The sequence below is a fragment of the Nycticebus coucang genome, chromosome 4 (genome assembly GCF_027406575.1).
Source record: "Nycticebus coucang isolate mNycCou1 chromosome 4, mNycCou1.pri, whole genome shotgun sequence".
Taxonomy (NCBI): Eukaryota; Metazoa; Chordata; class Mammalia; order Primates; family Lorisidae; genus Nycticebus; species Nycticebus coucang.
In genome coordinates, this window is record NC_069783.1 from 5,630,854 (window position 1) to 5,919,211 (window position 288,358).

Here is a 288,358-nt window from a genome sequence, read left to right on the forward strand (position 1 = left end):
TATGGCTTTGTAGTAAAGACTAAAATCTGGTATGCTGATGCCCCCAGCTTTATTTTTATTACTAAGAACTGCCTTAGTATACGGGGTTTTGTCTGGTTCCATACAAAACGCAGAATCATTTTTTCCAAATCTTGAAAGTACGATGGTATTTTAATAGGAATGGCATTGAATAGGTAGATTGCTTTAGGAAGTATAGACATTTTAACAATGTTGATTCTCACCATCCATGAGCATGGTATGTTCTTCCATTTGTTAATATCCTCTGCTATTTCCTTTCTGAGGATTTCATAGTTTTCTTTATAGAGGTCCTTCACCTCCTTTGTTAGGTATATTCCTAGGTATTTCTTTTTTTTTAAATGTGGTGAAGGGAGTTGTGTCCTTAATTAGCTTCTCATCTTCAACTGTTATTGGCGTATACAAAGGCTACTTACTTGTGGAGTTTGATTTTATATCCTGAGACATTACTGTATTTTTTGATGATTTCTAGGAGTCTTGTGGTTGAGTCTTTGGGGTTCTCTAAGTATAAGATCATGTCATAAGCAAAGAGGGAGAGTTTGACCTCCTCTGCTCCCTTTTGGATTCCCTTTCTTTCCTTGTCTTGCCTAATTGTATTGGCTAGAACTTCCAGCACTATGTTGAATAGTAAAGGTGAGAGAGGACAACCCAGTCTGGTTCTAGTTCTAAGAGGAAAAGCTTTCAGTTTTACTCCATTCAGTAAAATATTAGCTATGGGTTTGTCATAGATAGCTTCAATCAGTTTTAGAAATGTGCCACCTATGCCTATACTCTTCAGTGTTCTAATAAGAAAAGGATGCTGGATTTCATCGAATGCTTTTTCTGCATCTATTGAGAGGATCATGTGATCTTTATTTTTGCCTCTGTTTATATGGTGGATAACGTTTATGGACTTGCGTATAAACCAGCCTTGCATCCTTGGGATGAAACCTACTTTATCATGATGTATGACTTTTTTGATGATAAGCTGTAATCTATTGGCTAGGATTTTGTTGAGAATTTTTCCATCTATATTCATGAGTGAGATTGTTCTGAAATTCTCCTTTTTGTTTGGGTCTTTTCCTGGTTTTGGTATCAGGATGATGTTTGCTTCATAGAATGTGTTGGGGAAGATTCCTTCTTCCTCAACTGTTTGGAATAATTTCTGCAGTACAGGAATAAGCTCTTCCTTGAATGTTTGATAGAATTCTGTTGTTAAGCCATCTGGACCAGGGAATTTTTTGGTTGGAAGATTTTTTATTGTTTCTTTAATCTCAGTGCTTGAAATTGGTCTGTTCAGGAGCTCTATTTCTTCCTGGCTGAGTCTAGGGAGAGGGTGTGATTCCAAATATTGATCCATTTCCTTCACATTGTCAAATTTCTGGGCATAGAGTTTCTGGTAGTATTCAGAGATGATCTCTTGTATCTCTGTGGGATCAGTTGTTATTTCCCCTTTATCATTTCTGATTGAGGTTACTAGAGATTTTACTTTTCTATTCCTCGTTAGTCTGGCCAATGGTTTATCTATTTTATTTATTTTTTCAAACAACCAACTCCTTGTTTCATTAATTTTCTGAATGATTCTTTTGTTTTCAATTTCATTGATCTCTGATTTATTTTGGATATTTCTTTTCTTCTACTGGTTTAGGCTTAGATTGTTCTTCTTTTTCCTATTCCATAAAATGGCTTCTGAGTTGTTGATGCACTCTCTTTCTGTTTTTCGAATGTAGGCATCTAAAGCAATAAATTTTCCTCTCAAAACTGCTTTTGCAGTATCCCACAGGTTTTGGTAACTTGTGTATTCATTGTTGTTATGCTCAAGGAAGTTAATGATTTCCTGTTTTATTTCTTCCCGCACCCATCGGTTATTCAACAGAAGGTTGTTTAATTTCCATGGCTTTGTGTGGGGTCGAATGTTTTTGTTAGAGTTGAGTTCCACCTTTAGTGCCTTATGATCTGAGAAGATACAAGGTAAAATTTCAATTCTTTTGATTCTGTTGATACTTGTTTTGTGTCCCAGGATATGATCAATTTTGGAGAATGTTCCATGGGGTGATGAGAAGAATGTATATTCTTTATCTTTGGGATGGATTGTTCTATATGCGTCTATCAAGCACAGTTGTTCTAGGGTCTCATTTAAATCTCTTATATCTTTGTTTAATTTCTGTTTAAAGGATCTGTCCAGCTCCGTAAGAGGTATTATCGATATCGCATTGCTCAGACGGAATAAGGTCTGTTTCAAGAATCTGAGAGCATTTAAATTGGGTGCATAAATATTTAGAATTGAAACGTCTTCTTGTTGTATTTTTCCCTTGACCAATATAAATAGACCATCTTTGTCTTTTTTGACTTTAGTCACTTTAATTCCACGTGTATCTGAAACAAGATTGCAACTCCTCTTTTCTTCTGAATTTCATTTGCCTGAAAAATTGTCTTCCAACCTTGCCTCGGAGTTTTAATTTGTCTTTTGAAGCCAGGTGTGTTTCTTGCAGACAGCAAATGGATGGCTTGTGTTTTTTAATCCAGTCAATCTATGTCTCTTCAGTGGGGAATTCAAGCCATTAACATTTATTGAGATAATTGATAAGTGTGGTAATATTCTATTCATCTTATTTTGTGAGAGTCCATTGCTTAGTTTTATCATTTGCATCAGTGTGGAGGTTAGGTTCTGTCCTTTAATTTGTGAGTTATTACTTTGCTGCTGATCCATTGTGATGGTTAGTATGTAGAACAGGTTGAAGTATTTCCTGTAGAGCTGTCCTTGTTGTGGTGAATTTCCTCAATTTTTTTATATCCGTAAATGATTTGATTGATTTCTCTGTCAATTTTAAAGCTTAGCTTAGCAGGGTACAGAATTCTGGGCTGGAAATTGTTATGTTTAAGTAGATTAAAGGTAGATGACCATTGTCTTCTTGCTTAGAAAGTTTCATTAGCGAAGTCTGCAGTCATTCTGATGAATTTGCCCCTATAGGTCAACTAGCACTTACTCCTGGAAGCTTGAAGAATCTTTTCTTTTGTCTGACTTTGGACAGATTCATCACAATGTGTCTTGGAGAAGCTCAGTTAGAGTTGAGGAGACCTGGGGTCTGATATCCCTCTGAAAGCAGTGTGTCAGAATCTTTGGTGATATTTGGGAAATGTTCATTTATAATATTCTCTAGTATGGCTTCCATTCCTCTGGGGCATTCTTCTTCCCCTTATGGAATTCCTGTAACTCATATGTTGGAATGCTTCATAAAGTCCCATAATTCTGACAGTGAATGTTCTGCTTTCTCTCTTTTTTTCTGCCTCTTTAACTATCTGATTTATCTCAAGAACTTTGTCCTCTACCTCAGAAATTCTTTCTTCTGTCTAACCTGTTGCTGATACTTTCCATTGCATCTTTAAGTTCCCTAATTAACTGCTTCAGTTCCTTCAGCTCTGCTATATTCTTTTTATATTCTTCATATCGTTCATCTCTTATTTGATTCTGTTTTTGGATTTCCTTTGGGTTATTTTCCACTTTATTAGCAGTTTCCTTCATTGTTTCCATCAGTTCCTTCATTGTTTTCATCATGTGTATTCTAAATTCCCTTTCTGTCATTCCTAACATTTCTTTATAGGTAGAATCCTCTGCAGTAGCTACCTCATGGTCCCTTGGAGGGGTTGCTCTGGACTGGTTCTTCATGTTGCCTGGAGTTTTCTGCTGATTCTTCCTCATGAGTGATTTCTTTTATCTGTGTCCTTGCCCTAATTTTTCTTTCACTTCCTCTTGCTCTTTAAGTTCCTGTGCCTGTGGACTAAGGTTTTGATGAACCCTTTTTCTACAGGACCAGAATGATGAGAAAGTTGAAGAGCAAGAAGGGATAAAAGAGAAAAAAAGAAAGAAAGAAAAGAAAATAGAGAAAGGTGAGGGGGTGGGTAAAAGGGACTATTTATAAAAAGAAGAGAGGCACAAAAAGAGAGAGAGCAATATAGATGTACAGTTGGGTACTTTGACACAATCTTAAAAAATCCCAATCTCTGGGGGTACCTGGTTGGGTGGTTGCCTTGAGGTCAACAGCTCTTTGCTAACCTGATCGGACACGGTACCCCATCACTGCCAAGTAGAGAGGAAAGACAAAAATGCTATAAATCAAACCAAAACAAGCAAACAGAAAACTTTACAGGACAAAATTGGGTGAAACACCAAATAATAGGGGTAGAAACACTAGCAAAAATGACATTCCTATTATTGAAAAAGGCAGCAATGGGAAATTGTATTTAAACTAGAAAAATGGAGATAGAAAAGAAAGAAAAAAAACGAAAAGAAAAAATCTATATGGAAAATGTTGAAATTAAAAACCAAAACAACAACAAAATAAACAAAAAATAAACAACAACAAAACAACCAAAAACAAAGCAGTATATATATCTTGTTGAATATTGTCTGGACAACAGGTGGTCTTCTGTGGTATGAGATGTTAATCACAATGCTGATACAACTGGTGGCCTCCACTGATTTCTCAAACCCCACAGGGTGGTCACCCTAAATCTTTCTTCAGGCCTCTTAAAAGGCACTTTAAACTTCTAAACTTGGCTAAGCAGAAGCATTCCCAGGAAAGTGCTTGTCACTGGGATCACTGCTGAAGTGGCTATCCACTTACCCAGTGTGACAAAACTGGTCTCACTGTGCCCCTGAGGGTTAAGGCTGTAAGGCGGTTCAGTCCCCACATTTAGGCTGCTCAGTCACTAGGTTACTAGCTCCCACCCGATCCTTGCTCTGTGACCCTGAGGGCAGAGCTTGCTGGGACAGTTCTCTCACAATGGTTCCCTGCAGCCTATTGCCAAACACTATTAGCTCTGTCCAGCTCAGTGGCTCAGTCTGGGGCCCTAGACAATGCCCAAAGTTCTCTGCACTCCTGCTCAAACTCTCCCCAAGGCAGTTCAACTGAGTGCCAAGTCCAAAAACACCAAAACAGTTCACAGGTCAGGCCTTTCCAGTTTGCGGTCTTGCTGCTGCTGTACTTACAGCTGCCGGCGGGATTAGACTGATCAAACACAGGCAACCCTTTGCCAGTTTTCCACGGTTTTTGTCCTCCTCTTGGGATCCAGAAGTCTCTCCCTGACTCCCTGTATCTTCTAAAGTGATGATTATAGGCAGATCCCACCAGCAAGAAATGCCTGGAGTCTTATCTCCCCAGACTCACAGTGCCCAGTTGCAGGGAAGCTGTTACTAGACCACCATCTTGCTCTCACTCCATTTTGTTTACCTTTTTAAAGAACCAACTTTTTGCTTCATTAATCTTCTAAATTATTTTCTTGTTTCCAGTTTCATTTAGTCCTGCTCTGATAATAGTTATTTCTTTTCTTCTACTGGGATTACAGTTCGCTGTTCCTTTTCTTGTTCCTTGAGATGATTCATTAGATTGTTGACTGCTGATTTCTCTATCTTCTTGGTGTAGGCATTTAAGGTTATGAATTTGCCCCTTAGGACTGCTTTGGCTGAGTCCCATAGATTTTGATAACTTGTCCCCTTTGTCACTTAGTTCAAGGAATCTTTTGTTTTCCATCTTAATTTCCTTATTGACCCAATAATTGTCCTGCAATAGGTTTTCCCTCAAGTGGATTTTACAACCCTGTGTGTTTTCTTCTTCACTCTCAGCTATGCCTACAATTCTTCTATTTGACCTCATTACATAATTAGTTGTTTCATGTAGGTTTTGATCATTCCTATTATCTCTGTTCTTTCTCTCTCACTGGTTTAGTTCAAAGGTATTTCTCTTTCTTCTGCCTGGTCTAGTCTATTCTTAAAACTTTCCATGATGTTTCATATTTCTTTAAATGAATTTTTCATTTCTAGAAGTTCTGGGTTTTTCCAAATAATTCAATTTCTTTAGTAATTTTTTCATTCATTTCCTGAATTATTTTTGAGGTTTCTTTCTATTAATTTCCATCTTCTCTTAGACTTTGTTGACTTCCTTATAGTCTGTTTTTGGAATTCTTTATCTGTTATTTCAATATTTTAGCTTTGGTTGGCATTTTAGTATTTCTTTTGAGAGCATCCTTTCAATCTGATTTTTTATACTTCTGGAGTTCACTAATTCCTTCTCATCTGACCACTCAATTGAGTTCTGGGGGTATGGGCCTGGTTTGTGGACCTGTCTCCGGGTCCCCTATGATCAATCCATGACCCAAGCTGCTTAAGGGGTGTTCAGGCAGGTTTAATGGCCCTTTGGGTGCTTCTAGCCTTCTGTCTTCACCAATTACCAGCAGTGTGAGTTGTGTTGGTTCCCCCAGCTTAATCTCCAAGATGGTGGGTGGTACATGTGAGTACAAATCAGCCCTATTTGATTGACTTGTTAGATACTATGATGAGGTATAGAATTGTTTTCCAAGTGATTGGTTGATATTAGTGTGGCAGAGCCAGCTGCCTAAATGTTCTTTAGTGCCTGTGGTAGTCTCTGGTCCCTCAGGTGGAGTACATGAGTTCCCCAAGCCTTAGAAAAGACCAAGTAGCTCTCAGGGTGTTACTCCAAAGAGGGTTCTTGATTTCCACCACCAGTGAAGAGGGGGGGAAGAACAAGGCAGATCACACTCATGTAGTGGGAGCCTGAAAGGTTTTGCAAAACCTCAGCAGAGTTCCAAATTTCCACTATGGCACTATGGGGAGCCGCTGGCAGGAGGGTTAGGACAGGCTCTCTAACCAGCTGAGGAGCCTACACACCTGACAGCTGAGGCTCTGGGCTGGGATCTTCCCCCCCTTATCCAGCAGTGCAGTTTTTCTGTGGTGAAGAGCTGGCACATTCCCAAATTTCCAGACTTTGAACCCCCACAGCACACTCCCTTCAGTTCAGGCCACATGGACTCCCTCACCACCGGGTCCAGCTCACAAATATTCCCTAGGTGTGTATCTGACCAAGTATCTCCATGAAGTGCCAGCAGCGGGAGTTCCTGGAATGTGTACCCCTGTTCCACTGCAAGTCTGCAGAAAGCAGTGTGTGCCCCACTATCTTTAGGGATCTCAACCTTGACCACACACCCTCTGGAGAGAATCAGCTACTGGGAACCACTCTGCTCAATCTGTGCAATGTGGAGTGATCTCTCTGTTGCAATGAGGCACAGGGGCTGCAGGATCCCATCGGCCCACGTACCTATGTCTCAGACATTCCTCCTGTGTCCCCTGCACCCCTCTTGACTCTGAGGGACACCGGGACTGGCTTTCTTATAGAAGTCACAGCATGCAGCCCCACAAAATGCTGGTGGGTGGGGGTTCCTACATTATGCACACCTGTTCTACCTCCTCAAAGGAAAAGGTATGGGACCCTCTCTCTGTGGGGACCTCAGCCTGTGGTGTGCGCCCACCAGTGAGCAGTGGCCAGTCATGAACTTCTCATCTTGAAACTCCTCCCAAGGCTGCAGTGGCGAGGGGGAGGGGCCTCAGATCCGGATCAGCCTGAGTCCCAACTGCTTTCTCAGTTGTTGGGGACCTCAGCCTGGGGTGTGCGCCCACCAGTGAGCAGTCGCCAGTCATGAACTTCTCATCTCGAAACTCCTCCCAAGGCTGCAATGGGGGGTGGGAGGGAAGGGGAAGAAGTGTCTGGATGGAAGAAAGCCAAAGCCGGTGCTCTGGCCTTGGTAGCACACTCCCCTGGAGAGCCCCTCCCAAACTGCCCAAACTCTGGGAAAAAGCTAGTTTACCTACTATTTGCTACCATGCCTGGGCTCCTGGAGGGTGATGTTCCCAGTGAGACACACCATCCCTGCGTCCACTGGCAGCCCCTCCTAGGGGCAGCTCAGCACTGCAGTGCATTCTCCAGAACACCCCACCAGACTGGGTGGCCCGCTGCTTACTGAAGACACTTTGGAGGAGGGGAATCCCCCCTTACCGTTTCCAGGGCTCCCAGCCTCTCTGCATTTGATCCTTGCTGATATCTTTTCTTTTTCTTCTTTCTTCTCAGCTTCACAGATTTCTCGATTGGGTCCCCAGCCATCTCTGTCATCTCCTTCTGTGATCCACACCTGAGCCTGACTCCTCTGTCCTCTTCCCTATCTGATATCCCACCTGGGCCATCTGGCAGGTGATGTCTCCTGATAGCCATCTTTTTCTCTCTTTCTCCCTTCCCCTATTCTTGTGAGAATTATGCCCCAAGTTCACCTTGCTAAGGGCTTTCAAAACTCCCCCTTTAAGACAGGAAGCTCAGCTGAAAGAGTTCAGTAATAACTGCAAAACCCCAGCTACCCCTTGTAAGGAATCCCCTTACCAGGTGTTGGCTCTTATCAAATTCAGCTTGCATTAAGGATTCCCCCACCCCTACCAAAAGCCCCTTATAAAAGGTTTCCACCTGTGCTTCTAGGGGTTAAGAGACTTTGAGACGTGAGCCCACTCTCAGCCCCACCGATCAATAAAGGACCCTTGCTTAATTTGGACTCGGTGTGCTGGCGTTTCTCTCCTCCACTCACTTCTAGTATATGAGGACACAGTCACCTGGGATCAGGGCCTGCTCTAACTGCATCTTGTTAACTCATTTCATCTGTAAAGACCCTATTTCCAACTAAGGTCACATTTACAGGTACTGGGGTTAGGGCTACAACATATATTTCTGAGGGATTCAATTCAACCATGACACTCAGAAAAAGACAACAGAATAAAGTGTGAGGGGAGAACTTACTCTGAAGCCAGGCCACCTGGAGTGGGGTCAAAGCCTGGTGCGGCCACTTCCAGCTGTGCTGCCTTTGGCAAAAGGTTAACCTCTCTATTCATGCCTCAGATTTCTTGTCTGTGAAATGGGAATCATAATGATACCAGATCACGGAAAGGTGTTGGACCAATTTATGAGTTCACGGAGGTAAGGGGCTTACAAAATGCCAACTACATGGCAGCATTACATACAAAAAGTGCGCTCCTACCATGATGTTCCCAGAGAAATACACCCTCCCTGCGTCCACTTTCACTCCCTCCCTGGGGCAGCTCTCCACTGCTGTGCATTCTCCAGAGCACCCAGAGCCCATGTGTGATACACATTGTGAGTGAAAATGACGGAAAGAAAGGTTATGGCAATAGGTTTATGAAAAACAAAACAGGAGGGACATGTTGTGCCTCTTGCGCTCTGCTTCCTCAGCAAAGGCACCCTGGGCCTGGCAGATGCAGCCACCTGACAACACAGGGGGAGTACCAGGGGCTCCATGCTGGGGTTCCAGAGGTGTTTGCAGTCCCTGGAATTGTCCTCAGAGCTGTGCAGCCCAGGAGCAGTGCTGGGACTGGGGACACAGCTGGCTGGAAGCCAGGCCAATGTGTGAGATCCCACGAGGCAGAGACCAGCTCAGCGGCTTCTTGTGTGACCTGCTTTCTTTTGGAGTTGGTGGTAGCAGTCTTCATCTCACAGACACCTGCGCTGAGCCACATTTGTACTTCACAATCTGAGTGAACATTCAGAGAAGCACATGGCTGGTGCACCCCAGCCAGTGGCTCCTACTAACCCCTCCCCACCCCACACAGCTGCAGGTTTTTATCAGAGGCCCATCCCACTCGTCTCCCCAGGATATCCCTTCTGCTTTCCTGGCACTCTGCTTCTGCATGACAGCAGGGGACACATGGCCACCTGTCTGTGTCTCTGTCCAGCTGGAATCAGGCTACACAGACTGCAGGGGACAACAGAGCCACCAGAATGATCGACTGCAGAGAGGCCTTGGCCAGCCGAGCCCCTGGCGAATACAGCAGCACGCTGGGCAGAATGCCTGAGGGCTGTGCCGCTGGGGACCAGCTGGGGCAGGGTAGTTGCCAAGAGTGGGGATGCAGGGCTGCCCCTGAGCCTTCCTGGCATCTCCAGAGGAAGAGCAAACCTTGTGCCTGGCTCCCATGGGGCAAAGCAGAGCCTCCCTCTACAAAGGCCACGCTCAGAACATGGGCCTACAATGGGCTTATCCCTTCCTTCAGTAGACCACAAGCATTCTTAAGAAGCAGGATCCCACCTAAATGGTGAGGGCAAGTGGAGTAGGAAGCTCTGGGTGCAAGAAGGAGCCTCAGGATTCCAGAACAGAGTGCATGGACACTGGAGAGGGGTGAGCACAATCTGGATGGCTGGCCAAGCCCTCTCTGCAGACCATCCTTCTAGAGGCTCATCTACCGAGATTCTCCTGTCCTTAGGAGACAGAGAGGGTCTGAAGGGAAGGTCCCTGAGCTAGACACAAACACACAGAGAAACCTACCAGGTCAGTGTGAGGCCAAGTGCAGGCTGGCACAGACAGGCAGACAGAAGGCACGTCCCAGAGGTGTGTAAGGTCGGGCCTGTGTGCTGGGAAAGTCCATGTCAATTAAAGCAGGAATTATCAAAAAACCCATATGCACCAACTTTAACTTAAACCCTATAAGGGTGTGTGTGTGTGTGTGTGTGTGTGTGTGTGTGTCTATCTGCTGACACATGGTAGGCACTAATGTGTTGGTAAACATTTAACAACTGGCCAGGTTAGGGGGACACTCCTTGCTGCAGCTGTTAATTGCCATGGTGTAAATGTAGCAGGTGTCATGGCAGGATCTGGGAGAGGTGTCCTGGGACCAGCACACCAGCCCTAACACCTTTCTGTTTGTAAGTTTGAATTCTTTTTAAAGTTATATTCTTAAGGAAGACCTATTGGTTTTTTTCTTCAAGTATGAGTCAGCTGTTTCTACGTTCTATTGTTTCCACATTCACTGTTTAAGTGGAGTGCAAATTCAAAGATGCTTGGGAAGCAATCATAATGCCAAGTACTGTGAAGCTTGCCATCATCTCCCTCCCTCTCCCATACCAAAGGCAGCATCTTCCTCAGCTGCTCCCCTTCATTCAGTCCAAGGGATTCAACTTAGCTTTTGTAGAAAGATCCCAGGACTTTTGGTTAAACAAACAGATTGAATATCCTTACTTTCCTAAAATCCAGTTAAAACGACAGTAAAGAGATAAAACTAAAAGGCATTGACATTCTAAGTTAGAGGGGACAGGAAGAAGACAAGACCAGGAAGAGAAGTCACAAAAGTTTAGAGCCCAGGAAGCATCACCTGACCCAGCAAACACATCTCAGGGCGGCCAGGACTCACACAGCTGAGAGCACCCTGGACTGAGCCACACCGTTCCTCAAGGTTGGACGAAAGTACACAAGCTGGGTGGAAATTTCTAGAAGAGGCCAGTGGACTCCAACTCCCCCTCTCCTACCCCAGTGACAGGGGGAACTACCGTCCCCTCCCCACAAAAGGCTGGGGACCACTCTAGAGATGTGAACAAAAGGACCCTGGATCCAGGGCACCTGCCACTCAGAGTGGAGGTCCTCTACACAAGATGGAAGAGCTCTGAGGAAGTCTGCAGGGCCTCTGACTCAGCAGGACAGGTGAAGGACGCTTCTATGAGTGATAGCTGGGTTTCTGCCCTGCAACCAAGCAACATAACAACCCCTCCTCCTTACACACACACACTCATGGATACAAACACTCACACAGGGACACATGTGTGTGCAGGCACACACTCAAACATGAACACACACACAGATACTTGGACACCCACAGATACATGGGCACACACATAAATGGACACCTGCACACCCTGAGAGCTGCCCGGCTGCTCGTTTTCCTGACAGTTCCCTGTGATCCAACACGTCAAGAACACCCATCATTAGAGGAAAGCCTCTAGCATGGAAGGGAGGACGGCATATGAAGACCCTACGCCTACCACAAAGAATGCCACTACGTTAGTGACTTCAAACAACAGAAACGTAGTTTCTCACTGTGTCAAAGGCCAGAGCCCTAAATAAGGCTTTGGCTGCAACGTGCTCCCTCCTGGGTTCTGGGGCAGAATCCCTCCTCGATTCTTACAACTTCCAGTAGTTCCCGGAATTCCTTGCTTGTGGCTGTATAATTCTGACCTTGGCCTGAGTCTCCACATGGCTTTTTCCTCTTCCATGGATGGTATGAGTTGCTGTCCTTGGATGTAGGAGCCACCTGGGTAACCCAGGATGAAGAGTCCGGAGATGGGTTCCACAGCAACGTGAATGCACCTCACCCTACCAGACTTTACACTCCCAGATGGTTAAGATGTAAATTTTATGTAATGTGTATTTTACCACAATTTAAATTTTTAAAAGGTTAGGTGGGGATATTCAAAGAGAAAAATTAAACTTTGAATATTAAGAATGTAAGAGCTGAGATTGAAAATCCAGCAGAAATACTTTCTTAGTTTTAAATCACTGGTTTTCATAGTTAGAAAAGGAACCCCAGCACTTGTCTCCAGAAGCTGCCCGGGTGGGTCTTCACAGCACTGTACCCACTGCCCAGGCCACACCACACCGCCCAGAGAAAGAATAGAATTTGCAACACCAAAAACACAAGCCAGAGCATAAGGCATCACAATAGTCTGGGAAAGCAACTCAAGTCAACAGAAATTCCTGGGAAGGGGCCCAGCCATAGGCCATACCAATGTCAAATATTAACATGTATCATTTTCCGTTTTCTTCATTAGAAACTTGGACTCATCAGAAAGTTGCCTCTTAATTTTAGTGTAGAAATCGTGGCCTCAGGACACAGATGCAGAAGAGAATCACAGAACTTGAAGGGGCTTCAGAATCACTGTGTCTAGCAGGTTGACCTCTCCGAAAAGGGAATGCCCAATAGGAAGGGACGTTTGAGTGATGAGCGACAGGGCCAGAGCCCTCATCCTGCTGCGCACACGTACTCCAGGCTTCTGCATGATTTGGAAGAGTTCCCTGCAAAGGCAAGGAGAAAAGATAAGAATTGGAAGGTAAAAAACTGCCCTTTGAGACTTAAAAAGCTCTCTTAACTCTTTTTTTCAAAATCCTATTCTTTGACCTTTTTAAGAGTCCAGGAAAATTCTGTGCTGACACAACAAAACATGTGCATGGCGGGCTCTGTCTACCAGGGGGCCGAGCGAGGGCAGTATTAAACCTCAATGACAATGGCGCCTCTCCCTATACTGTCATTAGGGGGGGTGTTAGCCTGGGGAAAACAGTAGCGGCCAACGATTGAACAAACATTTTAGATATGTTAGATAAGAAAGCAATTTCCTGACAATTCTCAAAGCAAATTTAGAAGGTAGATATTAGTATTAGCTTTAGAAATCTGAAGCTAATCTGAATCCCCTTTTTATGGAGTGGAAAATGAAAATTGGACAGGTTAAGTCATTTGCTATCTTCCCACTAGTTTTGTAAAAGACAGAAATGAGATTCCTGGCATATCTTTCTGCATTCTTTTTTTTTTTTTTTCCTCTCACTTTCCCACTTCCAAGTGTGCTTCTTTCCCAAAGTTTGGCTCTTTGAAGCTTATAAAGTTCAGCCTGGCCCCAAGCCATCAAGAATTCACCCTGGCAACAACACTTTGTGTACAACTTGGCCACACTGGTGTGGAAATCTTCAGACCCTTGGAGTAGTGAGCGTCACAGCTCAGGAGAATATGGATGGAAGAGAGATGAAGAGGGAGGGAGAGAGACAGAGAGAAAAGTTCATTATTTTTTTTAACAAAAAGAAAGCAAAGATCCTCTCCATCTCAAACTTTCATGTGTCACCTCAATTTCTCAATATGTTTTTTATTCTCCCACAGGCTCCTGCCCGCTCTTCCTGGAACTGGAAGCCTCCCTGGCCCGGAAAGCTGCCTACAGTTAGCCAGCTGAGCAGGTGGGGACCGCACATGTCCTTGCCCTCTGCCAGGCCTGGAAGCTCTGCGCAGGGACACAGGTGCCCGCATCACCCTCTGCTGCGTTCTTTTCTCTGGCAGAGACTGGGATGGCTGCCCTGAGCCTGCTGACTTCCTCCTGAGGGCCAACAACCCAGGATGCCGCCACAGCTTCTCTTTCCACTGACGCCCCCCCCCCGCACCTCTGCTTTGTCCCTAGCTGATGAGGAGAGCAAGAGGCTCTGCATTCGCTCCATCTGTCCAGCCCACCCTCATCCCAGCAAGGGCATGGCCATAGGCCACAGGGACCAAGAGCTCGGAATCAGCGCTGGCGGCACCCTGGAGAGCGTCCAGCCCAGTGTTCCTGGCGCTGGTAGCCCTGCAGCCCTGAGACATACAGCAGGTAAAGCAGAGAGCTGGGGCCGAGCCAGTTGGAGCAGAGGGTTGGATCCTTCTGGGCTTGGTGCCTGCCCTTTGTACCCAGGTGGCCCCGGTGGGGGGGTGCCTGCCCTTTGTACCCAGTGGCCCCAGGTACCCCCACAGAGCAGAGTTTGAAACCACAGGTCTAACCAAGCCTCCTATCTTTAAACAAGTCTAACGGAGCAGGCCAGGCAGACCCAGGCGAGTCCAGAGACACACAAGCTTACCTCTCCACCAGTCCCTCCCCCCAGTTCCAAGTTGTTCTTACCATCCTCCCTCATCCAGAAGAGGTTTAGCAAGGTCAGCTACTGCCCCTTCAGCAGCCATTTCTTCTTATCCCCATGGCCTCTGGCCATGCTGTGTATTAGGGCATGTAAATTTACATTTAGATGGAGAACGTGGTCCGTTTGCTAAGGTACATTTCTTTAAGTGACACATTCCGGGATGGCAGTGCATTAGTTACAACCAATTAGGAGGAAATTATCACCGCTAAGTGCCCGTATCTCCTGCACAGGGACAGAAGCCAACACCCACCATTTATGAGTCTTACCTCATCGGGCTCAGTGGATGATGAAGGGGTTTTAAATCCAATTCAACAAAATATTCAATGTAAAGACTGAAGCTTTAGGACTATAAATTCCAGCTAGTGGACTGGAAAGAAGTTGCTCCATCTGTTCACGCATCAATCTGCACATCTCTCCTCCTTTCCCGGCAGGAATGGAAATTAGAAAACCTTAGTGTTGAAGACACACAGACTCACATCAGGCCCTAGGTCTGCCATTTTTAAGACGTATGACCTCAAGACAGTCCTTTCTCTTACGTATAAAATAGAGACAATAGTTCACACCTTACAGGCTTGTGGGTTTAAAACGAGTAAAGCTTCTGGAGAGTTTGCTCAGCACGGTAACTGCTCAGGAAGAGTAGGAATTTTGACTGTGTCAGCGATGCCTGCGTGTCAAGGGACTGCTTAATACACAGAGCCTCCATAGCTGACCACCTCCTAAAGCTGACCTAATTTTCATAGATCCGACACGCACCACATGTACATACATGTGGCCTTGTTCCTTGCGATGACCACCTCCGAATGCTGGCCAGTTTGCTGCAGTGCCCTGAGCGGTCACTTACAGAGGTTCTGCTGTCCAGGTATTTAGTGCCATGGACACTCCCCATATTTTATTACATCTTCAGTAGCTTTCAAATGCAAAATGCAGCTCTCACTGCCAGCACAACTGACTCCAGAGAGGTGAAGAGAAAAATTGATGCTTATTCTAACACTCAAATAATTTCAGTGGGATTACAAAATAGAAGTAAAAAAATGCAATCACAAACTGGAAGAAAATTAGGATATAAAAAAATGTACCTTGCAGTTGAGACATTTCCTAAGTAAGGCATAGAAGTCAGAAGCCGTTAAGGAAAACATTAAAACATTTCAATCCTTAAACAATTGGACACTTCTCCAGAAAAAGAAATAACGTGAAGCCGCACTGGGAAAACAGGTACCTTACCTGGGGCGTAAAACTGCTATGTAAATATGTAAACAAGTCTTAGAAGTTGGTGTTCTTAAAAGCAGACACCCGAGAGGATGGCCGGCAGAGGGCTGGGAGACAGAAGACGACGAAAGGCTTAGACACATACACTGACGGTCAGGCCTGCTTACGTCTTAAAAATGTAATTTAAAAAATTCAATAGGATTGTTTTCTTAGGTGGCTCACAAAAAATAAAATGGAAGAACGTTATACCCTGTTGGTGTGACTACTTTTTTGCATGCCAAAGTGATCAATTTTAAACAAATTAAAAATGAACAAAATGAATGTATTCTTTGCCTCAGCAGTTACTTGGTCACGTATTTATTTTATAAATCTATACAGATAGATTCACAGGGACGTGGGAATATTAGCATATATACACACATGTGCACAGACATACACACAGGTTGATGCTCATTTGCAACATTGATTATTATAGCTAATAAGTGGAAACAACAGTGGAGAAGCCATTAAACAGACTAGGATTTATCTACACAGTGAAACGCTGTAGGGGTATAAAATAAATGAAACAGCTGTGTTCTCATGTGGAAAACTTCTAAGGTATGTATTTTCCAAGTTATATTTTTAGATGTGCATTGTAAGCCACCATGTGCTTTGACAAAGAAATAAAACCAGAATGTGTACGCTTACATGGAGCACGGACGTGTTCTGGAGGGGTTCACAAGAAACCGCGCTCGCCAGCCCTGGGACGGGGGGCTCAGTGTCTGCGATGGGAGGGAGACTCAATTCCATTGTATATTTTTTATGCTCTCTTTTCATTTTTAGCCTATATATTTATTACTTCAAAAAAACCAACCAAAACATTTTTAAAAGAATTAATAGATTTTGGGCGGCGCCTGTGGCTCAGTTGGTGGGTCGCCGGCCCCATATGCCGAGGGTGGCGGGTTCAGACCCGGCCCCGGCCAAACTGCAACCAAAAAATAGCTGGGCATTGTGGCGGGCGCCTGTAGTCCCAGCTACTCGGGAGGCTGAGGCAAGAGAATCGCTTAAGCCCAGGAGTTGGAGGTTGCTGTGAGCTGTGTGAGGCCACGGCACTCTACCGAGGGCCATAAAGTGAGACTCTGTCTCTACAAAAAAAAAAAAAAAAAGAATTAATAGATTTGAAACCAAGGTCAACAGGAGGTTGAATTGTGGCAGACACAGTTCCTTGAAAACTGAGAAGATGGCAGGAGGCAGGTGCACCCAGAGGACCGGGAAGAGTCCACTTCAGAAGCTCACTGGGAGCAGGGATCAGAAAGCAGGATGGGGTGGCCTCAGGCTCCACCTGCCCCAGCAGCTGACACCACTGGTTCTAGTCTACACACAGCTCTCACCTGCCCCCACCTCTGGGATTTGGGGATTGTTCTGGCAAGAAGTAAGAGGCCAGGAGGTCAAGTTGTCTCTGGCCAATGGCTGGGTGCAGCCAAGCTCTCCTCCAGAGAGCAGAATGTCCTGTTCCGAAAGACAGCATAATTAATATTCCATCCAGCCCCTGCCTTGTAGCCTGCCTGAACAATTCCCGATGGTTAACCAATTAACTTTATTGGAAATTTTGCCTTCATAAATAATGCTGAAATAAATATTTTTGGTTTATTAACTTTTATTGCAGTTCTAACTACTGTGCCTTTGGGGAGATTTCTTACAATTAAAATTTTGGTGTCAAAAGGTAAACACATTTTAAAACTTCTTGAAGCATTTTCCCAAGCGGCGTTTCATTAGGCTGTGCGTCTTTTTACATGCCCGAGGCAGGGGTTGCTGTCTTGTATTCTCTTCCACGCAAGCAAACATTCTGTTTTCTGTGAGTATTTGTTGATTTCAATGGATGGAAAATGTATCTTGTTATTTTTACAGCCAGGTCACTAGAATTTCAGCAGGTTCCATCATATCAAATACCATTTATCTTTCTATTTCCTAAGGCAGGGAGGAGGGGGAAAAGGAAGGAAGGAAGGAAGGAGGAAGGGAAGAAAGGGAGGGAGGGAGGAAGGAAGTGGAAGGAGGGAAGGAAGGAAGGAGAAGGTGGGAAGGATGAGAGAAAGGGAGAAAAGGGGTAATATCTTTCTCCACTAAACTACTTCACAGGCTTGTGACAATAAAATGAGATAATATATTTTAAATGTTAAAGAGGCTAAATAAATGTCAAGTAGGAAAAAGAATGGATTCCACGGAACTGACTTCCAGTGAGCACTTATGAATCCTATTAATTAAAAAGGCTTGTGCAACTTCGTGACATTTAACTGCTCTATAGATAATTCACGTATATGGACCCTGAGAATCTGAGTGCTTCTGGGAAATATGATAAAAATGCGTGATATCTGCCAGGAAGATTGCAGTCTTTCAAGAAAGACTACTTTAAGCCAAAAGCAGGCTCAGCCCAGGTCTTAGTGAGAAGGCAGGGGGCAGATTCCCACGTGCACCAGCTCGGCCATCCCTGCGGCCCAGCGGGGCCTCTGCCTCCAGGGTGTGCGACGTGCCTCTCCTATGGCTGTGTCTCACTGCTCTCAGCAAACACTGCTCAATGTGCAGCAGACAGCTCCTCACATTCAGAAAACAGATGGCTCTTTAAAAGAATTGTTTCTTTGACACCGTAAATAATTTTTGCCATTGCAGCCACTGGAAGCCTGCTAGTCCCCTGGCTGCCTTCTACACTTCCTGGAGGGACCAAACAGCTCTTCAGTAAAGCGAACTTCCTACACCACCTGATCTAACGTCTCCACCATTTCCCTCTGGGTGCCCCGCCCCCCTCATGTGTGTGACTTCTGTCCACAGCACTCACACGGCCTGATATCCTCTGGGGATGCTTCTTTGATACCTGTCTGTCCCCCAGAATGAAAGCTGGGTGCGGGCAGACATTGCATCTGAGTTTGTCTCAACACTGTGTGCACCCAGCAGCTGTTGAAGTGACCCAGCTTAGAAGGGATCTGTAGACGCTCACCTGAGTCTGCAACAATGGAGCAGAAGTATTTTCCCTGGAAAGGCTGAGAGCAATAGTGGAAAGAGCAAGGATCTACCTGGTAGATGTTTTCCAACCTCTTATCTCACGGCACACTTGAACCTGTAGTTAAATTTCCACAGCACACTTAAATTATTTTGATGAAGAAGAAGAATGATGATAAGGAGAAGAAGATTTTAAAATATATATATATATACTTACTGTGCTCTCAACTTCTTCTGAAAATTATTTAATTAATGATCTCTAAAAATTTATCTGGCACCCCTAACATCCTCTCATGGCCACAGCACACTGAAAATCCCTGGTCTACCTTCCGGAGGCAGAATTCCAGTCTCCACTTCTTATTAACTGGAGACCTTCAGCAAAGTCATATAACTTCTCACGCTTTATCTGAAAAGTGATACCGTCTTATGCTATTGCTACAAAGGACAAACTCAGATGGCTTATAAAAGCTCCACCTATGAATAATAATAATAAAACTCCACAAATAGCATGCTACACACTTCTGGTTTTTATTTCTCAGGTTTTATTTTGATTTTGGTTCTTTTTTTGTGTTTTAGATGCAACAGTCACTTGAGGCTGACTTGTCATCTTTGTGAGCACCACAGCCCCGTGGTTGGGAACCTTCACTGGCTCCTGGATCAGACGAATGTGATGAATTCCAGGACAGTCATTAATTAGCCACACAACCGTGGGCTAGTTCTGTAATGTCAAGACAGATTCAGTAGTAGGATCTGATTCATAGGTTTGATATTGTTGTAATTATTTGCCACCTATAAGAAAGACTCGGACCCCACTTCAGGTATAAATCAGATGGTGATTTATTATACCTGCACAGGTGGGCCGCCGCCCTGAGTGGCAAACGGCCCTGAAGTGACGGGCAGGTTGACTTTTATACCATTGTTGCTGCCATGCAAGCAGAAACAAAAGCTGAACGTGGCAGTTAGCTCAGGGGCGAGGTTACAGAGTTGGCTCAGGGGAGCTATAGTGTGGTGATTGGCACGAGGGCGGGGTTACAGCGAGTCAGGGGGTTCAGCTGGCATGGGGACAAACTTGGCCTGGGAAACTAAGTTTAAATAAGCTTTTCTCCATTGTTTTACCTGTGGCTAGGGAATTGGGGTAAGTTCAGGGGGGTTATAGAACCTGGGAAATTCTGCTTGAGTGAATTCACTATTGTCTGGCAAGGGAGCCAGGGAACTCAGAGAGAACTTCCGTGTTCTGGAACCTGTTATCAGAATTAACCCAAGGGGGGGTGTTAAGATGTGTGGGGACTCAGGCTGAGACAGTTAGGGGCCTTTAGGGGTCCCTTTGCTGGGTATGACAATATGAGCAATATGCACATTGATGCATGTGAAACTCTTAGCTCATTTCTGCTAATCTTTTTTTCTTTACTAGAGTGGGTACTCTTTCCAAGGGAAGTGCATGCTCCATTTCAAGAGTATTTCATTTTTAACTATAAAAGGAAAGAGGCCTTTTTAAAGTTTTTAATTGACAAAATAAGGTCACTTGTGTTGGGTGGTGAGGTAAAGCTTAAGCTCATGATACCTAGATGGCAGAAGTGTAGACCTTAACCCTCGATTTTTCTCCACTAATAAAATTAAATAATAAAGCACCATTGTTTTTGACTTTGGGGAAGAATCCATTTCCGTCACCACACAGTCTTGGGTAAATCTCTGCTTTGTGAGTTTTTCCTGTGGAAACTAAAGTCTATCTGATCTTCTGTAGCTGGAGAGTCTCAGTTCTCTGACTTTAAAAACAACCAGGAGTGGATATTAATAGGTGTGCTTCTCTTTGATGCTGGAAAACGCATGAAAATCTGGGTGTGCTCAACAAAACAGGAGGAGGAAAAAGGGAATTGACCTTAACTAGGGGCCTTTTCTGGCCGAGACTGAGAAAGCTCCTTTTCACGATAGTTTCTAATTTCATCCTCACAACAGACCCTTGAGGAAAATGATGACATTTTCAAATTAGAAATGAGTAAGTGGAGTCTCAACGAAGTTAAACAGCTGGTCCACTATCGCAGAGCTAGTAAGAGCTGAAACCCGAATCCCAGTTCAGGTCTGACAGGCACTACAGGAAATGTGCACATTCATTGGGAAAATATTCATGGAGCTCCTATTGTTTGTCAGGAGTAGCTCTAGACACTAAGATGGTAACAATGGGCAAAACACGGTCTCTGCTTTCACACAAACCATACAGCACATCACAGACAGAGGTGGGTCTAGACAGAGATGTGGATCTGGGGGCCCATGTAGCTGTGATTGAGACACAGATGTGGTAATGATGGTGGACATGGTGTAGACACAGGCTTGGGCATAGACACAGATGCAGACAGGCAGGAACGAGTTGGAGCCCAGGGGAGGAGAGCAATGAAAGACATTGTTTGAGACTGAGTGACATGGAAGGGCTCCCTTAGGAGCAACAGAGGCCTGAACAAAGCCCCAAGTGAGATGAACAGGTGGACGAGTCAATGTGAATGGAGGTATGTACAGATGGTATCAGGTGCTGCACAAAGTGTAGACTGCAGGGGGCGGTAGAGTGTTCTGACAGCAAAAATACCTGGGAAGAGATGACTGTGGGATTTCCCATGGAGATCACGTGGGCTAGACTGAGAGGGAGTGAGAGAAATGGTCACTTGTTAGATAAATTATAAGTCGCTTTGATTTCTATGGGGAACGTAAAGGGGGTTCCTTCTGTACCCGAAGATTTACTTGAGGTGTTGTGGGAATCAATGCATTGAGGAACCCATTATATACCAAAACCATGCTTTTCCAAGTCATTATAACAGTAAAAAGAAGGCACAAAAAAAAATATCCTAGCTAGTGAATGATGCCCCATGATCATATCAATGTACACAGCTATGATTTAATAAAAAAAATAAATAAATAAAAAAGAATATCCTGCATTATGATCCTGTGAAACATTAAACAGGAGTTAGGACTGTGAGTAAAGTCTATTTGTTATGCAATTGAAATGATGGCCCACCAGAAATGGAGGGGCTCTTGTCCTGTTCCAGTCCAATCTTCATCTTTAGCAAATGGAAAAACTCAAGTTCTACGAAGTGCAAGTTTCCAAGGTTGTGCATCCACTTGTGTGGAAATGACACCTGCCTCTGCTTGCAGCCAGAAGTTCCTTTGTTCATTACTTCATAGCTATGCACATAAAAGGGTAAGAATTAATAACTTCTTAATTAAAAGAATGACCATGGTTCTGCTCACACTTCACCTTATAAATTTAAGTCCAAACTTCCTAACCCCGACTTTTAATGTAAGTTCTCTTCAGGTAGAAATAGATTCAAGCTACTACTCAGGATATTTAGAGGCCAGAGGGGAACTTCTCAATGAAAGTTCTTAGTACATACTGAAATTGTAAAGTTCTCTTAGTTACTTTGCCAAGACATTTACATTCCACATTTGCCAAGGCTCACATGTACCCTTGTAAGAAGCCAGGAGGGCTATGTCAACTAATGAGATGAAAATGTGTCAAACATTCTATGAACCAAGTGTATGGTGTCCCATGATCATATTGATGTACACAGCTATGATTTAATAAAAAATAAATAAATAATAAAAAAATTAAAAAAATGAAATTGTAAAGTTCTTAGTACATATTGAAATATTGAAAGAACTATTTTGTTATGCCTTCATATGAGTACATATTTGCTGATAGATTTTTTTAATCCCAACTTCACAGTAGAGAATTTGGGGCGTTTGAAATTTGTCTGTTTTTTATTAAAACTCAGAAAATAATCTTTCCCACCTAAAAAAATGAACATAAATGCATTAGATTTGGAAGAGGTTACAGACAAGGTTCAGCCAAAAGTGAAGTTTGATAGCTCCCCTGAATGCCTCATTATTTTAGAGAAATAGGTCACACCCTCACTTATGACAAAATAAGCCCAACCATTAATGTCATGAAGGTTAATGAAAATTTTGGAGACTCCACAGAAAAGTTTATGATGTGTTTTCTAAACCATGGTATTTGGGTGGTTGCTCAATCATTACAAGAGCTTGGACCTTGCAGAATCCATTAGCTGCATCCAATATAAGCAGTGCCATTTGCATCGAGTTTTATAAATATAATGAGGGAAGAAGGGTGGGGAGATTTTAAGAACAAATAAACAAGGATGTAGGAAAGCTTCAGATTATTTCTCACTGCCAGATCTCAAATCATAAACCTCACCAGGAAGAAACTACATGTATATATTATACACACACGCACATTTACTGCAATAAACATGCTGACACGGTCCATTGCATTATAAACAGCGCTGAAAAGATCTGCAGAACCCTTGATACGTCATGCATCTGCCGCTGACAAATTATATGACCTGGGCAGGGCAGCTCCCTCTGTGGGCCTCATTTTTCACAACTATTAAAGCAAGAGATTGAATTTTCTGATCACTAAGGTCTTTCTTTGAATATTATTCTGACCCCAGGACTGTATTTAGAATTCTTGAAGCAAGAAATTAGCCACTTTTAAAGATTTGCTACTTTGACCTAGAAATGTTCCACATTTTGTCCTTTGTTTTCCCATTAGAGGAGCAGACATTTAAATAAAAATGAAAGGAATTACTGTTGTTTTTCCAGGCACAGTTTAGGTGTAATGAGAGAAGTGGTTTCTCAGCAAAGGGGCAGTCACCTCCTAAGACTCAAAATTAGCACTTCTCCTCCCTCTAGTGGAAACGTCTTGTACTTGCTCTAAATGGAATTGGTTTAACCATCAAACAAAACAGAGAAAAAGAGCTGGCATAACTAAATAGTACCCAGGGATTGTGCCGAATGCAATTTGTTACAAGTTTCCACATAAATGTCTTCTATATTTTACTTGCTTAAAGAAATTCAAGATTAACAATGAAATGCTGCAAAGTAGGTTTAGATCAATGCACAGTCTCCAAAGGAAATAACAAGGGTCCAAATTAGATGTTTTGTATTTAATTTATGCCCACAAGCTATTAAAATCAGTTCACTTACAAAAATTACTGGGTCAGAACACCTGATTTAATAGGACAAGTAATACAATACTCAGAATGTTTCTAATGTTCATTTCAATCCAGTCTAACATGCATTATGCCTATTCTATGTGAGGTCTTTCAGACTCCATCTCTGTGAACCCCCTGTAGACACCCCAGGCAAAGGGAATCATACCCTGGCTTGTCGTATGCACCTACACTAGTCACAGGGAGGGTCACAGTGCTCATGTCCACCCCTTTGTGCAGGGAGCTGCTTATTCTTATTATTCACCTCCTTGTAGCTACAGAGGAACAGAGAGGGCTATGGAGTATGATGTGACTGGAGAGACTGTGACTCCAGATGTACACATATTCAATTGTCTAATAATCTGAGGATTTTTTTGAAAAGGAAAATCAAATGCAGATAACACCACACTGGACAAATTTCACCTGCTCCAATGACAGCCCTGTTTAGTACCAGGAGACAGAGACTTTCCACAAAAAAGAGTTGTAATAATATGAGCACTTTAAAGAGTGAGCAGGTAAAGTGGGTGCCGAATGAACAATCCTGAATCATGGGATGGGAAGAAAGCTTCCCACAAGTTGGTCGGCCTCCACTACTTGTGAGCAGTTGCCAAGAACTAGCAGAACCTGAGAAAAGTGTGTCACTTAGAAGATGCATGTATGAGGAATAAACAAACAGAAGTCCTCAAAGGAATCTGAGACTGTAGGAAGAACTGCAAACAAAACCATGATCAATAGTTTCAGAATGATAATTAAGAATAGGGCATTCAAGAAGAAAATAAGAAGATACTTTAAAAGATATTTAAATAATGAGAAAGATGAAAGGAGAAAGGAAGGGAGGGAGGAGGGAATTCTGAGGGTGGAGGGAGGGATAGTGGGAGGAAGGAAGGGAAGAAAGGAAAAAAAGAAGGAACGGCTTTTGGAATTTTGAAACTTGACAGCAGGAATGAAATTCTTAATACAAGATTTTAAACAAAAACTAGAAGAAATCTTACAAAATAAAAATATGAGGGGGCAGAGACAAGATGGCTGACTGAAGCCAGCTTTCCACAGAGGCTCCTGTCCAGAAGGAGAGTTAAAGGACAGAAATTTAGCAAGTAACCTGGTGGATTTTAGCTGCACCAAGAGAGAAGGGTGAAGAACGCACATCAACCCTGCTGAGGTGAGCTGCGACCCCAAGGATACAAACAAAAGGTACAAAATCTATCGCCAAGCAGACGGGAGTCCCCTCCCCCATGAGAATGGCTCGGAGTGCCCCACAAACAAATGAGCAGAGTTCAAAGGTCCTCCCACTACACTTCATGGGAGAGACCCTCTAAAAACTGGACCTACTACCCCTACTAGGGTGCCACAGCATTCTGCTGCCAGGCATAAAACTGTATAAAACTATATATTCTCTACCTGCAACTCTGAGCTCCCAGCACTACCCTCCACTCTCACTCTGAGGTCTGGAGGCCTGTCCCACAGGAGTCCAGATTCTTGCATGATTTCTCGAGGGGTGTGGACAGGGCCTAAACTGCAGCTGTTCAGTGCTGACTCTGGGGCACGGGAGTGAGGAGAGGACGGTTGGCTGACAGGGAACCACACCGGAGCGGCGGTGCCCCAAGGCACACAGCAGCAGCCGTCTTTTAGCAACAATAGGGATCACTCCTGGATATTCTGAAGCCACACCCCCTGTCTCCCTGGGAAACCAGAGGAGGCCGGGCATCAACTCAGGTGGCAACCACCACGGAATAGATCTGGGACAGAAACACAGGCCCTATGAGTAAAGAATTTGCCTGAGGTGGTAGCGGCCTGGGTGGAACGCGGGGAATAGAAACACAAGCGCAGAGCCAGGAAGTTTCCAGGGTGGGGCTGACCCAGAGGACTGCTTTACTGAGCCTAAGACACCTGGCCCTCAGGGTATCATCAGGTTATAGACAAAGGAAGACAGGAGGCTAGAACTGACAGGTAACCAAATACAAACCTGCAGGAGCAAAGACAAGGCCTGAGTCGCAGGCTCTGGGAACTCAAAACAGCTTCTCTTCTGCAGGGGAATTTAGCAGGGACAGAACCTAATTCTTGCAAAGTTGTTCTGTTCTGTTCTGTCAGTAACATCAATCAGGGGTTGGGCTGGAACTGAGTGAACACCCCCCAGCCTCCATCAAGCACCTGAGGTTGTCAGACCTCACATCCCCCTGCTAGACAGAGGCAAAGTGCAGTGGCCTGGCTGAGCAGAAATAGATTTCCTTGTGATTCAAGCAGGTGCAAACTCCTAGAGTATCTATTTACTACAGGCAACTGGGTCAAAGCCCTGCAGGACTATCAGTGACTGGGTGTGACAGAGATGTAAGGTGGGGAAGGAGGCATCAACCTTCCCAGACTGATTTACTTGCTGCGTGGCTCTTCCTGACTCCATGGAGCACTGGAGCAAGCCATATCAGAGTAGTCACCAGACCCCTGTGATCCAGTTGCCAGAGACCTTTTAAACTCTCCCACCTTAGAGAGGTGCTGACTGAGACAACTGATTTGGACGTTTTGAACTGAGCCAATCGCCTGAGGACTACTCAGGTGGTGCCCTGGGTGTGTGGTTGTGGGAAGGTTTGATTTTCCTTTTCCAATTGTTGCCTGTGGGGTGTGGGGTGACTTAATTCAGGTATTTCTCCACAGCTGAGACTTCAAACCAGAGTAACTGTTTCACTAGGGTTGAATAGAGACCAGCTAAAAACAAGACAGAACCACTTAGCCCCACCACACCAAACAGGTCCCCAGTTTCTCAGGCCATAGCACTGTACAGGTCCTTGACAAAGTTTCAAGGAAAAAAATCAAAAGGTGTAAAAAAATCATGGGGTGGAATCAGCAGAAAAACTCTCGTAACATGAATAACCGGAATAGATCAACCTCCCCAAGGAAAGATATGGCATATGTAACTGAAGATCCCATTCATAAACAGCTGGCCGAGATGTCAGAAATAGAATTCAGAATTTGGATTGCAAACAAGATTAATAGAATGAAGGAAAATTTGGAAATAGAAATTCGAGCAGCAATTCAAAAGTCAGAATTAGAAACTCGAGGAGAAATTCAAAAGTTGTCTCAAGAATTTAACAAATTTAAAGACAAAACAACCAAAGATTTTGATGCACTGAAGCAAGAATTTGCAGCCCTCAAAGATCTGAAAAATACAGTAGAATCCCTCAGTGTAACAGAGTGTAGTAAGCAGAAGAAAGGATTTCTGACATGGAAGACAAAGCCTTTGAACACCCCCAAACTTCTCAAGGAAGAGAAATGGAGAGGAATAATGAATCATTCTCTCAGAGAGCTCTGGGATAATTCGAAGAAGGCTAATATCCGCCTCATTGGAATCCCTGAAAGTGATGAAGTGGCCTCACAAGGCACAGAGGCCCTTCTCCATGAAATTATGAAACGTAATTTTCCAGATATGCCAAGAGATTCTGAAATTCAGATAGCAGTTTCAGAACCACAGCACAATTCAATCCCAATAAGACATCCCCCAGGCATATCATAATTAACTTCACTAAAGTTAATATGAAGGAGAAAATTATGAAAACAGCCAGACGTAAGAAATTCATTGCCTACAAAGGGAAGAATATTAGAATGACTGCAGATCTCTCTACTGAAACTTTTCAAGCCAGAAGAGGGTGGTCATCGACTTTTAATCTCCTAAAGCAAAATAACTTTCAACCCCGGATCCTGTATCCAGCTAAATTGACTTTCATTTACAATGGAGAAATTAAATACTTTAATGATATTCATATGTTGAAGAAATTTGCCACAGCCAAACCAGCTCTTCAGGATATTCTCAGACCTATCCTCCATAATGACCAGCCCAATCCTCTACCACAAAAGTAAACTCACTTAGAAACTTTTGATCAAATTCCAACTTCCACAGTGGCACAAGGATTAAAAATGTCAGCTGGGCTTTCAAAAAACTCGACCCAAAATTTTACCAGACTTATCAATATTCTCCATTAATGTGAATGGCTTAAACTGTCCTCTAAAGAGGCACAGGTTAGCTGACTGGATACAAAAACTCAGGCCAGATATTTGCTGCATACAAGAGTCACATCTTACCTTAAAAGACAAATATAGACTCAGGGTGAAAGGATGGTCATCCATATTTCAGGCACATGGTAATCAGAAAAAAAGCAGGTGTTGCAATTTTATTTACAGATACAATAGGCTTTAAACCAACAAAAGTAAGGAAGGCTAAGAATGGTCACTTCATATTTATTAAGGGTAATACTCAATGTGATGAGATCTCAATTATTAATATCTATGCACCCAATCAGAATGCACCTAATTTATAAGAGAAACTCTAACAGACATGAGCAACTTGATTTCTTCCAGCTCCATAATAGTTGGGGATTTCAACACTCCTTTGGCAGTGTTGGATCGATCCTCCAACAAGAAGCTGAGCAAAGAAATTTTAAACCATCCAACATTTGGATTTAGCCGACATCTACAGAACTTTTCATCCCAACAAAACTGAATACACATACTTCTCATCAGCCCAGGGAACTTACTCCAAAATCAATCACATCTTAGGTCACAAGTCTAACTTCAGTAAATTTAAAGGCATAGAAATTATTCCTCGCATCTTCTCGGACCACCATGGAATAAAAGTTGACCTCAGTAACAACAGGAATGTGCATACTCATACAAAAACATGGAAGTTCAATAACCTTATGCTGAACGATAACTGGGTAAGAGATGAGATTAAGAAGTAAATTGCCAAATTTTTGGAACAAAACGATAATGAAGACACGAATTATCAGAACCTCTGGGATACCACAAAGGCAGTCCTAAGAGGGAAATTTATAGCACTGCAAGCCTTCCTCAAGAGAACAGAAAGAGAGGAAGTTAACAACTTAATGGGACATCTCAAGCAACTGGAAAAGGAAGAACATTCCAACACCAAACCCAGTGGAAGAAAAGAAATAACCAAAATTAGAGCAGAATTAAATGAAATTGAAAAAAAAGAATTATACAACAGATCAATAAATCAAAAAGTTGGTTTTTTGAAAAGCTCAATAAAATGGATAAACCTTTGGCTAATCTAACCAGGAAAAAAAGAGTAAAATCTCTAATCTCATCAATCGGAAACGACAAAGATGAAATAACAACAGACTCCTCAGAAATTCAAAAAATCCTTAATGAATACTACAAGAAACTTTATTCTCAGAAATATGAAAATCTGAAGGAAATTGACAACACTTGGAAGCACGTCACCTTCCAAGACTTAGCCAGAATCAAGTGGAAATGTTGAACAGGCCCATATCATGTTCTGAAATGGCATCAACCATAAAAAACCTCCCTAAAAAGAAAAGCCCGGGACCTGATGGCTTCACGTCAGAATTCTACCAAACCTTTAAAGAGGAATTACTACCTATATTACTCAACCTGTTCCAAAAGGTAGAAAAAGAAGGAAGACTACCCAACACATTCTATGAAGCATGCATCACCCTGATCCCCAAACCAGGAAAAGACCCAGCACAAAAAGAAAATTATAGACCAATATCACTAATGAATATAGATGCAAAAATATTCAACAAGATCCTAACAAACAGAATCCAGCAACACATCAAATAAATTATACATCATGACCAAGTCAGTTTTATCCCAGGGTCTCAAGGCTGGTTCAATATCCATAAATCTATAAGTATAATTCAGCACATAAACAAATTAAAAAACAAAGACCATATGATTCTCTCAATTGATGCAGAAAAAGCTTTTGATAATATACAGCATCCCTTCATGAGCAGAACTTAAGAAAACTTAAGAAAATTGGTATAGTAGGGACATTTCTTAAACTGATAGAGGCCATCTATAGCAAACCCACAGCCAATATCGTATTGAATGGAGTTAAATTGAAATCATTTCCCCTTAGATCAGGAATCAGACAAGGCCGCTATTGTTTCCACTGTTCTTTAACATTGTAATGGAAGTTTTAGCCATCGCAATTAGGAAAGAAAAGGCGATCAAGGATATCCATATAGGGTCAGAAGAGATCAAACTTTCACTCTTTGCAGATGATATGATTGCATATCTGGAAAACACCAGGGATTCTACTACAGAACTCTTAGAAGTGATCAAGGAATACAGCAGCATCTCAGGTTACAAAATCAAGATTCCTAAATCGGTAGCCTTTATATATACCAATAATAGTCAAGCTGAAAAAACAGTTAAGGACTCTATTTCATTCACAGTAGTGCCAAAGAAGATGAAATATTTGGCTGTTTATCTAACAAAGGACGTGAAAGATCTCTATAAAGAGAACTATTAAACTAAGAAAATAAATAGCTGAAAATGTTAACAAATGAAAAAACATACCATGCTCATGGCTGGGAAGAATCAACATTGTTAAAATGTCCATACTACCCAAAGCAATATACAATTTTAATACAATCCCTATTAAAGCTCCACTGTCATACTTTAAAGATCTTGAAAAAATAATACTTCGTTTTATATGGAATCAGAAAAAACCTCGAATAGCCAGAAATAAAAACAAAGCAGGAGGAATCACGCTACCAGACCTCAGACTATACTACAAATTGACAGTGATCAAAACATCATGGTACTGGCACAAAAACAGAGAAGTAGATGTCTGGAACAGAATAAAGAACCAAGAGATGAATCCAGCTATTTACCATTATTTGATCTTTGACAAGCCAATTAAAAACATTCAGTGGGGAAAAGATTTCCTATTTAACAAATGGTGCTGGGTGAACTGGCTGACAACCTGCAGAAGACTTAAACTGGACCCACACCTTTCACCATTAACTAAGATAGACTCTCACTGGATCAAAGATTTAAACTTAAGACGTGAAACTATAAAAATACTAGAGGAGAGTGCAGGGAAAACCCTTGAAGAAATCAGTCTGGGTGAGTATTTTATGAGGACGACACCCCGGGAAATTGAAGCAGCTTCAAAAATACACTACTGGGACCTGATCAAACTAAAAAGCTTCTGCACAGCCAAGAACACAGTAAGTAAAGCAAGCAAACAGCCCTCAGAATGGGAGAAGATATTTGCAGGTTATGTTTCCAACAAAGGTTTAATAACTAGAATCCACAGAGAACTCAAACGTATAAGCAAGAAAAGAACAAGTGATCCCATCGCAGGCTGGGCAAGGGACTTGAAGAGAAACTTCTCTGAAGACAGGTGCACGGCCTACAGACATATGAAAAAATGCTCATCATCTTTATTCATCAGAGAAATGCAAATCAAGACTACTTTGAGTTATCATCTAACTCCAGTAAGATTAGCCCATATCACAAAATCCCAAGACCAGAGATGTTGACGTGGATGTGGAGAAAAGGGAACACTTCTACACTGCTGGTGGTAATGCAAATTAATTCATTCCTTTTGGAAAGATGTTTGGAGAACACTTAGAGATCTAAAAATCTGCCATTCAATCCTATAATTCCTCTACTAGGCATATACCCAGAAGACCAAAAATCATATCACAACAAAGATATTTGTACCAGAATGTTTATTGCAGCCCAATTCATAATTGCTAAGTCACGGAAAAAGCCCAGGTGCCCATCAATCCACGAATGGATTAATAAATTGTGGTATATGTACGCCATGGAATATTATGCAGCCTTAAAGAAAGATGTAGACTTTACCTCTTTCTTGTTTACATGGATGGAGCTGAAACATATTCTTCTTAGTAAAGTATCTCAAGAATGAAAGAAAAAGTATCCAATGTACTCAGCCCTACTATGAAACTAATTTATGGCTTTCATATGAAAGCTATAACCCATTTATAACCTAAGAATAGTGGGAAGGGGGTAATTTAGGGGAGGGAGGGGATAGGGGGGTGGAGGGAGAGTGATTGGTGGATTACACCTGCAGTGCATCTTACAAGGGTACATGTGAAACTTAGTAAATGTAGAATGTAAATGTCTTAACACAATAACTAAGAAAATGCCAGGAAGGCTATGTTAACCAGTGTGATGAAAATGTGTCAAACAGTCTATAAAATCAGTGTATGGTGCCCCATGATCGCATTAATGTACACAGCTATGATTTAATAAAAATAAATAAATAAAATAAATAAAGATTATTACTGCAAAAAATAGATAAATAAAGATACGATAAAAGTAATATATGAGAAAAAGATACGGAAATTAGAAAACTAGTGCAGACAGTCCAATGTGCGAATAACAAAATATTAAGAAAAAGAGAAGAGAAAAAAATTAAAAAGTAGAATTCATCAGGGAAACAATTCAAGAAAATTTACAAGCACTCAAGGACATGTAGGTTTCCACATGTCCTTCACAGTCGCCCAGCACAAATGCATGGGAGGAGACTCACATCAGAGACTGTCACTGTGAAATTCAGATCATTTTGAAACGCAAAACCTAGTGGGCAAATAGAAGGTTCTATTCATTTCCTAAGGGGAAAAGTGTAGGATGGTGAGAACCACCCCCTACCCCATTTTCTCTCTCCGGCTTTGTTCTGGGACTGAGAACACCATTTCAACAAGGGGAGTGTGGAGGGTAGATAGGAAGCCCCCATGGGGTGAAGAGACACAGGGCACGGGCTGGGAGCAGGTTGCTCTGGCAGGACAAGAAGGAAAACAGGTGCAATATAGTCAATATAAAAGGACAATATTTCCATATACATATATATATATAATTTTGTTGTTGTTGAGACAGAATCTCACTTTGTTGCCCTCTGTAGGGTGCTGTGATGTCATAGCTCACAGCAACCTCAGACTCTTGGGCTCATGCAATTCTCTTGCCTCAGCCTTCCTAGTAGCTGGGACTAAAGGCACCTGCCAAAATGCCTGGCTATTTTTTTGTTTCTTTGTTTTGCTTTTTTTAGCAGGCCCAGGCCTGGTTTGAACCCACCAGCCCCAGCGCATGTGGCTGGTGCTCTAACTGCTAAGCTATGGGCACCCTATTTCCTTCTGTTTATATATTCATTCTGTATACCGAATGAATTTCATGAAATGACTACACTTCTGTACACTTTTAAAATGAGAAATAAATTAATACTTTCCTAGAAAAAAAAGGCCACCATTCATTTCTCCTCTCCCTGTTCACAACAAAGAAAATAACTAAGCAAATGAATAAATCTGTATTTACATAAGCTGGAGGATTGAATTTAATCTGTTTGTGGATACATTTGTCAATGTGAAGCACAGCACACTGATTCTGCATTTCACAACCATATGAGACATAGCACGTGAATGTAAATGTGAAGGTGAACGTGAAAGCTGCGGGTCAAGAACACACTCGCCTCCCAAAGTACCTGCATTATATTGATGAATGGTGCCCTGACACTCTCGAGTAAATGGAATTTTCATTCTGGATCTGCCAATCTAATCTAACGGTTAAAATGGTTTTAGCTATAGTGCCACATTTGCTGAAATTTAAATATATCTACATATCAGCATACACTCCACTTGAAGATGAGTCAACTCTATCATCTGGTGTGTCCACATATAAGTGGCCTTACTTTGATTGAAGTACACCCTTGCTGATGCAGGGACTTATGCACTTTGAACTGATGTACAAGCTGCAAGTATCTCTATGTAAAGATTAAAAAGGAAAATTACTACTTTTGAATTTTAACTACACATTGGTACTATATTAACATACATTAAAAAAGCTTTCATAAAATACATTTTATTCTTACTTATAACTTATGAAATGAAGGCCCAGTTTGCTCAGTGTCAGAGCAGAAGCTGCACTCCATGCTCTGTCTGTAGATGTTTGAGCTAGAGCTTCTCTCACCATCGCCTACTATCTGCTTAACTACCGAGAACACTGGCCTCACATAAAGTGCTTATTGTTCTCCAAAAGTTAGTTTTTCCTGCTGCAACTTTATTTGCTTGTTTAGAACTTCTGTTTCTGGCCAAGATGGGGTAATAAAGACTAGATTCATCACCCCACCTGAAGCAACCAAAAGATAGACCAGAGTATGAGACAACAGCAGGAAAGGAACATGGCCACGTGAGTGGCTGGAAATGAGGTGAGCTCTATAGTAGCCTCTGATTGATGACTTCTGAGATTGTGAAGACTGAGGAGAACCCAGGCAGAATCCAGAAAACTCCCTGAGATGGGAGGCACAGCTGAGAGTCCCGGGAGACTAAGGCAGTTGGAGCTGGAAAGAGATGCATCAGAGTGAACACCAGAGTTGTACATAGAGCCTGCTTTAAATGTCAATACTCAACTATGAGCATGAGAAATGCTGCCCAAGGCCAGGCAAAGAGCCATCCCAAAAGGTTACAGAAAATAGAACCCAGCATCTGCAGAATCAGGTATAGTGCTTGTTCTTACCAGCCAGATTGAAAAACTTTATAATACAGTGGGTCTATCCATTGCAGTTGAGCACTGCAAAATAGTGGTGAACTTGAAGACACAGCAATAAAAAATACTCCCAAGGAAACCCAGAGCAAAGAGAAATTTTAAAAATGAAAAGATCATCAGTAAGTTGTGGAACAACTTTGAGCAATTTAATATGCATGTAATTGAGTTCTTAAGGGAGAAAGGAGAAAAAGGGTGTCAGAAAAACTATTTGAACTGCTAAAAAAGCTTTTTAAATTGAATAAAAACTATAAATCCACTAATCCAAGAATGTCAGCAAACAACAAACACGTGAATAAATCCTCACCAAAGCACATCATAATCGAATTATCCAAACCAGTGATTAAGAGAAAAAGAAACCAGAGACATACTACCAATTACATACAGAAGAACAAGAAGGATGACAGCAGACTTCCAATCAGAAATAATGCGAGTGAGAAAACATGGGAGCAACACCACTAAAGTAAATACTGAAAGAAAAACAAACAAATAAAAAGCACTGAGACCTAGAATTTAAAATAAGTGAAAATACCTTTCAAAAATGAGGGTGAGATATAGACTTTTTTATATACAAGAGCTGAGAGAATTTATCACTGGCAGACTCACTATCCAAAAACCATTAAAGGAAATGGCTCAGAAGAAGAAAAAACATAGGATGAAGATATGGATTTACATAAAGGCATGAATAACAACATAAAGAGTTAAACACAGGTCTAAGGCAACTACAACAGCTAAAACCTAGGACCAACTCGTATCTGCACTGACAGGTTAATGATGATATGTCTAGGAGATGAAATGCTACTCCAAATAATAAAAAAAGGGGGGAGAGAATGAATTATTTTCTTTCTTTTTTTTTTTTTTTTTAAGAGACAGAGTCTCACTTTATCATCCTCAGTAGAGTGTTTTGGCATCATAGCTCACAGCAACCTCCAATTCATGTGCTTAGGTGATTCTCTTGCCTCAGCCTCCTAAATAGCTGGGACTACAGGCGCCCGCCACAACACCTGGCTACCTTTTTGTTGCAGTTTGGCTGGGGCCAGGTTCGAACCCACCACCCTCAGTATATGGGGCCAGCATCCTACTCACTGAGCCACAGGTGCCACCCCAAATGAATTATTGATTCACAAACCAACATGGGTGAATCTTAAAATACTCATGTGCTAAGTGAAGGAAGTATGATTTTTTAAAAAGCACATACTGTATGATTTCATTTATATAAAATTCTAGAAAATACAAATGAATTTCCTATGATGTCAGATGTATGTTTGCCTGAAAATGGACATGCCAGGGAGGACAGATGGATGAGATTGCAAAGAGGTCCAAGGACATTTCCAGAAGTGATAACACAATTCACTATCATTATGTGGTAATGATTTCATGAAATTATACATATGTCAAAATGAATAAAATTATACATTTTAAATATGTGAACTCTTCTCCAAACCATTTATACCTAAATAAAGCTGCTAAAAATGGCATTTCTATTGTGTTATGCTGTTGGAGAAATATGAAATTTTTTCAAATGTAGAGGAAAAGTAAAATTCTAATTACCATTGAGGAAAATTTAATAATTTGTATCTTACGTGCTTATTATTCTGTTTAGCATTCTATCAGAAAGATTGCAGTATATTTAGCCGGTATAATTATACCTAAATACATATTATGTGTATACATACATATATTCCAGTTATTGAAAATATTACAAAGTTATAATAAAATATTTTTGTGCACCACTGATTCTTTCTTTCATATACATTCCAAAAAGATCCAAAAGTCTAAAAACTTTTAACATACTATGTAATTGCTTCTAAAAGAGAGATTTCTATCGCTTCTCAGCCTTTTGGCTAAGATCAAGTGTAGCATCTAAAAGAGAGATTTCATAGAAAGAAGGATCAGCACAAAGGATAATCTGAAAAAAAAAAAAAAGAAATCTCACATATCACTGAGAAGGGAAGAAAATGGAGAAGTGGCAAGTCTGCTTCACAGGTAATTTCCTGAATGGGTAATTTTGGGGGGGGATGGAACACCAAACACTGCATTGAAGGCCTAATTTACTTTTGCATAAAGGCAGAGACAGACTGAGCTTCCCATTTACTAATAGAAATAGTAATGCTAAGTGAGAATTTGTTTTAAATTAAACTATGTATTAATTTGCTCAAGATGCTATAACAAAATACCTCAGGCTGGGTGGCTCAAGCATTTATTTCTCACAGTTCTGAGGGCTGGGAAGTCCAAGATCAAAGTACCATCCAGTAAAATTCACTCTGAGGCCACTTCTCTTGATTTATAGGTGGCCACCATCTCACTATGTGCTCATAGATCTCTTTATGCTGGGAGAGAGAGAACAAATACCCTGGCTCTTGTGTCTATCCTTATAAGGATGCAAATCCTATAAAATCAGAGCCTCATTCTTAATGACCTCACTAACTTTAATTGTTTCCTTAAAGGTCTCATCTTCAAAATCAAACACCTGAGGTAAGGGGGGGCACAAACCTTTCAGTCCATAACAAATATCCAACTGACTATATCAGTAATTCAGAGTGGGGCACAGAATCTAATAAACTGTGATGAATCATGCTAATTGCCATGCTACCATAGGCCATATCATACATTTTAATGTAGCTTTATTTATGGTCACTTCTGTTGGTTTTCCATTTCTTTCTAAAACCATCTTCACTTTCATTTTTCTACAAAATCTTCAACTGTATATAGAATTCTAAGTTGATGTCTTTTTCTTTCAGTAAAATCTTGTTCCACTGTGATCTCTGTAGTTTCTACTGTAAAGTCAGAAATGATTCGATCTTTGCTCCCATATACATATTTATAAGTCTTTTTCCTCCAACCGCTTTCGAGATGTTCTCTTTATTTTTGATTAAGGATTTTGACTATTGCATTCATTTCCTAGTTCTTCCATAGAAAAATACACCACACTGTGTGGCTTAAACAATAGAAATTTAATCTCTCACAGTTCTGGAAACTAGACGTTCAAAATTAAGGTGTGAGTATGACCATGCCCCCTCTGAGATCTGGGTGTAATCCTTCCTTGGCTCTTCCAGCTTCTGGCAGTGATTATCATTTCTTGATGGTCCTTGGATTTCACCTGCACTGCATGATTCCAATCTCTGCCGGTATAATCACACAGCTTTGTTGCTATACATCTTCTTATGTCTTCTCCTTGTCAGGGCACTAATTATATTGGCTCATTATAATACAATATGACCTAATTTTAACATGATTACATCCTCAGAGGGGCACTTTCCAGTACAAGTATAATGTCCCTAGGAATGGTTTTCTTTGAATTTCTAATGCTGAGGTTTCTCTGGTATTTTTTGAATCTTTAAATGTATATGTTTTGCCATATTGGGGAACTTTCAGGAAAACGTTTCTCCATATAGGGCAAATGGTTTTTTCTTCACATTTTAAAAATATATTTCATTCTCCTTCTCCCTTTTACTCTAGGACTCCAAATATACGTGTGTTAACTCTTCTGATGTTATATCACAAATCTCCAATGCTTTGTGTATATTTTGGAGGTTAATTAAGTTGGGCAATTTCTATTAATCTCTCTTCAAATACATAAATTCTCTCCTTTGTCAACTCTGTATTCTGATGCTAAACCCATCCAGTGATGATTTTTAATTTCAGATACGTAAATTTTTAGCCGTAGAATTTCCATTTGATACCTTTTTAGAGCTTCTATTTCTCTACGAGTTTTACTACCTTTTTATTATAACAAGCATATTTCGTTTACATCCTTGAACATAACTGCAAGAGCTGCTTTAAAAATCTTAGCTGCTTATTTTAACATCTGGATCATCTTGGGGCTGGTCTCTATTAATAGACATTTTTCTCTTGATAATGTTTTATATTTTCTTTCCTCCTTGTGTTATGTGTAATTTTGGATTAGACCTTGGATATTGTGAATATTATATTGTATAGACTCTGGATTGTGTTATATTCCATTAAAAAGAGTTGACTTTTTGTTGTAAGCAATTAACTTTATTAGACAGAAACTCAGACTTTTCCCTTAGATGGCAGCTCAAACCACATACAAATATTCTGTTTTTACCTGAAGCCTGCTCTACACACATGTGACTTATGAACTAAATAGGGATATGGGCAGAAGGTGCACATAAAATTTGGAGCTTCTACATTTTGGCTGTTTTTGTTTGTTTGTTTGTTTGTTTTTGCAAGACCGCCTTTCATTATCTAGTGGCCTTATTTCACAACAGAAAAACTGTTATGTCTTTTCTTTTTTTTTTTTTTTTTTTTTAATGTGGTTTTTGGCCGGGGCTGGGTTTGAACCTGCCACCTCCGGCATATGGGACCGGCACCCTACTCCTTGAGCCACAGGCGCCGCCAGTTATGTCTTTTCTACTAAGGTTTAGTCAACAAAGTCTACCATTAGCATAAAAATCACAACTATAGCATTCCTTTACTCCACAACTGAAGGCACTCTAAAACCTTCCTCTTTTGTTCATTCCACATTGCCTGCAATACGTTTTCTTTCCTCCAGAATTTACAGTTCTTACCAAAGGAAGCTGAGCTAATATAAGAGCTTACTCTGCCTATCAGAAGCACACTCAATTGGACATGTTCAAGTGGAAGACATTTTAGCTAAAGAGTAACATCTGTTTCTAAATTATATCATTACTTATAGAAACCCAAAAAGTAGAAGGAAAAGAATATGACTCAGAGAAAAAATTGTCATGAAGCACATTTTTCAAAAATGTTTAATCAGAATAATTTTTTGTATCATCTTTTCTGCTTCTATATAAGTGATTAATGCAATTGATATTCTATAATTCATTGGTGAAATGAGTGCCGACTTAATATTAGCGGGAATTAAGAAACTCCACTTGAGATACCATCTGGAAAGGATAAGCATATATTTCACAGCTTTCTAAAAATTGCATCTATTTTCTATAATAGTTTAAATTTTAGTTTGAAAGATTGGGTCATTCAAAAGTAAATTTGTATGTCTGTCCATTTCTCAAAGGTCAGCTCCATTACCCTCCCTATAAATACCTTTGTTAATTTATGTTTATATCAATCTTAACTGTTTGCATACTCCATAACAGCCTATGCCACATCGTATATACCTTTGTTATATGTTTTCTTTTATACTTGAAAGTTGTAAAGTTAGGAAGTGAGAAAGCAGTTGTATAAACTTACCATACTGTAAATGATTATATTAGGTATAATTAAGATACAAGATAATTTTCTGTACAAAAAGAAGTGAGAGTGAGGGGAGGAGGACCAAGATGGCAGCCGAGTAACAGCTTCCTTGCATCTGGGCACTGTGAGTCTGGGGAGATAGGACTCCAGGCATCTCTGGCTGGTGGGATCTGCCTATCATCACCCCTCTGAGGATATAGGGAGTCAGCGAGAGACTTCTGGACCCCAAGAGGAGGACTAAAACAGTGGAAAACCGGCAAGTGGTCACGTGTGTTCAATCCGTCTAAACCCGCCCGCAACTTCCACAGGCACGAAAACTTAAAGAGCAAGAGGAAGTGAAAGGAAAATTAGGGCAAGGACACAGATAAAAGAAATCACTCATGAGGAAGAATCAGCAGAAAACTCCAGGCAACATGAAGAACCAGTCCAGAACAACCCCGCCAAGGGACCATGAGGTAGCTACTGCAGAGGATTCTACCTATAAAGAAATGTTAGGAATGACAGAAAGGGAATTTAGAATACACATGTTGAAAACAATAAAAGAAATGATGGAAACAATGAAGGAAACTGCTAATAAAGTGGAAAATAACGAAAAGGAAATCCAAAAACAGAATCAAATAAGAGATGAACAATATGAAGAATATAAAAAGGATATAGCAGAGCTGAAGGAACTGAAACAGTCAATTAGGGAACTTAAAGATGCAATGGAAAGTATCAGCAACAGGTTAGACCATGCAGAAGAAAGAATTTCAGAGGTAGAAGACAAAGTTCTTGAGATAACTCAGATAGTAAAAGAGGCAGAAAAGAAGAGAGAGAAAGCAGAACGTTCACTGTCAGAATTATGGGACTTTATGAAGCGTTCCAACATACGAGTTATAGGATTTCCATAAGGGGAAGAAGTATGCCCCAGAGGAATGGAAGCCATACTAGAGAATACTATAAAAGAAAATTTCCCAAATATCACCAAAGATTCTGACACACTGCTTTCAGAGGGATATCAGACCGCATGTCGCCTCAACTCTAACCGAGCTTCTTCAAGACACATTGTGATGAACCTGTCCAAAGTCAAGACAAAAGAAAAGCTGCCAGGAGTAAGCGCGAGTTGACCTACAGGGGCAAATCCATCAGAGTGACGGCAGACTTCTCTAATGAAACTTTCCAAGCAAGAAGACAATGGTCATCTACCTTTAATCTACTTAAACAGAACAATTTCCAGCCCAGAATTCTGTACCCTGCTAAGCTAAGCTTAAAAATTGATGGAGAAATAAAATCATTTACGGATATACAAACATTGAGGAAATTCGCCACAACAAGGACAGCTCTACAGGAAATACTTCAACCTGTTCTGCACACTGACCACCACAATGGATCAGCAGCAAAGTAAGAACTCAGAAATTAAAGGACAGAACCTAACCTCCACACTGATGCAAATGAAAAAACTAAGCAATGGACTCTCACAAAATAAGACGAACAGAATACTTCCACACTTATCAATTATCTCAATAAATGTTAATGGCTTGAATTCCCCACTGAAGAGACATAGATTGGCTGACTGGATTAAAAAACACAAGCCATCCATTTGCTGTCTGCAAGAAACACACCGGGTTTCAAAAGACAAATTAAAGCTCTGAGTCAAGGGTTGGAAGACAATTTTTCAGGCAAATGGAATTCAGAAGAAAAGAGGAGTTGCAATCTTATTTTCAGATACATGTGGATTTAAAGCAACTAAAGTCAAACAAGACAAAGATGGTCACTTTATATTGGTCAGGGAAAAAAACAACAAGAAGACATTTCAATTCTAAATATTTATGCACCCAATTTAAATGCTCCCAGATTCTTGAAACAGACCTTACTCAGTCTGAGCAATATGATATCTGATAATACCATCATAACAGGGGACTTTAACACTCCTCTTACAGAGCTGGACAGATCCTCTAAACAGAAATTAAACAGAGATATAAGAGATTTAAATGAGACCCTAGAACAACTGTGCTTGATAGATGCATATAGAACACTCCACCCCAAAGATAAAGAATATACATTCTTCTCATCACCCCATGGAACATTCTCCAAAATTGATCATATCCTGGGACACAAAACAAATATCAACAGAATCAAAAGAATTGAAATTTTACCTTGTATCTTCTCAGACCATAAGGCACTTAAAGGTGGAACTCAACTCTAACAAAAACGCTCGACCCCACACAAAGGTATGGAAATTAAACAATCTTCTGTTGAATAACAGATGGGTACAGGAAGAAACAAAACAGGAAATCATCAACTTCCTTGAGCATAACAACAATGAAGACACAAGCTACCAAAACCTGTGGGATACTGCAAAAGCAGTTTTGAGAGGAAAATTCATCGCTTTAGATGCCTACATTCGAAAAACAGAAAGAGAGTGCATCAACAACTCAGAAGCCATTTTATGGAATAGGAAAAAGAAGAACAATCTAAGCCTAAACCAGTAGAAGAAAAGAAATATCCAAAATCAAATCAGAGATCAATGAAATTGAAAACAAAAGAATCATTCAGAAAATTAATGAAACAAGGAGTTGGTTGTTTGAAAAAATAAATAAAATAGATAAACCATTGGCCAGACTAACGAGGAATAGAAAAGTAAAATCTCTAGTAACCTCAATCAGAAATGATAAAGGGGAAATAACAACTGATCCCACAGAGATACAAGAGATCATCTCTGAATACTACCAGAAACTCTATGCCCAGAAATTTGACAATGTGAAGGAAATGGATCAATATTTGGAATCACACCCTCTCCCTAGACTCAGCCAGGAAGAAATAGAGCTCCTGAACAGACCAATTTCAAGCACTGAGATTAAAGAAACAATAAAAAATCTTCCAACCAAAAAATTCCCTGGTCCAGATGGCTTAACAACAGAATTCTATCAAACATTCAAGGAAGAGCTTATTCCTGTACTGCAGAAATTATTTCAAAAAATTGAGGAAGAAGGAATCTTCCCTAACATGTTCTATGAAGCAAACATCACCTTAATACCAAAACCAGGAAAAGACCCAAACAAAAAGGAGAATTTCAGACCAATCTCACTCATGAATATAGATGCAAAAATTCTCAACAAAATCCTAGCCAATAGATTACAGCTTATCATCAAAAAAGTCATACATCATGATAAAGTAGGTTTCATCCCAGGGATTCAAGGCTGGTTTAACATATGCAAGTCCATAAACGTTACCCACCATATTAACAGAGGTAAAAATAAAGACCATATGATCCTCCCAATAGACGCAGAAAAAGCATTCGATGAAATCCAGCATCCTTTTCTTATTAGAACACTGAAGAGTATAGGCATAGGTGGCACATTTCTAAAACTGATTGAGGCTATCTATGACAAACCCATAGCTAATATTTTACTGAATGGAGTAAAACTGAAAGCTTTTCCTTTTAGAACTGGAACCAGACAAGGTTGTCCTCTGTCACCTTTACCATTCAACATGGTGCTGGAAGTTCTAGCCAATACAATTAGGCAAGACAAGGAAATAAAGGGAATCCAAATGGGAGCAGAGGAGGTCAAATTCTCCCTCTTTGCTGACGACATGATCTGATACTTAGAGAACCCCAAAGACTCAACCACAAGACTCCTAGAAGTCATCAAAAAATACAGTAATGTTTCAGGATATAAAATCAATGTCCACAAGTCAGTAGCCTTTGTATACACCAATAACAGTCAAGATGAGAAGCTAATTAAGGACACAACTCCCTTCACCATAGTTTCAAAGAAAATGAAATACCTAGGAATATACCTAACAAAGGAGGTGAAGGACCTCTATAAAGAAAACTATGAAATCCTCAGAAAGGAAATAGCAGAGGATATTAACAAATGGAAGAACATACCATGCTCATGGACGGGAAGAATCAACATTGTTAAAATGTCTATACTTCCCAAAGCAATCTACCTATTCAATGCCATTCCTATTAAAATACCAACATCGTACTTTCAAGATTTGGAAAAAGTGATTCTGCGTTTTGTATGGAACAAGAAAAAACCCCATATAGCTAAGGCAATTCTTAGTAATAAAAATAAAGCTGGGGGCATCACCATACCAGATTTTAGGCTGTACTACAAAGCCATAGTGGTCAAGACAGCATGGTACTGGCATAAAAACAGAGACATAGACACTTGGAATCGAATTGAAAACCAAGAAATGAAACTAACATCTTACAGCCACCTAATCTTTGATAAACCAAACAAGAACATACCTTGGGGGAAAGACTCCCTATTCAATAAATGGTGTTGGGAGAACTGGATGTCTACATGTAAAAGACTGAAACTGGACCCACACCTTTCCCCACTCACAATAATTGATTTAAGATGGATAAAGGACTTAAATTTAAGGCATGAAACAATAAAAACCCTCAAAGAAAGCATAGGAAAAACACTGGAAGATGTTGGCCTGGGGAAAGACTTCATGAAGAAGACTGCCATGGCAATTGCAACAACAACAAAAATAAACAAATGGGACTTCATTAAACAGAAAAGCTTCTGTACAGCTAAGGAGACAATAACCAAAGCAAAGAGACAACCTACACAATGGGAAAGAATATTTGCATATTTTGAATCAGACAAAAGCTTGATAACTAGGATCTATAGAGAACTCAAATTAATCCACATGAGAAAAGCCAACAATCCCATATATCAATGGGCAAGAGACATGAATAGAACCTTCTCTAAAGATGACAGACGAATGGCTAACAAACACATGAAAAAATGTTCATCATCTCTATATATTAGAGAAATGCAAATCAAAACAACCCTGAGATATCATCTAACCCCAGTGAGAATGGCCCATATCACAAAATCTCAAAACTGCAGATGCTGGCGTGGATGTGGAGAGAAGGGAACACTTTTACACTGCTGGTGGGACTGCAAATTAGTACAACCTTTCTGGAAGGAAGTATGGAGAAACCTCAAAGCACTCAAGCTAGACCTCCCATTTGATCCTGCAATCCCATTACTGGGTATCTACCCAGAAGGAAAAAAATCCTTTTATCATAAGGACACTTGTACTAGACTGTTTATTGCAGCTCAATTTACAATCGCCAAAATGTGGAAACAGCCTAAATGCCCACCAACCCAGGAATGGATTAACAAGCTGTGGTATATGTATACCATGGAATACTATTCAGCCATTAAAAAAAACGGAGACTTTACATCCTTTGTATTAACCTGGATGGACGTGGAAGACATTATTCTTAGTAAAGCATCACAAGAATGGAGAAGCATGAATCCTATGTACTCAATCTTGATATGAGGACAATTAATGACAATTAAGGTTATGGGGGGGAAGCAGAAAGAGGGACGGAGGGAGGGGGGTGGGTCCTTGGTGTGTGTCACACTTTATGGGGGCAAGACATGATTGCAAGAGGGACTTTACCTAACAATTGCAATCAGTGTAACCTGGCTTATTGTACCCTCAATGAATCCCCAACAATAAATAAAAAAAAAAAAAGAAGTGAGAGTGAGAGAGAAGGGAGAGTGAGCCTCCCAAATTGCAAGGTCTTAGACCAGGCAGTGATGTTTATTTCTCTCCCACAACAGCTCAAGGGTGAGCCCTTGAGGGTGAGGCCATCTTGGCTGATAAAAAGGCTCTACCCTTTTCAACATACAGGTTCCCATTAAGGAGTCAAGTGGCTGATTCAAGGTCCAATTCTTAATACCTTCTAACATGCAGAAAGGCAGGAAAGGTCTGGGAGAGTCATACTCAACCCTCTGAAAGAAGAAGAACCATCCTAAAGTGGTACAAATCTATCAGCTCACATCTCAGAGGCCAGACCAAACTTTATGGAGCAAATAGCTGCAAGGGAACACAAGAAATGCAATCATGGTTTAGAAAGCCACACATCCATCTAAAATTCTCTTACCACGAAAGAAGTAGTAAGGAGATGTTGGGAACCAAGTGTACTGGGTCACCTTTAGTGACATGACATTCATGAGAGGTAAATCCTGACATTTCTTGAATCCCCAAATTTCCAAATCTCTCTCTCCCATATAACAGACACCCTAAAAGGCATACTGAATAGCAGGTGATCACAGAGCCACAGAGTTGGGACCCTGTGCTCAGCTCAGCCAGCCTCTCCATAGATCAGTGGTTCTCAACCTTCCTAATGCCGTGACCTTTTAATACAGTTCCTCGTACTGTGGAACTGTAAAAATATTTTCGTTGCTACTTCATAACTATAATTTTGGTACTATGTTTTCTGATGGCCTTTGGCGACCTCTGTGAAAGGGTCATTCGACCACCAAACAGGTCTCAACTCACAGGTTGAGAACCGCTGCCATAGATAAATGATTAAATATTACCCATGTCTGCCTCACAGACTACAATTCAAATTCATACTTTAATAAATAGTAAATTATTAGTTGGCCATGTGCCTTTAAGTTTGCTTATGAACTTTTGAGACCTTGTATGCTGAACAATGCCCAACCCCAGTCTCTAGCAGAATCAAACGGAAAGTTCTCTCTCACACGTGTGCTCTCTCGCACACACACACCATTGACAAACACACTGATTTCACTGATCTGTGGCAGCCCGCCTGGCATCAGTTTTTGTAAGCCATGCACAGGTGATTCTAATGCACAACCAGCGCTGGGACCCACTGAGCCAGGACGCTGGAACTCCATGTTGGCCCCGGAAGATACAACGCAGTACATGACTTCAAAAAATATTTAAACTAGTTAATCTTCTTATTGTGCATATCTCACAATTAACATTTCATTTTACATCCTAATTTTCTAGTGTAATTTATGTCTTGGCTACAATTTTAAGCATTAAAAAAGAAACATGACTTGGCTGTTAACTTTACAACTGATGCTGTGCTGGTGGATATGATAGATTTTCAGGGTTTTCACACAGTGTCATGGGTCCCTCTCTTGAGGTATCTCTGCCCAGTAAATGGAAAGAAAAGTCCGTAAGACCCAGCCTGGTAAGTTCTAAGTAGCCAGTCAGTCCACAGCTGTATATGATTGATTAGTCTGATTACTTTTCTTCACTGAACATAGTATTTGTCCCATATGTTAGCGGAAGTGCCCTAGGCTCTTAGTGTTCATAGATAAAAGAACACATTCTTATAGGCTTAACTGGGTGTTCTGGGTCAGAAACCCAAACCAAGAATGGCTTAGAACAGATAGAAATGTGCTCATCACACATACAAGCCCAAGTAGAGGTCCAGGAGGCTGCGGCATTCCCTATTAGGGTACTGGTCTCCAGTCATCTGCTTTTTTCTCCCTCTTTCTGGTGCCATCATCCTCCCCTGGTCCTCCAAGCACAGCTTTTGTGAACAGTTAAAGGGCAAAGGGACACTATCCCCTAGATGTCTCCAATGTTTCTCTTGCTCACATATGTACTATTGGCAAGAGACGTGAGTCACATCCAGCCACAAGGGAACCCTGGAAATGTCTTCTGAACTCTCTATGCCCATGTACTGAGCTAAACACTCTATCACTTTTGAAGAAAGAGAGGATACATATTTAAGCAACTAATGGTCTACCACAGGACTGCCCACAAATAAGGCCAATGAGCACAGCCAAGCAAATGACCCCCTGTCATCAGTTTGGGGGTAGGACGTGCTGTCTTATCTAATCCTCACAGACCATATACATGTTGGTGTGTAAAGAGCCCAGCTGTTGAAGAAATTATTATAAAACATTGTCTTATTTAACACTCACAAATCATACACCTTTCACTGTATGAAAAGCTCAGGTGTATAAAGAATGGATCGTAAAAATCACTTTAAAATTTGTAAGATGTTTAAAACAAAACTATCGCCCTCCCTTTTCTATAAGCACTTTGACCACAAATTCCACATAGCCTCCAGCTCCCACCTTTCCACCTCCTTAACCAGACTTCCCTTTTAGATATCACAATACTGAACAGAGAACTGGAGGGACACTTTCCAGACAGATCAACACGCACCCAGGACAACAACACAGATTAGAAAGCCACAGCATGAAGAAATCACTGCATGTTTATTTTTCTAGGCTGCCGGTATAAGCTTTTCAAAGAGTTTAAAGTAAATAAAACCGATAAAATAATTAGACACCACACTGCAAAAAACCCTAATTCTATTTGTCAACTTTAAAAAACATTTTCAACTGAAACCAGTGACCTGTTTAGATATACATATACATTATGTTAAAAATTATCTAGTTTTAAAATACTGTAACATTATTAAGAAACTTTATTATAATTTAAGATTCCATATGGTAAACCTGATAAGACCTTAAATTTAATTATTTGGGGGTATTATCTTCTTAAGAAATGGTAGGCATGTTAAAAATAATATACAGACTCATCTACCTTAGAACTGAAGGAATTTTAGGTAATCACATGGTTCAACCATGTTAACAGCCTACCGCTGCCACCGCTTGTCAGGGCCTGGGACTGGCCAGGTCTTGGGCCCGACCTAACTAGATTCTGGACACGGACCACTAAGCTACCTTGCTCAGGAACAATTTCTCTTAGGTGCCTGAGGACTGTCTACTTTAGCTGAGGGTGGGCAGTGAAGAGAGAGAGAGAGTCTTAAAGAGGGTAAAGCAGTCTATGAATGGAGAGATCTTAGTCTGTAGTAGAGCTTGGTAATCTTCAGCAGAGAGATGCTCTGCTGGCATTCTGCAGGCAGGAGGGGAGACAGAGTCAGAGTAAACAGGTCTGTGATAGACTGCGCACACTCCAGACCGCCTTCTCCTCCAGCCTTATGTAAGGCTGATCTTGTGCCTCTCAACACCACAGGTGTAGAGATTGCCAATTCACCACTGCTCTCATCTTGCGAGCTCTCATGCTTGTTAGGAGAGCTAAATCCCTCTCCATGCCCTTTTCTCCAAGGTCTTCCATTGTTGAGCTCTACAGGTATTTCTCATAACTCTCACTCCTCCTAGCCATAGGCTATATGGGCTGCTATACAACCAAATGCCTTAGGCCACACAGCTATTAGATTTCCTCCTTGCTCAGCCATGTTTTTCTATTCACACAGATCTCAAATAAAGCTGATTTCATGTGTAATCATAAGACATTCAAATGAAAGATAATTTACTAAGAAATTCCATTCCAGGACCCATTGCTCAGTGAGCAAGATAAATTTGTGTAATGAAAATACACAATAAATATTGCACTTAGCTTCTTGGCGCCAATTATAATTAGTGACTCAGGGCCTCCCACCTTGAGCAAACACATGATGTAAAGATCAATGTAAATAAATTGTTGGATCAGCTGAGTGAAATGCATCCAGCTCACTGAAAAATGCTCATTATATCCTGAGCCATATTTTATAGCAAAGAAAAGAAAGGAAAATAAGCAAAATATAATTCAGAGAAGGTTGGTATCTTTGCAGTTCAGCACCTTGGGTTGAATGCCTTTCTCCCTGGCGTGGCACTGCCAACCCAGACCACTATCTAAAAGGCTCTGAGTCTCAGACACAAGATCAATGCCTTCTCCCTGTAAGTGTCCCTTGCCCATAAATGTCTCTGCAGGAGTGTCCTTGGGGAGCCAGGACATGTAGACAGGCTCTCTGGGAACACTGGGCTGTAGGATTTAGGGCTCAGTGAGACCATCATTATGAAGGGCGACCAGATCGAAGATGCCAGCTGGGTTCATCATGCCATCATCACAAGTCTGTGCAGAAGGAGAGGCTGCCGGAGTTCTCCACTGGAAGATCATACCAATTGCTTTAGTACAGCTGATGCCTTCTGGATAAGACAAGCCTTCCAGAAATTTGAAAGTGATGGAGTGAAAAATATGTTCCAAGAAAATGTCCACACTGGTCTCTCACTGGAACACGATCCGACTCAGGCTTCCTGGGTCCACCAGTCAGAAGGGAGCATGGGGGCTGGGGTAGAATTAAATCATCTGGTCTCCAATTTTCTGCTACACAACACACTTGTGCAACAGATATCCAGGGCAACTGCATAACACACGGCAGGCTTAGATGTCTCAAACAACATCTAATCTAGTAAAATGTGGCACCCGGCCAGAGTGACTACCATCAGTCACAATGACTTTGGATTAGGTTCAAAACCGTCTGCAGGACCTCTTCTCTGGAGGGGCTGGCATCAACCAGGTGACAGCTAGGGTTCTCCATCCGCTGGTAGGACACTTCCACCCTGTGGACAGGCAGATGAAAAGAGTCTACTTTTTAATACAGCTCTTCCTGCTCCCATTATTTTCCTACCGTAATATAAACAGCTTGCAGCAAGCCCCTATTCCACTCATCTGTAAGCTTTGCCCACAGAAGATGTTGATGCATTTTCTTTAATAAATGACAAATTAATACTAAGGCTTAATAACTAGCATTGGTTGCATACCTATTATCTGCCAAGTGTTAGCATTCTGATTGACTTTTCTCATTTAATACTCAGAGTAACCTTAGGAGGGGAATGGTCTGCAGAGACAGTGGTGGGGGCTTGAAGAGTTTAGTGAATTTGTTCAGTGACAGATTTCTCCTCAGTCTGTGCCCCAAAATGGTTTTGACAAAAGCCAGAGTCCTTAGTTTACACACTGTTTTTACTTTGAGTCCTGTGACGTTTCCAGGTCAGCTAGCCCTGATGTGTGCGCAGGTGACAGGTGCCTACTTCCTTATGCTCACCCCACCGTACTGTGGTTAAAACGGGACCTCGAGCTACTCGGTGTCCACTGTTCAACTTTCCTACTTAGTAGCTAAGTAAACTTGTCAAATTTCTTATCCTCTCTTTGCCTCAGTTTTCTTCTCCATAAAGTGAGAACTTAAACATCACCTTGTAAGTGTGAAATGAGGTTTGATTAATACAAGGAAACACCTTAACACGGCATCTTTACACGCAGCCATTATTATGCCATTTCTGTTATAACATCACTATGTCAAGGCAACAACACCAGCATTGCTTAGTCACTTAAAACATTTGTTTTTGTTTTAAAAATCAGAGCTATAGAACCAAATCATAGCCAGCCATGAAGCAGGAAGGCTGATCAGACTCTCTTCTGCTATTGTGCTCATAACTTTCTAATTAAAACAAACACAATGTCTTCAAAATCGGAAAGATCTTAATTCAAACCCCAGGTTTACTACTTAACGGGTATCTAAATTTAGACAACTTACTTAGTCCTTTGAGCCTGTGTTTTATAAACTGTGCAACGTGGCTAATGCTTTCCTCACGGGGTGTGCAGGGTTACACAACATCGTAAGTGAAATGGTGAATCTAATCTGTGCCCATTAGATTATGACAGGGGAAACTGAGGAACCTGAGTTACCCAGGTTTGAGCTACTTCTGGCACAGCCAGGTCTGGCCCTGGCCAGACGGTCACTGCTTTAACATGGCAATGCTGTGGCTGTGACATAATTTGGAGGCTATTGCTTCTTGCATTTGAAAAATGGGAACATCATTTCCTCACATTCCTATAGCGAGCACCAGAGGCTGTCCTCCCTGCAGGGACGCCTGCTCTGCCGCTCATGTCACTTGGAGGACACCTACTTTTGACGAAACACACTGTTGGCCTCCAGCTCGGCCTCCTCTCTGGTCTTCTCCATGCCACGACCCCGCAGCCTCCGCACTCTCTCCTCGGGGTTCACAGTGAGCAGCAGGACCAGGTCGGGTCTAAGCAGGTCTGTGGGCCACTGGTACACAGGGTGATGGGCCGGTGGCAGGTACTGTACACCCCCAGTCACCTCGGTGGCGATGGCGTATGTGGCCGTACTGTGCCAGAACCTGGGAAGAGACGGAGCAGGGGTGTCACCGCAGCTACTGAACACCAGCCTAGGGGACGCTGACTCCAGAGCTGGCGGTACTGGACACCAGCCTAGGGGACGCTGACTCCAGAGCTGGCGGTACTGGACACCAGCCTAGGGGACGCTGACTCCAGAGCTGGCGGTACTGGACACCAGCCTAGGGGACGCTGACTCCAGAGCTGGCGGTACTGGACACCAGCCTAGGGGACGCTGACACCAGAGCTGGCGGTACTGAACACCAGCCTAGGGGACGCTGACTCCAGAGCTGGCGGAGTGGAAACCTGCCTCCCCGTATATACATTAAATCAAATTAACGTTTTATAATATAAAATATATCATAAAATACCCGAAAAAATGAAAATCAACATGAGCACGAATGCAGTGGGCTCCCCTTGTCCAGCTGAGCGCCCACAGGCCCTGCATATCCCTCTTCTCTGAAGGGCTGCGGAAGGGGATGGTAGGTGTGTCTGGAAGTTCTTTGGTCTCTAAGGCTGGGCAGAATAAAAACCTGGCAACCCCACATCTGTCCCTGTATTGTTTCCACATTGAACAAGTGGATGAAACGCATGTTCTGGGAACCCTGGTGTTCTGGGAACCCTGGGCTAGAAGCCTCCCATGTTCTTCCCAGCTCTCCCGTCATCCTGCAGCGGCACCAGGCAGGGAGACCAGCAAGCCAACGCAGCTGCAGGAAAACCCTTCCAGGGCAAGTCAGCCAGGCTTTCTGCTGGCTATTTATAAAAAATATTTGGGGGGAAAGAAAATAAAATCATAAGCATAAGTGAAAATAAACGACAATCAAATCAGGCCTGTATTTTATAACGCCCAGTGGCTTTCCACTGCCTATAGAAAATGTTCACATTTTCTACTGAGACACAGAACCTCCTTCCCAATCTGTACCTGAGTCTGTCTTCATACTTTTTGCTCTGGCAACGGGCACATTCTCAGCCAGCAAAATCCTCCTCTTCCTCAGACTCCAGCTCCTGTGACATTCCCAAGCAGAATTCACTGCCTCCTCTGCTATGCCCTCCAATCCCCTTACAAGTGACTCTGTTGAAGGACTCCCCCTTCTAAACTAGAGCTGATTTTTACAAGTATGCCAGCTTCTGTCTCCTCCATTAAATAATAAATTCCTTGAGTGAGAATATCTTTTTATAGGCACATGTGTCTGACACATCACAGGTAAGCAATAAATGACCTTTGCCTGAACGAATGACTGAGAACTGTCTCACTTGTTGCCCAACTTCATTATGCTTTCACCCTTTCTTGTCATAGATCAACTTTAAGTGATCTTAAATCACTTTTAAAAAAAATTTCAGACCCAACGCCAAAAGACCATCACCTACCAGTAATATTTACGATGTAATTATAAATATATTAGTTTATCACCTTCAATTCTTTAAAATCCTAAATTCTTGACCCTTTTGGACTGAACTACCTTCCAAGGGACGTGCACACGGTGCTATCCACATAAGAGATCCTCTGTGCCATCCGAGCCGTGCGTGATGTGGCCTTCTGTGCCCCACCTGCCTTGTGGATGGAGGCAAAATTCATTAAAGCCAATATAGTCTCAATTTACTCATCTGCAAAGTGGAAATCATGCAAGGTTTGTTTTCCTTCCATAGTGTTTACAAATATAGACAAGTGCTTAAAAAATTATTATACTATTATTATAAGCCAATATTTAGTTCTTATTGGGCACGGGTTATAACTAGAGATGTGTCATTTCAAATTCTCATGACATGATGAAAACGGTATTGAAAAGGACAAAAGTAAAAAAATTCAACTAGGAGTTAATCAATCCTAACCCCATCCCTCCTTCCAAGCCCTGGTTCACCTGCAAGCATGCTTTGAGCACTTCAGGCCACCATGGAGGCCAGCTCCTGTAGATTCTGCTGGGCCTCCTTCCAGTGCACTCCTTCCCCAGCTCATCCTCACAAACTTGCACTCTCACCTTATTTACCAGATGCACATTGTCCCCCAAGCTCAATAAATTTGGACAGGGTCCAGGTTTTCTTTTTCTTCCAAACTACAATATGCACTGTGCTCTGCCATGCTCCACAGTCACTGAAGTAAATATCCAGCTATGAACACAGAGGCTGATATTATCTTATTTTTAAAAGTCTTCTTTATTGTAGAAAACTGCCAGCAAGAATAGATTTTTTAAGGTAATAAGGGCTATTAAGTTGCCAACCTTAACCATCGTCACCCAGAAAAATTACTCCTGTATTTTTCAGCTAGATGACGGTGTTGTCTAAAATGGATTTCATTAAATATGAACAAAACCCACCAAGACAACAAATAACCGCTCTTTTCTTTTCATCTGACAAAGTGAAGCAGTGTCTCTTTAAAGAACTAAATTGCAGACAATTCACAGACACAAAGAAGAAAAATCAAGGGAAGAATTAGGGACCTGTTTTCTATGGCGCTCGCTCATTGACAACACTGCCGCTCATTTTAAATAATCATACCCTTTGGCCATCAATTTCAGACTCTTTCCACTATTTAGTACTCTCCAATTCTGCCACCAAGGAAACCACATCGGTACAAATTAAATGCAATTTGCCAACACATTATACATAGCTTCTACAGTCATGCCCCCTCTCCCTGATCATCCAGAAAGCACTCCTCTTCCCCTGTGCCTCCAGCACACCAGGCCCTTTCTAGTCTTGGAGCATGATCCCTGCTCTCTGTCTGAGCTTTGCCTGGGAAGTTTCCTCTCTCACAGTGCTTCCTATTACTCTGCAATGTTCTCACCTGCTGTCTTTGGCCACGGCGCAGATTAGCCGGGCCCTCTCAGACAGCCTTCCCATATCATGTCCAGTGGGGCTTTTGGCGTTTGCCAGCCCATTACTCTGCCCTTTTAGCATTATAATGCTCTGCTACGATCTTGTGTATTTGCTGACTTGATTATTATCTTTCCTGCAATGCTCTGTTTGCTCCATGAAAGCAGACAACTATCTAATTCACTTACCACTGATGCCACTGAGTTGAGAACGGGCTTTGGCACACAGTAGGTGCCCAATAAGTAGGTGTTAAATAAGCCAGTGAACAAATGAACCACTGAAAGGATGGATTTGTGAAGAAGAGACTCATTGGCATCTCAATATGCTGTGTCTGGCTCAGCCGCTTAGCCTTTCTGAGACCGATGTGTCTCCTCCATAAGCTGGGGGTAACATTTAATACCCACATGCCCAAGTTATTGTTCCAGGTATCAGTATAATGTTAAGTAATGCATTTATCAAATGTCAGGTACTGGTGCGGGTGATCAATAAATCACAGACATTATTCCTATTATTATCATGATACAGTTTGAAGAACACAGTTGTCTACTTGTATATGTATGTACAGACATATAGGTTAGGGAGAAAATGCCGAATCTGAGGCATTTTTACACATACCTGTCTATAATCACAGGAGATTTGGCAGATTCTTTAGCTATTTCAGAAGCCACAATATAATTGCCCAAAGAGTAAAAAGCTCTTCTAATGATAGTTGGTTCCACATCAAAGATTTTCCTCCACTGGCTAATGCAAGAGGGTGGTGACTTCAAGAGGACAGCCTTGAGTGAATCTGAAACCAACTGAGTCACTGTGGTTTTACCTGCGGGTCAGACACAAAATATAGCCCATCTTAGCCACAGCCACCATGTGACACCCAAAATTTAACATTAACTTAGAAAGAACAAGGAAATTCTTTCAACCTGTAAATAAAAGGAGTTGATTACATAATACAATTCCTTATAAAAAGCCGCAGACCTATAGGAACTTAGGTATCCTCTGTTTGGTATTAGAATACATGGAGGAAAAATTCTGCTTGATGAACACCTCTGGTATTGGGGGGCCTGATACCAGAGCCCCTTTACTGTGTTGCTTTTTATTTTCAGCCCCAGCTAGTGTTCACCATCCCCCCAGACGGCCCAGCCTGGTTCTCCCACTCCTTCCCGCTCTCATCCCTTTGGACTTGACCTTTAGAGGTTCTGTGTGTGCTTCTAGGTTCTCTTATGCCTCAGGGTCTGGCTTGCCTTTGCACAGCCTCAGGGGATGCATTTGGCAACTTCTCAGGACCCGTCTCCTACTTCTTAACTGCTGGCCAGAACAGGATGGGTGATGAGAATATGATCTACTCAGGGGCAATTTTCCCCAGCTTCTCTGAGCTCCTGCTGTCCATTTAGACTGACTTTATTTTTCTCTTTCATACACTTCAGTATCAAATGTTTGCTTGCCTTATTTTTTTCCTTGGGTAATCAAGATGGATCCTGATAGTAGCCACCATTTCTCAGTATCTACTATGAAACGTGCATATCACACATAATCTGCTTCTAGTTCTCCCAATGACCCTGAAAATTAGTTAATATTTAATCATCTCACAGATGAAGAAATTGAACACTGGGGAAGTTAACAAATTTACCCAAACTCGCCCTGCTGACAGGCTGGACCACAGTTGCACCAACACGGCAGGCGGAACCGCTAACTTATGTTCTGTTTACCACCCATGCAATCTCCTTGCAAATTTTGATGCCTCTCATGAGGCTACATTTTTACAAATCTTGTAATTTCACCAAATCTAAATTAGCTCTAGTACAAAATAAATGATCAAAAACACACACTGGATGAAGGACTGGTGCTGTTAAAATTTCCTCTGTGTTTGAAAAAACCTACAATAACTACAACTGGGCTGTGGCCCAGCGGGTACGTGCCAGTGATGACAGCTGGTCTCCAGGAAAGCCAAGCATGGCCTGATCATTCAAAGGAACCCAGGACAGTGGACACGAGCCATAGCCTGTGCCCCAGTCTGCCTATCTGTGTACCCACAGGGCCCCAATGTGGAAATCACCTATTATGTTATCAAAAATAAAAGTCTGCAAGCTTCAGATTGACATAGGAAAGAGAAACTCCTCGTGCTGACCCACACAGACCTCAGTGCCCTCCCAGATCACCCCCTCCTCCCTGTCTCCTGCGACCTTGGAGCAGCCCTCCATTTGTGTTTTGGTCTGATTGTGGGCATGCCCATTGTATTTTGACATCTATTTGACAGCTCAAAAGACTTTTTTCCCCTCCATTTCCTACTTCATTCACATTTTATCCCAAAAGGAACCTCTGAACTGCCCACAGTTCCTGGACACTCCTTACCAGTTGAGGTATCCACACCTTTGCCTGTGCTATTTCTTCCGTCTGAAGGACCTTGCCTGCTTTCCTCACCTGACCAACTCTCCCCTGTACTTAAACACAACCCTGGTATCTCCTCTGACCATGCGCCCCACCTCCCATGTCTCCCTCAGAGGACAGACTCCGTGCCTTCCTGTGTCCCCCAGCGCACAGGCCCTCCCACACCTCGAAGGTCTTCCCGCTGCTGTGGCTCCTGCTCATCTTTGCATCCCAGGACCTACCCGGCAGAGAGCCTGCCACACAGTAGAGGCACACATCAGACTCTGTAAGGTCTGGTTTTGCAGGGACGATTTCTATGTGACAGATCCGTCGATGTCATTGCCTATAACTATAAAGTAATATTCTCTTACCAGTGGCATCCAGTCCTTCGATGGCAATAACCTGGAACTTTCCTTTCTGGACCTGCTTGGGACACTGATCGACCAGGTCAAGCACCTCCCGGGCTTCCGGAATAAAGGGTGTGCACTGCAAAACAACATCTGCCCATCAGCAGTGAAGCCAGGGGGCTTTGCCGGAAACCACATCTAAATGGCTGAGGACAAGATTGCCAAATGCTAATAAGGACTAAGCTACACCGAGCACCGTGCTTCCTTGTGCAAATCAGAGTATTTTGAAGATGGGACACACTGGATTCCTCTACTCTCCTGAGTAGCTGGATCACTAAGCCTGCAGCCTCAGTGTACAGCTGCTGCCGGAAGAGAAGGTCAGGCAAAGCACAGAATGCAGGGCTGTGCCAGCAGAGACCGTGAACTGCGGGCCTACCTGGAAAAGTCTGTTCTAAGTGCGGGAAATCAGGTGCACAGCTGGCCCTAAAGAGAGCACTCTGCACCTGCACCTCACCCTCTCCTTACCGTGCAGAGGGCTGAGAAAAGTGCCAACCCTGCATCACAAAGAAGAGAGAAGTTCTGGGAATTCAAAGCTCCTCAGAGTGCATGACCCCACTGCCTGCTCACAGCACCTCCACAGTGAGACCCCCACACTGGTTTATTGTTTATTTATATGCTTACTCTGAGCAAGGCAATCTTCTAAGTGCTTTACTAAGTCGGCCACTATCCATGGTAACTTTGGGAAAGTGACATTATTATTATTCCTATCTTATGGATTAGGGAAACCGAGGAAAAGAATGTTGAAGAAACTTGCTGAAAATAACACAACAGATGCCAGAGTTTGAATTCCACCCCTTGTGGTTGATCCTGCATTCTTAACTGCTAATAACCCTGGCTCAGGAGTAGCTGAAATATTTCTGACACCCACAGGGCATCCTTGGGAGGCCACATCTGTTTACCTTAGCTAGTGGTCAGAAAGAATTTTCGACCTTAAACACCTGCTATGACTCAGATGTTTCCTTAATCATCTCAGCAACACTGCAAGACAGGAGTTTTACAGGTGAAAGAGCAAAGAATGGGGTAGCATAGCTAAGGTTGCACACAGTCCACAGATCCACAGCCAGTAAGGGGGTGGGCACCACTTAAGTCTAAATTTCTTAAACCTCCAAACTCATGCACTTTCCTCTATACCCCAAGATGCTTTAATTACTTCCTAGATGACATTGTTTTCCTGCACTCGACAACGGCCTTCTCTAGAACTCTAAGCAAGCATTTGCAGCGTAGCCAGCATTCCCCGCTGGGTGCAGCTTGCAAATGAGAATCTTGAAAGAGCCACAGTGACTACTACAGGGCCCGCCATGTAGGACAACTTTCCTAACTTATTTGTGAAGGCGAATAAAGAAACCACCCAGGCAAGAGAGACTTTTAGAGGCCAGATACGTGGTGCAGTACTCTGGTCTGGAAAGCCCAGATACCACACTAAGCACTGGGAAGGGACAGAATTCTTACCTCCTCCAAAACGGCCCGGGCGGCTTCGCGGTCGGGGAAGACCACGGAGCTGGGCAGGTCGGGCACCAACGGGTGCAGCGGAGGCTCCGGGGCCGGCACAACGCGGGCGCAGCCCACCGGCAGCCACACACCGTCTTGCACCGCCCAGAGGCGCTGCCACAGCTGGCCGTGCGGGTCGGCCTCGAACTCGCCCAGGAGCGGGCGCGGGGCCTCCTGGCACGCGTCCAGCAGCTGAATCAGGGCGCGCCGGGTTTCGGGGCCATCGAGGGGGTCCTGCAGCAGGAGGCCGTGCTGCGCGCCGCCGGCCTGCACGTCCGGGCAGTAGCACAGCAGACTGCGCAGCTGGCACCGCTGAAAGCGGCCGCGGCGCAGCTCGTGCAGCAGGCGCTGGTGCAGCCGGGCCGCGCGGACCCGGGCCCGGCAGCCGGCGTCTGGGACCAGCGCCGCGCACAGGGAGTAGCTGCGTCCCGAGGGCCCCAGCAGCGCCGCCCGGCGGGGATCGGGGTGCGCGTCCGGGACGCCAGCGTCGCCGGTGGCGTGGGCGCCCAGAGCGAAGTGGGCCAGAGTGCAGTCGGGAAGCTCCAGTGCGAAGCGGTGCGGCGGGGCCATGGCCCGAGCGCAGACCTCGCGCCGCGCGCGCAGCGGCCGCGAGAGTCGCCCGAGCACGAGTGGCGCGCGCGGGCCAGCGAAGGCCATGGGCGCCGCAGCGACCCCGCCCTCGGCCGCAGCGCGGAAGCGAAACTGGGCGCGGGCCGGCGGCGGGAGGAGCCGCGGGGAAACGAAAGCCAAGTGCGGCGGGGAAACGAAAGCGGGGCAGGGGTCCTGGGGCCTGGGTCCAGGGGCCTGGGGCCTAGGGCGCCCTCCCTGGGCTCTCCTCGCCGCGGTCTGTGCGGTAAACAGCCGGCGCGTGGGGAAGTGACGCCCCGCCCGGCCCGAGTGCGCGGCGCCGCCCGCCTGCGCCATCCCCGGGCGGCCGGCGGCTCCCAGGGCTTTTCCAGGGCCCGGACTGTGGCGCTTGCCGCACCAGGCCTCGCGTCCTCAGGGGACACCGAATGAGGACCGGAGCCCTCCACTGAATTGTAGCTGTGTTTTGTGGATGGCAGGATGAAACCTGACCCTGGTTTGAATTCCTCTTTTGTCGCCTATGCCCAGTTGGGGGCATAGGGGGGTACACATGCACACTAGGGACAGGGGGACAGAGGTCTCTTCTGGAGGTAAACATCTCGCTGGCATCCGGCCTGCCTGGAAGTCTCAGGAGACCCCACTTGGCTGCTTATCTGACTTAAATTCCCAACGAAGATAACCCAGCACTTCCCCTCCAGTCTGATGGAGCTGCCCTTCCTGCCTGAGCAGTGAGCTTTCTTCACTCACCTGAGCCTTTACTCACCTCTGCCCCTCGCTCTCCTCTGCCACTACTCACCTCTGCCCCTCACTCTCCTCTGCCCCTCACTCTCCTCTGCCCCTCACTCACCTCTGCCCCTCACTCTCCTCTGCCCCTCACTCTCCTCTGCCACTACTCACCTCTGCCCCTCACTCTCCTCTGCCACTACTCACCTCTGCCCCTCACCTCTGCCACTACTCACCTCTGCCCCTCACTCTCCTCTGCCCCTCACTCACCTCTGCCACTACTCACCTCTGCCCCTCACTCACCTCTGCCCCTCACTCTCCTCTGCCACTACTCACCTCTGCCCCTCACTCTCCTCTGCCCCTCACTCTCCTCTGCCACTACTCACCTCTGCCCCTCACTCTCCTCTGCCCCTCACTCACCTCTGCCGCTCACTCTCCTCTGCCCCTCACTCTCCTCTGCCACTACTCACCTCTGCCCCTCACTCTCCTCTGCCCCTCACTCTCCTCTGCCACTACTCACCTCTGCCCCTCACTCACCTCTGCCACTACTCACCTCTGCCCCTCACCTCTGCCCCTCACTCACCTCTGCCACTACTCACCTCTGCCCCTCACTCACCTCTGCCCCTCACTCTCCTCTGCCACTACTCACCTCTGCCCCTCACTTTCCTCTGCCCCTCACTCTCCTCTGCCACTACTCACCTCTACCCCTCACTCTCCTCTGCCCCTCACTCACCTCTGCCGCTCACTCTCCTCTGCCCCTCACTCTCCTCTGCCCCTCACTCACCTCTGCCCCTCACTCTCCTCTGCCCCTCACTCACCTCTGCCGCTCACTCTCCTCTGCCCCTCACTCTCCTCTGCCCCTCGCTCTCCTCTGCCACTACTCACCTCTGCTGCTCACTCTCCTCTGCCCCTCACTCTCCTCTGCCACTACTCACCTCTGCCCTTCACTCTCCTCTGCCCCTCACTCTCCTCTGCCACTACTCACCTCTGCCCCTCACTCTCCTCTGCCCCTCACTCTCCTCTGCCACTACTCACCTCTGCCCCTCACTCTCCTCTGCCACTACTCACCTCTGCCCCTCACTCACCTCTGCCCCTCAGTCTCCTCTGCCCCTCACTCTCCTCTGCCCCTCACTCTCTTCTGCCACTACTCACCTCTGCCCCTCACTCTCCTCTGCCCCTCACTCTCTTCTGCCACTACTCACCTCTGCCCCTCACTCTCCTCTGCCCCTCACTCTCTTCTGCCACTACTCACCTCTGCCCCTCACTCTCCTCTGCACCTCACTCTCCTCTGCCCCTCACTCTCCTCTGCCCCTCACTCTCTTCTGCCACTACTCACCTCTGCCCCTCACTCTCCTCTGCCCCTCACTCTCCTCTGCCCCTCACTCACATCTGCCCCTCACTCTCCTCTGCCCCTCACTCGCCTCTGCCACTACTCACCTCTGCCCCTCACTCTCCTCTGCCACTACTCACCTCTGCCCCTCACTCTCCTCTGCCCCTCACTCACCTCTGCCACTACTCACCTCTGCCCCTAACTCTCCTCTGCCCCTCACTCACCCCTGCCCCTCACTCTCCTCTGCCCCTCATTTTCCTCTGCCCTTCACTCACTTCTGCCCCTCACTTTCCTCTGCCCTTCACTCACATCTATACTTCACTGACTTCACTGACCTTTGTTTCTCCTCTTTTTGAGATTACCCTCCTCCATTTACTGGGAAGTGTTGCCTGCGTTGGCACTTTGAAAGCACCTTTCGTGGTATCCAAATAGGATCTGAGGGGATCAAACTGTCATTCTTTACAGATGATATGGTTGTATATCTGGAAAACCCCAGGGACTCAACTACCAAACTCCTAGAAGTGATCAGCGAATACAGCAGCATCTCGGGATACAAAATCAATACTCACAAGTCTGTAGCCTTTATGTATGTGAACAATAGTCAAGGTGAAAAAAAATCAAGGACTCAATTCCCTTTACAACAGTGCCAAAGAAGATAAAATATCTGGCAGTGTATCTAACAAAGGATGTGAACGATCTCTATAAACAGAACTATGAAACTCTGAAAAAAGAAATAGCTGAAGATGTTGACAAATGGAGAAATGTACCACGCTCGTGGCTGGGAAGAATCAAGATTGTTAAAATGTCTATACTTCCCAAAGCAATCCACACATTTAATGCAATCCCTATTAAAGTACCTCTGTCATACTGGAAAAATTAGTACTTCATTTTATACAGAAACAGAAAAAATCTCGAATACCCCAAACATTACTCAGAAATAAAAACAAATCAGGGGGTATCATGCACCCAGACTTCGGATGATACTATATAGTGATCAAAACAGCATGGTACTGGCACAAAAATAGAAAGGTAGATGTATGGAACAGAATTGAAAACCAAGAGATGAACCCAGACACTTATTGTCATTTGATCTTTGATAAGCCTATCAAAAACATAAATTGGGGGAAAGATTCACTATTTAACAAATGGTGCTGGGAGAATTGGCTGGCGACTTGTAGAAGACTGAAATTGGACCCACACCTTTCTCCTCTAACAAAAATTGACTCTCACTGGTTAAAGGACTTAAACTTAAGACATGAAACTATACAAATTCTTGGAAAGAGGGCAGGGGAAACACTTGAGAAAATTGGCCTGAGAGAATACTTTATGAGGAGGACCCCCTCCCATGCAATTGAAGCAACATCAAAAATGCGTTACTGGGATCTAATCAAACTAAAAAGCTTCTGCACTGCCAAGAACACAGTAATAAAGCAAGTAGACAGCCCTCAGAATGAGAGAGGATATTTGCAGGTTATATTTCTGACAAAAGTCTAATAACCAGAATCCACAGAGAACTCAAACTTATTAATAAGAAAAAAACAATTGATCCCATTTCATTGTGGGAAAGAGACATGAACAGAAGCTTCTCTGAAGAAGACAGGCACATGGCTTACAGACACATGAAAAAATGCTCATCGTCTTTAATCATCTTTGATTAAAACACAAACCAAAACTATTCTGAGATACCATCTAACTCCAGTAAGAGTAGCCCACATCACAAAATCCCAAAACTACAGATGTTGTCATGGATGTGGAGAAAAGGGAACACTTCTGCATTGCTGGTGGGAATGCAAGCTAGTACGTTCCTTTTGGAAGGAAGTTTGGAGAACACTCAGGGATCTAAATGTAGACCTGCCATTTGATCCTGCAATTCCTCTACTAGGCGTATATTCAAAGACCAAAAATCAACTGGCAACAAAGATTTATGCACCAGATTGTTCATTGCAGCTCAATTCATAATTGCCAAGTCTTGGAAGAAGCCCAAGTGCCCATTGACCTATGAATGGATCAATAAATTGTGGTATACATATACCATGGAATACTATGCAGCATTAAAAAAAGATGGAGACTTTACCCCTTTTATGTTTACATGGATGGAACTAGAAAATATTCTTCTTAGTAAAGTATCTCAGGAATGGGAAAAAAATATCCAATGTACTCAGTACTACTATAAAACCAATTTATAATCACTCATACTTTTATATGAAAGATGAATCACAACTATAGCCCAGGATGAAGGAGGGAAGGGGAGGGAGATGGGAATGGAGGGGAGTGGTTCAAATAGAGGGAGGGTTAATGGTGGGACCTCACCTATGGAGCATATTGCAAGGATACAAGTCAAATCTATCAAGTATTGAACATAAATGTCTTAACACTGATTAAGTAAATGAGGTGAAAGCTATGCTAATTAGTAGGATGTAAGCACTCCTAATTGTACAAATAACACATGGAATCTCACAAAGGCATAAATGTATTCACTATGTATGTATGACTTAATAAAAAAAAATAAAAGAATAAAGAAAGAACCTTTCATACAGCAAGTTAAAGTTCCCTGCAGGGAGGTGAAAGGAGACCTGTGTGGTGCAGCCGGGGCACCTGCTGGATTCGAGTCCACCATCAGCAGTGCTGCCGCTTTCCCATGTTTTAGTCAGGTGCATGGATGGCTCAGTCTGGTTTTACTCATCAACTTGTGTCTTTTTAAAAGTGATTAGCAGACAAACTAAAAACAAGCACAAAAATAGCTAACAAGCTAACAATAGTCCATGGGAAAAACTCTCAACATTCTCAAATCAAGGGAAAGGTGGAAACCATTACATGAACTGAAAGGAATTGAAATTGTTGTGTCTTAATCAAATTGAACTTTGGTTTTGAATAATGTTTAAATCTGAAAAAATAATGTTAACGTATATGAAATATAGATATGTCGTTGAAGCATAAGTTAATAGGCTAAAAATAGGGGTTTAATCTATATTTAGCTCTTTGAGAATGGAATTGTTTCTCTTTTTTATGAGCAATTTGACTTTTGGACATTAAGTGTGGACGTTTTCACAGGCATATCATATATGAAATTCAGAGTCTCCCTCTAAATTCTTTTTTTTCTGGAAGGGAGTATTGTGTCCTCCTGTGAGGCTTTCTGGCCTTTCCCCACACCATCCCCCTCTGTGAATGTGTCTGTCTGTTAGGGCTGCCTTAGCAAAACACCACACCCTGGACTGATTAACTAGCAGAAAATTAATTTCCTCCTTCTGGGTGGGGGACACAGCTACAACAGGTATTCCACCTGACAAATGAAAACATTGTCACCTAATTGTACCCTCACATTAATCTGAAATTTTAAAAACAAGAAAAGAAAAGAAAATGAATTTCCTCATTTCAGAGGAAGGCCTGAACTTTGGCAATCAAGGCTCCAGGAGGCTTCATTTCCTCTGAGGCCTCCCTGCCCAGCTTGCAGGTAGCCACCCTTTCAGTGTGTCCTCACCTGGCCCAGCCTCTGTCCATGGCCCAGGGTATCTCTTTGAAATCCAAATGTCCTCTTCTGAGAAGGGAACAAGGCAGATTAGCTTAGGATTCACCCTAATGGTCTCGGTCTCTTTTTAACTTAATCATCTCATGAAAGGCCCTCTTTCCAAATACAGTCAGATCGTGAGTCCATATGAATTTGGGAGGCGCAATACATCTTAGAGTCCCCCACCCCAAACCTAGGTTGCTGTGGGTTACCAGCCTCTCCTCTGTGCTGCATCAGGATCCTCCATATCACAGGACACTGATACACTGCACGGAGCATCCTAAGGGGCAGCGGGAAGTCCAGCTTCTTCCTGACTTTCCCCTGAGCCTCCAGCCAAAAGCTACCCTGGTGCAGTTTGCTGTCTATCAACATATCTTAAGTTTTCCTGTCCATTTTCACCTGCCTCTGCCCTACAAGGAGATGTGAAATTAATGATACTGTAGTATTTGGACTCAGTCAATATTCAATAAGTGTTGAAGATATTGAAGATACAATATCATCATAAAAGCAAAATCTGTCACCTTGAGCCCCTTCAAATTCCTACCACAGAGACTCTGATGGTCTCAGCTGGAATAAACTCAGTGCCCCTGTGGGTGGACAGGCGAGAAGCTGCCAGCTGGGAGGATGGTCTCTCTGCATGAGTGAGCAGCACAGCTGGCATCACAGGAAAAGCCAGAGTCTTCAGCATTTACAGATCAAACAAAGAAAAATTAAACTATTCTAGTGATTTTTCTCATAGGAAATAAAGCCTATGGAATGGAGGCTTAGCAAATGTAAATACAGTAATTAATAAATAACACAATTTAAAATAACATTTATTTAATAAAAGTGCTTAGGTTTTAAAACCTGTTTAAATAAATATCCTTCTAGGTAGTTTATTCAAGTGGAAAAAAAGAAAGAAAATGCAAATCATAATAGGAATACATGGGAGGATAGCGCCACAGACAGGGAAGGAAACCAGAAAGAGAGTGTTGCATACAATTCCACACGAATAAAGTTGAGTATGATAAAATAAATAGTGGGCTTGGACAATAAGTATTTAAAAAATAGGGCCAAGAAAGAGACATGATTTTAAAATGGAAATCCCAGGGGGAAAAATTGATGAAAGGACTCAAAAGTACAGAGTTAAGTTTTGCATTGTGATAACTTCTTTATCGAGGAAGAGGTGAGGCCTCCACACCCCTTCCTACCTAAGCCTTCTGCTTCTCTTTTATAGACGTTCTTTCTGACACGTTTGTGGATTTCCAATTTAAAGGGTATTACACTATGTTAGGGAGTTGATTATCTCACTGAAAAATGGCATACCTAAGGCATACCTACCTGTGAAGAAGGAGAGGGACAGGCACTCACTTCCTGCATGTCCCCACAGGAGCCCGGAGCCGAGATTGGTCCTTGACCAACCCTGGAACTCTGGCTGTCCAAAGGATCTTTACATAAATGACTGGCGAGTCTGCTATGTGCACCTGCAGCAGCCACCCTGCCACATCAACTTGTCAGGGTCATTTTATACAACATCAGGATCAATGATGTCAAATTCATTCATCACTGGGGTCCTGAGATTTGATCCCCAGGGGTGGACACACAACAGAATGTGCCTCCATGTCCAGCCTTCTCTGTAACTCAGAGCCTGAGATTCAAGAAGGCTTTTCTGACCGCCAATTTCAAACATGTCCCTGTAGTTCACTGATGGAGAGAAAGGACATCTCCTGAGGCCAGGCAGTCCAGACATTTGCCCTCTCCAGAAGCTGCATGATTTACTCGCTTTCCTGTGCCCTTGTTCCGCCTCCTTGCCCTGAAATAAACCCAGCTGCAAGAGTAACCTGCTCCTGAGTTTGATGAAGCCTTTTAATGAATCCGTAACCATGAGGGTGAGACAAGATACACACGTGCACCCACACACAAGCAAAATGAAAAATAAATACTGATGCTAGGTTTCATTTATTTGAACACACATACACAAAATTACAACTTTAGGCCCGCAGGTTAGTAAAAAGAGAAGCCAGAAAGTTAGAGAAGATTTTTGCAGTGCATTTAACCAACAAGGTGCACATACACATATGCACTTGAAGATTTTAAGAACTTGGATCATATCCATGGTTGCATAATTGGTAATCCTTAATCACACACTTGCATATTAGAAGGAAAATTAAAGTTCCATTCTGTTCCATTCAGAACACAACACTATTAAACTACATATAAGCAACAGGATGACCATACAAGGAGTCCCTAAAAATCAATAATAACATACAGAAAACCCAACACAAAAATGGTTGAAGGATTTGAACCTGCACACCACAAAACAGAATACCCAAATGGCTAACAAACACATAAAAGGGATCATTAGCATTAGGGAACTGGAAATTAAGACCAATTTATTTCAATGATATGAACAGTAGGCAAGCAAATTTGTCAATAGTTCAAAATAGGTCAAATCTATAGGTTTTAGTTGTCTATGAAGCCCCTTAATTCACACTTAGAGCTGTCAAATCTGAACCTGGGGCATGAAGACATCTGTCTTCTATAATTCTATAAGCTGCACAAAGCAAGTCCACTACTTCTGTCCTCTGCTTGTAGATGGGGTGAGGAAAGAGATGTTATGAGGGAATGAGCCTGCATTCAGAGCCCCAAAGTGACTGACGAGCTTTGTGAGCTGCTTGACGGCAGAGACTTACAAGTATTTATTCACATTTTATTCATGTGGGGCAGTATTGCAAGCACTTACACCCCAGCTCCAATCTTTTTTTTTTTTTTTTGTGGTTTTTGGCCAGGGCTGGGTTTGAACCCACCACCTCCGGCATATGGGACCTGCGCCCTACTCCTTGAGCCACAGGAGCCACCCAACCCAGCTCCAATCTTTACACCTTGTATGACGTAAGAGTTCTCAACAGTGAAATAAGTTAATATTTTTATCTGATTCATAGGAGATGCTCAATAATACTTAATGGAAAGGAATAAGAAAAGAAAGGGAAGAAGAAAGGAAGGCGTATCTAACTAAATGGATGAATGAATGAATAAAATATACTGGCCTGGATAGAGCGGACTCAGGAGCAATAATCAGATGACATGATTCTGATCGGTTATGGAGCAGTATTGCAAACACTTAAAGCCCAGTTCCAATCTTTACACCTTGTGTGACATAAGTGTCTGAAGCAGTGAAATAAGTTAATACATGCAAAGTATAATAATATAGGTACTATATTATTATAATCCAGTGCTGTATGTATGCTAGATGTTTATAACATATTACACCAAGAACTACTTTCATTACCTAGTACACATTATGTCACAGTCCTTAAATTCCTTGTGTAAGTGAGACATTGCTATCCGTGTTTCCCAGATATAGTCTCAAGATTGAGCAGGTAAAGACTTACTGAAAATTATACAATATTGACTGAACTAGGGTTCAACCCTTCAAATGTTTGCTTCAACCAGCCTGTGCTGTTACCCTCTATGCTGTCTGGACTGTTTGACCTGAAATGTCAATGAACTTGGTTTTCATTTCTTTGTCCTCAGATGATTAGCAAAAGGTATTGTTCAATTAAGCCAGACCATGATATGAGAGTTTTAAATATTTCCAGCTAAGAAGACTCAGAGGACTTGGGTCATATTTATTCATTGTTGCATAACTGGTAATCAAATATATGCTTGTTATTTTGCAGAATTTGCTTTCAGTTTCCTTTTAAGTGAAAGGAATGTGATTTCTGTTTCCATTCAGAATACAACACTATTAGAATAACAATAGCTAACCCCAACTGGACACTTCTAAGTTTACCAGGCATTTTTCTGAGTGAATCACATAAACTAGCACTTTTACTCCACACAAAATTGCTTGCCCACGAACAAACGGAGGTCCAGAGAAATAAAGCAACTTAGTGGAAGCCACATAGCTAGGGGTTTGTGGCTTCAGAAGATTGAACACCAAGACCATTCCAGCTTTCTACAGGTGTCCTGAAAGCATAAATCCACAGGCCTGAGCACAGTTCTGACCAAAGAGAACTAAGAGGAAATAGATTTCAGGACAGAAGTCAGCAAAGCCATCAAGGAACACTGCAAAGATAAGGTCAGAAGTCACAGTCACTCTCACCAGCTAGGAAGCAAGTTAGAAAAACCCCACTTTTCCTAAGTGAACACATCAACCCAACAATACAGAAACGTAGGAAAAGCTAAATGCTGCATTTTATACTGACGCAATTTATAAATGAAGCTGAATAACCAAAGGGGATTAGACACACATTCCACTATGTCTCTTCACCTTTTCACTGCCATCTGGAAGGGGTCCTGAGGCTAATGATTCTGCAGTCACCTTTTAGTCACCTCTCGCGGGCCAGTGACTCTGGTCCTTGTTTGGCTTTAAAAACAAACTTCCCCCATGCGAAGGATGACAGGAGTTTGGGGATATTTCAGGAGAGAGAAATACAGTAGTGAAGAGGGTGCTGGACCTACGTTATCAGCATCAGTGGTCACTGATGGCTTTGCTGTCAGCACCTGAGCTTGACAGACTGTGATCATATGAGAGAACCGGCTGCCCTTGTGGCAGAGAGAGCTGCACGCTGGCACCCTGCTCCTGAGCCCTCAGCTTTCTTGGCCTTGTTCCAACTTTCATTTTCAAGAAAGAGAAAAATCGAAACTCTAACTAGCTCAGAGGTAGCCAGAGAAGGTGTGTCCGTGCTTCCCTTTGACAGCTGCCCATTTCCACCAGCATATAAAGCACGGCTCCCTGCTGCCGTGCAGCCCCAGGCAACATGTGGATGCTGGAGCCCTCGGGGTTTGCTGGGAAGCTGCTGAGCGTGCTCAGGCTGTCCCTGGGCTCCCTGTGGAGGAGCCTGGTCCCTCTGCTCTGCTGTCTCAGGGCAGCATTCGGGTTTCCAGGCACGGAGAGGAGACAGCAGCGGCAGGTCCGGAGGGAGCCAGATGAGACCACAGAGGAAGAGGCAGGGGATGTCCCTGTGCCCGCCATCCCCACCAGCGTCAACTACCACTTCACTCGCCAGTGCAATTACAAGTGCGGGTTCTGCTTCCACACGGCCAAAACGTCCTTCGTGCTGCCCCTCGAGGAGGCCAAGAGAGGACTCCTTTTGCTTAAGGAGGCTGGTGAGTCCCCCGTCCTGGGGAATCACGGGTGTCAACCACAGAACAGTGGGGTAAGGCAACCAGGGGGCTGGGGACACACACAGGCTGATGGCTTCTCCACAGCTCTCCACCACTATTTCCCTTAGTGGGGTGAGTCTGGGATGCTGGGAGGGTGAACTTGAAATAGGGGCCCAGGACTTCTAAATCGCTGAGCTGCGTGGAGCAGGAGTTGGTGGAGCAAACTTCCGAGCAAGCAGAGGTCCTTGCAAAGCACAGGGCAGCATTCCACTCCGTGTCTGTGCAGAGGTGGTTTGGGAAGATGATGACACTTTCTCAGCATGTCCAAAGCAGTCGTGAATTTGGTTTCCCAAGCACAGTAACTGAAGAAAGTTGAAAACAAAGCCAAAACGTTGACATAAGACGAACAAAAGTTGAGCGTTTTATTTTGAATTATGTGTGTCCCTTAAAAAAAAAAAAAACCTCCCAAGTGGAAGGGGTTCGTTTGTTTGGCAGGTATCAAGTGGAAAGACATGCCAGTTGTTTATAGCAGGAGGGTTTAACTACACAGCACAAGTAAGAGCATCCAGGGAATGGGTCCACAGCGGTGTGGCCCTGAACGGGGTGTTAGGCTGGCTCTCCAGTCAGAGCGTAATGGGGCTCCATCTGACCAGGTTCTGCCAGGCAGTGTCCACTTCTCAGTTCAGTCCCTAGTCCTCCTCCAAGCACTCAGTTTTTGCCAACGTTACACCTTTGGTTCACCTGCTCAGGTTACGTGCTCTTCTTCCTGGAGGTCCACGCTCACTGAAAAACAACTCACAGCTGTGTTACTTAGAAGCTGAGGCAGATTGATCTGGCTTGGTCACACTTACAATATAACTTTTACAAGTGATTTTTAACAAATATATCAATGACTTATTCTCAAGCTTTGCTTGCTGAATATCATCATGTTAATAGCTTGCACCCATGCATCTCAGAGAACTCAGCAGGTAACACGAGTTATAACACCTTCCATTCCACATCTGTTCTTCCTTCAATCCTGTCTTTTTGTCTTTCCCAGAGTTCCTCCTCAGCCAGCAACTTAGCAATGTCATAAGCCTCTTGGTCTCCTTGTTTAACTTTTTAACTGGATTAGAGAGCCAATTGCACATCCTGCGTGCACAGCTCCATGAATTTCACAGGGAACACACCCAAGTAAAGGGGTTGTAGACGCAGAGAGGGAGCATCACAGCACCCAGAGGCCCTGTCTTCCAGCCGTTGCCCTGGCCCCCAAGAGTAATCGTTAGCTGGTCTCCTGACATAGATGAGTTTTGCCTGATCCTGTGTTTTATGTAATGAGATCGGCCGTGTGCACTTTAGGGGATCCGACTTTCTGACTTATTCGCTCTGCCTTATGTTTGCTCAGTCATCCCCACAGATCTCCCCATAAAGACCCCAACCCTCCATTCTCAGTGTGGTTCAGCTCAAGTTCTTATCATTTCTCACCAGGATTATTCTCATTCATCTCATCTCTGCTTTCCCAACTGAAAGCACAGGATCTTATTAAAATATAGTTTTGAGTACTTAACTCCCTACCCAAGTCTCTTATAAGCCTTGGGAAACTAAGCTAGTGAGTATTGTGGTCAGGGCCCTCAGCTAGCACAGCACTGGCCTCTCTATCCCCATGCCATAGACACGTTTTGGTGGTGATTAGAAATTTAAACACTGCTTACCGTCACAGGAGCATCCTCCTAGCATGATGGATTATAACCAGGGAGGCGATCTATTCACACTGTCCAATCTAGACACATCTGGGAGTGAAAGGGGTGCTAAAAGGAACCAGCAGGTGCTCTCTGATCTACCAAAACCAAAACAGTCCTGGGCAGCCCAGGATGGATGCCAGCTCTGCTCACCATAGCCCCAGGCCTTGGAGCTGAGCATGGGTCCTAGCTCTATTTTTTTCTAGCCTTGTGATCTTGAATATGTCATTTGAACTTCTGTGGCCTCAGTTCCTTCTACTAAAAACCAAATAATCATTCCTCCCTACATAGATTATTTTAAGGATTACGTGAGTGTTTAAACCACTTCACCTTGGGTGAGGCTTGATGAGGCCAGATGTGGATCAAGAGCAAATTAGAAAGAGCTTTATAGTTTTATGACAGTTCCTTGGGGAAAGCACAGCAATGCTACCCAGGACCACATGGGCAGCACCAGGGTTGTCGTGACAGCAGGGGGAGAGACCTGTGGCAAGAGCTTTTATTACAGTTTCTGCAGGACTGGGCAAGGAGGCTTAGCATGCTCTAGTTTGGATCATTTCAATAGGCTCTGGGGCATAGGAGCTGGCCCTAGCCACCTGATCCCGGGTCCTGGGATAAACAGGGCAGAGGATAGTAGCCGGGAGCCTGAAAGTCCTACAGGGGAGGGGAGGGGGTCAACTTACTTGGCTGCTCAAAAAGAGGAACTAACCTGTCTGTGGCCAGAGCCTCAAAACAAAGTCAAGACAGCATTGAAAAAGCTATATGGGGCGGCACCTGTGGCTCAGTCGGTAGGGCGCCGGCCCTATATACCGAGGGTGGCAGGTTCAAACCCGGCCCCGGCTGAACTGCAACCAAAAAATATTCGGGCATTGTGGCGGGTGCCTGTAGTCCCAGCTGCTCGGGAGGCTGAGGCAAGAGAATCGCTTAAGCCCAGGAGTTGGAGGTTGCTGTGAGCTGTGTGAGGCCACGGCACTCTACCGAGGGCCATAAAGTGAGACTCTGTCTCTACAAAAAAAAAAAAAAAAAAATCATATATAAAAAAAAAAAGAAAAAGCTATATGACAGTGAGATGAAGTGAATTAAACCACCAAGTACAGTGTTTGGTACTTAGTAGGTGCGAAGTTTGCTGAGTAGATAGACCCATGCAGTGTCCCCAGGGAAGTTTGTGGCACATTTTGCTGCCTGCCCTTTAACGAGCGCCTTGCACCTCTCTGCCACTTCAGCTGGTGTAGATCATCATCTTATTCCATTGACCAAATCTGTGTCTGATTCTTACCGGGTCTGATGATTGCTCCTTTGGTTTCTGATCCCATTTCTGGAACTTGTCACCCTCTTCCTCTTCCTCCCCATGTTTTCTACTGGAAATTGTGGCTCCTCTAACCTGAGCAGGCCACCCCCTGTCTGCTCTCAGCACTGCCAGAGCTCTGCAAAGTGGGCACTGGAAACGTCCCTTGATGGGACAACTTGCTTCCTGGATGGGGCTTCATTCTGGAATGGAGCTACTGTCACGTAGCCTCTGGTACAGAGAATCTGAGAAAGACACAGTGAGCTGAGTTGAACCAGACTGACTTGGACTCAACCCCACTGTGATAATTCCATTGTCAAGAGCAGAATGTCAAGTTATCCTGGGCCTCCTAGTTAATTATGGCACATTTGTCTCCATTTTCACCAATCTCTCCTCTGCTCTGTAAAATATTATTTTTTTAAAAAGAAGAAACAGTCCACAAAGAAATCAACACATGGTTGTCACCAATTTAGGGCCTAAAGGCAGTGTCAACATATATGTACAGGGGAATGGCTTCAGGAGACACACCAGATTGCCCCACGGAATACAGGAAGTTTCAGAATCGGCACTATCGCAGGCTAGGAAGGCTGGCCTGGGGCAGCAAGGAGGCATCGGGCCAGAGGCGGTCCTCTCGCTCGCCCCACCACCATCACACAAGGCCTCGCCCCAGTTCTTGCAGATGACAGGAGGTTTCTTTTTTTTTTTTTTTTTGTAGAGACAGAGTTTCACTTTATGGCCCTCAGTAGAGTGCCGTGGCCTCACACAGCTCACAGTAACCTCCAACTCATGGGCTTAAGCGATTCTCTTGCCTCAGCCTCCCAAGTAGCTGGGACTACAGGCGCTCGCCACAACACCCAGCTATTTTCTGGTTGTTTTGCGTTTTGGCCAGGGCCGGTTTGAACCCGCCACCCTTGGTATATGGGGCCGGCGCCCTACGGACTGAGCCACAGGCGCCGCCCAACAGGAGGTTTCTTTCTGAAGGTTCTGGCCACCAAGGGTTGTACAGTCAGGGATACCAGGAATAGCAGGGAGGAAAAGTGACAAACGGAAACCAGGGAGAGTTAGCGCAAGTCTGCCCAGTGCGTAGGGAGACGCCTGGTTCCAGAACGCAGGTGACAGGTGCGTGACTCTAGGCAGGAAACAGATGTTCTTCTCTGGAAAATAGTGACTCCAGGCTGAAGCCCAAGGATGGAAACTTCGGGATGATCTAATAGACAAACCTGTTTACCCCACCCCCATCACATTGTAGCAAAACTTCCTTTTGTCCAGCCCCCTCTCTTCATCACAGATGTTCCTTTTACATGCAGTTGTTTTGCGCCGCAATCTAACATAAATCCGCAAACAGAAACACCAGATAAAGAGAAAAGCTACAGGAAGAAGAAGAAAACTCCCCCACCCAAATCTGTAATTAGTAATTGCAAAGAAATAAGGGGAAAAATACATGTAAAATAAAAGTAGAATGCTAAAAAAGGAATATTAGAATATGAAAATATGGGGGGATCTAAAAATGCTATTTCTAAAATTAAAATTTTTAATAGGAAGACTAAAAGGTAAAGTCTTATAAAAATAAGACCAAAGCAATGGGATAGACAACAGTAAGAAAAATGATATGAAAAGAGTGGTTAGATGTAGGAACTCCAACATGCCAGGGATAGAATTTCTAGAAAGAGGGAAAATAAAACTTGACCAGAGGTGTTTTTTAATTGAAAGCCTTCCAAATTGCCAGACAACGAACAGGGAGAGATTTCTAAGGCACATTGTCTGGAAATTTCAAAACCTTAGGAAGAAAGCTTCCAGATAATCGAAAAAGCCATTAGAATCCTTACAAAGGATTATAAATGAGACTGTTAGACTTCTGAACAACCACATTAAAACTCTTCTGCAAAAAGTAATGCCTTTAAAATTCTGAGTGAAAAATGATTTCACCAAGAACATTATACCTGGCCAAACTCTTGATTACAAATGCACTTTTGAGACATACAAGTCTTCATTTTGATTCATATTTTATATCTTTTCAGGGGGGTTGTAAATTAATTTTCCTCAATAAGGGAATTCAAGACCCTGGGCAACCAGGACCAGGAGAGGGGGCAGCAAACACAGAATGATGTGCCATGGTGTTTTCCGGCTGGGAGCTGGGGCACAGCCCCTCCGGACCAGGACAGAAGAGGTTTGCCGCTTTGCAAATCTCTGTGTGGTTTCATTGTAGCCTTTGGCGTCAAAGATAGTGCATTCATCTGTATAACTAAATCCTGACATTGAAGTACCTAACTTTCTATAGCCACAAACCTAAACATGGGTAAAACTGGTGAGTCTTTACCAAAATAAAACAACAACAAAATCAAGGACACCTATTTTAAACTAGAGCGCATGCACACACACGCACACACACATAATCTAAGTGACTTTTTTTCCTGGTTAGACCCTGAATCAAACACATGGGCAACCCCACTGGGTGGGATAGAAGTTAGGGACTTGGCAGAGTTAGGGGAGGAGAGGATAATGAGGAATTTTTATTTCGTCATTTTGACATTGAGTCAATATTACTTTTGCCATTCAAATAATAACGAATATTTATGAAGTGGAAAAATCTGTGTTTCCCCTCTGCCAGGTATGGAGAAGATCAACTTTTCAGGTGGAGAGCCGTTCATTCATGACCGGGGAGAGTACTTGGGCAAACTGGTGAGATTCTGCAAGAGGGAGCTCCAGCTGCCCAGCGTGAGCATCGTGAGCAATGGAAGCCTGATCCGGGAGCGGTGGTTCCAGAGCTATGGTGCGCTCCTGGGGCGGGTGGTGCTGCTGCTACTGCTGCTGCTGGGGCTCCCTATTTATTTCCTTCCATCCTGGGCGTTAGGCCAGGCCTGCTGGGGAACTGGAGGGAAGGAAAAACAAATCTTACTTATTCTAATCTCTTTCAAGCTGTGCCTGGTGTTAGGGGAGTTTCGGTTCTATGGCGCTCTAAGTAAACGTTTGCAAAGATGGAAACAGATCATATTAGCAGTGTGACTATCCTGCACATTTCAGTTTAGCAAGTGTAAGGCCTTTTGCCTTAGTTTAACCACAAGCAGGGAAGATGGACACATTTTACAGCTTTGTAGTATAGCATCTCTGTTGGCCCAGGCTTGACCCCGGGCTGATTATATCAGAACTTCATGGGGTATGGACTGGCAAGTGTGGGGAGTCCCAAGGTATTCCACTGTGTGCCAGAAGTAAGAACCACTGGGCTAATTTCTAAATTCCTAAGGTAGCTGAAATTCCTTGCAGGTAATTTATATATGTGTATGTGTATATAATATATATGTATATGTATGAATATAGGTATATATGTAATATATATAATATGTTTTATATATACATATATAAAATATCCCCAGAGCACCTAGAATTCAGTAAGCACTTGAAAAGCATTCTCTCAATTCCCATGTACCACCATTTTAGGTGACAGTTATAACCTAACTCTTAGAGTACATTTCTCTGTTCTTCCTTTGTCTGAGCTGTTTGAGCCTTGAAATCATTCATTTGAAGGGAACCCACATTGCAATCTGCCAAGGATGTGGATAGGAATGCCTTGTGAGAGGGAGCATGGATGGGCAGATGTGGGCAGGAGAGTCCGTCTGATAAAGGTTTAGCAGGAAGAGAAGTTTCAAAGTTTCAGTCTAAGGAGAATCCAGGAAAACCACAAAGCAATGTGTGAAAGCAAAACTCTAGTGCAATGAGTCACCTAACAAAATAGGGGCTTAGAGGGTCACAGTTAGCTTAGGGAACCAGAGTCGGAGAGACAAGAAACAGAACTGAGGAATGAGTGTGGCCTGAGGCTAATCGGCAGGGTGTTCTGGTTCAAGAGAGCCTCCAAGAGGGGCTGTCTGTGGGTGTCCAAGTGGTGAGCAGAGGGGAGACAGGAGGGTCCCAAGTATTCACATATTCGTATGTTAGGGGGTACAAATCAGCCAATTTGGGAGAGCGTAAGAAAAACCATGTCCTTGGAGAGACAACAGGAAATTGTGAAGAGTGGAGCCTGGGGAGTGGCAGGGCCTGGCATAGCACACAGGTGGGCAGCCAACTGTGAGCTGGAATTGATTTCTGTGCAATATGTGCCACATCTTTAGATCATTAAAGACATATAAAAAAATCTACTCTCTATGTTAAATCTTCCATTACTAGTATTTGCAATAATTTGAAATATTTTTAGATGTTGTAAGGAACGAACAGAACATGCTCATGTGCTTGTCTGGTCCATAGCAAAGCCGCTGATTTTTCATCTCTGGTGTAACAGGCCAGGAATGGGTCAGTGTGCTCAAGTGGGTGAGGACACCTGTGTTGGAGCCCCCAGCTCCTGTCCCAGTTTGGTCATTAGCTAGAAGGACTCCCAACATTCAATAGCCAGTTATGCTCAGGGCTGGAGTCATTTGAGCAAAGAATACAGAGCAAACATGCCCCGGTGGAGACACGCATCACCAGCGTCCATAGAGGTCACACACAGGCTTCTGAGTCCTTTCTTTTCTGGGGTCACACGAGTTGTCCTTTCTCTGTAGCAGTGAAGTACTGGGATGTGTTGGAATGTCTTTGGAAGGCTCCTTAGAGTCTTGGGGATGAGCCTTCTGTGTAGGGCTGCTTGTTTCGGCATTGATTGCTACGTAACCAGCCACAGCGATAGAATCTCAAGGCCCCCACAGGGCAACCAAGTCCGTCATGAATCTTGCAAATCAAACAGATATGCACCTTTAAATCTCTCTTCATAAAAGATTTGATAAGAAAAGCTGAGAAAATTAAGAGAGGGTATTGTAGATATATAGCAGAAGCTAGAGAGGTGTCAGAACATAGCAAGCAATAAACTTAGAGATTCTCAGCTGATTTAGAAATCAACTAGATGAGGCTCTAATATAGCTGGTAGTTCTCTATATTTTAAGTTTTGAATTTTTTTTTTGTTTGGCTAGAGAGTATGTTTTAATTAGTTGCCTTTTCACCAATGTGACATACCATTAAGAATTTATTTGATATCAATTTTTAGAGTATTTTGAGTTGTTTTAAATAATAGACAATTGCCTTTTTCAGGCTCTGGTTTGTGCCAGATGCTTTGGGGCATACATTACCTAGGGGTAAAATAAAATTAGCCCCCCCCCCCAATAGAGTTAAAATCACTATTTTAAGAACAGTTGCTTGAAGAGGTTTTGGAATTCCTAGCTTCTATAATTTGAAAGTAATTTTAAGAAAAAGGTGTCAAATCTACAAAGTCACAAGTAGGAAAACGCAGACTTAATCAACTACAAAAAATAACTCGGCTGGAGGGGATGCCTGTTGCTAAGAGATAAGTGGCTTATATGAAACAGCGGAGGAGTAATAAGGATGATAGTGCTCAAGAAAGCAGCAAGGACGAGGCCAGTATGCTCCCAAAAAAGTCACAGATTTTCACATCTTGTGTCTGGGGTAGCTATTGATCTCTGGCCCCTACACCAGTCTGCCCTTTATCTGGTATTCTTGGCATCTAATACATCGCCATAGCTGACGTAGCATAGGGCCTATGTCATAAAGTTTAGATTATGAATCAAATATAAAAATACTATCAGGAAGAAGCTAAGGAACGTGATGTCTCTGAGAGAGCAATTTTTTATCTGTGTGGTGGGAAAAAAAAAAAGAAGTAAATCTGTAATTAAACATAGATAACTTTAAAGGCCTTTAAAATATACCTACTTTCCTCAGAAATTATATGACCTCTGGCAGGGATAAAAGGAAAATTCCCTTTAGATATGTTAATAAGAGCTCACACACCCACAGAGTTTTCGAGCAAACAGACATAAGTGTCTCCATCATTTTCTCATCTGTACATGTGGTTTTGTCAAGATTTATTTCACACAAGAACAAAGTCTAATTCATACCTCAATGAGTGTTGGGTGTGAGGGAAAGTGTCATTTTAAAAATTAGAACACAAGAAGCAGGCGTGCTTTACCAGAAAGAGGTGTGAACGGTGTGAAGGCCTGGGTGTCTGGGTTGGAAAGTCTAAAGATGGTCACTGTCCCTCAGGTGAATTCCTGGACATTCTGGCCATCTCCTGTGACAGCTTTGATGAGTCCGTTAATGTCCTCATTGGCCGTGGCCAGGGAAAGAAGAACCATGTGGAGAATCTGCAGAAACTGAGAGCGTGGTGCAGGGACTACAGAGTCGCCTTCAAGATCAACTCTGTCATTAACCGATTCAATGTGGACGAGGACATGAACGAGGAGATTAAAGCGCTAAACCCCGTCCGCTGGAAAGTAAGTACCCAAGGTCACTTTGCTGACTGTAATCAAGAAAACGTTCTGCAGAGACAGTCTTCAATGAAAACAGAAAACACACAGTCATGGGAGACCTGTGGACGGCAGAGCCGGCTCCACAGCAGGTCCTGAGCTGTCCCTCTGTTCTCTTTACAATCACACATTTCATGCCGCAATTTTCCTTTCTGAACCCTGGGACAGATTCTTTTCTGGAATGCTCTGGGGGTAAAGTTCCAGAGACATGCTATGTGCTCAGAGATGTTCCGAAGAACATGTCCCTGTAAAGTCTGAGTTTCTTCTTTCAGCTTTCAGCTTGTTTAGGGGTGGATGGATATAGGTTCCTTATAAATTCTGATGGTGCAGTTTCCACTGAATTAGCAGAGAGCTTTAGGGGTCAAGTCATCCCCGAGTTGTAACTAAGAAGGGCCTTTGTTCCCAACCTCATGCTTTAGCACTGCTCTGACTACTAGCTCCTAGAACCTTCCGGGTCACACACACATTAGCCAGCTCAGCACAGATAGGAAACACAAGGTGCTGACCCTTACAAACGACTTCCCAGTCAAGTTTCCCACCCGTGGCTGTTCTTTAGAATCAACGCAGGGAGGCTCCTTAAAAAGCAGCTTCTTAGACCTTGACCCATATCCACTGTCCTGAAACCAGCTGTCTGGTCAAGGCACGCACAGTGGAAAGGCTTCACGGAGTGTGTTTTCAACAGGCTGCCATGTGTAGCCATCCAGCACCTGTGTCTGGACCCCAGTGTGGATGCAACTGAAGGTCAGATGTTGAATTCAGCTCCAGCAAGGAAAAGAGATTTAGGAGAGCTGAAGAGACATAATATTACATGTGCTCACAGCGTGTGGGAAGGCTAGACAGGCCAAGCTGACCTGCAAGACTGCATGTAAGAGGTGGCACTCAGTTACGCTCTGAAAGAGGCAAAGAATTTCCGCAGGTGGCAAGGCCTGAGGCAGGATGCCATGTCCAGACCAGAGGGCCTGCCCCCCAACACAGATTTTTGTTTCAAAGCCTCTGTTGACTTCTTTAAATCCATGTCAGCGCTCCCAACAGACAGGGAGAGAGACGCTCTGCGAGGACAATGTAACTTTCCTGGGTTGTCCTGTGAGATGGGGAAATGGGTTAAGGGAAGTCGAAATGCTACTTACTCTAAAAAAGTTCAAATAGGCAGATTGAACTTGAACTTTTGGTCACATATATAAATAAGCTGAACTATCAGTCACATGCCCAAGCCTAGAAGGAGCTGGGGGAAAAAGCTAAAAAAAGAAGTGCAATAGCGAGAGCAGGGACTATGCTCCAAACATGACCTAGACCAGTTTTTGAAAGTTTATATTTTAAGAATGCTCTTGCTTCCAAACCATATTTCTAAATTTCAGGACCAGCTTATTACTCCAGAGCAATGTCTCCCTTGAATGTTTCTTAGTTCTGAGCGGCGTCTTTGCTTAGAAACGATGAGGCTGGGCGCAGAGGGAAGTCAGGTGAAAGGCTCTTTACCAGGCACACGTCCCTCTGCCTTTCAGGTGTTCCAGTGCCTCTTAATTGAGGGAGAGAATTCGGGGGAAGACGCTTTAAGAGAAGCAGGAAGATTTGTTATTAGTGATGAAGAATTTGAAGGATTCCTGGAGCGCCACAAAGAAGTGTCCTGTTTGGTGCCTGAATCTAACCAGAAGGTTGTATGACACAAGGCGTTCTGTTTGTTATCTGCCTTCAGACTGATTTCAGACAGGACATCTCTCTCCTAAGGGCTGGCTGCATTGCTGTTTTGGAGGCTCATTGCCAAGAAAAGTGGGGAGTGTTTCATAATATCCCAGGGCAGATGCGGCTGCAGTCCACCTCCCACTGGGGGCTCTCTCATGGGCTCGGTGTCCCTACCCAGGGACGCACAGGATGGCGCCTCGTAGGTGATACGATCATATAAGAATCATATACGTAATCTTGGTATGTGATTCATAGGTGTGTAATAGTCTTTATATATGTCACATACATATGATATAGCCCTAAATAGAGACGAAACTCATATCAACACTGTCACATTATTTATTTGAACAATCTTTGGGGATAATTTTAAATGTCAGATAGAAAATAGAAGAAATGTTCCATCGATTCATTAGTTTTCTGATGTCATTAAACTGTGTACGTTCTGTTAGCACCAATTTCGTGTATGGGTTAAACAGGGCTGGCCAAAGCATGTCTACCTTATGAAGCTTCTAGGTATTACTAAAGGCAGAGTAATTAATTGATGTGTTTTCAGATGCTAAAGAAAAAAATTCTTTGTTCTCTGGGTGGCGCCTGTGGCTCAAGGAGTAGGGTGCTGGTCCCATATGCCAGAGGTGGTAGGTTCAAACCTAGCCCCGGCCAAAAACCAAAAAAAAAAAAAAAAAAACATTCTTTGTTCTCCCTGACATAGTAAACTCCTTACTAATGGAAGATATGAAAAAAAATTAAATTATGAATGCTACATTTGAATACATGAAAACTAAAAGCATATGCCATACATTAAAAAATTTAAGGTAGATTGTGCTAACATGATATACTGAATTATATCAATGAAAATATTATATATAAAAGTTCTTTAAATCAATAAGAATTAACACACACACACACAATCCCACAGGCCATGGGCATAAACAATTTATAGAAGATAAGAAAATAGTGAATAAATATTTTAGGAGTATTTTATATTCAGTTGTCCAAATAAAATATCAATTAAAATACAAAGCAAGAAGTTGCCGTAAGAGGCAGTATTATTAGTAAGAGGATAAGTGACTATCCCAGAAAACAGACTGGTAATTTATGGTAATATCCTTTAAAATGTTCACATATTTTGATTAAGAAATTCCACTTTAAAATACAGGAAATACTCAGTGATTCAGAGAAAAGTTGTGTAAAGGCATGTCACTGCAATGTACCCTTGTATTAATCCAAAATTTTAAGAAAAGAATAATAGCGAAGAATTAAAGATTGCCTAACATTCCACATATAAAGAACAGGTAAATATGTTTACAGAATGAAATGTCGTACCATCTATAGAGCACATTTTAAAGACTATTAATTGACGATGATAAACTCTCATAATAAAATGTTAGGTACAGATGACGTTGGTTACAAACAGTATGCAAGATCAAACTAAAATTTAATCCTAAAGGCCAAAACAAGAAAATGCATCTACACATATCCCCCAGGGTTATCTTGGAGTAGCGAAATTTTTATAGTTTTTATTTACCTTTATAACTTTTTTGGACTTAAAAAATTTGTAAAACAAGTATCAGTTTTATTATTTAAGAAAACATTTTAAGAACAGCTTCTCCCATCTGCCACCCCAAAATACACATACCGAAAAATCTCTCCTCCATAAGCTTATGTACTGTTAGCAATTCCAAGAACAGAAATTCCTTCCTTATGCTTTTGACGTCTGTGGGTCTTGGTGAATGGTTAGAGTTTCAACGGTAATGTCGAAGGGAGCATGGATAAGAAGGTCCCTGCATAAGGGTGGGGTGGCTCTCAAAAAGAAGAGAGAGAGAATCGAGAAGGAAAATCTCTCCTATCGCCGCTCTATTTTATTTGATTTTTAACAGTCTGTCTTAATTGTGTAGTTACTATGAAATCCAGGGAAACACGGTAGTTATAATCAACGTTACTGTGGTATTGTTGAGTCCTTCTTCTGTATGACAGACCATTAGCCCATCTGCTCATCTCAATTTTCACAAGCACTTCAGGAGCCAGGTGTTAGTGTTCCCATTGTGTACTCGAAGAGGCTGAGTCTGAAGCAGGATTTTGGTGACCCCAAAGCCCAGGATCCTTCCAGCCAGTGTGTTCCAAACTTGACTTTGTATCCGAATCAGCTGATAAAAGGGCAGATCTTGATTCAGTAGGTCTGAGGTCAGCCCAGGGCTCTGCACTTGTAACCTGTCTGCTGTAGATGCTGCTGAGCCTGACCCCCCACCCAGACTTCAAATAGCAGGACACACCAGGCCCTGCTCAGGAGAGGCGGACTGTGGCCCGAGGGACTAGTATGAACTGCCACCTCTTTTAGTACAGGAAACAAGCTAGGAATTGATGAGGCAAACATCTAAACAAGAATAACATTTTTGACCAATGAAAATTGTGTAAAATTCCATTTTCAGGATCCATAAATAAAGTTTCAATGGGGCTGGGCTATACCCGTTGGGCTTGGTGGCTTTTGGGCTGTGACTCAGAGCTCATTACCTGTGACAGAGATTGGTGTCCTGTAAAGCAGACGATATTTGTCCTTGGTCCCTTTCAGAAAACAGTTTACAGAACTCCCCTCTGTGCATAGGTATGGGAGGTACCACTACCCGCAGAGAGTGTAGGTGTGCATCTGGAGACCCACAGAAGGCTAAACTATTAGTAGGGTTAGAGTAATATTAAAATCCTCAAGAAAGCCACTCTTAACCCCCCAGCTACTACGTTACAAAAGTTCTGCTTTATAAATTGAAAAGGGGGAGGTTAGATACTTGGTGGACACAGTCACCAGGAATACTGAGCAGCAAAGAAAAGGGCTCCCCCACTCAGGAACCAATAAGGAGACTGCCTGGGATTTTACTGTCAGAGAAGGCTTCAGGGTAAAGATTCTGCCATTTGACTCTTCCCGCAAAGGGCAGAGCATCCAGGCTTGTTCCAGTGTGTTGACACTGTGCCCACAAATAGATCCTCACCTTGCAAGGGACGTACCAAAAAGCACTCATCTGGGATGAGAGAACCAAATCCAGAATCAGGAAACGCTACCTTCAGACCTTGTAAGATGGGCAGCTGAGCTCACATGCTCAACAGCACACTTGAAACTAATGTATTTGATTTTCTCCTTTGCAGATGAAAGACTCCTACCTTATTCTGGATGAATATGTGAGTATTTCTAAATTGATTAAGCTGTGATGTCAGAGTCGAGTTACATGAGTCTAACTACCTAGCACATATTTGTCCTTAACCAGTCTTACTGTTGGTGATCACACTCAATAGGACTGAACCCTTACTTTCCTGTGACGAGTGTGGAGTATGTAGGTCCACGGGCATTAGCAGAACCCGGGTCCCAGCATTTGCACTAACCACCTCCCCACCGTGGTACATGGATGTCACTTTGAACCTGTTATCACCCATAGCAGCAGCAGCATCTGCTATGCAGTCTCCCAAGATAGGGCACCCAGGTTACTTTGGAGAAAGGCACTCCACAGTTATTTTCAGTAACCCAGATGCAGCGGCTTGTGCTCTTTCCAATAAGCTTTGGCTTTGGCAAAGACTATCTCGCGGTTCCTCCCCAAACACCACTGGTATGACTCCTCCCCCCTCTGTCTGCTAAAGGAGAAGGAAAACCTGCCCTTCTCAAAATTCAATACTAAATTACTTTTTCCTTTTCCTCTGTCTCACCCACCCCCGATTTATAACCCTTGCCAATATTTCTAGCAGAAGATAAATAATCTCACTCAAAATACATTTTTATAAAATGATTTCCAACAGCAACCTTGGGTTCAATATTTAAATTGAGTTTAGTTTTTCTGAGAAACACTTACTGGACTCTTGGAATTTTGTTATTTTCATGTTAGCCAATAAGTCTTTGTAGCCATTTCTTTTCTTATTAACGTGAGCTTTCTTTATAGAGCATAAAAGAAAAGGGGGTAATGAAAATGTTCATTTTCTAGGTTTGAGGTACAGAGGAAAATACAATCTATTTGGGGGATGCAAATTATAATGACTGGCTGGAGATTTTGACCAGGGTTTCTCAGCAAACTGCCATATGGTTGGAACAAACTGAGTTGAGCCATGATTGGCTTGTGCAAATGTACGAATATTTTGCATCAACAAATATTACTTGACCTCCTACAGAATGCTCAGGATAGGTCATAAGATGTGTGAAGACCTCATATTTGCCTACAAGGTAAAATAGGATAGGCTAAAATAAACAAAAATGGATAGAGTAAGATAAAAACAGAGACTTTCAGTAGGGCACATGAGACTCTCCTCAACCTGGCTCCCGTCAGCCTCAGTAGCACATTCTTTTTGTCTTTCTCCCCACTTTCTCCAAAGAAGTTTTTATTAATATTTACATGTATAACTTATGCACACAGGTTTATATTCCAGAAACATCATCTACTTACAATTTCTCACATGCATCCTACCATTTCATGCTTCTGTGATTTTTATAATACTGTTCTTTTGGATTACAAGTTTCAAAATGTAATTCAGATGTCAAAACTTGGGGGAAGACTTTCCTGATTATTGCTCCCTTGGAGAAACATGCACCTCATCTAGGGCACGTATAATTCTGTTTATTGTGTGCTTAACCAATCCCATTTATCTATGTCAGCCTCTTCCACTAGAACGTGAGTTGATTGAGTAGAGAGATGGGTTCTGATTGGTTTAGTATCCAGCCACAGATTTCAAAAATCATTCATTTACATGATTGGGATATCCAAATTTGTTTGAATTAAAACCCTAACTTGAGTCGCATAGGATAACTTACATGGCCATATGCCCACTTCTGTTATGAATGTCCTAGATGCGTTTTCTGAACTGCAGAAATGGACGGAAAGAACCTTCCAAGTCCATCCTGGATGTTGGAGTAGAGGAAGCTATAAAATTCAGTGGATTCGATGAAAAGATGTTTCTGAAGCGAGGAGGAAAGTATGTCTGGAGCAAGGCAGATCTGAAGCTGGATTGGTAAAGCTACAAGTGGAAGAAGACTTTAACCCACTAGCAGGGAAAAAAAGACTCCCAGTGTGTTCCTGTCAGCGACACGATTACGCTGGTATTTCTCAATGGCTGAAAATCTGATTTCCACGGCACGTGACATCTGATTATCTGTGGTCACGGAACACACAAATAACTTGGATAAATGAAATCCATAGACAGTGAAAAAACATGGTGTTTACTTAATTGATCTCTTATCTCAGTGTTACTGAAAAAGGACTTCTTGCTTTAAGTTTGATTTAGCTAAAAAGCTTAGGTAAGTCATCTATACCCAGGATCCCAAATCAAGTTTGAAGATGTGTTTGTAAGAAATAAGCTCCAAGGATATCTTTGAAAGCAATGTTTAATTTGGATTAGAATTTTTTAAGCAATGTTTTTCTCTCACTCTTATATATCCGTTTTGAAGCTATTTTCTTTTTTACCTAGTTTTGTTTATTTGACCTAGTCAAACATTTCCTGCTAAATACCCAGTTTTTACAACTGGGAGTGTTACAAAATATCTCCCCGAATTATTTCTACAGATTATGATGCTTTTTATTTTTCTAGCTTCATACCATGACAACTTGGACTTTTTACCCGGAAATATAGAAATAGTCAACAGATGTTTTCAAGAACAGTGTGTGACTATCTTACCAGTTTTCAGTGACTACCTGGAAGGAGATAATAATTCCCATAATGGCAGGGTGGTGCTGCCCTAGCACACAGCGACTATTTGTTGAATTTTAATTATTTTTGTTGCAATCCTTTCTCTTCAGTGATTCTTAGCAAAATCAAGACACAGTCCACATTGCACTGGACAGTTGACTAGGGGCCCAGATTACCTTGATTTGTTAATGTATTATTCAGGCCATGTGAGGCTGTCAAGTAAAAATATATGAACTTAATGGACTAGGAGGTCGTCCCATACCCCTGGGAAGTGAGGCCCTGGGCTGGCAGGGTGCCCCTGCCGACGTGCTGGAAGACCTGTTCAGGAAAGAACGTGGTGATGAGTAGAAAGCGTGCCTGATTTTAGTAAATGAAATCATGGCACAATATGCAAGGTCTCAATGAACTCTGAATCCATTGAAGTAAGGCACAATCTAGGTCAGTATGAGAAAATCCAGTGACTGCCTTTTCTAGCTTGAGGAAGGAGAGCACAAGTGTCACTTAAACTAGGTCAAGGAACAAAATCCTATCCTTGTGGAAATGTTGCACGCAGCTTGTTTGCATAATCTAGACATATCTCATTGCCTGGAAAAAAATAATTTCCTATTATTGTTTCAAAAATGCGACATCATGGAAAATTTTTTTTTTTTTTTTTACCCAAAGAAAAAGTAATTTCAATTCAGCCGCAATTCCAGTGCTGCTCACTAGATGGCATTTGCATGTTGCCTGAGTTCATTAAGCATCATCCAGAAATTCTGCTCAATAATCCATTTGCAAGTCTTGGTGATTTTGAAAGGTTTCGTTTTTCTTTCTCAAAAGATAAAATTCCTAATTAAATCTTTTGGCTACTGTAATTAAACATAAATATGTTTGTGTACCATCCGGAATAGGATAGGGTGCCCAATATTTCCCATTTTATGCATTTAATTTCTTTTAGAGTATTTGTTAGAGGAAGATGAATCAGAAAGATTTCTTTTGTTAATCCCCCCTGGCTCTTGATAGTACCACTTAGGTACTGATTACCTTCATATAATGAGCATAAACAAAAAGAATTTCTTTTACTTATTTAACATGAATTCACCTTGATGATCCTCACGAAAGAATAATTTCAGCAAAGAAAGATCACATAGGTGAAAACACAAAGACCTTATTTCATAGACAGTAGGTGCTCAATCAATGTATTTGAAACCAAATTTGAACATGAAGTTCAAATCTTTTGAGTTGGAGTGAATTTTTCTTTAGTGAAAGGAAACTGTATTTCTGTCCCCCAAAGGAAAATACAATATAAAACACAACAAAATTGCACTGAAGAAATAAGATATTTTAAATACATTTTCATCTATTTCTATCCTTCCTTCTTTTACTCATTGTCAGTATTAGAGAAAAAGACTTAATGTTTAAAATATTCAAATGTCCATTTTTCTTAAAGAGGAGAAACAAGGACTTTTAGAATTACTATAATTACTATAAAATTTAAATTCAGACAGTACAGTGTTTTACTTTTTTAGCTCTAAATATGAGTGTTAGTTTTGTAAATACATTTTGTTTTATTGAGAAAACAAAGAATAATTTAACTGAGGTATCTTATGTGAGTGTTAAGAACAAATATTTGTAGGTGCACATAATTATTGCTTAAATTTAAATGTAATAACATGAATGGAATTTTGTTTCATAGAAGCATGGAAAGATCATATACAAGTAGTAATAATTTGGTTTAGAAAGTACTAATCATCTTTTCTATTTATTGTTAAACATTATAGACGTGAGGTGTTTTCTTTCAAGTTGACGTTTGGCTGAATCATCTGAAATCTGGGCTCATGTTTTATCTCTATCAGGACTTTGGAGCCTAGTTGTTGAGTAAATAGAAGTCAAAACAACCAGGAAAGTGTTAGTATGCCTCTTACAAATAATTCATCTTACAAATTACCCTTTTGCTGAAAGGAGTCAATTTAATCAGCTGTTTAGACAGAGACCAGTCATGTTGTAAAATTTTAAGGTTTTTTTTTTGGTTTTTGGCCAGGGCTAGGTTTGAACCCGCCACCTCCAGCATATGGAATCAGCGCCCTACTCTTTGAGCCACAGGCACCGCCCAATTTTAAGATTTTGTCTGGAGTGTGTAAGTGGTATTTTAGCTCTTAAAGAAATATATAGATTTGTTTGCCATATAGGATGCTCTTGAGTATTGGCCAAATGTATTACAACCTGTTTTAATGTGTACATTAAAATATTTTTTATATTGCCTCTTCTTTCAGAGGCTCAGTGCGATGAAGTCTCTCCTTGGTGTGTGTTTAAAGTAATTGTGTGCTTTTACAAATGATGATTGCTAAAGGAGCGTACACTGTAAAAACCCACAAAGCTGTCAACAATCAGTGAGTACACTTCAGACAGCCCTCTCAGTGGCAGCACGGAGGAGGACTGCGCCATCAGGAAAGGGACTCTTCTATTCTAAAGTGAAAGCAAATGTCTTAGGTACTCAGAGTCCCCAAACCAAATTATTCCAGAAGGAATAAATTCCCACACGTGGGCAGCCAGGGCGGCACTTCGGCCCTCATGGTGAGCCCCGAATGTGACCCAGTCAGGCTTCCAATGCCAGGAAGACCTAAGGGCTGAGTGGACCACAGCAGCGCTTCCAGACTGGGCCCTGTAAGCAGGCAGCAGTTCCCACAGCACCCACCCACCAGAGTGGCTCTTCTGTATGTGGAGTGTCAGGGGGGTTCCCTAGCCAGCCCAGCAGGTGACCGGGCAAACCCCAAGATACAGGCATATCTCTGTACGGAAGCAGCTCACACAAAAGGGGTGACAAGTTCCCCACTGAGGCCCTAGTCTGAGGACTTCAGGAGACACAGTGGTGTTAGGAAAACCAGGCAGGCTGCAGACAGGGGTCAAGGCAGGGCCCTGGACTAAGTGCTGGATCCAGCCCCAGAGGGGCAGGTGTCTGGCATTTCAGTGTTCCAGGGAAGTACAGAGCCTCATCAAACCCCTGGTTCCTAGCTGTCCATTCCATCCCAGATGCCCTGCAATCTGTTGCTGCCAGCTTACAGCTTATGAAGAGCTTGCATTATCCCCTTTCTAGCCTGTCCTTTCTCTATACCTAAAGCCCTCCCAACTCAGATCTAATCCTCCCAAGATATGCAGCCTTCTCCCAAATGTGCTCCTGCACCTAAGCTCCTGTACAAACACTCACTTCTTCAGGAGAAAGGCCCCACTGCCCTTCTCACCTGGACACATGCCAACCTTGGGCTCTCTCCCTCCCAGGGGACAGGGGTCAGGCTCAGGGGCTTGGAGACAGTGGAGGAGACTTGAGGGGCAGCCTGAGACCTTGGGTACTGTGGCTGGTCCTAGACAGCCACAAAGGGATGGGACAAACAGCTCAGTCTCAAGCCCCTGCTGGTTGGGGTCCTGCCGCACCCTCGGCACGAAGCCGCAGCGAGGTGGCGCTACCAGGGGAGGCATAATTACACAGGAAACCCCACGATACTCTTAGGATAAGTGCAGCAAGTCCAGTTCAGATGCTGTCAAAGGGGGCTTGAAAGATCAGAAAGATTTAAAAAATATATTTTTTTGTGGTTCATAAAAAATGCACATTTGGAGGATATTTAAAAAACAGTAAAACAAAATGAAAAAAAAATTACCCATAATTTTATTGCCTAGAAGTAACTGCTAATTTAGTCATGGCTTTCTAAGCCATGCTGTTTTTTGTTTGTTTGTTTGTTTGTTTGTTTTTTAATAAAAATGAGTTAATTAGCAATAGCTTTCTTTTTTTCTTTTTCTTTTTTTTGCAGTTTTTTTGGCTGGGGCTGGGTTTGAACATGCTACCTCCAGCGCCCTACTCCTTTGAGCCATAGGTGCCTCCCAATAGCTTTACTTTTTACATAATATCTTCTGAAGGTTTTTAAAGCCAATTAGCATTTTATGCTTTAATGCAGGCGTCCTCAAACTGCGGCCCGTGGGCCACATGAAGCGGTGTGAATTGTATTTGTTTCCGTTTTGTTTTTTACTTCAAAATAAGATATGTGCAGTGTGCATAGGAATTTGTTCATAGTTTTGTTTTTGTTTTTTTTAAACTATAGTCCGGCCCTCCAACGATCTGAGGGACAGTGAATTGGCCCCCTGTTTGAAAAGTTTGAGGATGCCTGCTTTAATGAGAACAGCCAGTTCTTAACATTTCACACTAATAGATGAGCAGACATTCAACGGCATTCAAACTGACCACAGTTAATTTGGGGGGAAAAAAAAAACTATTGGGGTTGGCCATTGAATTGTTTATTTATTTGTTTGTGAATATAAAACTATACCATGTTCTGGGAATTCACTTTATCTTTAAAGAATCTGTGTATATATGTAAATTGAAACAAAGCTTCTCTGTGCAAGCTCATTTTTGCAGATCTGGGAAATTGCCCAAAAGTTATTTTTCATTCATGGCTACCTCAACTTGTCCCTGAGCACCCCTTGGCAACAGATCTGAGTAGCCTGAGCTCTTTCAGCTCTCTCTAGGAGTTTGGGGATAAACAACTTTCAGAGAACTCCTCCCCACAAGGAGGGGGTTACTGAGATGTCAGAAAACCTCACGAATGGGTATACAACGTCAGAAAACCACACATATGTGTAAAATTGGTGCTGTTTGCTTTCATGAAGAATGTCTCATTGTTCCTCAAATGGTGATTCACACATCGTTGCTTTCACAAAGCCTAACAGACAGTAGGCATTCCAGTGCTGACTGAGTGGAACTAACCTGTCAGACCCAGGCTGTTGTACCTGAACACCACACACAGGAAGTCTTTTTTTTTTTTTTACAATATAAAAGAGTTTATTAATGAAAGTAAGCTCAAATGAATGGGGGTTTGGATAACATGACAAAGTAAAACTGGGGGGAGGGGATACAGTGAATTTGAGTAGAGGAACCTCTCCAGAGCCTCTTAAATCTTATTCTATGACAAATGACAGATAGCCTCTGTTCACTCTTCTTTTTTTTCTTTTCTTTTTCTTTTTTTTTTTTTTATTAAATCATAGCTGTGTACATTGATTTATTCATGGGGCATCTTAAATCAGAGAAATTTCTCTGGAGGCTGGAAGTCCAAGCTCAAGGTGCCAGCCAGTTCAGTTCCTGGTGAGGGCTATCTTCCTGGCTTACAGGCGGCCCTGCCTTGTCCCCGGGTCCTCATATGGTGGAGAAAGACAGAGTAAGACCTCTCTCTTGCTCTCACTTCTCCTTCTTGTATAAGGCCACAGTCCTATTGGACAAGGACTTCATTTCACCGTCATTACCTCCTTTATTTGGCGCAGGGCCATAATTTGGTCCACAGCATGGCCCTTCTTTAATGATGGTGAGGAATAATATAACTATAGACACGACCCACCTTTACCCATATGACAGCTTTACTGAAATGTGTAACACTGTGAGTAGTATGACTTGGGGACCTCTGGAAGGGTCCAGTGCTTTCAAAATTGCACTCATACACTGGGACAAATCCTGATGTGTCTTCATTGCAATTGAACTTGTGGTTTATCCCCCGAATTCCTGTAAAATTCAAAGACTTTTGGAAAATATCAAACATTCACCTTGTATTTATGAACTTGCCATGGGGATGGGTCAGGCCCACCTTTCTCCCAGGTACCAGCCAGGTGAGGGAAGAGCAGGGAACAGAAGGCCGACTTCAGCTATTTCCCACATATTTGCCTCCCGTAAGTTGGTGATATCTGGTAAGATCCTTGCAGCTTAATGGTTTAGTTCAGGAACAGATTGGTGCATATCCACCCTGTGACCAGCAGACCTGTGCTACATGCTTTGGGAAATACCAAAACTGAGGAGCTAGGGTTTCAACTTTGAGACATTGAGACAATTTAGGCCAACCGATAGCCACAAGTAACAGTTAAGTTATAGGCAAAACAGCAAAAGGAAAAGGCACAGATGGCTTGAGGTGAAGGAACCACCGCGTGTGATTAAGGGTAGGCTACTGAGTTTCACCAAAAACCTCTGCAGATTCTGTAAGGACTTGAGTAAATTACACAAAAGCCCAAGGCTGTATCTGGTAACTGATAACAGCTACTGGCGAGTTAACACTGTGTGAAAGACGTTCTCCACAACCTGAGGTAACTTAGGAAAAAATATACAAAACCACATGTTCTGGTTTAAAGGCCTGATAAAAATTGTCCTGAGCAGCAATAGAGATTATCTGGGATTTGGGGGAAATCATCGTAGAGAATGAGAGACATCAGATGACCATCCATTCACTAATTTACTCATTTACTATGCACCTATGAACTATCAGGTATTATATAGTAAGTGTTAAAAATATAAATATAATATCCAAGAGAATACTAATATCCAGCATCCATAGGAATGCAAATAAATAAAGAAGAAAAAAATAACCCCACTACAAAGAGGGTAAGCAACATTAGACATGTAAAAGAAAGTATACAAATGGCCAAAAAATATGTGACAAAATGCTTAACATCATTAATCCTCGAGGAAGTGAAGATTAAACCACAATAAGATACTACATTACCCCAGTCAGAATGGTGACTATTAGAAAGTCAAAAAACAAGAGATGTTGGCATGGATGTAGTGGGAATGGAAATTGGTACAGCCTCTAGGGAAATCAGTATGGAGATGTCTCAAAGAGCTAAAGTAGAACACCTACCATTTGACCTTACAATTCCAATACTGGGTATCCACCAAAGAAAAAGAAGTTATTGTATCAAAAAGACACCTGCACCTGAATGTTTATCACAGCACAATTCACAATTGTAAAGATATGGAATCAATCTGAGTGTCCATCAACTGAAGGGGGAATAAAAAAAAGCAACACATACACACACACACACACACACACACCATGGAATACTACTCAGCCATAACAATGAATGAAATGATGTCTTTTGCAGCAACTTGCATGGGACTGGAGGCCATTATCCTAAGTGAAGTATCTCAGGAATGGAAAACCACATACCACATGTTCTCACTGACAAGTGGAAGCTAAGAGAGGCGTGTGCATGGTCATACTGATCGGAGACTCACAAGAGGGCAGTGTGGGAGGGGAGTGAGGAACAAAAAATTGCCTATTGAGTACAATGTACATTATTTGGGCACGCACAGAAAACATGGCCAATTCTGGCCTTTAATTCTAAATCTTAATGGGAATATTGAGGTGAGCATTCTTCTGACGCTCAGATCTAACGAATACGGCTAGGCAGGACTTCCTAAAATCTCTCAGCTCTGCTTTATGAAGGACAACCCAATGTAGGTGTTCCTACCTCAGTGGCCTCAGATCTCAGAGACATACAAATGTGTGAAGTAACAGGATATGAAGCAACACGGAGCAGCAGGGCCCCGTATAAACCAGAAGACATCCTCCCTTACAAGCATTCAAGTTTCATAAAACATTGTGCTCCCTAAATAAAATACCTTGGAAGGTATGATTGCTTTTAAGTTGTCTGTCTTCAAATTCTAGTCTAAATGCCACCACGACAATCCCATGATTGACTTATTCAGCAATATCCCAGGCATTGGGTAGTGCCTGAGAACTGACACTTTCATCGTTATTCCTCAAAGGAACTCTCTGGGCATGTGAGAAGATTAGACTTCCTCACCCTCTTCCAGTTCAGTAGGGGCAGCTAGTTCTGGTCAATGCTGAACCCAAGGGATGCATCACCACTAAGCAGAAGCATTTCACGGCTGTACACGACTCAGCAGCATTTGGTTTTATTCCCAGTGAAGCCACAGGAAGCCTCATGTTGAGAGATCTGAGTCTGAAGACAGGGGCGACCTTGGTCACAGAAGCATGTAGTGAGGGTGACGTGGGAGAGGTCAAGGTGGTCCCAGCACACTGCATGCCTCAGACTATTCACACTTGGAGCTTACTGGTTACCATGGCTCAGATTAGCCTTCCCTGATCAAAATGCACCCTTACACACAATCTCAGATTTCCAAAGGTTGTTGACAGAGATACAGTTTCAATACAGGTTGAAGTATTTGGACTTCCTAGGCCTTTTCTGTCCTATTGACCCAGATTTACCTTCTCCTTGGAGGTGGGGCCACACTGATGGCATCACAGTGATGCTGGCCTCGGAGGGGATGAGCCATTGCTTCCCACCGGTCAGCACACAATTCTTTAGTTAGACCAGTACTTCTTTTTGGCTCTCCTTAAAGAAACAAGTGCATATGCATTACTGCTACTCAAAGCCAGTGTGAGTTGGTTTGCACTGGACCATGCTGCAGGAATGAACGAAGCCTGAAATCCAGATAGCTTAATACAAGCAGATGTCTGTTTTCCTACCACAAGGCAACCCAGATATTCAGGCAGACTTAATTTTGTGGTCCCAGGACCTCACTGTGATGGGGATGGGCATGTTAGAGGGTCGTGAAGGTCTTTGCATCACCTCAGCCCACAAGTGAGACTCCAGTCCAGCGTCCACAGATCAAAGTGAGTCACATGTCCTGGTCTGACTGCAAGAGGGCCGGATGATTGGAAAACACATGGAGATTCAGCAAGCATTAAATGTCTGACCACAATGCAGTCTGCCTACTGTCAGGCATCATTCTCTAAGAATTGAGAAAGTCCTTAAAACTTTTGCCAAGCCACAAGAGCCACATTCTATTGATTACTGTAAAAATGCAGCATAAGAAAAAGTGAAAAGACCTTCGAATCAGCTAAACTCCTTGAATGGTAGCACCATTTATACTGTGAGCTAGCAGCAATCTTTGCACTGGCATGACCTCTTTAAACCTCAGAGTTTCCATATGTGAAATGAATAGAGTAGATGAAACTTTCCTTCTGTTCTAAGCATCTATTTAGAATCCACAGCATTTGCATTTGAGCCACTTGGAAAAACTAGTCAGCAGAGAGCCACGGAAGACAATATTCATTAATTTCGTTCATTAAGTGCTTAGAAGTTGCCCCGCCAGTGTTGGGTAAAACAGCAAACAAGACTGAAAATAGCTCTACTTTGGGGGAGAATACCAGGAAAAAACCTTTTTTAAAATTAATATATTAAACTTTTCATCTACTGTCATCTTGTCATTTATTTTACCATCTTTGTATAGTACGTTTATTTCTATTATAACACTTGTTGCCTAAATTGTGATCATTCATGGGTCACCCCTCCGGCTCTTATACAGGGTGGACATAAAGTTTATGTGCAATTTAAATTTAAAGTCACAGGAAACTGGGGGAGTGGCCTGGAACAGATTCTCCCTCACAGTCCTAGGAGGGAGCCAATCTTGCCAATACCTGACTTCAGACTTTGAGTCTCCTGTGATGTAGTTAAGGGATGCCCAGGTAATTGTCAAAACGTTATTTCTGTGTGTATCTCGCAGAGTATTTCTGGAAGAGATTAGCATTTGAATCAGTAGACTGTGCAAAGAAGACCTGTCCTCATCTGCTTCTGTCCTCAGACATCAGAGCTCCTGGTTCTTGGGTCTTTGGACTCCAGGAGTGACACCAGCATGTGTTTCTCCATCTTCATTTCCACCCCTAAGTTCTCGCCTTTGGCCTTGTATTGAATCACACCACCAGTTTTCCTGGGTATCCTTGCAGACCGCAGATCATAGGATTTCTTAGCCTTCATAATCATGTGAGCCAATTGCCATAGTATTCCATCTATCTATCTATCTATCTATCTATCTATCTATCTATCTATCCATCCGTCCATCCTTTTGGTTCTCAGTCTCTGAAGAACCCTGTTTAATACACCTCCTGAACTGTTAGAACGTACACGTCTGTTGTTCAAGTCACCCAGTTGGTGGTGCTATACTCAACAGGCCTGGCCAACTACTACAGGGTAGACACAAAGTTCCACCTTGTATTAAATTTAAACCCCAGACTCCTCTGTGTCCCTAAGGAGAGAGAGGCGGAATGAGAACTGACGTTTAATTTTTTGCTTCTTTATAAATAAGAAATGGAATTTAAGTTACTATTAAAAATTAAAGAAATATAAATTGTCTGTATTTATAGGACATATGATTACAAACTCAAACAAACTCCATTGTTGTATATTTCTTTTTTTAATTTAAGACATGAGTAGCTTTTGGTTTGAAGAGAAGCCTCAGAATGCCTTCTGCTCTTCCAGCCTCTGGTCCATTTACTGTGGCACTGATTATCCAGCCACCTTCACACCAGCACAGGATGGGGCCACAGTAGGTAATCATAAAGACACCTGACTGGTGAGTCACACTGCCTTAGGCACAAATACTTAGCAGCGATGGGTTATCTCTAGGAAAGGGCTTCACATGACAGTTCTCTGGGGACTATGGGTCAGTCGTGATCTGGGAAGGGGGTCAGATGGGAAACTGACTAGGATGGGTGGAAATGATCTTGAGAGAGCCAGGCAGTGTTGTTGGAGAGAATCAGGACATTTGCTCAGAGGCAGAGCTTAGAGGAGAAGCTTTCAGTCATGATTTATTGAGTGCTTATTATGCTCAAGGCCCTAGGAGGAAATACCTAGAGAAAGGGCTACATTACTGTTCTGTAGAATCTGAGATCTCTGAATCAGAGAATGCATACCACAAACATGAAGTGTAGCAGATGCTGCAGTCAACAGAGACACGGATTAAATAGCACGCAAGTTCAGAGGTCAGAGATCTGAGAGATGGCAGCATGTCCAGCAGCCACCTGTGGGCTGGGGCTGTGTTCCATGTTCCTAGTACGAGTATATCCCCCAGATTCCTGTGAGTCCCCAAAGAGAGAGAGGCAGAGTATCAATGGTGGATTAAGAACTCTTCACGCATAAAATTGCATCTGAGGTGCCTTCTGCGAACTGTACTTTCAATGCCACTGTACCCTCTCCCAATCTCTCCAGCTGTGAGACACCCAGAGGATGGGAGTGAAGTCACACATGTCACCACATGAGCATCTATAAGTCTCAGCAAGGCCTGGGCTGGTTTTATGCCTTAATCTTCTTTCGTGGGCCCCAGTTGCTCTGCAGCCCCCCAACTTGATTTCTACACTGCTGTGTGTGATAGGAACACCTGCCTCTCAGCAGGGACCATGTTGCCATGGAGTCCACGCGTGATTTCCATTCCATGTGCACTCACGTCATCGTTCATTCATAAACAATGCTCACTGTTTACTTCCCTGGTACTCCCACCAGTACATGGGAAGTGTGAATGTATTTTCCACAAAGTGCTGGCCTTCACGCAGAACTGTTTTCTTTGCTACTGAGAGGTTGGAGTAACAAAGTGCTGTTGTTATGATCCTTCCTTTGTGCATTTTTCTTGAATAACAACATTTCTATCAAGAATTTGACTAAAATGAGACATCAGAAGACAAGTGCTTGTTCATATCCTTGAAGAGGAGAAATATTTACAAGAATGACTTCTCAATGCAGACGAGACAGATTTATTTTTTAAAGATGTGTGTGTAGCAGAGGGAGGCAAATTATTCTAAACTTCATGTTAGTTAACCATCTTCTGGCTTAATTCTTTGGGGAAATGAGACAAATTGCAGCTTAGGACTATGGAGTCATAGTTTTCCATTTATGTTAATTGACTTTTTTAGTCTCTCCCTGGAGCTCTATGACTGACACACACGCTGTTAACACTTGCATTTTCCAGATATGAAAATCAAAACACGAAGACATTCAGGTCACCTGGCCAGTAGGCCGTGGAGCTGGAATTCAGACCAGGCAGTGAGGACGGCATTGGTATTAAGGAAGATATTCTATTGGGTTCCCCTGCAATTCTGGAGAAAGAGAGTCTATACTTGAAGAGGGGGTAATTTCATACACGCCCATAGGTTTTGTTCATATGTGCATGTTTGACAGGCGTCATGTAACGCTTTTATAACTTCTAGCTATGTGGCAAGAAGATACAGGAATTCTACTTTGGAAGCTGGGTCTTAGATTCCAGCGGGCTGGAAGAAACCTTTTGAAAGAGAAAGGAATTGCTATGTCTGGATCCCAGATACACCTTATACTAGGACTATCCAGGTTGCCCCCTCTTCTGCATCCCTCAAAACATCCAGGTACTAGGATGAAAAGACATTCTTGTTAGAGATGGCAGAGGAAGGCTGTCACCCTTCACAGGGCAGAACATCTAAGTCAGACCGCAAGAAGACCCCAGGTCCCAGGCACCCAACTGCACTCTCTTTCCAGCATCGGCTGGTTTAGAAGGTCAGGTGGGGTCACCATTTGTTTTCTGGCATGCTGACACTTGTTCCCTCAGTGCGGGGGCTAGGGGGTCATCTTCTGGAGGTCGCTGAGACAGGAATCTCATTTTCATCCCCGCAAGCAGCGGCGGCCTCACCCTCCTCGCGGGGTGGGGGGATTGCGAGCTTTGCCGAAGGGCGGCGTCGGGCGGCAGGGGGCGCTGTGTGCGGGCGGGGCCGGCGGCTCAGCCTCGCGCGCGCCCGGAGCCTCAGTGCGCGCACGCGCACGCGCACGCGCCGCCCCGGCTCCCCCCACCGGCCTCGCGCCTGGGCCAGAGGGCGGGGAGGGAGGAGCGGGCGGCTGCCGCGCGGGCCGGGCGGGCTGCGCGGACGCGGAGAGCGCGGGCGACGGGTGGCGGGCACTCGGCTTCCCGCAGCCGGCACCGGGCGGAGCCGTCGGAGCCGCGCGCCGCGGCCGAGCGGGAGCCCCGGCCGCGCGGGATCAGGTAGGTGACGCGCGCGTCCCTTTGTGCTGGCATCGCCTCAGCCGGCCGCGGCGCTGGGAGGGCGGGAGGGGGCCGGTCGCAGTCGGCCTCGGGGTCCGCGTCCGGCCGCGTCCTGGGGCGTGAACCCTCCAGCCGCGCCGAGCGCTCCGCGCTGCTCCTGGCGGCCCCTCGGGGCCCGCGTCCCCGTCGCCGGGGCCACTTTTGGACCTCGCGTTTCCCTGCGCTCGCCTCCAGCCGGGGTCCGGCGGGCGAGTTGGACGCGGGGTCCTCCGTCGGGGAACACGCCGAGGGTTGGGAGCCTGGGGCCGGATACAAGGTCTCGGGAAGAACGAACGCGCACGGGGCGGCGAGGTAGCGGGGAAGTCAGCGCTGGCCGAGTCGGCGGGGCGCCGTGTCCTCCGCCCCGCACATCCCCGGCGCGCGGGGACCGCGGCCGCCCGCCCCGCCTGGCCTCGCCACCAGCCTGTCCTGGCGCCGGGTGCGCCGCCGCCGCCGCCCCGCGCGGGGAAGTTGCTGCAGGTCTCCGACCTCCCACCCCAGCAGTACCCCCCAGCTCCCCCGCACCATCCTTGGCTCCCTGCTATTTGGTCGCTTACGTAAGACTGGGGACTTCCCGGAGTTGGAAGAAGGGGTGATTTTTGTTAACCTAGTGATCTTCATAAGCTGGTCTCGGGATGGTAGCTCTAAAGTTCGTGTTCCTTCTCTCTCTCTCTTTTTCTGGTGAAATATAAAGGCATAATCATTGAACCCCCTGTCCTTGCCTTGTGGGAGGTCAAAAGCTGAGTAACAGGGAAGAGTTAGGCAAGCACTAGAAACTGTCCCCAGGGGGTCCCTGCTGCCCTGCGTGGGGGAGAAGGGTCTGGCCCTGCACTCCAGAGTGACTGGACATCTTGCACTTGGAAATAAAGGACTTTTCTGGAGTGGGGCCCGGGAGATGGAATAATAAGGACTTGTAACGGTGAATTGGGCTGAAGTGAGATTTATTTGGGGGCGGGGGTAAGACCAGACAGTGAGGTGGCATAGTCACCTGCTCTGGGGGGTGGGGAGTGCAGTTCACAGTAGGGCGAGGCAGGGAGAGGAGGGGAGGAGTCCAGGGGCTCTGTGATGGTGGCAGTGTTTGCTCAAAGCCTTCAGCTGGGGCAGGTCCAAGGTGATGGGAAGGGTCCCTGTCCAGAGGAGCTGCCCCAGGAAAGGAAAGGGGAGGGGCAAGGTGTGTGCCCTGGGAGTCCTGGTGGAATTCACCTCAGTGGTTCTGGAGGAGACGGGGCTTGTTAGTATTCTCCCCTCCAGTACTGAAATAGTGACCTGGTATTTGTACTTTCTTGGGCCTTTTTTATTTTTGTTTTTATGAATTTTGGAAGTTTGCAAAGGAGACATGACCAGAGAGGTCAGTTGGGGATAAATCATGAAATCTTTGAATTACAGGCCCCGATTTTGGGCTTGATCCTGTGTCACTGGGAACCATTGATGGTTTTGGAGGAGCACTCGTTATTGGAGTCCTGTTTCAGAGCAGCAACTGCGGAGTTGAGAGAAGGGAAGGCCTGGTGCAGGGGTGGGCTTCCACCTGGGTCACTTACCAAAGAGTTGCCTAAGAGTGAGAAAATATGTGCAAATTACTCAGCTTTAATGGGTGAAAATTTCCCAGATCCTGCACAATTTGCGTTTTGCAGTTCGTGTTTACAGAGGCCCCAATTCTGTATGTGCGCCTCTGGGTGCCTGTTTCAGGCACCCACAGGCGATGCCATGGGGGTTGAAAACTTGAAGGGCACTGTCAAGTAAGTGTTTTATAGGCAGGTTCCAGTGCCCTCGCTTGGCTAGTTGGCAGGCCGGGGGTCCAGGCTGTTACTGGAGCACAGTGTGTCCCTCGGGATCTGTGTGGTTGGGGACTTAGAGAGGACCTCACACACGGCTCAGAGACACTGCCCGGGCACAGGGTGAATGTGCCACTCCGCCCGTCGGTGGCTGGGCAGAGGTTGCGGCCACGTTGCTTGGCACTGAGAATGCTTTTCCCACAGTGGTTCATCACTCGCCACCACTGCCTTCTTTTGTCCACATTTCTCCTCTCTCCTGGGAGCCTTTCCCTCTGGTGGTGGAGATGGGGAAGGAAGTCTGTTGGTGCAGCCTGAGACTTGCATAACCAGGTGGGTCAGCACAGATGTGCCTGCTCCGCCCTTCACTCTGTGAGGACCTGGTAGCTGGGAGGGGGAGGTCAGCAACCCAGGCCATGCAGAGGCTTTCCCACTCTGTCTCTGTCTCTTCCACCTTTCTGCATCTGAAATAGAGGACGGAGCTGAGCCCTGCCCCTGGGAGCTGGGTGCTACTGAGCCCCCACATCCTTGCAGGGCGCTGTACCAGCAAGGAAGCCCTGGCTTCCTGGGTGTGGGACTTCAGCAGCAGCCTAGAGGCTGGGAATGGAGTGGAAGAGGCCGGTTGTTAGGAAGATGGCCTCTTCCTGTCACCCTGGGGAGTTTTCTACCTTTGAGATCCAGGAGTGAAGTTGAAGGTGCTGTTCTTTAAGTCTGGAGAAGTCATTTGAGGTGACTGTTCTGGGGCCAGTCACCTTTGTTTCTGCATTGCTGCTACATATGAGCACTTTTTCTTAATTAGAGGAAGAAATTAAATTTATGCGACTGTTCACATACCTGCTGGGTAACAGGGCTGAGGGACAGAACTTGTACAACTTCCCGACCCAGCTCTTTAACCCTGGGTCTAGTGTGTATGCCTCCCAGGACTGCCTCCATTCTTTCAGGATAAAATTGAGGTGGGGACTAAATGTTTTCTGAGATTCAGAAATAAAAATATACTGCTTAGGTGGTATTTTCTCGGAGAATCAGTATTTCAGGATTACTTATAGTGCAAACATTTTAAAGGATTATTCCTAAGAGAAAAGATACATCTTAACTTCAGAAGAGAGTGGCTTTTCTCAAAGATGATGTGTTGAGAAATGAGGGTGGTTCCTTGCTGATAAGACTCTCCATCTTCCCTCATTCCCTGAACAATCTAAAACCTGACTGGAATGTACTTCCTGGCTGTTCCCTAGGGGTGGGACAAGGGCTCCTCTCCAAGGAGCAGGTGTTCAAGCTGGATGCAACATTTACAGAAAACTGACGCTAAGGTGTGTGTTGGCCCCTTGTGCTTATCACTGGGGGCAGAGGAGATGTAGCTAATAGTCACTAAGCCTGCTCTTCAGGGCAGTTCTCACACAGCCCTGTAGTGCAGGTGTAGGTGACTGTCCCCAGCTGACAGAGAAGGAGGATGAAGCAGAGAGCAGTGATGTCTGTCCACGGTCACACACGTGGTAAATGTTGAAGCTGGCTTTGAACCCAGAGGCTTCAGAGGCTGACAGATTCCACGCCCTTGAGGTGGTCACAGTCTGGGGACATTACAATTTGTATTAACAATGGGTCTGGTGATGGTAGAGGTGTCCGCGCTGCAGAGGGATCCATAGGAGGGCTCCCCATTTAGCCCAGGGAGGTGGATGATACCAGACAGGCCCTTGAGGAATGGGTCCGAGTTAGCCAGGCAAATGTGAGGGCCAGGGCCACGTCGGGGCCTGGGTTGGGCAAGGAGCTTAGAACCACAGCACAGTGGTGCTGAGCTTCCTCGAGCTACTTTGCACCAGGGTGTCGTGAATGGAGAGCAGTGGTCTCTGAGAGCTGTTCAAAACAAGATTTCTGGGTGTAGCCTAGGGTCTTCCGGAAGGTCCCATCAGTGCATTTTCATTTTCTGTGCCACATGTCAGAGCCCCTCTCCCTGTCAGTAGTACTCCTCAGTCTCCTTCCCTTCTCCTCAGTCCCACTTGGTGGAAGAGAGCGAGTCAGGAACCCCTCAGGGGGCCACCTCTAGCAACCATTGTCTTTACGCTTCAGCAACATTGTTCTCCTGTCCCCAGTGACCTGCAGCACCCTGGGACCTGAGGTTGGGAACCTTCAGGCTAGACGGATGGGCTAACATGGGCTTTGGTGACTTTTGCTCAAGCAGCTGTGCAGGTAGAGACTTGCTGGAGTCAGAGGGAGGATTCCAGACCCCTAGAGTGGATGTGGACAGTGTCTTGCAGTGGGGTGTCTGTCTGTCCTGGGAGTGTGCACGTCCCTTACAGCATCGTCTTCCTAGGAACAGTTTTTAGGCTTCCCAAGAGCCACTTTTTGGCAATCCTTTGGACTAGGCACAGGTGGCATTTGGTTGGTGGCATTTAAGGTCCTCTGGAGACAGGAACTGCTGTGCAGATTGTGTCAAACTAGAATGTCTCTCAGATGTCCGCTGACTGCTGGTCATGCAAACCGCTGGGCCCCAACCTTCCATAGTACGTGTTGGGATCCAGAACCCTTTGCTGGCCCGTGCCCTGCTGGGCTGCAGGAGTCGGCTCACTTACCCCCCACCACTACCTGGTGTGCAGGCAGCGTGTTCCAGAACAGACCCTCGGGTCTCCACACCATTTGCTGCTCCCCGTGTGGCTTGTGAGTGGTGGGGAGTGTTCCACTTCACAGAAATGCACAGATCTCTGGGTTCGGGGGGCTCTTTTTTCTCAGGTTCAGACACTCAGACAGGTATGTGCCGAAGCTGCCATCAATGTGAGCATTTTTAACTTTCTGGGGCTGTTGTCTTGATTCTGCCTGTGTCTGCAGCTCTTCCCTGCTCAGATACCTCCTGCAACTTCTGTTACTCTAGAAACTTGTGTGCCCCTGGGTTGAGTGTTTACCTGGCTCCAACCTGTCTTTTCAGGGCTGATCACTGAAACACTACAGACTTTTTATGCCCTGGGATTCTCTCCCACTCTCCAGGTGCCATATTTCCAATTATCTGTGAAGGCCCAGCACAAATGCTGCCTTTTTATTTGAGCTATAAGATAATTGATGTGGGTGACCACAGAGAGCCCTCACCTGACAATGGTGCTTTACAGATGAGACGGAGTCCCAGACCCAGGCCCCGCCAGCCCGTCACGCACAGATTCTTGTGTTCTTCCTTCTTTGCTCAGGCAAAAGTATTTTTCTCTCTCAGGTGCTTCCATAGCAACTTTTTTTTTTTTTTTTTCCAGAACCTGTCATTGTAGTTAAATCTCTGTAATCTAATTTTAGTGATTGATGTAACTGTCTTATTTCCTCTATTAAATTATAAGCTTTGCAAAGGTAGGAACTTACTGATTTTTGCCTTCCTTCAGTGTGTATCATGCTCGTTCTGAATGAATTTTTGTTAAGTGGTTGACTGTAAGATAAAGGAAACTGGTTCAAGAGGGAAGCTTGGAGCAGATAATGAGTGAAAAAGTTGGAATTCTGTACTCCAGCAGGATGCAGATTCTGTCTTTGGAAGATCGAGTCCCAGAGAAGCACCACACGGAAGTGTGAGAAGTCAGTGGGAAGATCAGCTTGGGTTCCCGAGTGAGGCACTGGGAGCAGCCCGGGGGCCTGGAATTCCAAGAGGGAGCACCGGAGAATCCTGGCTGTGTGCACAACCTGTAGGCGAGTTCCAGCCTCCAGTAGACCCCGTGGGGGCACGTGGGCTGAGGCACTTTGTGTCACAAGTGACCCAGGAGACGGACCCCTATGGCCTGGGATATCTGTAATCTAGGGACAGGAGACACGTGGCCAGGGGGCAGTGAGGACCACATGTTGGGGAGGTCTGGGGAGGACATGCCCTGTGGATGCTGGAGCGGGTATGGGTGGACTTAGCAGTTGGAGCTGGTGCAGAACAGGCCCAGGCCCAGGTCAGGCTGTGCTTGCCCAGAGGAGGTTGGGGGTACTGGGCTGGATAACAAGGTGGGCTTCTTTGCCCTGATGAGTTGGTGTCCCAGGGAAAAGGCCAGACTTTCTGGGAAGAGCATTTTCCAGGTAAAGGGTGAGCCCTGGACACTCCCGTGGCTCTTCCCTGTAGGAGCTGAGTGAGGAAACACGCCACCACCTGTGCTGTGAAGTGCGCGCCCCCTGCGTTCTCTGGCTCCGAGCAGATGCAGAGCATGCCACATTCCTGCGGCCACACTCCTGTGGCCTCCTGCCGTTCACGGTGCCAGTCCTGCATTCACAGAGGTGATGCTGGGTGTGTACTCTGGGGACTCTACATGGCAGAGACCCTGGGGCCTGGCTCTTTGTTAGGTGATGGCTCTTTGTTAGGGACCTCTATAGCAGATGGTCCCTGGATTGATTTTCTCGACAGCCCTGATTGTGAGAGTGCCACCTGGCACCTCTTGATCGCATCTGTGCTGGAACGCTGTAGTTGAGGACTAGAAGAGAGAAGGAGCTTCCAGAAGACTTGTAGAGTTGGTGCTTCAGGATCTGAAATTTGCTAGCTAAGGAATATGTGTTCCTCCTAGTCACATGGCCGGAGGAGGACAAATATTCCCCCATGTGGACGGACCAGAGCTGTGGACGGAGATTAGAGCTCCCCCTCTCTCATTACGTCTCAGTGAGGCACTGGCCTTGGGCTGGTCGAGGGAGGCTGGCAGAGAGCAGGACATGGCCAGATGTTGCAGGAGAAAGGAGAAAAAAATTCTCTTTGTGTCTTCCCTTTTGTGACCCTAAGACACCTTCCATGCTCCAGTGCACACTCACCCTGTCCTCCCAGAACTGCTCCCAGCCACCTTCCTCACATCCCTCCTGCCTGGCGTGTCAGGGCAGGAGTGGCCACTTGTGAGACTAGGAAACTCTGTTTATCTTAGGACAGAAGTGGGCAGGAAACTCAGAACATGATGTGGGCAAACCGTAGGGAAGGCACCAGGGCTGGGGAGGTGCTGGTAGGAGCATCTCTGCCCAGGCTCTGCCTCCATCTGCCTGTGCCTGTCTCCCCCTCTCTGTCCCTGCGTCTGGGTCTCTCTCTTCTCAGAAGGCCACTGGTTGTATTGGATTAAGGCCTACCTTATTCATGTCATCTTCACTTGATCGCAAAGGCCACAGTCACATGTACCAGGGGTTAGGGGTTCAGCATAGCCTTCTGGGGACACAATTCAACCCAATACATACGTACATAGTATATGTATATAATATGTGTATTATAGACATGTTATATGTATATAAATAAAATACTGAGATACTGAGATACCTGTATATATCTCAGTGACTATGTTTGTATAGATTAGTATATGCTTAGCTGGCAGCAGAACACTTATTAACAAGGACTTAAACAGGTTTCTATTTTCTCCATAGCAAGGCATTGAAGGTAAGCGGTCACCAACCCTGGGATGTCATGAGGGCCCGGGTTTTCCTCTTCCTGCCCCACCATCCTTAGTCTGCTCTCCTGTGTCCTCACGCTGACTGCCCCTGGCCCAAGCACGGCCATGGCTGTGCATACAGGCTACATCTGTGTTTAAGGCAGTGCGTGGGGGCGGGGGAGTGGGTGTCAGCTGCCTGTGGTCCTTTTTATTAGGAAGAAACTGCAGCCCTTTTGTTTGAGTGCCTGGGGCGGGAGCTGGGCTGCAGGGCAGGTCCAAGAGGAAGAGAAGGTGGGAAAGTGAGAGCTGCTGAGTGGGGAGGAGGTCTTTGACAATCAGATAGAAAAACCGCCTTGTGGCACCCTTGGCCATGCTGAGCTGTGATAAACTGCCTCCCCCTCCCTGTGACCTGCTCTTCCTAGAGCAGCAGGAGCCCACAGCCGCGAGGTCCCAGCCAGTGTGCACGCGGCTTAGACGTTGCTGGCACAGTGCTGAGCACACCTGTGCCTCCTAAGTGGGCACAGCGCAGCTGCAGCAGGGGCCAAGACATGACGGTCCTGCCCTGTTCCCTGCTGTGTCTGCAGCACCTGGCTCAAAGCCTTCACAGAGTAGGTGGCCATTAGATGTCCCTTGAACTGAATCCCTGACTGCTTCCTTGAAAGGCATTTGAGTTCAGAAACAATCACATTCATTCATTGTAATATTCACAGATGTCCTACTATTGGTTTATGTATTTACATTTTTATTATTACTCAGTGTTCAGTTATCCATTCATTTGGCAAGCACTGCTTGGTTCTCGGGATTCACAGGCACACTGAGGACCTTGCAGTGAAGGTGGGGTGTAGGGAGGTCAGGGTAGGGGCGGAGGAGGCCTGCTGGGAAGGAGGTGGGGATGAAGGCCGTCTCTGGTGTCCTGTAGGGACAGTAGGGCAGGTGTTCATCTTGTACACTTCCGGAATTCCATCAATTGCACTTCTACCGTGAAAACAACCAGCGGGAGCCCTCAGGCCTCTGCATCCTTGGCCTTCCGACTTATTTCTCTCCTGTTGAGGAAGAGCTGACTTGTAAGGTGCAGAGCATTTTGTGTGCTGAATAAATAAATGTGGAGTCTCTGCCTTAGGCCAGGTCTGTGCTGTCCTGTGGACAAATGTGGATAAGACTCAGAAGGATGTGTTTTCATTTCCTCCTGAAAGGAACGCAAGATTCCTGCCTGCAGATCAGCCAAAGGGAGTGTTTCTTATCTGTTAATGCTTTAATCACCCCAGGGATTCTCCTTCCCTCTAGCCCTTAGCTCTGCTTCCTTGAAAGTGACCTTGTTTTCTCTCAGTCCCTGGCCATGTGCAGCAGTCCAACCATTCCCTGGGTGGACCAGCTCAAGTGTGCCAACCAGGCACTGGCTGAGGCCTTGAGGTGTGTCCTACCAGCCTGGCAGATAAGGGCTGTCTGTTTTCTCTGGGCGCACAGGCCTATGCGCCCTATGCCCTGTGCAGCTGGGCAAATAAAGGCAGGTGAGCAGAAGGTAGTGTGGACCTGGGGCTGGGTTGACCCCTGGGCAGCCACTGGCCCTGTGGGACCCTGGAGCCCTTGACCTCTGGCCAGTCCCAAGTGAGGTGTTCTGTCAGTGGGTTTCCAGTGTGAAAAACAGATGTAAAGCATCCAATAACAAGTTTTATAAGTATATGGATTAATGTTAAGATGACTATATCATGGCTTTATTAGGTTAAATAAAATCTGTTGCTAAAATTACTTTCCCATGCTTTTTTTTGTTTGTTTGTTTAAGTGGCTACCAGAAAATGTAAAGTTAGGTATGCAGCTTGTATCTCACTGTCCTGAGCCTTTGTGGTGCTGATGTGGAGGGCCGGGGAAGTGTGTTTCCTTCCATAGGACTGGCCTTTTGGCCAGCTCTGACCTTTCTAGAGAGCTGCCCTGCCCCAGGATTGAGGTCCCAGCCCTGAGGGCATCCCTGGCCGGTGTCCCAGGCCTGGCTATGCCATCTCACTGTCACCAGACACCTCTCCTTTAGTTGCGGATGCTCCCAATCTCCTGGGCCCCCTCTCCACTTAGCAGATTCCGTCCCCCCTCTTCTCCGTAGCCTGTGATATTCAGACTCAGTCATTCAATCTACTCAACTCCATTTAGTATACAGATTCGAAAGTTTTTGACCTTTCTTTTAAAAAATATGTAAAAGGAGGATTTGGGTTAGGTGAACTTATTATTTTTCCTTAAAAATCTCCTTGACTGTTGGAATCTGCCTTGGCATTCATCGTTGTCCATCAGGTTATCTGCACAGGTCGCACTGACTTTTCCTTCAGGCCCACCTGTCTCTGTCACAGCTGCCCATCCCCCTAGCCATCTAGGGTCAAGAAAAATGGCACTCATGGAATCTTACATTGTGTTGTAAGATGGCCAGTGAAGACTGGTGGGGAGAAACCTGTTATGCTCGTCCTTCTCTGAAAATTCCGCCTTGCACCCTGGGCCCAGCCTGCACATCTAGACCAGCAGCCTATATGTGTTGCTCCCGTCCAGCCAGCAGCCTCACCTGTGTACCACTGTCCTCTGCCGCTGCCCCATGCTGTTCAGCTCTTGGACCCTGTTTACCTCTTTTCTGGCAATCCTGTGTTTCTTATTTGTGCCCTGGCACTCAGAGTTGCCCCCCATTTCCTTCTGCATCTTTGAAACTTGTGGCTTTCTCTGGCTGCATTACCTGCTGTCACCTGACACTCTGTGGCCCCTGCCTTCCCGTGAGCTCTCCCTGTCTTCCCACATCTGCTTTGCTCTGCGTCCCAGCGTCGCCCCAGCACTCTGCCTTCTGTGACTGTCAGAGACGGGTCCTTCTTCCTGCTGCTTCTGGGGGCTCTGGGTCATCCATTTAGGACCCATGGGTTTCCCTGAGCAGCTCTAGCATTTTGGGGGTGACGTGGGATGAAGTCAGCATCCTTTTACTCCCTGGACACAGCAGATATGGCCCCTGATGGCCTAAGAGTTTTATCAGGTGGATTATTTTTAAAGCCCCGAAACAAAGATTAGCTCCAAAGTTTTGTTTTGTTTTTTAATAGATTACTGATTGTTAACACATATGCTGTATTATGTCAACACAATTTGGCTGTTAATTGAGTTAACTGAAACTTAATGCATAGTTAGATAGGAATTACACTTGACCAGAGATGAGGGTGCTTTTCAGTTTGGCGTGAAGCAAGATAAAGGTCCCATGTCCCTGAATGAAGCACCCCGTCCCACCTTGTTCCCATCTCCTCTTGGTGGTGGAGATGAGGCTTAGAGTTGGACATTTGTCTTTGCACTGCCATGAACATGCTACAAGCTGATCCCCCAGAGCTAAGGGGTGTTTTTTAGTCATTTTGTTTCAGCTCTGGCCGCAGCACAGTATGTTCAACTTTTCACACAACCCTATGTGTGTGTGTGTGTGTGTGTGTGTATAAATATCTATACACACACATTTTTAAAAAAGGACATTAAGATCCTTCTTGAAAGTTTATATTTTTTCTTTTTACTAAACCCCCACCATGTGGTGGTTTTCAAAACCATGCATGTTTATGAATTGACCCCAAATGGCAAAAACCCTTAGCTGGGCTGCTAATAAAAATAATCATCCTGAAGCTCCCATAATTGTAGTTGGTAAGGCTTTAATTTAAATCATATTTGAATCTTTTCTTGTATTTTCCTAACATATGCTGTGCATACCAGACTGTTTATGTAGAAACCAGTCTAGTTACAATATGACTACCATTCTGTGATAATAAATACCTTCCCAGATAAGATAGAAGTTTTTCTTGTTAAGCATGAAATTGTTATTGAAATTTTTTTCTCTAAGAGTAGCTGAAGGAAATATTTTCTGATGTGATAAAGTAGGCTCTGCTGGAGGAAGGTTGTAAACATAAATCATCTTGACTCAGCGGGGGAATGAATGTCTAGGCCCAAACTGGGTGAAAGGATGGCTTAGGGATAAACACTTTATTTTTATTTGCAGTGGAATTATTACTTTAGACCGTTGTACTTTGGGGAATCTGGCTCAAGGAAATGATACTAAATGAGGAGAAAAATAAATGCATTATGCATAAATTTACCTCTTCATGTTTTGTTTTGTTTTTTAAATGATAGCCCCAAATGGAAAACATCTAAATATGGTAAAATAACTATCATGCTCTAATCAGATAAGATGTTTGGAGAGTGTGGACGTGGAAAAATGTTTCCTGTATTATTAAGTGAAAACAAGTTTGAGGAGGCACGATCATACAATATAATGTGCAAACATGTAAAAAAGAATTGTAACTCAGAAGGATTGCAACGTTTTTTGCTATTTTGATTTTTTTTTACTTGTGGTTATATTTCATTTTTAGTGAAGTAAATTATTTTAGTTCTTTTAAAATTTCAAATTCTGCTTCCAACACACACAAATTTTATTATTTCACATACTATATATATATATATATACACACACACATACACTTATACATATATTTATATGTGTATATTTATATATATTTCAACAAATAAGTTGAGCCCATATCCCAGGTGGATGTTTTGCTGCTGTGGGCTTGAAGAGAAATGAATATTAAACGAGGAGGAATCTCTCTTGTTATTAATTTACCAAATTTATCAAACAGAGCCATGAAAACCTCAACCCAGTGTCCTGAGGGGTTGCCGCTGGGGCTTACCTTCCTCCACACCCCTGCAGGTGTGGCTGGGAGCAGTGCCAGAACGGTGACAGTGCGTCTGCACTGCGCTGGGCCGTCTCATGGTACAGCAGGTGTGGTCAGCGCTCCAGCCGATGAGGCAGGACTGTGGGATAAGAGCTGGGCGTCCGCTCAAGATTTTGGCCTCTCAGTTAGCGTTCCCGTTTTACTCATCCATACAGTGAAGCTAGTACTAGGGTTACTATTGGGGGCTCCTCAGAGGGTCAAATAAATCATGGCTGTGAAATTTTAAAGAAAAATGTTGGGGACCTGTACAAAAAGCAGACTCACAGGTAACTCTTGAAGCTCCACAGTAGGGAGGCGAGTGCCCTGCAGAACCCTGAGGGCAGCAGGACTGGAGTGTGGCCCCAGGCATGAAGGGTCCATGTGACAAAAACTTCATGGGCTGACTCAAAACTGTCCTTCTGGCCCACAAACATGTGAAGTGGTACACCGCCTTGTTATTTTCTCTTTTTTTAGGTAAAGTTAGAGCAGCCTAAATGAAATAATGCCATATCACCTCCTTTCTCTAATTTTCTGTTTGGATGGTTGTTTTAAGTTTATAGTGAAATGATTGTGGCTCATGTTTTATCTAGAATGTGCTGTTTAATCTCCAGGTACTTGAGGATTTTCCAGCTTTCTTTCTGTTCCTGATTTCTAGTGTAATTTCACTGCACTGTGAGGGCATGCTTTGTACAATTTCTGTGTTTCGTTTGTTTGCTTTTATGTGTAAGTTGTGTTTTGTGGCCCAGAATGTTCCCTTTGAGCTAAAGGGATTTCTGCTGTTGTCGGATGGAATATTCTGGATCAAGTAGATCAAGTTGATGGTTAGTGCTATTGAGTTTAATATGTTCTTAACAGATTTTCCCTTTTTTCTGAAGACTGATTCTCACTTTGTTGCCCTTGGTAGAGTGCTGGTGTCACAGCTCACAGCAACCTCAGACTCTATGGCTCCAGTGATCCTCTTGTCTCAGACTCCCGAGTAGCTGGAGTACAGGCACCCGCCAGGATGTCCTGCCATTTTTAGAGGCAGGGTCTTGCTCTGGCTCAGGCTGGTCTCAAACCTGTGAGCTCAGTCAGTCCACCCTCCTCGGCCTCCCGGAGTGCTGGGGTAACAGGCAAGGGCCACCTCGCCTTGCTGGATTTGTCCATTTCTGATTGAGGTCTGTGAAAGGCTCAGACTATTAATAGTGGATTTGTTTGTCCTCCTTACAGTCCTATCAGTTTTACCTCCTGTATTTTGCTGCTCTTTCCTAGGGTGCCTTCGTGTTTAGGGTTGACAGGTCTCCCTGGAGAACTGACTCCTTTATTTTAATGTTTGGTAATGTTTCTCTTTGTACCTGATGATATTTTCACTTTGAGATCTGCTGTGTCTGAAATTAACTTAGCTATCCCAGCTTTTTTTTGATTACTGTTAGCATGGTATATCTTTTCCTATCTTTTACTTTTCACTTGAATCTTTGCATTTGAAAATGTCTTCTGGGCAACACAATATACAGTTGAATTCTTCCTTTTTTATTCACTCTGAAAATTTTTTGTTTTTAAACTGGTCTAGAGGTGCCCAACTTCTTTTCTTTTCTGAAACACATTAGAAGAATAAGAGTTTTCTGGGGCCACACAGAAAATGCACAAACATTAAGGAAAGCTGATTAGCAAAGGAGAAGTCTCTGAATATTCTTCATTATGTCTGCTTATGTAGATAAGCAAAAAATGTCCTCAAAAATCAGCATGTGGCCTGAGGGCTGTAGGTTGGACACCCTTGAGACCATTTACATTTACACAGATTTTTAAAATGGAGAATAATGCATATTGCTGTTTGGAGGTTGTTTTTTTTAATTCCTTATTAGCATATAAATGTACCTTCTTTTCAAACTTACACAGTCAAAGGATTTGCTATCTAAGTTCTTTAAAGTTGGTGTGTGTTTCATCTCCATTCTAAATAAACAATTTATTTTCCTGTGGCAATGCCTTTATGATAAAAAAGCTTCTTATTTTGTGCCTAGTTTGGTATCCAGTTGTGTAAATCAATTGGTTCTTTGTGAGCAGCTTTAAGCCTAAGGATCAGCTTCATTTTTATGAGTGATTTCTTAGAATTAGGAACTATGGTCCTAATAAAAGATCACCACAAGAGAATTAAAAAAGAAACCCCTCATTTAATTAATTGATAACCAATGAGCCAGTGAGTCTGTTCCGTAACTATCATTTGACAAACGTCTCGACCACTGAAGAGCACATTTTATTTTCCCCCACCGAGGACAAATGTGAACTGACTGAGTGCGGGGCGGCTCTGAAGGGACCCTGTGTTTGCCGGCCACAGACCGTTAGTGTGTGACGCATGTAAACAGAGGGTGCTTTATGGATGCCGGACAAGACCTCTATTCATGTGAGAGTCTAGCAAATCACACGTGCGAAAGCCCCCACTACAGTGGCTGCATAAGCTTAACTGCACAGAGCTCTCTACTGCTTTCTGCAATAGTCCCCGGAGAGTTCAGCAGCAGCTAAACAACAGCCCTAGACTTGGAAATGGAAAGTGGGGGAGAAGTGGAGGGATTCCTTTGGTGCCCTTTGGTGTCCGTGTAGTAAGGAATTGTAGGTAGCAGGAGGGTCTCCCTTCCCCAGCAGTGATTTGCAGCAGTGATGGGCACGTCTGGAACGTCTGTTCACAGTGGACAGGAGGAGGGTGACGACGAAGCAGAAACAGCCTCCGCTAACTCGGGTTTCCTCGTGGGCTTCAGAGCAGACCCCACGCAGGATTTGCTTTAGGGAGGCTGCCAAGCAGAGAAATGAGGTCTTTTGGTGGAGTTTTAATTCACAGTTTGCAATATGTTCCACTTAGTATATGTGATCCTTTGTGAGGCAAAAGAAAACTAATTATTTTCTCTCAGTGTGTAGTGTCTCATGGGTAAAGCATATTCCATCGAGAATGGTTAGCCTCTAAAAATTTAAACCTATAAATGCAGCATAAAAAATATTGAAAGAGTAGCAGAATATGGCTCGGCTCCTGTGGCTCAAGAGGCTAAGGCGCCAGCCACATACAGCTGAGCTGGCGGGTTCGAATCCAGCCCAGGCCTGCCAAACAACAATGACGGCTGCTATCAAAAAATAGCCGGGCATTGTGGCGGGCGCCTGTAGTTCCAGCTACTTGGGAGGTGGAGGCAGGAGACTTACTTGAGCCCATGAGTTGGAGGTTGCTGTGAGCTGTGATGCCATAGCACTCTACCCAGGGCGACAGCTTGAGGCTCTGTCTCAAAAAAAAAAAAAAGAAAGAGTAGCAGAATAAAGAATGAAGAATAAAATCACCTTTAGTCTGAAGTGATTTTCAAAAGCTTTTATTTGCATTTTTCTAGAAAAATTGTGTATGCAGGTGTGGAACTTAAATTTATGTTCAAAATGCCATCGTATTATATAAATTGTTTTGTATTGTGCCTGTTTGCTGACGTACCTCATACATCCTTTCATACAGCATGCAGCTTTGACTTCTTCACATGTACAGATGATATAATATCATTTATTCAATTTGTTCTCTACTAAGGGACATTTAAGTTGCTTTTCACTTCTTGTACTTGCAAAGAATGCTACCAAAGTTTTTTTTTTTTTTTTTTAAATATTTCTCTAAGAATACATACCCAGGGCAGCCCATGAGCGTCAGAATTTTGTATATTTTATATATTTTTTATTTTTTTAATTATTTATTTATTTATTAAATCATAGCTGTGTACATTAATGTGATCATGGGGCACCATACACTGGTTTTATAGACTGTTTGACACATTTTCATCACACTGGTTAACATAGCCTTCCTGGCATTTTCTTAGTTATTGTGCTAAGACATTTACATTCCACATTTACTAAGTTTTACATATACCCTTGTAAGATGCACCGGAGGTGTAATCCCACCAATCTCCCTCCCTCTGCCCAGGAAAGTAGGACACCATTCCAACTCCCCCAAGTGCCCATGGATCTACGAATGGATTAATAAATTGTGGTATATGTACACCATGGAATATTATGCAGCCTTAAAGAAAGATGGAGACTTTACCTCTTTCATGTTTACATGGATGGAGCTGGAACATAGTCTTCTTAGTAAAGTATCCCAAGAATGGAAGAAAAAGTATCCAATGTACTCAGCCCTACTATGAAACTAATTTATGGCTTTCACATGAAAGCTATAACCCAGTTACAACCTAAGAATAGGGGGAAGGGGGAAAGTGTATTTTATATTTTGATCTGTTTCCAAGGGTTCTGTATGGGCATTTTTCCAAAATGGAATCCACTGTTGGATTACTAAGAAATGCAAGTTCCCTTTCACCACATTGATCAGTACTGGGTTTTTCTTCGACAGTATTGAAGTTGTTAATCATTGCCAATTTTCCTTTTCCTTCATGGTATCCTTTTCCTTCATGTCTTTAAATAAGAGTGAGATTCAGCATCTTTTTGGATGCTTATCAGCCACTGCAATTTCTCTTTCTGTTAATTACCTATTTACATCATTGGCCTACTTTTCTATTGCTGTGTTTTCTACTGATATTTCCTTTGTAAATTAGTGGTATTAATTTGTCATCGCATGTAATGAGCAAAATTATTTACAGTTTTGTGATTCATTTTTTGCTTGGCTTATGCTATTTTTTCCAAATGGAAATACATTTTATATAGCTAGATCTTTATGACCTTTTTATTTTTGAAATATGCTTTGAAAAGCCTTCATCCCTTCTGGGTTATAAACACATTTTTTAAAAAATCAAATTGTAGTTTTAAGCATTGTTACGAAACAGGCCAACTAGCCATTTGTCCCAACACTGTTTAGGGACTGACCCATCTATCTCCAACTCTTTTAAGACACTACATAGAAGTATCTCAAGTTATCTACAAGCCAAGGGTGGGATCAGGTGCTTTGCAACCAGACTTATTAGGCTGCCACTAACCAGCTGTCTAACCAGAGCAAAGGTTTTTAAACTCTTTCCTCGTCTGTGAAACGCAGCCCTTGTGCAGTGGCTGCTTTTGCCGACGCTGTGCTCATCACAGCCACGCTGTGTGAAGGCTGTGTAGTCGCGACTCAGAGAAATAGGGCATTGGTCAGGATGGAGCACCTACTGTCCTTGCTTCTCATCACCACTCTGGACTTCCTCCTTTCTTCATGGTCCCTCTTCCTTCTCATTTGACTCTTCTCCAGACAGATCCCTTCACCCCCAGCCCTCCACCATCTGCCCTGGCGATTTTAGCAGCTAATTCCCTGGGTTGCTCCCTGTTACCACTTCGCTGTATGTGGCAGGTCATGCTGTAACTGTGATCCTTCTCTTTCTTCCCTGATCTCCTCCTTTCCGACCATCCTCTCTTCCACTTATCATTAATCACCCATTCCTATGGTGATACCAGTTATTTTGAAATCTAGACGTTGTGAGTCCCATTCTGTGATCCTTTGTGATTGCAGTTAACCTTGGACCTGATCTTTAAAAATACAGGAAGACCTCCACAGTTGACCATATCCCTCCTTAAGTTGACCTGGTTTTCATAGACCGGACTTGCACCACACATACGTGTCAGTCCAGTAGGCCTTGCTCCTTATGTTGACCAGCTTGTTACAGTCCCTTGGGTGGTCACTTCCAGAGAGTCTGCTGTCCTCAGCCCTGCGGAGACCTTCAGCCCTGCCTCCTTTGCAGTGTTCACTGTAGCTGATGTCCTCGCTTCTCTTCTTTCTGGAATGGTGTCCTACTTTCCTAGTCACCTGGCAAAAACCCACCTGTGGCTAAATCTAGATTCCTACTGCTCAGCACCTGTGCCCAGGCAGCTGTGTGGCTGGAGAGAGACCCTGCACCTTGCTGCTGGGCCACTGGTTATGACCACAGTCTCAAGGGCCTCCACAGTTCTGCTGTGTCCCCCCAGCTTCTGGAAACTACTCTCTCCTGGGAAATTTCCGTCCCCCCCTGCCCGCTGGCTGTGGCCCCATCCTCACAATTCTTCTGTTCTCTTTCCCTTAGGCAGCCACGCCCAGAGGACTCACTTAGTCTCCTGACTGCGACAGCACCACATCCATCCTGGTCCTGTGACTCTGCACCTTGTGTACCAGACACGCCCTGGCCCCTGCTCGCCCTCTGCACCACTGTCCATGCACGCACACTTCCCAGGCTCTGACAACAAGGCCCTGGGAGATTCTTTGACTTTTCTTCCCCCCGCCCCCCTACCCCTTCCTCACAGTCCTCTGGGTCAGCCTTTAGAATCTGTTGGGTTTTCCCTTCTCACAACTTCACCACCGTCACTCTGTTGAGAACAGAGAAAATTGGGGAAATCCTGATATAATCTTGCCTTAGTCTTTGAACTACGTGTTCTGTCCGTGTGTCCTCTCAGGTTCCTGTTCCTCATTTCATTCAGGTCTCACTTAAAATAGCTCCTCTTCAGAGAGGCCTCAGGGACCATGCTAAGACAACCGTGCACCTTCCTGCACCTGGTTTATGTTATTATCGCTCTTTCCTGTGCCTGATGGCATATCGATAGTGTGTGTGTGTGCACATACATATATGAGTGTGTAGCACACCTACATACCCATGCGCGCGTGCGCGCATACACACACACACACACATACACAAAGTTCTAACAATTTTGAGCGGCTGTCCCTAACTGATTGCAGCTGGTCTTAGTTGGGGGCATTTATTTAACAGGAAGTATGTATGTGTAACTCCCTAACAGGACCCTTTTCTATATTGATAGACATACACTTGGCAAAAGAAATAAATGAGAAAAATACTATCTTTAATATTTGTGGTTCAGGTTGTCTTTCGGTTATTCTGAACCATTGAGTCTTCTGTTCAGAACGTGGAGCAGCATGTGTCCCTGTGAAGGAGGGGATTAGGCAGGGTGCCCAACACTGCTGGGGAGCACACATGTGCTCCAGAGTGGGAAGCCAGCTCCTGCTTCAGTGTGTCACCCTTGCTTCAGTGACTCTGAGGGTCATATGTGGGGGAAGGTCCAGTCCGACCTCCTGGAGAGCAGGGACTGGCTCTGAATAGTAGTTTCACCCCTTCCTGGTATCTCAGCAGAAGGTCGGGTGTGCAAGAAAGGTTGGGGAATGGATGGACATTGCTGCAGGGGTTCCGCTGGGATGTGCCTTGCTGGTGCTCTGCTGACCCAGGCACTAGAATTGCCAGGGATTATTGGGACTGATACTGCAAAGAGCAATGCTGGGCCCGTGGGCAGCATGCAGCGGCTGGAGGGACGACACTCCATCAGCTGAGAGGCTGCAGCACTTTATTTGCGCCCAGGCAGTCTGTGTGCAGGTTTAGCTATGCACCTGTGGGCTACTGTCCAGGTGGGGACAGGGAGTTTGCAACCTGCCAACAGCCAGGCAGGCCACATGGGGCTCCCAGCACACTCCTCTGGGCAGAGAGGTCTGTGGCCAGTCTCTCTTTAAAGAAGCTTTATAATGCAGCTAGAAAAGGCACCCGTTGCCAGCACTGCAGCTGAGCAGAGAGCTTTCCTTCCTGTTGGAGGTTTTAATTCTATTTGCGTGCTTCTCATACCTGGGGAAGGTGGCAGAAGCTTGTGGTAAAAGAAGTTGCACTGTCTTTTGTTTGGAGGATTGGAATGTATTGCAAGTAAAGGCAGAAAATGATTGGCAATGGTATGAATGCCATTTTCTGGAATGGGTATCTTAATGTAGGCAAGAGGCTCAGTGTGGGTCAGGCCAGGTGACCTTTGCAGGTCAGGTCAGAAATCGTGGCTGGGGGGGACCTTAGCATTGGAGGTTTCAGTGCTGAGCAGCCTGGCCACAGCATTGCAGGAAGATTAGCAAGCTGAGCCTGCATGTGGGAGCTGTAAGGAGGGGGCATCTGCAAAGAGAAATATGGGGCTGCCCACCAGGGTGTCTTACACCTGCTCACACTGAAGCATTACTGCTCTCCTAGGCCCTCCTGTGAGGAGGCCAGGGTGGTCCAGCAGAGGCAGATGGGGAGTAGGAATGTGCAGCTGATTTTGTTCATGCTCCCTGACCAGAAATGGCAAAAGAAGTGCAGAAGTCAGGTGTTGGTGTTGCAATCCTGATAAGCAAGAGCTATGCTTGATGAGCAGAGAAAATTGGGGAAATCCAGATATACTCTTGCCTTAGTCTTTGAAAGTTTTTTCTGAGTTGATAAATTTCTTTGTCTTTTTAAATAATAGATTAGATTGAAATATAATTCACAAAGCATAAAAGTCACTACTTCGGAGTTTACCTTTCAGTGGTTTTTAGCATAGTCACATAGTTTTACAACCATCACCCCTCCTTTCTTGAGTTCCAGAGCCTTTTCAGTGTCACCGCTCAGTCTCTGCATCATTAGCCCTCACTCCTTGTTATCTATCTAACATCATCATTAGCCCTCACTCCTCACTCTCCATCATTAACCCCTCACTCCCAGGAGACCAGTCATTTACTGTCTTATCTCTGCGACATGTTTATCCTGGACTTTTCACATACATGGTTTCATACAACGCGTGGCCTTCTGTGTCTGGCTTCTTTCACTTACCACGTTGTGTTTGCTTGCGATCCACGTTATAGCACAGATGAGCACTATATAACTTTTTATGGCCAAGAACATGGTATGCATATGCCACGTTTTACACTTTTGCCAGTTAATGGAAATACAGTTGTTTCTTGTTTTTGGATATTATGAATAATAGTGCTGCAAACGTTCACGTACAGATTTTTGTATGTAGTTAAGCTTTTGTTTCTTTTGGGTCTATACCTAGGTGTGGAATTGCTGGGTCATGTGGCAAATCTGTGCTCAACCCTTTGAAGAACTGCCGTGCTGTTTCCTAAGTCAGCTAAACCACTTTACGTTGCCACCGGCAATGTGTAAGGGTTCAATTTCTTCACATTCCTGCTGTAATTCCTGATAATTGTTATCATCTGTTTTTATAATCCTAGCAGTCCTGATGTGGATGAAGTGGTATCTCCTTGGGGTTTTGATTTGTATTAATTGAGGGATCATGTTGAGCACCTCTTCATGTGTTTATTGGCCATTCGGGTATCTTGTTTGTGGAGATGTCTGTTCAAATCTTTTGCCAGTTTTTTCTGAGGGTTGTCTTTTTATTATTGAATATTCTTCCTGTATTCTGAAAACAGTCCTTATCAGATACATGATGTGCAAATGTTTCCTCCAGTTTTGTGGGTTGTCTTTTCACTGCATGATGGTGGTTTTTGACATGCAACACTTGGGTAGATTCCAGTTTCTTTCTTTTTTATCTTATTGGTGCTTTTGTTGCTGTATATAAGAAACCATTATGAAGGTTTACTGTTTTCTTCTAAGAGTTTTGTAATTTTAGCTCTAACATTTAAATTGATGATTCATTTGGAATTAATGTTTGTATTTAATTATTTTGGGTTTAAGGTCTGTGTCTAGATTTGGTTTTATAGGACCATTTGCTGGAAAAACCATCATTTACCCATTGAACTGTCATGACACTCTTATAAAAATTAATTAGCCATAAATGTAGTGGCTTACTTTTGGACTGTCAGTTCTGATCCATTAAACTGAATTATTGCCCTTACGTTAGTATTACACTATTTTGATGTAGTTTATAGTAAATTTTGAGTTTAAGAAATCTAGTTCTTCCAGCTTTATTTTCCTTTTCAGAGTTTTTTGGCCATTTAGGGTCTTATAGATTTCTTTGTCAAGGTCGGGGTCAAATTGCCTGCCAATTTTTGTAAAAAGGCAGCTAAGATTTTAATAGAGATTGTGTGGAATCTCTTAGTTGATCTAGTATCAATGGGGAAGGTATTGCTATCTTAACAATACAGTTCTGCAATCCATGAATACAAGATGTCTCTCTATTTATTTTAGGTCTGCTTTAATTTCTTTTAATGATATTTTGGAGGTTTTCAATGTACAAATTTTGTATATCTTTTGTAAATTTATTTCTAAATATTTTATTCTTTTTGTTGCTAAAGTGTGTCTCTTGTAACAGCATCTGGGTGTTATTCATTCTTTCAATTTCTGCCCTTTGTTTATAGTGTTTAAGCCATTTAATGCTATCACTGGTAAAGTTGATTTTATCTCTGCCATTTACTATTTGTATTCTGTGGGTCTGATGACTTTTGTGTTTCTCTGTTCTTGAATTTTGCCTTCTTTGATGTTAGACAGATAGCTTCTGTTATACCATTTTAATTTCATTTTTGTTTATTTATTTATTTAGACAGAGTCTCTGTAGAGTGCCGTAGCATCATCATAGCTCACAGCAATCTCTTGGGTTCAAGTGATCCCCTGCCTCAGCCTCCTGAGTAGCTGGGACTATAGGTGTCTGCCACCTTTCCTGGCTAGTTTTTCTGTTTTTATTAGAGATGGGGTCTTGCTCTTGCTCAGGCAGGCTGAACTTCGGAGTTCATGGGATCCTCCCACCTTGGTCTCCCAAAGTGCTGGGATTATGGGAGTGAGCCACTGCGCCTCTCCCAATTTTGTTTATTTTATTATACATTTTGAGTTCTTATTTTGCTTGTTTCCCTGAGGATCAAAGACTGACTGGGCAAAGCTGAATGGCTGTGATTGGGAAAGGAGGGGACAGGATAGGAGATCCTGGAATGGTTTGTTGTCTCCAAGTTGCCTGTGCTGATGGATTTATCTGTCAGCTTCTTGGTGGATTGTTACTGTAGGAAACCTCAATCCCCTCTCCAGTGAACTATTCAGTCAGGTGAGGCTGCTGGTAACTGTGTCGGTGGTTTTCCTCCAGCCTAACCCAGTGCTGGGGTATGGCTGGTGAGGTTGGCTTTGTGTCTGCTCCTTTCACCCTGCCCTCTGACCGCCCCTGCCCTTCTCTTGTTCCCAGGTAACCAGCATCCTGCTTGGCCTGACATGCCCCCAGGTGCCCCCGGTCTGCAGGGAGCCCTGGTGCCAGAGACCTTCTTCCCCTTCTCCCTTTGGGTACCTGACGTGAAGGAAGAGCTGCTGAATGCACATCAGCACCACAGGACTCCGGACTTGGCCAGAACATAGTTCTTCTCCTACCCTCTGACTTCTCAGAGGTAACCTTGAATTTGTAAAAGGAAGGCTTGCAAACCTTAATTTATCTCTTCTTAGTGGGATCTCAGACCACTGCTGGGCCTGCCTGGAGGGATTTCCTTAACCTCTTAAAGCACACCTTGTGGGCTGTTGCCTGGGGGTTTCCCCTGAATGAACGGTAAAGGTGCGCTCTGCACCTATGCTGAGCGGTTATGGGCATTGATGCTTTACCGAGATTTTCATGGTTCTTTATTTACTGCTTATAACAACCTGTGAGCCTCATGTGTCAGAAGGTTGGGGTGATTATCTAGATTCCCCCTGATTCATTAGTTCTTTGAGGACACGGGGACCTGCCCCTGCGTGCTGCTGGCTCTGCTCAGCTCAGGACAGAGCGTGGCAGTGCGGTGCTGCACTCCCGACGTACTCCTTCAGTGGGAGCACAAGCAGGGTGGGGTGAGGATGGGCACGGAGAGACAGTATACAGTTGACAGTACCAAGAGGAAATTATGTGCTATGTGACAAAATACAAATGTGGAACAAAGAAAACGTGGACCAAGTTTAGTGGGGAGGGTGGGTTATAGTGTCAGATGGAGCAGTCGAGGAGGTCTCATTAGGTGACATTTGAATGTGGACTTGGGGTGGAATGTGGACTAGCTATTTTGTTTCTGGGCCAGATTGGTGTAGAAGGAAGGGGACAGTGGGCACAGAAGCCCGTGAGTCAGGGTGGACAGGACAGGTGACAGGGCTTGGCTGTGGCTAGTATCACAAGCTGTTGGGGTATTCTGCGTTCATGATGGGACGTCAGTACCAGGTTGAAGCAGAGACGAGACAGGGCCTACATTCCATTTGAATAGGCTCCCTCTGGACTCTGCATTGAGAATATGGGTAGAGAGGGGAAGACAGGCTAGAGGCCAGGGGATGTCTCAGAGGCACTCAGAGGAAACCGCCGTGGTCACCCAGATGAGAGAGCAGAGTGGCAGCTCTGCAGCTGCAGTGGAGTGGTGAGAGGTGGCCACATTCTTCAGCCATCCTGGCAGAGCGGATGCTCAGTGTGAGAATGAGGGGGTCAGTGCAGATGGTGGGGCTCTGATTCGAGTAACTAGATGTGTTTTCAGAACCCGAGAGGTGACAGCTCAGGTGGAGAAGGTTCAGGTATGAGAAGAGATTACAAGTTCTGTGTGGAGCATGTGGACACCCAGTGGAGAGGCCGAGCGGGAGGCTCTAACCCAGGCTGATGGTGTAAGAGTCTGTCTGCGCTGGAATGTCATGGGGCGCTCAGCTTGTGGTTGGTATTTGGCCTAATGACCGAGATGAGATCTCTGGTGGGAGAAGAGAATTTTTGGGGATTGGACCTGTGCCTTCCAGCGTCATCATGGAGGGCAGGAGAAGAGGACAGTCAGGGATGGGGGCTAAGAGGGAGCAGCCAGAGAGACCAGGAAACCAAGCCTGGCCTCTGGGCACCCCTGACCACGAGATCACTTCATGGAGGAGGGAGTGAGGGGGCCCGGGGATGCTGAGGCTGCAGCCTGGTGGCCACTGGTCTAGTGGCTGTATCACCAGAGGCCAGCTGGGAGGGAAGAGTGTGGGGGAGGGACTGGAGACAGATTGTCCACAGCTGTTCTGAGGCGCTTGGCTGCAAAAGGGAGCCCAGTATGGTGGTGTCTGGTGATGATGTCAGGAGGATTGTGTGTCTGGGAAGCACAAGCAGTGAGTGCAATTGTGTGTTGAGCAGGTGACTCAGTGGAGAGTGCAGGACGGGTGCTGCTGGGTACAGTGTGCACAGTGGAGCTCCTGGCTTTAGGAGAAGCACAGATAGTTCCCAGCAGGAAAGGACCAAATGACAGATAGGTGGTGGCGCTTGGAGGGGCTCTGCAGTCCTCTTCTGATTGCTTATCTTTTCTTTTGTGACATGGACACAAAGTGAGCAGCTGAGGCAATGTGGAGAGGATGGCTGGCAAGTTTGCAGACAAGGAGGCAGCAGAAAGGTCTCTAGGGAGAAGGGGGTCACTAAGCACACTGGCAGCCACAGCCACAGACTGAAAGTGTCTACTCCAACTGGCCACCTGCTTCCTGGATAGCTCCCTGGGGAGTAGGTGTACGTTATAGGTCAAGAATTGAAGGATCTTTGATTGCTCGGCCGGGAGAGAGGCTCTGAGTGTGAGACAGAGTGGCCACCGTGTGTGCAGGAGAGAGCTGATTCCGCCTGTGGAGTGGGCTGACACAGGGAGTGAGGAGGGAGAATGAGGGGCTGATGAGTGATGGGAGATGCAGGAAGGGGGTCTACAGGACCCCTGAGTTCCAGGCCTCCTCATCAAGTCCTGGCTCGTCTATCATCCTGCCTCACATTTTCCAGACCCTGTAGAAGGGTCTGCTGGAGAAACCCTGTGGCATCCACCCCCGTACAGCACTGCCTGGGGGCCCCTTTGGTGACACAGGTAATGTGCTGCTCACATGGCATAGAGCCATTCCACTGTGGCAGGGTCCCTGTGCTGAGCAATGGCCTTGTAGAAGTGAACATCGAAGCTGCCCTCCCGCCTCCTTTTGAAAAATAAATGCTTTCTGACCTTTTTTTTTTTTTTTAACTTTAACTTCAAAATTTTAGGATGATTGCACCTTTCTTTCTTTGCAAGGCACTTGTTGGTACAGAGATACACAGTGCCCTCGAGGAAGCGGAAAGCTTTAAAGGAAACTGCAGGAAACCCACTTCAAGGCCAGTGGAATTTTGTATTTTTCCCTTGTCGCCCCCACCCTCCTCCCCTCCCAGGACACTTCCATTTGGGAATCTGCTTCAAATTCCACAACTGTGAAGTGGCTACATATTCACAAAAGATTCACAGCAAAGAGGACAAAATCAGAATGTCACATCAGAAAATGACATTCTGCACAAGCAAAGATTGTTTTTAAATGTTTATGTTTACAAAGTAAAATGATTTTCACGGACCAGAAACCATCCTCAGTTCACCCTTCTGTGATTGAAGCATCTGAATCTGAATCTGAAAGATAGGTTTTCATTTTGTTCTGTTTGGTTTGGTTTCCCAATGGAGAGGTCTTTGGTTAAGAAACTTCGACTTGGCCTTGGCTGTCACTCAGCCTTGGGATATTGAGAACTGCAGCTGTTTATGGCCGGCTCTTGCTCATCTGGTTTTGGCTCCTTAACCTTTAGGGCAAAGGTCACTTTGAAACATGAACTAGAAACGAAAATATCAATACTCTGCTGTAGTTCATGGTTTCAGAGCTGCTGACGTGGAGCAGTGAGCAGTATTTTTAGAACTGGAAACCATTAGAGATGCTGTTTTGAGATGCAGCAGCTGGTGGTACTGGTCCTCACAACCACATTGTCCACATTTTGCTCAGTTATGGTTTTTGTTACTTGTTTATTTTATTTATTTATTTATTTTTTTGAGCACTTTGGTCCATTTTCATATGTATGCTGTGCTCTGGGCTGGGCTGGTCAGCCAGTCTGACAGTGGGTCAGTCTTCTCCAGAGCCTTCCTTGGGCTCACAGAGGCCACACTGGAGGAGCAGGGCTAAGGACTGGGAAAAGAACAGAAGGCTCCCGTTCTTCTCAGAGTAGGGTTTGCTCTAGAAAGATCAAGCAGACATTTAATCAGCATCCCCTATGTGTAGGGTCACCTGCGGGGGGCCTAAGAATATGGTTTTCTCTGAGTAATGGCAACACACTGAGGATGTGGACTCCAGTTCCCCAAACTTGAGCACAGGCCAGAGCAAAAGGCAACAAGAAATGGGTGCTGGGTATTAGCAGAATTCTCACAACCAAGACATATTTGAGCCTGCTGGAGGAGAGAGAGGGGCCGAGAGGGAGCTCCCAGAGGGCATGACCACGGGCTGAGCCTGGATATTTGCAGGGCCCCCGGAGGTGGAGTCCATGCTCTGGGCAGGGAGAGCCCTCACGATGTGCCTGGGAGGGAGGGGTTCACAACAAAAGGACTCTGCTCCAGCAGACTGGGCTCCAGGATGAAGGACCAGGATGCCCGCCGTAGGAGAAATCAGCATGGGGGACTTTGCAAAATTAATGTGTTTTTTTCCTGATTTTATTAAAAATTCAGTTTTGGTTTGGATTCCTCCCCAAAGCCCGATGATAGAGCTTCATATACACATGTGTTACACATTTACCAAGAAAATATGCTTACAGCTTCAGTAAATTCAGATTTTAGGTCCATTGTACAGTGTTTTCTTAGATATTAATGAGAAAATCATTAGTATCTTACCCTTGTAATTGGGTATAAAATGGATAACATAATTCAGTACCTCTGTCTTACTTTGCTTCTGACCTCACTGAATTTTATAATCTATTTTCCGAATTGTGTTCCATAATCTGTTTCTCAGTGTTTTAAAAAGTGTTCTCCTCTCTTTAAATATATACAATATAAATTAATATATTATATATAAATGTATATGCAAAATTTAGTACATAGGTAGATAACTATGAAAATTTTGAGACCGACTGTGTTATGGTCTATTATTTCACTTCTAAGAATCCCAGTCCACAGCGTCCCTTCTGATTCACCCTGCAAGTTTCAACTGGCTCAGCTTATTGTTGAGAGGTGTTGCTGGGAGGGATTCGTTTGTCTCTCTGTGTGTGAACTTTACCTTTTATGATTTTTATGTTCTCTCCAAACTTTTGTAATGACCCACATACTTAAAAATTAGTGATGTGCCCAAAACTCAACCTTTTTCAGCTATTGCTAACTTACTTTTCAAGAAGTAGTATGTCAGAGGCTATGAAGTTCTTTTTGATCACAATTGAGGAATGTGAAAAAGGGCTTGTGTAGTTTTTTTTTTTTTTTTTTGTAGAGACAAAGTCTCACTTTTTGGCCCTCGGTAGAGTGCCGTGGCCTCACACAGCTCACAGCAACCTCCAATTCCTGGGTTTAAGCGATTCTCTTGCCTCAGCCTCCCGAGTAGCTGGGACTAGGGCTTGTGTAGTTTTTAAGAGTGATTTTTGGCTGTACACAGACTAAAAAAAAAAAAAAAAAAGGGAAATTCTCAGCTTCATGGCCCATGGAGTGGGTGAGAGATGAGAGTCATTATGGGGTAATGGAAAGAGGTGGATATTGGAGAACTTGGAAAATATCTGGATTCGGAATGGGAGTTACAGGCTGCAGACGGCCATGGGTAGGGTGGTAGGGGGTAGCGTCTTTCCTAGGTGTTGGTGTACCCCATTAAGAGCTATCACCTCGCGTTTCATGTGCTTCAGAAAAGATCTGGAGCCCAAGCAGTAACTGCCCAGCCATGGGAGGGGACAGATGTTGAAGCCAGATGAATCGTTTTGCAGAGTTCAGTAACATGACTGTTAAGCTGGCTAAGGCAAGCGGTGAGTATGGCAGAGGAGAGGCACAGGGGCCCTGGAGTGTCCATCCTGGGTGTCTGGGCAAGACGAGGTGACCACATGGTGCATGTGAGTACTGTTCTGGGTCCTTTCTGTCCAGTTCAAGCTGCACACTGTGGTGCAGGCTGATGTCAAACCCTGGGGAGTATAATATTGTCCCCAACACCTCCCAGAAAGAAAGGCAAATGCAATTGGAGAGTTTGGAAAATCAGAAGAGCCTGTCATGTTAACTCTCTTCACTTTGTAGTGAACTGATTGTGAGGATTAAGGAGGAACAGGAGGTTTTGTAAATAAATTGTTGCAAAGTGGGGGAAAATTACATCAGAATCTGAAGAAAGAAGAGGTTAGTCTGGGGAAGGCATTTCATAGTACTTAAAAAAAATTCTTTTTTAAGGAAATCAAGAAACTCCAAGTAGAAAAGATAACAAATTCAAAAGTACCTGGTCTGAGGAAGGTTCTTATGTGGGCAAGAATTGAAGGATGTCTTCTGTCTTACAAGGATCATGGATTCCACAGACTTAAAGAGCAGGTCTGGGCCCTGGAGCGCAGATCTATGTTTCTGCCAAGGGGAAGGTTGGCTGAGAAGGGTGCGGAAGTTGTCCAGGACCCAGCCCAGAGGTCTGAACTCAGCCAGACCAGCCAGGCTTGCTTTAAATTCATCAAAGATTAAGCAGCATGGGATTTTCTGAACCCATTCAGGATCTGTCTTTGCTCTTAATCTTTTGTATTTGAGCTCTGAAAATTTACCAAATAATTGTTTAAGTAATTATAGATACTTTATTCTTTAAATAAGTTCATATGCACAGTAAAATCATTAAAATAAAACTACAGAGAGGGTATTCAGTAAAAAATTTAAAGTCTCAGCTTGACGCCTGTAGCTCAGTGGTCGGGGCATCAGCCACATACACCAGGGCTGGCAGCTTCTAATGCTGTCCGGGCCTGCTAAACAACAATGACAACTACAACAGAAAAATAGCCGGGTGTTTTGGCGGGTGCCTGTAGTCCTGGCTACTTGGGAAGCTGAGGCAAGAGAATCACTTAAGCCCAGGAGTTGGAGGTTGCTGTGAGCTGTGATGCCATGGCACTCTACCAAGGGAGACTGTCTCAAAAGAAGAAAGAAAAAAAAAACCTTTAAAGTCTCTACCTTCCTTCCTAGAGAAAACCACTATCACTATTATTATTATTTTTTAAATCTTACTCATCTAGAAAAATTTAGGACACATAAAAAGATACCCCCTTTTCCATCTAAATAGAATTATGCTGTAGTACTGCCCGAAGCAGTGCAATTAAGGAAGTGTATTCAATAGGATTTGATACCTGGGAAACTTCATGTATGCAAGTTACAAATATCTGTGGACCTGCCTTCCAAGCAAGAGCATCGTGAGTGCTGTGGTGGCAAGCCAGTGGAAACGTTTCTGTCTCCCTGCTCTGATGTCTCTCCTTCCCCTGAAATACCCACTCTCTTCCTGGCTGTTTTGAGCCGTGCATATTGCTGAGCTGTCCATCCTTTTGCTCACTGACGATGATACTGTGTATAAGTAGACGTGCTCATCTCTCTAAGATTTGACCACGTTGCTCCATGCGGCCATATTTATTCATGGCACTGTTATATAATATGTGATCATGTTCACCTTCAGCTAATCATGCCTTCTCCTGGCATTGCATGGATGTTTGGGATATTTTCAATTTTTTTAGATATAAAAAATTCTGCTGCTTCTATCCTTGGTATTTAAATACCTGGTACAAAAGTGCAACCTTTTCTTGATTGTATACGTAGGAAGAACATCTGGGGCTGAAAAAAAGCTAATTAATGATCAAGTGTGCAATAAAATTTTACAGTGATTTCAGAAGTGGGACTAGACCAATTCAACTTGTCATCAGCAGTGAAACAGTGAACCTTTAAAAGTTTTCTCTAAAATTCATGCCTTATCTTATCCCAATTCGTGGCATTGATAGACTTCTTTATTTTTGCCAAATTAATAGTAGAGTGAATTTAGGGCAGTGCCTGTAGCTCAGCTCAGTGAGTAGGGCACCCGCCCCATATATCAAGGGTGGTGGGTCAAACATGGCCCTGGCCAAACTGCAACAACAACAAAAATATTCGGCCATTGTGGCAGCCACCTGTAATCCCAGCTACTCGGGAGGCTGAGGCAAGAGAATCGCCTAAGCCCAAGAGCTGGCGGTTGCTGTGAGCTGTGATGCCACGGCATGCTACCGAGGGAAACAAAGTGAGATTCTGTCTCTAAAAAAAAAAATAATAATAATAATTAAAAAAAGTAGTAGAGTGAATTTAATGTGCCAGTATTATGGAGCTTCTTTTCACATGTTTAATCACAATCAGTTTTGTCTCTTACGAAATGATTATTCCTATGTTTGGCCTAGTTTTCCATTGGATTGTGTTTTTTTTCCTCATTGATTTTAAGCATTTTTCATATATTCTGAACAATATTGTAGTTGTTTTCATGCGTTAAAAATGGCACAAACCTCCGAGTCTGTGCCGTAATTTCCATTTTCAATAAGGTGTCTTTTTGATGACTAGAAGTTCTTGATTTTAACACACTGAATATATCAATCTTGCCCACTTATAGTGAGGGCCTTTTGTTTAAGACATTCTTCTGTATTCTGAGGTCATAGTGGCTCTCTTATATTTTCTTTTAATGGTTTAAACATTTTTTAGAATTAATCGTTGTGTATGATGTAGTAGGAATCAGGTATGATTTTTATCCATAAGGAAAAATAATACCAACTGCCGTTTATCGAGTAGTCCATTTTTCACCTGCTGGTCTGAAACACACACTCTGCCGTGTCCAACTTCTGTGTATTACGGGTTATCTGTTGAGTTGCCCACTGCTGTGTCAGGGCAGCACACCGTTGTGCTCTTGTGAGTCTGCACACTTGGTGACTTGGTCCTCCCACCTTTTCTTTCTCATTCAGTGATGTTTGGGTCTTTGCCCATCTGTAGAAATTTTAGAGTCGGTTTATGAACTAACAGCAGCAGCAACCCCCTGTTGAGAATTTGGATTTTGTTGAATCTGGAGGCCAAGGCAGAAAGAATTGGCATTTTCTTTTTTTTTTTTTTTTTTTTTTTTTATTGTTGGGGATTCATTGAGGGTACAATAAGCCAGTTACACTGATTGCAATTGTTAGGTAAAGTCCCTCTTGCAATCATGTCTTGCCCCCATAAAGCATTTTCTATGATAATGAGTCTTCTCAGCCATGAACTTTGTGTCACTCTCTGTATATTTATGCCGTCTTAATTTTTTTTTCTGTTAAAGTTTTATACTTTTTTCCATGTATAACTTACCTTCTGTAGAATTCGTTCCAGTACCTTAGTTTTTTGGATGTTTTTGGAAATAGTTTCTTTACCGGAGTGTACAAATGTAATCAGCTTTTGTATACTGATCTTTTATCCAATTACTTTACTAAATGTTTAATATTCCCAATATTTCGTCAGTAGATCCTCATACAGTCTGAAAGTAATTTGTGAATAATGAAGTATTTTTTTTTTATTCCTTTTCAATTCCTGTACTTTCTATTTCTAATTCTTGTTTTCCTTTTTGCCTTAGGGCTTGTGGTACAATGTTGAATTCAGGTAATAAAAGGTGTTCTTTCCTTGTGCTTGATTTTTAATTGGGGATGCTCTAATTTAATTAAGGGTGATGTTTGCTGTTGATTTTTTTCAGAATGTCCTTTGTGAGGTTAAGGAAATTCCTTTCTGTTTCTCATTTGCATATTTGTGTTTTATGTTTTTAATCATAAATGTATGTTGAGTTTTATCAAATACTTGTTTTGCATCTGTTAGGAGACCATCTGGCCCCCACTGTTTTCTTGTTACGTTACAGTTACAACATGTTACAATGTTAAGCCCTCTCATACTCCTTGGACAAATCTAGCTTGTTTAAATACATGTCTGATACACATCTGGATTCTATTTGCTCATATTTGGTTTTAAATTTTTGCTTCTTTACTCATGAGAGAGTTTGGCCTATATTTTTCCTTTCTTTAATTGTTTTTGTCTGATTTAAAAGAGAGGGTTTTTTTGTTTTCCTTTTACTTTTCTTTCTTCTGTTTAATTCTCCAGAAGACTATGTGTATGATTTATATTATCTACTCTTGAAGTTTTGGTAATCCTTAACTGAAAATGAGACCTAGTGATTTCATTGTAGAAAGATTTCTTTTTTTTGCAGTTTTTGGCTGGCCGGGTTTGAACCCGCCATCTCCAGTATATGGGGCCAGTGCCCTACTCAGTGAGCCACAGGCGCCGCCCCAATTGTAGAAAGATTTCTATTCTATTTTTTAAAAGGCTTATGAAATATTTATTGTCCCATTTCTTCTTAAGTCAGTTTTCTTAAGTTATATTTTTCTAAGCATATAATCATAGTTCCTTACTTTTCAAGTTAATTAGCATAAAATTACTCAGAGTTTGAAACCTCTTCTATTTTTTATTACAGATACAATTTGGGTCATATTTCTGTTTATTTTCTCAACCAATCTGCTATAAAATGTGTCGCATCCCACTCCTGACACTTGTCAGGGTCCGGGACTGGCCAGGTCTCGAGCTGGCTTAACTAGGTTCTAGACCTGGACCGCTAAGCTACCTTGCTCAGAAACAATTTCTCTAGGGTGCCTGAGGGCTATCTACTTCAGCAGGAGAGATAGAGTGTGTCTTAGAGAGAATAAAGCAGTCTTAAAATAGATAGATCTTAGTCTGTAGCAGAGCGTGGTAATCTTCAGCAGAGAGATGCCGAGCTGGCGTTCTGCAGGCAGTTGAGGAAACAGAGTCAGAGTAAGCCCCTCCGTGATAGAATGCGCATGCTCCCACCTGCCTTCTCCTCCAGCCTAATATAAGGCTGATCTCGTGCCTCTCAACACCACAGGTGTGGAGACTGCCAATTCACCACTGCTCTCATCTCACACGCTCTCATGCTTGTTAGGAGAGCTAAATCCCTCTCCATGCCCTTTTCTCCAGCGTGTTCCATTATTGAACTATGCAGGTATTTCTTATAACTCTCACTCCTCCTAGCCATAGGCTGTACGGGCTGTTACATTATGTATGTTTCGTTATTCATATTTTCAAAGAAAAATACTTTTGACTTTGTTGACCCTATTATAACTTTATTTTGCATTTTTTAATTTTTGTTTTTATCTGTTATTAGTTTTCTCCTTTTATTCTCTTTGCATTTAGTCTGTGGTTGCATTTCTAACTTTTTCAGCTAGAAACCACCCCATAATTTTAGACCTCTTTGTAGAATATAAGCATTTAAGGTTGTGAATTTCTCTCTCAGGACTGCTTTAACAGCATCTCATAGGTTTTATGAAATAATATTCTCATTAATGTGTAGTTCTACATATCCTTTTAACTGCCGGCTGCTGTTCGCTTCTCAGAGGCTCTCACGGCTGCACCACACGCTCTGCCTGTTCCTTGTACCTGCAGTTCACGGGGAGAGGCAGGGCGGCGTGAACTTGTTCCATCTTACTTAGAACCAAAATAGTTATGCATATTTTTAAAGTTCCCTATTATCTTGTATAACCCGTGAGTTATTGGTACAGCTTTCATAATGTTCGAACATGGAGAATCTTTTCAATCTATGTTAATTGCATTGAGGTCAGAATACACGGTCGGTGTGACGCCAGTTATTTGAAGTGCGCGGAGTTGTTCTTCATGTCCCGGTGTGATGTCCGTTTTTGTAAATGTTCTATGTATTTATGAGAAGATTGTGATCTCACAGTTTGGCTGTGAGTTTTATATGTGTCTGTTAAATCAAGATTGTTCATACTGCTTTCCATTAACTTCTGTGTTTTTCCTAGTTTTGTATATTTGCTGTATTAAACAACTCATTGTGAATCTCTCCCCTGTGATGTTGTTTTGGCATTTTTCTCAATAATTCCCTTATTTTTGCTTGGTATATTTTGAAGTTATTTGAGGATAACAAATCGAGCCTTTCATGATAATCTATCACCTTCTTTTTCTCTAATTATGCTTTTTGCTTTAAAGCTTATTTTATTTGCCAACTTCTTTTGCTTGGCATTTTCCTCAGTCGCTTTTCTCCATTCATTAACTTATAGTCTGTTCCATTTCTTACGGTTTATGGTTGTTTATTAGTTGAATTTTACTCTTTCTTTTGGCTGTCAAGTCTAATCCATTTGTTTCTTTTTCTTCCATATGAGTCTATAGTATTTCCTTCTTTTTTAAAGTACATGTTTGTTTCTTTATTCCTTCAAAAAATAATTTGGAAATTACACATTCTATTTCTCTTCCCTTGGTAGATAGCACTGATATTTTATCATGTTGTATAGAAAGCCCCCCAAAATTTACCTAACTCCTCTGTACCAGTAAAAACTCAAGAGCCTTAGAACTCTGATTGACATACAGATGTATTGGTTTTTGTTCAATATATTTTAACTTTGGTTATTTTCCAGCAGGAAGCGTCTTTACAGAACCTAGTTCATTATAATGAGGGAAGCAGATGTCTCTGATTTGATTTCTCTTGCTTATTGCCCTTTTCAATATTTAGACCAGTGTTTTTCAACCTTTTTTATCTCATAGCGCACTTGAACCTATAGTTAATCTTCTGTGGTCCACTTAAATTTTGTTGATGAAAAAAAGGAGTAAAAAAATATACTTTATGTGCTTTGAACTTCTTTAAAAATAATTTGATTAATCTTCAAAAATTTTCATGTCACAACTAAGGTGCTCTCACAGCACACCTGTGGCTCTGGCACGAGGGTTGGGAGCCACTGACACAGAGCGTCCAGGAAGGAGGGAATCCTTCATCCACCAGAGGTTTCCCAGGGTCCTTATGTAGACTGTCAGTGAAGTAGGGGCAACAAATTTTCAGTGTAGACAAAATGTGTTTTGGTTCATTTGAACTAGATGAATGATTGGGGCTCCTTTGTACACCATACAAAAACACACAGAAAGAGCGAAATAGTGTTAAACTTGGCTATGTGATCGTCCAGATTTCTTATTCTATAATTTTATTTTATCCTTATTTTCTATAGTAAACATGTATCAACATTTACTAAGTAAGCCACCCATGTAGCATCTCTCTGCAAAATAGTAAATATTTTATTTTTTAAAATAGAAACATCTTTGTCCCATGCCTTTCTCAGTGACTTCAAATTCTGGGACCCATGGGGACGTCCTTATCAACTGTGTGTATTAGGTGAATGTAGCACTGTGATCCTGTGGGGTAAGATAAGCCCCACTTCCTCTCAAGGTTCCCCTGTTAGGCAACACCAGTGACTCTAAGCATGGGATTATGTCCATTTCAGCACAGAGGGGATCATGGCGCTCCTGCAGTATGGGGGTTTCCACATGGTTATTTTGGGAGTGGTGGTGTAGTGATCCTCCTGTCAAAGGAAGCCTTATGGAAGCCCAATGTCATAAAAATAAATAAAAATAACATTCAGCCCAGGCTGAGATTGGAGCCTCAGGGCCCCTGTGGCCCACACCAGCAAGACTTCATGGGGGACCACAGAACCCGCAAGAGCATCTCTTAGGTCAAAGGCCATCGTTTCATCAGAGAAAGACCTGGAACCCGGGGGTGATGGGGGTACCCAGGATCTGGGCCAGAGCTGAGTTCTCTGCCACCTGTCTGGGCCTGCCTGTACTTCTTGGCTCATTTTCACAACCAGGGAGGGGTGCTACTTCATGCACGTCCAATTAGGAAATGATTGGTATGTTTCCATTTTAAATTATTTCCTTTAAAATTGGCCCCATGTCTAGAGGTTTTGTCGGGATGGCCCCGGTTTGCAGCCAGACTTGCCCTGCGTCTTCCCTGGCTGTCCCCGGACTTGCGTACAGTGACAGAAGCCCTGTGTCATTTGCTTCCTCTTCTTCCCTGCAGGCCTCTGGTCAGCCTGCTTGCTGCTGGTCTTGGAGAAATCAATTCTTTTCAAGCAGACAGACCACATGCTATTTCTGTGCTGTAACTTTCCAAAGCTGCTTTCCCGTCCACATCTCCAACCACACGCTGGAGAAGAAGTGTGTCTGCAGCTATAATGAGCATGCTTAAGTACTAGTTAAAGCCAGAGTGAGTGCAAACCCCTACAGCTCCTGACTCTGAAAGAAGCTATGAAAATATTGCAACATAGCTTTGAGCCCTCTGGGACCTTTAAATATAAGGTGATCCCTCCTAACTTTTTTAAAGCTTATTGGGGGTTCCAAAATAGCCCAGATTACACTTTAAGGGATTTGTCTGATTCATAGAGGATTGTGTCAGACACCAAGGAGTCCCAGTTGCCAAGTGGCAAATTCTTTTCTTGTTTCTGTTTTTTTCCTTGGGGTGGGGGTGGGGTGGATAAGATGTGCTGTAATAGCTGCTTGTTTTCCCATAACTCCTTGAGGCTGGTTCCCAGTGTCTTTGGGATCCAGTACATGGCATGTACCAGAAATAGCTGTGCAACAGCCCAGCGGGAATCCAAGGTACTTCTAGAACCCCAGCGGCCTCACTTGTGCATCACTCACGTTTTTTGTGTTTCATCCTGTAGGTTGATCTTCACGACAGCAGTGAGGTGTGCAGTTCTTATTAAGTCTCGTTACAGTGACAACACTGAGGCTTTTAGTATGGGGGCTGGGTAATGGCCTGGGATCTCATAAACTGAATTTGCGGTTGAGTCCTCAATCAGGGTGTCTTAAATCTCAGACCAAGATTCTGGCTCTCCCACTGTTACCTTCAAGTCTATCCCCGAGGATGCTCTGCTTTAATCTAGTGGCATCCTGGGACTGCTCAGCTTCAACCTAGGGGAGAGCGTACGTGCTCCTGGAAGGCTTGTGGTTTACAGCCCACACTCTTGTGTACTCCCTGACGGCCTCTGCGCACGAGCGATGGAACATGTGTAGGGCACTTTCACATTGTCACTCACCTGCAGTGAGGGTCTAGTGGGTGTCTCTGCCCTGTAGCTGCAGAGAATCACTCTGAAAGGACAATCGTATAACAGAAGCTCTGTTGAAAACTGCATTGGTGGCTCCCAGGGCCTCAAGGGCAAAGCTCGGACTCTTTTCCTGAATCAGCGTGGTGGCTCCTGGCCAGGCTGTGGGTCGTGTGCTCTCAGTCTCCTGAACACTCGGACTGCGATCAGGGAATCACCCAAAGCCCAGATAGCCCTTGCTCGCGGCATCATTTCTGGTCGCTCCCTGGCCTGCTCCTGCACCTCACGCAGAAGCCCCTCCCGACAGCCCTTCTGGTTGAGAAGCCCCTGCTTTGCCCTGTGCTCCCATCTGTGCTGAAACCTGCACCCCTCTGCCCTGCACCTGGGGATTTATCAGCTGTGACTGGACCCTGAGGGCAACAGGCCACAGGCCTCCAGAGCGCAGAGTGGAGGTTTGCTGAGTGAGGGAACTTCATTTACAAAATTTTCTTTTGAGTCCCCTTGTGTGTGTGGGCAAAGTGTCGCTGCGTGGAAGGATGCGAATGCGTGAAGGTGGATGCTGGACGGTGTGACCTCTCACAGGACTGCTGATCGCCCCAGGGCCCCCCGGGCAGTGGCCATCCTGGGTTTAGGGGAGTCCCTGCACAGTGTGCTGCAATGCTGGCCAGGGTTGTTTGTCCCCCTATTTTCCTCACAGTAAGTGTTCATGGGATTGCAGGACCCTCTCATGGCTCTAAAAACTTGGACTTTGTGAGCCTTCTGGTTCTGGGCCTCCTCCGAGGTCCTGGGGGACACCTGCAGGCAGATTCTGAGAGCTACCTCTTCCTCTGCAAGTGCTTTTATTTTAAGGAAAAGAAATGTCCTCGTTTCCTCCCACCCCTTTCCAATCTTAGAACTATACGTTGCCTTGTAGGGCCTGTGGGCCCTTGCTGGCTCCCCCTCCGCCGCTCTGTCTCCACGTGTCTGTGGTTGAGCAGCTTGGTGTCAGGTCCTTAGCTTTCCTTCTAGGGGCTGCAGCTGAGGCTGCCTAATCTTGGATGTGCCCAGTTAGGCAACGACAGGTTGGGGAGAGGGAGAGAGGATGCACCTTCAGGGAAGCGTGCAGATTGCTGGAGTGCTCCTGTCACATTGCACTGGAAGGTGACAGATGGAAGCACAGGGCAGTCTGCAGAAAGGTTGTCACATGCAGCTGCCGTGGGGTGCCGGGTGCACCGTCTCCCCCTGTGAGTTGGAACGTGGTCACTGCTCGGCCTATCTCCATAGTCTCTTTTGCAGGTCACTGCTCTGAGCTGGGGAAGGGGCAGAAAGCAGAAAGGAATGGTGGAAGGACACAGCCCAGCTAACTCAGCTCACTGCTATGCTAGAGGCAGAATAGCAAACCAGCAACGGCTGTAAACCTTTCTTTCCTCTCCATAGCTTGTCACCCAGTTTGGAGAAAGAAAGAATGCTGTGTTTTTGGTAGAGCAGCTTATTAAAGAGAATGTTCCAGACCCAAGTGGCTTTCATGGGGGAGCTCAGGCTGCCTCTGGGGAGTCACAAAGATTGGGCCGTGACTCAGATCTTGAGTTTACATGGCAGCCTCTTTCCTGAATTGTAGTGATGAGTTTGTGGAACTTGGATGTGGCCTCTTGTTCCAAGACAAAGTCTCTGTCCCCTATTCTAGGAAAGCCCACATGACCATTGATTTCCCATGGGACTCCCTCCCTGGCTGCTCCTCCCAGTCAGACAGTTACTTCTGTGGATCCCCCAGGAGGCGGCTAGCTAGGGAGGGTGTGGCCCTGCTCATTCATGCGGGCGTACCTCACCCGTGACCTGTTGCCCCTGGGAGCACAGAGCCGCGAGCAGTAGGCCTCTTCCTCCTCCCGTACAAGGGTGCGGCCATCAGAGTAGGTGGCCTTACTGTGTTTACAGAACACCAGGTCACAGCAGGAGGGTTAGACCATAGAACAGTAGACCCTCCGGGGGACCTTACTAACTTAACGTCGAGCGGGTGTTTATAGACTGCTTTTATTTTGGATGAAGAACTTTTTCTTCCTACAAGTGAATGCTGTGTATGACTGAGGTGAGGCAGAACACACAGAACCCCCTCCCTTCTATACCATCTCCTTGCAGCCCTCTGGTCCTCACCTGCCTGTGCCACCTATGTGGTCTGTCCATAGGAGCCTTGGTTTAGTGTCACTCTCGGTAACCAACTGCATTATGCAGAGAGCTGTTGTTTGCTGAGGCCTCCTTTGCCACAGTAGATGGGCGTCGGAACGTTGCCTGATTTGCTTCTCACAGCGCCGCGTATTAGGTAGGCATCATCATCATTTTATTTTTTACAGGAGAAAACAGATGCAGAGAGGTGATGCTCACCGCTACGTGACTATTAAGGGCGTGATCTAGACTTAAGATCCAGGTTTGCTGGACGAGGAAGCCCACCTGCTTTCTGTGGCAATCTAGCAGACAGGGTGGCTCTTCTGCCCTAGGTGACCATGTCCACCTGTGCCTGTTCTCTCCAGACCAGTGAAACCCAAGATATGTACCCTAAGGTCCTTCTTGGGAAGAAGCAAATGTTGGATTCCCTAAAGGGTGTCAGCATTCTTAAGAAACTGCTGCTTTGCCCTCAGACCCACCAGGGAACACAAGGACAGGACCTGGATTTGGTGTCCCACCTGCAGGGTGGCACTGGGGTTGGCTGTGCAGAGGTCAAAGTCAGGAGCAGGCCCTTCTGAAGGTCCCATGGATGCTGTCCTAAGACGTACCTTTCACTGACTGGCTCCCTAAATCGGGCTCTAACTCTTCTTGTTAGTGCAGCTGAGGCTCAGGTAACTGCCATTCCATCTTTATACTTCTCATGGTTCCTTCAGTGTCCTTGGAGCAGAGGACACGAGATGCTCCTGTTGAATCACCCATGGTCTCATCCCAAATCCATGCCCTGGGTGAGAGGACAGAGCCTCTGAACCCTTGTGGCCAAGTCTCATCTCTGGTGTGGCTGGTAGTCTGCTGTAGCAGAGGCATCCCAGCCAACCTACAGCTCTGGGGGGTGTTCATGTTGGGGTCTCATGAAGTTTCATGTTGGGGTCTCACAAAGTTTGTAACTTTCACAACTTGCTTTCTCAACAGAGGATTGTGGGAGGTGTCAGGAATTAGAAGTGTAGGAAAGGAGGAGAGGAAAGGAGAGGAGGAATGGAAATGTGAAGAGAACCTGGGGCATGGGCAGGATGGTCTGATAGTTAATTAAGAAATCAGGGATTGTGGTGTGAGCCTGAGTGTGGACATCCAGATAGGAGAAAGCTTTTGCTGGGTGTCTTTGTCCATTTTTTGATGGCTCTAACAGAACACCTGAGACTGGGTAATTTACAAAGAAAAGCAATTTATTTCTTATGGTTTTAGAGGCTGGGAAATCCCAGGCCAGGCATCTGCATCTGGTTGGCTTCTGGTGACGGCCTCCTACTATTCCTTCCTTCCTTCCTTCCTTCCTCCCTCCCTTCCTCTCTTTCTTTTTTTTTTTTTTTTTGAGACAGAGACTCAAGCTGTCACCCTGGGTAGAGTGCTGTGGCATCATAGCTCACAGCAACCTCCAACTCTTAAGCGATTCTCTTGTCTCAGCCTCCTGAGTAGGTGGGACTACAGGCGCCTGTCACAACGCCTGGCTATTTTTTTGTTGTGGTTGTCATTGTTTGGCAGGCCTGGGCTGGATTCAAACCCGCCAGCTCTGGTGTATGTGGTTGGTGCCTCAGCTGCTTGAGCCACAGGCGCCACCCTCTCCTGCTGTGTCATGCTCAGGTGGGTGTGCTGACAACGCCAGGCCCCTCCTACCCGGAGCACAATTTTCTCTTAATTACTCATATGGAGATGTCTCTGTATTCAGGACCTTTATGAATTTGCCTTATAGAAAGAGAAACTTTTATGAGTTGTGGGCACTGTGTAAGATCTCAGCACAAGCCGCTGACAGGTGACAGATGAGTGTGTGACTCAGTGGTAGCGTGGAGTTAATGGGCTCGTGGCAGAGTTGGAAGTTGTTACGGGATTACATCTTCAGGGTTTCATAGATGACGCCGTTGCCCAACCCTTTCCAGGTGCATAGCAACATAAACACAACATTTTAAGAGATCACTTTTGGCAATTAATTATAATATTAAAGGGAAATGTCTCTTTTATCTGTCAGATTGAGGTGTTTGTATTTGATGAACAGACAGTAAATCTGCCTGTGTTTATGGGGTTTTCATTTAGTAAGTTTTCAGTTTTTAAACAGGCTGTGCATTTTAGTTTTAAAAGAGTTGAATGTTTAGTATCATTAAAAAAAGGAAGAAAAGGAAAAAAGGGAACTTCTCCCCCACCCTGCAGCAAACACCAGAATCTCACACCGGTGTTGGAGAAGCCCTTCTCTCAACAACTGTTCTGTTTCCCTGACCATTCTGGCACCCTGGCATGGTCTTCACCTGGTTTCCTAAGCCATACATTTAATAGTAAAAAGAAAACAGTGATTTAAATCAGCTGTGAGTATAATCCTGCCAGTGTTGGCCAAGGAAACTCTGGAGCTAGTCTCCACGTACTGGATGTTTTCTTTACCCTCTAGCTGGGGTACAGGAAGAGCAGCCACGCAAACCCACTTTGGTCTTTCCAGAACCTGAAAAGGCTGTGCTTTGAGGTTTGTTTGGAGAGAAGGATAAATTGCCACTGAGAAATCCCCAGTCACCAAAAATGTCCGGAGCAGCCCACGATGAAAAGGCTATTTTCAGGTGGGGGGTAATAGTGGCTCCATTCCCTTTCAGTGACAGCCTCCTCCCTTGCCTTTAGAAACACAGTAAACCTTGGCATGAGAGGGGGAGTGATTCAGGGGCTATTTTCAGGAGATTGGAAGAGGTTCAACGTTGTTCTGTGAATGGGGTATTTAGGAAGGCAGGTTATGGTGATTGCAGGAGCTGGGGCCTTCCTCTTCAGCTGGTGTGACTTCTGATGAGGGCACTGCCCATACCCTGCTGCCAGCCCTCTGCTCACGTGTTCAGGGCATTTCCACCCCTGGGGCCTCCTGCCCTGTGGACACCCACGTTCTCCCCTGCAGACTTCTCACTGCATGACCCCACTCTGTGGCTTTCGTGCTCATAGTAACAGTGTCAGGAGTGTTCACAGCTCTCCTCACAAGGCAGGCTGGAGGCATCTGCGTCTCCCGTTCCTGCCCACCGATGATCGCCCCCATGTCTGCCACATTCTCACATTGCGTGACTCTCCAGCCATTCCTGGCTTCCTCGTTTTCTCACTGTCTCTCCCCGATATGAGCTCTTACCGGTCCACACGTGTGTCAGGGGACGTCTCGCCCATCGCCGTGTGTTGAGCTCCTACTGGTCCACACGTGTGTCAGGGGACGTCTCGCCCACTGCCGTGTGTTGAGCTCTTACCGGTCCACACGTGTGTCAGGGGACGTCTTGCCCATCGCCGTGTGTTGAGCTCTTACTGGTCCACATGTGTGTCAGGGGACGTCTCGCCCATCGCCGTGTGTTGAGCTCTTACTGGTCCACACGTGTGTCAGGGGACGTCTCGCCCATCGCCGTGTGTTGAGCTCTTACTGGTCCACACGTGTGTCAGGGGACGTCTCGCCCATCGCTGTGTGTTTAAGTCGTTCTTTCTCCAACGAGAGTCTGTGTTTTTGTGACAGATTATTGCAAATCAAGCTTTGAAAATGTTATGTGAAACTTATAATTTCTCATTTGTGGAAAGACACCATTGTCACCTTCTACAGAAAACCTCCCCTGGGACGGGGAAGAGAGCAGGGGATCTGTTAGGGCTTCCTGTGGTGACTGCAAGCACCCTGCCGTGCCCACCTGCCCTCCTGGTGCCTGCTGGCCCATCTGGGGACACCTGCCTGTGTCTGTGTGACACCTCTCTGAGGAGCCCCTGGGCCTGGCCGTGTGGCAGGAGGGGTGTGGCGATCAGCACTGCCTGCCCTGGACAGCCTCACTTCTGGGTCACGAGGCAGGTGGGTAACTGATAACTATCCCAGCCCCTTGCCACTGGGATGACTGTTGAGGTGGGGGGTGACAGCACCACTCAAGTGCCCCCATGGGATTAATTGACCCTTGCCAGCAGTGGAAACTGTGACGGGGGATCCTTCCCTGGCAGCCTCACTTGACAGTGCTTGTAAGCATCTCCTCAGCTCAGGAAACTCACTTCCCAAATAAGTCACTTTCCCTGGAGCCATCATCTCAGAGTCTGTCCTGGGGGAGACCAAAGGAAGTTATTTCTCCTAAATGCTATTTTATGTGCAAAACATCCCAAAAGTTTGCTGGGAAATCACAGTTCGGGGTCATCTTTTCAAACCGAAAGCATTAAACTGTTGGATTTTGGGCCTGGTGTTTCTTGGTGGCCCTCCCATCAGCATGTTAAGGAGCACTGATGGCTTTTAGAAATGGGTCACTGTGTGCGATTAGCTGTTGATATCTGTGGGCTGGGGAATGACATCTTCTTTGAAGGTGTCTTAACTTCATGGGATTGTCATCACTTGCCTTTGAACATGCGCCTCCTGCACGGCTGCTGTCAGGCTCTCCCAGGATGGTGTCAGAGAGGACAGTGCCCCTTGCCTGTCCTTCCTCAAATGCCTTCTCCCCTCTGGGCCACCCCTGAGGAGGCTGGAAGAGATATGTTCTAGAAAATTCTGGCTTTCCTTATTTGCACTGGGAAATACAGAATGAGAATATCCTCCAGCATGACTCACAGGTTAAAACACGTGGGGACAGTACTTTTGTATATTATTTTGGTTGGACAAGGGGGACAGAGTAGGCAAGGTTGGATTGAACGCCTGGGGGGCACTCCCAGCTTCTCCAGCCACCTGTACAGCTGGGACCAACCAGTGGCTTGTTCTGGGAATGCGGCGAGTGACTGCAGTAAGTGAGACGTGTCCTGTGGTGGCGGCAGCAGTGAGGGCCTGCACCTGCTTCCACACATCTTTGGTCTTGAAGATGAGCACCGCTTATCATGCTCAAGTCACAAGACACAGAGCCAACAACACATTCATTTCTTCCAGCCATATAAAGTAGCACCAGAATTAGCTGTAACGTTGTTTTGTGCAAATTAATTTAGCCGCAGTGTCTGGAAAAACAAATTAATTCTTCTTCAGAACGAAATAGATACTGAACTTGTGAAGCCATTGCTCACATCTAGTGTTCCTCTTCAAACACCGGCATGGGGATCCCAGCCAGCCATTTCCTCTGGGAATTGCACTTCCCAGCTGCCCTGCTTATTCCCCAGAGTGGCCACAGGAGGTTGGCAGGGTATGGGGGTATCCTTCTGGCCAGATGAGATCTAGGGGTCACGGGTACCACAGCTGCAGGACAATCAAGCCTGAGACCTCAGCATCAGACTTGGCATGCACACAGGGCTGCCTGGTGGTCCAAGGCTGTGACCCTTTCCTCAGGGATGAGCCTGTGGTGATGACAATGGTGGCTGTTCCTTACAGTACATCGCTGGAGTTCCAGGCCCATGTGTAGTGTGCCACAGCTGCTAACTTACTAGCCCTCACGATGACACTGTGAGGTCAGTGCTGTCTTGGGCTGAGTTGTATCCCCTGAAATTCGTGTGTTGGAGTCTTTACTCCCAGTGCCTTAGACTGTAGGGCTTTTCAGAGGTAATCTGTGCCCTAACCCAATATGACTGGTGTCCTTATAAGAAAGGGACATTTGCAGACAGATGTACACAGAGGGAAGTGACATGAGGTGGGGAGAAGATGGCCACCTCCAAACTGGGAGAGGGGCTGGGGCAGACCCTTCCCATAGCCTCAAAAGGACTGCATCCTTTTGAGGCTATGCTGACACCTTGGTCTTGCACTTCTGTCTTCCCAATGGTAAGTCTCTGATGTTTCCGTGTCTGGGCATTCAGCACTTTGTTTCTGCAGCCCTAGACACAGACACAAGCACAGGCTGAGCAAAACGCTCCAGAGTCTGGAACTTTGTGAGCACCAGTGTGATGATGCTGTAAACAGAACAGCACACGCTTGACCTCATGAGCCCGATCGCAGTTAAACTTGGTTTCATGCACAAAATTATTTAGAATGGCATACAAAATTATCTTCAGGCTATGTGTATAGCGTATATGAAACATAAATGAATTTTGTGCTAAGATGTTTCCAAGCCCCAAGATATCTCATCATGTACGTGCCAGTATTCCAAAATCTGAAACTCTTCTGGTTCTGAGCATTTTGGATAAGGGATGCTTACCCTGAGGTTAGGAACTTGCCCAAATACCCCCAGAGAGCAGAGGCCACAGAGGGCAGTCTGTGCTATTAGCCGCTGGCCACCCCTGGGCCGGTGACCTGGGCCCGGCTTCTGCACCAGCAGCCACGGCTGCATTTTCTCCTGGGCAGAGGCTTCTGCTGGGGCCCATCTCTCCTTCTGCAGCCTTGTCCATGTTTGAAGTGTTGAGCCAAATTTATTGTCCCCAAACCATTGCCTGCCCAAAATTTATGGACAAAATCTTTTATAAAAACCTAAAACACCACAACCCACAACCACCCCCTCCAAAGGAAAAAAAAAAAGGACTTTGAAAGCATGAATTTTGCTCACTAACTTCACTGTTGGCTCTGCCTCCCACCTGCCTGCGCCTCAGCCTCTGGCAGGGACCCCTGGGGAGGGGAGTGCAGTCTGCCCCTTTTCTCTTAAGTGTCCTTCCATTTCCAAGTTATGGCCTTCTTTAATATTCCCTCAGTTATCTGGCCTCTAGAGTTACCTGCTTGCCTGATTCTGTGCACTGTGAGCTTCGCCGGGTGCTGGGATGGGCCAGGAGAGGGCCCTGTGGCAAGGCTGTCTTGTGTACGTGGTCGCCCCCACTCCCCTGCCCTGTCCCACACACCTGCAAGATCCTTAATGAATGCTGCAAACCTGAAGTGTCAAGTGACCTGGGTGACGGGACAGTGAAGACTAGAGAACCAATTAGGCTCTGACGAAGAGCCCGGTAGAGACTGTGATGTAGTTCAGGATCAAGGAGACGTCATCCCTTAAGCCTTCTCTCTTGCAGACTTCACTTGGGAGGAGCAGCTTGCAGAAACGGACAGCCCTGTGTTCTAGACTCAGGCAGCCCTCATCTCTGGGTAGTAGAGCAGCAGCCTGCTGGGCTGGGACTGGGGCCCTTGTCTTCTGACTTGTTTCTGCCCTCTGTGCTGCCTCTGGGCCATATTATCAAATGAGGGGCTGGACGGGGCACTCCCTGGGCTCAAATGAGAGGCTGGACGGGGCACTCCCCAGGCTCTCGCTAGCCCTGACTTTCACCTTGCTTTTGTCCTGGCTTCAGCTCCCAGTTTCCAGCCATCTATCCTGCTGGTCTGCCTTTCACCAGGGCCTGGACGTGTCTACTTAGGACAAGACAGTGCGGAATGTGTATTTCTAGATTTCTGTTTTGATTCTTTTGAATTTGATGCAGTTTTCCTTCTCTTTTCTTACAATGTGCAAAAAGGAGAGATTGAAGATTGGCTGGTGCACCGAGAGGGCTGGAGCAGGAGCCTCCTTAGTTCCTGCACAGGCCCCTGGGGAGGAGCTGCTCTCTCCTCCGGGGTGCTGATCTGGCAAGTAACTGCAAATCCAGCTGAAGCCACTAAAACCCACCCATTTCCCCTGAAGCCAGAGCAGCGGAGCAGCAGAACAGAACAGCGGTGTGGATTCTAATTTTAACCATCTCCCTCCTCCCCCCAGGCCTGGATCATGGGCACTGCTGCTCCCTCATTGCCTGGCAGTGCTGGAGCAGGACTGAGCGACAGTGTGGAATGCTGCCACGCTTCTTTGTTCATCCGTCAAACTTGGGGGGTGACTTTCCTCCTGGCTACAAAAGGGAGATTATATAACTTCTTACATTCACCCCCACTTACCCTCTTAAATGGCACATGGCTTCATATGTGGATAACTTATTTTTCCTTTTTAGAAGAATTTTTTAGCTGGGTAGGGCCAATGGAAATAGCCCCAGGAGATTTGCTTTGTGGGCTAATTGCCGTTTCTTGGAGTGGGAATATGGGATTGGAAGATTTCTCTCCACAGTCCTTTTCCTTTCCCAGACCCCTCCCTGCCTGGCCACTCTGGCACATGAACTGCTAGATTTGCTGACGGCTGCCCGGGTTTCTCAGGACTGTCGCTAACAAGGCAGCCAGCTGTGTGTCAGGGCTGTACCGCAGCCTGGAGGGGGACACTGCTCTTCTCAGTGAGACCAGGGACTGGGGTTTTGTTCCTGGGCTGCGTCCAGACCCAAACCCCCAAAGGAAAACATCTTACAGATGTTCACATCTGGCAAATCAGAAGGTCAGCAGGAAAAAGCCGATGAGTTCAGTTCTTGGCTAGAACTGTGGGTATAAAGGTTGAGTAACAGTAGACCAGTAGATTCCATTCCCAGTGAAGCCCAGGAGGTGGTAAAGCTTATGGTGTGAAGAGGGTGATTTTGGAGCCAGATCACCTGTTTGAAACCACACTCTGGCATTGACTAGTTTGTGACGTTGGAAAAATTAATTATAGAACTAAAACTCCTCAGTTTTGTTTATAATCTATAAAATGAGGATGAAAATGCCTACTCTGCAGTTTGCTGAAAGAATTACATGAGGTGATATTCACTTCCTGCAGCTTAAGGCTTAGTAACTCTTTAGGTGGTTTGCCACAGTCCCAGGGTTGGGGGGAGCTGGGATTCAAAGCAAGCGGCCTCTGATCCCAGAACACCGCACACGTTCCAGGATGGGACACTGTCTGTCATCTTGGGCTTGCATGGCACCTCGGGCCCCGTGTGTGAGGAACTCAGGCTCTTGTGCCAGCGCTGGCGTCATCTGTACAACCCCAGACTATTTGGATCAGTTTTATTGTACGTCCTCCCCTTCTCCTGTGTATCTTGTCATCAAACACACAGATGAGATGCTTACGTAAGGTGACCAGAACACAGGGTCCTTCCCTCCCCTGATGGTTGCAGGGTAGCAGTCCCTGTGGAAGCCTGCCCAGCACTGCCGTGCACAGCTGGGGTGGGTGGATAGGTAGGTAAGCATATCTCCCCATTGGACTTTAGTATTTAGAATAAAAAAGGAATTTTAAGAAAATTTTGTTGTGACGTTTAACAATGTTTAGAGACATACTTTCATCACCACTAGAGAATCATCAGTCTCTATCCCAGGGTTCACCAACGGTCCCTGGGCCACATCTGGCTGCTGCCTGTGTTGATAAATGAGGTGTCATTTGCTCCAGCCCTTTGGTGTATGCATGGTCTCTGGCTGCTCCGTGCTCTAACATCAGAGTTGTGTAGTCGCTGCAGAGACCCCACAGCCCACAAAGCCTAAAATATTTGCTGTCTGGCATTTTATAGACAAAACTTGCCAGTCTCTGGTCTGGCTATCACTGGCCTTCAGGATAGAATCTGATTCACCAGTACAAGGAAGGATGTGGGAAATAAGAGAGAATTCTGGAGTCTATGTTCCTAGGCCATGTTAAAGCCCATTCACTGATGTTAGGTTGCTCAGTTACCAGCTCTACCTCGGTCACAGTCTGTAAACTCGGATGGTAAAGCTGGCATCTTGCTCACCAGGGGAACTTAATGGTATGGAACCTTTAAGGATAAATGGTGACTGTGGCTTGATTCTGCAGGTTAAGTAGGCTGTGGTTGCCTTATGACAATAGGGACCATGTACGTTCTAATTTTATCTCAGAAAACAGATAGACTGATGTGGTTCAGAGACTAGGATTGGATTCAGATCTGTCTTCATCATACCTTTGCTGGTACAGCTTTCAACAAGTTACTTTTTGTGCCTCAGTTTCCTTGTACAATAACAGCACCATCTCATCGAGCTATCATAAGATCAAGTGACTGCTGAGCTGGTACATCCAGTAATTTCTTGGTACGTGTTGGCTATTATTAGTTCGTAATTCTTATCTGAATTCATGCTGCCTTTTTTACCTTATGAGAAAAATAAAACCCTCCCCCAGAGTCTGGCACTGTGAAAGTAGGACCCCTGCCGTGAGCTGTCCGGCACTCGTCTGACTTCTTAGCTCCGACGGGCAGATGAGTCAAGGATGTTGCACCTTTTGACAAGACAGTGAGTTTCAGATTTTAAATTAGGAAGCAACATGTCGGAGAACAGATACACACTGATATTTTTGGAACTCTGAGTTAACTCAGAGAATAAAACTCGTATTAAAATATCATTTGGAACTTTGTCGGTAATTTATACAATACCAAAATACATCTCCTAGCTTCGAGCTGGGGGAAGATGGTACAGAGTGAGCAGCTGTGATTCCTTTGTGGAATTAAGACAGGGAGAGAAGTTAGAGACCATCTATTTATTTTAAATTACTACAGCAGCATGCATGTTTATTTTATTACAATCTCAGTAATTTTTAATTACCTATGTGGTTCATGCCAAACTTAAAGGTTTGTTTCGAGGATCCCATTGACGTCTCTGCCAGTCTGTTACGTCCACAGTCCAGCCTCCAACCCCAGACTTCATTAGTAAACATTTTAGTTAGAATTGTGGATATTCATCCAGTGTTTGTTTATATAAATACAAACATGTACAAATATGCACAAATACGTACAAGGTCCAGCATGTGATGTACGCTCTCCTACACTTGGCTCTTGTTACTTGGCTCACTTTGAATGCTCAGGAGGCTTCTTCCTTCTCTTTGTAGCATAGTGGTATTACGTGGTATTCCTCTGAGTGCGGAGCTTTCCTGGTTTAATTCACCCACCCCCTACCTGCGTCATTATTAGGCTTTTGGCGTAACTAAGACGACCACAGTGTCTGACTGCAGACCCTGGTCATGTGCCTGCAGGTGGGGTTACTAGGCTAGCGGGTAGGGCAGTTACATTTTGGTCCTTATGGGCAGATCCCACATTCCACGTGTTGTGTTGTGAACGTGAATTCCAGCTGACAAACTTAGTGGGTGACCACTGAAGGGCCACCTCAACAGCAGAGTGTTTCGACAAACACTTGAATTTCTGCTTGATAATTGAGGAATGGCAGCTGGATGGAGTGAATTTGCATTTCTCTTCTGAGTGTGTAGATTGGTGGGTCATTTCTTTTTCTTTCCCTGTAAACTGTGTCTTGCTCCTTGATCATTTTCCTTTAAGCTGCTGCTCTTTTATTTCTTCATTTCGAAAGCTCTGTATGTGTTAAGGACGTTTACTTTTGGTATTTGTTTTGTAGTTTTTTGAAATTTCTTATTATTTTGACATTCCTTGGTTTGCAGAAATTTTTGAAATATACGTGTATGCATGTGTGTGTATATATATATAATATATATAAAGGAAATTGATTTTTAGGAGGAAAAATAGTGTCTCCCAGTCTAATCAAAAGGCATTTTGTGCTAGTGGCTACTCTTCCTTTCTTTGTCTTAGAAGCTGTCCTAGTCGGCACATCGATTTCAGATCACAGAGCCATTGTTTAATACTGTAAAATGTGACTCTGTGGCACACACTTTTTCATTTTTCTGTTACTAGTCGTCCTTTTTAAAATATTAAGGCTATATAATTAATAATTTCCTTCCCTCATTATTTTGTTCTGTGGATGAATTCCCAGAAACGAGGGTTCTTGATCAAAGCATTTAAACATCTTTATTATTCCTTGGTAAATATTACATGTTGCCTCTTCAAAGTGTTATTTCATGGTACACCACCATTGCCCATGTTAATTAGTTTCTCTAAGACTGTAACCAGGCTATTACAACTTGTAAAATATTCAGTCCATTTTATAGGCGGAAAATTTTATAGGTGCAACGACTTGCTCTCATTCTCCACAGTAAATCAGGATGCCGAGAGCTTGGGAGCTGTGCCAGGGTCAAGAGCTGATGAAAGGCAGGCCCAGGGCGTTGCGTTTCCAGGCAGGTCAGCTGCTGCGCTCTGCTTGAGGTCACCACACCAAAGTGCAGGTGAGCTGCAAAGGCTTATTTGAACATTTTAATATTACTGTGTTGGGCCCCTATCAACATTCCACATGTATTTTATTGTTTAATGAGCATTTTTATTTCACTACAGAGAAAAATCACACCTCATTGCTGCAGTTATTGAGCCAATCACTCAGTAAATATTTACTTTCCACACGTAGTAGTTATTTCGAATTCTTGCTATGATAGGCTCCCTGTTAAACAACATGTTCCCTGCTGCTGGGAAGCTGCTTGTGCAGTAGAGGAGGCATCACATCTTTTACTGCTGCTGTTGGAGCATTTCCCAGGCAGTAAGTTTTTAGACGGTTAGGTGGGTTTTACTGACCTGTGTTCATAGAGCTCCTCTGTGCTAGCTGGTAGTTCTCAGAACACTTAGTAAACAAATCACTGCCCTCCTGGAGTCGAGTGTCTATTCTGGAAAGGGAAATAGAAAATTAACAGGAGAAATGAGTTAAACAATAGACAGTGCTAAGTGTATCCCTTAAGGAGAAAACAAAAGCGTAGAGGTGGTAAGAGCCAGGTGGGACTGACGGGGGGTGCAGGTGATATGCGTCACTGGGGAGTCCTGAGAAGTTTCCAGCCAGGAGAGACCTGATGAAATAGTGTTGTTGGCGGGTGTGTGGCCAGCTGGGGAACCCACAGAGGCGGCATCACACCCCCAGGTCCACACAGGGGTGAGGAGTCAAGGAAAGCGCAGGAGACGTGTCTGGTGTAGCCCTGGGAGACAGGGATCTGTGTTTCTGGGTTGTCAGGAAGTTCCTCGTGGGCCCTCAGGGGTCAGAGGCCTGGAATAGGGTATGTAAGGATAGCACGGCTATTTGCGGGGCTGCAGTTCTGTACAGATGATGGCCAACTGACCGGGGAGCTGTGGGTCCACAGGAGCACATGTCACATCAGACCATTATCATTTCAACCACAAGATCCGTCCGTGGATCCGACTTCGAGGTGCCCCACATCCACTCTTTGAGACTGGCGCCTCCATGCACAGGGGACATTTTACTTGGGAGTAAAACCCCAAGTCTGAACGTGAAGTTGGAAATAGGTACGCTGCATAGACTTGTGTTATTATGGGCAATCCCCGCAGGAATGTCTCTGTCTTGAAGCCTGTTCCCAGGTTGTCGGGGTTTTCTGGGGAGTACTCTGAAGTTCCCATCTCTTGTTTCCCTTCAGGAAAGGTTGCATCAGATGATTTGATTACACTTGGTTCCCTCAGGGCTCTGAAGGAGGCTGGGGCTCAGGAAGCAGGTGAGCTGGCTGTGCAGCTGGTGCCCCGGCCCTGGTGGTGTGTACTGCTCTCCGTGAGTACTCTGCACTGTTGGGGACAGTCACCACCATGTCAGAGCTAATATTGAGTAAGTTATACAGTTTGCTTTTATATCTAATGGGGCTTCTGTCCAGTGAAAGGCCAGAGGGGAATGGGTGAGGCACTGGCTCTCAGGACAAAGGGGGGCCCTGAAGGGTTCACAGCATTGCCCCGACCACATTTTGCTGCCAGACAGCTGTGGCTCCCACTTGCATCTTGGAACTTGATATGACCTGGGGTCTTCTCACCCAAGGTCAGCCAGTGGAGAGATGGGCAGCTGGGCATTTCCTGATGCCTGTGGGAATTTGAGTTCTGGAAGGGTGGGCCAGGGGCCTGGGTGGCTGGTGCATGTTGGGCAGAGGGGTACTGGACAGAGTCAGGTCTCTCTAAACACAGCTGAGGTGGATTCACCCTGAACCCGTGGCCTTCAGTCCTGGCCAGGGTGTGCTGACGGCTCAGCTTTCCTCCCAGAGAGGCAGGAAACTCAAATGAGATTAACACCCTAGTTACACGGATCAGCAGTCTCTGGCACTGACCATGGGGAACAGCAGAGGAGCTTTCTGTGTGGTTATGATCCGGGATGTGGAACATGGGATTTATTTCTGCCTTCCAGCCACCTAACGCTCTCTTATCACCATCTATGTTCATTCAAAGGCCTTCCTTGATAGCTGGGGAGCTCTCTATAATGAAGAAAGATATTCTCTGTAGGTGTGAAAAGTTAAAAGAAAATCTGTCACTGGTTCTTTCATAGGGTGACTCCTTTTGTATTTCTAAAGGTGAATAGATTAGATTTCCACTTTGTACATGGCCCTGGGAGTTATTGTTAATGAAGGAGCCTTTGCAAGCTCTGTAGAAGCCTTGGAGAGATGGGTGTGTGGAAAGAATGCAGGCTTTGGCAGTCAGGAGACTTGAGATCAAATCCTGGATTTGCCACTTGTGACTTTGGGACTTTGAGCAAATTGTTATATCCTTCTTAAACTTCAGTTCTTAATCTGTTAAGATAGTTGGAGTTGACTTCATATCTCTTCATACAGATGTTAGAAAACATAGCAGATAATCTTAGTGTGTCACGAGATGCTAATCCCCACTGGTGCATGGGGAACCCTACAGTGGCAGGGAGAGTGTGGCTCCACATTCATCTGGTCCATGGCTGTTGGAGAAGAGGAATTGCCTGATTGAGGCCAGGGTGTTTTTTTTCTTCTACCTAATTAATTAGGCTGTAAAGGAAAGAACAAAATATAGCAAGTTTTGTTTTTTTTTTTCCTCTGAATAGGCTTTTTAAGCAGTTGGAAGGTAATGCTGACTCCTCAGTGAAGCTTACATTTTTTTTTTTTTTAAATCATAGCTGTGTACATTGATATGATCATGGGGCATCATTCACTAGCTTTACAGACCGTTTACCAAGTTTCACATATACCCTTGTAAGATGCACCGCTGGTGTAATCCCACCAAACCCCTTCCCTCTACCCACCTCCCCCCTCCCTCCCCTCCCTTTCCCCCTTCCCCCTATTCTTAGGTTGTAACTGGGTTATAGCTTTCATGTGCAAACCCTAAATTAGTTTCATAGTAGGTCTGAGTGAAGCTTACATTTTTGAGGGAGAGGAACACAGTAAATAAAAAATACACATCTAAGTACATAAGGGACGAGCTATAACAAAATGAGCAGGTGCAGAGGAGAGTGACGGGCATGCCACCTGTGTGGGGACCAGAGGACGATCAGTGGATTGTGGGCCAGTGTGCTTTGAAAGATGTTCAGGTCAGGGACACTGTCATGGCCAATGTACTGCTGCAGTGACACTAGGATAAATTTTTTTTTTTTTGGCTTGTTTTCTAAAATGTGTGGCATTTGACTCTTTCTCCGACCTTTATTACATTGGAAAATAGCTGAGGTCCCATGAAAGAGAAATGCTTAATGGTGCAGCGGGTTACAGTTCCTTGGTGATTCAAAGTAGCCCTGGCTACGCCCACAGGTAGAAATGAGTTTGGAGACAGCCTAGGAAAGGTTTGTGGTAGAGGCGTCAGGGAAAGCCTGGGTGCTCTCTGCGGGGGCTTTGCTCCCCTCTTTTAGGCTTGCACTACTGAATGTCAGATGTCCTGGCTTCCAGCTCTGTGGATACCAGGACTGAGCGGGCTCAGATGACCAGGTGGATTACAGTGTTTGTCCGTGTTCTTCCCAGCGTGAGCTGCTCCAAATGCAGAATGGGACCGCAGCGCTCACAGCTGCCGCAGCAGGTGGGCAGCAGGCTGCAGGGTCAGCATGGAGCCTCAGGAAGGAGAGGAGGATGGAGCTGGGTCTCTTGCTGCTTCTCTTCCTTCTTTCTCACAGCAGCGGACTCTAGAGGAACTGTTACGCACACTTAAGTGAAAATTTCAGGATGCAGGTGTCTGAGGCCCTCTGCCTTGGTCCTGACCTCTCTCCCACTCTGGTAGAGGATTTCTGGCAGGAATTCCCTGCCTCCCTCAGATTTGGCCGCTGTGTCTCTCTGCTTTACAGGGAAGGAGAGGGTCAACGGGGTGCTTGATATTCGCAGAGCCACAGGTCAACGTGATGACTGTGATGCCTCAGACCTGCTTCTCCCCAAGTCCCGTCGTCCTTCTACTGGAAGATCAGAGATGCTGAGCTGCCTCCTGATTCCCCACACCCATCCGCAGACCTTGGACACTCTTATCAGCATGTCCTTCAAAGTCCGTCTGGAATGTCATGGCCCTGTGTGTCACTGGGGCACAGGGGACAAACCCCGAGTCTGTTGCCCAGGTGGGTGCAACTCCTCCTTCTGGACGAAGGGAGGCTCTGTGCCCACCTTCACGCCAGCTGTTACCGGAGCTCCGCATCAGCCACTGCCCAGCTCTGGCTCTAGGCTAGTTTCCTGCGCAGCCCACACAGCCGGCTGATGAGCTGCCTTAGGGATTTAGCCTTTATTTTCTGCCTTCCCACTTGAGTGTAAGTTCTTGAGGGCAGAACTATCTGCCTGTCCTGCTCACGGTTAACATGCCCAGTAGGGAGGGGAGGACCTGGAACGCAGTGCCCCCGGGCATCTGTTTCATGGATGATTGGAAGGAGGTCTCTGTCTTGGCTCTAACACACACAAATTCCGTAACTGAGCTTAATTCATGTTTTATTTATGTTAGCAACATTGGTATATGCCAGGAAAATAGGAATCAATACATGCACATGTATTTCTCTGTCAAAGGGGTCCTGAATGTACCGAGTTCTAGGGTAACAAGGTCCCCAGAACTGCAGGCTGGGCTCACTGTTCTCTCTTTGTGATTTCAGGCCCCTGTATGAATCCTGCGGGTTCCTTCTCTAGAGAGTCTACTAGATCCTTTGCCTTGCCTCCGTGTGGGCCGCTCAGCTGTTAGCACTCACCCCGGGGGTTCCATCAGCTTCCTCTCTTTCCAGCATTTGCCATCTTCTCAACTTCTCCCTGGCCAGTTATTAGAAAGCAAAGACAAAACCAAAATAAACTTCACAGGAGAGATTTAGAACTTGCTGTAATAGGAGGTTTTACTTGATTTTCTGGTGGGTGTGTTAAGTCAAACCTGCAGCCTGATGGTAATAAAAGGGAGATCCCACTGGACTCCCAAAGTTTCTCTAAGCAGACGCCTTGTCATTTTTTACCTTCTATTTCCTCCCTTTGCCTTTACAGTGAGAAGATCTTCAGAGACAGGTGTTTACAGTGAGAAGATCTTCAAAGGCAGGACTTTATTATTAGGCGGTGTCCCCTGGGCGGCTCCTCTGTCCCTGTTGGCTTTTGTAATCCCAGTTCTAGAACAGTGGTTAGCACTTCCTAGAAGCCTGATGCTAGATTGCTTAATATTGGGTGAGGAGCATGTGGCTTCTAAATACAAGAAGAAGGGTGGGGCAGGGCCCCTGGAGGTGGAATTACAGGTACCTGCTTAGGGAGGTTGCGGGAGGCTCAGGTGAACTTGATGGGCAGAACACAGCTCATAGCCACAGGTGTGGCACGTGCACTGAATTGATCTGGATGATGGGGTGTATAACTGGAAGCATGTTTTATCTGTGCCACTGTCTCACTTTGAGATCCATTCTTTTACCTGCATGGAAGAGGGTGCTCACTGAGGACCAAGTCTCATGTTCCCAGGTGGGCAGAAGGCGTGAGGCTTAGAGAAGGTCACAGCTGAGGGGAATGCTGGAACCCAGCCAGCATCCTCGTGTCACAGATGGAGCCACTGGTCTGTGAAGGTGCATTGACAGCCTCAGGGTCACATGGCCAGTCATCCCCAAGTTGGTAGTAAAACCTAGGGTTTTTGCACCTTCCTAGAGGCCTATTTCTACCAACTTCCTTCTCCCGACTCCATTACATCTTGTTCCATTCACTCAAGGGATTGATAAGCTCCAAACCCAGACATTTCCCAGGCTTGTTGCCAAGCAACAAGGTTTCTGTTTGGGGCCCTGAAGGAAATAGCCTTTGTGCCTCTGTCCCCCATGCTGAGCTGGCCAAGGGCCTGTTCCTGAGCCACCCTCACCATCAACACATACTGACCGAAAGGAGCAGGAAAATCTGCAGCTGGCCGTATAACCCAGTCCACACTGCCCACAGACCGTCCTTTGTTTAACAGAGCGTGATTAAGACTATTCAGAGCACAGAGCCTGCCGCCGGAGGCTCTGCAAAGGCTTGTCCTAGATGTCCACCTATTCTGCTTACTTCTCCTTTTGTTTCTGACAGGAAAAAAAAGAGATAATGACCATGTCCCTGGCAAGGTTTTGCAGTAATACCTTAAGAGGGCTGGGCATCGTAGCTCATGCCTGTAATCCCAGAATGTTGGGAGGCCAAGGTGGGAGTATCACTTGAGGCCAGGGGTTTGATACAAATCTAGGCAACATCCCAAGACCTTATCTCTGCAAAAAATATTTTGAAGAAATTATCCAGGTGTGGTGGTGCACACCTGTAGTCCCAGCTACTCAGGGGGCCTAGGCAGAAGGATCACTTGCGCCCAGGAGTTCAAAGCTATAATGAGCCATTGTCACACTCCTGCACCCCAGCCTGGGTGACAGAGTGAGACTCTGTCTCTTAAAAAAAAAAAAAAAAAAAGAGTAGTTCATGATCAGAAGATAGAAGGAAGTGGTACTGGGTGAAGGGTGGGGTTGCCGTGACTTCTTAGCAACTGGAGGGAAGAAATTATCTCTAAAAATTATCTCTGAATGGTCCAAAGTTCCCCTTCCGCTTTCGCATTTACTGAGTTGGTGTTTGCTGTTTAAAGGTTGCTCTCTGGTAGCCCAAGGGTGGTGGGTATGTGGGCAGATAGATTGGAGTTGGGATAATGGGCCTTTGTGCCTTCCTCTGCATCCCAGGCCTGGATGGGGTCAGAAAGCCTGGCTACGTCTGGCCCCGTGGGAAGCAGGCCGCCGTGTCCAGGCTGCTGAGGAATGTGAAGCCTGTGTGGGGCGTGTGTGCGGTGTTTATCAGAGCGCCGGGAGGCTGCTCCGGCTGTTTGGGTCTCAGGCATGAGAACAAGCTCCCATCATGAGTGGCAGCGGCTGCTGCAGAGACCCGGAGGTGGCGTCTCGGGGCCAAGCCCTGGGCAGTATTGGAATGCTGGACGTTTCTCTAAGGCCATTTTCTGCAGGGTTTTGGTCATGTGTGGGGTATGTGGCGTGTGCATATGTGACTGTGGGTGTGGTGTGTGTAATGCAGGTGGTTATGTGTGTGAATGGTGTGTATGTTTCTGGTGTGTGGTATCTGTGATGTGTGTGAGGAGGGTGTGTGCATGTGGTTACCTGGTGTTTGGGGGATGTATGTGTTGTGTGTGCAGGGGGTGTATGTATGTGGTGTGTGTGTGTATGTGTGTGTGTGGTGTGGGTATTGGGGTGTGAATGGGGCAGGTGTTTTCGGGGTGGTTGTGGGTGTGTTATGATGTGTGTATGTGTGTGTGGTTATGTATGGAGTGTGTGCACATGTGGTGGTGTGTGGTGTCTGTGGGGGTGCGTTTGGTTGTAGCGCATGTGGTTATATGTGAGGCGCGTGTGGTGTGTGCCTGGTGTGTGTGGCACATGTGGTGGTGTGTGTCCCTCTCTCAGTCACGCCCTGCGCAGGCCCTGGGAGCCTGCAGCAGCCCAGCTTCTGCCCCTGTCCCTGCTGCGGGCTGCGTGGCCTGAGACCCCCTGTGGGCTGGGGAGGCAGCTAGGAGGAATGCGGGCTCTGTCTGTGAGAGCAGACAGTTCCGGGTGAGTGCAGTCCACTCAGCTGCCCTGTGTCCAGTGACTGATGCTGTCCTCTCCTCTCAGCAGGTGTATGTTAAAGGCAAAAGCCCCACGAGCCCCACTGAATTCTGTCTGTGGTTGTTTACCCCAGTGGCTCTCTCCCCCTCCGTTCCTGCGCAGCTTAGACCTGTGGGTCCCCTTCCTCTGGGCGCTGCGTCCTGCTTTGTTGACAGTCTGCCTGTCCCCTTCTCCTGCAGACTCTCAACATAGGCACCTATCAGGGTGAAAGGATGGAGAGTGAGGAGCCCCAGAGCCTCTGTGGTGCACAGAGTCCTTGAGAAGGAGCCCGATGATCCAGAGCTGCCGACTGTGCACCCTGCTGGGCTTCTGGAGAATTCTTTAGTGCATCAAAAGCCAGAGGAAGCTTAAAATGGTTAAAAATAAAGAAGTCTGTTCAATTGTATTTAATCTAGTGTTCCTCAGAATTTTTGTGTCACTCTTCACAATACTTTTGAGAAAAATACCCATAATACTTTTGGGAAAAATATTAATCTTTCCAGTTTATTCTGTATTTCAATGGGCTGACTTGGATTTAAATGAAAACAAAGGTTTATTTTTTAAACTTGTAAGGCAGTTTAGATTTTGGATTTAGATGTAGACAGATTTCGATTTAGAAGGTGACACAGGTGGTGTGGAGAGTCCCTTCCTCTCCACCCTTTGGCTTGTTTCCTCATTAATGTCTCGCGTGGGTGTGGCACATTGTCATGCAGTTAAGCATCCTTCTTCACTGAAGTACACACTTGATTCTGCTTTCCTTAGTTTGTACCCAATGCCCCCTTTCTAGTCCAGATCCAACATGACATTTGGGGGTCTTGTCTCCTTAGGTGCGGTAGAGTTCCTCTCTTTACCCCTGTCCCAGCTGTCCCCTGTGGAAGGAGGTCACTCGATGCAGCCCACACTGAGAGTGGGGCGAGAGGCTGCTGCAGCCCCGTGAGGAGGCGCGTCTACACAGGTTACGTGGAATTTTCCTGCATGAGAGATGCCCCCCCCCATTTATTTTTTATCAGTATAGGCTTCTGGATGATTATTTCACACTCTGGGTTATGATTCAGATTTATTTTCAGCTTCAGTCATTGGGAACTCTTTCAGCCGCTCCTAGATTGCTTTGATGTGCCCTGTCAGTGCGATGCGATAGTTTTGTTAGTTCTGAGCTCTTCCTTGCTCATCCTGCTCTAGTGCGAGCATCTGCAGCCGTTTGGTGAACTCTCGTCTCTATTGAGAACACGTGCGAGAAGCCAAGATCTGGCACTAGCTGTGCTCACTGCAAGCTAGAGGATCATTGCTTCTGTGCTGTCTCAGCTGATAAGGCCGGGGAATGCATGCGTGTAAACTAATTGGGGTGTGTACACAAATCCGTGTGTATTCTCTCCGTGTAGTCATCTGTGTCTTCATTAAGCTGAACCCGAGTTCACGCTGCTACCTGCAGATCCATTCCACTGCCTTAATTCTTACGGGTTCCACTCATTGCCAGACTCACTGCAGTCAGCACGCTCCCCCCAGCCACACAGGGAGGCTGCGTCACAGGTGGAATCTGTTGTCACAGTTTCATTCCATCCTGCAGTGATTTCTTTTTTTTGTTTTAATTTGCACTCATTAAGGTTCACTCTTTATGCCGGGAAGTTTTGTTTTATGGGCTTTTATCATGTCATGTATCTGCGATTCCAGCATCACACAGAATGGTTTGATTGCTCTTAAAATCCCCTGCCCTGCACCCGTTCAAGCTTCCTCTGCTCCTTAGCCCCATCCCAACCCCCAGGGAACCACTGATCTGTTTACTGACTATGATTTTACCTTTTTGAGAATTTCATAGTTGCCATTTTCTTAAAAAATTTTTTTTGTTTTACAGCAATTTCAGTTTCACAATAAAATTGAGAAGTACAGAATTCCCCTTACCACATGCACACAATTAAGCATTCATCTCCCACACCATGGTGGTGCATTTGTTACAACTAAGGAATATGCTTTGATTTGGCTTTCTCGCCCATGTAGTAGTCTGTTTGGGCTGTTTTATCAAAATACTACAAACTGGGTAGCTTAAAACAAAGAAATTTATTTTCCCACAATTCTGGAGCCTGGAAGTCCAAGGCCAGCATAGTTGGGTTCTGATGAGGGCTCTCTTCCTGGCTTGCAGGTGGCAGCCTTCTGGCTGTATCCTCACATGGCCTAGAAAGAGCATGAGATCTTTTTCTCACCCTTCTTTTTAGAGGACCAAGGTCCTATTGGATTAGGGTCCCATCCTTATGACTTTATTTAACCTTGATTCCCTCCTAAAGTTTCTGCTCCAGATATGGTCATATTGGGGGTTAAGGCTGCCATGTACAAATTTGGGGAAGAGGACAAAAATTCAGCACATTGTTTATTTAAAATTAGGGTTACCTCTGGTGTTCCATACTCTGTGGGATTTGACAGCTGTGTGATGACTCGTGACCACCATTACAGTGGCACACTGAATACTTGTGCTGCCCTAAATATCCTCTGCTCTAACTTTTTGCCTCTCCTCTCCCCAATTCTTAGAAACCACTGCTTTTTTAAAAATTGTTTGGTTTTACTATCTCTATAGTTTTGCCTTTTTCTGAATTTTATATAGTTTGAATCATACAGTGTGTAGACTTTTCAGGTTGGCTTTCTTCCTGTAGTGAATGAATAGAAGGTTCCTCTGCGCCTTTTCATGGCTCGATGGCTTGTTTATTTTCAGTACTGAATGATATTCCATTGTCTGGTTGTATCATAGCCAACGTACTCCTTCATCTCCTAAAGGATGTCTTAATGCTTCTGTGTTTCAGCAGCTGTGAGTAGAGATGCTATAGGCATCCAGTTGTGGGCTTCATGTGAATGCACATTTTTTCAAATTAGTAGGGAAAATACCTAAGTGCAATTGGTAGAAAAAGTTAAATTTCTCACATTGAGTTGTAGCCGTCATCTGCTCAGGAGAAGGTAACATCTACACACTTTCCTAAAGGATCATGAAATCATAAACTTGGAAAAGTCACCTGGTCCATAGTCATTCTCATATTTCTCCTGCTGACAGCTACAAGTTACAAAGATGTCACCTTCCCCAGCCGCTACCAAGCTGAGAGGGCTCGAGTTGGGCCAGGGAAGCTCAGAGACAGAAATGAAGTTGTTTTGTTGTGTTTGGTGTCTTGAAGAATCCAAAAGGGTCCATTATATTTTCTTGATCAAGATATGCAAAGGCTTAGGACAGTATGCCTTAGGGTCATGGAGGCTGCTGCTCACCAGCCCTGTGTGCTTGTGCGGGGACCTTCATCCTTTTTGTGCCCTGGTTCACTCATCTGTAAGACTCGAGTGACAGCAAACTATCCAAATCTCAGAGTCATTGTGCAGATGAGGAAGCAACATGTGAAAGTGATTAACACAATGTCCAGGGCACATTAAGCAGGCTCGCTCTCTCTCTCCCTACACACACACACACACACACACACACACGCGCGTACATACATATGTATATACGTTATATGTATGTATAATGTGTGTATACATATATACAGTGCTGGTCACATACGTGTGTGTGTATATGCATGCATGTATAGATATACACAAACATATTACACACATATGTGAACAGCACTGTACACAAGGTTAGGACACACAGCATTGACACTTGTATAGCGAGTTGCCAAGTTGGGGACAAACTAACACATATGGTAGACGTCAGAAGCCATCTTACCCAGAAGAAATGAAAGTGCGTGTATGGGGTCTGGCCCAGGGCCTGCAGACACAGGTCTCTGAGTTTCAGTATTGCTGAGTGGCTATGTGTTCAGTGGAATGGAGCCCACACAGACTTTGAAGTCAGATGGACTTGGATGGGAATGTTGTCTAGTGGAAGGGGACAAACCAGTGGTTCTTAAACTTCGTTGTGAATCAGAATCCCCTGAAAGGCTCGTGAAAACATAAGTTGATGTGCCTTCCCAACCCCTTGCCTAAGTTTCTCATCTAGGAGATCTGGGCTGGAGCCCAACACATTATGACACATGTCAGCAGGTTCTCAGGGGGAGCTGCTTCTATTCCAGGGGACGCACCTGGAGAGCCACTGAAGGTCACATACGTGGGAGACTCCATGGAGCACAGAGGCTGAAGCTGGGTGTGGAGGGCTGGTAGGATTTGGAGAAGTCCTGAGGGAGGGGAAGGGACTTAGAATGGAGAAGGAACAGTGTGACCCAGATGACTACAGGAAGGCAGGGCCTTGCTGGGGGAAGTCAGAGAGGAAGAGGTGTGTGATGGCTTTTCGCAACTTCCTCCCTTCCCTTTCCCTCCTCCCCTCCTATCCCCTCCGCTGCAGGAGTAAAGGTAGGAAGAAGAGGGTCCCCTAGAGCCTGGGCTGGAATGGTGCATCTGACCTTCTGTTCCTGGGCTGTCCTCTTCACGGCCAGCTTGCTCTTGCTCTTTTGGCTCTTTCTTGTCCTTACCGTACCCTCCCGTGACAATGCACAGACCTCAGCACAACTTCAGTCTTGCTTAATAAGTAACTCGGCATGCGAACATTTTGAATTGCTTAAATTGAATAATACTTATGATTGACCAGATGTTCTTAAAGTGGTTTGTTGTTTCATGTGACTTGACATTCACATCAGGAAAACAAAGACTGTTTTTTCTTTCATTGTGTGTTGTGATTCTCTTAGCAAATTCCGATGGCAAGTTTGCAGCTGTTTAATGCTTGCAAAATCATATTAGGCCATCCTGTGTTCGGGGAATCTCCCTGATGAGTTTAGACAATATAGTCTTCTTTTGTTTTTTAAATACATCCTGTTGTCACCACTTGAACTATGATTTTGAGCACAGTTCAGAGACCATGTGGTCTAGAAGGTAAAGAGTACTGACGTGGGGCAAGAAAGGAGAATTTGACCTGCTCAAGTTTAATGCGGGGAGCTGAGGGGAAGTGGGAGGTGAGGGCTCTCGCTGACCTGTGCCTGGGGCAGGGAGAATTCACCCTCACTGGGGAGCAGAAAGAAATCAGGTCCAAGAAGAAAGGAAGCCAGGCAGGTCAGGCCCTATAGGCTGTAAACAGGAAAAGGAGCCCAGCTCCCAAGCTGAGAAGAGAGAATAGTAAGTAGTCTTGAGAACAAGCCAGAAGCTTAGGCGGTGATTTTCAACCGGTGTGCCATGAGAGGATCTGCGATGTGCCGAAAAATTTCTAAAGAGTTAATTAATAATTCTTTCAATAAATAATTCATTTAATTTAATAATTTAATTAATTTAGTAATAATTAAATTTAATAATAATTTAATTTAATCATTCATTAAATTATTTTTAAGGACGTTCAAAGCATAGTCAGTATATATCTTTTAGGCTTTTTTGTTTGTTTGTTTTGATCAGATAATTTAAGTGTGCCAGGGAAGTTCAGCTATAGGTTCAAGAGTGCTGTGAGATAAAGTTTGAGAAACACTGACTTAGGGCCTTAGTCTTAGGTGGGATAGAGAACAGAAGTGGTTTGTGGGACAGGAGAATGTTCGCATAATGTTTCCCTGATCAGGATGTAAGGAGGGGTGATGAGGGGTGGAGGCTCAGGGACCCTCTGTGGTTCTGCTCAGCATGTCATTCTGCCGTGACGCAATGCATTCTGGGATGATACCTAGTTTTGCCTACCTATTGCATAGATAATAATTAAGTAGGAAACTTTAGGTGATTTTAGTGTTTGCTTCTTCCAAAGATTTTAGCCATTGGATTGAATTTCCTAAAAGACTAATTTTATTATATTACTTTTGTAGGCAACAAATTTTCTTCTTCCTTTTGTCTGCATGGGTTAATGTCCAAGCTTGTTAACCTAATATATAATAATTATTTCCACTTAAGAAGCTCGTAATATCTTCCAGGGACTTTAAATATATTACCTCTTACTCTTCGCAAGTCTACACAAGAGGTGATAGTATATGGGTTTTACAGAGGGGAAGAAAAAACAAGAATTCATAAAGTTAAGTAGTCCCTCAAGAGTCACATAAGCAGGAGCACAAAAAGAATTTGAAGTCAGTTCTGCCTGATTCCAAAGTGTGAGCTCTGCCCTGTGACGTCTGCTACAGTGCCCCAAGGAACCTCAGCCCTGTGTTTCCAACATAGTCAGTGACAACCTATCCCAAATCTCCAGGCCAGAGAAGCCAGTTACAGCCACTCCGCCTTGGGGACATTTCCAACCCTTGAGTGATTTCCTAAGCCCACCCAAGCTTCAGTGCTTCTGGTTAAGTTTCGTATCCTTTTGGGGACTAGCTAACATTCTTAAACAATTATCACTTTTACTGTGATGCAAAGAGATGCTACTTGAAAAATAAATGATTGAGGATTAAAACAGTAGAAAATACAGAGAAATATAAAGGAAATAAATCATACCCCATAAGCTCAGGATCTTGAAAACCCTCATAGATCTTCAAAATAATAAATTCAAGGTATAGAGAGATGTTCCGTGTGAAATGACCTCAGGGGGATGGGAAGCTTCACATTCCCAGAGATCTAGGTGACACCCCAAATGATCTAATGTGTGGCCCCACCAGCTTCACGTCAAGTTACGGTGCTTGCTAAAATCAGCTTGAAAGCTCCAGCTAGTCCCCAAATCACTTGAATTGGTATCAGTGTCCTTTTGTCACAATGGGAAATGCAGTTATTCCAGACTAAGTAACTGACAGGTGCTGACCGCCCTGCGAGAACCCTGTCTGTCCTGCTGCCTGCCTGCGTGTGGGCCACCTGTCCCAGTGTCCAGCACAGGTTCCGGGCTACCTCCATGGCCCCTCAGGTGCCTGAGCCCTGCTGTCCGGGGCCCCTACTCCATCTGCCATGTGCCTGCCTCTCCTGTTCCCCATCCTGTGTCTTGTCTGCTGGCTGGTTTTCAGGATTGTGCAGACTCTACCTCCTGGGTCACCCATGTCGTCTCCTTCCTGGGATGCTCTGCATGGAATTCAGCCAGTGTCTTGTCCTAACTAAATATTGCTCAGTGACACCCACTGAGCTATGACTGTAAAACTTGAGAAAAGGACATAAATTTAAAAGTCTCGATAGCCCCTTGACCCTTAAGGGTCACCTGCACAAGTGACACTAAGATCCAGCACCTCACTGCAGAACCTGGGGCACCATCAGGTGCTTTCTCACGGAGGGATAATCTGAGGGAAACACCGCGGGGCGGGGGGAAAGGGTTTTACTGAGTACCTGCTGTGTGTGCAGGCCCTTCATACGGTCTCTCTTTAACCTTCCAATGCCACAGGAGATGGGACTGTTCACCTGTTGTATAGATTGCAGTAGAGGCTGGTCATGGTTAAGTCTCTGAGCTGGTTGTGGGTAGAGGGAGTTGGGAATGTGGCTCTGACTGTCACAGCCAAGCACGAGACTGCTCTGCCATCCATCCGGGGGATAGCACGAGGCCGTGTCCTCCTCTTCTTCGTGATCTGCCTCCTTTTCACTGTGGGATGTGTGACCTCCCCTCCAAACTCAGGCCTCTTCTCTCTCACCAAGCCCTTCTGCTCTGACTCTTTGCCCTGGGCCCATCCTCGTGTTTGCCAAGTGTCCGTGACATTGCAGAACAGCTAAATCCGAGCATCACTCTTGTAACAAAAGCTTCTCTCTCGTGGTTGCTGAGGTTTGCCCTCCTGGGCCTGGTTGGCAGGTGTCTTACTAAATGAACATCTGTGGGGAGGGGGTAAAGTTGGGGAGGGGTGTGCCCTTTGCCCGGAGGGTTGGCATCCAGGTTGCCATTGGAATAGGGAACAGACCACACACAGACCCAATCCAGGGAGCCAGGGTTTACACTTAGCAGGGATGCAAATGAGCTCATCTAAAACCTCTGGTCTATCAACAGCCAGTTGGCCACTGCCCTGGGCCCCCACTATAGCAGAGGGACATGACCCCTGCATGGTCTGGTGGAGGCTGGTGGCGGGGAGGTCTGATGATGCCGTCTGCACTTCTCTCGTTTCAGACTGTTCTGCGATGACCACAGCACGGTACCGGCCCACCTGGGACCTAGCCCTTGACCCCCTGGTGTCTTGCAAGCTGTGTCTGGGGGAGTACCCCGTGGAGCAGATGACGACCATCTCCCAGTGCCAGTGTGTCTTCTGTACCCTGGTCAGTCTTGTCTGGATGAGACGCATGTTTAAAATAATTGCAGGAACAGGTTTTTGCTTTCACTCTAAGAGACACAGAGGAAACCTCTGGATGAACTTCTGCCTGGTGAGGGAGCCCCTTTGTCCAGGTCTGCTTATGGTTCTCAGAAGAGTCTGCGGGTCAGACAGGCGCCCCAGGCAGATTTCCATTACGGCCGCGGTTCTCAACCTGTGGGTCGTGACCCACGGGAACTGTATTAAAAGGCCACAGCATTAGGAAGGTTGAGAACCACTGCATTACGGTAACCGTGCTGCCAAAGCAGTCCCTGTGACAGCATTTTACAAGGGAGTAACACAGTTTAGAACACTTCTCATTGCACCGTGTTTTAAATTGGATATAATGATCACATGCCCGGGACTGTGACAGTGCCAACCGAGTGGCTGTGTATAGCTGAAGGAGTCACTCAGGAGTGCCATCTTTCACTGGTTTAGTGCTAAACTGGAAGGTAGCCATCTTGAGATCACATATAAACTTTTTAAAGATGTCACAAACATTTTGGGGGGACTTAATGACCATGGGGCCTTCTAACTCAAGAAGTTAGGGATTTGAGTTGAACTCAAGCCCCAAATTCTGTCCATCAGAAAAGAAAAATGAGTATGTGAGTTTTACTTTTAGTTTATCTACTGAATTTTACTTGATTTTTTTCTTCTAGAAGCAGAAAGTAGGATGTTAGTTGCCAAGGGTTGTGAGGCCTGGGAGCAGAGGTGATAGGGTGCAGGGTTTGTGTAAAACAGGAGGAGTGAGTCTGGAGGCCTCAGATATAGCACGATTACGCGAGTTAAGAACACTGTGCACTTAAAATTTTCTATAAGGATGGATCTTAAGTGTTCTCTTTACATACACGCAGAATGGTAAATATGTGAGGTGACAATTAATTAGCTTAATTGTGGTCACCATTTCACAGGGCATATAAACGTCAAAACATGACCTCATTCACCTTAGATATTGTCAGTTTTGAGTTTGAGAAAGACTGTGTTATGGTCCATTATTTCACTTCCAAGAAACACAGTGGACAGCGTCCTTTCACCCTGCTCAGCTTATCCGTGTTGCCTGGTGGGCTTCGTTTGTTTCCGTCCACACAGATTTTACATTTCTTGATTTTTTTGTGTATCTCAAAACTTTTGTACTGACCCATGACCCATATATGCCTTAATTAAGCTGAAAAATAAAATGCCACATTTATCATTAACCAAGGACAGAAAAGAAGAAAAAGACTCAAACTATAAAAAGGAAAAAGTTTACCTGTGCATTTGGCTGCTGTTCTGTGTGGACAGTGTGGGCAGCCTGCCTGTGAATTTCCCAAGTGCCTTGATTAAAGTCTGTCACTCAAACCATCTTTCTCCCCCACACACTAGGCACCCTTCTCCTCCTTGCTGGTGTTTTCCAGGCTCTATTCTATATGTGCTACACGATCTTTTGGGGATTTAGGCACGGTGAATATTGTTATCTTCATGTTATAGACCAGGGAACTGAGCTTTGCAAACCTTTATGTCTAAGTCTTCTGTTTTCTTGTTCATGGTAAACTTGGACTTTCTTAAGGGCAGATGAGCTTCCGGCTCCTTCTCTATTCCCCAAGCACCCAATTTAGTGCAGAACTTGGAAGAGCTATTCAGTAAAGGCTCCAGGGCTGAAGGGAAGTGAATTTATCTCCACACTGGGGTTGACATCCCAGAGATGTGCCTCATTAAAGGCCCAGTGTCAACCTGGAGAAAAGGACATTTGCTTTTGACATTTTTCTGTGATGAGAAGGGCCTCCATCCAGTTAACACAGCTCATGGGGCTCCTTGTCATTGCCAGATGAGCTAGGAGGGCCCAGCCTGTGGACAGATTACAGAGCTAGCTGGGGCAGATTTGCCCCCTCTTGCCTGGAGGTATGAATAGATGTCCCTCTGCTGAAGGTGGCCTGGGGTGGGTGGCATGTGCTGCGTCGGCAGCCACCTGTAGCCACCTGCAGCCATCTGTAGCCACCTGCCTGCTATAGGCTTCCTGGCTTGGATTCTTCCCCTGGAAATGCTCCCTTCTTCCTGGCCTTTTTGCGATGGCTTTCATTTTTGTCATCTTTATTGTTTTGGTTTCTGTTTTTAGAGAATTATAATAAAAACAAATATGCTCCATAGGTGTGGACCCTCTAATTACCCTCCCTCCTAAGGTGCATCTTAGAAGGGTACAGGTGAAACTTAATAAATGTAGAATCTAAATGTCTGAACACAATAACTAAGAAAATGCCGTGAAGGCTATGTTAACCAGTTCGATGAAAATATTTCAAACTGCATATAAAACTAGCACGTTGTACCACATGATTGCATTATTGTACACAGCTATGATTTAATAAAAAAACGACAACAACAAAAAATATGCAACTTTTAATTCAGACCAAAAGCGTAATTTAAGCCGAGGGATGTGAAAGGAAGAAGCTAGCACTGTTTTCTTAAACAGAGGGTGCTAGGAATGCCAAGACATAGGGAGACAGTGCGATTGTTTTGTCCATAACTATTTATTAAAAATTAGATGTTGCAAACAGTTCAGCTTCAGTCTGTAGCTCACTGTGGTGTGGAGAGAAGGAAGCACCTGTGTACCAGCAGACTGTGACAGGAGGAGGTGTGTAGTGGCTGTGGTCCCCTGTCACATGCCCCCCTCTGTGTAGGCTCCAGGTCACCTCAAGCTGCAGAGAGGGGCCCTGGGGCCTGTGGCCAGCGGAGCCACACTGTCTTGTTCCTGGGGATGGACACAGGCAGGTAGAAGGTAGTGCTAGATGGAAGGGAGGCTTTCTTAGAAAAGAAATGTCACTGCAGAATTCCACTTAAGTGCTGAAGTACCTGCATCTCAGGGAAGAAGGGGCTGGAGCAAACCATGGCAGTTGGAGTCCAGTGTCCCTGCACTGAGTGGCCAGCTGTTTCTGACCTCAGCAGCCTCATTTACCCCTCCTATGTGATGGAGGCAGACGTAATTGACGGGAAAGTTCAGGACTCTCCTCTGAAGTCTGGGAGATTGAAAGGCGAGAGACCAGTGAACAGGGCTGCCTCTGCTAAGCAGAGGGCCTCATCCTGGTCTTGACTCCCAGAGGCAGAAAAGGCAGCCCTAGAGGGCAGGGTGACTTGGGGTGCCGGGGGTGAGTTCCAGGGCTGAGAAAGCACCAGAGAGTGGGGTCTCCAGCTGCATGAGCGCCCTGCACAAGTGTTCCCTGTGTGTGCAGAGCAGCCTTCTGACCTGCGGTGTCCTCAGACAGCACCCGGCCGCCCAGAGTCTCTGCTGACATGACTCACGCATCGCAGAGCATTTTCCATTTTTATCTCTGGCTTTTAGGGTCTTGCTAAAACTTAATCTTTTTCACAAGTGAGGACAGAGTCACCTTTGTTGGTAGCCCATGTGCTACCAGACAGATGCCTTGCTGTGTCATCTCTTCATAGAAACCTGTGGAATATGTGACTCGGGCAGAACTCACTGTCTCATGAAAGGGCTGAAGCAGCTCAGAAGGATCCATATGGCCCAGTGGCCCAGTCTTGGACATTTGGGGCTGAGGTACCTGACTCCAGGGTGCATGATCCTTATATTAAATTTACCTACCCATTTTTTATAGCTGTAGTGTTTGTTGATGAGCTGAAATGCAGTAGGAGCTTCACGTGCCCTCCTGTACACACACACATTCTCAATGGCACCGTCCCTTTAATCAGAAGAATTTTCTCCTCTGATCCCCAGGAAATCTCGCTGCCCCATCCCAGGCTGAAACATCAGTCGCACAGTTCCTGTCCTTAGGCAGGTACAAGGAGGGCCTGGGGGAGAGGTCAGGGTAGCAGAGGGCTGCCCTCAGAGCCCGTGTGTGCTTTAGTTACAACTTTTCAAACCTAGTATGTATTGTTCTTTATCCAGAGTGTGAAAAGCAGTGGACATGGTGGATGAGGGCTCTGTACGCAGGATGAATGACAGACCACAGCGCCACAGCCGCGCTGCAGGTGCTGCTGGGCAGGGACTCCACTTTCCACCAGGACCTGTGTGTTGGACAGGGCAGAGGGAGTGGGAAAGCCCTGACTGGCCTCAGAGGAGGGCTAGGACCAGCTGCTCTCTGCAGGTGGGTCCTGGCCCTGTCCGAGTCCCCACCCCTTCCCTGCCTCCCTTCCCCTGGGGTCTTTCTCCACAGGTGCCTCCCCAGGGACCTCCATCCTACCTTCCCATCCTCGCTGCTCGCTGCTGTGATAGCATCCTCTAAATGCTATTCCTTTGTAGTGGGACCAGAAGTGGCCCATGTCATGGAGTAGGGCTTGCCTCCTCTAGAAATTTGATATCTATTAACAATCCATAAGAAACACTAACTCTTGGTCTGGGCTTTGCTCAGGAAATTAGCAAAGGCTGCTCTGGAGGCATGGGTATGTCTGGCCCTTGGTTAAGGTCAGAGACTGCCTTGTCTCTCCCCTGCAAACCCCCCACATTCCTGCTTGGGAAGAACACTTGGGATCCACCTTGCCTCCCCTCTTGGACTTGACTCTCCATCCCCAGTTGGCCTCACTGTTTTTCCCTGGGGGGCCGATCTAGGACCTCCTGCAGCAAGGGGGCTGGACCCTGCCCCAGCACTGGTGAGACGCCCTCACAGGAACAGTTGTCAGGCTTCCTGGTCCTTTCTTCTAAATGATGGAAAAAGCAAGCAGAGAAAAAACCTCCCTCTGATAGAGTGATTTTCAGCTGACTGGATAATTCAGACCTTTTGAATGAGTCTGAGTTAACCAAGTGTCACCTTATTATCATTTTATCCACGGATACTGCTCATTCTGAGCGGAGGCACATGTGCTCACCGTCACACTCTGGGACTCTGTCTTGTGCACCTGTGTCCCCTTCCCCATCTTAACTCACATGCATGTCGCTCCCGCAGTCTGGCACAGGGACTCACTTGTTCCACCCCTGATGACAGCCCCGCCCAGGGTTTATCCTGCCTGGGCATTCACACCATCTTCAGCCTGGGGGCCTCCTGGAGCTAGGCTAGGGTGCACCTTGCCCTCCATTTCACATTCCTGGCACAGAGTAAATAAATATTTGTTGGTGGAATGGAATAGTTGACTCCCTGCATGTTCCTCCTTCTGATATTTCATATTATCTGGGTTCACAACCTCTGCCGGGATGCCTCCATCCTGAAAGGCTTTTTGTGATGGAGTTTGGTTGGGCTAAATCTGAAGTTTTGCTCCTTTGTGACTCTGGTTTTCATATTCAATAAAGAAAATGTTTCAGCCACACATAACCTCCTGACTGTCACCCTGGGTCTCACCCAGGTCCTAGGTTCATTGTCATCGAAGCCTATCACTGTGTCTGCAGCCACTGCCCGGTGCTCCCAACAGGCAATCCTGTCAGTGGGTCCCATCTTGGACACATCCACTTTGATGGTCCAGGGTCCCAAGACCACTCAGTGACAATTGCTTGGGGAACTGCGATAAAATTGTCCTCATAAGTTGGTGGGGATGTTCTGAGGTCCTGTCTCCAGCCCAGGTGGAGACCCAGATGCCCGAGCCCCCACCCAGCAGTAGCAGTTGGCACTGAGTCTCAGGGCTCCAGCTCTTCTGCTCAGGTGGAAAGGAAAAGCTGCCGCCAGATGTCTGGTTACTCTGGGGAAACTCCACTCATCTGCAAGTCCATCCCTCCACCCCTGTCTGGTAACATTGATTCATCCCTCGATAATTACTAGCACTCTGCCAGGGACCCGGAGTGAAATAATACACAGTACTTGCTTTCAAAGAACCTGCCACCTGACAGAGGAGAAACATTAAACAATTCCGTCTGTTACTGATGACTCTAGAAAGGCTGGATCACCTGGGCATCGCATCAGGCATATTCTGGAGCTCAGCTGTCTCTGGGCACTGGAGCTGTGGACTGATCATCTTCTGGTTTGCCTGGCTCATTCCACAGTGTTCGGAAGCGGGGCCTCTAGAGAGGAAGGTCTTTGTTCAAGTCACATTTCTTTGAACTGAAGTTCACACCCATCCCTGCAGTTCCCATGTCCTTAGCACTGTTGGGGAGGTGCTGCTGCCTTAGTCTGTAAATCCCGGGTCCCTGAAAAGCACCTGAAGGGCAGATTCTGGGCATTTTCTCCTGCTCGTAGGGTCATCAGTAGCCAATGGGCCTTCGTGTGAAGAGACAGACAAAGTCAAGCTTGCCGTGGTTTGGGGCTGGGCACCTACGTCTTTGTGGCCGGCTTCTCCTTGGCAAGAGACTTCTAACACACTGGAGGTATGTTAGCACATCAGCAGTGCTGTCTCCTCATCAGGTTTCAAAGAGCTGGAAGGCACAGTGGAAAATGAAATGCCTGGAACATTCTGTGGCTTGTGCCCCTCTTCCTGCGGGACAGCCGCTGCCTGTTTTCCTGGCACCCCTTTGCTTCTCACCCACAGGGAGCCTTCCCTGACCCGGCCCAGTGAGACCCTCCCCACGCTCCTGCAGGGCAGCCCCTTCCAAGCCCTGAGCAGAGGACCTTGCAGGGGGATCTGCAGACCCGTCTGTTCCTCACACCAGTCCACACGGAGGGCCCCAGCATCGGGATCCTCTTTACCTTTGCAGCATCTTAAGCAGGTGGAGGAGGGAGGTTTTGCTCTGGGTTGACCCAGACTTTGCCCATGTAAGGTACATACCATTCTTTATTTTGTGAAAAACCTCATGAGGTAACAGAATATACTGAATACATAATTGCTTATGAGTGAGTTATTTTTAAAATAGTTTTATTGTGTACAGTTGAGGTTTACAACACGATGTCATGGGTTGTATGAGGGCAGTAGAATGGTTACTGTACCGAAGCAGATGGCTGTGTGTGTATCTCCTAGACTGACTTCTTTTGGCAACGAGAGCAGCTAAAATTACTTGTTTGACAGAGTCCCCGATACAGTGCCCTTGTATCCTCCTCACTGTCCTCCTCGCATGGTACGTTGGTTCTCCAAACTTGGTCACTCAAAAGATTTCTTAATTGAGAAGATAAGCAAAAAATTTAAAAAAATAAACAGAGGCCTGTTGCAGTGGCTCATGCCTGTAATCCCGGCACTCTGGGAGGCCAAGGCAGGTGGAATGCCTGAGCTCATGAGTTTGAGACCAGCCTGAGCAAGAGTGAGACTCTGGTCTCTACTAAAAATAGAAAACCTAGCCAGGCGTCGTGGTGGGCACCTGCAGTCCCAGCTACCTGGGAGACTGAGGCAGAAGGATTTCTTGAGCCCAGGAGTTTGAGGTTGGTGTGAGTTACACACATTGATGCCACAGCCCTCTGCCCAGGGCAACAGAGTGAGACCCTGCTTCAAAAAAATAAAATAAAAAACAGAAATAAAAAATAAAAAACCGAAAATCTTACCAACTCTGGAATCAGGCACACATGAGTTTGAGCCCTGTGTCTCTGGTGTCTCTACTTAGAAATTATGACTCTGGGTGGCTCTGAACTTCCCTGAACCTTGTTTGTCTCACCTATAAAATGGGAGCACCTCCTACTATTGTTGGGTGTGTTCAGTGGGCTGACGCAGGTGAAGGGATTAACAGAGCCTGGTACTCAGAAGGCATTTGATTACCAGCATCTATACTTAATAAGATAGTAGACATGTGAAAGTATCTGCTTTTAGGCCATACATTCTTACAGGAGTTTTATCTATTTTTGTGTGTTCATTTTAAGACATCATTTTGCTATTAGATTGAAAACTATAGCTTGTGAGTCATGGCCACTTTCTATCTAGAAGAAGGTTGTGCTTGTTTTTGATGGATGTAAGGTTAAGCCCTTGATCCTCATCTCTATGGAGCAGACGAATTGATATTCTCAGAACGTAACTGTCTTGCGGACTGAGAAGGTAGAGTGTTCTGATGACACAGAGCATTCACTCTTGGGTAGCTTCAACCAGACATGACGGGTTCCTCACTGCCGTGTGGAAGCTCTTGGAAAGTGATATTTAGAGACTTCCCCAAGGTGTCTGTTTCACGCAGGTTTTAATTGTTGCGTTTGCTTCTTGGGAAGAATAATATTTTGTCATTATTCTACTGTGCTCCACAGTGTGTGAGTTCCCAGCATCTTGTTGGTTTAAGGCATTCAGATATCCTCCAGAGACTCAATACAGAAAAACTTGGTAAAATAATGATCTTGTTGCTAACCTTTTGGGTCCCCCCCCCTTTTAAATGCCTATAACTAACTGGAGGAACCATCACACAGTTAGAAAAACGAGAGAGAACCCCAGCCACTATTTCCTTAGCTGGTGCTTAACACCAGGTTCTGTGATAGGTGCTTTGATACACTTTATTTCCTACTGTGACAAACGCCTCGCAAGACGGACATCGCTGTTCTCTCGTGGTGGGAGCTGTGGCCCAGGCTCTTCAGGTACCTGGCCCATGACCTCTGACTGAGGGACGAGGGTTGCTTGAGTCTGCCTGGCTCCAAAGCCGCTGGTCTTTCTCTGCCGTTCTGCACCCAGCCATGATCAGGACCTTCCCCCTTATCTGCCAACCATAAACAGGCCACCGTGGCAGCACTCCCCACCCACTAAGCCACAGGGACCCTGCCCTGTAACAGGTGCTCTGAAGCTGCTCAGGATCAGGTGTGACTTTTCCGTCTTCCTCACCACCTGCCTCTTCCTGGTTCTGCGCCTCCCTCATTCAGAGGAAGGTCTTTGCATTGGTTTCAAAGCATTTATCTCTGAAAACTCTGCCCTTTTTTGCTTTAAACAGAACTTCAAGTCTGGGCTCATCCATGTTCACTCCTCAGGGAACTCTCTCCATAAGCCCTGGCTTGGCAGCCTGTAGGGGTGTGTGAGTGATCTAAGTTCAGGGCCACTGCAACCATCTGTACCCAGGCAGGGATGCAGGCCTCGTCTTAGAGCTGCCAGCAGTGCAGCATGTACATAAAGTTACAGCTTTTGAGAAAAGCTTTGGGAAACGACTCTTTGAGGATTGCCTTGATCTTCATTTTCATTAAAAAAAAAAAAATTGCTTTCTAGTCTTTAATAAAAGAAATATTCTGGTTTGCTGGAGAATGACTCATTTAGATTAAATTTGTCTTTATATATCAGGCATATACCATTTTCCATGTATTCTTCTAGACCAGCGGTTCTCAACCTGTGGATTGCAACCCCTTTTTAACAATGAAAATACATTGTGGCATTAGGAAGGTTGAGAACTACTGCTCTAGACTCTTTCCCTGGCATACAATTCTTACAACTCTACTGTAAAGTAGATTAAACCACCCCAAATTGAAGATCAGGGGAATGAGAGCCACAGACACGGAGAAATAGATTTGTTACAAACAGAAGTAGTAGGAATTGCAGTTGGATTTCAGTTTAGGTTCATCTGTTAATAATACTCATGTGTTCTTGTAATAAAATGTGTTATACATTTTGGGGAGGATGTAGTAGCTTTAGAAAAGCTTATGGTTTTTTTTTTTTTGCTAGATTGCTATTATAATATTCTAGTATTATTATAATCATGTTGCTATCAGGGTTTAGGACTATGATTAAAAGTTGATTTGGGATGCTGTTGAGATGGTTGACAGTTACATCGTTTCCCTTCACTAATGCCCTGTTTTCCTGTGTCCTTTGAGTTCTTGTGTAAGCACTTCAAAATTTGGTCTCTCCTGATGGGGAAAACCATATCTTTTCTTCTCATTGTTGTTTTTGATGTGCTTTTCAGGGAATCACAGATTTCCCAGACTAGTAAACTTTGTAAAGCAAGAGTAAGTTGGCACTGATCAGGCCACCAAATCTTTTACATTAATGGTTCTTTTCATCTCCCGCTTGGTCTCCCCAGTAGGAAAGGTTGGCCGTGAGTAAGGGCCAGGTGAGTGAGGTGTCACAAACGAGGAGTGCTGAATCCACAGGGGTTCTCAGTGGGCAGAGCAGGGGTGTTTGGCTGAGCAAGCTTGGGTTCAAATCTAGACTCTGCCCTTAGTATGGGGGTGAGCCAGCAAGTTCCTTCTTTGGTGATTCAGTTTTCACACCTGAAGTGTGGAAAAGTAATACCTTTCTTTTTTTTTTTTTTTTTTGTAGAGACAGAGTCTCACTGTACCACCCTCGGGTAGAGTGCCGTGGTGTCACACGGCTCACAGCAACCTCTAACTCTTGGGCTTACGCGATTCTCTTGCCTCAGCCTCCTGAGCAGCTGGGACTACAGGCGCCTGCCACAACGCCCGGCTAATTTTTTGTTGCAGTTTGGCCGGGGCTGGGTTTGAACCCACCACCCTCAGTATATGGGGCCGGCGCCCTACTCACTGAGCCACAGGTGCTGCCCCAGTAATACCTTTCTTGTAAAATGTTTTAAGGATTTAATGAAGCAATAGAAAATAAAGAATTCAATGGAGTGCTGACATCTCAGACGCACTTATGCATTTGAGAAATATTCCTTCCCAGTCTCTTCTCTGCCTGTCTCCCGCCCTTAGTTACTGTCTTTTGTGTTTGCTGAGGTTGTACGCAGGTCTCTAACCCAGAGCCTTAGCTTTGTGAAGCTGCATATGGTACCTGGCACAGAATAGCTTCCCCATAAATATTTGTTGAATGGAATAAAAAACTCTAAACCCTTATTTTGACACACAGCGAAAATATAAAACTATGACAGAACAGTGTGCTTGGTCGTTTTTTTTAAATGCATCCCTGTTTCTTTAGCATCTAGGAAGTAAAGATGTTTACAGACACTTCTCTGTTTTTCTTTTAGTGCCTGAAACAATACGTTGAGCTCTTGATCAAAGAAGGATTAGAGACTGCAATCAGCTGCCCAGATGCCGCCTGCCCTAAACAGGGGCACCTGCAGGAGAACGAGGCACGTGCTGGACCGGCTGGGCTGCATGATGGAGGCCGGTGTGCCCGGCTTAGCTCCCTGGGGGTGTGGGTCCTGTTCAGGTTTACGTTGCTTTATACTCTTACATTCTAGCCCTCAGCTCGCTCTACTTCATGTTTATATTTTTCCCTCTTAGATCGAGTGCATGGTTGCGGCTGAAATTATGCAAAGATACAAAAAGCTACAATTTGAAAGAGGTAGGTGTCTGCATTTGTTAGCTGTTATGATTCCTACAGGGCACATGGGTCACGTTGTGGGGAGCTCTTCTGGTAGATAAGATTGTCCTTCATTTGATTGAGTGAAAGGGTGCAGCAGGAGTGAAGACGTGGATGTGGATTGAACTTCAGAAGTTCAGCTCACATTTCACATTCCCGGACAGTTTGAAGACCTTGGCTAGTGATCGCTGGGTAGCAGGAAGAATTGGGGCAACACTGGTTTATGGTGTTTCTGGGGCGGGTTGAAGATGACTCTCCTAGGGTTATTCTGCACCCTAGAAATTTGAGGGATGCACTCTTAGGCCAGACCTGTGTGTAAAAGGTACAAAGGCATGGAAGGAAGTCCTGGACCGAGCTTGGGAGCAGCTGCAATGACTGTGTTCAAATAGCGGCGAGTGTGGGGCAGACCTAGGTGGTGGGGAGCAGCTGCAGTGACTGTTCAAATAGCAGTGAGAGTGGGTGTTCAGGCTGCACTGACACCCGTGTGGGGCAGACCCAGATGGTCGGTGGTTAATGAGTAATTGGGCCCCTCATCCCACGAAGTGGCACAACAATCCTGCAAGGCTAATTTCTTCCTTCTATTAAGCTGATACCCAGAAAGTCAAAGGGGACTTGCCCTGGATGGGTGGTTGGAGACCAGATGCCCTGCACTTTCGCCATCAGTCCTCCTGCTGAGCCCTGGACAGCTCCTTGCTGGAGCCAGGCCTGGTGCACACAGGGGTCCTCAGGGAAAATGGCGAGGGGAGAATCAGCAGTGAGGGTGGGGTGGGCAGAGCAGTGTCAATGCCGATCACACACTGGTTAAAACACTTTGTCCAAGAGAGGTCTTTCTGTGGGACGGTGCAGAGAGGTTGTGCAGAGCCTGTGGAAGCCATCTGGCCTTGTTCACATGTCTTCTCTGGTCCTCAGGCTCCTCTGCAGAAGAGCACAATGACAGCAGGTGCAGGCGGTGGTCCTCCTGCAGATGGAGTGGTGGGGACACTGCATGCCAGTGTGCATAGCTTAACCAGTCAGCTTTGTCAGTGGCCACTGATGTCCATGCTCCCTCTCCCCGGGCTGGGGCTCAGTTTCTCGCCTGGATCTGGGGAGGGGTCCCTGGATGTGTGTGGGGGACGTGTCAGAATGGAAATACGAATGGGAGGCAGAATAGACCACAGGAGAGTATCCAGAGACTCTAGTTTAGCTTAATGTGGGGAGGTACTTGTTTGTTTTTTAATTTTTTATAAAAATACTAAAACACTAGCAGTAGCCAGGCATGGTTGTAGGTGCCTGTAGTCTCAGTCCCTTGGAGGGCGGAGCATCACTTGAGCCCAGGAGTTGATCTTGCCTGAGAAAAATAGACTGTGTCTAAAAAAGACAATATGTAGCCAACTTAAAAAATACATATCAAACAGGATTTTGGATAGCATTGAAATTTGTTTTCAAGAGTTCATTTATTTAAATGGCATGTATCATTTGCTTTGGGGCAGTTTATAGCTTTAATATAATGCCATTTGGTACAAAAGTCAGTACATGGAGCTATAAAATTGATTGATTTGAATTGCTGAGACTTTCAGACTCTTTTGAAAATACTTTCCAGAGAGAATCTTGACAGAAACTGGCATCTTTGGGGGTTATAAGAATATGAACTTTGTGTGACACTGAATCTAATTTAAAAATGCAGCTGGGTAAATTTTTGTGCCTGATACTTATAACTGTTATTCCTTCAGTACTTTAGTCACAATCTTTTTTTTATTTTGCATAAAAATGAAGCCAAATTGATTTAGGTTAAAACGAGTCTCTCTCAAACCCATCACTTTAAAACATTTTATTAATATTATGTTAATTTTCTTTTTTTTTAACAAAATATCATTCAGACTTAGTGCAGGTAAGAGCTGTCTAGATAAAGTACTGAAATGTCAGAGCTAAAATATGGCTGTAGATTATAGCCAGCACCTTGCACGAGCTTGAGATGAGATTAAAAAGCAAAATCTGACTTGCTCTGTGCCTCTAAAATCTCATCAGTGGAGGATGCCCTGGAAGAAAACTTAGACCGTTCAGTGATTTTCTGAAAGCATTTAGTTACCAAAATGTCCCATGGTTAAATTGCACACTGTCTCCACTTAGTCTTAGAATGTCTCCTGTGATAACAGCTTTGATCATAATGTAAACTTCACCCCTTCTCTGGCTGGGGCTTGGGCTAGGGCTTTGGCAAACGAGAAACCAGGGAAGGGGGCCGAGGAGCGTGTCTGGCTTTCCGAGCACCCGCTCTCCCAACTGGCTCCTACCAGTGCCTGGCGCAGAGACAGGCTTTCTAGAGGAGCAGCCTGGATCCAGGGTGGATCTGGGAGCTCCGGCTCCCCTGGACTGTCTGTGCTCACCCTGTGCACCCTGGACTGTCTGTGCTCACCCTATGCATCCTGGACTGTCCATGCTCGCCCTGTGTACCCTAGACTGTCCATGCTTGCTCTGTGCACCGTGGACTGTCTGTGCTGGCCCTGTGTACCCTGGACTGTCCGTGCTGGCCCTGTCCACCCTAGACTGTCCATGCTTACCCTGTCCACCCTGGACTGTCCATGCTCACCCTGTGCACCCTGGACTGTCCGTGCTGGCCCTGTCTACCCTAGACTGTCCGTGCTTACCCTGTCCACCCTAGACTGTCTGTGCTGGCCCTGTTCACCCTAGACTGTCTGTGCTGGCCCTGTCCACCCTGGACTGTCCGTGCTGGCCCTGTCCACCCTAGACTGTCCGTGCTGGCCCAGTGCACCCTAGACTGTCCATGCTCGCCCTGTGTACCCTGGACTGTTCGTGCTCTCCCTGTCCACCCTGGACTGTCCATGCTCGCCCTGTGCACCCTGGACTGTCCATGCTTGCCCTGTGCACCCTGGACTGTCCATACTTGCCCTGTGCGCCCTGGACTGTCCGTGCTCGCCCCGTCCATCCTAGACTGTCCGTGCTGGCCCTGTCGACCCTAGACTGTCCATGCTTGCCCTGTGCACCCTGGACTGTCTGTGCTGGCCCTGTGCACCCTGGACTGTCCGTGCTCACCCTGTCCATCCTAGGCTGTCCGTGCTGGCCCTGTCCACCCTAGACTGTCCATGCTCGCCCTGTGCACCCTGGACTGTCTGTGCTGGCCCTGTGCATCCTGGACTGTCCATGCTGGCCCGGTCCACCCTGGACTGTCCATGCTGGCCCTGTGCACTCTGGACTGTCCGTGCTGGCCCTGTCCACCCTAGACTGTCCGTGCTCACCCTGTGCACTGGCCATGCCCTGCTACATGTGTGCATGTTCATGGCGGTCCTTGACACCGGGACGCTGGCTCTCTCACTTCTTGATTCCAACCAGCAGAGTGCCTGGGTACATGAATGCTAAAGTGGAGTCTGGTCTTGTGATGTTTTCTTCTGCATTTTAAGAGAAAGTAAAGCTCAGAGGGATTGAAGAACATGCCGGTGTTATCCACCAGCAGTCAGGCCTCACCAGAGGCAGCCACTCCGACAGTGATGCCGTCTCACAGCAGAACGCGCCCACGGCCACAGTCTTGTACCAGCCGGGCACCGGCCTCCCATGGCAGGACCCCAAGGGTGTGGGAGTGTTGAGGTGCTCTGTCCTTTACCCGCAGCTTCTGAAAGTCCACATCTGCATCTGGGTTAAAGGGAGACTACCTTTTTAAAAAGTCCTGGGCTCTGCCAGTAAAGGGTTATCAGGGACCTGCTTCATTAATCCGTTACGAATGTATCTTTGAGAGATGGCAGTTAGATTAGTTTCTTCTGGTGTGCCAGAAAGTATGTGATTTTCTATGTTTGAAAATATGTCACACACACTATACAACATAAGACATCATATATAATGCACATCATTAGCTACATGTGTGATAGAGTGAGACTACTCTGAAAAGAACAAAGTCCCAGCTATGCTTACCGTGGATGTTCTGTCCGATTGCGTCCCCTCTGGTGTGCCGCTGGGGGTTCAGCAGCGGGGAAGGGGATGCAGGATATGACAGAAGTCCCTGCCTGAAACCCCAGTGTGTCCACAGGGTTCGATGTGCCCTGACAGCACAGGAAGGATGTTTGCAGCCAGCACATAAAATGACTTATTTGTCCTTTGCCTTTTGGATAGGGAATCTCTTCGCCTGGGATTTGCCATGTCACAGCTTAGTAAAAACCAAAGTCAAACAATTTAAGTAGTTCCTTGGAAACCTAGGCTGGTGTCCACTGCTCTCGACTCCTTGCTTCGTTGGGCCTTCGTAATGAGGGGGCAGAATGGCCTTGCTCGCATTGTGCTGGGAGAGTGGATGGGAGGTGGCCCCTGCCAGGCGCATGCATGAAAAGACAGGCCTGGGGAGTCTGTTGCCAACTCAGCCAGAGGAATGGGGAGTGGTGGAGCCTCAGGTCTTGCTGTCCATCCGTGCTGTTACCACAGTGCCACACTGGGAAGACAGCCAAGAGCAGGCTGAGGTTTCTCTCCCTGCATCTGTGCTGTGCAGCACATTGTGCCCTGCAGAGCCTGTGTCCCCTGCAGAGCCTGTGCCCCCTGCAGAACCTGTGTCCCCTGCAGAGCCTGTGCCCCCCTGCAGAGCCTGCGTTCCCCTGCAGAGCCTGTGTCCCCTGCAGAGCCTGTGCCCCCCTGCAGAGCCTGCGTCCCCTGAAAGCCTCTGTCAGGTACAGGACCTCCTCTCTCGCCTGGTGCAGAGCTGGTCTCACCCACGGCACACACAGCAGACTGAGGGCCATGTGGCTGAGCTCAGGGCATGGTCAGGGGGCTGTGGGGTGCTCAGGTGACTGGAGCAGCGTCTGGTTCCAAGGTAGGCTACCCTGCAAGCTGCCTTTGGAGTTTCCTTCCCATGTGGCTCTGTGCAGCACTCAAGACTCAGGCTGCATGGACACCCCCTCCTTGCTTGGCTGCGACCTTTTGCTTAGGTGAGATGCCGATATCTGACCCCACACATGTGCCCCACAGACCATGAAAGTGTTTTCCTAAAATGCCACCTCATCAGTTCTGTTAGCTGGAGACACTAAAACTGTCACAGCATAAGACAGAGCCGCTGTGTTCGTTCACTTGCTACTAAGGGTGCCTGGAGATCTGGCACTTTCAGGATGGGGGGCAGCTGGAGAGGAGTGTGTGTCCCTGCACCAGGGCCCTTTTTTTATTTCATATCAAGTACTTAATCTCCAGCCAGACCTAATAATTTGATAGTTTTGTGCTTTTAATTAACTTATCTTTAAAAAAGAGACAGGGGTTAGATGAGATCAGAAGTTGGCCACCCAGGGAGCCGAATCCAGCCCCAGCTTGTGGTCTGCACTGTAGCTGAAGTCTCTTCCCTCTACTCCTAGAGCGTTTGAGCTCCTCTATCAAAGCTGAGCAGCTGAGACTAAAACCCGGAAACTGTACGACCCTGAAAGACTTAAGTAATTACTCTCTGGCTCTCTGCAGAAAACGTTTACCAGCCCTTGGTTAGATGACGTTCAGGGCTGGCTTATTCCTAGAGGGCTGAATCTGGCCCTTTCCATGGATTTGGGGGCCCTGGTAGAACACACAGGGATATCTGGTTACGTCAGCTGTATACAGACAGGGCACCCAGCTGCTGTCCCAATGGCAGTGTGTCAGGTCAGGTGTGGGACCACAGATGGCCCCAGCCCATCCAGAACCCCATTTCATATGCAGGTGAGCTGAGCCTGCTGTGGGCAGCCACATGGGTGGGAAGTTTGCAAGGGCATTTCAGGGTTTCCCCAGGAAAGTTCAGTTGTCTTGATCACTTCCCAGGAATAACCCTGCTAAGAAATGAGGGACTGGTGGCCTACACAAAGGCCTTTGGAAATAGACCTGCTTCATGGGACTAAAGTTTTTTGGTGGAGCCTTAGCGTTCCTTCCCACTCTCCCCTCATTGGGGATTCAGTGTCACGCTGGTCAAGAGGGAAAATGAAATAAATAGCCAGCTTGACAACAAAGGGCAGCTCAGTGCCCAGTATTTGAATCAATGCAGTTTCTGGAGAAGGGTCTGAAGCAATAGGCATGGCGTCCTGTTTGTAAAAATAAACTCCCTGATTCCATTAAATTGGGCTTCTTAGCTTCTTGGGCTCCAATTCAGAGGGGAAACCTGGCCCTAAGGGGTTCATTCAGCAGTAACTCCTGGCTTAGATTTAATCTGGGGAGGGAGACAAGCTTAGGCAGATGAACCCAAGCTCCTTCCTCCCCTCCCCCGCCCCCCAGAGCGCACTGTGTCCTGAGGACCAGGCAGGTGTGAGGGGACGGGATGAAGGCACTGGCCATGTTAGAAGGCTGATGAGGAAATGTAGTACGTGGTGGCCAAGCTTTCCTGAACGTGGAGGTCTTCAAGCTGTGCACTGGACCTCGGGTACAAACAGGGGTGTCCCAGGGAGCCAAGGATGCTCTATGGGCAGGAGTGGCCTCCCCAAGGGGCACGGGGGTGTCTGGAGGTCTGCTATGCCCTGCGTGTGGGGTGAGACTCTGGGAGGGGCTGAGGAGGTGGGGGAGAGCAGCACTCCGTCTGCTCCCTCAGCCCCTCAGCCCCTGAGCCCCTCTGGCCTCCCAGGTTTGACTCTCCATTTTGTCTCCCTGTGCCAGAGGTGCTCTTTGATCCCTGTCGGACATGGTGCCCAGCGTCCACCTGCCAGGCTGTGTGCCAGCTCCAGGACGTGGGGCTGCAGACCCCCCAGCCAGTGCAATGCAAAGCCTGCCACATGGAATTCTGCTCTGCCTGCAAAGCCAGCTGGCACCCTGGCCAGGGCTGCCCAGAGACTGTGCCTGTCACCTTCCTCCCCGGGGATACCAGGTAACTTTCATGCCCAAGCTGCCACCTGGGGGCCACGGACTGGAAGGGGGAGCTGCGCTTCCTTCCTGAGAGTGCCACTGAGGTGGGTGTGGCTGCGACCGGGTTGGCTCAGCACACTGTACCTCTCCAGGCTTTTTCAGGACTATTGTTATTTGTTTGTTTATTTTTGAAAATTGACTACATGCCAGGCAGTGTGGGAGGCCCTGGAAGCAGACAGTGTGTGAGAACCAGCCTCTGCCTGCCTGCCTGGTGTGACAGGTGCACCCACTGTCACGTTCCAGTTTGAATGCTGCTACCCTGTGGATTTTCTAAGACTCCACTGTGTTGAAGATGATTCAATGTGGGACATAGAGACAGGCATGGGAGTAGGGCAGAGGTCATAATTACCTGGAGAATCCTCCCTATACAGGTTCTCAGCTGAGGCCAAGGTTGCTGCATCTTAAGATTTCAAGTCTGTCTGTAAGGACATGCATGGGAAGGCACTCCTGTGTTTCTGCCTTGTCCCCCCACGGCCAGATGGCTGGGCTACCCGCCCGGGTGGACGCTGGGCCACTCACTGTTCTCCATGCCTTCCAGTTTAGTGGATCCAACCATGTGAAACTGATAATGTGCAGGTCTTTGTAAACTGCAAAATCTGCAGGTCACGTGGCTCTACTAGACAGTTGTCCTGTTCCTGCGAAGGCCACGTTCCTGATAGAAGAGCTGCCACAGCCACTCATCCCCCCAAGGGTGTTGTGACGAGTGGCCCTTCTTTTCCTTCCTTCCCTTTCCAGAGCCCACCACCCCACATCTTATTCCAGCCCCTGACCCTTTGGGGTCCCTGTCTCCTCCTGGGGCATATTTGTTCCTGTGCCAGGAGCACCCTTCTCTGCCCTCCTCTTCCCTGGAGAAGTCTGGCCTCCCTCACATCCCCTTGTCACAACTCGGGTTCATAGGGCAAGGTCAGTGGCCCTGCCCTCTGTGTTTCCACTGAGCTTGTGTGTTGATTACAACCTAGCAGCTTGTGTTGTTCGTCAGCTGACCTGCCGACTGCCATCAGGCCAAGTGCCTGACGTGGGGTCTGCGGGTCTGAGCTGCGTCCCGGCCACACCAGGCTAGCGGGAGCCATTTCACTTGTACTTTGTCTTCGACACTTCAAACTTGAGATGGAGGATGGTGACGGTTTGGGGCCTGATGACTTAGTTTTTCTTATCATGCCACAAGGGCAATTTAGGTCAGAGTTCACAAATCTCATCTTGTAGAAATTTAAAAATTGGAATTTCTGGCTTCTCTGGGAAGTCTGACTACTTAGTCGCTCTGAGCCCATCTTCCCTGCCATGTTGGGCTGAGCTGCAGCGCCTCTGAGCAGAGTGGCTGGTGGGCAACCCCTGCTATTCACCAGCCCCTCATCTCCCTGGAACTGAAGGTGACTGTCAACTGGCATCTGTACCAAAGAAGACGTGCACCCATTTGCCATATAGGAGAGGGTGTTTTAAGGTTGAGTCTTCGCCTTAGCCATGTTCTGATCCACCCCCACCAGCTATGCTCATTAGCATTGCCAGCCCCTGACAGGCATTCGGGCTTGTCCATTGTGGTTAGACCATCAGACTCCTTAATAATTTGATTTATGGTAAGAGTTATTGTTAATAATAATTTTAAATGTAATTCATATACCAGGAAATGTTGGAAAACCCTCGTCAACACCGTGCAAATTTTATATGTGACACAGTGCATGAGAACTTGCATATATATTTTTTTTTAATTCTGCCCAACAGACACTCTAAACACTGTTCATGGCATTTCTCTCAAAATTAGCTTGTGAGTCACATGAGAAAATTGGTTTCATAACTTTAAAGTCACACCTGGCTTTCATACCAAAACAATGTTAGCTAACCGACAGCCAGCCTGGTCCTCGGGTCTGGTGCCTCTTCTTGTGCAGGGACTTTTAGCTCTTTGCAAAATCCAAATCAGTGTCGGAAGCAAGCCAGGCTGAGGCTTTCTCAGAGCTGACGTGCACACATGTGATCTCATTTGCTCATTGCAATAACCTTTGATCCTTCTAAACCACATTCTGTGAGGTCAGATTGGTAGGTAGTTTGCTTTAAACAGGAGAACTTGAGCTAGAGCTGGTTTTGTGGTTTTGTTGGCTTTTGGTGATAGTGCTATTAATAACAGAAACTGCTGTTCACTGGGTACTGACACTTACTGTGCAGGCGTCTGTGCCCATGTACTCAACACGTGCAAACCCTCCAGTCCTCACTGCACCTGCCGAGGCCCAGGCTAGCAGCCTCCTTAGCCTGCTGGGCAGACGAGGAGACTCAGACGCCATGCAAGTAGTGCAGCTGGGATTTGCCTCTGTCCCAAGACTCTGTGGTCCTAACTATGAGAATGTGAGGGTGTATCACTTCCCTCATTATTTATTATCCTGTCACCTTCTGCAAATGGACAAAACAGAGTCACAATCAGCCACAGCATATACCTCACCTGGAGGAAGGTTCACTACAAATCATCGGAAAACTCACAGGAAAGTGAAATTTAATACATTTAATTTCCATTATTGACCATGATGTTTGTGGGAAAGTCTTAGCCAAAAGGCATGCAAAGTGGCAGAATTTGTTCAGCTTCAGTGAATGTGTGCTCATAAAGGTATTAAATTCCAAAAAGGCTGCTCACCCCACAGGGAAGCCTCCTCTGGCAATGTCTGGCTGGCACAGTTAGGTCAGACAGTGTGGCCTGTGCCCCCATGTGATCACCAGTGACTTCCCCAAACAGTTTACCATTTATTCTTCCAGAGGCGTCAGGCATATTCCAAGTTGTCTTTTTAGAATTAGTGGCATAGGATGGACATCCTTTGTAGTCATACCTAAATATCTGTTACCAGTTTATTAGCAGCGCTGAATTATTGCTACCTCTTATCAGGCACAAGCTGGATCCTACACTGTCATCTTGTCACACAGAGTCCTTTATTATGCTAACACTGATGAGAAGACAGGGGCTTAGAGAGTTACCCCACACCTACTTTGTAGAAGAGCCAGCACTTGACTTTGGGTTAAAGCCCACCTCGCTAAGCACTGCAAAGCTAACCAGACTTGTCAGGAAAACAGCTTTGGAGATTGTTCTAAGCAAATAATGTGTGTTTATTTATATGTGTTCATAAGATTTATTCTTTCTGGTAATGGGAAAATGTATAAAATTTCTCATCAACATATGTATAAGGACATAATGTTTGACTACTATACCGTTTCTCAGATGCTCCCTTATAATAAGCCTTTCGCAATGTTTTCTTTTCTCTGTACGTATCTAAACTTAGACACATGCTGAGCTTGCCCTTCCCCCTGGTCCCCAAACTCAAACTAGCTGATTCACCGTATTTTGGTCTTTTTTTTTTTCCTTGAGTTCCATTTCTTTGCTTTTTTGCATTTAATAACAAGGTACCTCATTCTCTGTAGTTGAGCTAATGGTTCCAGAACAGCTGGTACTGCGGGGCCCTCACGGAGTTTTTCCCACAGCTCTTCTTTCAAAATGGAAGAGGATGACGCGCCCATCAAGCGCTGTCCCAAGTGCAAAGTCTACATCGAACGGGACGAGGGGTGTGCTCAGATGATGTGCAAGAGCTGCAAGCATGCCTTCTGCTGGTACTGCCTGGAGTCCCTGGACGTGAGTACGCTCGGCCGGCTCGCCGCCTTCCGCCTTGAGGTTTACACTTAGAATGACAGAAACAGACCAGCCATTTCCCAAAGAACTCAGAGATGATTCCTGTAATAATAGGAGGACTTACACTATTAAACGTTCTGGATTTTTTTTTTTTTCTGTATTTATGAAAGGACTCAGTCATCGAGTGCAATGATCTCAGAAGCCATTTTTGGGGGTGTGAGCACTCAGTGTGGGCTCAGGGTTCAGCCTGGATTTCTAAGGGGTGTTAGGACGTTGGGTTCTGTCTAAGGAAGGACTGTCTTGGCTCAGGCCGCTGTAACAGAACACCACAGACGGGGCAGCTCCAACCACAGATGTTTCCTCCTCATGGCTCTGGGGGCTGGAAGTCTGAGGTCAGGGTACCAGCAGATTTGGTTCCGGGTGAGGGCTCCCTCCTGGTTTTCAGACGGTAATCTTCCCTTTGCGTCCTCACTTAGCAGAGAGCAGGGTCTGGTCTCTCTTCTGGAAGGACACTAACCCCATCATGGGGTTGCAACCCTCATGACCCCATCTGGACCTAAGTCATCCCCCAGAGGCTCCACCTTCTAACAACATCACATTGGGGGTTAAGGCTTCAGCATGTGAGTTTTGAGGTGCACTAGCCTTCAGTCCACAACAGAGATCTTCAGTGGCATGGTGAAGGTGGGGAGGCACAGGTCGCAGGGCTGCTGGCATGGGCCTGGCCATCTTGACCAAATGATGACCCTATGGCTTTAGTTTTAGAAGAATACGTTTATACATACTTTTTAAAAGACATGATTAAATAGAAGATCTAATTGCCTATTAAAGTTATTGTAGTTAGGACAGTCCAATCAAAGCAAGTCATCTGTCATGAGGGGATATATTTATGTCTGCCCAGCACAGAGAAAGTGAACACGTCTAGTTTCTCCAATAATTGTATTGAGCCCTTCAGATCTAATTCACAGATACCAGTCCAGAGCAAGTCTGTGTTTATGTCATTGGAGTCCATCTGTCCAGAGGCTGCTCTTTCTTATCATGACACCTAATGTCAGTGTTTTCTGGGTCGACATCCACACCCAAGAGCTGTTTCAGAGCTCCTCAGCTTACCATGTGATGGCTGAGAAGGCTCAGCTCTGCCACAAAGCCGGAGGAGATGATAGGACTCCTGAAGCGAAGAGGGTGGAATGAAGGGCAGTCCAGAGGCTGTTGGGAAAAAACTGAGATCTCTCTCCATCAGCCTCCTCTTGCCTCCACAGCCTCCCTTCTTGCTGGCAGCAGAGGGCGGTGTGCATTCTTGCTCTTCACAGCAGAGGGCGGTGTGCATTCTCGCTCCTCACAGCAGAGGGCAGTGTGCATTCTCGCTCCTCACAGCAGAGGCGGTGTGCATTCTTGCTCCTCCCAGCAGAGAGCGGTGTGCATTCTCGCTCCTCACAGCAGAGGGCGGTGTGCATTCTTGCTCTTCACAGCAGAGGGTGGTGTGCATTCTCGGTCCTCACAGCAGAGGGCAGTGTGCATTCTCGCTCCTCACAGCAGAGGGCGGTGTGCATTCTTGCTCCTCCCAGCAGAAAGCAGTGTGCATTCTCGGTCCTCACAGCAGAGGGTGGTGTGCATTCTCGGTCCTCACAGCAGAGGGCAGTGTGCATTCTCGGTCCTCACAGCAGAGGGCGGTGTGCATTCTCGCTCCTCCCAGCAGAGAGCGGTGTGCATTCTCGCTCCTCACAGCAGAGGGCGGTGTGCATTCTTGCTCCTCCCAGCAGAAAGCAGTGTGCATTCTCGGTCCTCACAGCAGAGGGTGGTGTGCATTCTCAGTCCTCACAGCAGAGGGCAGTGTGCATTCTCGGTCCTCACAGCAGAGGGCAGTGTGCATTCTCGCTCCTCCCAGCAGAGAGCGGTGTGCATTCTCGCTCCTCACAGCAGAGGGCGGTGTGCATTCTCGCTCCTCCCAGCAGAAAGCAGTGTGCATTCTCGCTCCTCCCAGCAGAGAGCGGTGTGCATTCTCGCTCCTCACAGCAGAGGGCGGTGTGCATTCTCGCTCCTCACAGCAGAGGGCGGTGTGCATTCTCGCTCCTCACAGCAGAGGGCGGTGTGCATTCTCGCTCCTCACAGCAGAGGGCGGTGTGCATTCTCGCTCCTCACAGCAGAGGGTGGTGTGCATTCTTGCTCCTCACAGCAGAGAGCAGTGTGCGTTCCTCAGAGTCTTCACCCTGCTGGCCAGGAGTTTCCTGCTTTCCTCTGTAGGTGAAGAGCTGCTGGATAATGACCCTGCTGTCATAGAAAGCTTATTCTGAAGGGACGGGAAGGGGCAGATTATCAAGGACATCAACAGTGATTTAAGAATAGTATGCAGTGCATGGCGTGAAGGCCACCAGGAGCACTGGCCAGCGTGGAGGAGGGCATTTCATTGAGCTGTTCTCTCCTCCGGGTTTCCACCGAGTTTGAGGCCGCCCTCTTGCACGTGCCAGGTGCACAGCAGCTGCACATGAGCTCACACCTGCTCCTCCTCCCCACGTTTCTCATGCCCCAACTCCACCTGCCAAGCCCCCTCACCCCTTGCATCCTCGCTGGTTCTCAACCATAATTGCCGGCCTAGGGTTCACTACTTACTGAAGAAAGGGACATAGGCAATTTCTTTCTTTTATTTATTTTTATTGAAGGGTGGGTGGTAGTTACTGAGGCGATTTTGTGCTGCCTACCTACTTTACATAATATAGGCAGCATTTCTATGACTTGGAATTATTATTTCCTGTTCTCAAGAGGGAGGCTGGGGAGCTTAACCCTCCTTCTGCAAAACCTCAAACTGGTGTGAGGAAGAGAAGCAGCCTCTAGTCTCTGACCCTTTCCATCTACTCTAAAATCCCTCTTCTGTAAGCTAGACCAGGCTGCTTTAAGAGTAAAATGTCCTGAGTTTGACAGGAAATTTTAAACTTGCAAGGGCTTGAATTGCTGCGAGGCAGCAATTGGAGCATAGGGCTGGTGGTCCTTTCCAAAGCATGCACCATTGTTTCTGGTCCCCACTCCCCCCCCACCAGGAGTATAATGAAACTTCTGTGAACAATAGCAGGGAAATGAGTCCCGACACAAAAATGCACTGGCCCCTCCTGAGACTGCTACGCCCACCGGCTTTAAGAAACTTAAACCAGTTACTTCAATCATGTCTATGTGGTAAAACTATATACGTATGAGCACTTTGGTCAGAGCCCATCAAGATTGGGGAAGGGCGAAGTACTTGACCTCGAGAAGCTTGTCATCTGCAGGGCAAGAAACCCCGTAAGGCAAGATGTGGCCACATTGCTGTGAAGAAGGCACAGGATGGGTAAACAGTCCCCGCAGCCCCGAGGAGTGACAGCACATCCCTGATGTGGGAACTCGGTGCAGCCGAGGACCTGAGCATAGAGTGAGCTCCTTCACCAGGCACAGAGGACAGAACATGCTGCCCGGGCAGCTACCAAAAAACTGGACATGATGAAGAAGGGACGTGAGACATCCCCAGCCTGACCCTGGCCAGAGATGCTGGAAAAACAAGTCCCAGCCCTGAAGAAGATCCCGTGTCCCAAGCCGCAGGTGTCTGGGCATCCTGACTTCTTGTCCAGGATGGGTTGGAGCAGAATCACTTAGGGGGTTTGGGGCCTGGGCCCCATCCTGCCCTGTGGGTTGGGGTCTGTGGAGTGAAGCCCAGGAGTCATCTTTTCCTGCGAACTGCCCAGGTGGTTCTGCTGTCCAGCGAGGTGCCCCCGCATCTGTGGGGGAGATCAGTAAAGACTTCTCAGCCCACTAGTGCTACAGGAGTTGCTTTCGTTTCAGAAAACAAATCCAAAATCTTGTTTGTGTCTATGAAACAGGGTGATAGGCAGTCTTGGAAATGGATATGTGCAGATGGAAAACGAGCCCGTCTCTGTGGCACGTGTAAATTAACATCACTGCCAAGGAAGGTGCAGAAAGAGCCAGGCAGGAGAGAGTTTTCCGTGGACAGGGGTCAGGAATTGCTTCCCCGAAGATGGGCATGTGCCTGGGGGTGACTTTGTGTCTGCTTGTTTTCAGGGTGAGCTTCTAGGCACAGGGGCAAGGTAGAAAGCGACTGCTGGGACTCCCAACTCCAGCCCAAGCCATGAAAGCCAAGATTTAATGACAGCACCACCATGTGCCCAGTCACCGGGCGGCTGGACCCCTGACCCCCCCACCCCCCCAGAGCTGGGACTGCGAGTTGGCCGGCTTCAGCTCCTGAATATTCTAGCACAGTGGGTTTGAAGGGCCGATGACAGCCACTCTTGTCCAGCTCTCCCTGGTTTTCGGAAGTGACTTCCTGGCCCTGTGCTTGTTTGCTCTTTTCTCTTTTCTTGACAACCTGCTATTCTTTACAGCCTCAGTTAAATGAATGAAGAGCCATTGCTCCTCTGTGGCCCCTTAAACCTGACTGTTCTCTTCATTGCTATAGGGTATGTAAAGGGCTCACTGATGGAGGAGCAGAGGGTTTCCTCACTCTCAGTGATGACCAAGTGAGATTCGGTGCCAAGTGCTGAGCTAGGGACACAGTTAAGGGATGGATGTATGTGAGGGTCCCAGCTGCAGGGACCTGATAATGGCCTGGTGAGGACGTCTGTGAAGGTTACTGGATGGAATGGAACACTGAGTGTTCCCCTGATTGCCCAGAAAGGGGTGGTCAGAAGGACAGCAGATAGGAGAGGGGCCCCCAGCTGGTTCTCAAATGCAGAGAAAAATCATTGTGTCCTGCCTGGGGAGGAAGTGCTTTCCAGGCGAGGGCCAGGTTCTGGGGCAGGAGGCCATGTCACAGATGAAAGCATCTAGTCCCAGGAACGGTCCAGTCCCAGGGAGCTCGTGGGAGTAGCTGCTGTCAGCACTAGGTCTGTTCTTCCCACAGTGTAGGGGACAGGGGACTGAGGCCATGCATGCCCCTGGCCCTTGCTCCGGTTGGTGCCGAAGTCTGGTCTGGGGCGCCCTCTAGCGCCTGAGGCTGCACGGAAGCGATGACAGAGGACCCAGGGGAGAGCTGCGCCTGGCTGGCCCTTCCTCTGTTGTCACTTGTCCATGTCTTCACTTGGGAATATTGGCAGAACTGAGTGGGAACCCCTCAGTCACCCCTGCACTTTTCTGCCCTTTGTAGGATGATTTTCTCCTGATACATTATGACAAGGGTCCCTGCCGGAACAAGCTAGGTCACTCCCGGGCGTCTGTGATCTGGCATCGGACACAGGTAGGAGGTGACTCACCTGGAACTTGGGTGAGTTCTTGGGAGAGGGATGTGTGTGACAGGGGGGAGAGGGAGAGACTCTGGCTGGAGACCTGCTGCCCTGGCCGTCAGAGTAAAGGTGCATCACCTTGGGCACGTGACAGTCGTCAGTGTCAGATGTTATACTTGCTCATCACTCATGGACCTGGAAAGAGTCTCCTGACTATGCATATCTAATCCTTGCTTAGCCCTTAATGAGGCCCTTTCTCAGGAGGCCTGGAGGTAGGCAGGGTGGTAACAGGAAAGCAGAAGAGGCAAGCAGGGGAAAACCCTCCCTGTGGTAATGTCTGTGCAGCCTTTGGAGTTTGGGAAGGGCCCGGGGTTTTAGTTAACGTGTATCTGTACTTCCCACACGTACGACCTACCGCCCACCATATTCTGGGCACTGTTTTAGGAGCCTGAGACACAGGTGCATAAGGTGGGTGCATCCTTTTCTCCTATGGAGCTACATTCTCCTCAGGGACAGTGAGCACTGACAGATGAGCCTGCTGCACAGGGGTGTGAAGGGCAGGGGTCTGCGAGACCCAGGGGTTGGAAGGCCCCTGGAGGAGGTGACTATGGCTGAGCACTGATGAGGTGGGGCTGGCCCTCTGACTGTGCAGGGCCTGCGAGACAGAGGTCGGGAAGGCCCCAGGAGGTGCCCGTGGCTGGGCACTGATGAGGTGGGGCTGGCCCTCTGACTGTGCAGGGCCTGCCAGACTGAGAGGTCGGGAAGGCCCCTGGAGGAGGTGGCCACGGCTGAGCACTGATGAGGTGGGGCTGGCCCTCTGACTGTGCAGGGCCTGCCAGACTGAGAGGTCGGGAAGGCCCCTGGAGGAGGTGACCATGGCCGAGCACTGAGGAGGTGGGGCTGGCCCTCTGACTGTGCAGGACCTGAGAGACTGAGAGGTCAGGAAGGCCCCTGGAGGTGCCCGCGGCTGGGCACTGATGAGGTGGGGCTGGCCCTCTGACTGTGCAGGGCCTGCCAGACTGAGAGGTCGGGAAGGCCCCTGGAGGATGTGACCATGGCTGAGCACTGATGAGGTGGGGCTGGCCCTCTGACTGTGCAGGGCCTGCCAGACTGAGACGTCAGGAAGGCCCCTGGAGGAGGTGACCATGGCTGAGCACTGATGAGGTGGGGCTGGCCCTCTGACTGTGCAGGGCCTGCCAGACTGAGAGGTCGGGAAGGCCCCTGGAAGAGGTGACCATGGCGGAGCACTGATGAGGTGGGGCTGGCCCTCTGACTGTGCAGGACCTGAGAGACTGAGAGGTCAGGAAGGCCCCTGGAGGTGCCCACGGCTGGGCACTGATGAGGTGGGGCTGGCCCTCTGACTGTGCAGGGCCTGCCAGACTGAGAGGTCGGGAAGGCCCCTGGAGGAGGTGACCATGGCTGAGCACTAATGAGGTGGGGCTGGCCCTCTGACTGTGAAGGGCCTGCCAGACTGATAGGTCGGGAAGGCCCCTGGAGGAAGTGACCATGGCTGAGCACTGATGAGGTGGGGCTGGCCCTCTGACTGTGCAGGGCCTGCCAGACTGAGAGGTCAGGAAGGCCCCTGGAGGAGGTGGCCACGGCTGAGCACTGGTGAGGTGGGGCTGGCCCTCTGACTGTGCAGGGCCTGCGAGACAGAGGTCAGGTTGGCCCCTGGAGGAGGTGACCACGGCTGAGCACTGATGAGGTGGGGCTGGCCCTCTGACTGTGCAGGGCCTGCGAGACAGAGGTCAGGTAGGCCCCTGGAGGAGGTGACCATGGCTGAGCACTGATGAGGTGGGGCTGGCCCTCTGACTGTGCAGGGCCTGCGAGACAGAGGTCAGGTAGGCCCCTGGAGGAGGTGACCACGGCTGAGCACTGTTTAGGTGTGCCTGGCCCTCTGACTTTGCAGGGCCGGGCACAGAGCTGAGGGTGGAGTGGATTGAACCCTGGATGAAGGCCCTTGTGGCAGAGTAGAACCAGACTGCTGGGGATGGCCAGAGACAATGTCAGGGGCAGATCCCTCAGGGCTTTGCAGGCCGTGGAAAGATGTTTGGATCTTGTTCTGCTGAAGTGGGAAGCCACTGACAGGGTTAGCTGGAAGAAGGGCTCTTCTGCCAACCCTCCCTGGCTGCTTGTGCAGGAGGCTTGGGGGTTTCAGCTCAGGATGCACTCAGGGCACTTCTCCCATGTTAACCCCATCTTACAGAGAGGACCCTACCTCACGGCCGCTGTGCAGGGCCAGGGAGAGAAGCGTTTCCTCTACACCAGCGGTTCTCAACCTATGGGTCACGACCCACAGGAACTGTATTAAAGGGCCACAGCATTAGGAAGGTTGAGAACCACTGCTCTACACTATCCCAAGCAGCTCAGGTGGCAAAGCCAGTTCTTAGCAGGGGCTAGGCAGTAAACATCCTTGACTTGTCCTTGGCCTCTCAGGCTCTAACTCTGCTGCGTTGTCAATTCCTGATAGCCCAGATGTGGCCATTGTCAGCATGTCCGAGGGTTACCACAGTTCCAGTAAGCTGTTTACAAAGCAGGTGGTAGGTTGTGTGACTCAGTGAATACGCTGTCCATGGATGAATCTGTGCACTTGAGATGCAGAGCTATGAGGTATGAGAGTCGCACCTCAGTAAAGCTGTGTTCAGAGCAGACTTGGGCAGGACTCATCTGCTGGCCTCCGGGCTCAAGGACTGGTCTGGGCTGCAGGGAGCTCTGTCCCTTGGCTGAGTAGGCACAGCACTGATAACCGCCCTGCCTGCGTCCCTGGGAGCCCACTCAGGCTGCCTCAGCATGCACTGCAGGCCGCATAGCTTGGGACAAAGGGAATTCCTCCTGGAAGCACAGTTCTCTCCCAGGCCTGTGTGGCCCTTCCTTCCTCTGCCCCTGGAGGTTGCAGCAACCTTGGGCGTCCAGGGCTGCGGGTCATCACTTCAGGCCTTCTTCAAGTGCCAGCCTCGTCCCTGTGCCTTCCCGGGGTTCCCCTCTGCATGTTCTGGCTGCCCACATTTCCCTCATCTAAAGACACTCATTGTGCTGGGTTAAAGCCCACCTAAAACCTCATTTACCTTAATTACCTCTGCTTTCAATTAAAATCATATTCTGGGGTTCACAGAGGTTACAACTTCAGCACAGCATTTGGGGGGACCCATAGCAGCAGCTGTACCCCATCCCCACACAGTGTAGAAGCTGTGAGGGGCCACATCCCTTATCTGTGCTTGCCCCGTGGGTGATCTCAGGGGTCTTTGCATAGCCCCGGGTAAGTGGAAGCTGTTGTGTGCACCTTGGCAGGAGCTAAGAAGCAGAGTAAGGTGAGAAACTGGCAGTGACATCGCCCGACTCTGTCATTTAACTCAGAGAAATTGAGTTCAGGTGGGAGAAAGCAACTTACCCGAGGACTCTGGCCACCTATAGCTGGGTGACAAGCCTCCCCGTGTACACTGGCCACACATCCTGACACAGACTTTGCTCTGGGATCTGTGCTGTGGACAGGACTCGGCAGAGGCAGTTGTTTCTGCGCAATGTGGCGTTTGCTGGGAGTCCTACGGCTGGGCGCAAGTTCTCTGAAGTCTGCTCGCTCACCCACCATGTGGCTGGTGGGTGACCCTGGCTGCTGGCCAGGGCCACAGCTGGAGCTGGCAGTCAGAACACCGTTGGTCAGGTGTCCTGGGGGTGCCCAGGCCCTGTGCTCTGGGAGCCGGGGACAGCCTGACCCAGTCTGCGCGTGCGTCTCCGCCTTCTCCTCGGGCCTTGCTGCGCACTTACCTGGGCTGTGACACCCGCGCTCGCCCTGCCTATCTGCTGTGCCTGCCACTGCCACCGCCTTGTCTTCATGGCACTCTCCCTACTTTTCCTGTCCCCACCCAGCTGTGCTTATCTGAATTCTGCCCCCTCTGTGCCCAATCTGGTGTCCTATCTTCCATGAAGTTGGTTGTGAGGCAGGGCCCCACCCCGCCCCTCTCTGGTCACATCTCCTGGCCAAGGTGTGTCCCGTTCACAGTGCACAGAGGTGGTCTAGAGACCCCTTTGTAACCTCTGTGGCCCTCAGTCCTCCCCTCTGCAGAGCAGACCTTGCCAGCCTGTGCCCTCAGAGGGTCCTGCTGAGGTGCCGGCTGTCCTCCCTCTTCCTTCCCATGGCTCCCCCTGCTCCCTTCTCCTCTCCCTCCCAGCCCAGATCCTTCCACCCATTTCTCAGGCTTTGCTTTAGCCCCCGCTGCTCCCAGTTAACCTCTATTCAGCCCCGGCCACAGCAGGTGCTGAGCTACAACTTTTGAACTGTGCTTGACTGCTGTGGCCCCTAGGTGGACATGCAGGGCACTTAAGGGCCCGTACACATACCTGTGCCCCCCACGTAAGTTCCCTTCCCTGCTCCCTGCTTGTGCCTATCCTGTTCTGATCACCAAAGTCCTAACCGTGACCCACCCCTTGGCTTTAATATCCCGTGAGCAGGTCAGTAGTGCTGTCCTCTGACACAGGTGGTGCTTGGCTTAGAACCCCTTGCCCGAGCTGGGTTTCATGAGCTTCCTGGAGAATCACCTCTCTGTCACTCGGGGCTTTGCTTCACTGAGACCTCAGTCGTGCTCAAAAGTATGCCTTAAATTCAGCCCTGTGGTTCCTGGTGTGGTGGCCGTGCTCTCTCAGTGTGAGCTGCTGGTGTCTGAGCTTCCTGGTCTCCAGCTCTTCCTGTATTTGCACGTGAAGTTCTGTAAAATTATCCCCAGAGACGCTGGGGAATTTCAGCGTGCCTCCCTGAGATGATTGCAGGCTGCTGTCATTATTTCTATGGGATTAAAAGTTTTATACACCACGTACGTCTTAGCACACTGTCAGATGGACCTTTCCGGGAAGATAGCGTGCTGTGAATGATAAATTGTGTCTTTCTATGTAAAGGTTTTGTACAATTTCTTTTATCCCAAGTGACACAGTTTTACTCCATCCAGCAAGGCCATCTGCTGAAACAAGTAGGAAAGTGAAACAGCCGAGTGGCCGTGAAGGCTGCGCCATGGTGTGCAGGGACGTCCATGTGCTGCTGCTCTGAGGTCACCAGTGTGTGCATCACCCACTCCCTGTCTGTCTGCCTCCTGAACATTTACCAAACACAGGATCCCTGTGAAGTGTTGTCCTCCCTTTTCCTGACACTATCCCAGAGATCAGCCATCATGCAGGGGAGTTAAGAGGGGTATTTCTTTTTCCCTAGAGTAAAGCAGGGAAACCATGGCACTCTACCCAGGGCACCAGAGAAGCCATCCAGGTGTGGTTGCTCATGCTTACAATCCCAGCACTCGGGGAGGCCAGCAGCATCTGACAGGGGCAAGTCCTACCCAAAGCTAGCTCTTCCCTTCTTGGGGTGAGGGAAACTTTCTGAACCTTGGGTCCATCTCAAATAAAGGGCAAAACTCATTTTTAGCCAAAGGATGGCATGTGGGATGGCCAGCTGATTACTGATTTTCTGTACTTGTGCACATGTGCAGGGGGGCACAGTGGTGTCCTCTGGGACTGAGCTGAGGGCCCAGATTTCCTTCCAGAACCACCCAGGTGCTGGGAGCTACCAGTGGCTACAGCTCTCGATATGCACAAGCTATCTTCTATGCTTATGTTAGAATGTCCAACTCTGTTTGTGGGTTTTTCTGGGTTTTTGTTGTTGTTGTTGTTTGTTTTTTGAGACAGAGTCTCATTCTGGTGACCTGGGTAGAGTGCCATAGTGTCATAGCTCACAACAATCTCAAACTCTTAGACTTGAGCAATCCTATTGCCTCAGCCTCCATGAGTAGCTGGGACTACAGGTACCAACCACCACACCTGGCTAGTTTTTCTATTTTTAGTAGAAACAGGGTCTCCCTCTTGCTCAGGCTGGTCTTGGACTTCTGAGCTCAGGCAATCCAACCGCCTTGGCCTCCCAGAGTGCTGGGATTATAAGTGTGAGCAACCCACACCTGGCCTGGCTGTTGGACGGCTTCTCTGGCCATAGATTTTATAGCTATGAAATGAGGAAATTGGACTGGTGATAATCCGGGTATCAAGTACGATTTCACGATTGTCTGCTTGTGTGCACCACATCCAAATGCCAAGTTTCAATACAGTAATCATGTTCTATTCACCTCCATTCACCTTTCCACGTCTTTGATTTTGGCTTGTTTTTCCAAGCCTTTGAATGTTGTTTGTAAAAGAACTCTCTGGGGAAGACTGTAATGTCATCATTTCTCTTTGTCCAGCTCACCCGTGAGCATACTGGACATTGGTTTTGAGAGCAGGGCTGGCCTGTGCTGGAGAACGCACAAGGGTTTGCAAGAGCATGTTGCGCTCCCAAGGTGCACTCAGGTTAAGAAATTCAGACAGAGGGTTCACTGTTTCTTTGGCTCTCAGGGTTTGCCAGTAAGAAGGACATGGTGTGGTCTAGTGCTTCTCTCTGGCCCCTGAGCCTGTTTGCCCATCTCTCTGTCACCTACGATATGTACTCCGGGCCTGACACATGTCATAGCATGCTTCCTGAGTGAATACTTCTGTTTTGAAGTATTTACTTCCCGTCTCAGTCTTTACTGCTGGCTGCCTTCCCCTGGAGATATTTGCATCCACCTGTCACTAGTTTGCCATAGGTTGGGTGACCCAACTTAAACAGCATGCAAAGGTAGAGACAGGCTGCTCGGAGGGGGGGGCTGAGATGCTGTCTCACTGGCCACGCGTGGAAACATTCAGTCAAGGATTTCGGCCTGGTTGTGGCCGCAGAGGCTCTGTCCCCCTAGAGACTGACATTGTGCTCCAGGTATTTGGGATTGATTAGGTGCCCAGTTGAGGAAGGCCTGGCTGCGTGTTTTGTGTTCTGAATCCTCAGCACACAGGTGGTTTTAACTAAGCATGATCATTCACACATGGTAATCTCACCATTGATAGGATATTCAGACACTTGAAACTAGCAGCTGGGTAGCAAACATGCATACTCAGCATTAGCACAGTATAAATTAGACCCAAAATGTAGCATAATTTATTAAATGCAATGTTATTTATAAAGGGCTGGGTGCATTCAGGCCTGGTGTATGCTGGTGTTGTTTTTCGGGAGAAATCTGAATCAAGATACACTTTGTATCACACTCTGGGGTGTTTAGTATATACGTTTTAGAGCTGATAATGGCCCGTGGACATCGTCGACCCCAGTTGTGTATTTCGCTGTTGAAAGAACAAAGCCTGAGAAGGGAGAAGCGTGGGCTGAGTCAGAACCAGGTGCCCACTGCGCACACTAACCTCTCTGCTCGCCAGGTGGCGCTGACGCCAACGCCAACCTCAGGTTTCTTTTTTCTTTTTTTTTTTTTTCACATCTTCCGTCCATTTTTATTAGGTTGGCTTTCTGGTTCATAGGATATTAAAAAAGCCTAGACCCCATCCTTCTCCTGTCATGTGTATTCCAGGTATCTTCTCCCAGTTGTAGCTCCTCCAGACGTTCACTTTTGAGAGTCTGATAAATAGAACTTCTTATATTTTATGGAATTGGGGGTATCTAACTCTTCTTTTATGATTTGTGGTTTTTTAAACAGAAGCTCCCAAACTGTTCTAGATTTCCTTTTTTTTTTTTTTTTTTTGATAATATACACTTTATTGTTTTTTTTTTTCCACCGGCAGCACCCGGGAGGGACAGGGCTGACGCAAGAGGCCAGTCAAAAAGCAAACCCCTGACCAGATGACAACATGTCTACATTTGGGACTTCTTTCTCCTGGCATTTATTCATACTAGAGATAAACATGTTTTAAAACAAAAATCAAAATATATAACAGCCAGTGCTAGGCATTAAACTCCAGGAGGGATGAGGGTGAAGCCACTCACTGATGTCCCTTCCATGCCCTCGTCTGCAGTGCTGGACACCGGTCTTCCTTGCACACTCACTACTGCCCCATTCTATAATCTCAGCTGTCTGCCCTACGACACCCTCCTTTCCCCAAGGAGGGAGCAGGTGTAGGCATTGTCACTTGGCACCTGCAACCTGGTGGCAATTTCTGTAAAATGTATTGTTGTCAGTTGATTAAATCTTGGTCTCTTTCCACCGGAAGGCTGCTTGAGGGCCAAGACCTCATGTGCCTGTATGTTCAATATCTAATACAGTGTCTGGCTCAGGGGGGTTGCTCAGAGGAAAATGTTAGCTGATTACAAATTAGATATGTCAATGTTGGGTGGTTAAGTGGAAAGGGGGAGGGAGGGGAGGAGAGAAAGGAGGGGAAATAAAGGCAAAATATCGGTGGATGGATGGGTGGATGTGTGTGTGATGGTTAGACGGGTGGTTAGACGGGTGGGTGGATGATGGTTGGAGAGATGGATGAGTGGGTAGATGGATGGATAGATAGATGATGGTTAGATGAACAGAATGAATGGATGCATGGGTAGATATACAGATAGATGGGTGGGTGATGGTTGGGTGGGTAGGTGGGTAGATAGATAGATGGGTGGGTGGATACATGGATAAAGGGATGAGTGGGTGGGTAGATGGATAAATGGAAGGACGGATGAGTGGTGGGATGTGAGGGGAGATGTGAGGGTGGGTGGATGTTGGTTAGAGGGTTGGATGGGACAGGCAGATGGATAGGTGACTGGCCGGGTGGATGGGTGGCTGACAGGTGGGCAGGTAAACCACACTTCAGCTATGGAACGTGCAGACCAGCCCTTCTTACTTCTATTCCTTTGTTTCCTTCTTCCAGGTCGTGGGCATTTTTGCTGGATTTGGGCTCTTGCTCCTGGTGGCCTCGCCTTTCCTGCTCCTGGCAACTCCCTTTGTACTTTGCTGCAAGTGCAAGTGCAGTAAAGGGGATGATGACCCACTGCCTACCTAGAGGAGGCGCAATGCTGGAGCAAGACCCTTCCTCCCTTCCGGGAAGTGTGGCTCTCCCCACCCTGCCCCGCTGTCCCGTCCCCCTCACTAAACATCTTTCTTGCCTTACGTGCCCCATTGAGCTTCACAGGGTCAGGCTGGATGCCATGATTTCAGGGACGATGTCACAACGTCTGCATAGGCCCCAGGAGCAGGCGAGCAGGCGTGGCTAGGGCACGACCCAGGCCAGTCTCTGCAGACGACAGGGAGGTGCTGTCAGAAGCACACCAGGCGGTTTTCTCTCTGTGGCCATAGACTGGGAATGTCTGGCTATGGCTTAAGAGACTTTCTCCTACAAAACATCCTTCATCCCTTCCTTGGCTTCCAGATGTCTGCATGTTGTTGAGAGAAGTCTTTGGAGGACTGCAGCCCTCTTGAGACAGAACCCAACTATTTTAGCTTGAGCAAAGCACTCTGTTTATGACAACCATTTTTATTACTAGTGGCATTTAGTAAAATCCTTTTTAGAAGGCATTTTTTCCCCAACCGAATAGTGAAAATCAACAAGGTGCATATAAACCATCCTATGCCTTTCTTGAAATGTGCATTTTAAGAAGTTATAGTTAAATGACTTTTTAGGAGATTTAGAAAGCCTTATGCACTCTTTGTGTTTTTCTTGAAACTTGTTGTAATAACTTTTTGAACGCCGTAAGCTACATGCTATTATAAATGTGGTTCCTAAATCATTGCATTTCCTGGAAAATGTTGCCATATTTAAAGGGGCATCTCCATTAGATTTGCCTTTTGTTTTTTTCTCTCCATTTGGTGATTCAGCTCCACTCACAGGGCTTATCCCTTCTCATCCAGTTGGCAGCAAATAACCTTTTATCGTCTTCTAACCAACGGTTTTACTCAGAAGTGGCCCTACGTGGAATTGCTATGGTTGGCCTCAGTCTTCAGGTAGACAGTGAGGAGATAGCAGTGCTGGGATCCTCAGAGCCGGGGCCTCCGGGCAGAGGCCACAGGACTCCCAGGGCTGGAGAGGAACTTCCTGGATTTTTTACATTTTTAAAATGCTTTGGTTATTTTAAATACTCATGTATCTTACACAGTTGCAAGTCCTGTCGCTAAGCATTTTGCCCTTGCTGGGAAAAACCTTTTCCCTTCACTTAGTGATTTTGATGTGCGGATTTACCACTTGGTCTTCTACAGAGCTGCATGTGACTGTTCCCTTGGCAGCAGAAGGCACAGATCAATCAGAAGACATGCATTGCTCCATGACCAGACTCTGAGAAGCGGAGAATGTGAAAGTGTATTCTTTAAAGAGAATTGACCTTCAAAGCCTTAGGTACTTTTAAAGAATAAACCACATTGAACTTAGAACGTCTAAAAATAGCAAAAAGGCAAACATTATAGATTTATCACAGTGGAGTTTTTAAAAATTTACCAAGTATTCTACAAAGAAGCAAAACAGAACCCAAATCCCTTTATTTCAGTTACTTGCTCATCACTTTTACCAAGTGGTTGTTCTGCACGTGTCTGACAGCTGAGTCTGTGCGTCAGGCTCAGGGACGAGTTTACCTTCCTTATGTAGAAACTTCTTTCTTTTCTTAACACTGACCAGGTTAGGAGACACAGGATCACCTCACTCTTCATCTCTAGTATTGATTTTCTTTACGAAACTGAAGCCAATTAGCAAATCAGTCCATGTCAAAATAACATTCACGAAGTTCTCTCTGTAATCACAGTTTGCAAGTTCATTTGCTAAGTGAGAACTGGCCTGAGACTGTCTCTGTGAGGAAGACAGAGCCCTCCCTGTGAGGGCTGTGAGCGTCTACAGTCCTGAGGCGCTGCCATGGCGTCAGCTGGTACAATGTGTTTTCTGGAGGGGTGACAACTCTGTGAGTCAGTGGCCTGGGCCTGAGCCCTCAGCCTCCATCAGTGGGTACATGATTTAGCCAGTGCTCCTTAAATGAATGCCTAGTGCAGATGGCAGGCCCACGGCCCTGTTCCCAGAGGTCCTAGCACAGACCTCTGCTGCACCCGAGTCCCTCCTGCCTGTACTGGGCACAGCCCTTTGCAGGAGTCAGTGTGGTGGGTCCCCTAAACAGTGGGAGCTGTTTCTGCATCCCTGGGGTGACAGCTCAGATCCTCTTATCCTTAGAGGGATGGGCTGCTGTTCTACCTTGGGAGAGTCTTCAGCCCTGCCACACGCGTCCCTAGCACCCACCATCCTTTTGTCTTGCCTGCAGCGTAGTTCACAAGCACGAGGTTTGGCCCAGGTGGAGGCCACAGGGATTCTAGGGCCAGACGGAGTCACTTTTTTGCTCCGAGGTTTTGCACCCACATGCCTCAGTTTGAGTAATAAAATTACAATCATCCGTTCCCTCTATACACACCAGCAAGACCACACTGAGAACACACACACACACACACACACTTGCATTCCATCGCATAGGCTCCTGTTGCTAAAGAATGCGGCATGCATCTCTGCCATGACAGAGCACAGGGCGGGCCCTCCACTGGGACTTGGGTCTTGTTGTCACCCCCCATGGGAGAGTCTTCAGTTAGCAGGTGGACTCCATCTTACTCAGCAAGATTCATCTTAATTGGAAATGGTCATTCACGTTTTCAGATGGCTTTCACTCTGATGCCATGGAAGCACATGACATTCATTCAGAGGCTTATTAATCCTGGGGGGAGGAGAAGGCCATGGTTGCTGGACTGCTATCTGGGGGTGGCCATTCAGGACACAGTGAACCTGTACATTATCTGCAGCCCTTTGGTAACTGACCATAGGAGGTTTTGCTGGACATGCCTGACCTCTCTGGCTCTGCCCCGCAGCTGGAAGCCCACTAGCTTCACCACGTCACACGAGGCCAATGCCTTGTAGACGTGGACTTTGCAGGGATGTGCACATGGCAGAGGCTGACTGCGGACCTGAGCGTGCGCAGCACCTCTGAGAGCATGAATGGGTTGTTCTCTCAAGGTGCGCTGCCCCGCCATGCCCAGGATAACAAATTACCCTTCCAGCATATGATTCTGTCAAACCCATTAGGACCAAGGCCAATTCCTGCTGGACAGGGATTACCAGAGAAACAGAAGAACCTCGAGTTTACCTTTTTCACTTAACGTTACAAAAGTTAGAAGTTATTTAAGATGTTTGAAGGGAAGATTTTCCGTTGGTAAAATAATCAGGGAATGGGAAACAACCAGGGTGGGCTTTTTATATATTTTTCAGATTCTCAATTATTAATAAACATATAAACCACAATAAAATCATCAAGAGAAAACAATTTGCATGTATAAAGCTTCATGGAGGTCTCTGTAAAAAACACCAAAGCATGATTCCTTAAAATTAACCCACCCTAATGAAAATGAGTAAAATAAAGAGGTTATGACTGTATTGCCAAAAACTCCCAGCAGAAGGAAAGAGCCTGCTAGTGCATTGCGAGGAGGCCTGCTGTGTTGATCCTGAAAGCCCCCATCCCCTGCTCTCACCCTGGCTCTGACTCCTGTAATCCCGTCTTCCACAACGCCAGGAGCCTGCAGTTAGAGTTAGCTCCGTGCTCCGTGCCTGGCCTTTGGTCTTTTGCTCACGTTGCTATGGGTGTACTTTAATCTTGTATAAAAATATGCACGAGTGAGTCAGGCACATGTACACATTGTGTATTTGACAAGTGGTGGTAAAAAAACAAGTTCGGTTTGTGTTTTTGAAACGTCAGTACATTTTGTGCCACTAACACTGTGATGTATAAAAGAGCTGTTTGAATGCCTTTTAATGTTGTGTTTTGTACTTTGGAATCCTATGGAAACGTTTGATTTGTAATTTCAATACATATTTTAAGTGTATTATGTCTTATATTGTCCCTTTTTCCCTTCAGAAGGGATTTCCTCTTAAAGATATTTTGGCTGGAATACAGGTGACTTGTAAATTCTGCTTGGCTTCATCGTTCGTGGAAGCTTATTTAATGGCTGGCTGGAAGACTGAAAATGTGGGATTTGGAAGTGGGTAGGGCAGGGGTAGTAGATCAGGGGGAGGGTGGCTGCTGTGTTCTGAGATCTTCAGTCTGAATCACCGGGGCCGTCCACACATGCGGCCATTCCCAGGCTCTTTTCTGGGTGCCAGACCACGGAGGCAGCATTGGAGCCACATGCAGGGTGCTCAGCCCCGACCACAAGGACCTGCATGTACACAGCCGTCACATTGTATGGGAAGCATCATAAAAATCAGTTAGCATCCCTTTTCTGCTGAGAAAAAAAAAGGAGACCATTGATGGACACTTCTTATTTAACAGGAGAATTCATAGTAGCATAAAGAAAAGAGTATTATTCCCTTCATTTTTATTTCCCTTTTCTGAGCTTCCTAGGAGAATACACACCTGCTTCATTAACAGTTACACAGCAGTACACACCTGCTTCATTAACAAGTACACAGCAGTACATACGTGCTTCATCAACAGTACACGGCAGTACACTCCTGCTTCATCAACAGTACACAGCAGTACACTCCTGCTTCATCAACAGTACACAGCAGTACACTCCTGCTTCATCAACAGTGCACTGCAGTACACTCCTGCTTCATCAACAGTACACGGCAGTACACTCCTGCTTCATTAACAGTACACGGCAGTACACTCCTGCTTCATTAACAGTACACGGCAGTACACTCCTGCTTCATTAACAGTACAGGGCAGTACACTCCTGCTTCATCAACAGTACACGGCACTACACTCCTGCTTCATTAACAGTACATGGCAGTACACTCCTGCTTCATTAACAGTACACGGCAGTACACCCCTGTCATTAACAGTACACGGCAGTACACTCCTGCTTCATTACAGTACACGGCAGTACACTCCTGCTTCATTAACAGTACAGGGCAGAACACTCCTGCTTCATCAACAGTACACAGCAGGACACTCCTGCTTCATTACAGTACACGGCAGTACACTCCTGCTTCATTAACAGTACACGGCAGTACACTCCTGCTTCATTAACAGTACACGGCAGTACACTCCTGTCATTAACAGTACTCGGCAGTACACTCCTGCTTCATTAACAGTACAGGGCAGTACACTCCTGCTTCATCAACAGTACACGGCAGTACACTCCTGCTTCATTACAGTACACGGCAGTACACTCCTGCTTTATTACAGTACATGGCAGTACACTCCTGCTTCATTAACAGTACACGGCAGTACACTCCTGCTTCATTAACAGTACACGGCAGTACACTCCTGCTTCATTAACAGTACACGGCAGTACACTCCTGCTTCATTAACAGTACCTGGCAGTACACTCCTGCTTTATTACAGTACACGGCAGTACACTCCTGCTTCATTACAGTACACGGCAGTACACTCCTGCTTCATTAACAGTACACGGCAGTACACTCCTGCTTCATTAACAGTACACGGCAGTACACTCATGCTTCATCAACAGTACCCGGCAGTACACTCCTGCTTCATTAACAGTACACGGCAGTACACTCCTGCTTCATTAACAGTACACGGCAGTACACTCCTGCTTCATTAACAGTACCCGGCAGTACACTCCTGCTTCATTACAGTACACGGCAGTACACTCCTGCTTCATAACAGTACACGGCAGTACACTCCTGCTTCATCAACAATACACGGCAGTACACTCCTGCTTCATTAACAGTACACGGCAGTACACTCCTGCTTCATCAACAGTACACGGCAGTACACTCCTGCTTCATCAACAGTACACGGCAGTACACTCCTGCTTCATTAACAGTACCCGGCAGTACACTCCTGCTTCATCAACAGTACCCGGCAGTACACTCATGCTTCATTAACAGTACACGGCAGTACACTCCTGCTTCATCAACAATACACGGCAGTACACTCCTGCTTCATCAACAATACACGGCAGTACACTCCTGCTTCATTAACAGTACACGGCAGTACACTCCTGCTTCATTACAGTACACGGCAGTACACTCCTGCTTCATTAACAGTACACGGCAGTACACTCCTGCTTCATCAACAGTACACGGCAGTACACTCCTGCTTCATTAACAGTACACGGCAGTACACTCCTGCTTCATTAACAGTACATGGCAGTACACTCCTGCTTCATCAACAGTACACGGCAGTACACTCCTGCTTCATCAACAGTACCCGGCAGTACACTCCTGCTTCATTAACAGTACACGGCAGTACACTCCTGCTTCATTACAGTACACGGCAGTACACTCCTGCTTCATCAACAGTACCCGGCAGTACACTCCTGCTTCATCAACAGTACACGGCAGTACACTCCTGCTTCATCAACAATACACGGCAGTACACTCCTGCTTCATTAACAGTACACGGCAGTACACTCCTGCTTCATCAACAGTACCCGGCAGTACACTCCTGCTTCATCAACAGTACACGGCAGTACACTCCTGCTTCATTAACAGTACACGGCAGTACACTCCTGCTTCATTAACAGTACACGGCAGTACACTCCTGCTTCATTAACAGTACCCGGCAGTACACTCCTGCTTCATTAACAGTACACGGCAGTACACTCCTGCTTCATTAACAGTACACGGCAGTACACTCCTGCTTCATTAACAGTACCCGGCAGTACACTCCTGCTTCATTACAGTACACGGCAGTACACTCCTGCTTCATAACAGTACACGGCAGTACACTCCTGCTTCATCAACAATACACGGCAGTACACTCCTGCTTCATTAACAGTACACGGCAGTACACTCCTGCTTCATCAACAGTACACGGCAGTACACTCCTGCTTCATCAACAGTACACGGCAGTACACTCCTGCTTCATTAACAGTACCCGGCAGTACACTCCTGCTTCATCAACAGTACCCGGCAGTACACTCATGCTTCATTAACAGTACACGGCAGTACACTCCTGCTTCATCAACAATACACGGCAGTACACTCCTGCTTCATCAACAATACACGGCAGTACACTCCTGCTTCATTAACAGTACACGGCAGTACACTCCTGCTTCATTACAGTACACGGCAGTACACTCCTGCTTCATTAACAGTACACGGCAGTACACTCCTGCTTCATCAACAGTACACGGCAGTACACTCCTGCTTCATCAACAGTACCCGGCAGTACACTCATGCTTCATTAACAGTACACGACAGTACACTCCTGCTTCATTACAGTACACGGCAGTACACTCCAGCTTCATCAACAGTACACGGCAGTACACTCCTGCTTCATTAACAGTACACGGCAGTACACTCCTGCTTCATTACAGTACACGGCAGTACACTCCTGCTTCATTACAGTACACGGCAGTACGCTCCTGCTTCATTAACAGTACATGGCAGTACGCTCCTGCTTCATCAACAGTACACGGCAGTACACTCCTGCTTCATCAACAGTACACGGCAGTACACTCCTGCTTCATTAACAGTACACGGCAGTACACTCCTGCTTCATCAACAGTACACGGCAGTACACTCCTGCTTCATCAACAGTACACGGCAGTACACTCCTGCTTCATCAACAGTACACGGCAGTACACTCCTGCTTCATTAACAGTACACGGCAGTACACTCCTGCTTCATTACAGTACACGGCAGTACACTCCTGCTTCATTACAGTACCCGGCAGTACACTCCTGCTTCATTAACAGTACACGGCAGTACGCTCCTGCTTCATTAACAGTACACGGCAGTACACTCCTGCTTCATTAACAGTACACGGCAGTACACTCCTGCTTCATTACAGTACACGGCAGTACACTCCTGCTTTATTACAGTACATGGCAGTACACTCCTGCTTCATTAACAGTACACGGCAGTACACTCCTGCTTCATTAACAGTACACGGCAGTACACTCCTGCTTCATTAACAGTACACGGCAGTACACTCCTGCTTCATTAACAGTACCTGGCAGTACACTCCTGCTTCATTAACAGTACACGGCAGTACACTCCTGCTTCATTACAGTACACGGCAGTACACTCCTGCTTTATTACAGTACATGGCAGTACACTCCTGCTTCATTAACAGTACACGGCAGTACACTCCTGCTTCATTAACAGTACACGGCAGTACACTCCTGCTTCATTAACAGTACACGGCAGTACACTCCTGCTTCATTAACAGTACCTGGCAGTACACTCCTGCTTTATTACAGTACACGGCAGTACACTCCTGCTTCATTACAGTACACGGCAGTACACTCCTGCTTCATTAACAGTACCTGGCAGTACACTCCTGCTTTATTACAGTACACGGCAGTACACTCCTGCTTCATTACAGTACACGGCAGTACACTCCTGCTTCGTTAACTACAGTGCAGTACACTACTGCCTCATTACAGTACACGGCAGTACACTCCTGCTTCATTACAGTACACGGCAGTACACTCCTGCTTCATTACAGTACACGGCAGTACGCTCCTGCTTCATTAACAGTACATGGCAGTACACTCCTGCTTCATTACAGTACACGGCAGTACGCGCCTGCTTCATTAACAGTACACGGCAGTACGCTCCTGCTTCATTACAGTACACGGCAGTACGCTCCTGCTTCATCAACAGTACCCGGCAGTACACTCCTGCTTCATTACAGTACACGGCAGTACACTCCTGCTTCATTACAGTACACGGCAGTACACTCCTGCTTCATTAACTACAGTGCAGTACACTCCTGCCTCATTACAGTACACGGCAGTACACTCCTGCTTCATTACAGTACACGGCAGTACACTCCTGCTTCATTAACAGTACACGGCAGTACACTCCTGCTTCATTAACAGCACACGGCAGTACACTCCTGCTTCATTACAGTACATGGCAGTACACTCCTGCTTCATTAACAGTACACGGCAGTACACTCCTGCTTCATTACAGTACATGGCAGTACACTCCTGTCATTAACAGTACACGGCAGTACACTCCTGCTTCATTAACAGTACCCGGCAGTACACTCCTGCTTCATTAACAGTACACGGCAGTACACTCCTGCTTCATTAACAGTACACGGCAGTACACTCCTGCTTCATAACAGTACACGGCAGTACACTCCTGCTTCATCAACAATACACGGCAGTACACTCCTGCTTCATTAACAGTACACGGCAGTACACTCCTGCTTCATCAACAGTACACGGCAGTACACTCCTGCTTCATCAACAGTACACGGCAGTACACTCCTGCTTCATTAACAGTACCCGGCAGTACACTCCTGCTTCATCAACAGTACCCGGCAGTACACTCATGCTTCATTAACAGTACACGGCAGTACACTCCTGCTTCATCAACAATACACGGCAGTACACTCCTGCTTCATCAACAATACACGGCAGTACACTCCTGCTTCATTAACAGTACACGGCAGTACACTCCTGCTTCATGACAGTACACGGCAGTACACTCCTGCTTCATTAACAGTACACGGCAGTACACTCCTGCTTCATTAACAGTACACGGCAGTACACTCCTGCTTCATTAACAGTACACGGCAGTACACTCCTGCTTCATTAACAGTACACGGCAGTACACTCCTGCTTCATTAACAGTACACGGCAGTACACTCCTGCTTCATCAACAGTACACGGCAGTACACTCCTGCTTCATCAACAGTACCCGGCAGTACACTCCTGCTTCATTAACAGTACACGGCAGTACACTCCTGCTTCATTACAGTACACGGCAGTACACTCCTGCTTCATCAACAGTACCCGGCAGTACACTCCTGCTTCATCAACAGTACACGGCAGTACACTCCTGCTTCATTAACAGTACACGGCAGTACACTCCTGCTTCATTAACAGTACACGGCAGTACACTCATGCTTCATCAACAGTACCCGGCAGTACACTCCTGCTTCATTAACAGTACACGGCAGTACACTCCTGCTTCATTAACAGTACACGGCAGTACACTCCTGCTTCATTAACAGTACACGGCAGTACACTCCTGCTTCATTAACAGTACACGGCAGTACACTCCTGCTTCATTAACAGTACCCGGCAGTACACTCCTGCTTCATCAACAGTACACGGCAGTACACTCCTGCTTCATCAACAGTACCCGGCAGTACACTCCTGCTTCATCAACAGTACCCGGCAGTACACTCCTGCTTCATTAACAGTACACGGCAGTACACTCCTGCTTCATTAACAGTACACGGCAGTACACTCCTGCTTCATTAACAGTACACGGCAGTACACTCCTGCTTCATTAACAGTACACGGCAGTACACTCCTGCTTCATCAACAGTACCCGGCAGTACACTCCTGCTTCATTAACAGTACACGGCAGTACACTCCTGCTTCATTAACAGTACACGGCAGTACACTCCTGCTTCATTAACAGTACCCGGCAGTACACTCCTGCTTCATTACAGTACACGGCAGTACACTCCTGCTTCATAACAGTACACGGCAGTACACTCCTGCTTCATCAACAATACACGGCAGTACACTCCTGCTTCATTAACAGTACACGGCAGTACACTCCTGCTTCATCAACAGTACACGGCAGTACACTCATGCTTCATTAACAGTACACGGCAGTACACTCCTGCTTCATCAACAATACACGGCAGTACACTCCTGCTTCATCAACAGTACACGGCAGTACACTCCTGCTTCATTAACAGTACACGGCAGTACACTCCTGCTTCATTACAGTACACGGCAGTACACTCCTGCTTCATTAACAGTACACGGCAGTACACTCCTGCTTCATCAACAGTACACGGCAGTACACTCCTGCTTCATTAACAGTACACGGCAGTACACTCCTGCTTCATTAACAGTACACGGCAGTACACTCCTGCTTCATTACAGTACACGGCAGTACACTCCTGCTTCATTACAGTATACTGCAGTACACTCCTGCTTCATTAACATTACAGGGCAGTACACTCCTGCTTCATTAACAGTATTCGGCAGTACACTCCTGCTTCATTACAGTATACTGCAGTACACTCCTGCTTCATTAACATTACAGGGCAGTACACTCCTGCTTCATTAACAGTACTCGGCAGTACACTCCTGCTTCATTACAGTACACGGCAGTTCATACCTGCTTCATTAACATGAAACTAAAGACTTATGTAATAGTATAATTAATTGTCTGGTGTTTACATTTTAAAAACATTCTTTGTATCTCAGGGTCCAGACTGGAGAAGTTCGATCTTACCTACAGGCAGCTCATTGTGGGTGCTGAAGATTCCCTATGGCTACCGTCATGGAGTTGTTAGTTCAATAATTGAGACAGTTTAGTTACGGATTATCATAATGAAGTTAACAAAGGCAGTGGTAGATGCACACACAGCACATTTTAGGGGACACAGCAGACCCAACCTGCAGGCAGCCCTGGGGGTCAGGACAGCTGTCCAGAGAATGCCTTGTGTGAACTGGGTACTGCAGACAATCAAGCTCAGGCTAAGCAAAACCGATAAGGGTGTTCAGAAGAATGGCCCAGTCCAACCATGCGTGGTTTGGTCTGACTGGCACACTGGGGGTGAAAAGCTATTCATGTTGACCCCAGTGCACAGCAGATTAACTCAGGGTCTCCACCTTCATTGTCAAGGTGATGGGGGAGTGTGTTTGTGTCCCAAGGCTTTAAACAAAGGACCACAAACTGAGCACATCAGAGAATAAATACTTGCTGTCTCATGGTTCTAAAGGCTGGACATCCAAGATCAAGGGGTCAGCCAGATTGCATCCTTCTTAGAGCTCTGAGGAAGATTCTGCACATCTCTCTGCCTCCCCTCGTTGTTGGCAGTCCTGGATATTCCTGGACTAAGTATGCATCACCCCAGTCTCTGCCTTCATCATCACGTGTGTTTTCTCATATCTGTTGGTGTGCCTTTATTTTATAAGGACAGTCACATAGGTTTAGAGCTCACCTTCATGACCTCATCTCACTTGATTATCTTGCAATGACCCTCTGTACAAATAAGGGCTAGTTTGCAGGTTGTGAAGGTTAGGATCACAGCATGTTTGGGGGAGGCACAGTTCACCCAATAAGAGGGAGTGTGGTCTGTGAGTGGACAGTCTGAATTCTGGCCCAAGTGCGGTAATCAGAGCAGGCAGCGGATGGGTGGTGGGGCCTGATGGTGGTGTCCAGCCTGCAGACCGGAGCAGCTCTTCCCCACACCGGGCTGGACATGAAATCTTTGTGTTGATCTGGAATGTGGGAATTTCCCCAGCATACACTGTGCTGAAAAACAATTTCTTTTAAGAAAAAGAAATCCACACATGTGTAGTTAATTGTTTCCAAAAATTATATATATATCTGTGTCAGCACTTAACCAACAATAAAGACCTTTGGAGGAACTGAAATGACAGAGCTTAGGGTGAGAATGGTTCTGACATTGATAGCAGGTGCTGTGCCTTAGTGTTGGCAGATGTCCAACCAGGGAGACCACGGACATTGTCCAGTACTCAGCTGGGCTCTGTCTACACAAGTGAGTGATTCAGCCATTTACAATCATGTTGTCATGACTCAGCTCCCTGTTGCTCCTGACTTTTCCCTGTCTGAAACTGTCCAGGGAGGGTGTGTACATGTTCTAGGATGAAGCTGGCATTAAGTGGGAAGAAAAGCTGCAGGATGAAGGGGTGGACAGCTGCTGTAGCCAGGAAGGGCTGGACTTGCACCACTGGGCAGGAATGAGAATGAAGATGAAATGTGCTTCATGGGATTTTTCTAAGGACAAATGAAATAAATGGCAAGCGAAACATAGCATGTAGCATTTAGCAACAGAGGCCATTCGTACTGTTCTGCTACAAATGTGGACCATGGTGCTAACAAGAATACCTCATGGCTCCAACCCCAGACTCTGAAGGACCCTCTAGCCCCTATCTCCTTGTGGGGATAGCAGGTTTGGTCACTTTCTCTCCTGCCCAGGGAGTGACTATACTGGAGCAGTATCCAGACATTCTCTGTCCAGCTGGGAAATTGTCTGCCTTTTTAAAAAATATATATTTTTATTCATTCTTTTTTTATCATTGGCTGAGAAGATCATTCAGAATGTAGACAGTAATGTGCTTCTCACTGCATGAGAAGGGCCCGATCTGCATAATCTTTTAGGTTTCCTCAGGTCTCAGCTTATCCCAGCTTCCATGAAAGGCTCAGAATGCAAAAAGGAATACATTTCAAGAGTGCTTGACAATTACTCTGAAGGTTAGTTTTGTCCAGGGGGGTTAGGGAATTAACACTGTAAATAGCAGATGATTTTCATACTTCTATAACTAACTCCTGCTCTTGTAGGACACATAGGAGTGACTCACTGCATCTTGTCCAAGGAAGGAATGAAATTCCTGTCATATGTGTGACAACCAACATGAAGTGCAGGGGTGTGTGTGTGTGTGTGTTTGGGAAGGATGGTTAGTGATTTAGAGTCATTTGCTAAATGAACAAACAAACAAAAGCAGCTATTGAGCTTGACGTGGAGTTGCAAAACAGTCTAGAAGTTAAAGTCTCCCTTTCAGCCGGAAGAATCCCTCTTAGGAATCTAGAACCTCACCTGAGCCAAGCACTTTACTTGCTGCTTTCTGTGGTTGTGTTTAACACTCACAAACCTTCCAGTCTTACCCACTTATTATCATTAAGAGCCTGTAGCCCAGAAAGGCTGGTTTACCACAGGTGACACTGTCAGTGTCGAGCTGGGCACCTAGGTGGCCCATGCTGAGCCCTTGTTCTTCCTATTGGGCAGATTTCCTGCCATTTCCCTCCCCATTCACCCTTACGGACCTGCGGAGACATCTCTCAGCGGCATGGGGGACATGCTTTCTGTTTCTGTGTCTCAAGATCACATCCCACCTGGGGACAAAAGACCATTTGTCTCTACCTATCATCATGGAGCTGAACGAATGAAAGAAATGGCCCCAGGCAGCCCTGAGAGGGAGAGAGGGCCCCCCAGACCCTGCATACTGTCAGGGGCTTTTAGGGGCTGCGCTGGGGACAACCTCATCCCCTGCACAAGGCCCTTGCCTGGCGTCTGGCAGCATCGGCCTGGAAACAGTGCCCCCTGCAGGACAAACACTGAACTTGTTGCATCAACATACTGCTTAGAGGAGAAACTCATTCTTTTTTTTTTTTTTTTTTTCACTTTTTTTTTTTTTATTGTTGGGGATTCATTGAGGGTACAATAAGCCAGGTTACACTGATTGCAGTTGTTAGGCAAAGTCCCTCTTGCAATCATGTCTTGCCCCCATAAAGTGTTACACACACCAAGGCCCCACCCCCCTCCCTCCTTCCCTCTTTCTGTTTTCCCCCCCATAACCAAAACTCATTCTTAACAACTACCCCAGGATTGGAAAGTATCATTATGGTCTCAGTCCTTCATCTTAAAAGTTTTACCCTGCAAAATTGCTGGTAGACCACCATGCCATATCCCGCCCCACAACCGGCAGAGACATCCAGGGCTCAGCAAGACACCCAGAGCCACGTGAACAGCAGGAGCCCCCAGCGAGGAGCAGGGGCAGCCGTGAGTGGAGTTAGGGATTTCCAACGGGACAGGCACGTTGCCTCACTGGGTTTCACACTTCATGGGAAAGGGTAACCTTGGAAATTGACATTCTCCGCAATCAGAAAGTATAAATAAGAGGTAGAATAAGATTGAAAACCACAGAGGTAAACCTGGTGAGGTCTACTCAGCCCTTTACCCGAAGGGCAAGTGCAGAAGGTGGGCGATGGCTGCAGCACAGCTGTGTTAGATGGGGTGGGCTGTTTATTGGATATCTGCTCTGCAGAAACCCTAGGCCGGCAAGAATGAAAGGGAAGCAAGGCCTCCTGGCCTGTCCTCATGGGGCTCAGGGTCTGGAGGGCTTTATGGTGTAGACAGACACTACTATCACTCCTTTACCCTATGTGAGAGGACATGGGGGCGGCAGCGTCGGAGAAGGAGCAGATAACTGCGCTCGGAGTGTCTGGGAAGACTCGTGTGCAAAGTGAACCCTCTACATTGAGTGAGGGATGAATAGTTCCCCAGGTAGGCTGTGGTGGGGAGGGGCTGGCCTTCCAGAGGTTGGACTAGCTGGGGAAGATAGATTTGCAGGTGCGGTGTCTTCAGAAAAATGCTACCTGGTGGCTGAACACAGAGATTTAATGTTCGTTGCTTGAATGAGCAAATAAATGATCCTTTATGTGGTTGAGTCCAGGGATGAGATGAAATTGGCAGGGTATAAATTCTTGATCTGTGATAAGAGCAATAGATAAGAAATGATAAATTAGGCAATGTAACTCATCCTCAGGAGAGAGGAGCTCCAGAGATGTTGCGTGCCAATTCCACCTGGCACGCGAGGGCCTGAGAAAGGAGGACGCTGTGAAATCCACCAAAGACGAAAAAGACAAAATCTCAACTGTGCTCAGTCAGCTATTTGAGGAGAAGAATTTAGGGACAAGAAAATGAAGTTGCAGTCAGAGCAGAATCTGTTTCTTAATTCTGCACAACTCCTAATACATTGTTGGTGCACAATGAATGTTAAATAATAATTTAATGTTTTTATTAATGACAAAGAGGCAATCAGTATGTTAATGAAACTTGCAGATGATACTAAACGGGGGTTTATTACCAACAACCAATTCGGAGATGCAGACAATGAGAAAGGACAGGAAGAAGCAAAGTTGCAGCAAAGCAAGCTTTTGTTTCGGAAAAAACAAGCAAAATGCACCTGCAAAAAATGCATGCTGTGGTGAAGCCCAGAGGCGAGGCTGACACAGGCTCAGAAGGGAAAACTGTCTAAAGGCCACGGCTTTTGGAAATGCTGGGCAGAGCAGGTGCTGACAGCACGGCCTCCCCCGTTTCCCCAGTGAAAATGCCCTCAGCACCAAGTTGCCTCACTTTGCTCCCTGGAAGCTAGACGTAACTTCGAATGTCCTGTTTGTTGATCTGGGGGGTGAATTCACTAGCCAGTCAGAGCTTGGTTTCTCTCCCCTTGGTTCAAGTCTTCCTCAGTCCCTCGTGGGCACCCCTGGGGCTCCCAGCCTGTGGTTCTGCTCTCCATCTCCCCTCCCACCTTTTCTTCCAGGGTGTTCTCTTTCTCCAGTTCATGATACTTCTATTGAACACTGTTGAGGGCCCTCCATTCCCTGTGTGATTAAATACAGTTCTTCATCATTGTCCAAGTAGCATGAATTCTCTGATGCACATTTAGGGGAACGCAGAAGGCCTCTGCCGTGAAGGACGAGCAGATGCTTGGCTCTCCCAGGGAAGGTTCTGGCTCTCCTGGGGAATCTAGGAGCGAAAGCCTCTCTTATCCGTTTGCACTGCAGGGGAACGTCAGTCTGTAAGGGATCTCCCAAGGGAGGAACTGCTGACATCCCGGTGTGGCAAGGGCCACTCAGACTCCATCTGTATTTACAAATGAGGAGAAAGAAGCTGAGAGTGGCTGAGTGCCCCCTCCACAGCCAGCAGCCGGCTCTCAGCAAGACCTGTCTTTCCTCCATCAGGACCTCAGAGCCACACAGTGCAGACTGCTGCAGATGCGTGGGGTTTCCGCCCTCTGACATCACAGTCCAGTGTGGGAGAGAGAATCATGACAATCACACCCCCAACACTCAGAGGGGCAGTCTGGGCAAACTCCTGGAAGAGACGGGGAGTGGAGGGGTCAGGTTGTACAGTACAGGTGGGAAGAGTGGGCCACGATGCAGACACACCCCTGCAGGAGCTTGAGGAGCCCTCAGGGCAGAGCTCAGCCGCCGTGGGAGAGCAGGCGTGGAACAGGGGTGAGTGGCTCAGCCAGAGTGGGAGAACAGGCGTGGAGCAGGGGTGAGTAGGTCAGCTGCAGGAGAGCAGGCGGGGAGCAGGGGGTGAGTGGCTCAGCTGTGGGAGAGCAGGCGTGGAGCAGGGGTGAGTGGCTCAGCTGTGGGAGAGCAGGCATGGAGCAGGGGTGAGTGGCTCAGCTGTGGGAGAGCAGGCGTGGAGCAGGGTTGAGTGGCTCAGGTGTGGGAGAGCAGGCATGGACCAGGGGTGAGTGGCTCAGCTGTGGGAGAGCAGGCGTGGAGCAGGGGTGAGTGGCTCAGGTGTGGGAGAATAGGCGTGGAGCAGGGGTGAGTGGCTCAGCTGTGGGAGAGCAGGCATGGACCAGGGGTGAGTGGCTCAGCTGTGGGAGAGCAGGTGTGGAGCAGGGGTGAGTGGCTCAGCTGTGGGAGAGCAGGCGTGGAGCAGGGGTGAGTGGCTCAGCTGTGGGAGAGCAGGCGTGGAGCAGGGGTGAGTGGCTCAGCTGTGGGAGAGCAGGCGTGGAGCAGGGGTGAGTGGCTCAGCTGTGGGAGAGCAGGCGTGGAGCAGGGGTGAGTGGCTCAGCTGTGGGAGAGCAGGCGTGGACCAGGGGTGAGTGGCTCAGCTGTGGGAGAGCAGGCGTGGACCAGGGGTGAGTGGCTCAGCTGTGGGAGAGCAGGCGTGGAGCAGGGGTGAGTGGCTCAGATGTGGGAGAGCAGGCGTGGAGCAGGGGTGAGTGACTCAGCTGTGGGAGAGCAGGCGTGGACCAGGGGTGAGTGGCTCAGCTGTGGGAGAGCAGGCGTGGAGCAGGGGTGAGTGGCTCAGCTGTGGGAGAGCAGGCGTGGAGCAGGGGTGAGTGGCTCAGCTGAGGGAGAGCAGGCGTGGAGCAGGGGTGAGTGGCTCAGCTGAGGGAGAGCAGGCGTGGAGCAGGGGTGAGTGGCTCAGCTGTGGGAGAGCAGGCGTGGAGCAGGGTTGAGTGGCTCAGGTGTGGGAGAACAGGCGTGGAGCAGGGGTGAGTGGCTCAGCTGTGGGAGAGCAGGCGTGGAGCAGGGGTGAGTGGCTCAGCTGTGGGAGAACAGGCGTGGAGCAGGGGTGAGTGGCTCAGCTGTGGGAGAGCAGGCGTGGAGCAGGGGCGAGTGGGTCAACTGTGGGAGAGCAGGCATGGATCAGGGGCGAGTGGGTGAACTGTGGGAGAGCAGGCATGGATCAGGGGCGAGTGGGTGAACTGTGGGAGAGCAGGCGTGGACCAGGGGCGAGTGGGTCAACTGTGGGAGAGCGGAGGGGACCAGGGGGTGAGTGCATCAGCTGTGGGAGAGCACAGGGGACCAGCTCTTTAGGGTTTAAGCCAGGATGGAGGAGTGCAGCGTCACAGAGAAGTGGATAACTGCGCTCGGAGGATCTGGGAAGTCTCATGTGCAAGGTGAACCCTCTTCATTGAGTGAGGGGTGAATAGCTGCCTAGGTGGGCTGTGGGGTGAGTGCCAGGGTCAGGCTGGCACTGACATGGTGAGACGGTGAGACGTGGGCTTTGTCTACAATGTGGCAGCGACAGATTGGAAGTTTGGAAGTGAGGTGGGAACTGATGAAATGCCAGGAAGGGGAGCAGGGTACTGTGCAGGTCCACAGGGTGGAAACGCAGCTGAGGGGTATGGCGTGTTGGGGTCGGGGCAGGCACCTGGGCCCTGTGTTCTTGTCCCCGGATCGTTGGGCTACCAAGGGGGAAAGCGGGGCCCTGGCTATTCCTCTGGGGACTGACTATCTTCAGCCCCATGGGCCCTTCCTCAGCTGGGGGCCCTCTTCAGGCAGGTAGTCAGGTACATTTCTCAATATTAGGAAAAGCCCAAGGGTGTGCTCACCCGAGTGTGCTCCCTCCCTCAATCCAGACTCATTACTGTGCTTAATTAAAATAACAGGTGCTTCCAGAAGGCCCTATTGCCTTTGTGGCTGTAGCCTAGAGAAGTAGTGGCACAAATTAAGTCCATGGCATCACTCAAAAAACAGGTGGTCTTAAATCAGCATCACTGCACCAGGATTCTGAAACAGGAAAAAGAAATCACTGGCCGCACCAGGTGTGTGAAATGTGACCAGTCTTTTTTCTTTTTCTGCGGTGCTTTGCTTCACAGTGGGAACCTTACTGCCCTGCATCTAACACAGAAGTCATGACACCTCACGTTTTTATTTTTATTATTTTTTTGGCTGGGGCTGGGTTTGAACCCGCCACCTCCAGCATATGGGGACAGCACTCTACCGCTTTGAGCCACAGGCGCCGCCCGACATTTCACGTTTTCTAATCCTCACATAAGTGCTGGATGTTGGTATCAAGGGAGCCTGCGTTACGGATCAGCAAATCTGAGGCTCAGTCATGCTCACTCACCCAGTGCCTGTGACAGTGCTCCAGGGCAGGAACTTTAGTCACTTTGTTTACCCAGCACCTCTCCTGAGCAGTCCCGTGGAGGCAGGGAGGGATGGTTGTTTGGGGAAGGAAGCTCAGTGTGGCTCCGAGATGTGTTCCCAGCACCACCCCTGTGTCCATGGGAGCCCTGACCCAGGGGCTCAGAAACCACAGCAGTCCTGCGTTTCAGGAGGAGAAACCAGGACACCCATGCTGCGAGCACGTTTAAGGTTCCACTTGTGCCATGGAGGGGTCATTTGTTTACTGAGCATCATCCTGTCCCCCAGAATGCTCAGCCTGTGTGTGCAACAGTGGCTCTCCTGCCCAAGGATCCCCCCACAATTTGCATATGTAATATTTAGGTGATGCTGGAAGTTTTCTATGTTTCTCACTCCACTATTTATGTCCTTATTAGTCTTTTCCTTTCTTCTTCATACCATGAAGTATATCCTGAAAGGGCTTCTGTGAAATACTGCCATACGCATTTAAACTTGTACAGCACAATTTTTCATTTTTTTTTAAGTGTGAAGGTCAGTTTAGACATTTGCAACTGGCGATAAATTCTTTTCTTTGATTCCCATGTTATTTTCTTCTCTAGCTGACATATAACCTTGGAGTTGGAAGGGATGTCAATAGGCATCTGTCAACTGTTCACCGAAGATGAGAGGCAGAGGCAGCTCCTGAGAACGGGTCAAAAATGCAGAACGACAAGCCCCACTTCAAACCCACTGAGCCAGAATAGACTTTTTCAGGATGCATGGGTGATGGGTGCACACGCTTAATTGCACGTGTAATATTTTGATATTAATATTGCATATGCAATTCCCAGGCAATGGGAAAATAGTTTTCTGTTACGTGTTGCATAACAAGTTGTGAAAAACTTAGTGCCTTAAAACATGTTTATTATTTCTCAAATTTCATGGGTCTAACTAGGTTTTCTGCTCAGGGTCTCACAGGTTGAAGAGGTGGCAGCTGGGCTGTGTCTTAATCTGGAGGCTCAACAGGAGAAGGATCTGTTTTTAAGCTCGGACTGTTTCCATCTGGAGATGACTCTTGGGTCCCAGAGCTTGCCTACAGTTTCTTGCCACGTGACTTTCCTCAGTATGTTTGCTTACTGTATCAAATCAGCAAGGAAAATCTCTTTATAGTGTGTACTAGGAAGTTGAAGCTGTGTGTATTTGTGCATGTATATGCACATGTTTTCATATCTGCATGCATACATATATTTATGCATATACATGTATACATACAAACACACATATACAAATGTGTGACCATTTGCCTTGGTTAGAAGTAAGTTGAAGGTCTTGCCCACACTCAGGTGGAGGGATGACAGAGGGTGTGAAGATGGCAGCCATCCTAGGATCTTCCTGCCATGCAAATTAAAGTTTGAGAAGTAATGATCAAAGCTCATTTGTTGCCACGTCCCTCCTCAGGACATGAGCAAAGCCGTCACCTGTTTCTGCCTGGGCTGCACTGACAGGGGCCTGCAGGGACTGTTCATCCAATCTTCAGTTTTCCAGAATGAAAACTCCCAGTTCCAGCTTCTAAGCATCTCTGCAATTCTAAATTAATTCTTAGGAAATGAGCTGGAAATCCCTGGTCTGCTTTCAGCAGCGGACAACGGAGTTCACTAAAACCGTCCAAAGGCAAAACTGGCCCTTCCTCGATGTGAGTGCCTGGAACCTTCCTCAGAGCCTTTGTTACTTGTTTTCATTCGCGATCCAGACCTCCCTCCCCAGATGCTGTGGCCTCCCATGTGCTCTGTCACCTGCTCAGGTCTGGGGGGGCCTTCCTTGAGGGTTTATCTCCTCCCTCAGGCCTCCCCAGTTCTGGGACTCTCTGACCAGGGACTGGCTTTCGTGCCCCTGTGAAGGACTGTTTCTCTTTGGTCTCGGCTCTCTTAAGAATGGGAAGCCATGGATTTCACTCACCAGGCGATGGAGCGTCTCACATTGGCTGCCGTGCCCTCATTTCCCCTCCCCTGATGTGCTCTGGCCGCTCTGCCTCTGCGGTGTCCCCTGCCAGGCGGGGCTGTCCTGTGCCGCTGCTCCCCCCACTGGTGCCCCAGGCCTCCCTGACAACCTTCTCAATTCTCCCATCCCACCACCAGCTTCCCAGGCTATTTTGCACACGTCTCAAATTCTCAGGGGATCCCTCCCATCCCCTACTCAGTTCTGTTACAGACTAAATGGTGCCCCCATTCATATGTGGAAGCACAAATCCTCAGATTCATCTCTCCTTATGTCCTGTAGCCACTTGTCAACTGTCCTCCCTCCTCAGCCCACTGGCCATTCTCAATCTAAGGGCATCTTGCTCCATTGGGGTCCTCTAGGTTGCTCCACTCCTGGCCCCACAGCGCTGACCAGATCTTCCAGGGATCCTCTGATCCCACTTCTCCGTGGTCCCTGCAGAGGGTCCTGCCTTGGCTCTCGAGCACTCTCTCTCTCCCATTGGGCAATCACCACTGCACATCTGGTGATAGTCCTTGAAGCCAATACTTGCTTCGGTTTCTGTAGTATCCCGGCAGGTCGTGGTCCTCTCTCCCTGGCCTCAACACCGACTTGGCGGGCTGCTTCTCCTGCCTCCATCGTTTGCAGACCTGGGGTATCTGCCTTCATTGCAGCTGGACCATATGCATGCAGGCTCCCCAGCTCCTGGACAGGCTGTGTGCCTGGCATGGTGCTCAGGCAGCCTCACCTTGGGGCTCCAGTGCTGTGGAGCCTCCACTGCTCAGGACCCTGGTGTTCCCTCCCTGGGAGGCTGAGACTGGTCCCTGGGGCTCCTGCCAGCCTGTCATTTATCTGAGAAACTTCTCCTTGCAGCAGCTGGGGGTGCCAAGGGGAGGTGATGGGAAGTACTTGCACAGCTATTACTATTCTCTGAGTCTTGAATTGCTGTCACAGGAAAATGGCAGGTGTAAATTGTCACCATTCCCATCAGTGTCTTGAAACAGGGTCCATCTTCTAGACATTTCAGTCCTTGAGAATGAGATTTAAAGCAAGAGCCTTCCAGGGGGACTCTCCAGTCCGACTTGGTCCCACACCTGTGGCTCTTGTCTCTCATCCTCTCCGGTCACTTCTCCCTCCTGTTTCTCTTCTGCCTCTTCTGCTAGCGCCTCCCTCAAAACCTCTGCAAGTCTAGATAAGACGTGATCCTAACTTTCCTCTAACTGTAGGGCTTCTGGGAGGGACAGGCTGGGCTTCTGTCTTCCCAGAAAGACGTTTAGAGCTGGAATGCCTGAGACGGAGTGTGATGCTTTCCCAAGCAGTCACGTGGGTCTTCTTGCCATCGGTCATTTTCTTCGAGGACAAGGTGACCTGCAGGGCTGGGTGTTTCTTCTCTTGCCCTCAAATCCTGGAGGATTCAGCCAGACTAACATTCTAATACTCTTTCTAGCCTTTCCCTTTTGCAAAACTTCAGCCAGAATAAACTAAAATGCAGCAGAAAGAAAGGTCACTGCCTTTCTCTGGAGCCCCAATTTGTTGTGATACTCAGCCGTGATGTTTCCAGCTCACACTCTCTAACCACCCGCTTGGCATTCACTATTCCCCACACCTCACCGGCAAAGCATAGAATTTCTCTCTATTTCTTCTAGCCTGAAAGGGCTCTTCAGCTGTTGCAAGAGACCCAGCTTAGATAGCCCATCCCACACAAGCCTTCCCTGCCCATGCGGCCACCCTACCCTGGGTCCCTGGCTAGCCTGGGCACTCCTCCCTCATCCCATGCCCTGGTAGGGTGGGATCAGATGGCCATGTTAGTGGTTGTGCTCAATTACAATTAGCTACCTATGTGCCTATCTGTTTCATGACAGCAGATGGGACCTGACTTGATGACTGTTTTCCCTGGTGTCAGGTCGGTGGCACCAAATGATTTCTGAAAGAGCGGATGGAACCAACGGAATCAAGTAGTAAATAAAGCAATACTGTCTTGGCCTGGGCTCTGCTATGGTAGTGGCCCGCGTAAGTCTGCTGTGTTTGCTCCTGATATTCATGTGAGCTGTCCCTAGATGAGAAGAGGCCTCTACAACTTCAGACCTGAGCTTCACCATCAGGTTCAAATTAATTCCCGAAGTCCAGGCAAAAGAAGAGCATGGCATCTTGACAGCTCACCCTGAGTTCATTTCTGTAAATATTTTTCTGCACAGTTTTCTGTCTCCGAGTTAGTCTCTGCCTTCCAAGGTCAGCACAAAGCCGTGGCGGGAGTATAGCATTCCCACCAGGCTTCAGCTGAATATTTATGAATATTTTGTAGGAGCTGCCTTCTATTGTTCCTGGAAGACTTTTATTTTTTGTAGAGCAATTAATCATTTTCTGGGGGGAAAGGCAAGAGCCAAGGCCCACAGTGAGGGTTACGATGGCTTTTTCTCCCAAGATGAGCAAAATAGCTGCAACCAGAGCCTTCCTGAACATTCGCCTATCTTCTGAATCAATCTGCACCCGTTTCCATGGACAACAGTGGGTTCCATCACCAGGCAGCCAAGCAAAGAGCACAGTTCAGCCTTGCCCTCAGGGTTTGCTGATTGTTGGCATAACTACTCTTTGGAGTTCATGATTTAGGACAAATGCTAAGAAATAACATTTTACCTTTACTCTGGTAAGGATAACATTACTGTTCAAATTGCATAACCCAAGAATGAGAAATATTTCTAGAACCTCCGAGGTTAATGTAAGTGACAGACTAACACCTATTTAAGTGTCCACTGTGTGCTGTTAGGTGTATTACCTGCTATGTATTACCTGTTAGATATTATAGTTCTTATAAATATACATATATAATGAGATTTTTTCTCATTTTACTTGGATATAGAGTAAGAGGTAAGAGATAGTATGTGAGTTTTCTATTGATAAGAAACTCATCACCCCCAAATTCAGTAGCACTTGCTATTGTCTTTGAGTCAAGGTGACCTGGGCAGTTGTAGTCTCCACAGGTAGGGTCAGGCACCTGTGCCTGGCCCTGGGATGGCTGGATACCTGGTTCTGCAGACCGAGGCAAAGCTGTATGCCTGTCTCGAGCCTTGGTGGGAATATGGCTCTTGCTTCAGGCTTCTCTTGTTTCCAGCAGGCTTGACAGGGATTTTCCACAGAGCAGCTTGGGTGGAAGTTCAAAAAAAGCAGAAACCTGCCTGGTCTCTTAAAGGCTGAGCATGAAACTTATGTTTTAGTCATGCTGTGCTCTCTGTCGGTGGTGAAGATGTCTCCTTGTTTTTCCTTATTTTTGTTGTTTTAAATGCAATTGTATCTGCAATAAGATCACAGCCCCCTGCTTTGTTATGATTTCCATTTTCCCGAATTAGGTTTTCCATCCTTTTACCCTGAGTCTCATTTTATCCTTTGAGGTTAGGTGTGTTTCCTGGAAACAACAGATATCTGGCCTGAGCTAACAGCCAGCCTGTGTTCCTGTAAAGGAGAAGTGAAGCCGTTCACATTTAGTGAGAGAGTGAGAGAATTGAAAAGTATGGTGGAGTTCTGCTCATCTTTTTTTTCAGAGGTTTAGAACTTATTTGTAACCCTTTCACCATTGTGGAAGCTAGGCTTTGTTCTTTAATTTCTGGGTGAGTTTAGTTTGGTGGTCACCATTGTGCTGGTTATTATGAAGAATGGGTCTGAGTATGTCCTGTAGAGCTGGTCTACTTATGGCAAATCTCTGCAACAGTCGGATATCAGTAAAATATTTGATTTCCTTAACCCAATTTAATAGTTTTTACCAAAGCAGCCTGGGGAAAACTATGCCCAGAACCATAGATTAGGGCCTGCTTTTGGTGTCCTTGTGTGCCACACTAAGGAATCTGAATTTCCTCCTACATGAAATGGGAACCTCTGGAGGGTTTTAAATTAGGAAGTGAGAGTTAGCACATATGCTCTGGGAACTGGGTTGGATCGGAAGACTCTTGAGTTCCATGAGGTTTGGGGGCCGGGGGTGGGGGGGACACTGAAGTCCTGGAGGTGGGAATGAGACAGGTGCAGCCGGCCAGCATGCAGGGCCACTGAAGGCCAGCAGGTGGCACACAAGCACTTCCTTAAACCAGTTTCTGAGCCCAGGTGCTTTCCTGTCTTTTGTTACTGTTCGTTTGTTTTTGGTCTTTACATTTTTTTTTTTCATCCAAGTGCTGGATTTTCATGTCTGTCTTGGGAACTTCCACCTTTGATTAACTAGAATAAGAAATAAGAAAGGGCAACAAAGAAAGGGAAAGCAGGTATGCCGTTTCAGAAAGATCAGCTGCTTTTGAGAGCTGCCATAGGGCCCTGTTTGCACCTTAGCACCTAGGCGGACCTCTGAGCCATGGTTGGGACCCCAGGCAGGACGGAGCGAGTGGAGAGGTTCCCTCACTGCGCACTTTTCTCCCTTCCTTCCTGCATTGTTAGTGGATCCATCTAAGTCAAGAGGCCCCCTTTTAAGAGGATGTCAACACCAACCTTCTCAGGAGTCCTTCAATGATATTCTGAGTATTTTCTTAAAGACAAGAGATTTGCTTTGAATTGGACAATAATTTCTTCCTAGAGACTCCATTCTTCTTGTAGCAAGAGAAGAGCCCCTGAAGGTACACGCTCTCGGCTCCCCAGCCAGGGGCTCCGTCTCTGCTCTGCCAGTCAGTATGTGCCACCTGGGTCACCAGACCACCCTGATCGGGAATATGTCCTCAGGGGTCTCCCTTGGGGCATTTTTGCCTTTGTGCTGTATCCCTGAGGGTGGTAAGAATGTGAGAAAGATGAAACAAGCACTGCTATCTCTCTTTGACAAGTATTTTCAATAATTTACACCACTGAATCCTCGGAAGGGCTCTGTGATCTGGCTATTGTACTCCACTGTTTCTGCCATTTAATGGCTGTGAGTCTTTGGCTGGCTTGGTCCACCTCGCTGACCCTGCTCCACACCCATAAAATATAGATAGGAATACGAATCCATTAAGGATCCCATTAATTGAAAAATATGTGTATAAAGCTGGGCTTTGCTATTTTTGTGGTTAATATAATGTCTTGGGATCTAATCTGATTATACCGATCCATGTATGAATAACAAGAAGACGTCTTTTAAACTTCAGCAAAGAAGCTGAATATTTTGCACTTACCAAATGCCAGATATTATTCAGTATAAGGTGTCAGGAATATTTGCCCATCAGTTTTAAGGGTAAGATGTTTGAGCTCGGAAAGAAAAAAAAAATAAAAAAACTCCTCTCACGAATAAAACATTTCTTTGCCAGGCAAGAAGGGTGATTCCAGAGCATGCTGACTGACACCAAGTGGCTCAGTCTTGCCTCTGGTTTGGCTTGTTATCAACAGAAATTTGGAAGAAGAGCCCAAGGTCTACTTCTGAGTCTAAGCCATTAATCAAGGGGCTGTCCTTGGTTAATTCCCTTCACTTCCTGGGCCAGTTTCTTATCTTTAAAGCAGAACTGTCAGCCTCCTAAACTATCTCACAGGCTATCTTGTAGATCAGACAGAGAAGGTACATGTGAAAACTTCAGCTATAGCGGTCTCTGCAGATACAGCTGCTAAAGGTGGGCGATTCAATTCTCTAACAATTTGCAGAACTCTTTTCTATCCTGTAGGCCAGAAGCAGGGCAAGAGAAAGTATTGGAAGTGAGGAAGGTGTGAATAGAGAAGTTCCTGTGTAGAGCCCCCAGTTCCACAAAGCTCAAGCCCACTTCACACAACCTTAATGGCTGTATTGTCTAGAAGGATTTCCACCAAACTGGATTGTGACTTCATTTTGAACGTTTAGAACAGCAGTTCTCAACCCGTGGGTCGTGACCCCTTTGGACTGTATTAAAGGTTCACAGCATTAGGAAGGTTGAGAACCACTTCTTTAGAAAGAATATATTAATGACAGTCTTTTACCCGGACTTTGTTTTTCCAAACACTTTAACTGACCTTGAGAATCTATTTCAGGGGTTCTCAACCTGTGGGTCGCAACCCCTTTGTAATGATGAAAATACATCCTGCATATCAGATATTTACATTACGATTCATAATAGTAGCAAAATTACAGTTATGAAGTAGCAACGAAAATAATTTTATGGTTGGGGGTCACCACAACAGGAGGAACTGGATTAAAGGGTCTCGGCGTTAGGAGGCATTAGGAAGGTTGAGAACCACTGGTCTATTTCCTCAGCGGATGCTGCTGTGAACTATTTCCAGGAACCAACGTGGGCAATGTCCTTTCCACTTTTCACCTCAACTTGTCTATTGGCTCAAAAGGGCACCTCGGCCACGGACTCAGCTGTGGCCCTTAAACTCTGGGGACCTTCCCGGCATTGCTGTTCGAAACTTTTCTTCCTCTCTTCCTGATGATTACCCATTGCTTATGCATTTTTCACATATGGCTTATCCATTCTTGGTCCTTCAGAACAATTCCCAATTCTGACAAATTTGTCCTATCTGGGCTCAGCTCCCCTAGCTCAGCAGTTAGGGCACTGGCCACATACACTGGTGTGTTAGAACCCAGCCCAGCCTGCTAAACAATACCAACCACAACAGAAATAGCCAGGCATTGTGGTGGGCGCCTGTAGTCCCAGCTACCTGGGAGGCTGAGGCAAAAGAATTGCTTAGGCCCAAGAGTTGGAGGTTGCTGTGAGCTGTGACACCATGGTGTCACCCATGGTGACACCCTCTACCCAGGGTGACATAGTGAGACTCTGTCTCAAAAAAAAAAAAAATTGTCCCATCTGCAGGCAAAATTTTGCTGATTTTCTCACAATTTTTTAAGTTACCTTTTCTTTCATGCTCATAATAATCATGATCATTTTCCTATTACCAGTTCCAAAACTTTCACTGCTCATGCATTTGACATTAATTTACTTTTGACAAGCTTCACATCTAAGCACCAGGCCATGCCATGCTCAGCTAGGAGGTGTCAGGGCAGCCCAGCCCCAGGCAAGGCTGACTATTAGTATTAGCACACTTTGCTCAGCAAAGTAGATGGGATTTTGCTCTGGAAGGTAACTTTTGTCCAAAAGACCCTTTTGTGAGAGGGCCTAAAATTAAAAAAAAATTTAAATAGAAAAAATGTACTTGCTTGTCCATCGCTATTGCATGAAAGATTTTAAATCAATGGATTTTTATTTTTATAAAATAGCTTCCCTGTTTTACAGGGAAGTTTATGTAATTTTTACTTTTCTAGCTATTCAAATGGTGAATTGTATTGGTAGATTTTCTGGGATTGAAGAACCCTTGAATTTCTAGAATAAATTCCACCTGCTCATGGTCACAGTTTTTAAATGGGTGTCTGGATTCTGTTCATTAATATATATTAAGAAGAGTTACTGTGAGCTGTGACGCCATGCACTCTACTGAGGGTGACAAAGTGAGAGTCTGTCTCAAAAAAAAAAAAAAAGTTCTATTATTATTTTAAAGTGCAGTTGACCCACAGATTTCTTTCATTTTGGCCCCTTGTTGGGTTTGGTTTTATGTTTTGCTTACACAGTGATTTGGAAGCTGGGCGGCGCCTGTGGCTCAACAGAGTAGGATGCTGGCCCCATATGCCAGAGTTGGAGGGTTCAAACCCAGCCCCGGGCAAAAAAATAAATAAATAAATAAATAAAATAAAAAATAAATAAAACAACTGATTTGGAAGCTTTTCTCCACTGTCTCATTTCCCTCCATCTCCCGCCCCCCAGTCCTATTTCTTCTTCTGTTCTGAAACATTTATCATTATTATTCAAGTAATCTGTTTCTCAGAGATTTGTTAGAAATCTCCCATTAAAATGACAGGGCGTGCTGCTCTTTGCCAGGCAGGTTTGCTGTCTGAGGACTTCTTCTGTTCCATATTAATTGGTCTTTTTGGGGCATTTTCTTTTGAATAGGGTCAATTTGGAAAATGTACAGTCCTTTCTCCTGCAGATCATTAAACTTATTTGCATAAAGTTAAGCAAAGTATGTCATTAACTTTCCTTTCCTTTCCTCTTAGTCGGTAGTCACTTCCTTCTTCATTGCTAGGTAATAGCCCATCATTTTCATTGTTATTGACATTATTTAATGTCCAAAAACCTGCTCTTGGATTTATTCCTTGGTTCTACTACTTTGTTTCTCAATAAATAATTCCCGTCTCTATATTTATTCTCTCATTCCGCTTTCCTTAATTTTTCCCATTTTTTCTAATTTCTTGAGTTGAATCAATAAACAACCCGTTTGCATTGTGTAAATGAAAATTAATATAATATGGTGGAGAACCTTCCTCTGAATTCTTATATGGGCGCATTCTCTAATCAGGGTATTTCATATGGTCCTGCTGTTTTGTCTGGCTATTTTATATTTCAGTACTATAGTTTGGATCTACTCTTCAACCAAAGTGTTGTTAAATTGAAAATTTGATGGCCTTTTTTTTTTTTTTGAGGCAGTCTCACTATGTCACCCTGGGTAGAGTGCTGTGGCATCACAGCTCACAGCAACCTCAAACTCTTGGGCTTAAGTGATTATCATGCCTCAGCCTTTCAAGTAGGCTGGGACGACAGGTGCCTGCCACAATGTCTGGCTACTTTTTTTTGTTGCTGTTATTGTAGTTGTCATTGTTGTTTGGCAGGCCCAGGCCGGGTTTGAACCTGCCAAACCCCCCGTGTATGTGGCCAGGGCCTTCCCACTGAGCTATGGGCGCTGCCCTTATCGATGACTTTTAAAATTGGTTTTCTTTTTTAATTTTTATCTCTAATATTTTTCCAAGTACTGCACATAGCAATTCTGCTCTTTGGGTATTTAGTGAGGTGTTTCTTGTGGTCTAATAAAAGGACAGTTTTTAAGGACTGTTATGAGAATACCTGAAAATGTTTTCATGTTTTCTGTTTCCATGACATAGAATTAGACATATGTTAATTATATTCACCCTGTTAATTATGTTACTTCTTTTATACTTCAATGTATTTTTATCTTCTTTTATATCTTACAGAATAATTCAGGTAAATTAATACTCTGCCACTCTGTTTAGCCATGTGCTACTTGTAGTTTGAGTTTATAAATGTTGATTCAAGATATTTGGAGCATAAAACTTAGGTGTGGTCTTGCTTGAACTGACTTTCAGGCCCTTCCACTCTTATGACTTCAGCCTGGGGCGGCACCTGGGGCTCAAAGGAGTAGCGTGCTGGCCCCATATGTTGGAGGTGGCGGGTTCAAACCCAGCCCTCGCCAAAAACTGCAAAAAAAAAAAAAAGAAAGTTCAGCCTGAGTGAGTTACTCTAGGTAGCAGAGCTTCCATCCCTACCTGGAAAATAGGACGATTCTCATGTTATAGAATCAAAATAAAATTTAGGAACAAAGGTGGCAAAACCCTCCATCCAGAGTTCTACTGGTTTCAATTGCTGTTGCAATTATTTTTATAATTATACTCTGTTGGCAAACAATGCTCAGATTTAACAGTGAGGTGTCTGTTTCCTTGGAAGTTGTGCGTGTGAACACGTCTGCACACTCCGCTGGCTGGGGACTCGTGCCAGTCCAATCGCTGCTTCCCCTCACCCTGCTGCTAGCGCCTCAGCTACTATCATCACTGTTTTTATTTCTGCTTCTGCTATTACCGGTTGCCGAATAATTTTGCTTTTGCTTGTACTTCTATTGACAGGTTTTCTCAGGCAGCCGCTTCTCCCGCGGCTGCTTCTATGGGTGTTATCACCACAGCCATGGTCAGTCCCTGAGTGTAGAAGAACGTGGGGCTGGGGGCTGGAAGGGCGGGCCCTGCTTCCTGCCTCGCTGCACGCCCCGGAGACCTCCCCCACCTCTCTGAGCACGCTTCCTCCTCTGACCGGCCAGGACATCCCACAGTTCCCTCCCGGAGTTGCCACGATATTGACAGGAAGACACCAAGGCACTGGAACTCGGTCGCTGTTATGTGGTCATGTTCAGTAGATCATTTAGGTTCCAGGGAGAGTTTCAGAGACTGCAAAGTGCTGGTTTCTTTCTTCCTTTGTACCAGCGTGGGCCTGGGCTTGTGGCATGCGTCTGCACGTGGACATGAGAGAAAGCGGCCAGTACCCCGGTTTCTACTTTTGGAGCAGGGAGGGGGGCGGGGCTGCCAGCCGTGGAGCCACACGAGTCTAGACCATGCCTTGCCGCCTTGCCAGGGAAAACACCCAGAGGCTGAAATGTTAGTGCCACTCTGCTCTGTCCTTATGACATCTTAAACCCAGTAGTACTAAGCTAAAACTATCTCTGTAGATACAGAGTTTGGGTTCTGAGATGTGTCATCTCAAAGGTGAGGCCCAGCTGATGGGTCTGCCAGGTCTCAGGAGAGGGGACCCCACACTAGACTCCGACTGCTCTTGCACGGGGGACTTGTGTGTGTGTTCCATTAGCTCTGGGGCTTCTGAAGTTCCTCACGAGTCTGCTGTTTCCCAAGGAACAGTGCATTTAAGGACTTCTGAATTGCAAGACAGAAGTGGTCTTACATGGATGCCGCTATGGGCCTTCCATTCTGGGCGCATGACGTTGGCTGGGTGGCTGTGTCCCAGTCATGCCCTTTCCGACTTTCCTTTCTGGTCTTTTCCTTAAATGAGATCATGCCCATGAACGTGTTTGGATCTGAATGTGCACAGTGAGCCCTCAACCAACGTTGGTTATTGCCATTAACAACACAGAGCCCAGGCTACATAAGACCCTGATCAAGGGCTTGGCATATTTTTGGGTGATTTAGAAGTATAACTGCCTTCCCTGAGATGTTGTCATGAAAGACAAAAGAGAGGACTGGGCGTTAGCGCAGAGCATGGTGCCAAGTCCCAACTAGAGCTGGGGCATGTGCAGAGGGGTAGCGAGGACAGAGCTGGGCTGCCTCAGCTCCGTGCAGAGCTCATGAACCTGCAGAGACAGGACACAGCCCTGCACTGCCGAAGGAGTCTGCGAGCACGGCAGGAGTCTCACAGCCAGGAGCACCCTGGACTCGCCTAACTGAGTGGCTACACTGGGCAGAGGCCCCCTCTCTGGAGCAGGGGTCCGGGGAGGGTGACATGTGCTCTCCCCCTTCCAGGAGTAGAGGCACAGGAAGTGGCTGGGGCAGCACATGTCCGAGAAGCCTCTGAGACAGTCGGGGGATTGTTTCACGCTGCCAGCTGTTGGGAGGATTAGGGTCTGGTGGGCTGGGAAGCCAGGTCAGCTGACAAGAGCTGAACGTGTGAAGTGGCATTGGGGGAATCACCTCAGGTGTGTGTGATCACCCCGGGTTTTATCAAGAGCTCAAGTACTGTGCTGGTTGGGCGGTCGCTCATGACTAGTCCAGGCAAAGGCCAAAAGGACGCCGTGCCCAGAGTGGGAGAAGGCACTAAGGTCCATCGAAGGAGCTGCTGTCCACGTGTGTGGCTTGGGCCACCAGCTGCCAGAGGGCCGTGTTCAGTGGGGCACCACACCGGCCGTGCCACTGTGTGCAAAGGAGCAGGAGTGTGAGCCTCCGTTCCCAAACAGGACAGCAGAGATTAGGCAAGGACGTCACTGCAAAAATGACCAGCAGAGTGGGTGCTGGCACCCAGGGTCCACAGTGATGCAATGGGATCCTGTGAAGAGGTGGCCACAGGGAGGGACACAAGTCTTAGTCTTTAAAAAATCGTCAGAGGGCTCGCCTGATTTGACAACATAGCTATCTACAGATTGTGCTTTTTGGTATTCATTAAAGCCAGCCCATGTAGATATTATTGGTAAGAAAATGGAATCTTAAACAATTTGCCTGGGTTCACAAGGCTCATAAGAAGTGTCTCCTGGAGATGACTGGCCTCAAATTTGTGTTCTTTTTCTCTATGTCACTTGGTGTAAGTGTCCTAAATTTATCCAGGCTTTCAGAAGTCAGCAATGGGTCAGTGCCCATCTGTGTTATTCAAATGTTGCCCATAGGCAGCCTGGCACTGTGTGTGTGCACGCATGTAGCAACAGGTGTGTGTGTGTGTGTGTGTGTGTGTATGATGGTTACCTGTGTGCACACCTGATTCTACTCAGGGAATCCAGCAGCCCTTCTCACCCAGCTTATCCAAACACCTCCAGAGGACGGGTGGTTGTTGTATAACGCATGTGACTGAGCCGGGTCAGCTTCTGTAGTCTGATGGCGCATAATTCCTTTTCATTAAGTCCTGGAAACATCTGTTCTCATCAGCCTGTTTAAAGCTTTTGCTTTATTAGATATTGGTTAATGATCACAGAGTCATTTGCTTTTAAAAATAGGTGTTGTTCTCTGCACATAAAGCTGTGTCTAGAGCTAGTGGGAGAATAAATGAGTTTGGACACCAAATGTGGGTGTCCCCAAAAGAAGCTCTGCAGCACCGAGGCATCTACCTGAGACCCCCTCTTCTAGCCCTGTCTTCACTCTAGTCCCTTCTGCACAAAAGGGTGATTGTGCACTGGTGATTGGGGTGGAGCTGTTAGGAGCATGCTCATGTCCAGCACTGTGGAATGTCCCATTTGGACACATACACGATGTGTACACTGAGGGTGGCCCTGTGCTCCAATCTTCCCCATGCTGGTGGAATTAACATCATGTCCCTGGGTGCTGAGGCAAACAGCAAATGTTGACAGCTGCTTACCTGATTCTGCAGAAGCAGTAAAGCCTGAGTTAACTGAGCCAGACCTTAGGAGCAGCCCTGGAGCCAAATTTCAACCACTACCAACAACTATGAGTTGCAGGGCGCTAGAAGATAGAATGTGCCTTTAAAGAACGAGCAATGCCAGGCCTAGAATGTTGTGATGCGGCAGCGACGGGCTACTCCGGGAGGAGGTGACCTCAGACATTTCACAAGAAGTCTTGTGCAACATGTTCCGAAGTCACGACCTTGTTTTATTTTAATTTTATAGAAGTTACTGAGTTCTTTTTTTTTGGTTTTTTGGCCGGGGCTGGTTTTGAACCCACCACCTCCGGCATATGGGACCGGCGCCCTACTCCTTGAGCCACAGGCGCTGCCCAAAAGTTACTGAGTTCTTACTGTGTGCTAAAGGATACATGATGGCTGGGATGTCAGCCCTCCTTTGACGAGTTCGGAAACTATTTTTGAGAACTTAGTTAAAATGTCAACTCACATCTGCAACCGCGTTCTTTCTACTATAGTGTGTGTCAGGAGCCAAAAGCGCATCTTGTTGCTCTCAGTGTGTCCAGCAGCAAACAGACAGGACAAGACGGCCCATCTTTAAATAAGCACCTGGCAGCACTCTGATCCAGAGGATCTCAGTGTGGACAGCCAATAGAGCACAGGAGCTTTTAGGTACCCCGATGCCAAGGCTATGCCCTTGAGTAGAATAAGTCAAAAACGTTGAGGCTGAGACGTGGGCGGCCAGTTTTCCTTCCAGCTCTGGATGGTATCAACGTGCAGCCACAATGCAGAAGCAGCTCTTTAGTACGCAGAGAAAACAACAGGTGTGTTCCATTAAAGAAACCACTTTGACTACCTTCTGAAGCCTCCAAGTTGTTTATTTTTAAATAGCCTGGTTTTGCTCTAGAGTTTTATTTTTTTTACAGCATCATAGCCTTTTATTGTACAATTTTCAAATGTATATAGGAGCTATGGTTATAATGTATATATATTTTTGAGTAACAACTTCAACATGTGACTCAAAGGACACATTCTATGAAAAAGAAATGTCAGCAGACATGTAGGCAGCCCTAGGAAGGCAAACTAAAGAAGCGTCCCCTGTCCCTAAAGGACCTGAGCCATGCCAGATTGAATTCCAAGCTGCTGCTTTCCTAAGAGGGGTACCAGTTGGCCCCTTAGAGAGGAGCTCATCTATAACTTTTAAAGAGATATTGATTTTATGATTACTTCATTATCTGTGGCCAATTTATCTTTAATTACACATTTCAACTCTAGCATGATAAACACTATCGTTTTCTAGTTATATTTTTAGTGGTTTTAAATTTCAAAATATTAAGGGAGCACAAATCCACCTCTAGGGTGAAATGAACACTATTGAGATCACGGGCACCTGACGGTATTATCTGCACCTCCACAGAGTTTTATTTTTAGACATTTGACACCTAGAAATGAAAAATTCCTTGAACCTGAGGGATGGGAAGGATACAAGGCGTGCAGTTGTGAATATTCATTCTTTTATTTATGGACAAGGACTCACTCTGTGCTCGGACTTATGCTGGACTCGAAGGGCACAAGGATGCCGGAACTGCCTCTACTTAGGAAAACTGGAGTCTAGTGAGCGAGAGAAATGAGTAAACGGGTCATTCCATCTGGTGCAAATGTGGGAAATCCATTAACAGCAAGATGGACTACATGGGAATCACTCTCCATGCTGTCCCTGTCAGACGTCCACAGAGCCCCAGCCTCGGAGGACGCCTGCCATAGGCCGTGGCTGTGACCCCTGATCGACAGCTCTGCTCTCTCTACCGAAACAGGAGGTGGCTGTCTCTGCCTTTGGCTTGGAGACACGTTTTAGGCCCTTTCTGTGTGAAATTGGGCCTGACGCGCTACTCTTTTGCCTTCGTATAAAAGTCCACACTTCTGTAGTAGGAGTGATGATGAGTTTATTTTGTGGATAAGAAAATGTGAGTTGTTTATCGTGCCCTTCCTGGATAGTTTTTTTGCCCAGTTTTGCTTTGGGTCAGGGAAGTTCGTCTTCCCTCGGATGCTGGGGAGCTCCAGCAGCCACCCTCCATCCCAGCCTCCCTCTTATGCGGGAAGAGAGAAAGGTTCCTGTGAGATCTTAACCAAGTCCAGCTCCTTCAGAGAACATCTGTAGAATGAGCTGGAAAAGTACTGCCGGTCTGGGAAGAGCCTCCCTGCCTGCTCTTGGCTGTGTGGATGGGAACTTCCCTCATCTGGCGGGACTCAGTTAATGGACGTATTGGCAGCTGCCAAGGGTCTTCTCCCCTGAGATATACCAGTCACCCCAGCTTCCTTCCAGACTCCAGGCTTAGGCCCCCAAATCTGTGTGCGTATAAATTTATCTATGGCTTACATACCTAGATTATGTATAAAGCATTTTAAACCCTTAGATTCTGTAAAATTCCTTTGGAATTAAAAAAAAAAAAAACCTGGAGTCAATGCATGTTTATTTTGCATGCCCGGTGACTACCTGACCTAGGGGGGTCTCTTAAATCGTGAGCTCCAGCCCGTAGGACCATGGTAAGGAACTTGCGAACTTATGCTGCATTTTTGACACATCACTAATTTTCTTTTTTTTGGTGGGGTGGTTTATTGGGTTACCTTCCAGAGGAAAATACACTGCTCACGTAAGGAGTAATGGCATTCGTTGAGAAGGCTAAGCTCCACTTGCTGCTCTCCCTGGAGTTACTGTGCAAGCCTGGGTCAGCAGTTTGGACTCCTAAGGCCTTTATTTTCTCATGTGCAGAATGAGAAGCTGGAGTTCACTCCCAGACCTAATTTGAAGTTTAGTTGTTTTTTTGTTTTGTTTTTTTTTTGAGACAGAGTCTCACTATGTTGCCCTCAGTAGAGTGCCGTGGCGTCACAGCTTATAGCAACCTCAAACTCATAGGCTGAAGGGATTCCCTTGCCTCAGCCTGCTGAGTAGCTGGGACTACAGGCACCCACCACAATGCCCAGCTAGTTTTTGTTGCAGTTGTCATGGTTGTTTAGCTGGCCCTGGCTGAGTTTGAACCCACCACCCTCAGCGTATGTGGCTGGCACTGTAAGCACTGTGCTACGGGCACTGAGCCCTAATTTGAGTTTTTGAGCTTTACCCAGGATGTCATGTGAGACCGTGAGGTGCACCCATCTGAGTTTCTGTTCACGAGGGTGGGAGTGCCAGGCATTGAGCGGCTTCCCTGCGGGGCTTGTAAGGAAGGGTCAGTGGTCACAGCTGGCTCCTACAGTCCTGCACCTGGATACGGAGCGTCTCCTGACCTCTCTGGAGCAGGTGGCTGGACCTTCCTTCCGCTCTGGTTCTCAGGCAGCACCTGGGGATTAGACACAGAAGTCTACATCAGGTGTCCAGCTCAGGGCAGGTGCACACCCTGGCCGCAACTTCCAGCTCTTCTTTTCATAAACCACAGGAAGGGGGAGCTGTGAAGACTGAATGTTCCTAGTGACATTTGCCTGTGACGGTGTCCTAGATGCCCAGGATGAAAGCTGTCAGCATAGTCAGTTTTCTAATAGTTATAGATGGCAGACGCCTATACCCATTTAGTAGCTAAGGACTAGCTAGGTGGTGCTGGCTTTAAGAAAAAAATAGAAAAGCAGTTGTGTCTTTTTTGTTTTGCTTTTTGGCTGGCTGTTGCCTGCTTCAAAAATCTGGGGAGTGAGGCCAGGGAGTCATGAGCTGCTTCCCCACATCCCAAGCCTACCCATGTGTGTGTATGTGTGATTGTGTGTGTGTTAGGAGATCAGCCACAGCACCCCTCTGGACCAGCTGCTGTGTCCATCTGCAGCTGGGGCAGGCTTGGTGATCTATGGCCAAAGAGCTGTGCCCAGGGGCCTTTATCGCTGCTTCCCGGCAGCTGGTGTGAACAGGAGTGGAAAAATAAACTCTCAACTTCCCTAACGTCAGGAAAAATGCTTCCACAGACAAGGAAACAAGCCCACACCCTAACTCTTCCCTCTGGGTTACCTCTCCAGCTGCACGCTGAACCCGCGTGGCATGGTGCTCTGGCCTCTGAAGACCTGACTGAATCTCCTCTGAGAGGACAAGGTTAAGCTTGGCAATCACGTTCCCAACCTGCACGGGAGTTATGAGCTGAGAAAGAGTTGGTCTTGAACTAAGGGGGAAACACCTTCATTTCCATTTTCTTTGGATTTTAATCTCGGAAACATTCTTTGAATGACAGATGGTAAGCAGCTATCACATGAGCTGCTGCTCCGTGTCTGACTGGACTAGATGGTGTCAGGGGGCCTGGGAGGCCTGGGAGTCTGTGCACCTCCGCCCCAGGCCTGGGTCAGGCCCAGCTGAACCCCGGTGAAAATGAGCCTCTGGGAAAATGGTCTTAGGTAGGCAGCACCGAGAGCCTGGAAAAAGTGGAACCAGGGCCCCAGGACACGTGTGCTGGCTCCTGTTCCTCAGCCGGCATTTTTAGCAGATACTAACAAAGGCCACGTACGCTTTAGTATGTGGTTTAGACAAACCCTAAACCCCAAAGGGGTTCAGAGCCCAGACAGGGAACCTGACCTGTGAGTAAACACCCTACAGGTTTTAGGACAAATATTAGTTGGGTCACTGTGGGGTTGATAGGAGGAAGTCAGGCTGGCCACAGGGAGGGGACAGGACAGGGTGGGACATTTCCCGGTGGAGAGGCAGGAAGACCACAGGATCGCTGATTGATTAGCCACTAGATTAAACTATTTGCATGAAGTCTTTTCTGATGGATTAGCAAATGTGATTTTTTTCCCTTTTCTAGACTCCAATATTTTAGGTCCTAAAACCTTTTTCCCCACTATTTCTCAATGAATATTTAATTTCTGTTGTGTGGGCAAAGTCAGTACATGACACATCTCATGTCCCCACGTCCAATGCCTCATGGGGCAGATGGAGTCATGGGTTACTTCTTTACCTGGGTGAACAACTGGGCAGGAATCAACCTGAGTTCTTGCTAAGCTCTGGGGGCCGTTGGCCTCCATTTGTATCTTAGGACCAGCCTGGCCATGCGGCAGAGTCTGTTGCCTGCAAAACACCTTCAAGGCTGCTGGCCATTGTGACGTGGTCAGTGCCCTGTCCAGGGTGGAGGTGAGCCCATCCAAAGAGAACAGGCTAACTGGGAGCCACAGGAGCGGTCTGCCTGGCTTCACGGAGCAGAGGATGGGAAACCAGGAAGAGGACAAAATAGATCGTATCAGAGCTGCCATGGGGCACAGCTTCCGCATCTCATGCCCATGGATATACGATCTAATTTCTCTGAACTTCGCTTTCTTCATCTTTAATCGGCATTTCTGAGCTACAGTTAATAGTGTGGAGAGTAATTAACAAAGATAAATATAAGGGACTACCTGCCTATACGATATATGTATGCAGGTTATGTGCTCCTAATCTGAAAATCCAAAATCTGAAATACTCCAAAATGTCAAACATGTGAGTGCCAACCTGATTCTCACAGTGTTCACGAGAGCACCTCAAATGTTCGATTTTCACAGTAGTATGAACCAGTATGGATTGCAACCAGTATGGATTTTTGTCAATATTTCAAAATTAAAAAAAAAAAAGAAGAAGAAGAAGAGGAAGAGGAAGGAAGAAGAAGCCGCCAACTGTGAATAATTCTGGTCACCAGAATTTTGGATAAGGAACACTCAATCTGTATATGAAAATGGAAGATTGGATCAGGACTCAGGGAAAGGGTAGGGAGGGATTTTCTTTTTTTAAAATTATAGCCACGAGTGTGCCTGGTTTAAAAAAATCAACAAGTAATAAAAATCTTAAGACAAAACCTATAGACACTTGTCATACCTTCCACTTAAAACTCTTGTAGTAATTTCTTCTGGTATGAAAACTGATTTCTAATTACTTATTTTTTAAGTAATTAAGCCATTTTCTATACACTTTTATGGAAGATAAGGTTGAGAGGTCAAAACACATGTTCTCCATATATACCTTTCATTCAAAGATTTATTTTTTTCTATGGACCCAGCAATGATTCTTTTTGAAAAGAAGTCTGGAATTCTCCTCATTGTGGCCAAACACATAGGAAACATACCGATTCCACCTCGTTCTTGTTTCTGAGCTGTCCCCTGAGACTTTCCAGGCCTGCTCTTGTGCTGTATGTGGCACAGGTGCAGCAGGACTTTCCTTCACCAATTTCTTGGAAACTTATTTTGCATTGCACCCTTTTTGGATGCCCGAGTTTCTGGATTCCAGGACATTCTAGGCTGCCTGGCGTTTTCTCCTCCAGATGCTGCAGCATCCCTTCCTGTATCTTCTAGAGAAACAGAGCCGGGGTGGGGGGTAAGGCTAGCGAGACACTGCAGGAAAAAACAAACTAAAATTGTTTGGGTTTAGTATTTTGTTTCAGTTGCATATAAAATTCTAAGTCAAAAATTATTTCTGTCTCAGCACGTTAACTCTGCGGGTGCTGCTGCCTGGCTTGGGAGCGCTCGTCTTTGTTTGATAACTTGGGATTCTCGTCTGAGTCCTGTGCCTTTGAAGACATTTGTTTGTTTCATCTTTATGCCTCATATTCTGAAGTCTGGCCATGAGGTGGCTTGCTGCAGGTAGATTTTTTTTTTAACTCTTTTCATTTATTGAGTAGTTCCCTTTATGAGTTTTGTGTGACTGGAAAAATTACCACAAACTGGTCAAAACAAAAGAAATATGTTTCCCAGTGCTGGAAGCCAGTATTGCTGTGCTGAATGAAGCTGTGGGGAGGGCTCATGCAGGGAATCTGGGGAGATTCCTCCCTGGCTTCTTCCAGCTTCAGGTGGCTTCCTGCACCCGTTGGCTTGTGTCTGCATCACTCTAGTCTCTGTTAAGATGTAATCACATTGTCTTCTCCTCTGTATATGCCAAACTTCTCTTTGTACCCCTCCTATAAATATGCAGGTGATGACTTTTAGCCCCCCCAGATAATCCAGAATAATCTCATTTCAAAATCCTTAATTTGTTCACATCTTCAAAGAGCTTAAAAAAAAAAACAAAAAACTATATAACATTTTCAGGGATTAAGGCATGGACATGATTTAGGGCTACCATTCAGCTCACCAGTTACTCGATAGGAAATTAAAGTCTGTTAGTTCTGAGACATTTTCTTGGATTATTTCTTTAATCATTTCTCTCTTTAAATTTTGTTTGTGCTTTCTGAAATTCTTATTTTTGAGAATGTTGATTTTCCAGACTAATCCTCTTATTTACTTACCTTCTTCCATTTCCTGCCTTCTATATTTTTTGTTCCAATTTCCAGGTGATTTTTTTTTAGATTTAGCTTCTAGACCTTTATTGTGTTTTAAAATGTATTTGTTATAGTTTTAATTTCTAACAGCTGTCGTGTTTCCATGTTGGTCATTTTGAATAACATTCTGTTCTTGTTTCATGGATATAATAGCTCATCTCTTTGAGGATACTAATTCAATGAACTTTTAAAAGTTGTTTTTTTTTTTTTTTTTTCTGCCCCTTCTATTGCCCTACTTGATTTTTCCTTCTGCTATTACCTTTTGGTTTGTCTTTTAGGTTGGAGTCTTTCCTCAATTGTCTAATACTTCATGGTTTTCTGCTTAAAAATGTAAGTACTAAAAAACTAACTGACAGGTGTTTGTGTGTCTGTGGTTTGTAGCGTGATTGGCTCTTGGCATGGATACAGTTGTGTCTTTAGAGCATGTCTTTCCTGTTGGGCTTTTTAATTCTTGAGATGAGTTCTCCCATCCCCTGCTTGACCATGCTGGCAGCCCAGGAAAGCAGGAGGCTGGGGGACCTCCTCTGAGTTATGGTGACTTTGATCATTTTCTTTGCCTTCATCCTCATACTTTACCTTCTCTCTCCTGGTTTCTAGCCACCTCTCCATCTAAAGACAAATCCAATTTCTCTGTTCAAGCAAACATCCTCCCCAGTTGGAAGGAGGAGCTTGGGCAGGGCACGCTCTGGACATCTCATTACGTCTTTCCTTTTCAGCTTCTCTTTTACTCCCACTTCTACAAGTGGAGGGACCAATTTCTGAGAGTTTCTGTGCTTCTGTAACCTTAGTCAAAAATTGACTTTTTAAATATAGTGATTTTCAATTTTTCTCTTGAATAAATAGTAGACGCCGAGCATGTGTCATGTGGCCATCGTGCTGGGTGTGACCTGGGAAGTGAGATGGTGCAGTGAGGGGGGTTGTCAGAGGAGGATCATGTAGGGGGTGGAGCTGAGAATTAGTCAAGAAAGGTCAGGACAAAGGCAATCAGAAGAGTACCCACATGTTGTACTTTGGAGGGTGAATTTATTCTGTGGGCAATGGTTCCTGTAGAGGGTTTAGACACGGAAGTATAAGTGCCTGGCAAGAAGCCCCAAAGGCCACATTCACCCGATTTCTCTGCCTTTGTTGGTGCCATCGCTCTTCCTCCGAGCATCTCGTCTCTCCTCCCCACTTCTTCCTTCACAGTCTTTCTGATGGCACCTGCTTTCACTTACAAATCCATGCATTTCCTTTCCTTGGTTTTCAAGTATTTTAGAATAAAGTCATCCTTTAACTGATTTAGCCACTCTTGTCTGAACGCCATCTTTTTAGCAACAAGCACACAACATCTCACTTGTTTGATGCAGTTTTGAATTATTAAAATAAACGATTCACACCAATCTGAAGAAGCCAGTGCTTCAAATAGCTGAGCATGGATAGGCAGAGAGATCTGGAGCATATTCTGGTAACTAAGCAGGAGGACAGCTTCAAGATCTGTGACTAAAGGTTGTCCAAGATTCCCGTATTTTAAAGATTTGCAGGCAAGCTCAAAACCTGTTTAAAATAAGGCCCTCCTGTCTCCAATGCAGATCACACTTGTCCTATGAATAGACAGAGCTTATTTCGCAAATGTCATCCCAGGGAAGGTCAGTGCTACCCACCTGGTCCTTATCTTTACCAGCTGTGAAAAAAAGAAAGTTGTGATGAGAAAGCTTCCAAAAAATTCACATCTCTGGCCATGTGTAAAGATAACAAGCTAAAAGAAGCCAAATGTTTGTATTGAGCCTACTATGTGCAAAGCACTGGGCCAGGCACTCTCCCAGGCACGAACCTTATATGGCGTGACGATGATTGGGGCAGATGGCTTTATTTTTTGTCTTCAAATGGCAAAAGAGTAGCTCTGAGGGAGACGGGCCCAGAGCACAGAGTGGGAATGGGGGAGGAGAGCCTGTCCGTGGGGCTGCCGGGGTCCCACCCCTGCATTTCCACTGCCGAGGGAAAGGGCCCCGCATGCTGCCACCTATTCCCAGGGACGACACGGCTCCGTCGCCCTCCTCGCCAACAGCGACAGTCTGTCTTCTACCAGCTTGGTGCAGAGGGTCAGTTTAAATCTTCTGAAGTGCCAAGAGACCCATCTGCTCCTCCATCTGAAATGAGAATATTTTCCTCTTTTTTTTTTAAATTAAAAAAAAAATATCTTGATTTGGTCTTTCGGTGTTTGTGTTGAGGCCTTCAGCCAGATGCCAATAATGGAGAAAATGCATTAAGTGGTAAGGGAGAAATCAGGGAAATTGTTAATAGAATGAACAAGGAGGGAGAATGGGCAATGGAGAAAGAAAATGAAGTGTCCTTGTCACACCAGGCCAGGTGAGAGGGGGATGCAGGCTTGCAGCTGAGAGGGCCCAGCAGACCCTGGCCAAGCCCCAGGACCAGCCGGGAGGGGGCCGGACGACCCTGGGGGATGTGCCAGAAACAGTTCCAAAGGCCTCTGCCTGAGAAGTAGCTTGAGCTGGGCATGCTCATGTTTTATGTCATCTGGCCTAGGAGCGGTGCTGTGACAGCACACGTTGTGCTGGGATCTGCAGCTCTGGCATTCATTGTAGAAACACTAGTCCTGTGTTTCAGAAAGCCTCAAAGTGACAGAGCTCAGGTCCACCATGGCTGAAGGTCAGGGGTTAAGGAGAGATGGAACAAACCCCGGACTAGGAGTGGCAGGAATGTGGGGTGACAACCACTCTGGCCTATGCTGCTAGTTGACGTCCAAAGCCTTCCTGAACTTGTTTCTCCAGCCAAAAAATGGAGGGTGTTGATGGGTGCCCTGTAGAACTGTTGCAGAGAGCAGGAGATGACTGCATATTTAATAACACAGTGTTATAAATGATCCCCTAATTAAAAATCAAAATCTCTGATTTTATAGTTGTGGAAGGGGATGCCTAAGGAAGTAAAATGATCAGTTTTTTTTTTTTCTTCTTTAAAACAGTTCAGTGCTGCTGGTTCAGACTTTTGTATTAATTGACACTTTTTTAGATGAGTGTCTACCTTTGAATCTCAGTGCCCAGAAAGCACTGTGGCAGGCGAGCTACCCCATCCTATAGATGAGAAGTAGATGAGGGGTCTGGACCTTGCAAGGGCAGGGCAGCGGCCCTGGACCACAGACCCCCTGGAGCTGCACATCAACACGGCTCCTGTGCTGGACACACTGCCCTCAGGCTCACCAGGCTGTAGGGAGTCTTTTCAGGGCTGCGTTGGAGGAACACGGCAGTGCATCTATTCCAGTTTTAAAATTAGATTTCCATGTAGAACATTCTTTGTGTATTCAAAAAGGACTCAACAGATCTTTTTAAAAGTTTGAAAACTCTTGAGTTATACTCTGATTTTTTGATTTGGTACATGCAGAAGTTGATAGCTGTGCCTGCTAACTGCAAGGACATTGACTATTTCTGAACCAAAATCAAACTCTCCCCTTTGAGGTGTTAGTGGAATTGAGCTGATGGATCCCTTACTGGGGTAAACATAAAAACTGATCTTTTTACCTCTATAGGGGAGGAAATATTTTGGAACCCCAAAATAATATTTTAGAAGTATTTAAATACTTGAAAAGCAGGTTATTTTAAAGTTGTATTTCTTAAAATCTATTTGGCAAAAATCTGATAAACCATAGAAACTTCAAATCCTGACTTAATTAAAAGTAAAGGAAAATTAAAATAATAATAGATTCCTAAGATAAAAGGCAAAGGGATGTCAAATGTTTCCTGTTTTAATTTCTAGAGTTGAAAGAAATCAAGGGCTGCGCACTCAAAAGCATTAGCAGTGCAAGGTGAGCTCCGGTGGGGCTGGGCCAACCAGCCCCCCTCTGCACCACGCAGAGAACATGGAAGGATAAGAACTTTCCTCACACCCTCTCTGAGGTGCGGACCTCGGCCCTTCTTTGCTTGGGAAATGACACTCTGCAGGCACCAGCTCCTTTGTAGGTAGGGTTGCTCCTAGGAAGCCTGGCCTTGGCCTCCAAAGACAAACAGAGGGTTCCGTGTTCCAGAGGAAATGCCTACTACAGCGCTGGACTTCGTAGAACACATGGAAGAAAGGGCCACCTCTTGTTTAGTCTTTCCTGGCAAAGCAGATCCCTGGCCAGGCTGCTCTTTGCCATGGTAGAGGGATTGTCTATTTCTTTGTTTTCTCAAGCCGGAGAACGTTCTCCTTCCTTATTTTTTTCTTTCTTCCTATCCCTGGCCTCTCATTTGATTTTGCTTGTTCAGCACAGCTGTACTTCCTCCCTGCAAAATGAATCCACTTACCCTTCCAGATGTTGGAAATCTGAAAGCAATCTCAGCCTGCAGAGAATTTTCTTGGAGAAGTCACCAACTTCGTCCTTAACAGCAGATGTCACTGTTGCAGCAGGAAACCCCTCCGCTTGCAGGGCCTGGGCCAGCCCAGAGATATTTTTACCCCAAGGAGAAAAGGCCCAACACAAGACACAAACTTGGCGAAAGAAATTCCAAAATGAATGTGAAAGCTCATAAAGGCAGCAAATTGTCAGCACGTCTCTAAATGCTGAGCCTCGTGGAGGCTTGAGATCATCCCCAGGCCTCAGGAAGTGAGACCACAGGGCTGGTCCCCGACAGGAACCACTAATGATCTCACCATGACAGGCAGCAGCAGTTCTGTCCCCACAAGTCCAGTGATGCTGTCTTGGCCTAGGAGGGACATAAAGGAGCCATGCCCCAGTCCCCTCCTTATCTCCTAGACAACAACTCTCAGGGGACAATGGGGTCTTTGCTGTGATGCGCTAGTTTCTGGGGCTCCAAGGTCAGATGTCCTGGAGCTCACAGTTAACCTGATTTGCCCAAGGACACTCAGCTCACTACTGGTGGAAGCAAAGCCATCTTTTGCTGGGACCCACTGTACCTTCGCAGCTCCAGCGTAGAGGCTGAACTGCACGGGTAATGTGATGCCACCCACATCTCAATGCACAGCCCTGGGTCTTTAAGAGCCTCCAGCTGGGACACCTTTGTGGCTGGGGCAGTCAATGTTGAACAGCCACGCCCCCTTCCAGGAGTGGTGATGGTTAAGTGTCGGGAAACCACACCTGCCCTCTAAACTGTGCTTTCGTCTTTGCTGACGTGGTTGTTTAAGTTCAAACATCTTGAAATATAAATACGAAGTCAGAACTGATGCACGTTTAGGTGCGCACGAAAACTGCCATGTCGGTAAACGGGACTTTGCTATGCTGACTGCAGCTCCGACTCGGCGCAGAGTGGAAGCTCACATCATAGACCAGAAACAAAAGCTACAGGCAGCTTGGGGAGAGACCAGAGCTGGCACACAGTGTGACCCGTCATCTTCTGAAGCAGCATGTCTCGTCCCTGCACGGCCCGTGCGAGCGGCGGGTGGGACCTGTGGGTGCCAGTGAGCAGAACGGCTCATTCTCAACGTGCACACCTGGCTCCCTGTGGAGGTACTGTGACACACCGGGAAGGGGACCGTTTTTATCAAGGGAAGAGAAATCAGAATATTTGTAACTAAAAGACACTGGATGCTGGCAATGTCCCTGGGGGACAGACACCGTTTTCTGGGAGATGGAGGCCAGGCCGTGTGACTGGCTCGGGCTCTGCGTTCCCCAGGACTGGGCTGAAATACCTGATCCGGAGCAGCTAACTGCGCAAACTTAGGTTAGTCATTTGATCTTCCCAAGACTCGACATCTAAATCTGTGAAATAGAATTTATAACACAGTCTATTTGAGGGGCTGTTCTGAGAATTAAGGAAGAAAATGAAGAGGCGTCCTTTATATAGCAAATGCGCAGGGTGAGCGAACTAAGTATTCAGACTAATCCTTGGTGGTGCTTGCAGGAGACACCACCCCATGACGGGAAGGACCCTGGGGGCAGAGGCTCCACGGATGCTCCATCCCTTACAGTTGAAGTTAGGGACTGTCCAGAGGGCTGTTCTTTGGGAGGTGTATCTGTTGACAGAGAATGTAGGTTTGAATGACAGGCCACCCAGAGCTGAATACTCCACATTTGGTATGGCCGGGCCACTCAGGGAGGTGTGAACAGCCTGGCCAGTGCAGCATGTGTGCACCACGTCCGTCCGGGATGGGAGGCACACTGGGGAGGTGTGAAGGGACTGGCCACAACGTCCTGGATGGAAAATACACTCGGGGAGGTGTGAAGGGACCGGCCACCACATCCGGGGTGGGAGACACACTCGGGAAGGTGTGAAGGGACTAGCCACCATGTCCGAGGTGGGAGGCACACTCAGAGAGGTGTGAAGGGACCGGCCACCATGTCCGGGGTGGGAGGCACACTCGGGGAGGTGTGAAGGGACCGGCCCTCAGAACCCTGCCCTCCTGTAGCCCAGTGTTTCAATATCCGTCCACTTTGCCCTTCTTGGAGACACTGAGGCTGAAGTTACAGATTCCCTCCTTATCATCTGAGACTCACTAACAGAAGCTTCTGGCAACCACAGGCTGCTGAGGTATTTCCTGCTCTTTCTAATCACCTGTGAGGCCAAACACTCTGAGATGAGAACACCCTGTTGAGGAGAAACTCCATCCTTCCAGGGCGAGGGGAAAATGTCTCTCCTCCAGTCCCCAGTATTTTTGTCTTCTGGAAAATGAGTGAACTTTTTTCAAAACCACCAACAGTAAATTTTGAACAGGTTACCATTAACAGAAAATAAAAGTACACAATTATTCCTAATAAAAGGACCACCAAGGGGCCAGAGGTTGTATTTAGTGTTTGGCGAATCTCTCCCTAAACCTGGATACCATTTACTAGGGATTCCAAGAGGCCAGAGCTTTGCGTCACCATCCATCCTGGAGCTCTACAGGTAGCCAGGCAACTTGCACTTTTTGAGCTATAGTTTTTGAGTTCTTTTTGAAGTAGATATTGGGCATTTATAGAAAAGGGAAGGCAGAAAGTGAGGAGAAACTTGGTCAGGAGAAATTTTTAAAAATAGTACAAGAAAACTCTAGCATAAAATTCAAATATACTAAATTTTTGTGCCGTGGCGTGTGTGCCTTGAACATAGCTTGAAATGAGCAGGCTTAATTAGTCAATCGTGTTACCATTTTCTTTTATGTAGAGACTGACAATGATTAAATGGAATAAAAATACACAGCATTGCAGAGTTTGAGAAGCTTGGCCTGCTCGTGCATAGCTTGTTTGAAATCAAATTGCTGTTCTCTCCCTGTAAAATGCTTCGAAAGCTTTAACATCATTCATTCTTTTGACCTGCTTCTAAAGATTTATTGCAAGGAAATGATTTATCAGGTGCCAAAATATGGATGGATAGATGTTCATCAAAGTGTTTTTTAAAATAACGTTAAAAGTTAATCAACTATAATTTTAATCATTTAAAATGGTGTAATAAATACTGGTGCTAAGCTCACGACACGAAGTGGCAGAGCCAGGGAAATAGCAATGAAGATTTTATCTACTAATGTGAAACTCTGATAAAACATTACAGATAGTACACATAGAATGATTTCATTATATAATGTACCATGTATTTTGGAAATCTATGGGGAAATGTAAAAGATGGGCTTCAAAAATACTATAAAGAAATAAAACAACATCCCCCCCAATTATGTTAGCATAACTCAAAGCAAGTTGATGTCGCTTCTGAAAGGATTAAGCATAATTTTTCCTTTTCTTTTTTGCTCTCCTTGTGTTTTCTATTTTTACAAATAGGTCTGCATTCATTGTATACTATAACTAAGGAAAGTTAAAATAAAAGTGAGTAAAATGTCACCCTGATTTTAACATCTTTTCCTTAAAACAAGAGATCAACAGTTCTTTTGGTTGACCTCCCCTTTAAAACTGATTTCTTTATCCATCTGAAGTTTTTCAGTGTAGGACCTTTTGAGTTTTTCTTCTAATTCATCCCAAGCTCCAGTTGAGAGATGCCAGCTGCCATCTGTTCAAGTATTGACCTAGATCATAAATTGACCTAGAAGTAAAATTGTGCTTAGTAAAGAAATGCAGAAGAGAATTCTGAGACTTGAAATACAGTAGGGTTCAGAGCCACCTCCTCTTCTGGAGTAAAGGCCTGGTTGTCAGGGGCCACCACGTTTGGTTCCTTTCCCTCAAAGCCCTGAGATCAGCCTCCTGAGGTCCTACGGGCTCCGTCCCCAGGGAGGTTTTGTCAGGACCCCTTTACGTCCTTAAGCACCATGCAAAATCCTGTTTGATTTATTTATTGACTATTTTTGTTTTATTTTTTTTTATTAAATCATAGCTGTGTACATTAATGCAATCATGGGGCACCATACACTGGTTTTATAGACCGTTTGACACATTATCATCACACTGGTTGACATAGCCTTCCTGGCATTTTCTTAATTAATGTGTTAAGACATTTATATTCTACATTTACTAAGTTTCACATGTACCCTTGTGTAATCCCACCAATCACCCTCCCTCCGCCTATCCTCCCCCCTCCCTCCTCTCCCTCTCTCCCTTCTCCATATTCTTAGGTTATAACTGGGTTACAGCTTTCATATGAAAGCCATAAATTAGTTTCTATTTATATTATATTATATTCTACATTTACTAAGTTTCACATGTACCCTTGTAAGATGCACTGCAGGTGTAATCCCACCAATCACCCTCCCTCTGCCCATCCTCCCCCCTCCCTCCCCTCCCTCTCCCCCTTCCCCATATTCTTAGGTTACAACTGGGTTATAGCTTTAATATGAAAGCCATAAATTAGTTTCATAGTAGGGCTGAGTACATTGGATACTTTATCTTTCATTCTTGAGATAATTTACTAAGAAGAATATGTTCCAGCTCCATCCATGTAAACATGAAAGGGGCAAAATCCTGTTTTAAACGCTCAGTTACAGCATGCATTTGATCTGTGTGCTGCGTTCTCAACATAGTGTTTCATAGGCATGTATGTGTGATGTGAATCTTTCATTTTCACTTAAAATGAAAGGAGGAAATCCTCATTTTACTCATGCAGTAGTAAATGCATCCAGAAGTTTTCTATTGTGAGCCATTTAGGTTGGTCTAAGTGTGGGCCCGACTGATAAGTGTTTGCAGGTGGGGGCCATGACTAGCAGCCCCTACTCCCCAACCCTGTTACAGCACAGTAGGACCCCGCACCTTGTTCTGGCAAGTGAACTTGGGAGGGAGGGACGATCCTTAAAATCTTCCTAGGACCTTCCCCACACTCTCTCTCCCCTCATTGCTGAGGGGACGTAGAGCGTCCAGCATCCCCTGGATGGACGGAGCCTGGGAGGACAGCTGCCCGGGGTGCTCTGGCCGACAGTATTTGCTAGGATTACAGCCTGAGGCACAGGCCCATTGGGTATTCTGCAGTTTTAAGATAGCAGCATTTTTTATTTTATTTGTGTGGTCACAGTGTTTTAGAATAGACAGTAACTTCTGTTCTGAACGTTTTCTAACATGACAATGACTATGAGAAGGGTATCTCATCCATTTGACTTTACTTTTTTTGACTTTTTCAACAAAGATATAGATAACAATATGGACTCACGAATCCTCAACTATATCATCTTGACATTAAGAAAACTAGGCTGCCTTCATGAAGAAACACTTGGCGATGTGTGTCTTGTTCTTTTCCAATATTCTCACAATATCCAGCAGCTGGTTCAGCCTTGCGCACCACCTCATCAGAGTGAACACTGGGGTTCATTTGGTAAGCTATTTATGGTCACATTCACATGCCAGTGGGATACCAGGCGCGCTCTGATATATTAATGTAACTTCTAGTTAAGCCATTTGGTTTTGAAGAGCATTTTTTCTTTTTTGGAGCAGGAAATCTGTACTAATACAATAGTTTTCATTTGGACAGCTAAGAAAGAATACTATAGACTGGGAGCTTATATGCCAGAGGTTTATTTGGGGCTTTAGGAGGCTGGGAGTCCAAGGTCAAGGTGCCAGGAGACGCGGTGTCTATACAGACACTCCTTTCAGTGTGCAGATGGCTGTTTCCTTTCGGTGCTCTCAGGCGATGAGGAAAGAAGGAGGTGAGCTCTGTCTTGATGCTTCCTGTAAATCCATCACAGGGCTCAGCTCTCCCGACCCAGTTTCCTCCCAGAGGCTGACCTCCAGATGCCCTCTCATGAGGGACTCACAGTGAAGTTTGGGATGGAGACACACTTACTCAGTTCAAAGTGTGAACACATAACTTCACAGTTTGAATTGATTTTGACTCTCCTTTGAAGGGGTCTTCTTTAACTTGGTGTTGACGGCACGGTTTGTTCTGATAGAAGATTCAAATATAGTTGCAGTGGTTACCAACTCCATGTTCTTGGGCAAATTGTTTCAACGGTGGAGTCTTAGACCACAAAATAGGAGCGATGCTATTTCTCTTGCCCAGTGGTGATGCAGTTGAGGTTATATGAAGCATGTGAGATGTCTGCATGGTCTGGCAGTAAGAGAGACTTGGTTGCTGTTCTTCTTATAAATATTAATACAACAAAGTTAAAGTTGGGTTTTTGATAAAAGCCTGCTTTCCTTGGAGGCAGTCTTTGTGAAATAGTCTGAAAAATAAGCTAATTCTGTAGACAGTGCAAATATTAATTAGCAGTCTAGCAAGAAGCAGGTCACAATGCTGAACGTTGATGTGTAAAATGTCTCCTAGTCTCAGACAGCAGCACCTTGCTAATTTGTCATGAAGGGGCCCCTGGAGCTGAGAGAGATGACAGAAATCTGTGTGAAGAAGAAATTCTCACTGACTAAATCAAGCTTCTGCAGTCTCATAAAAATGTGCTACTTTTGTTAGCTTTGCGTTAGAATTTTTTTAAATGATATTCATATAATTGGCAGTGTCCTTCCACAGGTGAACATTTAATTCTTTAATTTAAAACTTCATAGGTTTTTTTTCATCTAAAATGTCAAAAACCTACTTGTTGTGGTCTTTCAGGCTTGCCCAAATATGAATTTTTGTCTGAATTTTAGTTCAACTCTCAAGACATTTTGAAATTGGCTCTCACTTCAAAATAAGCCCATTGGGTTGTATTATCAGGAGAATTTTAAGATTCCTTGGTATTGTTATATTTTAAACGGGCAATTTTACAGATTAAACATAATGAGAAAAATCACATGCACCATTTTAGAAGAAGTTTTCTGTGTTGACAATGCCAACATTTTGAATTCAGGTAATTCTGGATTTGATTTCTAATTCCTGACTATGTGACCTTGGGCCAAATAAATAAAAAAAAAAAAAAAAAGGAGCAACTTATAGATGGAGCTGATAAGGAGAAATATGTGATGTGCTGTGACAAAGAAGACAGGATTTTTCTGATAAGAAAACATCATTGGAAAGAACAAAAGGCTGAAACATCCTCTTCTTGATTCCAACTTTTACCCATCACTGATATTTAGAGAGACTTAAAGTGATCCAATATTCCCTGTAAAGCCCTATGAGTGACAGAGAGGTACTCATTTTTATCAATAAAAATAGCAACTTGGTGGGAATACAATTTGCTAATATTTCTTGGTGACCCTTCAGGGTGGCTTAGCTCATGACTGTTGTTACTTCTTTTGTCAACATAAGATCGAATTCCTGCAGACAGAACCCACATTTCAGGCAGGAGGCAGGCCTGGCCCGTGGTGGCGAAGGCGTGCTGTTTAAATCTAAGAAGCTGACACCTGGGTTCGGTCTCAGGCCTATTTCCATCCTGCACGCCTCCTCTCTCTGGAGAGTTTTCTCTTGGTTCTAGTCCCAGCAAGAGGTCGCCTTTCTGCTTCCTCATCCTGCAGTGAAGGCAGATCCTAATGTCCAAGTTTGGGCTGGCATTGGAAACTCCCTTGTTCACCAAAATAACAAAGTATCTAGCTTGCAGACACTGTTGTACACAAGCTTTTAGTAGTTAGAAACAGCATAGTCTAACCAGATTCATTTACATACTTATTAGAGTTTATATTGAAAGAAACTCCACTGTGAGTTTTGCCAGTGGGATGGTCTTGTGCGTAAATTTACAAACAATTTACATTTGTCCCATTTTTAGCAAATAAGAAAATTCTTCAGCGGAGACATTTATGTTCCCTAACAATTTTTTGTGTTCTTTTGTCAAAATTAACAATAAGATACTCTCTTTAACCTCCAAATGTTAATGTATAATTATACATACTTAATACCTATAAACTTAGAGTTCCAGCAGTCTACCAGTTTTTTTAATGAATAAAGTTCTTTTCATCCATTAACCTCTTTGTTCCAGTCGGATTTTGTTTATAACCCCAAGGTGAAAAACAGTACCACTGAACATTTTTATGGTAAACACTCTGTGCCTGGCCCTGTGCTATTTAACTTTTTAATCCTCATGGCAGATATATGAGCTGGGGAGGGTATTATTATTATCCCCAATTTATAGAAAAACTGAGGCCCTAAGAGATTAAATATCTTCTCCAAGATCATGAAGTTTGTCAGTGGTTTAAGATGAAAGTGAACCCAAGCGGCCTTTGCCTGTGTTTGTAGAGCCATTACACTGCAGGCTTTCTGTGAAAAGTAAAGTTAATTTGGCTAAAGCAGGTTTGGGAGCCAAGAGCCCAGGGTCTTCCACCTCCGTCCCGGGCAGCCCTCCTGGGGCAGTTCTCAGTGTTGGAGTCAGCCTGGTCTTTCCCCTGCCTTCTTTTTCACTAGATATTTCACCCTTTGGTGTTTCCTCAGGCTTTTGCTGTATATAACATCTGTGCTCCCAAAGATGTCTGCCCTGAAGTCCAGATTCTATACGGTCTACTCCACAGCTCTTGTCGAATGTTAATAAGCACCAGCACATCACAGGCCGCAAACCAGCTCCTCTGTCCTCTGTCCCTACACAGAGGGCTCCATCTGCGTCACCGAGATGACCAAGGGTCCCTCCTTGCAGTTGCCCAGGACAAATGCCCACGGGGAAGTAGGCCACATTGGATTTCTTTCCCTCACACCTTGCAGGAGAATCCCACCAGCTTGACCTTCAGGATAAATCCAGAAATTGAAACCCTCAGCCTATCCAAGGTCCATCTGTTCTCTTACAGGAATTGTTGCAACTGCCTCCAAATTAGTTGGAGCATGTTCCTCCTGCCTATGGAATAGGGTCCATTTGGGACCTGGAATTCAGAGTGATCCCTTCAGGAACCATCTGGTTCCTCTGCTCACAACCTTCTGGCGGTTTCCCCCTTGGCCTGCACATCCCTGCTGGATTCCCCCCTGCTGGCCGGGCTCCTGCCGGCACCTTGTGGTGACGTCCTCCTGCCACATAAATAGAGGCAGGAGCAGTGCCTGCCCAGCGCCTCTCCCTGTGGGTCTGCCTGCCGGCACACTCTGCATCTGCCTTGCTGTGTCACACAGGACTGCCTTCAGACGCTCTGCAGAGAGTCCCACCTCTGCTCCACACTCTGAGAAACCCTTCTGCCCTCACTTTTCTATAAACTCCGTGCTCTTCCTTACCTCCAACAGACCCCGTCATCTGACCATCCACTCGCTCTCACTCCAACCCTGCTGGAACGTTAGGAATGTTACCGCAGGAAGGCAGGACAGGACCGGGGCTTCATTTATTTTTGAGACTTTTGCTCATTGTCACAGGACCTATGGCACTCACAGTAGTCAGGGGGTCAGTCTTTGTTGAATAAAATGAGTGACTTTCCTGGAAACCTCCAGGTTTTGTAGGACCTAGTTCCCTAAACAGCTACAGGCCACCTGGGCTTGCAGCAGGAGCCCAGGCATGACAATGACATGGGCTGAGGTGTTGGAGAGGGATGTTGAGACGTGGTCAGACCTGGCTGCTGGGTCCACTCCAGGCCATAGGAACCAGGATTCTAAATAACATTTGCCCAAAGTGGTGAGGTGGACTATGGCGGTGGCACACTTTTGTTTGATCCACACTGGTGTCAACATCCAGGGTGACCTGCTCTGTCAGGTGGGATGCAGTGGACAGTTATGTTTTTAGCCTGTTTGGAGCAGAAGAAAGCGCGTGACTAGGGGGCAGAAAGCGAGAAGAGGGAGCAGAAGGGAGGGCCCAGTGCCAGCCCCAGGAAGGCCTCAAGGATGGAGAGGGAACCCCAGCACTGGTCGGGGCCCACAGGGACAAGGTTTGGGGTCACAGGACCATGGCAGACAGGACTCAGTGTGTACAGACTTGTTCTGGGTCTGGACAAACTTCCCCTGCTGAGTCCAAGCTCCCCCCTCCCAGGGTGCAATCCCTCACGTTAGTTTCTTCCCTGGGGGTTGAAACTCTGCAGGTGGCTGGCAGCACCTGCAGCCACGCTGAGCTGGGGGAGGCAGGGCTGCCCCCTCATGGAGGAAGATCACCTTGGTGGAGGTTCTCCAGCTTATGTTTATGCTTTTACCTTCTGTTCCTTTGAGTTTATTTATTTGTTTAAAGGAAGATTAAATAACCTCGCACAACATCATACCACTTGAAAATGAAACGAATCTTGAGGTTTTTATTTTGCAAAGAGATAATGAGGTAAACAAACTCCTCTGTCTCCTGCCCACCTCTCCCAGGTGCACCTGCTGTCTCCGTTCTGTGGCAACAACCTGACTACTGAGCACACAGACATTTTTCTTTTTTTCTGTAGAGACAGAGTTTTACTTTATGGCCCTAGGTAGAGTGCCGTGGCCTCACATAGCTCACAGCAACCTCCAACTCCTGGGCTTAAGCGATCCTCTTGCCTCAGCCTCCCGAGTAGTACAGGCGCCCGCCACAACGCCCGGCTATTTTTATGTTGCAGTTCAGCCAGGGCCGGGTTTGAACCCACTACCCTCGGTGTATGGGGCTGGCACCTTACCAACTGAGCCACAGGTGCCGCCCGCACACATACATTTTTCATATGCGATGGGCTATAGGATCCACTTCGACTTATAAAAAATATTTGCACACATACATTTTTCATATGCAAATATTTTTTATAAGTCAAAGTGGATCCTGTAGCCCATCTCCTTCAAGAAAACTTGTTTTTGTAAATTTTACCTGCCACTTACTCTCCTCTGCCAATAGCCAGCAGCTCTCTCTCACTGACAATGTGAAAATTTCTTTTTACTTGTTGTTGTCCCAGATTGTTGGACATGTATGCGTTTACTCCAGATTTCTATCCTAAGCCCAGAGCACAGCTGAGTGGAGATCTCAAAGGAAACCATCCCACACTTCAAAAGGGAAACATTGTTTTTTTAAGCCTGATTTATGTCACAGAGTGATATCCAGATCCATCCTGGGGTCGTTTATTTGGGTTAGAAAACGCCATCAAAGCCAGGTACAGCCTACTTTGCAAACAAAATGTGCAGGCACATTAGGCTTAGCCTTAACGCGACAAGTTCGTAATAACACACCAGATGTCCTTCCAGCTGCGGCAGGGCCTCAGCGTCGCTGCTCCCTGCCTGTCCTCGTCCAGAGCTTGCTACTGGAGCCTGTTCCCTGATTGACCCCAAAGGTGAGGACAAAATGCCATCATTTTATAATTTTTAGAAAACCTTTTCTAGAAATACATATTTAAAAAATCACCTTTTTCATCACATCAGTCACCACTTAAGGCAACAAAGACCACTCAGAGGATAAATACAACGTGAAAGAAAGCTGAGGGGACGGAAGAGAGTGATAACCTGTCACCTGGAGAGCTTTTGCTACAGGGGTAAAGATGAGGTTCAGTGTTCAAGGCCACTCTGAGCATAGGAGAAGGTTCAGACTGACGTCCCCCCTATCTCGGGAGGCCAATTATCTGCTCACCAAGTCTGTGATTTCAACCAGGCGTTTAGCCAAAGAGTAAAGCACTTCCCACTTATCTACTGGAAACTCACCTGTCCCAAATGTTGAAGGTGAAAGGAAATCTTCCCTGGGAATTGCTGGTTCCTGGTAAAGGCGAATGTAGCTCCTGTCTGGATGTCTGCCTCGTTAGAAGTATGGATCACCCAGGACCACGCAGATCTGATCAAGATCTGTAAACGCACGCACATACGAAAATTCCAGAGAGAGAATTCCAATAAATAGGAAGCCACAGTAAAAGATCATAAAATGCACAAGGAATCTACCACAACCAGCAAGAGTAAGCAGAAACAAGAAAGAAAATAATCACGCCACAAAGACGGCAAATATTGATGTTGTCAGACGCTAAACACCTTATTTTCCCAGCATGGCTTCTGAAGATTTATGAATCACTTGGTCATATTTTGATTTTAGCACAATAGAATTCTAACTCAGAAGATCTGAGAGTTGGGCCTGATAGTTTGCATTTTTAATAAACTCCAGCATGTGGCCATTGCTGGTGATCCCTGGGCCAGGCATTAAGTAGGGAAGTTTCGATATTGTCTTTAAAATGTTGCATTAGTTTTCTGTTGTTGCTGTAAAAAACTTACTACAATATTGGGTCTTGAAACAATAAAAATGTATTATTTCACAGCCTCATAGCTTAGAAATCCCTGTTGGTGCAGCTGAATTCTCTGAGCTCTCTGCTCCAGGTTTCAGAAATCTGAAGCACAACGCAGGTGTTAGAAATAAGAACATAAAAAAAAAAAGAAAAGAAATAACGTATCCATGTTTATTTGTACGTAGATGTGTATAAATAATAAGGGAGTCTTACATGAGCTGAAATATGTAGTTAAGAAACAGAGATTATCAGGCTTGGTTAGAATTGTTTTTCTGTACAGAGATGTGTTATTTACAAGGAACACATCTGACGTAAACACGGCAGAAAGGTGTAAAGAAAGACTCACGGACCCCAAGAGAGCAGTCCCAGCCTCACGAATACTGGGGACATTCGGCCGGAAGGCAGAAAGCGGTACATGAGAAAGAGGTGAAATCTACCCCCAATTAACATACAAATAAAATTATAAAATATATGAAGCCTAAGAATATGAAATTCTTAAAATTATATGAACTAATAAATGGCCAAAAAAAGCCAAGGCATTGAGGAGCGTCGTGGCAGTGACTAGAATCGTGGGTGAGGGTGGCTTTCCGGGGAGACATTGAGACCTGTAATGCTACAATAATTAAGGAGCGGGGCAATGCTTGAGTACCAGTGCAGTCAATCAGGGAGTCAGAACAGAGAAAGGACAATCATCACCTGAGGGGAGAAACCCGACTTACGGCGGCATTGGCATTGCAGAAACCTAAGGAAAGGATGGCGTGACTCTGAAAATTTAAAGAAAATATAGGAAGTATCTTTTTCACATTGCCATAATTAAACGGTTTTTAACTAGACGTAAGTTCACAAAAAATGCAAAACAAAGATTCTCTCTTTTATCAAATAGACCTCAAAGAAAGACGACAGTGAGAAACTAATGGGAGGAAGAAAATGTCCAAATGTGCAGTTGAAAAGGGATCCTTAAGCACAGTATGTAAAAACTGCTAATACCCACGTGAAAAAGTGAACAACCTAAGAAAAAGATGAGGCAGATTTTTTTTTTTTTGGATACAGAGTCTCAAGTTGTTGCCCTGGGTAGAGTGCAGTGGTGTCACAGCTCATGGCAACCTCCAACTCGGGCTCAACGAGGTCTCGCTCTAGCTCAGGCTGGTCTTGAACTCCTGAGCTCAAGCAAACCACCCACCTCAGCCTCCCAGAGTGCTGGAATTACAGGTGTGAGCCCAGCCATGAGACAGATCTTAAATAGGTAGGTACTTCATAGTAAAAGTAGTTCAAATGGCCACTAAACATATCAATATTTTATAATGCTCAATTTCATTAAGCATTATAATGGATGAAAAGATTCCATTTAATGAGGATGATGGAAACGAAGGTGAAATAACATTGGGCTCTCAGGATTGGCAGCAGTTTTGAAGACTCCTAACCACAAGTATTGACAAGAATGTGAAATAACCAAATCACTTATGGGACAAACGTGATAAACGCCTTTTGGGAAATAAACAACAAACGCCTTTTGGGAAATAAACAACATCGTCTGGCATAGCAGAAGATATAACCAACCTGTGATTTATCAGTGTGCACCTAGAAATGTCCGTCCACAAAAGAGACATGTGGATGCCCCTTGCCAAGTGCACCAGAGCCCAGCAGCAGCACACCAGAAACACCCCACATGTCTCACAGAGGGCAGGTAAGTCCAGTTGGGTAGATTCATGAAGTTGGATACCAGGGAATAATGGAAACAAATTGCAGCTACATTCAGAGAATTAATGAATCTTAGGATGAAAACTTTAAAGGGCAAGTTGCTGGGGGATCCATATAATGCAACTTTACTCATATCAAGTCCCAAATCATGAACAGCTGAGCATAATGTTTTTAGGAAAAATTGAACATGGTGAACCGTTTCAGAGATGACGGGCGCCCCATTCTTCACTCCAGCTGCCTGCATTCCTCGGTGTGACTCCACACTGGATTGGCATTACCTGTCTTCAGTGGAAAAATGTTCTTTCTGCAGTTTTTATAGTGTCATTCTGCTTATCACCAATTCTCACAGTTTCAGTTTCTCTGAAACTATTTCTGATTTTTATTTGGAGTTTTTAAGGAAAATTTTTGTTGGGTGTAGCCTAATATTTTGAGAACAATTTTATTATTTTCTTCAAAGATGAAATTCTATTATCTTTTGGTTTTCAGCTGTTGAGTCTCATTGTTGATTTCTTCGATGTCAGAATTGTTTGTCTCCAGGTGTTCTAAGAATTTCTCTATGCTTTTGGTTTCCAGCATTTTGTGCTTAAATTTTTTAGCTTTGACTTTCTTTACATGTTCCTTAATTTGAGTTTGTTGAGCTTATTGAACGTGTGAGTACCTTTCAACTGGTTTGGAAAACAAGTCATTATCTCTTCAGATATTTTTCTGTGCCACTCTTTTCCTTTCTTCTTGGACTCCAATTACACATCAGTTAGACCATTCATTCACCTGTGGTGTGCACCTCCCGTACTCTTTTCTTATTTGCATTATAGTTTTTGCTTTCTCTGTGTTCTGTTGATGTTTTGTTCCTCTCAAAAGTGCTGTGTAAAATTTGGACTATTGATGCTAAAGTTTTGCCTTTCTAACCTGAATACTCTAGGAATATTTATGTAACTGTAGCTGCCAAAGTTGTCAGCTGCCTTGCAGAGAAAAAGACTGTCATATGTTGGAAATGGCCTTTACACAGGCAGATTTAACTGTGTGTAAATAGTGTCTGGACAGTGGCTCGTCATCTCAAAAATCGCAGGAATCTTTATTAAACTTGAATCCCTACTTGACTAATAAAGTATTATTTAAGAAATGACATGGTGAGCACCATTGAAAAGAAAGAAGCTTTTCTTTTCCTTTTACACAAGAGTTTATAAGCTTTATGTTAACAGCAGACAATCTGGTTAGGAGACAACAAATATTTGTAAATATATTGGAAAAGCACATATATGGTTGGAAGCTAGGAGTGACTTACATGTTTTCTGTGAGAATATTGAACTTATTCAATATTCAAAACTTTCCAGATGAATGAACTAGTTCATTTTCAAAAAAATAAGATGAATTATTTTAACCAAAAAGTACATTCAAGCAAGACTCTGCTATTCTTCTAAAATCATCAAGTTATATATTATAGTTGTTGAATTGGTAAAGGATTAGCATCACCCACGCTGGTTAATAAAAATAAACAGTATCATCTTAATGGACTGCAGAATGGCATAGAGCCATTAGGAATTTGGAAGAGTCTTTGTCTAGAACTTTTGTAAGGTTTAAACCACCATTTTAATTGCAATAACGAAGAGGGAATTATTAAGTGAATGGAATTCGTTGGGTTTTGTGATATAATCTGCTGGATCTCCCTTCAACTCCGCTGCCCACTCTATTTCTGTCCTGGGCACGTCACCTTCATTCCATGCGCTGGGTTATGCAGTTTCTTACGACTTGATCCCAAACCTTCTAGTTCTCTATGTCTCTGGTCACAGACAGTGCTGAATCACGTGGTAAGCTTATATTTCTCCTCTGAGCATCAGTTCAATCTATCCAAATAAAAGCTTGCTATCTCTATCTGCTATTTCAAAGCACCTCGACTTCAGCATTTTCAAATTAAATCTCATGATGTGTTTACTTCAAACGGTCTACTGCTCCGTGGAAAGGCTCTGGTGTTTATCATATCATGAAAGCCAGAATATGCTGCGTCAGGACACAAAGCCAGCCTATGGCCTGTTTTCATATAGCCCAACTAAGGATGGTCTGAACCTTTTCAAATGCTTTTTTTTTTTCTTTTTTTAATGTTTTTTTTTTAATTTTATTTTTTTATTAATATTAAATCATAGCTGTGTACATTAATGTGATCATGGGGCACCATACACTGGTTTTATAGACCATTTGACACATTTTCATCACACTGGTTAACATAGCCTTCCTGGCATTTTCTTAGTTATTGTGTTAAGACATTTATATTCTACATTTACTAAGTTTCACATGTAACTTTGTAAGATGCACTGCAGGTGTAATCCCACCAATCACCCTCCCTCCGCCCATCCTCTTCCTCCCTCCCCTCCCTCTCCCCCTTCCCCCTATTCTTAGGTTATAACTGGGTTATAGCTTTCATATGAAAGCCATAAATTAGTTTCATAGTAGGGCTGAGTACATTGGATACTTTTTCTTCCATTCTTGAGATACTTTACTAAGAAGAATATGTTCCAGCTCCATCCATGTAAACATGAAAGAGGTTAAGTCTCCATCTTTCTTTAAGGCTGCATAATATTCCATGGTGTACATATACCACAGTTTATTAATCTATGTTTTTTGAAAAAAAGGTCAGGATAAAAATCAAGAAAAGAATACAGAATAAAGTCTATGCATGGCCTGCAAAGATTAAATAAAATGTTATCTATATGGAGCTCTGTGGGAAAGTTGACCCACTCCTGACATAGACTGATTTTGACACCACTTGTTTTATCTGCCATATCGTCACTTCACAGTGTGTCCAACACAAAAGACACATTATATCTATTTCATGTGAGTGTCTGGACTATATTAGTAAAAGGGACTCAGTAAAAGGGCGGGAGAAGTTCTGTCTCATTGCACTTCCTGCCGTTTTCCTCATTTCTTGTTCACAGGAGTCAGAGGTGTTCAGTAGGAAATATAGCCTTTGAACAAATGAAGAAATTTATCAGGGAACAGGTGCAACTTAACAGTTGACAGAACATAGTCCTGTGGACTAAAGTCTGTCTAGAGAAGACCCGGGATAAAGCCCATTGATAATTTGATTTTGTTTTAGTGTTCTAAAGATTTCCCAGCAGTTCAATGCCCTGTCTCTGAAAGTTTCACAGCTCACAATACAGTATGTGTTTGTCATCTCAGAGTTTCCATCTTGGCCCCAGAGTTTCACTCTCCCACCTGGCACCAGTGGCTCTTAGAGCAGCCCCAGTTTTTGTTGGGGGCAGCACAGTGACTCAATCAGTTTAACTGTCGCCGCTTCTGTCTACCCCCACGACACACTGAATATTCTCTTAAAGATCAAATTGAATGGGCTCCACTTGTTGAAAATTACTTGGTAAATGAATGACTTTGGTATCAGCTGGGAAAAACCATAAAAAGCTTGAACATGTTATCATAGCTCAGCTCCATGAATTCCGAGGTCTATGAATGGTTGTGGGGTGGCCTGTGGAAGTTTCCTGAAGGTGAGATGACCCATCAGGACACCTGCAGACATTCAAATGTGGTGTTTTTCCTGAGAATCCCTGGATAGGCCCCATCATGTGCACTGGTTTTACTTAGAGAAACAGCTGTTATATTATATCCAGGGAAATCTTAATCCATCTTGGATATTTGACAGCAAATAATATTGATTCAGTGGAAGATGGGGTTTGAGCTGCTTGATAAATCACAATAAGTAGTGTCTGAACACCAATTTTAGAAGTCCTGAAGATGCCACAGTGAACAATCTGAATGGCCTGGAAGGAGCAGCTGTTCTAGCATTCCGTGTGCTCCCAACACAGACATTAGGCAGTGAGTGACAGAAACCCTTTCTTTTGGGGGAGAGATGGTGTAAAAGAAAAAAAAAAAAAAAAAAAAAAAGGAGGGGAGAAGCTGGTCATGAGAAGCAAATGCCTTGTTTCAGCAGCGTATGCCTCAGTGAACTGGGATGAGGCTATAGATGGCTTTATTTTTAATATCACCTAAATAAATTCAACTTAATAGAAAAACATCTTTTTCTTGTTCCTTGGACAGCTGGATGAAAAGTTTGAGGCTTTATTGTTGTGAAGAACTCTAGCCATTTTTATCAAGTTATTCAGAATATTCTGGTCTCCTGAGGAAATGCCCAAGCAGGAAGCAGGTACTGGAGCAAAATTTTTGCTAAATTTAAAATAAACCCTAAGGGTTTTGTGCCACCTAATCACCAGCTGCTGTGAGATCGATGTGTGTAGAATTATTAACAGGAAGCAAATTACTAACTACAACCTTTGGAGAAAATTTGTCTCAGGCAAGAACTTTCTTTGAAGGATTGTACCCAGCATGCAAACATTTAATTTCCCGCAGTCACTCCACAGGGACCCACCGAGGTTGCCACTGGTAATATACAAGAAGACAGTGGCTGCAAAGCTTTGGAATTACCAACCCGGAATACAGAGAAGGAAGTTGGAGGAGAGAAACAGTGCAATTTCATCAGCAATGGTACCGACTCTTTGCATAAAAACTCTAGGCTAATAGTTTTGTGAGAAGGTCCCTGTGTTTGATTCCAAGTCTCCCAGAACTGTTTACTGCTGTTTGTTGGATGAACCACATTGTTCTGCTTGTGCAATGTTCCTGCTGGGAGAGACCAAATGGACCATTTAGGTGACGTTTGTTTTCTACGTCTGACCTTGGACGTAAGCTAGTTAGTGACCTAGCAGGAAACTAGGATATTCTACGGAAAAAGGTGCAATTTCACTGTACTTCATCAAAAAGGATTTGCTTGGTATGAAGGCATTCCCAGTCAAGACTTTAAGGCATAATAAACCCAGACCATACATTGACAAAAACCTTATTGAATTGTAACCACACAGATGGATGGGCTGAATACCCCAAATCTTTCTTTGCTTTCCTCTTGACTCTGTAAATGACCGGGATTGCATTTACAGAGTTAGTAAATGCAATACTAACTGGTAGTAAGTGAACAGGCATTTAGAAGAGGCAGATGGCTTAGCCCTACAGCATCTCAAATACGTCCCGCGTGACTGTGAGTTAGCGCTTGGGCACACAGCCTGCTAAGCAAGGATTAGAACACGCATCTCCTGACTTCAGTTGGAAGGAGGCATCGTGTATTAGAAGGCACACACATTATAGACTCAGCTAGAATTTATTAACAGCTTAATCTGAAGTGAGGTATTTCGTCTTTGGGTCACATTGTCCTCACTGGAAAAGAGCTCACATTCCCCATGAAGAGATGGTAAGTGCTCAGACAACTACAAAACCAAACCCAAATGCAACATTCCCATCAGATTCAGGGTGGCATGGTAGCACCAGTGGTGTTCATAGGGTTACAACAAGCAAGGACTTGGTAGACTTGAAGGTGATGTTAGAGCTGAAGCTAAAGAAGGGGTAAGGCTTTGTAGGAGGATTGGGGAAGGTCTAGTCTCCAGGCAGCAAATTGAGACAATGTGGGGCATGAATCCAAGAACCATGCGATGGCCCATGGTGTGAGTGAGGAGGGGAGGTGAGAGGCCCGGCAGGCAGGTGGCAGACAGGGTGAGCTTTTCCTGTGCCCTGGGTTTTGGCTTTACACTGCATTTCATGGAGGGATTTCGGTAGGACACAAGTAAGTTTGCCTTCCGTAAGGTTTACTCTAGCAGCGGTATGGAGCGGGCTTTGACGAGGAAGAAGAGACGGGGAGTGAGAGGTAGATGATGGTCGCTGTCTTCAAGGCTGGCAGGTGTGCGGGTGGCTGTCAGGATAGGCTACGAAATCCCCAGGGGGAATGAAAGAAATGCAAACTCAGGGCTTAAAATGACAAAGGCTTACTTCTTTCTGATACGTGGATGTTCCTGGCAGGTCAGCTGAGGACGCTACTGTCTGTTTAGTCTGGCTGGTCAAACACTCTCTGTTATGTTGTTGGCAGTCATGGTGGAAAAGAGAAAAAGGACTCAAAAGTGCAGCGTGGCTCTCAAGCTTCTGCCAGTGAGTCTCCCATGTCTCACACTCATTGGCAGAACAAAAGCTATACGGCCACACCTGTGCTCTGTGTCACGGGGACATACAATTCTCCAATAAGAATGGAAGCTGGATATTGGCAAAGAGGGTATTGGCCACTCAGGTGGTGACAGGGAGGAGACCGTCTTTCTGGCACTATAGGGACAACCATGATTGGTCATAGGTCTCACGCCGCCTGTGCTCTGTAGAGTTGTTCATTTTTTGGTTAAGTCTTTTGATAAAACTGTAGGGCTATATCTGTAGGTCCAAACATGTTGTGGATGTTAAAAACAAATAAGCAAAATCAAAAAGTTGATTTCTTCCCTTTTTCCATCAACATTTCAGTTTTATTACAATGAAGAGGAAAACTGGCTCTCTACCCTGGTTGTTTTTATTAAATAGGGATTTCACATCCATTCTACTTGTGGCAGGGATTTTTTTTCTCCCTCCCACACCTATTGATGCCAGATAAGTTTGGCCTCAATCCTTGGATTTGGTTTTATAATTTTCTGGCTATTTTACAAAGTCTGTAGTTGAACAACATCTGGAGACCCAGCTGACAGGGTGACCTTCCTAAGGTCTTTGCAGGCACATTTCAGGGGCTGATCCAAGGAAAGATTGTACCATGCAGATGGTGAAGGAAGGTGGTTTCAGAAGGTTGATGTCATTTTGCTTTGTCTGCGAACTGGATAGAAGCATCGTTTTTCCATCTTTGTCTGATTAAGAGTAAGTCCTGGATTACGAGTTGAGTTAGGACCCAATCCTGGCAGAACTGTCCCCCCAGTGCGTGTAGGAGCCAGGTACAGGGCTGGGTGCTACCCATGTGCTTCTCGTTGGCATGTTCAGAGGAAACCTTACTATTTTTGAACAGTGGTTGTGATTGTGGGCTTCACTATCAGGCAACTTTTCACAACTGCTACGCACTCAGCCAATCTTATATTTGGGTAAGTGAGGAAAGGATAGTATTGTTTACCTCAAGATGGGACTTTAAGAGTCCTAAATAGATGGGGACTGCAGTGTGGTAATTTAGAATCAGAGTTGGTGACTAAATTCAATAAATAGCAAAAATAAGCCTTTGGGATAGAGCACCAAAAAGGAACACCTTTAGACAAAGTAGAAACAAAGTATACGAGACTTTCCATTTACCAATTGTTTATTCCCATGTCTTGAAGACAGGCTGTAAATTTAATCCCTTCTTGAATCCTCTGACATTTTTAAGTCATTGTTTAAATGGATTTCTGTTATTTGCAATGTCTCAGTGTCTGGAGTGGACAAGACTAGCTCTGGGGCTGAAGTGAAGGGGGAGGAGCAGGAATATAAAGGTATAATTATATATACAAATAAATAATCTTTGAAAATGTGTTTCAACATGTCCTTAAGCTATGAAAGAGAACTTTTCTTCTTTGTAACTAGTACAATAATTTTGAGAAAGGATTTTTATTTATAAAAACACAAAAACTCAGCAAGAGTATATTCATCTTCCTCAATATCTGATTTTGTGGAAGAAATCATTTGGATATAAAAATTTTCTAAAGCAACTTGTATTTTCTTTCACATATGAATAACACATACAAGAAAAACAGATTGGAAGGGGAACAGATATATACTATTGTATGTTTGCCTACTGTATTTGAAGTGGTATAAACCACTTTGTAGACTACGATTTGTAGAAGATGTACATGATAAATCCTGAAGTAGCCACGGGATGACTAAACTAAAAATTGTAACTAATAAAGTAGATTGAAGGACATTATTGAAAATTTTAATTAATTCGAAAGGATGCAGGAGAAGAGGAACAAAGAACAGATGAAACAAACGGAAAACAAATAGAAAAATGACAGACTTAAACCAAATGATTGCAAAAAATACCATTAAGTGTAAATGGTCTAAACAACCCAATTAAAAACCAGAGATTGTTAGATTTAACTAAAAAAAAAAAGAGATCTAAGTATATATTATAGTACTTTTAGTACTTTAATTCACTTGAAATATGAAACTGCAAGTGGATTAAAACAGCAAAGTTGGAGAAAACTAGAGTGACTACTATCTTTCAGATTATATTCTGGAGGAAATAAATATTACCAAGGAAAGAAAGGATTTTTTTTTCATAACGATAAGGAGGTGAATCCATCCAGGTGATATAGTAGTCATAAGGGTTAATTTACCTAATAACGAGCTTCAAAAAATGTGTAGAAAAATGAAAAGAACTCCAAGTTTAGACTAATTAACAATTACAGTTGTAGGCTAAGGTGCCAGCCACATACACCAGAGCTGGTGGGTTCAAATCCAGCCCTGGCCTGCCAAACAATAATGACAATTACAACCAAAAAATAGCTGGGCGTTGCGGCGGGCATCTGTGGTCCCAGCTACTTGGGAGACTGAGGCAGGAGAATAGCTTGAGCCCAGGAGTTGGAGGTTGCTGTGAGCTGTGATGCTACAGCACTCTACCCAGGACGACAGCTTGAGGCTCTGTCTGAAAAAGAAAAAAAAATTATAGTTGTAAATTTCAATTCCCACTCCTTTAAAAATAGAAAGAAGTAGATACAAACTCAGCAAGACTACATTCATCTTCCTGAATATCTGATTTCATGGAAGAAATCCCATGGATATTAGGATCTTATAAATGAACGAGTGTTTTCTTTCTCTGTGGAGCCACATTGTGCCTCAGAATCATTTGTTTCTTGTTGACTCCAGCAGAGCCTTTCTGGTGGGAGAATGTGAAGAGACCGTTATCTGGCTCCAAGCTTCCCAGGAGCATGTGAGGTTCACTGGCACATGAAGTAGCCCCGGGCTTGCATTCTGTCCTCACACACAAAAACCTGTTGCTAATTAAAGATTTAAGAAATACAGCTGGTTAAGTAACATTAGCCCAGATGGCATTTCAAGAAACCTCTGGAAAGGCTGGAGGCAGACAGTAATTCTGCTTGATTTATCATCCAGGTGGGGGTCTGGGACGAGTGGCCCTGTGCATGACAGGTGGAAAAGTAGGGGTGTGGACGGAGGGGTGTGGCCAGGTAGAGCCTGAAACCCCGTGAAATCACTAGGAGCAAAACAGCTTGTGGCTGTACGTCCTCTTCTCCACGCCGTGGTGTGTTTCTCTAGTTTTCTAGCTGAGGATTCAGACTCTTCTTCATGAAGCTTCATTAAACTATCTGTGCAATCTTATAACCTCTTCATGTGATACAGTCCAATACATCAAGTACATGCTTTCAATTCTACTGTGTAAAGAGCAATGCTCTAGGTTTGCAATAGTGTAATATTTCCCAGTATTTCTTTGTTAGAAAACTAACTCTGTCAGTGAATGGTGGGTAATGTAGTAAGAAAAAGAAAAAGGTGAGTTTGTAGTTCAAGATGTACAGGATAAAACAGGTCACTTAGGTTTTGCTTCTTCCCTTTCCCTCTTTCTTTCTTTCTTTCTTTCTTTCTTTCTTTCTTTCTTTCTTTCTTTCTTTCTTTCTTTCTTTCTTTCTTTCTTTCTTTTTCTTTCTTTCTTTCTTTCTTTCTTTCTTTCTTTTTCTTTCTTTGTTGCAGAACTTATCAAATTTGTAATAATTAATTTAGGGAATAAAATAACTGACTTTGTAGTCCTGGATGACTGTTACTTTATAGAATTCCATGATACGTGTTTTGGCTTCTGTGTTTGTCACTTGAGCGAAGGAGGGATGGAGCCGACCAGCCACATTCCTCCCACTCTTTCCCAGGGCTGGAAAGCTCCCCTTGGCTGATGCTGGGGTTTGGGGTGTCGCTAGTCCTGTCCAGCTCAACAAAGACAGGTTTTTGTTGGAGTCACCTAAAGCTCAGGTAATCTGAGTGCTCTTCCTTGAAAACAAAATTCATAAAATTATAAATATAAGATTAGGTCAGAAATAGAATATTTATTTAGACCGAAAATATAAATAATGAATTTCTAGAATATTAGAGATATAGGACTTAATCTTTTTCTGAGCTGCCTTTGGGCAATTGACAGATATTCTTACAAAGAAATACCCCTTCATTGAAAATTCCACACATACCCCTCCCCAACACACATAATTGACCATATTTCCAGCAGCTTTGGACACTAAAGGAAATGGTGACTAAGAAATTGAGGAGCCCTCTGACTTCAATTTCTTGAGGCTAAATGCTCCTTGCTGGGTGTCTCTGGTCTCACTTTCCTTCCCAGAGGACTCAGGACAAGGACCCTAATTTCCATGTCACAAATACAAGTATCACCATTAAGTTTCTAATATGACAATGTAAACATTTCAAATTATTGAATGCATTTTTAAATGTGTAATGGTTGCCGACATGAACTTCATTTACAATACATCAAAGCCAGTCTGGTCAACATAGCAAGACTCTATCTGTACCAAAAATCAGAAAGTTAGCTGGGCATGGTGGCACATGCCCATGGCCCCAGCTAGACAGGAGGCTCTCTTGAACCCAGGAGTTCAAAGCTTCTGTGAGCCATGATAACACCATCCAGCCTGAGTGAAAGAGCAAGACCTTATTTCAAAAAATAATAAATAAATCAAATAACCTATTTTGTTATGATTTTGTAAATCTCTTAGAAAAATAGGGAAGCACATGCATAGTTAAAAAGTTGGTCCCCTTCTAACCAGGCCAACTTGTCTGGAATTGGTTTATCTTTCTTCTGCCATACTGTGTTTTGGGTTTAAACTCATGGAAAAACAGTGTGTAATTCTCCTTTGCACAATGTTTAGCACATTTCTGGAATGGTGTAAGTGTTAAAAATGATTACAGAAGAGCTTGCTTTTTATCCAAGAATATATTAAACACATGGTATAAAGTTCTGGGATAAATGGAGTGCTAATAATTTTGTTATATCTTGCTTAAATTGCGATCTGGTGTTAACGGACTACAAATTGAATTGTCTCCAGAGGAGTCAGTGAGAACAATTCAGGGAGAGTCAGAGTATTGGGTTTCGGAGTAAAGATTAAAAACAAAAACCACATTCATGCCTTAGATGACTAACAGATGATAACTCCCTCTAAGTATTGGGGTGTGCGGGGGGCACAACCGAGGGAGTGTAACTGGGAAAGACAGAATAAAATTAAGCAAAAGAAAATTGAGCAAAGGAAAATTAAAGCAATCTGAACAGCGAGGGCTATTAAACCATTGAAAAGTCTCCCGAGGGAAGTGATGGAAACCTCCTTGCTTGAGTCATTTCAAAATCGACAAAGCAACGGAAAATGTACTGTGGGGAGCAATCCCGAGCCGGCGGGGAGCGGACGTGATGATTTAATAGTTCTTTTCCACGTTCTGTGAATTGTATTGCAGCTAAGAAACAAGATACCCTTCATTCTGACAATGTGTTTGCCCAGGCTTCATCTGAAGAACAAAGTGAAAAAAAAAAAAAAGACATTTTAAAATCCTATCAGTCTTTCTTTTCCTTTCATGAACTTAGGCTTCAGATACGGTGTGACACTGGAATTTAAACTGAGATTTGTGCTTCTTCTGTTTAACATGGAAGAACATCTAGAATTTAATTAATAAATAATCCCGAATCTTAACTATTGTTTGTCCTCACGTGTAATGGAATACTAGGAAAAATTAAGTTTAATATTATCTTTGGAACATTCTGTGTTAACATCCAAAAATCTACAACTTTGAAAGTATTAAACATCAGAAAGCCAACATCAGCACAAAAGGAAAAAAGATACAATGAGAATATTAGATTCTTTTTTGTACCTGGAAATCTAAGAGCAAGTAAATTATTATTTTTTAAAAGAAGGACCCTTGAATTTCATCACTGTGTAAATATTTTTTTTTTTTTTTGAGACAGAGTGTCACTATGTCGCCCTGGGTACAGTGCTGTGGTGTCACAGCTCACAGCAACCTCCAACTCTTGGGCTTAAGCAATTCTCTTGCCTCAGCCTCTCAAGTAACTGGGGCTACAGGCGCCCACCGCAATGCCTGGCTATTTTTGTTGTTGTTGTAGTTGTCATTGTTGTTTAGCAGGCCTGGGACGGGTTCAAACTTGCCAGACCTGGTGTATGTGGTCGGCACCCTCACCATTGAGCAGCGGGCACCGAGCCTAACTATTCCTTGTGGATGTTGTGGCTGATTTTATCAGCCAAGGAAATACCTGTGGGTAGAAACCTACATACATGCTGAAAACATAAAAGCTCATGGAACGGGTTTTATCTGGAAAGGGTTTACTATGAAGACCTCCGTGTGAGGACAGAGTCAAGGACAGTCCATCATTGCTTTTTAATTGTTACCTTACCTGTCATATTACTGATACTGACTGTGTACCAGACATCGTACTAAGACATTCAGATTTATAATTCTTCTACTTGCCAATATATGTTCAATCCCTATCCTGGGCTAAACCTTGAACAAGGAGAATTTAAAAAAAATTTTTTTTTTATTTGAAAAGTGATTTTAGATTTAGAAAGGAAATAAGAGGTTACAAGGGTAATGTGGCGTCCCTGCACTGGCATTCAGTTTCCGTTTCTCCTGGAGTCGTCATCCTTCTCACTGCGGGATGTTTGTTAAAGGCGAGAGATCAGTCCCACAACTCAGCGGTAAGTAAACCCCGGGAGAAAGCAAACAATCCTGGATTCCACACTGCAGTCAGTGGCCCTCAGCCTTCTCTGGCCTGGGACAGCTGGTAAGGCTGTGCCTATTTTTGATGACTTTGGCAGTTTTGAGGAGTACAGGTCAGGTGTTTTGCAGAACACAGAGGTACATTTTCACGATCCCCCCATCAGGGGATGCCTGACAGTCACGTAACAGCATGTGATGCCAAGCGGACCCCTGGTTAAGGAGTGTTTGCCAGGCTCCTCCATCATGAAGTGACCGTCTTCTCTGTCCACGCTCTGTTCTTGGAAGTGAGTCACTAAATTCTGGCTGCTCTGAAGGGGGATTAAGCTGCTTCTGCCTCGGTGGAAAGCATCTACATGGGTTGTTTGAGGTTCTTCTGTAAGGAAGACTGGTCTCCTCTGTTTTACTGACTAGTATTACAGCCATCTATTTATATAGCTATGGGTTTATTTTATCTTACGGGTTATAATCTGATACGGCATGATTTATGTTGCTCACGTGGGTCTGGCTTTGGCCTTGGGAGCTCTTCCTAGCTGACTCAGTTGTCCCTTGGACATGTCTTCGTCTTTACATTTAATTGGACACTGTTACCTTCTGCACCGAGGACGTGCTCCAGGGGCGTGTTGTGTATTCACTGTCCTAGATTGGGTGTTTCTTCTTGTAGTCTTCGGTTTTTAGTCTGAGAATAATATTTAGAACCCCCAATCCAGATATCTGGAGTGCTCATTGGTACCCAGGTGAGAGGATGGTGCTGGAGAACAGGTGCACTCACGCTCAGCAGGTGTGCACATATGCCACCTTTGTATCCGCGTGTGGGTTTGTGTATGTGTAAGTGTGTGCACGCGCGCGCGCACGCGCACACACACGGTTCCGTGCTGATGTCCCTGACTCTAATTAAACACAGACCATGGGGCTCATTTTAGCCTTTCCTTTTTGCTCACCTGTAACTTCCTTTTCCAAGAATGAGAAACTTGATTCTGTTCATACTTCATCTATTTCATATTTACTAAACCCCAGTAATATGAATAGTGGTTTAAGATTTATTAACCCAAGCCACCATGAGAAGCAAATTTACATTTAGCCTGGCTTTAAGCCATAGTTTACACTCACTGAACAAGCTAACACACCTTTCCAAGACAGCTGAGGTCAGCTCCCCCCACCCCTGCCTCCTTCCCTTCCAGTGAGATCATCCCACGCATCTGGAGTACAGTAAGATTCACTGGACACTTAACATTCCATTCTGGCATCCCTTGACATCTGGTTTGATTTTTAGTTTTCAGACTGCATATATTAATTAACGTGTGCTCTTGGATATCCACAGTCTGTGGGTCTTGACAGGTGCATAGATTCACGAGTCCTTCACCCTGGTACCGTGTACACATGCTAAGAAAGTGGAAACGATGGACTTTCAGGGTCACGTCTTCTTAAATTTCAGTTGTTTACCCAAAGTTGGCAATGTATGTTTACAACCAAAGTGTGCTGCCTCACAGAGCGTGCAAGTAACTTTTGAGAAAATATTCCACATTCCTGCCTCCTTTTCCCGACAATGTAACCGCCATTCATTTCACATACCCATAAGCTATCATCCCAAATACATTATTGCTATTATTACAAATACGCATTTGTTAGATCCATTGAAAATGAGAAAAATAAAGACACTGTTCTAGCTTCCTTTCCTCCTCAAATGCTCTTTCTTTTTTCATACAGTTCTGAGTTTCAGACTGGTATCATTTCAACATGTCTTGTAAGGCAAATCTACTGGCAACCAATGTCCTTTTGTATGTTTGAGAAAGTCTTTATTTCCCCTTTGATTTTGGAGGATAATTTCATTGTACATAGAATCGTATGGGTGTGGTTCTTTTCTTTCAAGACCAGGTATTCCACTGCACTCTGTCCGTGGGTGCCTGGTTCCTGAAGACAGGTCCTGGCAAATCCCATCCTTATTCCTCTGTGGGGAAGGTTCTGTGGTCGTTTTGTTTCTATCTCTAACTTCTTTCAAGATTTCCTCTTTGATTTTGTGCAGTTTGAATATGCTGTGCCTGGATGTAGAGTTTTTTCTAATTTATTCTGTTCTGTGTTCTCTGAGCTGGCTGGACCTGTGCAGGGGTGACGGACATTATCTTGAGAGAAATTCTTAGTCATTATTTTTTTAAATATTTCTTTTGCTCCTTTTTCTCTTTCTTTTTTTTATTATGCCCGTTACATGTTATGTTATACTTTTTGTAACTGCCCCACATTTCTTGGGCATTGTGACTCTTTTACCTTTTCTATTCTCTTGGTCATTCTTTTTAAAGACTCCTTCTTAAATAGGGTCTGGGCATGGCCATCCTTTTAGCTGTAATCCACTGTTATTTTATAAGTAGTGCATTTTGTGGATGGCTTAATTGATGTGGTTGTGAGGTTGGAAGGGGGACAAATATTCTACACCCATGTAATTAGGTCTCAGGCAGTCAGTGAGCCCATGTGTCTGGGCTGGGACTTGCCCAGGTCATCCAGGCTATGATAAAACCCACAGTAGTTAAGCTCTCATGAGATAGTATTTTTTAAAGGGTGTTTTTTGTTAAGAGAAAATAATGCTCTGTGTATATTTCACGGTATCTTTCCCTCTCCCTGCTGAAATCATAAGGGGATTCCTCCACACCCCCTATGGTAATTTATACTCTGATAGCCTGGTAAGGTCCTGGTGAAATTCACAGCTGTGGGCCTCTCTTCTGAGACCAGGCCATCCTACAGTGGTTTAACTTTCAAGCTAGACCATACTGCTGAACTTCTAGCAATTCACAATTTTAAGTTTTTCTAACTTGTTAGGATTGCCAATTATGCAAAATATGCATACACACGCCATTATTTATTATTTAGGTATGTGTATTAAATACAATGACATTTGAAAGAAATACTTCAATTCCATACACCCATATCTGAGTGTGTATATATACACTCCTACATAATACACACACACACACACACATATCCACACACACAAGGGGGAACAGTATATGGAACATTTATACTTACTATGGAAACATTAGTTTTAAAACGTATTTCTAGAAATAGGAGAATGTTCGCTGTCACCAGGGGTGTGCACCTCCCTTGCACTTTTGGCAGATCTGCTCTCTCTCCCTTTTTCCGCTCCTTCTAGTACCCACATATGCCCGGCAGCCTGTATCTGTTTTTCTAACAGCATTTAAAGAGGTTACATAACATTATACTCCCGATTGTTACAATTGAGATAAGCTGTCTTATTGCACATTTTTGAAAACTCTGTACTCTTTCAGAGTCAAGGATATTCAGTCCTAAGCGCACTCTCCCCACGCCTTCATTCACAGACGGTGTACGATGCCTTCCGCTTTGTTCTGATAGCCTTTGGGATAGAGTTTGAAATGTTGGAAACTGCGTTTTGAAAAGCTGATTTTTTTTCTTTCTCTGATTTTCTTTCTTTCTTTCCTGCCTCTTCTAAGAGAGCGGGTAGCAGAGGAACACTGTCCGTAGCCCATTCAGGTCCAATAACACATTCATCTCACGATGCTCTGAGGCTCTTATCTTTGAGCATATTTTTTTAAACTCTTCATTCTAGAAATATTAATCAGATGAATATTCACAGTTTAATAAGCATAACTAGGTGAAATTTAACAAAGGGTGCTTGACCTGAGGGAAACTTCTGTTCAAGATAAAATGCAGCACAAAATTTTCAAAAGAGATTTAAGTACACCCAATGCTCTTCATTTTGCTCACTTAAAATTGGTGAGGAGACTTGAAGGAGCTGTCATATACACTCTGGGCTGTGGTGAATGCCCAATTTTGAAGCTGTGACTCCACTTCTATCTTTGTTCAACTTCAAAGGAGACTGGAGGCAAGTCAAAGACTCTCTTCAGATATGTATCGAGACGCTCCTGTCTCTGCCTTTATGAGTAAAGGCCAGTCCTTTCCTGTAAGGCTCTGGCAAGATCAGGATGGTCTGGAGGACCACGGAAGTCAGCAGTGAACCAGCATCAACTAGACTTCCGAATTATCCCTAAGAAAAGGCACCAGGACACAACTTAGTGATACCATAGTCCAGCCCTTTCAATCCACATAAGAGGAAATGTGACCTATAAGTTGCTTGCTGTTTATCAACATTGCATAGCTGGTTGCTGGCAGAGAAAAAACTAGAAATAAGTTATCCTGACTCAACCCAACACTGTTTCCATTTTCCATTCTGATTATTGCAGTTATTTTGTACCAAAATCACAGATAACTTGGACCTAGTAAGAATAAATACCATGTAAGGAGCATTTTTAATCTAATTTTTAATTAAAATCATAACTGTGTACATCCATGGAGTACAATGTGATAATATACAATGTGGAATGTTTAAATAAAACTCTCTCACTTATTTTTTTGTAACACATTTATAATTTACTCTTAGTTATTTTGAAATAGACCCTTGTATTCTGCACATTAGGTGAGATCCCACCAAATGCCCTTCCTCCTCCCGAATCGTCCTCCACCTCCCCTCCCTACTCCCCCTCCTCACCCCTCCCTCTTGCTAGACTTTATTGTGTTTTATCATTTGTATGAGTGTGGAACACTTTTATTCTTTTAAGGTATACAGTTTCTTCACAGAATATATAAACACATAAAAAATTCACAGTAAAATCTTTAGAAGAAATCAAGGGTGCTGGGTCAGTCTACCTCGTGGAGGACTTTCCCCCTGTGACGTGCCATGTGGACCCACACATTGTATGTCAAATGTCACTGCTATTTAATACGTGTCACTGCCTACTCAGTACCTCAGAATATCTAATATGGTTAATCCAAGTAAAAAGCTATTTTTTCTGTTTGTTTTTTTTTTGCAGTTTTTTTTGGCCAGGGCTGGGTTTGAACCCACCACCTCTGGCATATGGGGCCAGCGCCCTACCCCTTTGAGCCACAGGCGCCGCCCTTTTTTTTTTTTTTTTTAATTTTTTTTTTTTTTTTTTATTGTTGGGGATTCATTGAGGGTACAATAAGCCAGTTACACTGATTGCAATTGTTAGGCAAAGTCCCTCCTGCAATCATGTCTTGCCCCCATTAAATGTGACACACACTAAGGCCCCACCCTCCTCCCTCCATCCCTCTTTCTGCTTCCCCCCCCATAACCTTAATTGTCATTAATTGTCCTCATATCAAGATTGAGTACATAGGATTCATGCTTCTCCATTTTTGTGATGCTTTACTAAGAATAATGTCTTCCACTTCCATCCAGGTTAATACGAAGGATGTAAAGTCTCCATTTTTTTTAATGGCTGAATAGTATTCCATGGTATACATATACCACAGCTTGTTAATCCATTCCTGGGTTGGTGGGCATTTAGGCTGTTTCCACATTTTGGCAATGGTAAATGGAGCTGCAATAAACAGTCTAGTACAAGTGTCCTTATGATAAAAGGATTTTTTTCCTTCTGGGTAGATGCCCAGTAATGGGATTGCAGGATCGAATGGGAGGTCTAGGTTGAGTGCTTTGAGGTTTCTCCATACTTCCTTCCAGAAAGGTTGTACTAGTTTGCAGTCCCACCAGCAGTGTAAAAGTGTTCCCTTCTCTCCACATCCACACCAGCATCTGCAGTTTTGAGATTTTGTGATGTGGGCCATTCTCACTGGGGTTAGATGATATCTCAGGGTTGTTTTGATTTGCATTTCTCTAATATATAGAGATGATGAACACTTTTTCATGTGTTTGTTAGCCATTTGTCTGTCGTCTTTAGAGAAAGTTCTATTCATGTCTTTTGCCCATTGATATAAGGGATTGTTGGTTTTTTTCATGTGGATTAATTTGAGTTCTCTATAGATCCTAGTTATCAAGCTTTTGTCTGATTGGAAATATGCAAATATCCTTTCCCATTGTGTAGGTTGTCTCTTTGCTTTGGTTATTGTCTCCTTAGCTGTACAGAAGCTTTTCAGTTTAATGAAGTCCCATTTGTTTATTTTTGTTGTTGTTGCCATTGCCATGGCAGTCTTCTTCATGAAGTCTTCCCCCAGGCCAATATCTTCCAGTGTTTTTCCTATGCTTTCTTTGAGGATTTTTATTGTTTCATGCCTTAAGTTTAAGTCCTTTATCCATCTTGAATCAATTTTTGTGAGTGGGGAAAGGTGTGGGTCCAGTTTCAGTCTTTTACATGTAGACATCCAGTTCTCCCAACACCATTTATTGAATAGGGAGTCTTTCCCCCAAGGTAAGTTCTTGTTTGGTTTATCAAAGATTAGGTGGTTGTAAGATGTTAGTTTCATTTCTTGGTGTTCAATTCGATTCCAAGTGTCTATGTCTCTGTTTTTGTGCCAGTACCATGCTGTCTTGAGCACTATGGCTTTGTAGTACAGACTAAAATCTGGTATGCTGATGCCCCCAGCTTTATTTTTGTTACTAAGAACTGCCTTAGCTATACGGGGTTTTTTCCGGTTCCATACAAAACGCAGAATCATTTTTTCCAAATCTTGAAAGTACGATGTAGGTACTTTGATAGGAATGGCATTGAATAGGTAGATTGCTTTGGGAAGTATAGACATTTTAACAATGTTGATTCTTCCCATCCATGAGCATGGTATGTTCTTCCATTTGTTGATATCCTCTGCTATTTCCTTTCTGAGGAGTTCATAGTTTTCTTTATAGAGGTCCTTCACCTCCTTCGTTAGGTATATTCCTAGGTATTTCATTTTCTTTGACACTATGGTGAAGGGAGTTGTGTCCTTAATTAGCTTCTCATCTTGACTGTTATTGGTGTATACAAAGGCTACTGACTTGTGGACATTGGTTTTATATCCTGAAACATTACTGTATTTTTTGATGACTTCTAGGAGTCTTGTGGTTGACTCTTTGGGGTTCTCTAAGTATAAGATCATGTCGTCAGCAAAGAGGGAGAGTTTGACCTCCTCTGCTCCCATTTGGATTCCCTTTATTTCCTTGTCTTGCCTAATTGTATTGGCTAGAACTTCCAGCACTATGTTGAATAGTAAAGGTGACAGAGGACAACCTTGTCTGGTTCCAGTTCTAAGAGGAAAAGCTTTGAGTTTTACTCCATTCAGTAAAATATTGGCTGTGGGTTTGTCATAGATAGTTTCAATCAGTTTTAGAAATGTGCCACCTATGCCTATACTCTTCAGTGTTCTAATTAGAAAAGGATGCTGGATTTTATCAAATGCTTTTTCTGCATCTATTGAGAGGATCATGTGATCTTTATTTTTGCCTCTGTTAATATGGTGGATAACGTTTATGGACTTGCGTATGTTAAACCAGCCTTGCATCCCTGGGATGAAGCCTACTTGATCATGATGAATGACTTTTTTGATGATAAGCTGTAATCTATTGGCTAGGATTTTGTTGAGAATTTTTCCATCTATATTCATGAGTGAGATTGGTCTGAAATTCTCCTTTTTGCTTGGGTCTTTTCCTGGTTTTGGTATCAGGGTGATGTTTGCTTCATAGAATGTGTTGGGGAAGATTCCTTCTTCCTTTTTTTTTTTTTAATATAATTTCTGTCATTCTTTTCCCCATTCATCTTGGCAATTGGTCTTGGTTTTTATTAGCTTGTTTCCATTTTCTGATAGATCTCACTTCTGTGAGCCATATCCACAGGCTTAAAGCTGATTCCTTTCTCTCCTTTATTTACTGAGTGAGATCCTAGGACATAACCACCATCCGTCCTTGGCTCAGCAGACAGCAGACTTGAATGGAAAGTATCCTCCATGCGCAAGATATTCTGAAGATGGCAGAGAAAGGCTGTGCCCTCTCATGCTACTTGCAATGCCCAAGACCTTGAACATATCCAGTCAACATATGCTCTTTGTTTCAAGCTCAGATGTGGTACTTCCAACTAAGTGTACACAAAAACAAATTACACGGTGGGAAATGCTTTGTTTTATTTAGAATCTGCCATATGATGACAACAGCTAACATTTGTTAGGAGACCTAATGTATACAGGTGATCTATGAGGGAAGAGCATTTATTTGAACCTCTGATAAGAAATCTTATTTCCATGTATGGAAAATAGGGCCACAGAGGATTTGTGTGACTTGCCTAGCGTCACACTACTTATAAATGGCACAACTGAAATTTGAATTCAAAACTGTGCTTCACACACATTATACTACACCAGTGTTTTCCAAAATATTTTTTATCTCAGGTCACACTTGAACCTATAGTTAAACTTTGGTGGCACACTTAAATTATGTTGATAAAAAAAAGAGTAAAAAAGAATAATATTTACTGTACTTTGAACATCTTTCAAAAATAATTTGATTAATGATCTTTGAAGATTTTCAAGGCACATTGGATGAAAATCACTGTGCTGCCCTGACCATGGTTGTGACAAAATGAGACAAAGTAAGAAACCCAAAGAGCCCAGCAAGGTGTGGGTTTGAAGTTCAGCTACAAACTGAACTGAGTGACACGGGGCCAATCCACACGTCTAAATTGGTTTGACTGTTAGTTCATTAATTTGTTAAATAGAAATACAGCTACATATTGAGAACATTTCTCTCCATTTATTTTCCATTTTATTATCCTCTGTCTGGAAGGAACAGGGTTTTGCCCTGCATGGAAGAAAACAGAAATAGCCCACAGGATCTCTTGGCATTACTTAAGGCCATTATCAGAGGCTGAGGAAGGTTGAGTGTGCAGAAAAAAACAATAAATTTGGAGCTGAAGAGATGAGAAGGGTTTCCTTGGACTAGACAAGTGACATGTAGGTAGATAATAGAGATAACAGACGGATAAGAGATAGTGGGCAGGTGATACCCAGATAGATGGACAGATTGGTGGAAGAGTGGTCCCTTCAGCCTCATAGAGGTGGGCTTCAATGCTGTTTCCTGGTGTTTCCAGGGTAGCTGTGAGACCCCGGGAAGGAATGGTTCTCCGGATATGAAAGCACAAAGAAGTGGGACCATATATGCAAAGGTTCTAGCAGGGGCAGCCCGCTGCTGGCTGTGAATACTTATCTAAGTGCTTTTTTAAGCCACAGATTAAATTACACAGACACTAAGGACAGCTGATGAGCAAAAATAAGACAAACAAACAAACAAATGGTCCATGTATCATTTCCGAGATATCCACCATCACAGCTAAGCATTCGTAGCCAGCCAGGGTCTGTGGTTGGATGCCCCAGGAAACTTCTAGAAGATTCACAGAGAGCTGCTAACTGGGTGAGCCATACAGACAGGGAAAAAGAGCATCTCAGCTGTACCTGAGTGGGCATGAAGACAGTGACCGAAGGTTCGCCATTATCAGAGGCTGGAGACTGCCTGGGAGGGAAGGTGTGAGGAATTCCGCAGGAATAGGTAAAAGTGACTTTCCTATGAGCCTGCTGGATGGGAGCTTGGCATACGAGACTCAGTTATGTGCATACAATATGTTTTTCATTATAGATATGTTTTAAATACCTAACATGTGTCAAATACTCGGAACCCAGAGCTAATATAAATGTTCAGTAAAGTACAGGAAATTACCTGCAATGGCCATGTAAGTGTTCATGCCATTGACATTCAAAGCAATTAAGAATTTGTTTAAATATTTGCATTCTATTTGATGCCAAAACTAAGAAAAACACGACTCTTGGGGGGTTTTGGATTGAATCTTTAGCCACTTTCCCTGGTATGATGAGTCCTGGGTATCAGGGACCATGGGCGAGGACATCGGATGCCAAGCAGGAGAGAGGAAGAACACTCCGTGTTGGTAGAGGGTGTGACCAGCAGATGATGTGCTCTTCAAAGATGCCAGCACCTGGGTCCCCCATCTGACACTAAAAGTAAACCACATACCAATGTTCTGGCTCATTCTCTGGAATCCGTGGAGGAACTGTGTCCCTGGAAAGAGGCTCCAGGAATCCTTGGTCCTGGGCCTCCACATAGAGTCTCACACTAACTTGTAAGAATTCACCTCCAATGGGCAGGTACACGTGCACCTAACCACACATTTCACCAACACAGTTACATTTCTTTGCTAAGTATAATTCACTGCATATGTGTTCATTCATATCAACTTACATGAAAACAAAGAGTTAAAAACACTTAGAGATCTAAAAATAGACCTGCCATTCAATCCTATAATTCCTCTTCTAGGTATATACCCAGAAGACCCAAAATCACATTACAACAAAGATATTTGCACCAGAATGTTTATAGCAGCCCAATTCACAATTGCTAAGTCATGGAAAAAGCCCAAGTGCCCAGCTATCCATGAATGGATTAATAAACTGTAGTATATGTACACCATGGAATATTATGCAGCCTTAAAGAAAGATGGAGACTTTACCTTGTTCATGTTTACATGGATGGAGCTGGAACATATTCTTCTTAGTAAAGTATCTCAAGAATGGAAGAAAAAGTATCCAAGTACTCAGCCCTACTATGAAACTAAATTTTGGCTTTCATATGAAAGCTATAACCCAGTTATAACCTAAGAATATGGGGAAAGGGGAAAGGGAGGAGAGGGAGGGAGGAGGATGGGCAGAGGGAGGGTGATAGGTGGGATTACACCTGCGGTGCATCTTACAAGGGTGCATGTGAAACTTAGTAAATTTGAATATAATTGTGTTAACACAATAACTAAGAAAATGCCAGGAAGGCTATATTAACCAGTGTGATGAAAATGTGTCAAACTGTTTATAAAACCAGTGTATGGTGCCCCATGATCGCATTAATGTGCACAGCTATGATTTATTATTAATAAAAAAATAACCAAATAAATTTGATTTAATCCAAGAAGACCAGTGAACTGGGGGTCAGAGGAGGGAGACAGAGGAAGCAACATCTACTCCTTTCTGGTTCCAATGATAATACAGGAGTTTGCACACCCAGCACCAGCTTCTTACTTTTCAGCGTACATTTTGTGTGGTTGATAGAACAGATAATACTCAGAAAACTGCCATTTTTGGAAGTTTTTAAAGCAACGTATTCTTTTAGCAGCTGGTACTCTGGAGCCCTGTGTGACTGGGGCAGGCAGCTCTGCTTCTCTGAAGGCCACGTCCCTCCTCCTTAGCTGTTCCCAACATGCCTTCCTGGGTAGCTGGAGCCCCTTGCAGGACCTGACAGCACTGTCAGCCTTGAGGAAAAGGGAGGAGGCTGCGTCTGACTGTCTGTCCAACATGCATCTGTGAAGGCGACTGATTGACACCCAACCTCACCAGATAAAGCAGGACTGACGCTGGAACCCGAGGTCCTCACTCCCAGCCCCAGATCACACAGGACATTGAGCTTTGGATTCTAAATTTTCTATATCAAAGATTGTATGGATTTCTGAAGCTAAAAGTTACCACTCTCATTTAGTACAAAAATCAGTATAACAGGAAATCTGAGAGTTATTTTCCAGTTATTTCAACATCTCTTAAGCATTCTGTGGGCAAATATATTTGCCACAGCTAATAAGACGCTGTCTCTCCTCTATCATTACGTTTCTTCAAAGCATTTCCAATAAGAACACTCCAAATTATCTTCCCTCAGCTAGTTCATCTGTTCAGTCAATAAGCAACGTTCTATTGCTTTTATGAATTAAGCCCACTTTGCATCCAATCATTTTGCAAACATCTGTAGCAGAAGCAGTCTAGGGAGCTTTTGAAAAATCAATCAGAGGGGAGCAGCTTTCACTTCATGTGTTGGGCTTTTAAAAAAATTTAATAAAGTATTTACACATGTTTGCTGCGCCCGAAATGGAATCACAGCAGAGGCAGCAGCCGCAGCATGGCAGAAGGAGGCTGGGAGTGGTCCACGCTGAGGTGGTGCCCCAGCTGGGCTGTAGGGCCCTCTCCCGCCGCCACTTTCTCCAGGGGACAGTTTGCCACTGGCGACTCCTCTGGGCCAAGCAGTGCGGGTCACCGTGGGCATCTGGTCTCTCGAATCTTGTTTGTTGCCTGGAGACACCCATTCTTTTTCCCTCTGACAGTGAGTTTCATCCCTGATCAGTAAAAAGGGAAGTGTTTGGTTATAACACGGTGCCTGCGTCTGTTCGTCATAAATGAAAGAAGTAAATTCTCTGGTCAGGGTCAAAAGTCCATATGTCATTTGATGTTGATCTCAAAAAGTCGCTGAGAAGGTGACGCAGGGAATGACACAGGGAGGAGGGGAGAGACTGCAGGACTGACCTTGCAGGAATGGAGACGAAATCTCAAGATAAAGACCGTGAACCTTGACGTTTTCCAGAAGACACTCTGAACTCACACGGGTACCTTCACTGCTCTTAGAAAACCTGGGGTGCAGTGGTTTGTATAACCCTTTTCCTTTTTGTGTGTTGTTTATAGCAATTTGGAATTAGACCTTAGTGTTTAACATTGAGTGTTTCTTGTGTCCCGCGGTCTCTAGAAGATGTTCCCATGGCACCTGCCCCGGGATTGGATGATTTCATTCTGTGAGTTTAGACTCCGGAGATCGTTGTGGTTCAGCTGGTGAAATGGGGACGGCCAGGAAGGTGGGAGGGGTAGGTGGCACACTGGAGCATGTGGGGCCTTGGAACTGGGGCTGAAACCCTCAACAGTCAACACTGATCCCAAGACTCATAGGGCTGGAGGGGAACCTTCTAATGGAAGTCTCTCACTTGATGAGAAATTTAAGCCAGCCATGGAAGCATGTTTTGTCAGGGAGAAGAACTTGAAATAGTACATGTTGGTATCGGGGTCTCTGTTTTATTTTCTGTTTTCTTCCCCATCTTTGCCACTGGTGGGTTGAAGGAGATTTTCTTCTAAACAGTCTAGTAATGTTATGTTAATAAAAAGACATTCTTTATTAGCAAGAGAAAGACATCTTGTAGATAGGGAGCTCCTTTGGAGGAATAATAGGATTCAAGACAACAAAGGACATGGAATTTCAGAAAGCAACAAAATAGGACAAAGCAAGTTGCTCACAAGGATCCTGGGGGCCTAGAGGGGATGGGGAGAGCGCTGGATGGGAGCAGAGAGAAGGAAGGAGGGCCGTGTGCATGAGCAAATGACCTTAGCATCTTCTAAGACATGCAAGAAAAAAACGTTAAGCAGTAACCTGAGTGCAGCCCTGACTAATCAGGAATAGGAGATGTGGAGACAATTGTCTTCTTGTGGATGGTTTGGGAGGAAAGACCAGGGAGCAGAGATGGAGGGAGAGTTCAGTTTGCAAAAGGTAGTTTTCAGAAAGGTCTGTGGCTGCCACCTGGCCGTGCAGAAGCAGCTGTGAATCAAAGACACACCCTTTGCTCAAGAGACCGTTCTTTTTTTTAAATTTATTTATTACTAAATCATAGATGTGTACATGAATGCAATTATGGGGCACCATACACTGGATTTATAGAGCATTTGACATTTTTTCATCACCCTGGTTAACATAGCCTTCCTGGCATTTTCTTAGTTATTGTGTTTAGACATTTATATTCTACATTTAGTAGGTTTCACATGTACCCTTGTAAGAGACCGTTCTTGCACAGAGGCCAAGTTTAACAGGTGTGGAGGCCAAGTTTAACAGGTGTTTCCCCTGTAGCCATCTCTGCATTATTGATTGAAAGGTTTTAGGCTTCCCTGCTCCAGGGCCTGCCCCTTGAGTGAGCACACTTCCCAGTTACATCTAAAGAACTGTAGTCCACTTCACGCTGTAGTGAAGCCGTGGAAACAGGAATTCCTAAGAATACTGGGCACTTTCCTAAGTTACTCAAAACTAAGGTTTATCATTGATTGTGGCAAATATTTGCTACCATTTTCATTATCACAGGCGTTAGAACACTGTTGTAATTGCCAGAATTATTATCTGCCTGTTTCCACGTGGGTAGCTCCTACAAGTACTGTATGTTAACATGTTGTCTTTCTTTAAAAAAAATGTAATGCAGCATTACTTTCAGAAGTAGTAGAAAAAGTTGTGTTTTGTTTTTTTTTGTAGCATAAGAATATTTGTATTTAAGTTACTAAAGCAGCCTTACCTTGATTTACTATTTCACAGCTTCTCCTTCTAGTCTACCAAAGGCAAACTTTGGGATACATGTAAGATCCCAATTCTGTTTTGGGTTCACTCTGTGGCTAGCAAGACTTTGCCTCTTGCCTGCTGCTGCAGGGAGGCTGTTACCTGAATGCACCAAAACACAGAAGCCAAGTTTCTTTTTCACGACTCACCTCTGAATTCTGTGATCCCCAAGTAAGATCCTCAATGCCTCTTCAGCGGTGGTTCTCAACCTTCCTAACGCCGCAACCCTTTCATACAGTTAAAAGGGGGTCGTGACCCACAGGTTGAGAATCGCTGCTCTTCAGCCTTCTGCTGCCCCCAACTCAGCTGTTATTGCTTTGTGATGATTTTGGGCTTATTCAGCTGGGGACGTTGTTGATGTGTTCCTGTCCACATGTGTGCGTTGGTGACCAGGTACTTTCTGCATCAGTCCCTGCCCCTTGGGAACAATGCCTACTGTACTTGCACAGAATACAGACAAGACCTTCTCTTTGCTCCTTCTGTTTGTTGAAACTCACGAGCGTGAGTCCTCTTTGCCTGAGCAACCTAAAGGAATCTCCAGGGTCCTCAGGAGTGAGAGAGGGGGGTGACAGAGTGGCGGGAGCCAGTGGGCAGATGCAATGGGGTGGAACTGGGTGACGTGCAGACCGACTCGTGCCAGTGTCTGTGGTGTGAACAAGTGACAGACTCTGTCCTTCAGAGGAGTCCTTTACCCGTGCTAGTTCAGAATTTACTGAACACTGTCTTGGTTCAGGACATGACTCCTACTTGGTTTTCCTTCTTTGTATTTCTTGCTCTTTTCCAAATGTCTTTGTAATTGTTCTGCTACCTCTTTCTCTTTGAAGCACTTGCTCCATGTAAGTCCCCAAACACAACCCACCAGGGCCCCCATCATTCTCACAGACAGAAGCTGCTCAGTCTCTTTGGCTGGACTTTCCTCTTCCGCCGTCCAAATGCTGGAGAACTCAGGCCTGTCCCTGGACGCTTCTCTTCCCTGATGACCCCTCATCCTTTGTGCTCTCCTGCAGTCTCCCTGCTCTAATAATCACCTGTATAGCAATGACCCCCTCAATTAATACCTCTTCTTTGGATTTCTTGCTAATTTGCACACATATATTTAACTGCCTACTTAACATTATGTCCACTGTGGACTGAATCATGTGCCCTAAACACTGTGTGGAAATCCTGTGAATATCCTATTTACAATGGAATGTAAATAGTCAAGTTCACATCAGGACATCTGGACGGGGGTAGGCCCTGTCCCTTTATGACTGGTGACCATATAAGGAGAGAGGGACAGGACACAGGGCACAGAGACAGTGCTGTGTAAGGACAGAGGTAGAGTCTGATGCATCCACAAGCCAGGGACTGCTGGCAGCCACCAGCAGCTAGCAGAGGCCAGGAAAGACTTTCTTTTTCAGGCTCCAGAGAGGGCACAGCCCTGGTGACACCTGGATTTCGGCCTTCTAGCCTCTACAACTAGGAACAGTAACACATTGAAGTGTAAAGTCACCTGCTTTGTGACACTTGGTTATGGTAGTCCTAGAAAACAAATGCAGTGTCTAACACCAAACTTCTGATTTTGTCACCTCTACACCTGCTCCTTATAGAGTCTTCAGTTTATGAGTGATGATGACAATTGCTTTGTTCCTGTTCCTCTGGCCGAAAATCTTGGAGTCACCACCTCATTACTCCGTGCTGGGCTTGTGCCCTCACGTGTTTCTGTGAATTCTTCCTTTTTGTGATGGTCTGAGCTGGGGACACTGACTTCCCCTCTGCCCTCCTCCACTGTGCTCATCTTATCCCCCATTTTTGCTCTATGGCAGACACCAAGAAGAAACCTACAGTTCACCTCATTATTGTTTTCTCTTCTGCCCCTCTATGAGCCTGTAGATTTTGGTCTGTTTTTTTGCTGCATCCTCAGCAGGGGATCAGTGCCTGGCCACAGGTGCTCTGCAATGTTAGCTAAATCAGCGAGTGGGTGGCTTTGGCTGCTCTGCAGCTATATCATGTCCATTCTTTCCCTCTTCACCTTTGCCTCTTTTCATGTCCATCACTCTGGCTGGAAAGAAGTAGCTCATCAACAAACTGGGTCCCTTGCTTATCCCACCTGTGAAAATCAGGGCTGGGCAGGGGGCTTCTGGTGCCAGGAGCCACCTCCAGGACAGTCACTTCTTTATAGAATTTAACTTTAGTAATCACCTAAAAATCAGCCAGTACCTTCTCCTCACCTAATACCTTGGTTGGATCAACCACAGCAGCTTCATTCCTGAGTTATGCATATGAGGTCATAAGTTCTTTCCCTGAACACCAAAGTTACTCTAAATCTTTACACTCCAGGATATTGTGATTCAGTTCAAATTTCATATCCACCTTACCTTTATATATATATATACATATATATATATAATTTTTTTACCTTTATATATGTATTTTTGTTGTTGTTGTTGTTGGGGATTCATTGAGGGTACAAGAAACCAGGTTACACTGATTGCATTTGTTAGGTAAAGTCCCTCTTACAATCGTGTCTTGCCCCCTAAAAGTGGGGTACACACCAAGGCCCCAGCCCCTCTCTCTGCTCTTCCATTCCTCACCCCTCTCTCCTTCTTTCTCTCTCTGCTTTCCACTTCACCCACCCCCACCAGGTCCTTAATTGTCCTCATATCAAAATTGAGTACATAGGATTCATGCTTCTCCATTCTTGTGAAGCTTTACTAAGAATAATGTCTTCCACTTCCATCCAGGTTAATACAAAGGATGTAAAGTCTCCATTTTTTTAAATGGCTGAATAGAATTCCATGGTATACATATACCACAGCTTGTTAATCCATTCCTGGGTTGGTGGGCATTTAGGCTCTTTCCACATTTTGGCGATTGTAAATTAAGCTGCAATAAACAGTGTAGTGCAAGTGTCCTTATGATAAAAGGATGTTTTTTCTTCTGGGTAGATGCCCAGTAATGGGATTGCAGGATCAAATAGGAGGTCTAGCTTGAGGTCTTTGAGGTTTCTCCATACTTCTTTCCAGAAAGGTTGTACTAGTTTGCAGTCCCACCAGCAGTGTAAAAGTGTTCCCTTCTCTCCACATCCACGCCAGCATCTGCAGTTTTGAGATTTTGT

At 45.4% G+C, this 288,358-nt stretch overlaps 3 protein-coding genes, 1 long non-coding RNA gene and 1 other non-coding gene across 14 annotated transcripts; 2 read left to right on the top strand and 3 right to left on the bottom strand.

Moving 5' to 3' along the window:
• Window positions 1-12,298: 12,298 nt before the first annotated feature.
• Window positions 12,299-16,811, bottom strand: LOC128584839 (uncharacterized). Of its 2 annotated transcripts, XR_008379744.1 has the most exons (3): window positions 15,381-16,487; window positions 14,571-14,753; window positions 12,299-12,678 (listed from the first exon to the last, which is right to left on the bottom strand). It is a non-coding gene; the product is annotated as an uncharacterized LOC128584839 (long non-coding RNA). The 2 variants fall into 2 exon arrangements; XR_008379743.1 differs by having other exon boundaries at window positions 14,571-16,811.
• Window positions 16,812-46,953: 30,142 nt separating this feature from the next.
• On the bottom strand, window positions 46,954-59,053 carry CMPK2 (cytidine/uridine monophosphate kinase 2). Its single transcript, XM_053589045.1, has 5 exons — window positions 57,701-59,053; window positions 56,216-56,330; window positions 54,099-54,300; window positions 50,447-50,680; window positions 46,954-49,102 (listed from the first exon to the last, which is right to left on the bottom strand). Exons 1-5 carry the CDS (start codon window positions 58,661-58,663, stop codon window positions 48,985-48,987), a joined length of 1,632 nt encoding a protein of 543 aa, XP_053445020.1. The 5' UTR covers window positions 58,664-59,053; the 3' UTR covers window positions 46,954-48,984.
• A 9,546-nt stretch (window positions 59,054-68,599) lies between these two features.
• Window positions 68,600-87,833, top strand: RSAD2 (radical S-adenosyl methionine domain containing 2). The gene is made up of 6 exons (XM_053589046.1): window positions 68,600-68,973; window positions 74,579-74,740; window positions 77,986-78,215; window positions 79,748-79,897; window positions 83,058-83,090; window positions 84,739-87,833. Exons 1-6 carry the CDS (start codon window positions 68,625-68,627, stop codon window positions 84,901-84,903), a joined length of 1,089 nt encoding a protein of 362 aa, XP_053445021.1. The 5' UTR covers window positions 68,600-68,624; the 3' UTR covers window positions 84,904-87,833.
• Window positions 87,834-97,988: 10,155 nt separating this feature from the next.
• On the top strand, window positions 97,989-203,873 carry RNF144A (ring finger protein 144A). Of its 9 annotated transcripts, none has more exons than XM_053588405.1 (10): window positions 97,989-98,163; window positions 120,781-120,976; window positions 123,556-123,663; window positions 164,481-164,626; window positions 175,301-175,405; window positions 175,560-175,620; window positions 182,200-182,407; window positions 185,896-186,043; window positions 191,160-191,249; window positions 199,912-203,873. In XM_053588405.1, exons 4-10 carry the CDS (start codon window positions 164,492-164,494, stop codon window positions 200,041-200,043), a joined length of 879 nt encoding a protein of 292 aa, XP_053444380.1. In that variant the 5' UTR covers window positions 97,989-98,163; window positions 120,781-120,976; window positions 123,556-123,663; window positions 164,481-164,491; the 3' UTR covers window positions 200,044-203,873. The 9 variants fall into 9 exon arrangements, with proteins under 9 accessions (XP_053444380.1, XP_053444379.1, XP_053444378.1 ...); XM_053588404.1 differs by having other exon boundaries at window positions 123,584-123,663; XM_053588403.1 differs by lacking the exon at window positions 123,556-123,663.
• A 30,765-nt stretch (window positions 203,874-234,638) lies between these two features.
• Window positions 234,639-234,780, bottom strand: LOC128585219 (small nucleolar RNA SNORA67). Its single transcript, XR_008379944.1, has one exon. It is a non-coding gene; the product is annotated as a small nucleolar RNA SNORA67 (small nucleolar RNA).
• Window positions 234,781-288,358: the final 53,578 nt, after the last annotated feature.

Bases quoted from the DNA above. Each gene is read 5' to 3' on its own strand.
- CMPK2 (XM_053589045.1), bottom strand. From the start codon at position 58,663: ATGGCGCAGGCGGGCGGCGCCGCGCACTCGGGCCGGGCGGGGCGTCAC. The intron at 54,301-56,215 runs GTAAGAGAATAT...TCTGACCCGCAG, and splicing joins CGAAGGACTGGATGCCACTG to GTAAAACCACAGTGACTCAG. The intron at 50,681-54,098 runs GTATGTGTAAAA...GTCTCTTCCCAG, and splicing joins TCTCCTGTGATTATAGACAG to GTTCTGGCACAGTACGGCCA.
- RSAD2 (XM_053589046.1), top strand. From the start codon at position 68,625: ATGTGGATGCTGGAGCCCTCGGGGTTTGCTGGGAAGCTGCTGAGCGTG. The intron at 74,741-77,985 runs GTGCGCTCCTGG...ACTGTCCCTCAG, and splicing joins GCGGTGGTTCCAGAGCTATG to GTGAATTCCTGGACATTCTG. The intron at 79,898-83,057 runs GTTGTATGACAC...TCTCCTTTGCAG, and splicing joins TGCCTGAATCTAACCAGAAG to ATGAAAGACTCCTACCTTAT.
- RNF144A (XM_053588405.1), top strand. From the start codon at position 164,492: ATGACCACAGCACGGTACCGGCCCACCTGGGACCTAGCCCTTGACCCC. The intron at 182,408-185,895 runs GTAACTTTCATG...TTTTTCCCACAG, and splicing joins TTCCTCCCCGGGGATACCAG to CTCTTCTTTCAAAATGGAAG. The intron at 186,044-191,159 runs GTGAGTACGCTC...TGCCCTTTGTAG, and splicing joins ACTGCCTGGAGTCCCTGGAC to GATGATTTTCTCCTGATACA.